Genomic DNA, 283,920 nt, shown 5'->3' on the forward strand with positions numbered 1-283,920 from the left:
GCAGTGCCCTCACCAGGTCCTGCGCCGCAAATGGAGGAGTTGAAGATTGGACTTGCACTAAGGAATAACAAAGAAGTCTGTTTTCACACACAGTTGTGTGTCCAAAAGGTGAAATTAATCATTTGAGTTTGCATTCTCAATGTTTGTGGTTCGAACCGGTCTTGTATTTGAAAAGGATGAAAATAGCGCAAAGGCAAAAATGTCTCATTGTTGGGGGGAAACCTTCAAACCTTTTCTGCAGTGAGTTGGTCAGAACCTCGTATGCTGATAGTTATAAATGGGAGCCTTTCAAGTACCACTTCAGTTGAGGTGTGCAAATAAAGAGGCGGTTTATTTATGATGCCCTATTCTGAGGGCACATGACTGACAGGGGCCTAGAAATTCACATTTTCAATTGCAGCACTAAAGTCAAGATGAGTTTTTTTTCTCTCTCTCTCTCTCTCTGAGAGCCTCTGCAGAGATACACACAGTAGCTGGTGTAAATTTCAATCTGTCAGTCTGTTTGACTCCTAAACTTAAGATCCTCCTCTTGGTGACATTGTGACTTTTTTTTGAGTGCTATTTCTGCGTCTCATGGCGTTTGTGGAAATTTTTTCAACAGCCCTGGACCTAAACCTGTATTCAGCAGCATTGTGAACATGTAGTGATTGATGTGCTTTTTTCTTTCTTTTTTGCCAGTTCTGTGTCTGGCCAGGCCCCCGGTACAATTGTGGAAGGTTTCCCACCACTCCAGAACTGAAAAAGTGGCATCAACAGCAACTTGAAAAATGTGCAATTTTGCAACAAATGACAAAATACCCCAAAATTGAACCTGGGAAAAATGCTTTTTTTTTTTTTTTTTACTGTTTGTGTGTCTATCTGGTTTGTCTAGTGTGCTTGTGAAAGGTTTTTCCGGCACTCCTGGATTTAAATTGCTATGTAGGCCCCAGGTGTGTGGTTGGTTTCCTGGGCCTCAAGAAGTTTATTTTTTATCAACTTTTGAAGAAAAAAACGGAAAAAGTGACATTTTATTTCATTTCTGTGTCCACCAGGGGTGTCTTAAAATCTTCTTCACCTACTTAAGAAAAATGTTCAACCTGTGTACCCAAAGTAATCTCATTTCCATTTCTGGCATCTTCCAACAAAAAAAAAGGACCTATAATATACAACACTTTGGAAAAACTGTTATAAATAACTAATGCAGACCCTGGATTGAACACAACTGAGGATAGTGACCACTCAAAAACGTAGAGCCTTATATGGGCATATGTCTCCTCGTGATGATGTCATGTAGTGTCATAGCTCTTCAATCAATGAAAAGACAGGCAGAGGGTGTGTCCTCTTGGGTTAGGAAGACACACTCAGGGCAGATGTAACTTGCCAGTCACGTGAAGTTACTCAAGATATGCAGTAAGGTGTTTCAAGTAGATAAACAGCCCAGGGGGGTAATTTGCATACCAGCAGAATTCGAGGAGGACTGACATCAGACTGGAAGGCTGGCTAAGTTGAAACATGAGGCATTAGCAGCTGGTTTGAAGTATTTGCATTAGAAACAGCTGCAAGAGCGAGCAACAAGGCAGCAGCACAAAAGAATAGAGGAATTTTTCATCAGTAGGAAGCACGTTAGTGGTCTGACAGAAAATTTCCTGTGTCTTCACTATGGGGAAGTCAGGTAAGTACCAAGCCTGGCCAAACTGCACAAGATGTAAATCAAATTACAGTACTTGTTTCTTTTTTTTGAATGGAGCTGCTTTTATTGTATTCATGCTGGCTGTGAGGCAGCGCTGACATTTGTGTGGCTGTGCATTACTGTATGAATGTGCCCATTGTGTTGGAGGAGTGGAGAAAAGAGCAGTGAGTGATGGCACCGCACTTGGGCGACAATCACTGGTAATCTCTGTCTGGCCTCTAAACGACCACACTCAAGTTCCACTATGGATTGTGCAATAACATTTATTGAACGCGGTGTTCAATAGTCGTGTTTCCTTTTTGCCAGGCTGATGTCTGACATTCCCCGCTGCCTCTCCTTGATATGTCTCTCAGCCTCAAAGCAATTTGCAGAGGAGGTGCTGCAGTGCCATAACGAGTACAGGAAGAAGCACCAGGCTCCAGCACTCAAACTGAGCAGCAATCTGAGCAAAGAGGCTGCCCGGTGGGTACACGCACAAACATGTACTCGTGCTCACACAGAACGGAAAACTGTCAAATTCGTTTGGACCACATCGTCAAGCGCAATACAAGTTTGTGTCGCAACTTCAAAAACAAAAGCAGATAGTTTGTTCATGTGTGTTTATTTATGTGCCAAAACAATCACATCTTGCATTAAGAGTCATTTAATGTCCTCAGGCGCGTGGTATTTTGAAAGCGACACTTGGAAGAACATAAATAAACTTTAATTATAGGACACCAATATGGAAGATTGTCATGCACAACACAACATTAAGTCAATGTTGCAGAATAACACGGATGAAGAACAGGATGTAATGAATATCAAACAAATCAATACATGCGAAAAGATGAAGGCTCAGATATTGACAGTAAAATGCTACTACTTTCAACATATAAAATTAATGTTTGTTTGTTTTTTCATTTATATGGACCTGAACTCAATACATATGCTTTTGTCACTCTTTTGTGATACATTTAAAAACGTACACAAAACATTATATACGTCTTCTATAGCCTGATATACAGTGTTACTAGATTTTGTTTAAACAACAACAACAACCAAACATTTATATTACCAACTCATGAGTGAAAAGTCAATTTGCAACTAAAATGCCCTTTAAATGCTAACTTGATTAGAAGAAGCTAACCAATGGGTAGCAAGTGGCTACTGGCTAACAAGCTATCACATTCTCATTGATGTGTTTTTTGTTCACAACAAAAACAAATATTTAGCTTTAATACAGCAGTTTTGTCTTTGTGAAAGGTCAATTTACAGCTTTAATGCACTTTAGATGCTAACTCAATTAGCAGAAGCTAACTAGTGGGTAGTAAGTAAGTAGCTAAGGTGGCGAGCTAACAAGGGCTATCAAATTCTCATCTGGTGTGCGTGTTTTATTTATTTATTTTGCTTAGGCCTACATCAAAGCCAATTGTTTAGATTTAGTATACAGCAGATTTCAGTTTTGTTTTTTAATGATGTTACATTATTGTATGTTGTAGATAAGGGGACAAAATCAAAATTGGAGTACTAAGATATTAGCATGCTAAGAAACTTATCTGCTATGTTATCCCTTTTACTCCCTTATTAAGTGTCATATTATCCATGTTAGTTTGCTTGTGTTGAGATTTATTTTTAAATTCATGATTCAAGGTGTATTAATGAATGTCATTGTCTCCTTAAAGTTATGCTGAGAGTTTGGCTAGCACGCGCATCCTAAAACACAGCGAGGAGTCCAGTAGGGGGAGCTGTGGAGAGAACCTGGCATGGGCGTCCTATGACCAAACAGGTACATCAATGATGAGCTATCACAATAATCATGGGACAAAACGTTCTCTGATCGAGAAGCATCCATCTAATATTTACTGTCAGTGGTTGGTTGGTCGCAACTATTTAGCATGAAGTAAAGTGCAAAGGCACATTCTTCTCTTGAGAAGCGTGGATCCTTTTTATTCTCTTCCATTTTAGAGCTCAGAAGGCATGATTCAGTGCTGAAAAATGCGTCGCTGTGAGTCATAAAGCATCTCGAATGGAGCCGCACGGGGTGACCAAAAGTGCAGCATTGTAAATAAAAATGTAGCCCGTAGGGATTTGTGCTGATCAAAAAAGATTCTGTGACAATGCTGTCATCGTGATTATGGTGTGTGACAGAAGAGTGATTTGATGGCACCTAAATTGAGGTTACTCTGCGTGCAGGAAAGGATGTGGCCGACCGCTGGTACGATGAAGTGAAACAGTACAACTTCAGCTCTCCTGGATTCTCCTCTGGCACTGGTGAGAATGGTCATTTCATGGTTAGTAGGTTCATCGGTTAAAGTAGCACTAAGGAACTTTTCAACCATAATAAAAATATTTTTATTACTATTCTGATGAAACATGGACTTAAGGGGTCTGTATCATTTTTACTGGCATTAAGCAACTTTGAGGAGGATGGTAAGAACAATGGCACACAAAAAACTACAAATGTGCTGACTGTTTTATGGCATACGTCACTTCCCCCTTTTCCCATTTGTTACAAAGACGGAAGTCAATTTGGATGTCGACGCACAATTACTGCTTTCCTGGCAGAAGCTGCAAAATAACTGAAAAGTTGTTTCTGAGGGGAAAAAAAACTTGAATAAAAGGACAGTCAAAGATCAACATTGGCCTTTTCACTCACTGGAGCGGGCTAAACAACACAATGCGCTTGTCTTCATGGGAAATGTGGTCTTCCTTCAGGCATAACATTAGCACTTTTGTCTATATGGCGCCGCCATAATCAACTTAAACTGAAAGTTCCTTAGTGTTGCTTTAATGAGACTTATTTGTTGGTTGTTAGCGGGATTTCCCAACCTTAATTGAGCCATTGCAGACATTTTGACTAAATCAACTCCAAATATAAATGTGATGTTTATGCTCAACTGAATAATATTATTTGTTGGATAAATTAGATGTACTGACATTAAAATGTGCATTTTTCATATTCCTCCCCAGTCTTATCTGACTCGATTATTTGTGACCTTTCCATTTGGCCTATAAATCCCTCGTCCATTAGCCGCGGCATGCATGATGTTGTTGTTGTGATGCTGATGTCACACCGCAATCAGAATGCGAGCGTCTGACTCAGACACCCGCCATGGGGTAACTGATGGCAAATCACATCCCTAGTCTTCGTGTCACTTGCAGTCTTTCGAGACATCCCTTTGCAGGAGGCGACTGCAATTGATTGCACACTCCTTGCAGCGCCACATGCTGCTTCATGTTCAACTAATGAGGGGAAAAAATTTACAGAGAGACCAATGTTAGCATTCTTGTGTATGGAAATATTTAGAAGAGCTTCCATTTGTTTTAGAGTTTAACTAAACTTTTTTATGCGATCCTTCGACAGCAGCTTTGATACCAAACTTGCTGTTCAGAAAACCATCTTGAACCATTTGGAAAAAAATCTTATTGAGTGTTAATTCTGATGTTCATTTATTGTACTTAAAATCATGTCTTCATTTTGATAAGTTAAATTCAAGTAAAATATGTTTAAACAGGGATAAAGCAGAATCTTAGGCTCTGAGTTAATCTCCCCTACATTTAAATGCACAGTCAGCTATAATAAAAATAAATTTAAAAAAAGAGAGAGAAAAAGAGGAAGTTTGGTCCATTCACTTCTGGTGGGGTGAATGTCAACATATTGTATGAAAACGATCTTGTGACAGTCAGTCATTTCCTTCAAAGGAAGCCTAAAATGATATGCAGGCATATTGATGTGATAATTTATCATTCTGAACTCAAATGTAAAAAATATCAAGCAGATTCAACTGCGGTGATTAAAAATAAATAAATAACGACCCATTTATGTACTGTATTTTTGTCCAGTTCCATGGCTCTTGCGCTACGTGATGACATCACAAGAAAGTAAAACACACTTTTGAAGAGTTACTCATTTATTCCGACGCTCATTGAGTTGTTTCCAGAAAATTCTAGTTGAATGCCAAATATGGAGTGTCACTTTTAGGCAGCAATCATAGCTCAATTGCGCCATCTGCTGGCCGCTGCCCAGTAGTAAAAGCGGCCAGGCTTGCCTTTGCTTCAAGATGTACAGTAGTGACTCCATAGCTGATAATCTTGTTGGTGGACATTACCGAAAAAAATTTATGTTGGATAAATTGAAGACTCTAAATTGTCCATAGGTGTGACTCTGATTGTGATATTGTTACATTTTGAAGCTAGGTAATTTTTTAGATTAGGCTGTGAAGTGAATTTTTAATAAGCACAGGATGATCAAAATTGCCGTCGGCGATCATCAGGGTGTCCAAAATCCTGCCTGGGGCCCATTCGTGGCTCTTTTTTTTTTTTTTTAAATTAGCTCACAGAATATTTGAAAAATAAACTTTATACGCCATCTGCATAATAACGCTAACAAAAAGGAAAAAATAATTGAGTTGTACAGGTTATAGGTCATTTTTTTTGCTGATTTAAGGTGGCATTTAAATGTTAAATTGCATAGCTTAACTTGAATGCCATTTGATTGATTTTTAGCATGTTTACTTGAAGAAGAAAAGGTGATGAATATAAAAAATTCTGTTCCACCCATAGGCCATTTCACAGCAATGGTGTGGAAGAACAGCACGAGGCTGGGTGTCGGTAAGGCCATCGCATCAGATAGTTCGTCCTTCGTGGTGGCTCGATACTCTCCAGCTGGGAATATCACCAACCAAGGACACTTTGAGAACAACGTCCTCCCTGCTAAAACTCCAGGCTCCCCCTCCTAAAAATGCCGGTGACTTGACATAAAGCCAGGGGAGCGCCACTTATTGCCTTGTGGAGAATTGTTCTGCAATCCTGCATTGGACTTAAGGAACCACTTTCTCTTTGGAAAGGGGCTTATAAACGGTACAGTGTTTAAAGAGAAAGACGTACTACTGTTTACTAACACACGGGGACTCGAGTTGGTCTGTATTTGTATGGAAATGGTTACAAGCAACGTACAGTATGTTTAAGTTTACATTTTTGCTTTCAATATGAAGTAATTAATTCAATATGTTTTCTACTTAAATGTTTTTGCACTTAACTGAGAATGTGTGTGTTTCGCTTGTATGTTTTAAATAATTAAAGTAAAAATAAAGTCATTTATTGTAATCTGAATTCAACTTAGCCAGAAACACTTTTGGCTTTGCCCCCATGTTGTTGATTTTGTGCTGTATACATTTAACTACAACACTTTAAAATATGTCAACCTCATCTCATTAACGTCATAGCTACTTTTTTTTTTCTTTTTTAAACAAGTGACCTGATACATTTAATGAATTTTACATTGTGATATGTACTGACTGTATGTTTCTAATATACAGTAGTTCCAGGATAAACAAGGCAGACACAAAAGTAACCTAAATAAACTTTATTGTATTAGTTAGAGAAATATTTTTGCAGTTTGTTTTCTCTTCAAATACAAATTGTTGTGAGTTGTGTTGTCTAAATAATTTGGTATTTGGTCAAAAATCAAAAATAAGCAGATGAGAACAATTACTATACATAAGCCATTGATATTGCAGTGGTATTCATTTGGATTATCAAATGTAGGGGTGCTCAAAATCTATTTATAATGCACTTCACTATTATTGTCTCCAATTTATTAGAAGTAGAAAAAGTGAAATCTACTTCAGTGGGATGCAACAAATTTCCCATAATGCATTGTAAAAGTGTTTGTATTGTTCCCTCCCATCTGCTTGGCGTTAATGTTGACACAAATCAGTGAATCACTCCACCATGTAGACTTTATTTCTTTGTCAAACACCAGCTAATGCGCTTTTTTAAGTATGTTGGCCTTTAAAGGACAAATGTTACGTATTAGTGAATTGTCAGTTGAGTTTTTCGTAAAGTTGAATAAGCTTACCAGTAATAAAGAAAGTTTAATTTGCACTTTTGCCCAATGTATTTTATTGTTACAGGTTGTTGTATTAAAGTTCTTATGCATAATGTGCTGATTTTGGGGGCTAGGCAAAAAAAGGTATTGAGGCATTTATTAAGGTAGGTGTAATGACAACCAAAAGGTGTTTTATGTTCACTGGCCCACAAACTAAAATCATTGCAGTCCCTCTAGCAAAGCTTGCATCCTAACAGACTTTATTCATTCAGCAGGTATTGGAGATGCAACATACAGTAGCAGCGATACAGAGTGGTGTTTAGGCTTTAGGTGGAGGAGGGGGAGGACAAGGAGGAGAAGGAGGTCAAGCTTCAAACCAGCTACACCATTCACATGGTCAGCTCCTGGAAAGAAGAGGAAGGACAGAAACATGTAACATGCTAAACTGGAATTAACCTCCATGTTTTTTTTTAAACTTATCCTGCATTACTTGCTTAAAAAAGAAAATATATATTCATCCAAAAACCTTATATGGTCAACATACATGAGGTTCTTACAAGTGGATCTTACAAGTCATTCGCCACGATAAAAATGCAAGGAGAAGAGTTTGTTAGGGCAATGTAGTTAGCAGACATGCTAATAGTCAACTGAGCTTCTTCTAGTTCTTCTTTTTTGTACTTGCTATCAATGTGGATGCCCTGTGTCACAATGCTGCCTCCCACAGGTCAGTCTTGGTACTACACAATTGACATCTCACATCTAAGCTGTGCCAAATTGCTACAGTGTACTGCTCAGGGTGTTGATCTTATACTGCCATCTAGTGGTGAGAAGCTTAGGACTGAAGCGTTTGTGAGGAAATTTCAACTTGTCATTGACCTTTATTGTTTCCCCGCTACATAACCTCCCGCTCTTTCTATGACTCATTAATTTATTTGCCAGCTGCCGTGCTCACCATGATAGCGTTCACTATGTCATTCTTGTTGTGTTTCAGCGCACGCACGGCCTTGGCTCGAGACACGTTGGCCTGAGCCATCACCAGCTCGATGTCCCTTTGCTCCAGACCGCCGTCGTCCACCTGAAAAGACAGATTTGGAAAGTAACGGGTTCAAGGTGTGTTAAACTGTGTCCCTTATCAGTGAGTCTACCTCCTCTTCCTCCTCTTCACTCTCCTCCTTGATGCTCAGGCTGGGTGGGACAGGGGGCGCCAAGGGAGTGGAGGTCACAGGCACCTTGAATTTCTCTGCAGCAGCTTTGTGAGCCTGTTGAGAAAGATCCTCAATCTGGGAGGGAGAGGGAGGAGAGGAATCAGAAATGATGCAATCATTGGAAACAAGCATCAGAGATTTAAAACAAATAACAGACTTACCTTTGCCTCCCCAAATACGATATAAATGTCCGACGCGGGGCTTTTAAAAACATCTGGTCGACTAATGACAAACAGGATACTCTTGGACTTTCTTATGGTTATTCTGGTCACGCCGTGGACCGGCTTTAGACCTAGTTTAGACATGGCCTGCACACAGAACAGCGGAAGAAATTTCATGATATACTGGCATCAAAATGATTAAAGTTAGCATTGCAAGTCTCACCTTGCGGGCCTTCTTCTCACTGCGGCTCTGTTTCGGTCGGTTTGGGCCTTCGTCTGCGGAGGAGAAGGACTGCAGGGGAGGCCGAACGTTATTGGAGACTATTTTAAGAAACATGGCACCAAAAACAGCAACCTCTTCTGTATGATAGCTTAAAACTACTCAAGCTAATTAATTAGCTCCAAAGTAAGTGGGGCATGTAATAGTAATAAAAAAAACAGTAGTAAATGAATACCTATTTGCATAGAGGCAAAAATGGAACCAAGACTCACTTGTGGTTGAGAAGGTCTCACTGGCTCCTCCTCCAGCTCAAGAACCGATCCGTCACTCTCAGACTCATTACAGGAGGCCACTAGAGAACCTAGGCAAGAACACACACAAAACACATGAATAGTAAATTAGGTGTCTTTTGATTTGTGTTATTGTAGTAGTCCTAAGTGGAAACTCAGAAGTTAGGTGAAATTATAGGGGTAATTTATTCAAATTCTAAAATATTAGAGCTAGGAATACATTTTCTAAACATCGACCAAAGGGTGCTAACCCATCACAAAAAGAATCTAGATTGATGTATCAAAACTGTCTGATTTAACCCTGGAGAACCCAAGAACCCTTTTCTTCTTTGGAAAAGTATGAATTATACATTAAATGACTGCTATAAATTCACTGAACACCAAAATATATGTTTTTTCAATTTTAACCCTTTATTCCCTAATTTAGGATTAGGGCGAAATTTGACCCTTTTGGGATTTAGGGGTATCATTTCGAAAAATCTGAATAACAAAAACTGTCAGTAAACTATTTAGAATTTAAGAAAATAATTAATCAAATACACAGCTAGATTGAACAATATAGTTTTTTTGGGCCAATGAAAACAAGAACACAGGGACAAAATCACCGCTGGAAAAAAAAAAGGTCTTTGTTATTTGAGTAGCAGAATTCATAGGGGCCAAATTTGACCCCGTGGGTTCTCCAGGGTTTTAAAGATAATCTTGGCAGAGGTACCGTTATAAGGACCATAGAGTGTGTCATTGGCAGCAATAAAGAAAACGTAATGTCGTACCTTAGGCTCTTAAGAGACTTTTGTAATGTATAGTATGAGTAACACTAGAAATAGAATGAGAAAAATTATGGCACAATGAAATGAAATGGGGATCTAAGTACTCACAACTGTTTTTGAAGTCTTCAGAAGTTGCGTGGTTGCGCTTGACTGAATAGCCTGACGACTCTTTGTCGGTAAGCTGACGACAAGAGAAAGGGTGGCTTTCCTTTTGATCGGATGCAGCTGTTCTCTCCATGGATCCACTTCGGTTTCCCGCTGCTTCTTTGAGAACAGACCCTTGAACACATCTAGGGAGTCCACAATCCTCCTCACTGTCCGTTCCTCTCTCGACTAGAGTGGAATCTTACGGGGGAAAAGACAAAATGATCAACACTTCATCGTATTTTGCGATGGGTATATCGGTTGTTATTTGCAAACCGTGTCATTCTTACCTTTGGCCGTGTTCTTTGTGCAGCCTTGTTTGGTGGAATGGGGTGAAGGAATAGAAGATGACTCTTGGGTTGGCTTGGACACCCCAAAAGATGGTGATGGTAAAGCAACACTTGAGTCGGATGTATAGGTTGCGGCTAAGGAAGGGAGTTGTGGGACTGGAAGTGCAGGTTGGGATTCTTGCACGGGTGTGGGGAGGTCACTTTGGGGTGAGGAAAGGGTCACGGGAGAGGCAGACGAAGGAAATGGAGTGGATGGTGATGGTGAGTTCTGATCATCGTCCACGTTGTTGTCATTAATATCAAGCCGGATTCTTCTCTCGCTATTTGACAGTGGTCTGTTATCAAGCACTTCCTGTCTATTGTCAAGTATTTCTGCTCTATTGTCAAGCCCGTCTTGTTCCTGGTGTGATTCTTGTTTTGTTTCCACTTTAGCGTTGAGGTTCACTCGAGTAGGCCTGTCCGTGTTGCGACTCAAGTTATTTTGGCACTTTTCAACTTGAATCCGTGATCCAGACTTGCCTTTCTTCTGCTGACACTCGACTGATGACGTTTTATTGTTTGATTTTTTGCCTTTATTCGGTATCGAAAGACCGCCAACTGCAATTGAGCTTCCATCTTTGGAAGTCGGTTTGGGAGGTTTCTTTTCATCAGGACTGGAGTCCAAATTTGTGGTCACCTTAAAGGCCCTGTGTTTCCGTCTTCGCCCTTTCTTAGTAGCGCCAGCGTTCTCTGTGTCATGTGCCAAACCTTGCGGGGAAGGCTGTGGGGAAGATGGAGTTACCTTATTCTGTTTATCATTCTTTGAGCATCTCTTTTTTAATTTCTTACTATTTTCTTCCTCACCTGTTCCTGAGTTCAAACGTACACACTGCTGTCCCTTAAAGGCATCTTTAGTCTTTGGTTCATCAGCAAGCCTGTCAGTCGAAGGACTGGCATCACTTTTTTTCCGGCCTCCGGTTTCAGGCTCCGCCAGCATCTCATCTGATTCTGATTGCAAACCATTATTTGCATCTCGAATCGGTACGGATGCATTCGATTTACATCTAGGATTAAAGGAACCAAAGGATCCATCCAGTAAAGTAAGTGCTATGTTATTATCTGGGGTGATTGTCTGATCGCCTAGACCACTTCCTGGTTTGCTTTTGAGATGTTGGCTTAATGCAGATTTGCCCATGCTGGTGTTTTTTAATTGCAAAGTACAGTGACCCTCTTTTGAGGATGGCGTCTGTGTCATGTGTGTTGTTTGGGTTACAGAAGCGCTTTCTGGTTCTTTTTCATCATTGGGCGTTGCGGCAGAAAGACTTAATGGCATCTCTTCAAGTGGAATATTAGAAACGGATTCTCTGACTTTAACACTCTCGAACTTGGGTTTCACTTCCTCAGACAGAGCATTCAGTCCGTCACGCATTGCTATTTCCAGTGAATCAAAGGCAGAGTCATTATTATTGTTGGAATCCATCCATGTGACTTGTATTTGTGTGTCTGTGTTATCTCCATCATTGTTATGATTTAAATTGCTGACATCATCATTAAGGAATCTTCTTTCTCCCCCTCCTGCCTCTGAGATCTCCTCAATTGACTTCCAACAAACCAAGTTGGACACAGAAGTCCCCTCTCCTCTCTGTTCGTTTTCTTTTGTCTGGTGCCTCTTTCCATCCATTCTGTTGTTATCTTTCATCTGCAGAACATAACCAAAAGCATTGTCATATTTTTGTTGTGCTTCACTACTCATGTTCGGAATCACAGTAGTCTCTGTCCTTTGGCCTCGTGTGTCACACATGAGTACGCTCTCTGCCTCTAACTCATACTTCTTCCCCAGTGACAAGGAAAGAGACTCTCCTGCTCCCCATACTCCATATTCAGATACTGATCCTGAATGTAATTCAGTCTTGCCATCACACCAAATCCTGGGTTCAGGATCAATTTCCCTTCTTGTATCTGTTTCTGAGTTTTCCCTTTTGGGTGAGATGGCTAGAGGAGAGTGAGGGGATCCTGACGCTCCAAGTACCCTCTCGTCAGTACTCAAGTTCTCCTGACCGGAGTCGCCAGGACAATGTTCAGGAGTCATGGTCAGATTGTCTGCAAGGCCTAAAATAACCTCTGGAGAGGTAGAGATTGGGATATTACTGGGGTTGGGACTGGGGTCTTTAGGATAGGAGAGAGGAATGACACCTTTGTTCAAGTCATTAGTAGCAGTGGTCATACCCAAACTCAAAGAACCTAAATCGGTAGCTCTACAGTCCACACTTCTAACCTCTACTCTGCTGTTTTCATTCTTCTTGTTCCAGTCTTCTCTCTCAGGTTTATCAGATCTGTTGGAGGACCACTGTGATGGTAAAATTCTACTTGCTCCTGCAGCCAAGTGGCTTCCCGACTGATAACGACTATGTTTAATCAGCAGTTTGTAAGAATCCCTTTCTGGAGTGGGATCTTCTTCTACGCCGTGATTGGGCTGCTTCAAACTAACATCATTCATGTCATCCTCATCTCCTGATTCCTTTAGAAGAACTGGACTACCAGGGTCTGTAGTCTCTAGTCTCCCCAAAGAAAGAGGAGGGGAGGATTGGGCAGGGTTGTTGTGAGCAACATCACAAGGGCTGTGTTTAGATTCCTCTAGAGAACTAAGATCTCCTATCATCTCAGTCTTATTGCCATTGGCTTTGCAAGAAAACTCGCTTTGATGGGAAGCTGTACATTGTTTTGCCGAGATCTCTTCGTCTAATAGACTGGAACATTCTAACGCTTCCACGGGTTTGCGATCCATTTCATTGGACTCGGCCGACATGTCTGCAGAAAGACAAGTCGTTTCAGGGTGATCCACTATCATATATGGACTTTGCTGTGTGTGGAAAGATTCCGTTTGACCAATTGAAGTGGCAGGTCCCTGTTCCGATTCCGATTGCATTTCTGTAGAATCAAGTGTTGGCTCTAATGACTGTGCATGCCTCTCAGTGCTGTAGAGGCGTTCATCTTCCTCTCCGTTATACGAAACCGAATCTAATGAGTCATCTGTATCATCTTGGAAACAGAAGAGGTCATCCAGTCCGTCATTTATAGATGTCTCCGAGAGCGTATGAAGGAAGGAGGCTGAGCTGTCCTCGTCGATAGCACCCTCCACTACTTCTTTGATGTACTCCCCCTCTTCATCATCTTGCTCCTCTTCATCTTCTTCCTCCTCAACCACTTTGACCTCCACGTTGGCTTCCTCAACTGCCTCGCCGCTGTTGTCAGTGTCGTCATCGTAATCCTCATCTTCATCGCCATCTTCCACAATTTTATTACCATTGACATCATCATTTGCAAAGTCATCGTCATCTTCTTCATCGCCATCTTCAACATCTGCTTCCTCCTCTCCGGCTGCGTACGCATCGACATCCTTGCCTTCATTCCTGTCCATCACTATTTCATTGTCATCTTCTGTGGGAAAGAGAGTGATTTCAAAGGAATCGGCTTTGAAAATAAGGCTAGTGTGTGGAGGAAATGGAATGAGAGAGACAGGGATCATCCTTTCTTCTTCTGGTATATCCTCAGAACAAGCTGCCTGATGGAACATAAAAGAACCGGGGCCAAGGCTACCAAAGGGTCCAGGACAGAAAGAATCAAGGTGAACGGACGGTGAGTCAGGACTTGGGTTAGATGAGGTCAAATCAGGAGTGACAGTTGTGGACGTTTTCTCCGGCTGATCCGCTTTGTGTTCGTAATCTACCGCAGATGGACATGGGTCCAGTTGCAGGTTAAGAACCGAATGCATAGGTCTTAATTGCTCCTCCATCCCTGCACTAGCCTCCTCTAGTGGACAAAGGGAGCCCTCAGACACACCACCATCCTCCTGGGAGTCACTGGTGTGGCTGCTACTGCTCCTTGGTGGAGGTGTACGCGCAGTCACCCAACTAGGACGACAACTTTCTCGAGGAATCTTGGTCTCATCTTCATCATTTTGAGCCTCTTCTTCTTCAACTATCGTAGTTGTCATCCCAAGTCGGGGATTAATGATATCCTCAGAAGAGTGTGGATAACCCCCTACCCTCTCCCCCTCACGCTCTGGACTTGTTCGCACCTTGTCCTCACCAACTTCATCTCCAATCTCAGACAAGGAGCCAACAAAGCAAGCACGAGCCTCCTGTGTGTCTTCGGCGAGCATCAGGTTGGGAGAAGTGGAGGGAGAGGTGGATGATGCATAGGAGGAGGTCCAGCTGCCTCCCTCAGCTGTCCTATAAGAACCAGAGGGGGAGGTCACAGGGGAGCAGAGGTCGTCACTGTCTGAGGGTAAGCCTGGTGAGGGGGAGAAAGCGGGAGAGCCTGGATATGAATGATGTTTAAGATGTGAGGAGCGTGACGCCATCTTGATTGGAGTGGAAGGGGCAGTGTAATACAGGTCCGGGTCGAGGGATGAGGGCACACCCACTCGGAGTGGGTCTACAGAGTAAGTTGGCTCAGAAAAGGACAGAGTCACTGGACAGGCCTGCTCATGGACAGACTGGGAAGGCACTTCAACGTTAGCAAGGCTTTGACTCTCTTCATTTGCCATCAAATTGTCATCATTTGCGACAGGTTCCAGAGACGAGGAGGTTGAAGAGGAAGGTAATGGAAGACTGTTCACAGGGGAAATGTGTATGGTTGAGGGTGGAGCATGCTCTGTTTGTTTGTCTTCTTTGTCCGGGTTTTTCATTTTGCACTCTTCATTGCTCGCTTCCGTTTGGGTCTTGCTTGCTTTTGTCTGAGCTTCATCAAATAGCTGAATAGCTGATGATGGGCTCGCCTGACCACAGCGTCCATGCGAGCGCATCCCTTTTAAGATCTCTGACGGTTTAAGGAGTGTCTCCTGGCCCATCACCACCCTTGCGTCCATGGTCTGTAGATCTGGATAATCACTCTCCACCTCGGAACCAGTCAGGACCTGATGGCAAAAAAACACATTTTAATAGCCTGCATCTACAGAAAGGATAACAAAGATACAAGCCTAACACAGACTTTGATTCTCTCCATTTTAACAGGGACAAGCCGGCCACAAGGTCCATGACCGCCTAACTTTCCGGACAATCTCGGTAGGTTATTGTGCCGATGGTCAGATCCTTCAGGTTGAGGTCTTGGAGGCCCGGTAGAGTTAGATGTTGCGTGAAATAGTCTGGGTCCAAATGGGGACGTGTGTGACGGTAGTAGCTTCTGAGGAGTGCTGGGAGACGGGCTCGAACCACTGTCAGAGGGGGAAGAGCCACTCTCACTCGGTGTAGACGCTGTGGACGGATGTCGACTGCTTTTGCCTGGAAGACAAATTCATTTTACACAGTCAAAGGCTATCAACACATCTCTCCACTCCAAGAAAAATATTTGTAGAAAGATTAGATTTTTTTTAACTGATGAGTCAATTGTTAAACTCTTGGCAGAGATAGAGATTCGCCACTCGGACTCGTGAGAGACTAATGACATGTTTTTTTTAGACTTGCAACTCGACAAGTTCACTAAATACTCAAGACTTGACTCGGACTTCTTTTGGGACTTATTTGGGAATAATATTACGAGTCTCTATGGTGTGGCTTGCTTTCATTTTCTGTCCTTACTCCAAATGTCTATGTCTGTGTGGGCGTGTAAGTTGTCCCTCTCTCTCTCCCCCTACCTTTCAGTACGCCCAGGCAACGTCCAATGTTTCGGCTTTAATTATAACGAAAAATATTTCTTATTTAATTAATCATTTCAATTTAACCTAGGTTTTAACTTAAATATGACTTCAGAAAAAATGGGATCCATTTTTTTTTGGGATCCTAAAGACTTGGACTTGACTTGGAGTTGTGGTCAGGGACTTGAGACTTGACTTGGACTCTCAAGACTTGGACTTGACTTGGACTTGTGGGTCAGAGACTTGAGACTTGACTTGGACTTGACCTTAGAGACTTGTGTCCATCCCCGACTCTTGGTAAATGAAACATGGATCTGGACAACAAAATTGTATTGCAGGGTTCACCAATTCCGGTCCTCGAGGTCCGGACTCCTGCAGGTTTTACATGTTACCGCCCACTAGCACACCTGATTCACCTAATCAGCTCATCAACATGCCTGATAACGATCCTGATCTTTAGTATCAGGTGTGTTAGTAGGCGGAAACATCTAAAACCTGCAGGACTCCGGAGCTCGAGGAACGGAATTGGTGAACCCTGTTGTATTGTATTGTTTATTGATTGATTGAACAGAGTAATACATTCGACTACATGAATTCCGCTTTACATCCATCTCTGTAACACAGAGAGAACAGAGGCTTCATTTTAACTAGGCCGTTGCCACCCTGACCTCAATCCGCATGCTGATTGGCCATTTTGACACACAAGTGGCACAGCTCTGTGCCAGCCACCGGCACACACACACACACACACACACACATACACACGTCACCCTGCCAGTTATCATTGTCGCCCTGCTTCCTGAGCACTGCTCATGGCTGTGTCGGGTGCAAGCATCAGCACTTAGCATCTCTGCTTGATCTCCACCCCAACAATAAGCTCCGAAGTGTGTTTGTGGCTAGCTGAGTCATGCCTTGGAGAGTTGGCACAAATGAGAGCGATACCCTGCTAGGCATGATCACAACTCAGTCAACACAGTGCAGGCTAACTACAAATAAATGCTAACCATGCCAGTGTTGCTGAAATGTTAGCTATCATATCTGAGCAGCAGTTTCTTAAATAGATGTGTGCTGCTCCTTTGGGGGGGGGGGGGGGGCATTGAAACAGTAAGTGGAGCAGAATCAGTCAGGCTGCAGCGCCTCCTCGACAGGCCTGAGGGGAGTCAGCTCAGCTCGAGCTTCGACGACGAAGGAAAAAGAAAAAAACGATCACTGACTTTCACTCCTTAACGGTCTGATGCTTTGTTTGCTAGGTACGCATGCACAATTAAGCACTTGTAATACACAATTCCATTGAGCTTAAAACTGTGTTTGTTTTTTCATGGTAGAGGTCGAATTCCTTCGATGATATCTAAGAGACCTGGACTAGCATTGTTTTCTCATCTCAGGAAAATGATCTCGTCTGACTATGTCAACCTCTCATTTAATTAAACAGGTAGGCTATATACCTCAGTCATAAAAATAATCAATAGTTTAGTCACGTATTGGAGACTTACAATTTTGTAATAATGAACAGAAATTAATCTATGATTGCATACATTTTCTGGCATGTTTTATTTCTCTTAATAGCGTCACTTCACCATATACGTTCTTGTAGGTCTTAAAATGGTTAGTTGACTTTATTACTCTTAAGTGGCGAAGGCATGGAGTTGGGAGTGTTTGCGAACGTAGCGAACGATGGTTTTTCGTCAGTGTTTGTGACATACTAGTGAGATGCTTCCTTTACATTTTGAAGGCTACTAATCAAATGTTTTCAGCATCTTGTTTTCCAATTAGTCAATTTACAGAGAACATTTGGCTCGTTAAAGTTAAACCGGTCATTTTGTGACAGCTGTACTGTGCTAAAATAAATAAATAAATAAAATACTGATGAATTGACTGCGACTCGACTTTCATCACATTTTGTCGACAAAATGTCTTTAGTCGTTCAATCCCGACCTTTTAGGGCATTACAGAAAGAGCGCAACAGTTTTGATCGAATAGCTGAGGATAGGTTCCACAGGGAAAATGTGAATAGATGGAATTTGTGCGAATGTACACCATTTTGTATTTATTTGCCTGTTTACTGTATCGGTTCTACTATTTACTATTGTGATAGATCAAAATGACTGAAGTTATAAATGTCGTTAAAACAACAAACCATAGCCAAAGACTTTGGCGCAGTACTGCATTAAAGCAACACCAAGGAACTTTCAGTTTTCGTTGATTATGGCGCCACCATATGGACAAAAGCGGTAGTGTTTTGCCTGGATGAAGACCACATTTCAGATAAGGACCAGCCCATAGCATCGTCTTTGAGCTCACGCCAGCGAGTGAAACCCGGGCCAATATTGATCCTTGACTGTCCTTTCATTCTGGCATCCTCCCTTTTTATTTTTATTTTGTCTCCCCAGACAAAACGTTTTGGTGGTTTTGCAGCTTCTGCCATGAGTGCCAGTAAACGCAAAACAGATCCCCTCAGGCAGCGCCATTCAACTAGCTGAAAATATTTTGGGAAGGTTGAAAAGTTCCTAAGAATTGTCTTTATATTAAATGGGCATGACAGCAAGGCTAAATAAAGCACAACCCTCTCAGCATTCACATTGTATTCTTGAGTTGTTATTTTTGTCATTATTATAATACACCGAACATCAATTGCACATCATTTTATAGCATTGCCATGCCAACCACAGCATCACAAAGTTTTAACATCCTGTTGTCGTGGTGTGCCTGTATGTGTGATTTCTGCCATGCTGCTGTGTCATGATCCAGCTAATTAAGGCAGACAGGAAAGGAAGGGTGGAGCCACATTAGTACCCTCATCTGATAGTTGACAAAATTGCATAGTGCATGAGGGATGGATGAGGGTGCGCATGTAGACATGGAGGCACTGGAGCAGAGGATGAGGCAGTGGGCCGAGGGCAGGGTTAGGGCGGGGATGGGTGCAGAAGAGGCAGAGAAGCAAGAAATAGATGACAGTGCCATTTTTGCAAGTCACGGGGATAAGAGTGGGGAGTTTCGAACAGTAACTGAAAGATTACTGACTAAGAGCTGCAGAAGGAGCTTTTACTAACATAGTCAACATCCTGTTCTTATATGCTATCATAGTCTTAGCAATGTCCCCTTTTCTGTCCCATACGCCCCCAGAGGTCCTACCTGGTCCTGGTCCAGGGAGCCCGGTGTCGTCCTCTCCCTGCCCCGGATGCTCGTTCACGGGGACGGATCTGTGAGCGCTTTCCCCCGGCATGCTCCTCTCGTGGCTGCCTCTCGTTGCCTCTGACGCAACAATAAAAGCCAGAACAGACAAGGTGAACAAGGGGGAGGGGAAGGGGGGGTGGAGGAAGGATGGGGGGAGGGAGCGGAGTGCTTAGGGACCCAGCACTCTCATCTGCCCAAGAGCACGTGTTTGTGGATAAGTGAGGAGGTTTTGTTTCCTTCTGTTTTGCGGCAAAACGACGCCGCTTTAGCGTGCGCTTAAGATGAGCAACTCAAACTCTCCCCATGTGTTATGCGCGCGTTTGGAGGCATGTCGAATCCGCAGTCTCATGCCCAAGTCTTCCTCTCCTCCCTCCCTTTGCTCTCCCAGACAAGATGTGACTGGATCTTGGGAGGTGATGTCAGCAGATTTCATGTATGCCTCTCAGTGCTGCCCCCCGACGGTGAAGGAAGATACTGCAAAAACAAGGCAAGCGCTCAGTGGAATTCTAAATTCTAAGGAAAGAGAAACTCCTAATGCTAACCTGAATGTATCTACTTGCACTCCTTCTTCATCACTAATGAGCCCTCTAAGGCCAGTGTGAGCATCTGTTTATCTCCCCCCCCACCTTACAGTATCTGCCTCCTCCTTTTTATACTTTGGCAGATAACAAGTGCAGAATGCATAGGCGCTAATGGAACGAGAAAAGACAGAGGAGGCTGCATGAGCCGCATGAGGGCAGTTTCTATGGCAACCCAAAACTTCCCACGACACCGTTAGTGTTACGGAGCAGAGCAGAAGTCATGCCGACCATACAAATGTGTCTAATAGCCTCACATAAACAATACGCAGCTCGCAGTGCAATGATTTTAAGTGAGACCTTGTTGTTGCCAATTAGTGAGACAGGAATATACAGGAAAAAATATTTTATTTATAAGTTATTTTATTTTTTCCTAATGGATTGAATGTCATACACTTTACAGATTCATTTTACCTTACCTTTTGTTTTGTTTTTGTTTGCACAATAAATGTGACTGGGACTGTCAATATAGAGCAGAATAGGGATAGAGTGAGTATCGCTCTGGCTGATTACCTGTGCCAATATTTGGTATTTTGATCAAAATCGGCATTGGCCTTTTTACGAATCCGAAGACTAATAAAGATGGTATCTCACTGCAAAAAATATTACATGACTGTTAAAAAATTTCCTGGCTAAATTAAAAACTAAGCAAGTAAATAGTTCCCTAAAGTGTTCCAAAATTTCCACATAAATTCTTAATTTTTATTTTTAAAAATATAAGTGTAGGGTACAGAGCGCACTTTAGGACCTCCGTAGTAGAGAGTACCCGGTGTCAGCATAATTTTTTATAAAGTATAAATTTAAATAGATCCATAAATGAGAAGTTCTTATGTCTCACTGAGCAACAAATGCTTGCGAATGTAGCGAATTTAGGGTTTTCAACAAGATTTGTAAAATGTTCACAGGCAGTTTTTGACATTTTGAACATAAAATGTTTCACTGTCTGCGAAGATCTTTTGAGACCTTTTATGAACTCTGACAAAAACCCCAAATGAGCTACATATGGATCTATTTAAATTTCCACATTATAAAAAAAAATATGCTGACACTAGGAACTCCCTACACTTTTATAAATATATATATATATATATTACATTTAAGAAATTATATTGAAATTTAAATGTAAAACTTTATTTACAGTAGAAAACAGTTTTTAATTTAGCTTAACACATGCTGAAGACCTTGGAAGTCCCTGCAATTTTTGCTGTAATTTAAAATTTATTAAAATTAAAATAAAGCAAATATAAGTAAAAATAAACTCATTTACATACAGTTAAATAATTTTATTTGACCTATTTTACAAATGATCTGGCTCATCTGCTCGTTGTAGAAAATCAAATGTGACCCTTGAGCACAAATGTTTGTCCACTTCTGCTCTAGTGATACCAATGATTAGTAATCAAGAAGGAAGGACGATAACCGATATTTCAAGCCAATATTCAAAAGAAAATATTAGCATCAAAATTTAAAAATAAAAATACTTTTTCTTTTAATTTTGAACTATTTTGACAGGTTTTGTTTAATTGAACAATTTTCAGCAATACAAAGTTGAACTTTTGTCTATAATTAATTTGGCAACTTCATTATTTTTCATGTACAATGAATACCTTAAAAACACATTGTGCCACTTAATGTCAACTGAAAATGAAATCACGTGCTCAGGTGGCAACCAACAACGGTGCAAGCATCACATGACCAAACCTAGAAAACAGGTGAGCTGTGATTGGCTGTTACCTGAAAAATGTTATTTTCCAGTGGACAGCAAGTAGCAAAATGTGTTTTTAAAGGTATTAATTGTACATGAATACTCAAGTTGTCAAATTAATTATGAACAAAACATGACCTTTTTACTGCTGAAAAAGGCTAAATAAGTAAAGTATCCCTTTAAGACAAAAATAAATAAATAATCTGTAATCGAGTAAGCCCTTCTAGGCAGCAATACTGCGGTAGTTTGACACATCGGCAAATCATCATCTGCATCAGAAAGAAATGTCTTTGTTCACAAATATTTGTCTGTGTTAAATGTTAAAGGTGCATTGTGCAGTTTAAAAAGGTAATAGTAAAGCTTTTACTACATCATGCATGCGCCACCAATGCCCAGATGAGCACAAAGAGCCCTGACTGTTTTACTCTGAGTGCACTTATCAGCTTTTATCTTCCCTTTATAGTAGATTGTGCCTCACACTCTACAGTTTCTTTGGGGAGGGGAGGGGCGGAGTTTTTCTTACCTCAATTGAAGTCAACGGTGGCCGTCGCTTTAAGATCCTGCACGAACTCGCACGCGCACCATGAACGAGCCTGACACAGTTGCTACAGTTACGCTTTTGGGCCAGAGGTGGCAGTCGTGAGTAAAAAAAGTGACAAACTGCACCAAGATCCTTTAAATTTTAAATATCAAAAATGCTCGAAGGATCGGTGAGTACTCAAACTGCCTCGGTTTGAAAGTCAAATGATGCAATGTCCACATTTATGCTGGCAAAGCACACGACGATATAAACAATTTACATTAAAACACATTTTATTCTGTTACAATGATCACACATCCATGAAATTATCACCATCAATTCAATGCTTTCATCTTAGCCAAATGTTGTGGGGGGGGGTTCTCACAGATGCTGCAACTTGAAGCTGACCGTATCAAGAGCAAGTGAAGCCCTCGCTGCTGGGTCTGACTCCAGAACACTTGCTCACCATCGCCATGGAAACAGGGAAAGCCCCACATGTTGCCACGGGAACAACAGTCAATATATATATATGATATATGGTTCTTCTTTTTTCGGTGCAAGCGCACTCCACTGCAATGCTGCATTGTTCAATGTATGAACATGCATGAGAGTGCGCGTGTTTACTGTATTTTGGGAAAATCTTCTGATTTAGCTGAGTTTGCAACTGTGATCAAGACGAACCCGTTCACTTGGCCATGTCCTCGGCCACAGCCTTCCCCATCTTGCCCTTTAAATAGGCCAACTGCTGATGCTCCGTCTTCAGCTCCAACCACTCGTAATAAGGAACCTGAAACAGCAACGCATATTTAAGCATTTTGTGATTTACGTACTTCTTTTGGGGGAAAATGTCATGGATACTAACAAAAGTCATTCTACAGTATATATATATAAAAAATTTAAAAAAAAGGCCAGTCGCTTTGACCCCAAAAGCCCTTTTCACACTGCATTCACGCAGTGTGAAAGAGTCGCGCGGCAATGCAAAATTACCAGTTGCTAGTGTGACCATATTTGGAAGTGCTGACATAGTAGCATAGCAGGAAGTAAAAAAAAAAACCTCAATGCTGATGCGCTACAGTACACGTGCTCAATGATCTCAATAAGTTAGAATATTGTAGAAAAGTTGATTTAATTCACTACCAGTAGTTCAATTTAAAAAGTAATCATAACTAGAGCTGCGAGCACTTATAAAGGGGCCCTCGCCACCCCAAAGGACAATAACCCTCTAAGATATAAATGTTTTTACCAGGCCTTATGCGTGTGCAAAATTCCATGAGTATTTGCCTGGATTTAAACAAACAGCACATCGCCACGGCAACAGTGTGGGACGAAATAGAAAGCTTTCAATAACTTTTCGTCTTAAACGTCTAAATTAAAAACCCAAAGTTTGAAGACGTCTGTTAAAATATGACCTCTTTAAAAAGCGCCAAAAATGGCGCAAAATTTTAAAATAAAAAACAAAATGGCGGACTTCCTGGTCGGTTTAGGGTATGAAGACTTTTTGTAGGTCTTGGGCAGTTACATATTCCGCCCACTATTTGTAGATTTAGGTGAAACTTTCAAACATGGGTGCTTGTGAAAAACATAAAAGATATGAATTTATTGAGATGCATTGTTTATATATGGAGCAACCATGAGCATCATCATAAACGCTTTTACCTCCACTACGATGAAGCCAGAAAGTTGCAAGTGTCTCTTCATCATGGTGAGCCATCCCAGAAGGTCTTTCGTATTGGAGACAAAGTTAAAGAATTCCCAAGATACAAAAGCGAGCCTAAAACACAACACAGAGAGCACGACGACTTTAGGAAGTAATTTTTTAAAAGTTTTTTTTAATAGGTTTTAGGTGAACTAATGAATACACACACACTCGCACGCATCCCAAAAAAAAACACACCCCAAAAAAAAAAAAAGAGCAATGATGATGACATGTCAAATCGGTAAAATTACCGAATGAACAATACTGAGCTCTCCAGAAAATAAATAAATAAATAAAAGACTACAAAACGAAAATGGAAGCTGTTTTATTGTATTTTTACAAACTCACCGTCGTGCCCCTTCAGGTAACGCCTGCTTGCCGCCTCTATCGGGAAGATGAGGAGCTCTCAGCTGGGATAAGTCTATGGGCTTGTTGTCACGATCGACTACTATTTCCCCCTCTGAGGAGCAAAAAGACATTACAGTGCATTTGTCAAACTCGAAACATTCTCGTTGGCGTCCGGCCCCCTTACCAATCGTCCATCCATAAACAGTTCGGACCCCCGTGCGAAGCATTTCATTCCTCTTATCCACCAAAGTGTCCAAAGCCTCTCTCAGGCTGCTCTGCAGTGCCGATAGTGGGGCGGTACCGGCCGGGACGGGCAGAACGTTCACACGGGGTGCGGATGATTCGGGATTCTCCAAGTGAAGTGTGGCAGCAAGATGGAGGAGCTTCAATCTGTAGTACTCCACTCGAACTGGACTAGCATCTTTAGGGGGGGGCGGAACACAAATGGAAATGTATTTAATTGCACAATTATTTTTGAATTAGGTACGCCCAGAATTCTCGCCACTCCGCCCATCCAGGGCGGCGGCCATCTTGGCCAATTGATTAGGTACGCCTAGGATTCTCGCCACCCCTGCTCGCCCAGGGCGGCGGCCATCTTGGCCAATTAATTAGGTATGCCAAGGACTCTCTCCCCCTCGCCCACCCGTGTCGGCGGCCATCTTGGCCATTTGACTACTACTAAAATTACTACAACTACAAGTACTACTTTTACTACTACAAGTACTACTACTACTACTACTACTACTACAAGTACTTGCTACTACTAAAAGTCCTACTACAACACTACTACTATTGCTACAAGTACGACATGCGTCTTTCCACCTTGCAAGAGTCAGCAGTCCCATTCAAAATTCCCGCGGGAATTTTTCTAGTTTTTGATATTGCTCACTTTGAAGATGCGCTTCTCACCTGAAAGCTTGTCAGCATGTTCCTGCTGGAGGAGCGGTTTGAGGTAGTGAGGCCTGGCCTGCTGTAGCACGCACAGGGACCACGCAACATCTGTCCGAAGGAAAGGCTCCAGGTCCGAGAGGCAGTTCTCCAGCACCGGATGAACCTGAACATAACACGTACAAAAAGCATTCAAAAATTGTTATATGTGACCTCACTCGTCCAAACATGACATTCTGGTTAATATTGCGTTAGTGGAATAAGAGTTAAGCAGTGGAATCCAGCCATTTTTATCCAGCTCAGGGGGCGGACATTTTGCCACATGCTGTCGAGTGAAAATGACATCAATGTTGCTCAGGGCTCAGGCAACGACCAATCACAGCTCACCTGTTTTCTGGTTGTTACCTAAGACCCGAGCAACTGTGATGTCATTTTCACTCGAGAGCAAGTGGCTCATATTTGTGGAAATGTGAGTTATGAAGCAAAATCCAGCCGTTCTTGTCCATCTCAGGGGGCGGCCATTTTGCCACTTGTTATCTTGTGAAAATGACATCACAGTTGCTCAGGTAACAACCAATCACAGCTCAGCTTTAGAAAGCAGGTGAGCTGTGATTGGTCGTTGCCTGAGCACTGAGCAACATTGATGTAATTTTCACTCGACAGCAAGTGGCAAAATGGCCGCCCCCTGAGATGGACAAAAACGGCTGGATTTTGCTTCATAACTCGCATTTCCACAAATGTGATATTAATCAGAATCTCATGTTTAGACTAGTGAGGTCACATATAACATATCATGGTCAAGAAATGTTTAAGGTTGACTTCCCCTTTAACACAAATGTGTATCAGGGACATGCAATCAGGGTAGGTGAGTGAGGCAGTGCCGCCCCCTGCTGGTCATTATATGTTGGCTCACATGCATCCAAGTTACTGCTACACTTTATAACCCCTGTAGGGTGATAGCAAATAGTTGCTATAACATCACAAGTACCTTTGCATAGAACTCGCCTCCTTTGCTAGGCTGAAAGTTCAGTCTGGCAAACGTCAAGAGCATGTTAGACAGCTGCCGACTGCTGTACTTCTCACCGTGCTCCAAATAGTGCTGGTAAAAACAACAACAATGACTTCTTTAATAGGCCCCTTTTCAAGACTGCGAGGTGTTAAAGGCGAAGAACTGACCTCCGCAAAGGCCTCAAAGAGCGGGATGTGAAGCCATTTTAGGTAACCGATAGACTTTGCAAAGCGCGTGACGTCGGCGGGGGTCAGTCCCGAGACTCTCGGCATCAACTCGGACGCCATTCGCTGAAGCACTTCGACTTGGTGGAAACTCAGCTTGCCTGGAGAAGCACAATTATGTATTAGCTAGCGAGGGAACCGCCATTCCTTACAAATGGCAAAAGCCATACACATACTCCCGATAATGCATAGTATACTTCTATAATGTAAAAAAAAATTCACAAGAACAGTATCAATCATTATACCAGTACAAATCATTTGTGAAATGAATAACTCTTTGACAGTGTCAGTCAAAACTGCACATTGTTTGGTAGCTTTTGACAGAGCTAATATTATCCTAATGTGACCTGATGGTGTCAGACCAAACGCCAGGAGTGTTATGATTACCATATGCAAAGGTTATGTCGAATATGAGCGGAGTGGTGAATTCTACCGACGGTCTCTGGAGGAGATAGTGGGACAGAGCCCTGAGGAGGGGCACGGGCCTGCGGCCCAGCGCAGCTGAAGCCACCAACACTTTGCGAATTTCTTGAGCTGAAAAAAATTCAGCAAGCGCCAAAGCCTGTAAGAGAGAAATAGAAAGAAGTGTTAGCAGAGGGGGGTGATTTGTGTACATTTATAGGTGCCAACATGTACTAGTTAGCCCCAAGGACAGCATGGATAGCTCACGGGTCTGTTCTAAAAAAAAAAAAAAGTTCATCAGTGATGGGACTAAGAAGAATTACAACAAAAGAAGAATGTTACATTTAGGGATGTTCGATAACAGTTTTTTTCAGACCAATACCATTAATAGTACTTCATTCTTGAGTAATCACTGATACTATGAGTACATTTGACACTAGTGTTGTTCCGATACTGATACCGATATCTGGAGAGGCCCCAATACTGCATTAAAACAATGGAATCGGCATTGGCAAGTACTAACAAGTAACATGCCGATACCATTATCTAATATAGGACTTTGGAGGCAGCATCTTGTGTCTTGCTCATGCATGACATTCACTTATGTGTGATGTGTTCACTACATGTCGAGCCAAGATATCCTATTGGCCCCTGAATGCTCTGAACTAATGGCAGGGCAGCTTTTTCATGTTGAACTCTCATGAATTGGATTGGATGATTGGATGAATTGTATCAATCCCGGCTAACCTGTTTTCTGGGTTTGGTCATGTGACACTGGCAAACTGAGCCATGATTGGTTGTTACCTGAGCCTGGAGCACACGTGATGGTATTTTCAGTTGACAGCAAGTGGAAAAATCAAATGTGGTTTTAAAGGTATTAATTGTACATGAAAAATGATGAAGTTATCTTCTTACTGCTGAAAATGGCTAAACGAGTCAAGTATCCCTTTCAAAACATTAGTTTGGAACTTTAATTTGTTGTTTACACTGCAAGAAAATACTGCATATGTAATGTCAATGTTTGTGTGTCCAAACCTTGTCCTCTAGTCTGTCCAATAGGACAGGCGACATGTATTGTCCTTTGGAAATGAGCCCACTGACAGTTATGGCATCAGAGATTTCAGTCCAGCGCAGTTCCAGCTGTTTGAGCGCCGCCATCACGATGGCCACATCCTGCTGTGCCTTCCTGCTAGCCCCCCTCTCTACCAGCAAGGCCAGTTGCTTGCCGCTTAACCGGCGGATTCGCCACAGGACCTCAATTTGGATAGAACTCAACATGGGCTCTGTGGCGGGGATGCCATTCTCCCAGAGAGTCCGTAATACGTACACAAGACTGCCGTTCCACACTGTTGATATCTGGAAGATACATAAGTGAATCATCATCATCATAGTTTCGACATCTGTGAATTTCGCTTCCTCACCTGCTGGGTTATAGTATCCATCATGTCCTGCAGCCTTGAGTCTTTGACACACTGTTGGTAAAACTCGCCTTGCGTCTGCCGCATCTTCCTTGTCCATGCCAACAGAGTACAAGCTGCTTGATTACCATTTCCTCCATGTTGCTCCCAGGCTTGCAGGATGTCCTCGGGCACTGCAGCCTTTTCCACCATCTCATCTAGCTGGGTGCGCTTTGGCATCTTAAAAAACATGTTTTTTGCCAGCACCCGCCCATCACTTATTGACCTCTCTGAAGTCCATGGCCAGCACTGAGTTCTCCGCAGATGAGCCAGGCCAGCGGCTGATGGAGGCAGGCAGGCAGTCGGGGTTTGAGAGGAGGCCCTGCATAGCAGACGGACATATCTGCCCAAGAAACGAGTGGCCATGGGGTTCCAGAGGTGAGGCCGCAGCAAGACAAGAAAATGTTGTCACTTGTCAGTAGCCCAGCGCACCATTCCACATGTGTCCTAAGATAACAATGAATGGGGTGAGTTTAAGTAATTAAACAGCAATTTAATAGGGCACATATGCACTGTGAAACAGACTTTCTGTGTTATGTTAACTCTAATTAGGTAGACATTTCAGGTATCTGTACTTTGCTTAAGTATTATACTTTTATTCCCTTGAAACGTTCACATATAAAAACAGGTATCAATACGTTCTAATTTTGTCAAAAATAGACTCATTTTTTCCAAACTCTACAAATGATGACAAGATGTTTAAAAAAGAAAGAAAGACGTAAATACAGACAGTCAAGTGAACCACAGTTGAGATTTTGATTGACTGAAAATAATTTGTCGCTAATGTGTCAACTTGTGGCATCTGAAAAAGAAAATACATAGGATATTTTTTTTCGGTTATCACCAATTAGCTTTATATATTTATAATTTTTTGCATAAGTATAACAGTAACCGTTTTATTTGTCTATTTTTATTCACTACAATTAAATACTTGTGAGTACTTTTGCCACCTCAGTATGCCTCCCACACAGGTCATGATTCCTCGTTTTGCCACGAGCAATAGCATGGTTGAAAACGCTGGTTGTGTAAAAACGCAAACACTCATTATTTATAGTCAATGACTGGTTGCATAATAGCTGTGCAGAAAGCGTTCCCTGTCCACATTCTGACAAGCAGCCATGAGAGACAGACAGGACGTGCAAAGAAAGCAGCGGCAGTCTTAGCTGTCAAGAAATGTGAAATGCTGACCTTGTCGAGAGGAACGACGTCTCTATTAGCAGTTTTTTCGCCTCTCACCGGTCTCTTTGCAAACGGCAGTAGCCCGGCATGAGTCACGGCACGATTGGTTGTCATAAACAACGTGCAACACAGAGACAAATAAATAATAGTGTATCCTTATTAGAAGTGGTGCTTCACATGGAAATTCAGTATGCGGTTCCCGGTCGCCAGTCGCAGGAAAATGACGTCAGAAACTTACATGACATTCAGAGGCGCTGGTTTCGGTTATTTTTTTCTCCTCCAATTTTTTTATATTAGCTTATTCGTTTTTAAATATTTCCCATTGAGTTTTTAATCAAACAATAAATAAATAAGTGAAAACAAATAAATAAATATAAAAACTAAGCCTACTGGTTGTTCGTGTATTCTTCTTTTGCTGCAAATTGCTAGTTGGGAAAACAAGCGGCAAATAGTACCGCCACCTAAAGGACTGGAGTGCCCGTTTCTTCCATACACGTTCTTACACAACATAAATAGAAGAGAATAAACTATCTATGAGGAATGTATAGGCACACAGAGACACAGTATAGGCTACATTTGTTTATGTACATTTGCTTTTTTGAATTAATCATGAATAAGTTTATGAATTGGCACAAAAACCAATAATGCACAAATAAAGCAAACCAACAAGAATTGCAAAAATCAGTCATTTATTCACCCGTATTTCAATCAACCAATGTATTGGAAATCTTTCAAAAGAGGACTTCTAAAGTAACTTTAGAAAAATATTTGGAAGGGGGAAAAAATAATTCCAAAAAGCAATGACGAACCTTGCACTTCATACACATCTTGAATATTTGAGCTTCAAGGCGTTCATATTTCAAGACATTTTCAGCTAGTTTCAACTTTATCGTTCAAAATGAATAATAAACTAAACTCTCCTACTCAGCCCCTCTATTCTCCACTCTGTGTCCTACTCTACTTTCCAGATAGCTATTTTGCCATCACGCCGCGCAGATCCGCTCAGGACGTAGCGATCTTCAGCGGAGCAGAGCGTCTGGATGCTGTCCGAATGGGCCTGCAGCTCCTTCGCCACCGTCAGAGTCTCCGGGTGCACCACCATCAGCTGTCCTCTCAGCTGACCGCCACAATGACCTCCCACACCGCTCTCTCCGCAGCAGCCCACCCAGATCTGATGTGGATGACAAATAACACAATAATAGTATAATAATAGATAATAATAATAATAGATAATAGTTCTCATTTTTGCAATTAATCATACCAAACACAGCTTACCTGATCCTTGACCCGGATCATGCAGGTAACCCCTGAGCAGCCTGTCAGGGGGATCTTCTTGAAAGCAGATTTATGGTCGTCAGCGTGCCACACATAGAGCTCACCTGAGTCCGCCAAACCTGTCCAAAGCTCACCTCGCTGGAACACACACACACACACTGAAAAGATTCATGGGCGAACTGGCACCAAATACACGCCGAACTGGTCTAGTCCATTGTTCTGGTTGATTTGTAGATGTACGACAAAGATGGGGATGACTTACCTCTGGGATGACAATAAAACTGCTGAATCTACTTGCTGGGCCTCGTAGGTGCTCAGGCAGTGGCAGCCTTCTTTGGGGCATCCCGCTATTTTTTAGCTCCACAATGCTGTCACCGCAGCCTGTGAAACAAGAGAACACAATTTTTTAGGAAGGTTGGTCTAATGTGCATAAAGGGATTATGAAGTGTGCACTTACAGCACCACAGTGTATCACCATGGATCTGTATGGAGGAGAGACGCTTGCAGTTGATGTGAAACTGTCGCTTCACCTTCAGGCTGGATGAATCCCACTGCAGGATTGTACCATCGCAGCTGCATGAGTAAATCTCAGAACTGCGGAGAAAGCGTATTAACATGATGAATAAACAAACTTTGATAGTGGAAGTCAACCTTAAACATTTCTTGACATTAATATGTTATATGTGACCTCACTAGTCTAAACATGACATTCTGATTAATATTACATTTGTGGAATATGAGAGCAAAATCCGTTTTTATCCATTTCAGGGGGCGGCCATTTTGCCAATTGCTGTTGAATGAAGATGACATCACAGTTGCTCAGGGCTCAGGTAACGACCAATCACAGCTCACCTGTTTTCTGAAGCTGAGCTGTGATTGGTTGTTACCTGAGCAACATTGATGTCATCTTCAGGTGACAGCAAGTGGCAAAATGGCCGCCCCCTGAGATGGACACAAACTTCTGGCTTTTGCTGTTGAACTCCTTTTCCACTAACACAATATTAACCAGAATACCATATTATAATTAGGCTAGTTGGGCTGCATATAACATATTATTGTAAAAAAAAAAAAAATGTAGGTGTTGACTTCCCCTTTAAGTACAGGAAGTGTCTGGACTCTGGACGTGTCTACCTGCTTCGTTGATCTCTTGTGTCCAGCGTGAGTCCAGTCACCTCGTGTCTGTGCTCCGTCAGCTGTTTGTTGCAGGACAGGTTGTGAGTGTCGATGATGTAGATGACTGAGTCCTGGGAGCCGATCCACACCTGGTCGTGGACCAATCCCAGCATGCAGTTCTGTTGGGGACAGCTCGAGCTTCAGTTCGGTACATCAAAAAGTCTCAGTTGGGACATTGCTAGATAAGATTTTGATTGCAACCTCTGGTGGTAACAGCACATTTCAAAAACAAACAAACTATGCACTCACCAGTTGTGACTCGCCAAGATGGATGGAGTCCTGCAGCATGGACCAGCTGGCAGCATCGAATACCACCACTCGGCCCCCGCTGAGGGCCACCCACAGTTTGGGATTCATCTCATTTTTTGAGTCATCGCATGTCAACAGACCTGTACCAGACAAGATGTCCTTTCACTGAATAAAAGTCTAGACACTAGGGCTGAGGGCAAGATAACTCATTCACTGCCATTGACAGCTATAGTCGTCAAAAATTCATTTTAACTATTTATATTAGTTTAACATTTTTTTCCCATTTTTGTCAACAAGAGGATGAAAACCTAGATTTTTTCTGTACATTTAGAACAGATATAAAATGTGTGATTAATCGCGAGTTAACTAGTGAAGTCATGCCATTAATTACAGTTACAAATTTTAATCGCCTGATGCCCCTAAATTTTAATAATCTTTTCTTTAACAAAAAAAATATATATATATGTATATATATTATTTTTAATAATTTTTTATTTTTTTTTCTGAAGAAAAGATAAAAAAAAATTAGGGGCGTCAGACGATTACAATTTTTAATCGTAATTAATTGCATGACTTCACTAGTTAACTCACGATCACAAATTTTATATCTGTTCTATTACAAAAAAAAATCTAGGTTTTCATACTCTTGTTAAAAAAAGCGGAAAAAAAATGTTAAACAAATAGAATTAGTTAAAATGAATTTTTGACGTTTCACCCGAAAGTATACATCTTATGATTGAGGGGGGAAAAAACGGAAAATTAAAGTAAATCATTATCAGTAATTGCCACAGACATGAAACACGCACGGGATACGAAAATATCAACACATAAAGATTCATCACAACATAAACACTATACTGTTATTCTGTAGAAACAACTTTGATGGAGGACAGTAGAGAGTCATTTGGTGTCAAACCAATATATAAAATATACAACACAATAAGGGTTTTACAAAATAAGCTTGAGAAGAATAACATACAGCAAATGAATGTATACATACATGCAAAGCATCACAGGTTCTACAAAGACTTACCTGGAGTGTAGAGCAGCACATGGACAGTCTGTGGCTCTGCCAGGTCCAAAGACGGGTTAATTTTGTGTTTTAGCGTCTCGGAGGTAGTTTTGGGCACCATCATGGGCACTATTGAAAGAAAAATAGCAACAATGTAATGATGATAAGAACAAGAATATAGTTGAACTCATTCACTGCCATTGACGGCTATAGACGTCAAAAATTCATTTGAACTATTTCTATTCGTTTAACATTATTTCCCACTTTTGTTAACAAGAGTATGAAAACCTAGATTTTTTTTTGTATTAGAACAGATAAAAAAATTGTGATTAATCATGAGTTAACTAGTGAAGTCATGCAATTAATTACGATTAAAAATTGTAATCGCCTGACGCCCCTAATTTTTAATAATCTTTTCTTAAAAAAAAATAAAATAAAAAATATATATATATACAATTTTTTTTTTTATTAATTGCATGACTTCACTAGTTAACTCACAATTAAACACAAATTTTATATGTTCTAAATGTAAAAAAAATAAATACAAATCTAGGTTTTCATACTCTTGTTAACAAAAATGGGGAAAAAATATTTAATATAAACTGTTAAAATGAATTTTTGATGACTTTAGCTGTCAATGGAGGTGAATGAGTTAATGTTGTCTCAGATTTGGAAACAGTCAATACACCAAAAAATCTTGTCAATGTACATGTTTTATCTGTCAAGCCATCCAAAGCGTAGCATGTCTTACATGAGAGCTTTCTAGCAAAACCCTCATTCCTGAAATGCACTGTACAGCATTGCCAATCCTCTTTGCTCTACAGAAAAAGTGTCATCTGTCAATTAAAGAAGGGTTTTACCAAGTTTTGAATTGGGATCCTTACAGCATCACAAACTCATTCAAATACATCATCTATTGGCATGAAATTGAGAAAGGACATTCTGTGCATGAAGCAAGCACTAATTAAGAAGCCATTTTCCCCAAAATAGTCAGCGTGATTCATGATATAAAAAAAAAAAAAACCTGCTGACTAAACAGTCACGTAAACAAGAGTTTTATCATTACTGCCAAGCGAGTACCTTCATGTTTGACCTTGTCAAAATAGGCCAGCTTGGAGGCAGCGCAGATTGACCTTGGGGTCTGCAGACAGCCCACCACGGCATCCATCAGCAGCACGTTGGTCAGAGCCTGAGTCATGTACTGAGGGTCCTAAAAACCACATCAGCTGAATGGTCCCGTTGGCTCTCCAAGCTAAAGCACGGATTTGTTTTCCTTACCTTATGTTGGTCGGCCATCTTGCGCCCGGCCCACATCTCCTTGACCACAAGATTCCAGAGATCAGTTTCCGTCTTCAGGTTGGCCTCAAACGCCTCCAGCCTGCCGGAAGTCCGAATACGCAGCGAAGGAATGCGCACCAGGAGAAAAGGCGCCGAAGCCATCTTCACCTCCTGTGCACAAGACTTGCTAAGACAGATTCTGGTTTTGATGATTTGCTCGATTTTCCACCTAGAAAGCCACCTGTATATCTCGGAACATTGTGATTTCCAGGAAGTCCGGTTGACCCTCCGGGAGCAAGAAGAGACGCTTCTGGGTCATGGCGATTTTACCAACGCCATGAGAGGTCTTGACAGAAGATGACAGTTTGTAGACGCACTCGCTGTGGTCCAGATGCTCGATGACATCGGTGGGGAGGTTGACGTCTTGAGCCTCTGCTTCTGTTTCCTTCCAGAAGGTGTAGAAGCTTTTGAAGAGCTCGGGGTCCACTTGCTTGGACTCACCTTGACATACATTGCATGTACACATAAGACCTTCACATTTGCAACGAGACGGAGCGCTATGTGAGCGGTTAGCCTCATTCTGGACACAGATGGCCTAAACACTAGTAGCACTGACCTACATTTACAGCCTAAATTCTAATCTTTATTCCAAGAAATTGTATCATTTTATCTGCAACAGTATTGTAGCATTTAGCATGTAGCATTGCTATTAAATTCGTGTGGATACTAGATGTTTCTATTTTTAATTTTTTTATGTCCAACCAGATTTCAGCCAATCACATTTCAAATTCATCTTCTCAAAAGCCAGTGAGCTGGCCTTTGCTGATGTCGTTATGTTTCTGTCCCTTGATTGGTTAGTAAGAGCAAGCTACGTTCACCTAGCAAAACATGTCAAGCGAAATATGCACATACATTGATTGGCCATCAATATACGTATTATGCAAAATAGTGTACGCCTGTGACAATTGATCACTCTGATTGGCTGTTATTATTACTTTTGTTGTTGCGTTTCCATTCTTCTGTGATCTAGATTCCGATTGTATTTTGATTCTGGCAACGTATTTGCACTGTGGCTCCGCCCATGTCTTCAGTTTAGTTTTGAATGTTTATTCGCGTCTTGTTTGGTTGTGATTCCTTGGTTTATCAAACTCAGTATTTACACTCCATGACAGAACGGTTTCAGATGACACATAGTTGCGTTTTTGTGTAGTATTGATGCTTTTTATATGATCTTTTGCAGTATTAATTAGGTGCATAAAGCCATGTGTATTAGCAAGGACCAAGCATCAAATGCCTGCCTCACAATGAGCTGACCAAACATGCAAATCTAAAAACAAATAAAACCTCAAAGGAGCGGTTATTTATAAAAAAAATTTAAAAAAAAACACCTCAGAAACACTTGAAGCCACAAATGATCATGCAGCCTGGTAAAACTAAGCATTTGTTTAATCTGTTACATAAACTTAGTTCAGCCCTTGGAGGACTTTATAAAAGCTGTGAGGCAAAACGTTCCACACTCCTGATCTAAATCAATTTCACAGAAATTTAAATAGAATCACTTTATGTTTTCTCTTGCTATATTTAGGTCTACTTTCTGTTCTGGTTTATTAATTAGATATTATAAAATCATTATGATGTAATCACAATGTGTGACGAATGTGCTCTACTTTAGACTCTGGGGTTGCGAGTAACTAAACAAGCTATGCATACTGTACATTCCAGCGTATTATGGTGTCACCCTCTTACATAAAAATATTTGTTTTGCCTGCTGAAATTGACTACATTGTTAGATAAACAGACCATTCAGTTCTCTCTGAAATAAAATTAAATGCATGTATTATTATTATTACTATTATTGCATCAGTTTTTCGTATTTTCGGAGTAAATGACATAGGCCATTATTTTTAGGAGGTTAACGATGTGCCTGTAAGCAGCAAAATGTACACAGTCTACAAATAGTGCTGTACTTCATGCTAAAATGCAAATTAGAGCGGAGCAGGTTATAAAACAGTTGCTTGATTCCACCATGAAACTCATTTGTACCATAAGAGTTATAAATAACTTCAACAGAAAGACTTATGGAGTTCTTGGCCCTGCGTGCCTCCAAATGTGGCTGCTTGGAAAATGTGTGGCAAATGTAATGAATTAAGGTTAAGGCAGTTGCAGACACAAACAAGTATTTAAGTGAGCAAAACAATCCAAGTATTAATATTATAAATAGCCAACAGTTGCCCGAGTTGATACTATTTTATATAATGGTGTAAAAAATAAGTTGACCTAATAGATAAGATTGATGGAAGGAATTCCCCTCAGTAAACGTCTTCCTGTCTTACCGCCAGTGAGCGCGGCGAATAATCGATGTATGGTCGCCACGTCTTTAACAATCCCGGCCTCTTGGATGCAACGCACAAACTCCTCCAGATCCAGATGTTTCCGAGGGAGCTCAAACTTCTTGACGTCGTCATGGAGCTGCACCGACGGCTTCTCGTTTTCCGTCTTCACCTGGCGGTCAATTGAGAACGGTGATCCTCTGGATTGTTGACTTGAGAAAGGTGCGAGGACACTGACCTTGAGGATGAGTCTTTTGAGCTCAGGCCATCTGTTGGCTTGCTGCTGTTCTTCCTGTATGAGCGAGTCCACAAGCCATGTGACCACTCGTGTGGGGAAGATGGCGGTGTCCGTCTTGTGCAGCGTTTGGAAGTCGCACAGAGCGTTGAGGTGGCGCCAACACAGCAGATTGGTGAAACCGCGCAGGTAGTAGTATCTTAGGAACAAGAAACCACTTTTAGTTAATAGTTTGTTCAAATCCATCCACGTTGATACACAATTGAATAGAAGAGTTGTAACAAAAAAAGTAACGTTTTATAAACACACTTTAAAATCAATTATGTAGGTAACAGAAAGCCAGTGTAGGTATTTAAGAATAGGAGTGATAAGATCAGTTTTTCTAGCTGATGTTGCCACGGGGTAAATAAAAGTGGTCCAAGAATCCAACCTTGGGGGACTCCGCATGTTAAAGTGACCCGCACAGATGTATGATCACCAATGGAAACAACATCACAGATTTCTTAAAACATTTTCTTCAAACTAGGGGTGTCAAAATCAGTGTGTTAATTTTGAGTTAATTTAAAGTACCTTTAACGCACGCCACTAGTGTTTTTAATGTGCAATTAATGTTACTGTATTGGGGGAATTCCAGTCGCAAAACAGCAGACATATCCATGTCAAATTTTAGCAGTAAAAAAATTAATAATAATGCATATATTTGTGGAGACTGGGTTAAAGTTGTATTTTACAATTTGAAAAATGTACAGAATTTCACAAGTTACTTGATGTTAAAGATTAGATAGATCTTAATATGAAAAGAAAAATGCACTGAGCTGTCACCAACATCTTACAAATGTAATTATGCCATCTAGTGGCAGAAAAATTACCTCAATGCAAATCAATATCACACTCTTTTTTTTTTACAGTACAGTACATCTTTTTAATTTGAATTTTTATGGTTTATTATGAAATTACCGCATAAATGACTAAAAGATGCAGCTATATTTCTATTTAACTTTTTTTTTTTACTTTTATGTTAACAAGAGTATAAAAACGTATTGTACATTTAGAGCACATATAACATTTGTGATTAATTGTGAGTTCACTATTGAGATCATGCAATTAATTACAATTAAAAAATGTAATCACCTGGCACCCCTACTTAAAACATTCCAAATACTATTGAGCCCATTTTATGGGTTATGCAGTTTAACAAAATCTCTTTGAAGCTACCTAGAAATGACCAATGTACTCTAAAATGTTAGCTTTAAATCAAAGCAGCATACTTTTAGGCATCGGTTCGTGAGACGTGTGTGTGTAGGTGAGTGTAGTCAGTGCTAAATGTGCTTACCAACTTTCACTTTCCTACATGAAATAAGTGTTGAGGGATGGGAGGCCTTTTTTTCTTTTTTTTTTTTTACGGTAACAACTCTACAAGATGTGTTTGTGAAGTGGTGAGTCCAAAAAAAGGGCAGTTCATTAATTTTAATCAAATCCTACATTATGTTCTTGGACGAGGCAAGCGTGTAGGCTACTAGTGTAAAAATGTCGCTGAAATGTAAACATTTATTACCATGGCACAGATGAAATCCGAGACGTATTGTTTTAGTCGTTCTTTGGTTTGATAGAAAACATCCAACTTTGCTAACTCAAACGGAAATTGAAACAAATCCCGAGGACAAGTTGCTCTTGAAGGTATTTTTGGTCAGACATCCATCCATTCAAACATATCCTATTTTAAATGTCCGCTGTTACAGTCTACTTGCACCGGGGCCAAGCGGATAATTCCTGTACAGTAAAAAAAATACCTGGCTAGTAGAGCAGAGTTGTCATTTTGGATAGAGTCGATCTCCTTGCCAAGAAGCTCAATCAGCTGACTGTAATAACTTTGGACAGCATGGAAGGACAGACAGTTTGGGAATTCTGGGAGCTTGAATATCTTCACAGGCTTAGGAGGCATCCTCGGTGCTAGCATATTGTGGAAAAAAGGAAAATATTGGTCGGTCAGTTCAACCACATGGGGAGTTCTGCTCAAATGTTCCTCTCCAGTCTCACCAGGTTCGCACGTTAGCATTTTGGACAGTAGTGGACTTCTTTGAAAGCTCATGGTTTGGTCTTGATCACCCAGGTTGGGGAGGCTCATTCCTTGTCTCGTGATCGGCTTGTTCTCAGGCAGGGAGCTCTTTCTCCGGGCTTGAATCTCCTGCATGGTGGGCCTGCGCGGGCTTTCCACTGATGACTTCTTCCTGGTGGAAACACAATCATAAAACAGACATTTATTTTCGTTCTAGATCTAACAACCCACTTGAAGTTAATTAAACATTACATTTCGGTATCAGGGATTGATAGCATAGGATCAAGTAAGGTACTTAATAATTTATGCTATGATACAATAAAAGTGATGAAAATATATTTCGACACAGGTACAAATACGACACAAAGCTTACTTTTGCATCTCTGATCGAGTGCTGATTTCCATGCGAGCAAAGTTGTCCATCTTCCTGTTGAGTCGGTCCCTGAGGAAAGAATAAAAGATGTGTGTCTCCAAAACCTGCAACAAAGCCAGATCCACATGTCAGCACAAGGTGTCCAAATGTAGATTTTTCATCATACTCTAGCAAATCTGCCTTTTAAAAATAAAAAAAATATTATTATTATTATTATTAACAGCCCATTTATGTTAAGTGAAATTTACAGTATTTTTTTTACAGTATAAATAATTAATACCTATATATATATATATATATCAAAAAGGTTGCCTTTTTTAATTTTTTGTTAAATTATTTTTTTTTTTAAATGGACACTGTTAAAAATGCATTTTCAATTAAGTGGCAAAATCGGTTGTCATTTTTACATTTCGCAGTGTTGTCGATATCTGCTGAATGTAACTATTAATGTAACTTGTAATCTAACTTAGTTACTTTTAAAATCAAGTAATCATTTAAGCAAAGTAAAGTAAGTAAGTTACTTTTTCAAGGTAGCTATGTGCAACACTGAGGATAACTAACAAAAAGCATTTACATTCTTGTAGAAAAGTTGTTCTGTCGGTTCTCTGCTTTTCAGGAACTCTTCACTGTTAAACACTCGGTGTTCGTAGTTCAAGTGGCTGCTAACATGCCTGCACACACATGGAAATATAGAAATGGCTCTTTCTCATATTGGTTGTCAATCGATTGTGAAAGCTTAGCTAATGTATTCGAAGAGTATATTGGGAAGTGATTACCTGAATATGTTGACAATGAGTTCCGTGGTGATCCTCTGGATGTCACAGTTCAGATTGCGCTGCCACGCTCGTCTCTGGGCACGCTGATCCTCCATGTCAGTGCAACTTGCGCGTTTGCATTGGTCCAAGTCAAAATGGGTCCGCAAGGATTGACACCTAAAAAAAACATGCAAATTGTTTAAACTTGTAGGATTCCTCAGTATGTTGTTTACTTACCTCTGTGTGAAGCAGTGTGCTGCAAGCATCGGGATCTCCGGTAGGTCCAACGTCTCCGAACAAGAAGTGGACACACTTCCATTATCAATATTGATGAGGATCAGATCGTCTGTTTCCTGCATGGACGGAAACAAAACAATACTTGAACAAATAACATTTTGCAATCAGTTTTATGGACCTCAAGTGCTCACCGCAGCAACTTCCTCGAAATGGCGGAGGTGGCAGCCCATGAGGAAGGCGGTCGGTGCCATGAGGAAGTCCAGCATGCCTCTGGCCAGGACGGGAACGTAAGGATGCTGCCATGATAGAGGCTGCAAAAACAAGATAAGTCGTAACAGGATAAATGTGTTTATTGGTGGGAGTTCATGGTATGTGTAACTTCATCAAGGCCAAAGGAATCGAAGGCAAATACAGTACATACAAATACAAAATAGTACACCGCACTCCACAATATGAAACAAGATTAGGATGTCTGCCTTCTGCCAGGGGCGGAGCTACGTTGTGGTCAGGGGTGGCCATAGCCATCACTGGTCACTCTCTGGCCACCCCATATTAAGGAGGAAAAATTTGACACCTGTGACTTTCCTGTCAGTTTCATATGGATGCAATATTCTTCGATCACTTAATATACTCTGCTACATTCATATTAATTGTATATGAATTAATTGAATATGATTTATAACAGTGTTGGAGTAACACTGGTTAAGTGTGAAAAAAGTAACACTTTGAAAAGTGTCAGATTTACACTCATTGGTGTGGACACATATAAACACTTTTCTAGTGTTAGATTTAACACTCTAAGTGTTAATCTAACACTGGTAATTTTTTTTCTTTGTACAATTGACTTCTTGTTAATTTATTATCCCATGATAATTAATTTTGTTAGTTAAAATCAAAACTAATGCATTGAGTTAAAATTTGCAGAAAATTGTTAATTAAAAATGGATGTATTCTGTAGTAAATTAAAATGGTACATTTTTTTTTAAATGATCAAATATTTTTTTGTATTTTTCGTAAACAGTTTAAAGTTTACAGTGACATATACAATGACAAAAGAAGAATAATTAACACAAAACAGACATTACAACAATTCAAACATATAAGCATGGGTCAACATAAAAATGGGTAAAATTAAATTAAAAGAAAAACAAATCTTGATGAACAGTCCTATGTAATTTTATGTTAATCAAATTTTGTTAGTTAAACATATGTACTTACCAAACACAAATTAGGTTATTCTAACATTTTTTTTTTAACTATGCAAATTTTGTGTTTTATGGTGCTATTGTTTATAGCTGTATTTAGTAAATAAATGTAGGCCAATCTGTAAAATATATTAATACAATCAAAATGTGTAAAAAAACATGAGTTATATCATTAAAGTTAAATTCCTGCTGTTGTACTTATCATAGTTTGGATTCAATGTTACCCATCTCTAAGACATGATAACATAAAATCAATCCCCCCAAAATATTATAAAAAATATGTAGCATAGTGCATTAACTTTTTTGTCACTTTTTTGTATTCATAAAGCACCGTTAAGATGCCTCCATGCAACAATGTCATTCATAAAAACGGACTGAATTACATCCCACCATTAACGAGCGTACCTGCAGAAAAAGCAGCAAGCTCTCTGCCACCAGCGTCAGTCGGGCCCAGTCGGCGGAAAAGAGCACCACCCTTTGCTCCTGGAGGAGGCAAGATAACACCTGCACAGAGAAGACAAGGTGACATTTCCAGCCAGGACAGCAACAAGGAGGTCTTCATGTGTGCACTACCTGCAGGAGAGAATGCGGGCGGAAGCAGATGAAAGGCAGATGAAGGTCGAAATCTACAGCTGGGGAATCTTTATCTTCTCTGGATGGCAATTCGATGGTCAGGGGGTGCAAGGTAAACATCTGGGGTGGGGTGGGGTGGGGGTTGGGGGGTGCATGTGGTACATCACAGTCAAGAAATAAGAGTTGTTTTTAAAATTATGGCTGTCATGGGTACCAAATGGAGTTGTCCAGGAGGAGGGATGGGCACCAGTGCCAATTTGGCCGCAAATTCCTTCACCTTCTCCTCAACGGTGGAAAAATGACAAGCCCGAAGGTCTATCAGGAGACTGACAGAGAAACAGGAAGAAAGAAATACATTACATGCAGCACTTCTCAAAACTGTACATTCATCCTGCTTCATTGTCACTCACCACGACAGACAGTCTTTCAGTGCGGTGAAGTACGGATGCTTGGATATAACACACAAACTGTAGGCACAGAACAGTTTAGCAGCTCCGTTCTGATCTGAGGACGTCCACTCCTATAACACACGGCAAACCTACGGAATGCAACTTGACTTCATCTCAGGTCACATTTGCGTCTGTTTGGTGCTACCAACCTGGATGGGGCGAGAACACTGCATGACTACTCCATGGGACTTGTTGCCAAAGACGTCAGTGAAAACCAGGAAGTGGAACTGTTCCTCTGACTTTACATTGGTCACTTGGAGCCCGCCTGGGGAAACAAAGGCATGCACGGTATTTCATGTTATCACATTAGTTCGGCAGATGAGATCGGAAATGTGACTATGACATGATGCACACAATAATAGCTTTTGAAAATGTTTTATTTTTAGCTGTTAGTTTGAGTGAAAGTTGAGCTGTTATTACAGTTCATAGCAAAGCTTTTTGTTACATTTTCATAATTATTTTAATTGAAAAAACATTCAAACAGATGAAATTTTTTAAATTGATTTTCAAATGAAAAAAATAAAATAAAATAAATATTACAATTAAATAATTAATAAAATAAATAATAAATTAAATATAAATAAAAACAAAACAAAATTTTTTTTTAATAAAATACATTTCAATTAAATAAGAGTGCATAATAAGCCGTTTACTTACATTTGCATTTTTTTTAATTATAATAATATACAGTTTTAAAATATATGACAGTAGCCTACATAATATGCCTCAATTTAAAAAAACTAAACTAAAGTAACTGGTGCCTTTTGTGAGAGAATAACATTCATAACTGACATACAGTAGGCTATGTCATTCCACATGGCTGTCTGGTATCATGCGACAGTCTAAAGCCCTTTTCACACTGCACTTAGCAGGTCACAGCGCGCCAACGTCAAAACCCATTCATTGTGTATGTGGTGAGGGGCAGGCATCATGGAATGGAGAGTTACAGAGTTGCTGCAGGAGTTTTTTTTTTAGTTTTTTTTAAGTGCATTTCAATATATTCTGTGTTTTGTCATGTGTATGATGCAATACCAGGGAAGCAGAGTTGAGGCAAAACCGTGAGGTCGATGTCTTTGGAAACGGTGACGTCATTACTGCCTTTTCTCCCGTTTGCTGCTTCTTCACCTGCACAGTTGTGACGGGCTATAGCAATAGCACACACGTATGAGTACAAACGTATTCAAACTTTGCAATGTTAATCTAACACCTTGGACGGGTGTTGCGGCGGATGAAGAAGATCGCTTCCTCTTCTTCTTCAGCAAGGAACGATGTTTCCTTCCATGCGGCCTGCTGACAAAGGGAGGTGCCAGGACGTGCAGGACCTCCGGCTCCAAAAAGACGTGCTCCACACTTCCGTGGCAGTTCACAGCCTTCAAGGAAAGTTGTCATATGCTTTTTCATCAGTCCGTCCGTCCAACTATTTAGTTTAAGTTTTAGTACCTGGCAGACCGCCTGTAGTTTCTCACTGGAAGCTCCCACCACCACACAGACCTCCAGAAGAGGAGAAGGAAGATGGTCCGACATTGCTGACACGGGTTCAGATGTTGAACAAAGTCCTCACATCTGCTGCAGCACAAGCATTGAGCTATAAGAGTGACAGTGTGGGGGGTAGCGGCAAGGGGGATGACAAGCAAATTAGACACGATAAGTTATTGTTTGAACTAGTGATGAAGGACATTCAAAGTAATTACTGTTGTTTGAATTAGATAAGCATTCTGATGTTTTTTTCACTTTCAGAAAATTTACCATTTATTACGGATTACAGACTTTTTCATTTTATGTTTTAAATTCTTTGTAGAAATGTGCCTTCAGTATGTAAAAATTGTGCTCTAATATAGCTTGAAATGCTTCAGAAAGTCCCAAGTTGCATTTCATGGGAGCCAACTAAAGTGGATGTTCACAGAACGCCCCCGCTGGAGAAGGCGTATCATTGTAAGAAATTGACAATTAAGTGTGATGAATGTAAATACTGATGCTGCGTAGATAACATTTATAGCAGCGGTTACTTGATTTTCTTACACCAAGTACAACCTAAAAAAAGAAATAACCCAATTGGAGTAAACGTACAGTACTGAGTTTAAAAAGAAAAAAAGGTGAAGCCACCATAACATCAGTGATTCTTTAACATACCACTAGAGAGAGCTTTCATACAGTTTGTGGTATTTGTACCATACTTTGAGAACCACAGAATTCTGCAGTATACAATACTTCAGCATGATCCAAAGCATACCACATCAAGCTGCTAATGAAATGGTTGTAATGACGCGGCTTCTGACAATTGTTGAAATTGTTTTTAATTTTATTTTGTATTTATATTTTATATTTTATTTATATGCGTTTATTATTATTAACATTTTATTTTATTTGTGTTATTTTTGTTTTATTTATTTTATTATTATTTAAATGTTTTTTTAATTGTTTATTTGACAATAATTTAAACCCCTGAAAATGGAGGTAAACCGCTCATTGCTGAAAGTTTTCATTTCTATTTGATTTCAAATCAATTGTGGTGTTGTAGAAGACAAAATCATGACCAAATACTACAATGTAATGTGTACTTTTAATTTATGCCCACATCAGCATATGAGAATGCATGTCTTTGCAATGCAATTAAAGAGGCAGGGTGTACAAATGTATTCATTCGCCATAACATCCCTAAGACATGACCACATTATAAAACACAGATTAAACGTCACAGTTCTTATCTCTATATTATCTTCTCTTATGAGACAGTATAATAGAAGTGCATGACCACAGCTGCACTTGTGTAATGTTCTCTTTGTTGAACACGTTTCGATTCATAATCCTTTTTATGAGCTTGGCATGGAGTGGTACATATTTGTTTTTATTTGTACATATAGATTTTGTGTCTTCCCTAAACATCATTGCAACATCAGGGACTCTCTTTGCTGAGCAAAGGCACATATTTTACTTACCACCAAACAAAATTAGCACTAAAGGTATATATATAAATTATAAAATATATACATAGATGTTTTGGTTTTTTGCTTTGTGACTCCCATGAAGACCATAAAACCGCATAACTGGTAGAAGAAATAAAAAGGAAACATGATTTATAGTTCAATGGACACTTTCCAAACTGTGAATTTGCACTGAGGCGCATCATGGCAATTAAAGCAGCATGTGGTCATTTGCAGTAAACATATTAAAAAGTACCATTTTGTTCTCCATATTATTAAAAATAATCATGCTTTTACCACCACAACTACTACAAATGCATGTGCAAATAGAATAATAGAACATTACTGTCTGCCACTGTAGTCATTGCAATAAACACACAACAGATAACTAAACAGTCCACCAGCACATATTAAAGTATGTATATTGTTGGCGTCGGGCCGAAATCTTGGACCTCCAAAATCGTCACTTTTCAGGAGACTCCAAAAGCGTGCAACCATAAACATGACTTCATCAAAGAGAGCAAGCTATTTTCAACACTTTAGATTGGTCAGTACATTTTTCGAATTACTGACCAATCTAAAGTGTTGAAGAGACTGACCCAAAGTATAGATACAAATATTTAAATTGTGACTTATGATATTTCGGCCCAATGCCAGCAATATTTAAACACACTCAACTTTTTAGTCACTGCTGCACTCTCTAAATGGATCATTTAAAAAGTGCAAATAAAAATGTGGAAAAAATTGTGTAAAACTGCAATGCATCATATTGAGAGCTGCTTTCAATATTTTAGAAAATAAATAATGTACACCTTAATTGGCAAAAAAATATTAGAAACAAACACTAATGATGTAAAACACAAAGGTTAAGCCATTTTAAATAAAGATTTTTAAAAACACATTTTCAGTATATACATAATCCAATGATGTTGAATAAATTAATCAACATTTAATTAATATATAAGAAATTAATAATTAAATAACGTGTACAACCATTGGGGACAGTTTGGAGACAACTTGCTAATCAAATACCGTAGCGTTTTATTAAAATAATAATAATAATAATGTTATATAGTGTTTTTCAAATAGACTAGAGATGTATATAGTACTACAACAATATTTAGACAGGTAATCTACAAATAAAATGCTATCTAATAAGCCATTTTTTACAAATGTAAAAAGTACTATGTGCGTTTGTGTGTGTGCATCACTCACCTCTTTCCTCTTCAGTGAAGCCCCTCATCAAGCTGGCGCGCGCCAAGAAAAGAAAAAGCGCTTCTTCCCTTTTGTCTTTGTGCAAAAACATGCGCACTGAGAGCAGTAGCTGGTTCACGTCTTCACGTAACGTGTCATCATAGAAGTTAAAACAAACTTCATTTTAACCGAAAAAGTTGGCATGCTTTCGAAGAGACATCAAAAGTGATTTATGAGATGGCAATTCTCAATTTTCCAAAATGCTCTTAAAACACAACTACCGTCGATTAAGAATCACTGGATTAAACCATGTAACAAACTCCATGCTGTTCCATAATTAAGCAGCAGGGGGCGGGCGTTAATAAGACTGTCGTCAGAGCACAAACTTTCCGGGTGGAAATGTCTTAAATGTCGTTCTACATGTACGGATTTTTCGTTTTCATTTATTTATTTTACTTACTGTATTTGTTTAATTTAAACATTGCTTACAAACATGTATTAACACTGATGAAATTGTGATAACTGACACTCACCTGTTTCCAATTACAACATTAAATATCAATTAAATATAGATTGTAAAGTATTTGCAAATGATTATATATTGTTTTTATTTACATTTTACACAGCCTCCCAACTTCATTGGAATGGAGGGTTGGCTAATCTAATTTAGTAATTTAGTTTAATTCAAAATGCAGCCGCTCTATTCTTACTGGCACAAATAGATCGTTACACATCACACCTGTTCTCAATTCACTGCACTGGTAACCCATAAAAAAACAATGATTGATTTTAAAATCCTCCTACTGGTTTATAAAGATTTATATTATCTGGAATTACAGTACATAAGGGTCTGTGAGCTTTGTGATTTGCTTTATTGCATTGTCCTATAACCACTGTAAAGTACTCTTCTTTTAACAAGAGTTTTTATCTTGACATCTGGATCACTTGTAAACCCCTAAAGTCAAGACAACAAAGGGCTCAAAATGTGTGCATGTTTTGTCAACAAATGACAGAAAACTGTGGATGGATTTATCCTTCTTTTCTTTAAAGTATTTGTTTGGAAAACAGTTTAAATCTTTTATATAAAAATCTGTACAGCAGCAAAAAACAGAAAACCATCCCAAACATTGGTGATTAACTTTCAGAACTAGGAGCACATCATAAAAGGTCTTAACATGTACGGAAAATCCAAACTATTTTCACACACAGACACACATTGTGTCAGGCTTCAATGTGCCACTCGTACCGGTAAGATAACAAACCAAAGTCCTTTGGTGGCTAACAGCAGGGAACCTGCTTTTCTTCTTCAATATTAATCAGCATTATGTCCTGAGTTGTACGAGGCTTACTGAGTGAATTGTTGCACAACCCAAATTATGACTTGAAAACGAACCGCTTTGCCCACTTCTGCACTAAAAGGCACTTTCATGAACTTATCAGACTGCATAGTAGAATTACAACTCCCGAGTAACCCTGCATATTTTGCGGTATTAAAGTTTCTTTTTTTTCTCAGGCTGGACGATTAGCCTAGTTACTACTTAAAGGGCGTTATTAAACTAATCCTGAAATAAAATTATCAGCCACAATGGGAGGTTAAAAAAAAAAAAAAAAAAAAAAAGGCACCGTATAAAAAAATCACTCAGCCCAAGTTGACTCCCAAGGGGCTACTCAAGGATGTGGCCAATGAAATTAATGTAGTTGAAAATGTATTTGCGGCTGAAAACTTAGCACGACTGGCATAATGTATCATTTCACAAAGTAAATTCAATGCCACTGGGGTCACAGCATATGTGCTTCTCATCACTAAATAAAAATAGGGGCAACGTGATCACAGTGAATCAAACACATCAATCAGCCTGCGGCAACGTAAACTAACCTGATGCTAAATGAAACCTCGACGTTAGCTATTTCTTGAACCTGACTGGTCTGGAACACAAATTTACATCTCTCCTTTAGCTGATAGATACTGCAGAAGAAAATCATTGTGATCCTCTATGAAGCAGTTGGGAGGCGATACGTAAAAACTGCAGCATCACCAGTGGAGGATTGAGATACAAAGTGCTACGTGTGCTTCTCATTGATGAGAGGTTTGCTAAAAACGCTTCTTGTCAAACAGCCTCGTTCAGTCCGTCTAGCCCACGTTAGCCTGTTTAGGCTGAGGTAGCAATGGGACGTGCAGTGAGACATACCTGTGCAAATCAAATAAATCTCTATCTTGTTTCTTCTTCTTCCTGCGACGACACTTGTGTATAGTTCACGCTCAGGCGACTGGCTGCTTCTCAGTATTCTGAAGGTCTTCTCTGTCTGCCAGCTACTGCAGAGCTAATCTCTCACCGCCATCTCCTCCATTGTGGCCCAGGTCAACTGGCAAACAGGCCAACTCCTGGTCCCTGGAATCCTTGTCCGGGCTTTCCGGCTCCTCGTCCGGGTAAATGACGAGGAAAGAGGCGGCAAGGAAGCCGAGGAAGGAGCCGCCGGAGGCCACCATCGGAACGACTCGCACGGTACCGACGGCCTTGATGACCGCTCCCAGCGCCGATGCCACCAGAATCTGGCTTATGTAGACCTGGAAATATACACAAATGATATGGACTTGAGCATCCTTGCGTCCATTTTGTAGCACTTTTCCTTATTGGGGTTGCGGGTGGGCTGCAGCCGATCCGAGCTAGTTTTGGGTAAGAGTTGGAATCAGGGGCGTGGTGGCCATTGGGAGTTTCAGCAGTCTCCCAGGCCAGAATTGTTGCACATCAGGTCTTTTTTACTCATTCATTTGCTGACTGATATAGTTGCTGACTTCTCTTAAAGGCGAAGTCAACATTAAACATTTCTTGACCATGATATGTTATATGTGACCTCACTAGTCTAAACATGACATTCTGATTAATATTACATTTGTGGAATATGAGTTATGAAGCAAACTCCAGCCATTTTTATCCATCTCAGGGGGCGGCCATTTTGCCACTTGCTGCCAACTGAAGATGACAACAATGTTGCTCAGGGTTCAGGCAACGATCAATCACAGTCAATTTACCTGTATTCTGAAGCTGAGCTGTGATTGGTTGTTACCTGAGACCTGAGCAAATGTGATGTCATTTTCACTCAATGAGAGCAAGCGGCAAAATGGCCGCCTTCTGATATTATTAAAAATGGCTGGATTTTGCTGCTGAACTCATATTCCACTAACACAATATTAACCAGAATACCACATTTATAGTGGGGCTGCATAGAACATATTATTGTCAAAAAACTGTTTTGAATTGACTTTCCCTTTAAATTAATAAACCCCTGTTGAGGCGATGATTAATATGGAGTAATAAATACAAAAAACAAACAAAGAAAAAGCAAAGATGAAATTTTAAATGGACTTACTTGACATGACAAGATAGCGCAGTCAATGCCAAAACCTCTTTTAGTGTTGGCTGGACTGTGGTGGATGAACTGAGGAAAGCAAAGAGAGAAGAGAATGTCACTTGCAGACAAATTCCGTTTTTGGGATTATTGGTGCCTAAAGATGCGAGTTTTAGTCAGTCCTGGACTACACTTGTAACTCAAAATACTTGTATCTCAAATCATCTCTTCTTATATCTTTCAAAATGCCACTTGTTACGATGGGTGTTGAGTCACCTGCCACCATACAGTGCTCATATCCTAAGTTTGAGCTCGCAAGTCAAAGCAATAAACAAATAAAATCGGCCAATCAATGACTTGTATCTGGAAAAACATTGTGTTCACTCGTACCTCAAGGCAACTTTGTATATAATTTATAAACTCTCTTCTTGGATTGCATCAGTACCTCTTTAATTTCATGATACTGTCCTAGTAAGGCATACGGGCAGTAGGACATGCTCATGGAGATGATGCCCATGCTGCTGATCATTACCATGGCAATGTACACGTTTGGAAAGATGGCCATCACCGCGGTTCCTAAGGTTAAAAAGACACAACAGTGGACGGATACGTGATATACGTACGTAGGTGATTCCAGCATATAGCTGCTCTTCATTCATTCATATATTCTCACCTATTGCAAAACCCAGAGTCCCCACAATGTATATGACCTTGATGCTCAGGTCAAAATTATCCAGGTATTTCTGAAGGATGGCTGGTGGAGAGAATCGCATCAGTTAATTGTCTTGAAATGCTCATTTGGACCTGTGCTTGTGTTCCTACCTGAGCAGACAGCCGCAGTTGCCGCATTGACCACAAGCCCCCAACACCCCATCTGAACTCCACTGTTATAATTCTGGAACTCTGTGGAATTGGCCGGTGCCTGTGAAAACAATAGTGATATTACGACATATAAATACAACAATAGCTATTGATTATTGAAATGTCATGAAGAAAAACAGACAGCTCAGTAAGTTAAGTTAATGGGCAACCAAAAACTGACATGAAACTTTTTGGGAGGTAAATACTGAAAAAAACACTTTAATATAACAAAAACATTACAATGCTTCACCGAAAGTGTGAGTCAAAGCTGAACAATGTGACCTGTATTAAATGTGAAAATAGAAGTGAGTTTATGTTTTTTATTGCCAACTACAGCAACGGCCACCAACCTTCTCTGCACCACAAACCGGTTTCATGTAAAGACATATTTTGACAGGTCAGCATAGGGACAAATTAAAACAAATGATTAAATATACAACTCAAAAATAAAATTTCTTTCAGACCGAAATGCCATTTTTGGTTTTAATAAAGGCTTTAGGATTTTTATAAAAGTCTTGTATTAGACCTAATTACATTGTGCACGTGTTTCTAAATTTTAAGTGGAAGTCAAACATTTCTTGACAATAATATGTTATATGTGACCTCACTAGTCTAAAAATGACCTTCTGATTAATATTACATTTGTGGAATATGAGTTATTATGCAAAATCCAGCCGTTTTTATCCACCTCAGGGGGCGGCCATTTTGCCACTTGCTGTCGACTGAAGATGACAACAATGTTGCGCAGGGTTCAGGCAACGATCAATCACAGTTTACCTGTATTCTGAAGCCGAGCTGTGATTGGTTGTTACCTGAGACCTGAGCAAATGTGATGTCATTTTCACTCAATGAGAGCAAGCGGCAAAATGGCCGCCTTCTGATATTATTAAAAATGGCTGGATTTTGCTGCGGAACTCATATTCCACTAACACAATATTAACCAGAATACCGTATTTAGACTAGTGGGGCTGCGTAGAACATATTGTCAACATTTTTTTTTTGACTTCACCTTTAAAGCAACTGGCACACTGCAACAGAAGATAAAGGAGTAGCGAGTGTTTGTGTGTACCTTAGGATCACCAAGGAAGATGGCTTGTCCCATGAAATCTGTGTAGAAGACAGCTTGCGCTATATAGGAGAACCATGTGACCAGATGACATATACAGAGCCTCCACAGCTGCTTTGGCATCTGCAGTGAAGAACAAGAAATGTCACAAAAACACAGCGAATGACGGCGTTTGTGAGTTGTAATGAAAGAGAAATATTGCAAGCCCTCTTCACCTTCAGCATTGACAACCAGAGCAGTCGCACGGTTGTGCCCCTGCTGGGCCCGCCGCCGCTGCTGGAACCTTGTGAAGTCAGACTGCTTTCAGACAGCTGAAACGCCCGCCTGTCTGCATGCAGCTGCAGGTCACTCAGATCGTTCAGACTGCGGGAAGTGGTGATTGGCTGCGGACTCGAGGTGGCTGTCCGTCGCAGTCGGTGACGCTGGGATCTCACTCGTCCATAATAAGAGAATGTGAAAGATGGCTGAAAAAACAAGGAGAACTAATTTGAACCCCCAGGTTTATTTTTTATTTTTTAGTATTGACAATTCTTCATGAATTTACATTTACAAATGTGTTTTACTTGTCGGTAGAAGGTATGTTTGTGTGGCCGTGGAGAAGCTGTGGCGTTGAAGAGCCGAGCGCCAGCTTTGTTGGAGGTGTGGTTTTTGGTTGCGTCGTCGTGCTCGGTGGGGGACAAGCCAGCATTGACACCATTAGCCAGCTTGGTCTGCTTCACAGGAGAGAAACAAAAGCACTCGTCTTACAGCTCTCTGGGAACATAATGCCATTATAGGAGAGCTATAATTTTTACCTTTGGTTTCATATGTGAGCCGTCAGAGGCCGGACTAACTTCAGAAGAACCATTTATCTGGCCGTTAAGTTCAGATAAGGCAAAATCTTCAGATTGAACAACTACCACTCCATCTGTAAATTTGGCGGGTCCACTCGGACTCAAAGACTCCATACTTGGGTTTGAAGGCTTGAAAGCATCTTCTAGACCTTCCTGGATTTCAGGTAAAGCCTGATGGACCTCTGGCAAGAAAACTTGGCCTTGCAGGTCAAGATCAGGATCCAGCTTGATTTTCGTGTCTGGCATGGCTAAGACTGAATCGCTTTTACTCCGCATTCGCTCCATAACCAGAAAGTCCAGTTCCTTCACCTCAGGTTCCGATTTGTCGCTCTCTCGGCAAGGCGGGTCCTCCTCTGCAATGGCTTCAAGAAGCGGTGGTGTGTGACTAATCAGTCGGTAAGATGATTGACTGGTTGAATCCCTTCTTCCTGCGACGCGAAGCTGCTGGGATGCCACAAACTGCTTCTCGGGGATACTGAACATGTGCAGTGTGACGGAGACGATGAAGATGATGGCTGCAAAAAGGAAGAGCACTTGCTGCTGCGACTTAAACGCTTGGCCCAGAGCTGTGCCAGTCCAGTCGAGACCGCCTAGCATGTAGCCCAAAGCGCCACCGAGACCTGCAGAAAACAAACACACACAAACAAAATAGCCTCATTGTTTGGATGCCAAATCATGCTTATTTTTGTGCATTTTCCACTAAACATTACATTGCCATGATAAGGCTTTCTATTAATTTACTTTTTAAGTAATTTAATTTTTAAGCATATTAGAAGCTTAATGGTCCATCCATCGCATCGTACAATTTACTGTATGCTTATCCACAGCAAATTTCCTGCGCCGACTTCAGGCTGTCAAAGTGTCATAATTTTCCACTTGAAGCCTCCGAAAAACCTGAAGTTGGAGCTTTATCACTCTTGGAAACATCTGCGGAACTGAACTTTTGTTGGTGTGTTCCAGTGCAGCCCTTGCGATACTCTTTCCCTGGCTTTGCACGATGCCTGCTTTAGAATTTAAAGTGCTTTTATCAGTGGTAGTACTACCAAGCCTTCCTCTGAACTGCAGTCAGGGAAAGATAACTTGCAAACTGCAAAACCTAAAAAAACAGCCGTGGCTGGCTGACTGGTAACTTATTATTACTGAAGTCAGGTAACACTGACATGACACCCTTTGGCTCCCAGCACCTTTGCAATAAACTCCAGCAGCACTGTAAGATATCTTGGTCACACTCTATCCTTTGATTACCACATAAAACAAATGTAGTGGGGGTTTTTTTAAGCAAAATATTCTTCATTTTCTGCTGCTTGCAGATGCCGAAAACTTGCGACCCAGGCTGGATAGTTGCATTTCTCTGCAAACAGATTGCTCGAGCAAGTCTGTAAGGACCCTCAAGCTGTTCCAAAATGCCACTACACAAGTTCTAACAAGAACCAGGAGACAGCTGACAACTGACCAAGAGATCATATTTCTCCTATGCTATTTGCTGCACTGGCTTCCTGTACAATTTAGAATTGTATTTAAAATCCTCCTCCTGCGCCCTTACATACAAAGCATAACGATGCCATTATTATTTATCAAGTAGAAGGCTACACTCTCGGGAGCTTGCATTTATTTGTGGTTCTACAAAATTTTAAAAAATAAAAATGATAGTCAGGGATGACTCCGACATGTCCAGGCTCATTTTTTAGATATCATATCCAAGACTGCCAGGGGATCTCACTTGATGCACTGAGCTTCATTTCCTGTTCTCTTCTCTCTACCCTTCTTACAAATGATCTCAACTCACTTTTAATATCACACTTAATCACAGCTATTGCCATGGCTTTCCTATGACTTCTCTTTAATATATTTTTTTCTCCTCTGTAGTTGTTGTTTGCCGTTTCTGGAGATGCAATTGGTGGCGGCAAAATTGCACATTTACACAAAAGTTCCGTTATCTTTACAGTTCACACCAGTTTCTCCTTAAGAAAGTCCTGTACCCAAAGTAATGACATTTCTGATGCATGCCTGTCAATATCATAAAATATATGTCATAATATTTTCCAAGTAGAAGGCCAGTCCGACCTGGATGCATGTTAAATATTTCACTGTACAAAGACTCCTCCAATCCTATAGCAGCATCGCAAGCTGAATTTGTATAAATCGCAAGATGTTGCTATCTATCACTAACCTGCACTAATGCTTTAATTAAGTCATAATTACAATAAATATCTGTATTCAATGCATGCTGTTCATAATGTTGATGATACCATACATAAACCAAGGACTTCCTGTAATTTTTTCCCTACCAGTCCGTGAGTCATTATGGGTCTCAGAACCACTTATGGGTCTGCACCCACCAATTGAGAATTCACAGAAACCCTGAAATTGTCACCTGCGGAAAAGGCGTGTATATTTAGGGCCATATCTTGCTCCTCTGTGTCCGCAACATCAAGAAGGTAAGCTCTGATGGGTCCATCGCACGCATCCGCACTAAAGTCCAGCACCACCACGCCCACAACTGTGAGGATGATGCCCATTGGCTGGCTACTGGGGCGATCACCAATGGAAAGGCCTGAAACATATTTGCATAAAATATCATTCAGTGGAGTCATCCGCAAGGGCCGTGCAATTTTCTGTCGATAAACTTTGACCTCACCAATTAGCGATCCGTTTAAGAACAAGGCCATCCCGAGCAGTACGCCAATACACAAGGCCAGTATGAACGGCCTCCTCCGACCCCATCGGAGCGTGCAGCGGTCGCTGGCCGAGCCCATCACAGGTGTGAGGATGAGGCCAAAGACAGGACTGAGGAGCCAAGTTAGACTGTAATATTGCTCCGGCAAGCCTAGGAAAAACACACACGCATACAGTATACACACACACATAATAGAGTCAATTCATTCAATAAATTGCTATTCAAGGAGAGGTCACGGGACACTCAACAGTTGACTTTGACAAAAGAACCTTATAACTTTAGTCTCCATCACAGGGCAGAAACAGTTGAGAGATGTGATCGTTTGTAAATTGATTCATTTCGATGAATTGCTTCTTTATAAAGGCAGCTTAGTGCTGATGTTTGGAACAAATGCTTTTAAACGACAGCATTTATATTTTTGTAAAGCACTGACTTACATTTGAACTTATTAGAAGTAGGTAAACAAGTTTGTGATTTGCAGGTTTTTAGGGGTTTCTTTCTCTATATTTCCTACAAATTTGTTTCTAAATAGCAAAGCACATATCAGTGTGTGCATGATGGTAGCTTGCGCTAACCGATGACTATTAGGTGACCTGTTACAACAGCCCAGACATACCAACCAGAGCCACAATGAGACTTGACCACGTTTAAGCACACACATTTTGTTACATTAAAGTACACACAATGACATTCATGTTAGGCTGCCTTCAAAACAACGGCTGAGATTTTTCCATCCCTTGTAGAGAGGCAGAGCTTTGTTTTCGTCTCCATTGGATTCCGAGCCAGTCAGATGTCTGGTTCTCACGGGAAGAACATATTATACCCACGCCGCCTTCCTCTGCTGAGTTCTTCAATCCCGTACTAAGTCAACACAATTGCAGCTAAAGTTGCTAAGCATGGGGAGGGCTCAAGAAAAGACACTCCTGCAGTTTGTACACATTCAGCCACTTGTGAAAATTATGATATAATTTTTTATTCAGTTATTCAATGAATGCATACATGTTTATCACTAACAGGATGAGGGCTTTCCCAAGAAGTTGCTTTGGATGAGTACACCAAGTCTAAAATTGCAAGGATTTAGACTTCAGATGGGTAAGCGGATATGTGACAAAATGTGTTTTACTTTGATAAGAGTTCAACCAAGAGATTGGCTTCGTAATAGCCTTTACTTTTTCTTGCTAAAAAAAAACAACCCCTTGCATTATTCTATCAATCCAACATTGAGATGTTATGTTGAGTGGTAGCGAATATTTGAAAACTAATAAAACAAGTGAGGCATTGTGGACACTTCTTGGCATCAACCAGTACAAATTCACCCACAATCAAGCCAAAACAGCTGCTGTTGACATCATATCAGATCATTTTTAACCACAAAAAAAATCACAAAAATAATTTCTCTAACTAAATAATAATAAAACTAGGTGAACTGGTTGCTGATTAATCATGTTCGTAAGGCTATTCAACAAAATGGAGGAGAGTACTTTATTTACAACCAACAGAGGGGCTGGTGATTCACTCTTAACTATTTTGCTGTCAAAAGCAGTCATTTTGACATCGACTGTGGTAAGATATAATTTTTTTTTTTTTAAAAAAAAGCTTGAAAATAACTATTAATTTACCCCAAGCGTTAATTTTCTCCATTGTTGTTCAAGGAAATTCAAAAAATCAAGGATCCATATGTTTGTTTACAAATGCATTGTTACCACTGGGAAATTGCCTGGGAAGTCAAACAGGCTTGAAGTCAAACTACACAACGGTAGAATAAGCCCAAGAAAAAGGCAACAAAACGAATACTAACTGCAACTGCATTTTCGACACATGGGAAAAACAGCAGTGCAAAGCTGGATGCTTAGAAAATGGAAATGCCTCCATAACACACTGAATAGGGTTTTAAACCTAATCTTTCTCTCAATATTGCAAACGCGGAGAAAGACGGTGGAGCTGCAATGCGCTGTGTTGGACATTCTTGACATACCAGGAAAACGTGCCTTTGTTGCGTTTGCCATTGACATTGCTGATAGCTATTGCTGGGCATGCAGGTTACATGACACTATGGCGCAACACATCCGCTATGCCAGTCCAGTTTCCAAACCGCTCTGCTGTTATTACTGTTGCAGGGAATTCAAAGTGTTGAGCTGGGGGGCATCGCTAAAAGCAGCTACTGCAATAAATTCATTATGCAATAAAAGCCTTGCTGAATTGACAGTGAGGCCTTGCCAATTTATGACTTTTACTTAGTTACCTGGTATGCAGTGCAAACAGAACATCACATGCTTTGAATCAAAAGTAAATACAGTAGCTCCAGTTACTAGACTAGATAAATCCCATTATGATGATATCTAATATAAAACCTCTTTCTACACATTTTGCCTTTATAAATGATGGTACTGTCGACCTCGCACCTGCGTATTCACATATGCGTGAATTATTTTTTTCATATTTTTTCTCCAGAATATTTCCCCCCATTTTTCTCCCGTTTTTCATAGAAAACATAAAGTGAATATTTTTCAGCATCTTTTGAAGAATTTCTTAGGTTTATTTATTTTCCCCCTCCAATGCATTTCTATGGTTGCCAATTATAAACAGATTTTCGCTATTTGCGGACTGGTGTGGTCCTCCTATCCCGCACGAATAGAAGGGATTGACCTCAGAGGACTAAGTCAGGTAACCAAAATATTAGGAACAGCTCATTATGACACAGTACACTAAACCATTATTATTGACGAGGTCAATTATTATGTCAATTGTTGCCTTTGTGCAGTCATATTGAATATTGTGCAAGTGCTCATACTTTCTGATTGCTAATACTGTGCTAAAGTGTACCATTTCCAGTGATTCCACGAGCGCCCTATTAAAGGGGAAGTCAAGTAAAAAAAAATATTTACAATAATGTTTTATGCTTAATCTAATGTCGGAGGAAGCCTTCTATGTTGTAGCCATACTCGCGAACAAAAGCACATGATGTGGCGCAATGCAACATTTCATGTTTGGGCTGGAGCTAGAATTAGCAACTGTGATGTCATTTTCAGTCAACAGGAAGTGGCAAAATGGCCGCCACCAGAGATGGGATAAAAACAGGTGGATTATTATTTTTTTTGCTTAGATTTCACTGTGTTTAGACTAGTGGGGGCGCATTGAAAATTGACAATTTTTCACTTGACTTCCCTTTTAAGGGTTAAATAATAATGCCAAACCTCACCCTTGTATCAAAGTAACAATCAACCTGCTAGAGAGTTAATATGTGATTCCAAAAACTTCAAAGAAATCCTTAAATAAGCTAATTGCCACAGGCAACAAAGATTGGCAACTACAGTACTTTAAATGACGTTTTATCTCTGTTGAATGTCTTCTTACCTATCTGGAGCAACACTGGTGTGACCAGGGCAGTTTCCATAGCATAGCAGAATTCCCGTCCAAACATCACTGCCCCGTGCATGACCCAGCGGTGCAGGGGGATCTGCGAGCGTCTGCCTTCACCCGACGCTTCCTCTGCATCCTCTGTTTCACTTTCACTGTCGTCTTCGGTTGGCCTCCTCTTCTGGTCAAGGTCCGAGGCTGTCAGTTCTCCCATTGGTGCTTTGCTATGTGTTTCTTTGTCCAGTTAAATTGTAGTTTTGGCTCTATAAGCGATACAATAAATGACCATGAGTTAATTTTCACTGTTCATAAGCAAGGGAGAGCTGCCCTCAAATCCGTTACCTGCAAATGGGTGATGATAAAAATCCTATCCTGTCCATCCTGTTTTCTGAAGGTATGAGTGAAAAGGATCCCGTAGCTCAGCAGGGAAGCAGTATGATAAAAAACAGGAAAGGCTGTGTGAGGTAGAGGTTTGGAATTACTCTAACTACAACTACGGTGGCAGCATGGGGTAGTGCAAGCTTTTGGATTGCGCAAGATTTGAGTCTCCGTGTCAGCAAAGCGCGTCCGTCAGCAACAAAGGCTGCTTGGAGCCAAAACGTGTTCAACAAAGACAGCAACCTGCAGAGAAACAGGGCAAAAACAGTTATGCACAAACCAGTTGTATTGAATTATCTTCCACATGTGGAACTTTGCATTTTTCTGCAACCACACTGACACATGAGCCATTACTGGTAACATTGAAAATCCCACTTATCTGGATAAACAATCATCCTTTGAGCAAATATGATGGAGTGAAAGAATGGTGTATTGGTAGCGACCCTAGCTGATCTGTAGTCTACACATTACAGTATCTCATATTTTATATCTAAACTAGAAATGATACGCTCACGTGTGACCACTCAATGGCGCTGTTATTAAGCCTAAGAAAGAACTGAATTCATGAAGCTATGACATAATAATGTAGCTATCCCAAGAAAACCACGCAAGTATGCCTTTTAGGAGATTTCAACATTGGGATGATGAGTAGTTTGATGATGTGAAGATCTTCTGATGAAGCCATAACATTTGTCATCATTAGCGTCAAAATTTCAGAAGGGAGTGAAAAATTATAGCTCAACATAACACATTTTTTATGAAATATTTGAAATGAAATACAATTTTAAAAATAGCTTGAAATGGCCTTGAAACTAAAGCTAAATGAATGTGACTTTCGGCTTATCCCGCCACAGCGAGTCGCTCGCATGATTTGTTTGGCCCAGTTTTGTGGCTCAGTAATGGAGCACTTGCTTGCAGCAAACTGAACCTGTGCCATCTGCATGAAAGGCAGCAACATTTGCCAATACATTACCATTGAATAACTGAAGCAAAAGATTAACATGTAATTGTCTCAAAAAAGAGCAAAGTGACCGCTGTCATTAATACTTGTCTCAATTTGTGCTGTGTACATTCGGTTCCTCTAATATCATTTTGAGCTGCAGGAACAGAGATAGTACTACCTCTAGCATTATTACCTTTTCTGCTACAGTTCTATCTACCTAGTTTTTTGAACAACTTTTGATGCAAATGTTCCCAGAAATATTGCTAGCAGGAGAAAAGATCGCAGCAATATGATTAAGACATGTCTTCTATGATGACATCATCTTGAAACTTCAAGGCTTGGCTCTGTCATCCTCCATCAGCACGTCAGCTTTTTGACTGTTACATCAAACATTAATGTATAAAAGCCAAAATATGCGCAGACAGCATCTTCTATTCTCCGCTGAGCAGCGAGGAAATGAAATTCTCCTACCTTGGAATGAATGGTATTGGTGGAAATTGTTGAGCCAGTCGAGACATGCGTCTGGTAGGTTGCTCGTAACTATGTCTTTACCTGTTGATGTTACGACATTCTCCACTTACTCTTGCGTGTGCATTTATTGCTAACAGGAGGTTGGCATGTAGAGCAAAAAAAAAAGCATTTAAGTCATGTATGTGTCAAGTCCAGCCGCGCCGGGTAGTATTTGACTTGTTAGCGTTAAACTTGAGGCGCTAACCTGCCGTTAATGGTGACTTGAGTAATTCCACGTTCGTAAGGAAATGGTAAAGATGCAGAAACATACCTGAGGATGTTATTCCATATACACGCCACTTGTTCGTCGCGAACCGACTTCGATACCGCGGACAGCGAAGCTCTCAGTTTGGGCTAGCGGGCTTGGCTAACCTTTGGCAGCTAAATGAGTACGCTTAACGCTTCACTCCCAACTACAGTACACCCCCCTCAACCTCATCGGTTTCCACAGTAACAAAGAGAGGCGTGGCCACTGGCCAGGGTAGCGAGCTGTTGCGTCATCATACGTTTCATTTCCGGAAGGTGACGACATAATGAAACGCATCACCAATCAAATGTACATAAATGATGACTACTTGAAAAATGAAAGTTGATTTAGTTAAAAGACAACAATTTGATAATGTGATATAATGGTAAAATCATGTTGTTGTAAAAAAACAACATTTTAATGCTTTTGTGTCCATGTAACTCTTTAACCAAAATGCTTCAAGGCTAAATTTAATTAATTTCCACATCTTTAAACAAAATACACCCATATTTAGAAGCACTAGAACAAAATTACTCATTCTAAAGTGATAAACCATAATTATGTATTGTTTAAATTAATTAGCAATATTGTATGCATATTTGTTCTGTATTGAATTATTATTGCCATTATTTTTTTTAGTTCCCAATATCTTACCAACAAATAGTAAATCTTAGCTAAGATATCAAATTATTAACTTGCACTCTCACGTAGCATTTTTTTCTTTTGCTTATTTGAGCTGAGTTAAATATTTACTTTATCTATTTCTGACCACTCAGAAGCCCAGAGAGTCAGATTTGAGTATAAGGTGAATGTTCATCAAATTCATCATCCTTGTTCAAAATGCTAAAACGTCACTGAAATCGAAAATCTCCGCATTAAACTACTTTATAATGCTAGATGGACTCTTGTGGCGTTTGTAACAGGTAGTTTATTAGAAGTGTTAACCCACTGCACAATACATGAAAGCTTTTCAGAAATTTTCTCCCAACAGTGCTGCCCTCTGCTGTACAAATGGGGTAATCGTTCCTTGACGTTGTCTTAACTCCTTTGAGGTAACCAAGCCATAAAAACATACAGGGACAGGTGTGGCCTGATTTAGTTAAAAACAACAACAATCTTTTCACCCCTTCCGTTAAAATCCTTTGTTAATAACAACATTTGATTTGTTTCCATTCAAGTCTTCCTTGTGCAATCTAAAATGTCAGCCCAGACCAGAAGTGAGTCTTCATCATCCCCGTAATGAATTGAATTTGTTGTATCAATGCTGTTCAATGATGTCCAACACGCTGGCCATCCTACAGTTGATGCTGAAAATTCCTCAAGTGATTTACAATTTGTGAATCCTCGGAGTGCCTTTCTGCGGTGATGGGGGAATTGTGCTCATCATGATCACATTATTAGGGACGGCCGTGGCGGCCTCCCCTCCTGAGGCCTTGGAACTGTGCTGCATGCTGATGATGTCACCGCTGCTTTGCTCTGCCTCTGCACGCCGGAAAATATTCCTCATAGTTGCCTGCCCAGGAAGGTGACAGTCTGTTATGACTGAATGACTCAATAAAGAGTGCTACATTTTTTTAACCTGTCCTGTTCAGCTTTATGGTGATGCAAAACAATGGATCAGAATGCCTTTTTACACCCTCCTGTGATTATTTGTATTTTGAGAATTATTGGGAATGCAGTTAGACAGCAAAAGTTTTGGCACAGAATAAAGGGGACGGTCTCCTGCCAATTTACCAATAGATAATTATTGTATTGTATTTTATTTCATATGGTATATTTATCTTGGTCTTGTTTTTTTTTTTTTTTTTTTTTTTTTAAATCTTACAAAAATCCTGGCATTTGAAAAGGGGTGTGGAGACTTTTACATATATCCACTGTAGTTTTTTATTTTTAGTTTTTTTTTTTCTCTCAACTTTAAAATTCCACTGTATTGTAGAACCAAGAAGTTGTCATCCTACCTGGAAGTTGTTAGTCACAAAGCAGTAGACCACAGGATCCATGCAGCTATTCAGACTGCTGAGTGTGACGGTCAAATGGTAGACGATAGCGTGGTGAGGCATATCAGGGTGGAAATATGCCACCACCTACGTGGCGAATACACAGTGCAATATCACTGCTTGACAATTTCAGTTGATTAGAGGGTGCCAGCTCCTCTCACCCACCTGTCGTACGTGGAATGGTGTGAAGCAGACAGTAAAGATGATCAGCACTGTGGTCAGCAGCTGGACAGCCCTCCTCCGTCTCTTCCTGCATGGATAAACAAGGACACGATTTATTCTTGCATTTGTTTCTCTCACTTTGCTATGTTGTTGTAACTCCTTTATCAAATGTCTTTATATAACATGGTGATGTACAAATTATCGATAAATATATGGTTTTGTCTTGAAGTCATGTAAGGAAGCACTAAGCAGCATTAACCACATGGGGCACAATTTTTACGTATTTTTTTACATGCGTAATGTTGACAGCAAGTGTCTTCTTATAAAGTCACATCACCACCTACTGGCCTGGCATGTATATTACAACATTGTTTTTAAAAATCTGTAAGAATTTTTATTTATTTATGCAAATGTAAACAAAATATGCCAACACTTTATAGTAACAGAAACCAATGTTTAAAAAAATAACCATTAATTTATAATCACATCTGCTGGTTGTACCTGCTCTGCTGCATCAGGCTGTGATCGGCGAGCGCCCATACGATCCGCAGGGTAAACACAACGATGATGATGAGCGGTAGAAAGAACTCGGTGAGGGTGAGGAAGAGGAGCTTGGAGAGACAGCACTCGGTATGTTGGAAGGCCGTGGACAGGAAGGAGTAGGTGACCACGATGGCAAACAGCCAGACAGACACACACACACATTTGGCCACGCCGGTGTTGCGCCACCGACGGGATGCTTCGACCTGTAGGGACATGAAAATAACAGTTTTTATTGCACAAACAACTTTCTAGCACCAAACGTATTATAGGAGATAATTGAATTTTTGAGGCCTCTAAACAGTGATTCTCAATTTATACCAACTATATTAGACAAATATAAAATACAGTAACAATAACTGAACTGTACTTAAAAAGTGGGGAAAAAAATCTACACATGTTAAGTTAAAATAAATATTGTACAGGATTTTTAAAAACTGTGCATGAAATATTGTGTTTTGGGTTGTTTACAAAAGAGAACCTTTGATCATTATGACCAGTTGTATCAAATATGATACAAATTGAAAGTTATTTGGAAATACATTTTTGAAAACAAAACATTTGCTTTAGAATCTTCGTTTTCTGTCCAATATTTAATGGTTCAGGCTTTACAGGGTTAAGAGGATGCTTCCCCAACTACTGCTTAATTTACCTGCACTATGGCGAGGTAGCGGTCCACACATATGCAGGTGAGGAAGAGGATACTGCAATACATGTTGACAAAGTAGCTGAAGATATGTAAGTAGGAGCAGGTGAGGCAAGCTCCCCCACTGTAATAAAGCAGGATGCGTGTCGGCAGAGAGAGATTAACCAGCAGGTCAGTCACGGCCAGATTGATGGTGTAGATCACTGAGGTGCTCTTTTGCTTGGTGAGGAAACAGAACACATAAAGAGCCAACGTGTTGAGCACCATGCCCACCTGAAATCGGAGGCGGGCTCGTCAACAGGAGTGAGAAAATATGCTAAGCATTCCATTTAAAATCAGGATCTACATACCAGGAAAATAAGGGAGTTTATGATCATGAGCGCAATCCAAAGTCCATAGAAGTCATTGTAAAGTCCCTCATCCAAATGAGCTAATTTTTGCAGATATGCTTCCATGTCACTTGTGTTGCTGACACTGGACACATCAGCCTGGCTGGCAAGGGAAGTGTTGGTTATAGTCCAGGATGCTGTGCTGTTTGCGCCCACGGTGATCATGACGGACACGGGTGATGATGATTAAGGTTTCTGTTTTCTGATGTTGGTGAGCACCTGAATATAGATGATGACAAGAGCATAGTTATCAGTACATGGTTAGAATACATGCAAACAATGCTTCTAACATTAATTCTGCACGTTTACTTAGGGTACTTAGCATTTGAAAAGACAAAAACTTTATATATATAAAAATAAAACTAATACTAAAACTAATAAAAACACAACTAAAATGAAGCATTAAAAACAAATAAAGCTAATAAAGCATTTCCAAAAAGGAGAAACTGATTGATTTTAAAAAACAAAAGTGAAAATGAAAACAAAAACTCTAATGAAAAATCCCAAACTACTTGGGACCAGTCCAGGGTGTATGCTGCCTTTTACCCGAGGTCAGATGGGATAAGTTCCCACAACACTGAACAGGATAAGCGATATAGAAAATGAATGAATGGATGGATATCTCTGTATTATTGTATTCCACTTGCTGGAGCAGTAATACAATAATTGCGCTTTCATCGACTCGGATATCAGGATTAACGAAACAATCAAGATGTCCAATGGGATATGTTGAATGTAGTCATCTGGGATTCATTTCTTGTCTTGTTCAGAACTACATCATAGGGACAGCCACTTCCCCATTTTTTATCCCCACATTTACAGTAAACAAGATTAGCACTAGCCAGCACGGTGGCTGAGATTCACATTCAACCCCGTGTCTGTGCGGGTTTGCTTCTATAATTGATGGCAGACAGTCCAGTCCTAAAGTCAGCTGGGATTGGCTCTGACTAACACGCAACCCGATTGAGGACAAGCACTATCGAAAATGCACAAACTCAGTCCTCTACTGTCTACTTCAGTGTGGCTGTTGCTGTTGGCATGGCTACAATAACAAAATAAATTTAAGCCCATCTTCAGTTTATTTGTGCTATCTATTTATAATGTTATTTATTGCCACAGTGCAAAGGAAATATAAATACAGATTATTCATTTGTCGTTGATCTCACATGAGCTCATGGGGATGGGGATGGATATTTTCAGACAATGGATTTGTGTGAAAAGTCCTTATTTTATATAAAATAATAATAATTATTATTATTAATATTATTATTATATTTATATTTATTATTATTATATGCCAGCAATTTAATGTCATCTAGGTTCTACAATATTCTACAATAACCTTCTATTTCAAAAGCTATGGAAAATAAAAAATAAAAGGAAAGATCTACGTAGTTACTCTGTTTCATGAAACTAAGAATTAGTCAACACAAACGCATCCTGTGTGTTTTGCACTCCGAGTCCAAGCATATCATTCACGCAAGCTAATGTGCCAGCTGATGGATTTTATTCCGACTTGATGATAATCACATGCCGCACTGTGTGAGTGAAATGTGAATAATGTGACTTGTCTTTGAGACAACAGAAAAGAAAAGGAAAAAAATGTCGCAATGACATTTTTACTGGGCTGTAATTCTTCATTGTAAAAACCAACAAGAGAAACAATGTTCGGAGAGAAATAACAATGATAAGCAATATATCATAGTGACCTTTAGCTATTGCACAGCACAAAAAAAGTCGTGGGCTACAAGGCACGGTTTCGCAGCCATCCAAAGCATGCATTTCAGCTCTAATATTTGTTAAGGTCTACAATGTTTTCCATAGGAGGAAAAAGTTGCTTGGTTGGGAAATGGGTCTTTAATGACTAATTTGGTTACTTTTCAGTGTCAGTGGACATCTAAAGGTTTTACTTTTTTTTTTAAATTCTATGTTTTTTGTGTGTTGTTTTTATGATGCTACATGCACACAAAAAAAAGTTTTCCCCCAGCAGATGATAATGTAAACACATTGTATGGGCTACAAGTACTATACACACACCATTAATTAATACCAGCAATTTTATATGCAATTGCATCACTCTGCACAACTTCATACATGTGAATGTTAAAATGTTATGTAAAACCTTGATTAAAACTTAAATTTTATGATGGCCGCAGTTTGGGACCGAGGCAAATAAATTCATTTTACATTATATAACGGAAATTGGTTTAAAAATATGAACATCTTGGAAGTATTACAGAACAAATTAAGAATTTGGAGGTTTCACTGATAATTGGAGTTATGATTTCCTGCGATAAATCATGACAATATAAACATTGCCAGTTTAACCATTAGACACACAGTCTGAGTATATATTTACAATTTTTTAGGAAATATGCTTGTGTAGCCTCCTAATGGATTCGACATTTATTTAGTGCATATTTTAAACCAATACATCAATGCATACTGTCAGCATGCCGCTGTATACAATACATCAAATATAGCGGTGATGCAATGGCTGCAAAGAGACACGGAGAAGAGTCCGGAGGGCTCAGAGGCACAACACAAATAAATTCTAGCAGCGTGGGAGTCTCTATACACTTGTGCATGTGTGTGCGCGCCTGAGAGGACTATAGCAAGGGAGTGATGGAATAAAGATCTCACGCTGTCCAGCATCATCTTATTGCATCTGAGAGATCCCCTGAAGGCAATCGACACATTTTGTTGCTGCAGTAACTTTGATTTAAGTGTCATAACTGTACTGGTTGCAGGAAAAGTCCACTTGTTGAGAAACAAAATGGGCGGATGGGAATAAAACCCATTTGCCTCAACAGTATACATTTATGTAAAAGTTCAAATAACAAATAAATTTTTACCTCAAAGTGGGGATTGTACTGTAATAGTAAAGGCAGTAAACACTTGCAACAGTGGTAGTTAATGCTCAGAGGTCATGACATGCAAGCATATTTTCCTTGTACTTGTGGGAACCCAGATTAGGTGTAAACGCTATTACAGAATGCGAGATTTGCCTTAAAAGAGAAAATACAATTTAAACTTACCTTGAGAGAAAACACAATTAGCCCAGCAGGAGACTGACAGAGTCCCTCAGGTGGCTTCAAATCCTTGATGCGGTAATGTTTTCCAAGCAGGGTTTTGCATTCATTGTCTCTGCTCACCTTGCCCTACACAAGTTCAGACAAAATGTCATCATCATCATCACCATCTTGTGTCCCTGTAGCTTCTTTCTTGCTGCTGCTCCACGCATTGTTTCCAAATTGAATTCATCAAAGCCCTATATTGTATTTGTGTGTCTTTGAGTGTCTTTTTTCTGTCTTTCTCCACCTATTAACATCCCTCCTAACTTCCCATCTCCACTCTCTCTCTCTCTCTCTCACTCACTCTAAATATCCCCTCTGTTTGGTCCTCAGACAGGAAGTCTGAGTATCTGTTTACATTTTGATCAGACACGCATGCCCATGCGAATTGTACGCTAGTATGACAACTCACACAAATGGGAAAATGATGGACTAATGGTTAGAACGTCAGCCAGTTATGAGGTTGGGGGTTCGAACCTGGGCTACAGTCTCCCTGTGTGGGGTTTACATGCTGGATTGGGTTTTCTTCAGGCACTTCAGCTTCTCCCACCATTCCAAAAACAATGATTGTTTGTCTACGTGCCCTGCGATTGGCTGGTGACCATTCCAGGGCGTGCACTGCTTCTCACCCAAAGTCAGCTGAGCAAGGTGTGACCTGCAACCAAAGTGAGGATAATAGAAAATAGATGGTTGGATCAATATCTAGCAGACAACAATATTATTTATTATTATTATTATTATTATTATTATTATTATTATAGCAAAATTCTAGGTATTTTTAAAGTTGTCAACTTTCCATATGTATTAATGGCAATAATAAGAACGATCACCATTCACACCATTTTGATTTCCTAAAAAAAGAGGACACTTGGCATTGGTATTCAAGAATCTCTAGCCCGGCCTAGAGATTCTTGAATACTACTCAAAGTTTACTCAAAGATGCTATTTATATTGACAAATTAATGAATAACCTTTTTTTTTTTTTTAATGGCTAGTGGGGATCAAACCAGTACCACAACTACATCTCTAGTTTGTAAGCACGGAGTCCTACCAGTGAGCTAAAATTCTTGGCTGCCGACAGCTCAGGTTATTTAAAGACTCAGGAAGCATGGTACGTGAAAAGCTGACCTAGTTTTTTTTCTTTGAAAAAAAAAAAACTAAAACTAAACATTTTTAATATACAATAATAACACACTCACACAAAACCCGCCTTTTTTTCCCCTACACGCCTTGCGGTCGATTTAGGTGCCCTCTGTGGCCTACCAGTCACTGTAACGACACGGTGCACTCCACCTCCTATTTGTCCCAAAATGAAGCCAGGCAATTTCATTTATAAATCCCCCAGACAGGTTTTAAAAAAGTGGATATGTACGTGTAAAAGAGGACGTTTGGTCACCATGCTAGTCATGCATATCGTCGCTGTCCTTTGAAAAACACTTTCTGTATGTCCATTTATTTTTTTTTAATTTTTGGGATGTCTGCATTCAGTTTCACCCCCTAAATGTAAAAATGTAAAAAAATAAAAATAAAAGACAATAAAAGGATAAAAGGACAGCGACGATTTATTTGTCTTAAAATGGCTAAAATGCATTGATTTACATGTATGCAGTGTCTAAAGTATTCTTATACTTTACCCCCAGCCCTCTGCTGCATCCCATCTGACAGACTGAGACAGGTTTGTGTCTTCTGGTTTCCTGTCGAGAGGATCATCATCACTCACAGCTTGGCAACGTTCCTCGGAAACATCCGGAATAACGGATGTCTGGACAAGGGCCATGGATCAACCTGTTACTGAAAAACGACACAAAGAAAAGACAGAGACAGAAAAGAAGTGAAGGGTGAAATGTCCCAAAAAGTTGGCCATAGGCTAGTGAATGCATTCATTAGGTGAAAGTATTAACACAGACATGACAGGTGGATCAGAGTATGACGTGTTTGTGGGGGAGTGTGAGGGTCAACAATGACGTTCCAACGTGTGAGTCAAGCAAGGAGAAGTGAAAGACTATTCATGTCAGGAATAAGCAAATGATGGACGACAGACGGCAAAGTTTCGCCACCTTTTACGTCGCTCCCTCTGTTCTCATGATGCATGTCGTGATACATTTGTCAGGGATGAGAGGCCGATATATGGCGGTGTCTGTCCTTCACTTGACTCCTTTTGCAGCATGATGAATTTTTTTCGCCCCTGTTTGATGGAATGTTCCAAAGTTTGGGAAAGGATTGCATGCACCCAAAACGGCCTGTAGCCCTCTATATAATTTTTGTAGTGCATAATAGGCTACAACATTCAGTATATAATTATCCCCCCCCCCCCCCTCCAAAAAAACAAATTACACACGCACAGAGAAAAAAACATCTAGAGACACAGTGTGACTACTTAAGACCTTCTATTTAATTCAATGTCACCATGAAGAAAAGCAGACTCACAGACTTGTCCTCATGTCATGATGATGAGAACGCGTACAAACTTGGTTAACGTAAAATGAGTTTGTATGGATTTCAAAACAGATTAATGAATATTTGAAAATGTGAACGTACCCAAGTTAAATTAAGTTTCATTGGCAGTTCTTAGGGCGGATGTAAGAGACTGCCTAAAATGAGTCATTAAAATGACAAATACATTTCCAATGTGAGCAGTTTTGGCTCGACTTCAACCACTGTTTTGAATTTTTTTTGTAGAAGACGCTTGTATTTGTCTCCAACTTAAGTTCAGCAGGGAGAGAATTTGATAGTTTAGTTCCCTGTTAGCATAAGCTAGACTGTCCAAAAGTTGTTCGAAACTTTGGGAGCTCACAGTCTCCGCTTAAAATCTTGAAACAAATGTTTATTTAAATAAAATAAATTACCGAAGACAGTTGAGAAAGTAAAATTCACATTTATTTCCTTAACAGCACAGCAACATGATTTTTTGTATAACATTCAAATAAAACAAAAAAATATAAACCGCACCACAATAAAATCTCACCGGCATACCTTTTTCTTCACAGTAAGATTTTGACAAAGCCCTATGACAAATACACTATGATAATGTTACCGAAGGCACTTCAAAAATAGTCAGCGTTAACATTTAACATCACTTTTTTCCCACAAATGCATTAGAAGAAAGAAGAACACTGGAGTTGAACATTTTCACCATTTCACCAATTTTCTTCAGAGGTTTACAACTCTGTTCTTACAAAAAAGTATGGACAGAAGTGTAGTAAGTAACGGAATTAAAAAAAAACTGTTGAAGTAGCAAAATACAGTGTTTTAGTGCAACATATTCATATTTTGAAGTGTGCAGCAATGAAAAAGGTTTGATGTTCCATGTACCATTTTCTACAAAATTAAAGTGAGAACAAATTGCACATGCACACTGGCAAAACAAACAAACAAAAAAAGACTATTTGGATCCAAAACATAAGAGGCTGTGTCAGAGAAATTGAACATAAATGAGCAGAAATTCCGCAACCTAAATATTTATGAACCGCGACATTTGAAACACTTGAAAATGTCACAATTGCATAAAATGAGTTGGCCACCAAAATTAAAAATTAAGGTAACCACGACAAAATATCTAGACTTGAGTGCCTGTCTGTAAACTCAGATCAGTCGGTCTCTTGTCGGTAATGCAAGACGTAGTAGTCATGGACGTACATCAGGACGGCGAACGGTTGACCAATTATGAGAGAAATCCACACTGCGGCATTGCCATAGTTACCACGCAGGTTATGGCCAACAAACCAGGCTAATGGAAGCTAATGAAGAATAAAGACAACAACATTGATGTTTATTAGGAGTGGGAGGGAAAAGATTGTATTGTAATCGCATTAGAGATCCAACATGTTGCTATGCTCATAAGGTGGGCAGGGATTTTTGGTTATTAAACTTTAGTTTAAGTAGATATAAAAACAGCTCACAGTAAGGCAGTAGACGCATGTGATTATTATTATTTTTTTTTAGCTATTTGTAACTATAGCCTTACAAAAGGAAGATCTCGCAATTCAACTAAAAATATGAATGGCACAATAACGGTTCCAAAATGAGCTTACCTGAGCCATCATGCCCATAAAGGCCCACAGTCGGAACATCCTCAGAGGGACACTCACTAGATACTAACGCACAAATCAGGGGGGAAAAAACAACAGATGGCATTGAACACTTGAAACTTTATATGCGCTTCTAAATATTTGGTTAGTTCATGTGCTCAGCTGTACCTCGTGAAAGAACGCCGACAAGAAGAAGACTGCTGACTGGCTGACGATCTTACTAAAACCTCTCCTCAGCAACGGCTTGTAAAAGTGCCTGCAAGAAGAACACAACGTGACGTGGCTTACTTGATTTTTCTGCATGTGTTGCTCCACTGTGTGTGTCCAAATAGCCATTGCTTTAAGGGTTATAACACCACAACCGAGATGCTATTTGTTGGCCCGTCTATGGCATTTTGCATTGTTTGTTAGCATTGTCTGTTAGCATTGCCATTAAAGTATCTTCATCGACTGAAAGAAAAATATCCATTAATAGCAGTAAAAGAAGACTTTGCTTTGAATAACGATGCAGCATTTTCCCTTTGTGATATGTTTGTTTTTATTGCTTCATGTGTTGTACTTGTTGTGACTAGCACTTTCTTTCGAGTCATTTTCCAAACATCATAATGTCATGTACAGTCTGCTTGCATCAAACCAAATGCTCCCCTGAGTTTACGTCGACAAATTTCACTGCTCCGTCGCCAAGCTTAAAGTGTGTGAATAACTCACCGGAGACACCACTTGTGAACGGGGATGTTCCAGTTCTGCCAGAAATATGTCACCGATTCTGAGTTCCTGAAAGATGAGTCAGGAAAAAGGATACTGAGGCTTTACAGAGCCTAAATAATGGATCAGTGGGTATGACACGTTCATTAATACTGATGGAAAACGCTTTCTATCAGACACTTTTAATACCGTCTCATACCCCCTGGGCTTTGCAAAATGATCAACTGTCACTCACCACATTCACAGCCATGAGTTACAGTAACCAAGTCCAATAAAAACTTTGTGAAAATTGAAAGAGAAAACAACAGCAAAACTCACGGAAAAAAAATATTTACCACCAGTCTTTGTAGAACTGTCGGTCTCCGAAGCGCAGAAGCTCTGCTGTGAAGTTTAAAGATGAGTGGAAGAACCAGTAGAAAAATATCAACCAAAGCAAGTGGTTGGGCACCTATAGGGAGACGGGGATTCATATAAACAGCATGAAATAATGTAAAAATTAATAGCTGGCCATCTGTTATCAGCAAAGCCCATGTTTATATATAAATTTACTCACAGCCAATCTTAAGAGTCTCTCAGTCATCCGAGAGAGATCCATGTCCTTCAAGACAAGAGAGGAAAGCGGAGAAATGGCTATGAATTCAAAACAGTTCTAAACATGCCTGCCATGCTCGATGCTCACCTCCAGCGGCTTCATGGAGCTTTGAATGATGGGAATCATCCACTACAAGAGAGTGAAAAACAGCATTAAGATATTCTCAGGTATCCACCAAAATTTTATCTCCAAGAGGCACTTAAATTATTTCAGTACAAGTGTACCTGTTGCGTTAGCCCCACTAACATCTGGATGAGGAATAGCTGGGGGAAAAACATACACAGTTGAAACGTCAATATATTCGTACTCTGAGATGTTCGACAACAACAGTCTGAAGACTATTCCCAAATACATACTACATACTTTGCATGGCCTGTTATTTTCCCTCAAATAAGCAATTCAAGCCTGAATGTGGATGTGAGGCTAATTTGACTTTCAACAAGTTGAGTAATAGACAAAATATATCTTACCATCTCAAAAAGTCTCCTTAGGAGAAAACTCATGCGGATCTTGGGAGAGCGAGGAAAGTTGAGCTCGTAGCATAAAGTCGGCGCAAAGGCAAAGTAGCACAGGTCTGCAGATACACAATGAGAAGCCAAACGGGACATTCTGAATAATATCTCACAGGACAATGGAGCAATCAACAATAGAAAAAAATAACAATGATCACACCAACAAAATTAAGTACCTCTGATTGTAAGGTTGCCAGGGTAACACACTTTCTGGTCATCTCCATTAGGGTACTTTGATGATGGACCTATGGACCAAAAAATAAATAAATAAATACATGAAAGTCTACCACTAATTCAATTGAGAATGAGCAAGGCTGCAGTAACATATGCTTGCCTATAGATGTCACTGTAAGAACACAACCAAAGGATAGAGCTACATTTCTGTGTGTGTGTGTATGTAACTTACAAGACAGTGACCTTGCCAGTTTTTTGGCCTTAATGGTGCTCAGCTCCCGACACCACCTGTTGACATCCTTGTAGGAGTAGAGCTTCAGGAAGAGAATGGTGTAAGTACCGAGTGCAAACGCACCTCCAACTGAAAGAGAGGAAGACAGAACGGTAGCGCGAGAGGATGGAGCAGTAGTTTTGCCTGCAGAGGGTCACACTCGCACACTTTATCACTAATACAATTGCACACACGGTAGGAACACAAATGAAGAGTATTGTGCCAGCAGGGTAAAGTGCAGGTCAGAACACCTGGCGTCAAATCACAGCCGATTCTATTCATTTGCCATCTGTCTCTCTGGCTAATGTAGCCTCCAGAGTAGACAGCTACTGGTGATCATAGTGACACACACACAATGACGAAAACTTTCCATCCAAGTCATAATACTGACATTAAACACACAAACATGTTTGCTTTTTAAAAACATTCATGTAAAAACAAAAGAATGCCAACAATTTGTTTATATATTGTTGCTCTCTAATGAATAGCCTCTATATCTAAAAGTTCTGATTTTTTTTCTCTAAACCTTGACAAAAACCGGGAAGTACTAATTTCTGACCAATCACCAATTATTGTAAAGAAAATTTTGAGAGTCATATATATTCTATTTTCATGATCAGACTTTGCACGTGTCCCTGAAATTGCTGTCCACCCTGTCATTGTGGGATTACTGTCCCTTTGAGAAACCCTCTGATGCTTTCAGTGACATTACCATGAGCATTTTGTCTTCCGTCAACACAGGCTGAAACAGTAGCTAGTAAAATAATACAATTTTACACTTTGTAATTTTCAACAGACTATGCGTTTACTCTGATGTTGTCAACTTTGTCATAGCAAAACATGAATTCATATAAAAACGATCAAAATTCTGAAATATAATTGTTAAGTACACTGTCAGCGTGCTAACGGCATCATGTGGTTAAGTGATGGTCTACCATGCGCTCATAAAATGTTTCATTAGCCAAAAATGTCCAGTCTGTCAGCAAGCTCACATATTTTGCTGTTTGCATACATACTGTCTACTTGCAGCTTATCTATAGAAAAGTGTGGTAGCTTGACCAAAATATATTTAGAAGATCCTAACTTCTTAAGGCAATGACTATGAAGTTCAGTGGAAAATCTGAATTTTGGGGGTGAATCAGTGAACCAAGTTAAACGTTTTCTTATATTTACAATGATATCACTTTCTCCAAATCCTTTCGTACCCAAGAAAATGGAGGTAATCTACATAAAATGGCTGCACTCCCTAAATAGAACATCAAACTGTAATTCGTCATTTCTAAGTTAAAAGGAACTTATTAAATGTTGCAGTGGATGTATTTACCATTTTAAAGACTGAGGTTTTGTTCATTCTCATTTTTATATTGTGGAGGCAGGTGTGTGTTCACACACACTTGGTGGTCTTATACACATACACACACACGTGCCCTCTTATACTGCCCTTCCGGTGTGAACAGCAGAGCTAGGAGGAGAACAGACAGATGGGCTGACTCCTTTACTCATTCACCTCCCAGTAAGAGGAGAGGACAGGACCAGAGGGGAGGGGGGAAGAGAGGGGACAAAAAGCAGAAGCGACACTTTCTGCCTTTTATGATGTTTGGATATTAAACTAACCTCAATGCCAAGTCAACATCTCAGCGTAATGCATGCAATGGAACAACCAAATTACCATGCATTTGCAAGAAAGCCATTATCAGCCTCATAATATGTCTCATAAAATTATACACGGCTGCACTAGACCGATGACTAAAGGACACAAGCAATGCCAAGGATCTGTATTCGCCATACTGTATTATGTTAATGGTGTGAAACTTTTAGTGATTAGGTGACAACAGTGACCTTGATGGGGATTTTATTTACATCTGCCTGTTGATTATGCCCAAGAAAAAGCAAAGCACACACACTAGTATGCTGCAGGAAATTATCCCATTGTAATTATGTCCAGATTTCACAATGAGTGCTGTATATGTAACAGTTATACTATTTTATATGTAAAACGTGTGTTTTGGTTGAATAAAGGTTGGGAAACACTTGTTTAGATGCTCAGTCAGCTGTTTCACAAGATTTCTGTCTCGAACATGAGGTTCAATGTTACAAAATATATGGTCTATTTAAAATCTAAACTACAAGTTTTTCCTACAAAGAGATTCTGCGATGTTTGCTTTGTTCAGTGTGCGAGAAGAGCTTAGAAAAGTACAAAATTTGTAATATGGATTTGAATGATACCTTATGTGACACCAGTACTTGAACTTTTCGAAGGATACTGAGAACACTCATGTCTTTAGGGAGGTCATTTTGCTTGTTTGGCAAATTGTACTAACTTTCGTTAAAAAAATATACATTTTCCTGTTTTGAGACGGCACTAGGGGAAGTCAACCACAAAAAAATTATTGACCATTATTATGTTCTATGCAGCCCCACTAGTCTAAATATGATATTCTGGTTAATATTGGAATATAATATAAGCAACAACATCCAGACGTTTTTATCCATCTTTGGGGCGGCCATTTTGTCACTTGCTGTCAACTGAAAATTACATCAATGTTACTCAGGTCTCAGGTAACAATCAATCACAGCTCGGCTTAAAAAAATAGGTGAGCTGTGATTGATCGTTGCCCGAGCCCTGTGCAACTGTGATGTCATCTTCAGTCGACAGCAAGTGGCAAAATGGCTGCCTCCAGAAATGGATAAAAACGGCTGGATTTTGCTTCATAACTCTTATTCCACAAATGTAATATTAATCAGAATGTCGTGTTTAGACTAGTGAGGTCACATATAACATAATATTGTCAAGAAATGTTTAAGGTTGACTTTCACTTTAAACTGTGGTCGTAACCATAAAACCTGACCATGTATACCCAATGTTAATGTATGATGAAACCTACTGTGTGTGCATTTATTCTATAGTTTCCATCAGACAGAAGACTGTGAACCCTTGATGACCCTTGTCCTGAAAAACATACACTCTTTGGCACCACTACCCTCCGCCTATACTCCCCTTCTCTTCCCTCGCCAGCTGGATACAATCCAGTCACGACCAACTGGTCCATTACCACTAACCGGCTGCAATTATGACAGGCTTATAGGAGACATCTTTTACTGCACAATCAAATGGGTCGACTGCTTCTTTGAAGGACAAAGATAGGAATGCCCTCTTAATCTTTACTGCAATGACATTATTTTCAATTTTGCACATAGCTACAGTATGTTGCAGGCGCTCAGTGTGGACAGATGACAATACAGTACTCAGGGATGTGATTTGACCAAAGTGAAATTATCTGAAAATTTAGCCGGGGGTCTGGGGGCCGCTGGCACCCAGCTAGGCTAGCTAGCGAAGCCCCCCGGAGCTCATGGGTTTTCCGTGTTTTTAAGTACTTTCAATGCACTCACATGACAAAGAAATAGACAAAACAACAGCATAAATTTTCAATGTATATTGAACTATCCCATATAAAATGGCAGTTTTAGTCAACTCAAAATCAGTCACATTCAAAAACATTGGACTGCCTTTGCTTTTAAAAACTATCACTGAGAATATCATCATATCTAACTAATGTGATTACTAAGTTAACACATAAATAATGTTGAAGAGTTCAAATTTCATGAACAAATAATTGTATCATGACCAAATGAAAAGTAACTCATATTAGAGCATACCACAAATGTCTTTGTTATAGCAGAAGATGTTATCTGTCGGAGTCATGTGCATACACAATGAACTACTTAAAAAAAATAAAAAAAAATAAATAAAATCGGATTTTTTTTGGGGGGGGGGGGATAAAAAAAGCGGAATTCCGCGAATTAGCGGAAAAATCACATCCCTGAGTACTCCAGTCAGCTAGCCTGCCACACTGCTATCTAGTTAGTAGCTAATTGAGAGCCATGAGAAATTGTATTTTAACAACAGTTATAAAACAAAAACACACCCATTTTACCTGGGGTCGTGGAGGGCATCAAGAGTACCACTGCAGCAGGGAATGTTAGCATGACAGTCAAATTAACACTATGGACAAGAAACCCCACTTGCTCATTGAATGAACCCTAGGCAGGAGGAGAAAGAAAGACACACAGGGTCAGTGGGATTGGTTGTAATAAATAAACCATGCATCTCAAACATATTGTGCTTTCACTGACATTACAGGTAGCTATATATCATAGTATTGAAGGATAACACAACTCCATGACAATTTTATGAAGGTAAAGTTTTAGAAGGCTTTTGTTTCCTAACGGACAGGAGCATGACAGAATATCCTAAACGCAGATGTTAAACACATTTTTTGTTTTCTTGGCAACTGGGAGGGTTAGTCAGTATAGAACAGGGGTGCTCAAATTCAGTCCTCGAGAGCCCCTATCCAGCCTGTTTTCCATGTTTCCCTCCTGCAGCACAGCTGAATCTAATGATCAGCTAATCAGCAAGCTTTGCAGAAGCCTGATAACGACCCTGATCATAAATCAGGTGTGTTAGTGGAGAGAAACATGGAAAACAGGCTGGATAGGGGCTCTCCAGGACCGAACTTGAGCACCCCTGGTATAGAGGGATGGTTGTAGAAAAAAAAAGAAAAGAAAGAAAACTGGTCAATTGAAGAATGCAGGGTTTTTTCCACTTACCTTTGACAACTGCCTCTCTGTATAAAGAGCCACCATGATAAATGCACTGGACACTGTTCAAAACAAAGATTAAAAAAACAACAATGACATTACTTATAAAATGCTATTGTCCATAGCAGCATGTATAGCATAGCATGATGCAAGTTTTACTATTAAAAAAAATGCATGACTACAAAATGTGACCAAAGGAACAATTTTTTTTTTTTTTTTTACCTTTACAACAAAGACAATTAGAATTTTTACAAGCAAATGTTCCTCCCTTAAAACAGGCAGACTAACGCTCTTGGCTTTGGTCTCACAAAGACATACATGATGACACTCAATTTAACAGCAATCCTGCCAAAAGAAATGAGCTACAACTAGCAGACCATACAGGTTACCATGCATGCATACACAAGTATTACAAGTAATTAATTTTCCGTTTTGCTTCACTGCAGAAAGTTTATTAAAAGTCGACATTTATAATAATGGCTGCTTTTATCACTGGTGTGTAAAATGTGATACATCAGAGATCAGGTATGGATTCCATCAGCTTTAGCAACGAAATGATGCGGTAAAATCCTAAAATACAGAAATGACTTAAATCTAATCTATTGCTTTATAATAGAGGATTATTAGCATGACTTGCATTTAAAAGTACATAGAGAAGATTGATAGTATATTTTTTCTATGACAAACAGCTGCACTTGGGGAATGCGAGTGATGAGTACTAGAAAATAAAGTTGAGTCAGGATGATCAGGTGGTATAAAAGCGGCATATGTTGCTTCTTTTCTTTGCAGCACAATAACTATGCAGTATATCAGTATATAGGCCAAGTGGGCATCCCTTAGGAGACAAAGTGAGCTGCACCACTGCAGACTTTCACCTTGTGCATTACAAAAAAATATATGTGCCTGTGCGTCTTAAACAAAAGGCAAGTTAAGTCAATTTCTCATATGGTGTCAACTGAAGAGTTACTTTTTACATCTAATCTAACAATGTAGTCCTTAATAACAGAAAGCTACATTTCCCTATGTGTAATTGTCCATGCTAATAAATATATCTTACTGCATAGTGAGGACATCATTACGTTTAACTATAAGTATCATTGTCAATGATTTTTGTCTTCAGGGTAAACCTGAGCTGTACGTGTATAGTACCTACCAATTACCAGGCACACCGCTGGCCAACTGTAGGGGTCCTTCACAAATAAGGAAATCACTTGAATAGGGTCCACAAGAACCCCATATCTGTTAAATCAGAATTGGGGGGAGATTAAGAAAACATTTAATTTAGATTAAACCACTCAAAACACTTAGCATTGCAGTTTCACTTCAAAAAAATGAAAACACAGTTAAATCAATATTTTTTGAAATGATGTTCAATGCAACACCAAGACACTTTTTAAATAGCAATAATTTCATTTATTATAGCAGGCAAGTACAATTTCAGTGAGTAAAAATTGACATCAGGAGGTGTTACACTGAGTTTACACAGACTAAACATACAGAAATCTCCACTTCTAAGTACAGAAAAGCTTTTCTTGTTTGTTTAAAATGGCTTAGATTTAGTAGAATCCTGCAACATATAGTGGCCAAAGATAAAAATCCTTGTTGGCAATTGTGGCGTTTAGCGCTGTAAATCCTTGTTGTGGCGTAAGGAAGCCACATGATAAACTAGCGATACATCACACATTTGTTGCCATGACCACTGCTTTTTATTCTGCTTCCATTTCTTCTTCTACTTTCTGTTGCCGGTTGTCAAATACTTTTGGTGCATTACCACCACCTTGTGGCTAGCGGCAAGTATTTGCCAACATCCATCAGAAAGTCAACATGATTAGGAAATGGCAATTTTTTTTAATGCTAGTCTGAACTCTAATTTTAATATATAAGAGTCTCACCTAAGTATAGATCGCAGGACCAGCCAAAACAATGGGGGAAAAAAAGTGACTTTTAGTCTGAAAAATACGCTACTTGCATTATCACACATTTAACGGCAGCAGTCAATTTTCAGTCTGATGGCGTTCCAGTAGCTTGTAACGTATTGACCTTTCCACCATTAATACTTAATGCATCACTGTGCATAAGGTTCTTTGGCCCAGTAAAATAAATGTTATGGAATGAAAAGGTTATATAACAGAAGTATAAAACACAGGTGGGGTTTCAAAGCCAAACATGCTTACCTTAACAGGTTTTCTAGGAAGAGTCGGGCATTACTAAGTACCTGTAACAAAAAACAATAGTTACAGGTTACAGTGACATGACTATCTTTTGCAAAATGGCACTTTTTCTTGCCCTAAATCACTTTTTCATTAATGGGATAAATTCTGTATTTTCTTCAACATTCTTTCTCGCTTCAACTTTTTCTTCCACTTCATCTTTTTTTCTCTTGTCATTCCTTTTTTAATCTCTCTGGCTCACTCCCTCTATACGTGAATGGATGGTGATATCTCATTACCCCACACAAAGGCTCCATGCCTGGGGATGGGACAGAAGTTCAGTAGGAATGAAGGGAAAACCTCTTGTGATGAACACAACGATCTGTGTTCAAAGGCTGGATTAGCAGCAGGCAGGCTTTGCTACAGCCTCATCCCTGCTCCTATTCTCTCACATTCAGTCCCTTATTCGAGCAGAGAAGACAAAATTCTGTTAAAATGTGTTAACATACTCGCTTTGTATTCAATCATTGTGCCGTATCTGGAAATAATCTGGGTTGCGAGTACATAAAGTGCATTTTATCTTGACTGAGGTAGATCTGAGAACACTGTGGAGCGTACTCACGGCACATTAAGGGGACTATCGATTGAAAACAAAACACCTTGCCAAGATGTATATTTATAGTGTTCAAGCTGGCAAAATACCAATTCTGACAATGAATAAGACAAAGTGAGTGTTCTTAAAGGCAAGTGTTGATAAAACTCTACACATTTATTTTCTTTTTTTATTACTCATGATATAATACTCTTAGGCTAAAATATACTGTAAACTCATTAACCATAACATGTTTTTAAAGTTAGTCCTTGGTGGAGATGCATCTCCAGCTGAAAATTTGCAGACGTGCTGAGGGGTCTTACAATAACGTGTGCATCTTTTAATATTGAATAATAATGTGTCTTGTCATCAGATATTCAAAATGGATATGTGATGGGCACCGTGGACCTTGTGTGGGCTTTTTCCGGGCACTCCGGCTTCCCCCCTATTTCCAACAACATGAATGTTAGGTTACTTCATCTATCCATCCCTTTTATATATGCTCACCCGCATTAGGATCATGGGTGAGCTGGATCTTATCCCTAGTGACTTTGTGCAGGAGGCGGGCAACACGCTGGACTAGGCACTAACCAATTGCAGGGCACATATTCGACAAACAACCATACCATTCGCAAAACGTGTAAATTAGGCTAAGTGAAGGCACTAAATTGTCCATGGGTGTAAATTTAAGTGTGAAGGGTTGGTGCTCTGCGATCTGCTGGCAACCGGTCCAGCGTGTGCACCTTCTCTCACCCAAGCCCACCAGCAACTCAAAAGAGGACAATCAAAAATAGATTTACAGATGTATCCATACTGTACATGCTGACAAGTGTTCTCTTACCAGCATGACCACACACCAGTTTAGAATCCCTCTGTAGTTACTGTAACCACTGGATGAAGTCAGCAGGGACTCCTGTGGCTTGTGACAGCTTGATTAGGTAAGAGAATAAAAACAACAGTTGGATGAATAAGTTGTCAATTGCGTAGGTATGTTTGCATTGGAACGATTTCCACATGGCTCACTTTGACTCCTCAAACTGGGAAGCGACACTTAGTGGATATTTTGCCGTGAACGGCAACTGTCCAGTATCCACAATGAGATTTGAACCAGTGACCTCACATTTCGGAAGTGACCACCATTGTGCCACGAGTCCGTATGTTTTGCCTGGAGGAGAATTTGCACTTGTAGTTCTCGGGCGACTCACGGCAAAGTGCGAGAGGCGAGATGCCGGTCACGGCAAAATATCAACCTCGTAAAGTTTACAGTTTACTTAAGCCAGTGGTGTCCAAACTCGGTCCTCGGGGGCCGGTAGTCCCGCAGGTTTTGGATATTTCTCTCCTCCAACACAGCTGAAGCTCATCAGCAAGCTCTACTAAGCCTGATAACAATCCTGTTGATTGAAACAGGTGCGTTGGAGCAGGGAAACCTCCAAAACCTGCGGGACTACCGGCCCCCGAGGACCGAGTTTGGACACCACTGACTTAAGCCCTTGAATGCCACACGTGCAAACAAAATTGATTGCACTTAATGACTATGCATTGTACACCTGATAATTTTAACCCACGTAGGCTATTAGTTACAGTGTGGCATTTAGATTTCATACACGTACTTTACTTCTTTATTAAGCACATCTAAGTTAACCTATTCAAACAATAGTCAAGGGTAGTTACTAGTAAATATGAACTTGATAGCCACCACTCTAGTTAGCATGTACATTAGCCTCCAGACTACACCGTTTGACGTTATGCCGATGAACAACGTAACACTTCGGTAAACTATGCTTTTTCTTCCATGTATAACTCACCTTAATCTGTCATTAATGTCATTGTTACGTTTTTTCTTGTCACACTTGGCCGTGGGCCGGGCTGTCTCCAACAAACGCTCAACTTTGCACATCTCGCTGTCGCTTTTTCTATCAGCGGCCACTGAGAGTTGACTCGCCGACAAACACTTCACATTCATGGGCTGCACGCTCGCTCCTCTCCCCGCCGCAAATTTAGCCCTTCTCCTGCTACTGGAGGCCCCGGCAGTGTCCATATCTTCCATGGTGGCCGGCAAAAACCAAACAAAAAAAGTTAAGTCTAAAGTTCACTTCGCTTGTTCGCTTGAAGGATTAGCATACTTGATGCTGTATTGAGCCACATGGGCGTGAGACCGAATAAAAACGGGAAGTAGTAGTAGCTTGTGACACAAATCCGCCCATGTCAGATTTCCGCACTATCCCATAACAGGTAGGAGTGTCGTGATGTCATTGGAAGCGTGACGTAAGAAGAAGGCAGCCCTGAAATCTGACACTGCAACCCACTGACTGTTACTGAGTGAGTATCAACGCTAGACAGACAGATTTTCCTTTTCCCATTTAAAAGTATAAATATTAAAATAATGACGTTCTAATCTAATCTAAATTTACCCACAAATGTGTTTAATGAAATCTGAGGCTGTTAGATTGAACACATGCATACAAAGTGGATAAACGGTTTGTTGTACGTGCTGCCAATCAAATGGAATAGGAGCATGGTTTTAGTATTTTGCCTGTCACTTTATGTCACTCTCATAGATAGATAAACAAATAATTAATTAATTAATTAAGAAATAAATTCAAATTCAACAATTTCTTGCCGCATCCCTGATGATCGTTCACGGCTCACTAGTGTGCCACAGTTCCGTTGGGAATTACTGCATTATTGTAGCAGTTTTCTATTGTTTATTGAGCTTTAAGGTACTACAATATTTGGGAAAACTTAATGGCAACACCCAGAAAAAAAATCTCAATAATATAACCATGTCCTAGAAATTTTATATATATATATACACACACACATATATGTATATATCCAACCTCACCTCAATATCGTGCTAATTTTCGCATTGTGAGGTTCATATTGTGACATTTATTGTATCGTGATGTTTGGCTCTCGTTGCATCCTACCAGCTAGTGGAACAACAATCATTTGTTGTGCTAGCCTAGGCAAGATGTTTCTGGCATTTTGATTTGCATACAGATTTTGTACAATGCACCACGAATGCTAAGACATGCCGTGCAGGCGTACACAATGGCTTAAAGGGAAACATATCTTTAAAAACAGATGAAATGTAAATACCATGGCCTTGTCAATGACAAATGATTGACAAAGTATTTCAATTCCCCTGGTAACCTTTTTAGAAAAGATTAATAATTGCTCCTTGTGGAAAGACTTAAAGTATTAGATTCTCAGATCAAACGTGGACTTTAACAGAACACAGCACTTTAAGAACTTTCACATTGCTCTAGTAGTTAGCACAGTAGAGAGGTTCGGTATCCGATTCTTGGCTCGAGTCCTAGTCTTGGACGGTTTCACGTTCCAAAACCACCCAAGTTATGTCAATTGAAAACTTGAAATTACTCACATGGTGTAAATGTGAGGTCGTTTGTCTATATAGTATGTGCCCTGCGATTGGCTGGCTACCAGTCCAGGGTGTACCCTCTTGCCCATTGTCAGCTGGGATAGTCTCCACATCTGCGACCCTAATAACAACAAGCTGTATAGAATTTGGACAATCAAAAATCTAGCCATGGAGCTTGATTTAACTACCAAGATGATGGATAGATGGATGGATGAAAGTTTTCACATATCCTTCAACTTTATGATCATTCCAACTGAAAAGTTTGATCTCCGTTATCCTTCTTATCATGATGAAACTACTTGAAAGAGTTCCTTCAATGAGATTGGCCCTTCTGTCGTTTCTTCTTCAGTGCGCCTTTACATATCAAGGTGGCAAGTGATCACTGGCATTGATTCAGCTTTATCAGTCCTCTCTTGTCGAAACCGGTGTCTTAAAGAGTAATGAGGTTTGGTGCCTGGGATAAGAGAGCCAGGATCATAGATCAATTGCAACTTTTTAAGTTATTGTACATGCAACTCTTCAACTCTAAAGTGTAATCTCGAACACAGACCATTTCAACACCCTGGTCGACCTCTGATTTGTTCATATTTTGACACCAACAATTAAATGGAAATCGGTTTCAGAGTAAAATGATTACCATCATAAAGCCTTTTAGTTAATTAATTATTAATAGGCAATGTTTTAAGTTGTGTTACCGCTTTCTGAAAATAGCCAAAGAAAATGCAAAATACACTTTTGGAGTTAATCCTTTTGGTCCACAATGCATCTGAGCTGAAGTCTCACTAGATTTGCTGAAGTCTCAAGTGGTAGGCTGACGTCTCGGTCTAAAGATCGTTTGACTTTCAAGTCTATGTGTGACTTTGAGACCAAGAGTATTGTTATCGGTGGCACAGTTTTGTGATGACATTGTACTATGACGATAGAAAAAGTCTGAAAGTTGGGTTTGTAGTTGTACTTTTGCCCAATAAGTCCTCTTTAGACTAGAAACCACTCTGTTGCGTGCAAGTCTGCTAATGCGCCACAGATCCAGTTATTTTTGATAACAGCTAGCCATATAAAATTGAGAGAATAAGAGGTTTTAGCAATCCATTATTTATGCCTTACCCTAGGGCCTCAAAAGATGTTTTTTTTTTCTCTCCAGAAAGCTGTGCCTCTGAGCAAAACACAATCTAGCTCTCTGCCTTTAGAAAATATAATTCTTATTGTATACTTTCACCTTTCATCTCTTCGTTGATCTATACTCATGTCATCCCAAACAGATTAGAACACGTCTGGTTATATCTTACATCTTTCTTGGAAACCTTTTCTCCTCACATTTTGGGACTATTGGAAGGATTTTGTTCACCCTCAGCTAAAGCAGAAATATGGGGCAGTGAGGCCTAACCTTGCGACTCCAAAGGACTTGTTTGTCTGCTTTAGTTTAAAGCGGTTTGCATTGCAGTCAATTCTGCAACTTTCAGGGGTTAACATATTGGCATTTAGCTACCTAAGCATCCCAACATTCACTCAAGGTTTGTTGAAAGAGGAGGGGAGAGCAAGCGTGATTGAAAAAATAGATATGAAGCAATAGATGTAGAGACAGGAGATAAATATAGAGAAAAGCAAGATGAAGGTGGGGGAGCCGATACTAAAGACAGAGCGATATCACACTTTCTACCTACTGTATATCTCCATCTCTGTGCCTCCAGCTGGGGCGGCAGAAGGAGCGGGAGATAGTGTTTGCCCTTGCAGGCTGTAATGAAGCAGTGGAAGGATAGATGAGTCACTTGAACACGGGCACAGGAGAAATCCACACTCCAACATCATTCAGGTCAGCTGAGTGATGTTGCATGAACTTGTGTTTGTGTGTGGGTGTGAATCTGAGTGAGAGCGTGTGTGTGTGTTTGAGTCGGTGATGGCTGGAGGTTTGGTGTTAGTGTGAGGGACAACTGAGACAGATGCTGATTATATAGGAGACTTGATGGAGTAATAAAGATGCTGCAAGATAAGCAGTCTGTAATAAAGGATGAAGTGATCCATGCTGTTACATGCAGAGATATTTTTGTCATGAAAAGCAATCGAGGCATAGTGAATGACGTTACTCGGCTGCAGCCATCTGAGGCCCTGTTGTTGACTAAGTGAACTTGAGTTACAAGTACATATCCATTTTGGTGGTGGTTCCAAGTTAAAACGCTAATGCGCATTAACAGAGAAAAGTTTAGTGCAGCACTGTTTTTAACCCTGGAGAACCCAAGAACCCTTTTCTTCTTTGGAAAATTATGAATTATACATCAAATGACTGCTATAAGTTCACTGAACACCAAAATATATGTTTTTTTTTTCAATTTTAACTAGCTCAGAGTTGCTAATTTATCAAAAATATATATATAAAACATACTCCTAGGCATTCTGCAACATGATATGAAATAGATTAACAAAAAAAAACACAATTTTACCATCTGATGGTTTGCTGAGAAGATGGTTTTGTTTGGAGTGATTTCCGGCTCAACAAAACAGCGTGTTGCCAGCCATCTTGTCACCACCACTCTGGCTCATGTAAGTACAATATTCATCCACTAGATGGCCCCATGCAGGGGTCAGAAGTGGCACTCTGGACTTTTGAAGTTAAATTTGTAAAAAAAAGAAAGAAAAAAAAGAAGGTCTTTGTTATTTGAGTAGCAGAATTTATAGGGGCCAAATTTGACCCCGTGGGTTCTCCAGGGTTTTAAACTAGCAAATAATTAGAGGTGGCAAATCCAGGTCGAGAAAGTAAAAACCCTGCCACAGTTTGACTTTAGTCACAGGGGCTTTTACACAACCTGCAGGTTAACAAGCTCCCCGGCATCACTAATCTAGACCACCGGTATATCGCATCCTGAGATGAGTCCTCAGAAAATAGGCAGCTCTAACCACAGTTACAACAACTTAAGAGCAGGATGGGGATGAGGTTGTACAAAGAAATCAACACATCAGTCCACGAACATGGAAGCAAATTGAATCCAAGAAGAAACGAATCAAAAGGAATGTCAGACACACAATAGCAAAAGTGTCACAGAAATGCTATGAAGTGAACAAAGTTGTTGTGACATTCTGGCCTAATTCATCATTGTCCTACCGACTGAAGCTTCAAGTTGGAGACATTTTTTCCTCGACACTTGGTCTCCCTGAAAGAACCATTATTATACACAGGCTGAACAAAGACGACCATCATCAATCATCGACCATGACGAACAAGCAGCAATGACGCTCTCTAAATCTGGACCTAAGACCAGCCTGCATGGATGGAAAGCTTGAACCTGATGTCAAGGATTTCCTTAAGAACTGGTTGATGGACTTTCCCACTGTTGATTCGCATGCTGTTCTACAAAGACAAGACGTTCCTTCATCCAGGCACGACTATACTACACTGGGAATATCAACAGGCAGCTGCAATTGCTGGAGTGAGAGCAGTTGCGATACGATATTTCACAGATGTGGTCTATGAAGAGAATTCTGAAGGATTCTGCAAATAATGAGAATTTGGTTTGGCCAACGGACTTGTAAGCTGTGCCGCTGTGTCCAAAAACCAATGCTAGCAGCCTGTATCACAAAACAAAATGCAGGTTCATACCTTAAGCCTCTTCAACTTGAGATCAAAGAAAGGGTACTGCTGCAGTTGGGATAAATAAGAGAGCGACCTCAGTTGCGAGGTATTTTTACACCTTCAGTATGGCCATTTTGAAGGTGTGATCAAAAGACCATCCAGAATTCAAGGAGGTCATAGTGTGGTGCCAAATGCATTCTTTGAGCTTGCAAGGAAATATGGGCCACTAACGACACAAAGATACCTTGTTTTAGGACACGCACAAATGGAGTGGATGAGAATGAAACCAGTTATACTAGGTGATTATCATCACCTCTTTGACAATTATGTTGAGAGGGTGATGAAACCCGCGACCCTAGTGAGGAAAAAGCGGCCAAGAAAATGGATGGATGGATGGAGGGTGATGAAACCTGCATAGACACATTTAACAAGAGTAAGTAGTTTGTTGTTTATTTGAATATGAGGACATTCAACCTAGGATTTAATTTGTTTTCATTTACCGGTAATTTGTTAAAATTTTCATCCCTTGTGAGAACATATTTTTTTGGTATACATTATGTTGACCAGCATATTGCTTGGAGATTTTTTTTCTCGGCCTGTGTGAGGCGGTGCATCACGGGGAGACAGATAGAGACGTCATCATGCTGTTAGTGGGCTTGGGGCCACATCAGCATTTCTGCAGTTCAGCCAAGGACTCCCGCACACTCTGTCTATCCATCTTTCACCCAGGGAAAGGCGTAGATACACTTTTTATGAACAGCGGGGTGCCTAGGCCCTCAGAGATGCAGGACGTGGGCAAACAGTGAGAAATTGCTTTTCATTGTTTTTGGACAGATTTAACAAATTTACAGTATTATGTTTAAAAAAAGTACATACATACAAACGGTAGGCCGCTAAAGCTCCCCCTAAAATAGGCCTTACACCACTGTAGATAAAATTACAGTAAGGACTTTAAAGTTAATTTCAGTCCTGTAATGCAAAAGATTACTTAAATAATTCAGAATTTCTAAAGTAGGCTATCTGAACTTTATATGTATTTCCGGCAAGTTTCACTTCTACGCTACTTTGTTGCCTTAATGAAATGTATTCTTTTACTTCAATACATTTCAGTTAACGGTCTTCGCTACTCGTTACCTCAAAATAAAGAAGAAGGCATTGTTTGTTGACATAATGCCTGAACCTTGGAGCACCAAGTAGAAGAATAATGTGTCACACATTTCCCATTGGCAACAGATCTGGACTGCTGGCAGGCCAGTCTAGTCTCGTCACACTGTTGTAACAAGTGGAGAATATGGCTATGCATTTTTTTTCCCTTGAGAAATAAGCAGGGACATCCATGAAAAAAACTTTGCTTGGAGGGCAGAATATGATTCTCTAAAAATTAACACTAACACAGCTACATACCATCACAGATGTGACTTTTGAACTTTGATGAAAATCTTGATGATCCTTTTCCTCTTTGTCCCACAGGACATATGATGTCCATGATTTACAAAAGCAATTTGAAATGTGGTCTCGTCAGACCACAGCACCTTTTTCCACTTTGCGCAAGTCCACTGAGATTAGCTTTGGCACAGAAAAGCTGGTGGTGTTTCAGTAATATAATTTCCTATAATGTGAGGCTTATAATAGGAGTATAATGAAATATGACAACAGTAAGAAGAGTGAGTGGGAAAAGTTTCAATGTCAGGAGAAGTAGGGTGAGGTTAAAAATGGCCATGCAAAGTCAAGGCAAGCATTTTACCATCACATATTGATACTTTTTTGTGTGTGCTCATTTTAAAAGTTAATTCATATGACAGGTCTACCATGTACGGGGGCCTATTTGAGAAAAAGGTCATCATAGTGCCTGGAAACCTACGCCAACGTGAACCTCTTACTGTCATGCACGGTGCATTTTGACGATAAATGTCCGTGTCACATTGGCTGCGACCACATGCTACATGTTGACAATGTTGTCAGCCTGAGTATGAATCAAAACTGTCACATGACATTCCCTCTCTAAACTCCTACCTCATTACCTTGCCTGACTCCGTGTGGTGAGAAAAATGTTTAAATTGAACCCAAAGATAATCATCTCATGTTGAAAGGCTCCCGGTAATGTTGTGATGTCCACTGGAGACATCCAATAATTCAAGTAGCAAGTGGAATTGAAGGCCACCTAAAATAGTTTGACTTGCTTGAGAATATTAAAGGGCACAAGTGGGAGGTACAGCGAGAGAGGGAGAGGCGAGATAGACAAGATTGCATGTGTTTCCATGCCTTTAGTGTGCGTGTGAAGCCAAAAGTGGGCCCGGGGAAATGTCGTTCACCACTCGCTGGCTGAATTTGGGGATGTAGGAGGGAAATGACTTTGCACTGTACTCCATGGAAAAAGCTTTCATCCGTGTTGCATTTGTCACCCCGTCTTTAACCCAATGTCAAAATGGCCATCGTCCTAGTGTTTGTCTGCCTTAAGGACTCGAGAATTCAACTGCCCGTCATGTATGATATGCGAGGGTGCCACACAACTCGTGACACAGTCTATCTGGGTTCAGGGTTTAAATCTCTGTTTTCTCCGGCTACTCAAGCTTCTTCCCAAAACATACTTTGTAGGTTAAGTTTTAAAATTGTCAATTGGTGTGTAAGTGTGAATGGTCATTTGGTATCTGTTCCCTGTGATTGGTTAGCGACCAGTCCAGGGTGTACCCTGCCTCTTGTTGAACGTCAGCTGGTATAAGTCTCAAGTTACCCTTGAAGGTAATTTGTGTTATGACAGTGTGTTTTGGATTGGGTCAGTGTGTTATGATGTTGATATCAGTTGCCATATGTAGTGACTATGTTCCTTAAATTGTCAGTTGACATGCTGTTGTTATGGTCTGGTTGTAACTTTTATTTTTCCTAGTCACTCTTACTTAATCATAGGCCTTGTAGCCTTATAATAATGTTTGATGAAGATTTATAAGCCACTCTTTGTTGTCTAGTCTTATACAGTTACTATGTCCCTTATGATCAAGTGGTCAGTTGCCATGCAGTTGCTACGGTCCGGTATTAGTCACTCTTATTTTGCCTGCTCAGCCTCAGAAAACAGGTGAGCTGTGATTGGTTGTTGCCTGAGCCCTGAGCAACTGTGATGTCATCTTCAGTCGACAGCCCTGAGACTAGTGGGGCTGCATAGAACATATTATTGTCCCCCCAAAATTTTGGGGTTGACTTCCACTTTAACACAGAGCTAGTTATTTCTCTCTATCAATGTTGCTCAAGGCTCTGTTTACGACCAATCACAGCTCACCTGGTTTCTGAAGCTCAGCTGTGATTGGTTGTCACCTGTTTTCTGAAGCTGAGCTGTGATTGGTTGCTACTTGAGCAACATTGATGCCATCTTCAGTCGACAGCAACGGCAAACGGCTGGATTTTGCTACTTAACTCATATTCCACAAATGTAATATGAATTAGGATGTCATGTTTAGATTAGTGAGGTCACATTTAACATTATTGTCAAAATATGTTGAGTTTTTTTTTAAACCATTTTATGTATATAAAATAAATAAATAATGTGCTCTAAACCTTCTCGGACTTTAATTTTGTTTTAATGAAGCTTGATATGCAATAAACACCCACAATACAATCAGCCGATAGTTCCCACTGAAACATTTTGTAATTATTATTATTATTATTTTTATACCTGGTGGGCATTAATTTTCATAAAATTGAGGAATTTTCCTTCCTTGTGAAAAGGAGAATTTCAAGTACAATTTGACTTGACCTTTGCAATAGCCCAGCGAACGTCGCTTGTTTTTTAATCTCAAACACAGTGGTCAGCTCAAACCATGACTACAAATGGGAGTTTTTGTTTTCATTTCAATGGGTGCTCAAGGAGAAACTGTTAAACAAAAAGATGAGGGTAAGATTGAGGTTTGAAGAGTAACAGGAAAAAGAGGTGTTCTGTCCTTTAAGCCACAAGGTTATGCAGCATTTTATCAAATCTCCTCTGACATTATCTTCCCTCCCGCCTTGTGAAAGCTAAACCCGCTGCAAAAACTGCCATACTGCAGTCTTCAAACGTTTGCACATCCCAAGCATTTTGTAGCCCAAATGTCTTTGTATGCACATCTAGAATCAATTCCGTTTTGATGGAGGAAAATGTACAAGTTCAGTCTGGCGGGCTCCTGTTGTTTACACTGTGCTCCAGTTTTTAACAGCTTCATAATCAAAAGCTTTTTCCCCACTCGGCTTTGTGTTGAACTCGCCGTCGTAATGGAGGAATAAATTGAAGTCGCTGGAATTTCAGCATACTATTATTTTTTATATGCTGCTCGTTATTTCACACAGAGACACATGTTGGCAGACACATTTGAAAATAATGTGTGTGTTGTCGTTACAGGACTTCAAAGCATTTTGCTTCCATAATTCTGATGTAATTCACCCCAATCCAGTCAAACTCAGCGCTTTTGTAATTACACTCTAACTGCAGACCCCAATTAATTAAAGCAGATCTTTGTTGTTGCCTGCTCTCTTGCCAGCTGCTACAAAATCTTTTCATTATTGACACAGTCCAGGAAGTGAAGATATCGCTGATCATCTGTGTGACAAAATGGTGAAATTAATTGATGGTGAAGTCAAACCTCAAAATTTGAGCGTCCCTGCAGTTTGGAAATTGACCAAATTTTCATGCGAAATACACCTGGGAAGACGTTGATTTCTGCAAATAATAAAAAAATAACGCTCCAATTGTTTACAATCCATAATCGTTTACCATTCAATATTTATGTTTGATGCCGTTGTACAATGAGATGAGATGGATAACAATCTGACTGCTATACATTATTTTGGACTAGTTTCTATTTGATCATGTCTGCAACAACAACAGTAGCTCAATTCATATCATTCTTGCTAGCTCTAAAAATATCAATCAATATAACTGCCTCAAATATTTTAAGGGAAAAAAAGAACAACGAATAAACAAATTGCATTTGGATAAGACTTCACCTTCACTGAGTTTTTTTATGGAGTAGACTTGTATATAAGTGAAATTTATTACTCAACAACTAATTTAATCATCACATTAATTGGTTATTATTTATAACAGTCAATGAATTGTTTGGATTTTTATTTAGTTTAATGTTGTTCAAATGCGCAGCTTTTCAACTGTTAATATTACGGATGCAACAAACAATTATTTTAATCATTGAATAATCAAATGATTACTTTGTCAATTATGATGAATCTGATCATTTAAAAAAAAAAAAATCCATGGCTTTATTTAAAAAAAAAAAATTCCATGGCTTTATTTTTTAAAAAAAAGGAAATTTTTCAACAGTGGAGACATTTCACAAACATAAACCAGTTTAGAGATAGACCGATATGTTTTTTTTTTCAGCTCATAACTTAGTTTAATTTTTTAAAGCATATGTTTATTGAACAACTTTCAATATTTGAAAAATATTGCCTTTTTCTTTGTAATCCTAGTCAATAGACAACTTTGTTTTGAAATTCTAGAAAAAATAAAAAAGTTAAATATGATTGTTGATGTTGTGACCCTGATGTTTTCTAGAGTAAATTAAGTTTTCTAAACTTTCAAAATATTTGAATGTTAATTTAAAAAAATATATATTTTAGCAAATAGCAAATACAGTATCTCATAAAGTTAATTGAAATAAAAATTCCCAGATAGTTAATACAGTTTTAAATTGATCTATTATCATCCGTATATGATTCTTCAAAAAGGCAGATGCCAACATTCGTCAAAATGCTCGATGTTGAAAATGATGATCGGCCGATAATCGGTATAGCCCTAATTCAGTTACTGGTTTGGTTTGATTGATGATGAAAATTATTAAATCATTAAAATACTCATTAGTTGCAGCACCTAGAATTATAAAAAAATAATAATAATTTTTAATCGTCCTGCCTGTAATAAGATATTCAACAAGTTCACGTTAACTGAGCATTCAACTGAAATTGTGACTAAAATGCCAGTGCATGATAATCTGCGTTATATTATATATTCATTTTCTGCACTTTCAACAATATATGAACCATTTACATATTTATCCATGCCAGCATGGACAGAGCTATTCGGTTAAAGCATGTGTTGATGCTACTGTGTTTGTGGTAATGAAGGCTGAAAATGGTGTTTATTTGGAGCTGCTTAATTAGCAGCAACAGTAATGAAGCCACATGGGACACAGTGTTGGTATCTGAACAGCCAGGACGGGATGATTATTTAGACTGGATTTGTCCAAGAAGCTGTTCTTTTTACTTTGTACACAACGCACACAGGGGCGCACACACAAGCTTTCGTTTGTTGATGTGCTGCCAAGAAAAGGTACGTGCACAGACACCTCGCCCCATGTGTGAGCGTTATGCACGTGTTTGTTTCTGCTTCGGTATTCAAATATATACGTGCGTGCGTGTGCATGTGTGTGTGTTTTGCAGCTTAAAGCAAAGCTTCCGGAGATTATTTGCTGTTTGTTTTTATGAGGGGCTACTTGATCATAGAGGTTTTGTTGCTAACGGCCTCAAATCTGCAGGAATTTAATTTCTTGATTATTTTTCATCCACTTTAAATTGCCAATTAAACCAGCACCAAAGGGATTTGCGTATGCAGCGTTACAGTCAAATCAGACTAAGTAAAGTAAACACGGGTGCGGAATAATGTTGATCCAGAGTGACACACACCAGTCATTTGAATTTAGAAAGTCACATGAAGTAAACAGGTCAGCTCATTTTTACCCACCATGTTTGTGACTCTTATCAGCTGATTGGGATGTTGAGCTAATCCCATGCAGACCTCAACGGTGGCACAACTCCAGCTGGGATAGAAACACAAGTTCAGAACATTTAGAGTGGGTGCCTATGTACAGAGTATTTAGTGGTAAGTTAAACAAATAATACAAATTAGGGGTCACAGGCGATATATATATTTTTAATTAATTAATTTAAAAAAAAAATTATCACATGCCTTCAATAGTTAACTCACAATAATCACAAATTTTATATACATCCTAAATGTGCAATAAAATGTACAATATATATATATATTTTTTTTTAAAACATAGAAGTGGGAAAAAAGTGTTAAACTAATAAAAATATGGTTGCATATTTTAATCATTGATACAGTAAATTTATAATAATTCATAAGCTTCGGCTTTATCCCGTCAGCCCTTTTTCTTTTCGGGTATAATTGCATGTGAAAAGCGAATGTTGTAAATTGGCTCTATGATGTCCGAAAGGAAAAATGAACAAATAAAAACAAAAAGCAAAAAAAAAATATTGAGTAATTAGAAAGATGTACTGTAAATAATGAGTGTGATATTGATTTGTGTTGAGGTTATATTTCTGCCACTAGATGGCATTATTTATTGCATTTGTAAGATGTTGGTGACAGCTCAGTACATTTTTCTTTTCATATTAAGAGCTACTGTGAAATTCTGCACATTTTTAAAATAGTAAAATACAACTTAACCCCAGTCTCAACAAATATATGCATTATTATTACATTTATTACTGCTAAATTTTGACGTAGACGTGTCTACTGCGTTATGACAAATTCCCCCAGTACATGCTTTCCAAGTAAGGGAAATCATTAATCGGCCGTTAAAAAAAATTGTGGCGTTAAAGGAACTTTAAATTAACTCAAAAATGAACACACTAATTGTGATACCTCTAATATAAATGCACTAGCTCACTATTTGGAAAATGATGTGCATTTTGCTGTCACGCTCTCTTGTTTTTTTCCCTCCTTGTATTTGATGCTATCCCAAAATGTCAATTTCAACATTTTACAAGCTGACAACCAGGATGCTGAAACTGCAATAAGACTGACAACACACGTTCTCATTTGCTTTCCACTCCCTGGCCTCTGTCTATTTCACACACACACATACACACTTTCTTCTTCTTACCCCCTCCTTTCCCCAAGGTTACCAAACTAGCTTATGGAGCAAAATGATGTATCTATCTACTGCTGATATCTGTTGTAGTGTGTACGTACGTACCAAATTTCAAGGTTGGATTTGATGTCATGCTGTGAGCAGGTTCATGTGATCACCTGAGGGTGGAGGTATTGAGCTCTGCACAGTTTTTTTTCCCCCTCACTTTGTTGCTCCAACCTGAGGAAACAAAACAACTGTAGCTGTCAGATTGACATTTATTGCAATGCATGAGATCCAACTTTGGGCAGGCGGTGAAAGATATATGAGGTAAACGGTAGCATTTAAAAAGTACTGTTTTAGAAATGTTGTTTTTAGAACAAACACTTTGATCAGTACTCCTATGCATATTCTTGTATGTGTCAACATCTATGCAGTATTCCCAAGAATTTAAGTAACATTGCTGCAATTCTCACAACTGTAAACAAAATAATTTAATGAGTCCAAATGTGTGCTCAGTTTAATAGGTTATTTCATGGGCCATGGCTTACGCACCCAATTTTTGTAGAATACTGTCCAGTTAAGTAGCTTTGACAAAATCCTCCAAACAAATGAACAAAATATGATTTTTTTTCTTTCTTTTTTTTTAAGAGAGGAAACAACAAAACAATTGGGTGGAGGAGGCAAGATGAGTGATATAAAAAGCGATGATGGCGAAAATAAAGCTATAGTGAAGCAACAAATCAATACTTCACTGCTGGGTGTCTCTCTTTGCTTCCTCACAGCTCGAGACACGCATACACAGACGCACATATTTTAAAGAGCGTGTCAACAGTTGTTAAGAGATTGGGATTACTGACTGTCGGAATGTTAAGCAGCCTGACAATATTTCGCTGTTAATGCTTTCTAAAAACGGTGTAAACGGCGGTAGGAAAATCCAGAAAAGAGAGTTCCATGAGGGCGCTAGTTAGGTGCCACCTGGACTATTTTTGATGGAACATCCCGGACCAGGATTTTCGCGGGTCATTAAAAACATTAAAAGTCATTAAATGAATTTTGCTAAAAATCAGGCCTCAAATGGCATTAAGAAGCATTAAATACTTTGTCGAGAGGCAGTAAGAAATTAAACACAATTGTTCTTTATGCTTTATTTTACATACAACGTTGTGCAATGGAGTTACTATAACACAGTTTAGCAGAATAAATGTGATAAAAAAATATATTAAAAAAAAGTGTTTTTGTGGGGACTGGTGACGAGTTGTAATTTACAATAAACAAAATGGCCCAGAGTCCACGAGTTCCTCCATGTTCAAAGTGCCAATTGCTCTGAATTTGAAAACAAAACCTTACATTTCCTGTCACCAACGTCCAACATGAAACACTAATGCCACCCAGTGGCAAAAAAAAAAAGACCTCAAAACTAATCTATGACTCAATGTTTCACATTCCGTCTAACTTTTAACTGTGGTTTTATGAATTCCTATAGAATTACTGTATCAATGAACTAGAAGATAAAATCACGTTTGTATTTGGCAGCCATAATTGCTCCACTTTTACCTTAATTAACAAGAGTATAAAAAACTTGAAAAAATATTTTATTGTACATTTACAATAAATATTACGTGTGATTAATGTACGATTTTTTAAAAACTTAACTATGGAAGCCATTAATTACCGTACAATTAAAAATTATAATCAACTAACAGCTCTAATATCTAAATTATATGTATATACTGTATGTATGTATGTACAGTATGTATATGTGTGCGCCACTGCGCGTGTGTGTGTACAGTGTACTTACAATGCAACATGGGCATTTAATTAATTTTATGTAAAAAGCATTCAATTCGATTTGAAGATACTGGCAGACACCCTGCATAAAGTTGAACATACAAATGTTGCACTGGATAGTGTTCCGCTCCAGTCCTGTAGGTGGCTGTTATGAGAATACTGAAGGTTAGTTGAGCAGCTTCAGAATGTTTTTTTTTTTAGTCTTCTTATCCGCCATATAAGTACCAAGTAGCCAAGACACATCATGCATCACTTTGCCATGTACACGATATTTACATAACCAACAGTCATATTTCTTTGTAATCCAAAGCCTTTTTGCAAGTCTCACTAGTAGAGTTGATCCTTTAGTTGCCCACTGAATTGAAGTCTCACAAGATATGTGGAGGTCTTAATCTTTTGTGCAACTTTAGAAAAGTATTTTCGCAAAACTGTGGATCAAGTACCAGATTGTACAACCTCAGGGGCATTCAACTTTCGAGGTTCTGCTGTATGTAACATACTGTATCTCTTGTGAAGCAGTGTGTGGGGAAAATAGATTTCTATCACTTTAATTCCTATAACTTGACTCTCATCGTAGCGCTTTCATTGATTTAAAAGGGGGCGAAAAAAAAGTACATCTTTTTCACTCTTTGTATCATTGATATCAGTAGTACAGCCTGGGGCAAATACACTTCTTGATGCATATTATTCTTTCGATATATAAAGCTCTACTACAGCATGTATTGGCAATGCTGCGAGCGGCATTCAATAGCTCCGCGATAGAATTTCCAGCAAATTGGGAAAATTGATCTGTCAGGTAAGGAACAGGATTTTTCATGATCAATATTAGTCACGAGCACAACAATTCTCACTGCTTCCACAGAATGAAAGTACATTTATTCTTGAGAGGCATATGTATCTCACAGACTTCCTTAGAAAGTTACTAACACGCACTGTATCGTGAAGAACATGCTAGGAGGACAAACCTGTAGGACAGACCACCCGGTGCACATCTACAGAGTGTGCGATGACAGTCTAAACCAATTAAGTCAGTCAGTGCTGTCAGCTCACTGCATCACTCTACTGTAGCTCGGGTTGCATTATTGATCTTAAGCCAGTTTAAAGTTGTCAGAGAACACCGCTTCCTCTCCTTTTTTTTTGCGTGCGTCACAGGCTGCATCACCTTCGTTCTCATTTGTGTTTCAGAGGTGACTTGAAAGCGAAATACCAAGCCCTCCTATCGGAGTTGATGAGCTGGAAAGATGAAGGTTGAAAGCGCACACGGGGCCTTTGCAAGGCTAGTGTGAGAAAAAGTGCCCACCTACAGCGCCAAGTGCTTCGACATTTGTGTCACAGGTAATATATTTCACACTAGTCTGACACTTGGTCTGGTATTGTTCCTCTAAGTATCTGTTATCCTCTCGCATAAATGTGCAACATTTTATGTTTAATGTTAACAAAAGTATGCTGCACATAGCAACATCGCAAAGGCATACCTACTTAACTCATTCACTCCCAGGCAATTTCAATGAAACAACCCCTTTTGCTTAGTTATTGTACTGAATATTGTGTTCTATTGCTATAAAAACATAGAACCTACCAAAAGATTAGAGTCTCTTCTTCCGTCAGGAAAAAAGTACATTTGTATCTGTTTCCGTTTTGCAGCAATTAGCATTAGAATATGGCTAAGTCTCATCGTTATTCAAAAATCTGATTAAAACAGTGGGGAAAGAGCTTTTTGCAACATGGCCCTGCTTGATCTCCTATACTCTGCTGCCACCTGATGGCCGTTTTTTGTAATAACTACCATTGCTTGAAACAACCTATTCAGGTCAGCGGCTGCTTCAAAGCCTTCTGTATGCTCTACTATAAAAAAAAACAACAACAACAAAAACAAAAGAGGAATTAGCCTGGGTAGTACTTTATAATAACAGTAAATGAAAACCTGGCAAATATGGCAAGAAACAGCAATTGACAATAAGCCGGACAGTCTAATTTTGCGCCTGGGTTGCGTTTTCTTTCTTTTGGCATTTTTATGGGTGGGCGCAGTTAAAAATGGAAGTTTGCGCTATTGAGGGACAGAACATAGTCCACTTGATTTCTGTCCAATCGAAAAGGCTTCATTCACTGCCATTAAATTCGGCGCAGCAAAGGTGCACGGTCTATATGGGGGAAGTATAACCAGACTGGTAAGTGTTATGACTTGAGACCGGCATCTAAACCACCTGAGCTGTATTGGACCACATTTTCCTCTGGATTTTAGTGGCCACTTCCCGATCACTTGTGTCACAAATGCGAAGTATGAAAACTCAAACCTCATTATATTACTAAAAGTTTTTTTTTGTTTTTTTAAAAGAACATTATGTATGATGGATGGCTTTTATTATGGCTCATCCTTGAAAGATATCCATTCTTCTATACAGTAACAGCTACTCCAGAGCCTAATGTACCTTTTTTTTTTTTTTTTTACTCCGTTGTTGATAAACATGTGCCATTTAGGAAATTAATTAAGGGTAAAGAACAAAACACGGTTCTCATCTGAAATTGGTGCAATGTTGTATAATGCCTTAACTCTCAATATTGGGTTGTTTCAAATATTTTACTATGGACGCTATACATTCTGAATATACATGTACCTGTTAAATTGTTGCTTATCATTGTTTTGTTTTATGGTTACACGGTACCTTGCATCATTATTGATTTAATGATTTGTTTGTAATCAGGGTGTCAATAGAAAATACAGGTTGCCCTCCACTAAACATCCCTGAATAAATAAAAGTTAAAATGAAGAAAATAATTAAAGCGAAAAAGAATATGCGCCACCTGAAGTTATTTGCTTCGCTGTAATTCCATGCCTTCTTTCAATACAAGCCTCAAGCAGAGGGAATTTACATAAACCTGTAACAGCGGCGCTTTATCATTTAATTGCTCCCCAGTGTAAGAGACACCTTAACATGCAAATAATACAGAAATTCTGAATTAAAATCCGAATACAGAGACTTGAATGGGGCATTTGTGAGTGGTTGACAACTGCGGCCCTCTTTGCTTAAAGACTTTTCAATTTCCTTCAGGCTGATAGCAAAAGTGACATTCTGGCTTTTAAGTGGGACTCTACAAATGTCATGTGTGTTGATGAGTCTGCTGTGAGCGTCGGATCGCAGCCTTTAAGAAAAATACGTTTGTATAGTTAACTAACGGTACAATTGTGTAGAATTATATACCATTAGTAATTTTATTTCATAGGTAAGGGCATAAAAATCACATGATTCACTCTGAAAACAGTTGGGTCAAAAATAACCCAATTATGGGTCAAATATGGACCGTTCCTCTACTTGGGTCGATTTGACCCAACTTTGAGTCAAAAAATGGGTCTTTTAGCGTAAAACAACTCATAAATATTGGTCAGATCCTTTATTTGGGTCAAAAAATTGGGTCATTTGGTATAAAACAACCCAGAAAAATGGGTCAAATTGACCCATAAAGTGAATCGGTCTATTTTTTATCCATAATTGAGTTACATTTGACCCAACTGTTTTTAGAGTGTTGATTGCCAAGTAGGTCTGTTTATGTTGTATGAAATTTATCATCTCTCACCAATTTGCCAAACCATCGAAATATTTTTCTTCTTTCGTCAGTCAGTGGTGGATGCGATTTTGACTTGCAAAAGGCGCTACTTTCAAAACTTTGACTTATGTTTGTACATACACTCTAAAAACAGTTGGGTCAAAAGTAACTCAATTATGGATCAAAAATGGACCGATCCACTTCATGGGTCAATTTGACCCAACCTTTTGGGTTGTTTTATACAAAATGACCCAATTTTTCTGACCCAAGTAAAGAATCTGACCAATATTTATGAGTTGTTTTACACTGAAAGACCCATTTCTTGGCTCAAAGTTGGGTCAAATTGACCCAAATAGAGGATCAGTCCATTTTTGACTCATAGTTGGGTTATTGTTGACCCAACTGTTTTCAGAGTGTACATTCATCTATGCAGATGTGTTGGTTAGTTGGTTAGTTTTAGTTCAGATCAGCTTATCCGCTATGTCTGTTGAGTGCAAAAGACGGTTGCGCGTGAATAAGCTCTCACTTCTTACTTTCAATTATGTTCTTGTGAGACAGTGTAATGTGAATGGTGTCATGTCAGGATCTGCTCTTCTGAAAAGCCTCTTAATGAACGTAATATTAGGCCAAGATTAAATTCAGGGTTGACAAAGCACATTAATTAACAAGAAGTGGGTTGTTCTGTGTAAGTGGGAGCAGCCTCTCCTTTGAGTGCCTGCATACAACAGGAAGGCTTAGCACTGTCGTTTACCTGCATACTAAGACATGCTGAGTAAGTCCTTCTGTGAACACTGATTGGTCCCCGTGGACACATGGACTCACTGATTGGTCCTCGGTACACACAGGACAGCAGGAAGACAGTCCTCATAAAGAGAGATGGATGTTTAATATCTTGCAGCTCCCTGGATGTGTGTTTGGTCCTGTGTCTCTGATGTGTTGTTGTTTGTCTCACCGTTGAAGCTTGATTTTTTTTTCACTCTCTCTCTCTCTATTGCTTTTTCTGTAAAACTTCCTTGACTCTTTTTCTGTCCTTTTCTCTCACCTTCTTTCTTTCCTCCAATGGTAGCTTTCATAAAATGCTCTTCTGTGTGAAATGAGACGGAGGAGATTGGCTTGGAGTATTAACGCTAGAGAGGGAGAGAGATTCAGTAAGGAGGTTGTAAAAATGAGTCCTCCGCGGGGAAATGCCCACAGCTGTATTAAGATCTGTCTCCTTGTCTTTTAAATGGCTCCCATTCTCCAACTAATTGTTTTGAAGCCAGCCTTGTAAATCCCTGGCGAGATTTGGCGCTACTCACAGAATTAGCCCGGAGTTACAGAAATATCTCCCTTTTATCAATCTTTGAGAGGGAAATATATATTTTCACCCTCCCCCTTGTCCTCTCTCAATCTGTAAAAGTCTTTCTGTACATCGTCTATTATACAGTATGCCTCATAAAAGCGTTTATGTTTAATTCATTTCACGAGCAACGTGGCGATGTTGACAAACTGAATGCAGTTCAAATAACAGTGTGTCAACCAGACCTCAGCGAAACTGGGTGGGACTGCTAGTATTTTTCTTGTTGCAGTAGTTTTTAGCCAAACATATTGTACAGCATCGTATATAAATTAAAAATTTTTAATTTTTTTTGTACGTTTCTAAAACGTCCGGTCACAACAGCCCGCCCCATCCTCCAAACCCTTTAGGAGGCAAGAGCCAAGTGTATGCCCGTCCTTGCGCTCTTGAGACGTGATGTGTATTTAAATATATTTGTGGGTATTGGGGACTAGTGGTAATTTCAATGAGTGCACAAGTTGCTTCGTATTGTAATTAAACTACTTTTAAATTGAAAAGAAAAACATATTGTTGATGTCACAAACACCGAACATGAAACGCTGATCTCATCTAGTGACAGAAAAATGACCCCGACACAAATCTATGACTATGTTTTACGCTCCTTACGCAGGAAACCTAAAACAGTAAAGACAAAAAAAAAAATAACACAATATATACAGTACAGTTTTAACTTTACATACTCAAGAGGATGCAAATGCACAATATGCAGAAGACAGATAGACAGGTAGAGTGATATGGAGCTTAAGTCTCTCTTTTGGTCCCGTTTATTTAGCCCGTTTTTCTATGATTACCGTACTTAGATTGTTTGCATTTAGTTTCGTTAATGAATCATTGATCTTTTTTGTTTGTTTCAAAGATTGCTGTTGTTATCCGCTTATCAGTTTCCCCAGTTGAACACACCTGTGGTAAAACTGCTTTACAATTACATTTTTACTAATAATGCCAGTGTTTGACTATTGTTTTCTGGAGTTCATGTTAGAACTCAAGGGCACTGCGGTAATGAGATAAACTTTCTAATGAAAACTTTTAAAGCGCTAAACAACCTTGGGCACCAATGTTGTATGGAGCAGTCAAGACAAGGTGAAGGGACTGTACATCAGAAGGTGGAGATAGTACCAAGGAAACAAGAGAATTAAAGTATTAAATTGTTGCTTTGTGAGCATGACTCAATGTCAGCCCTGAATCAACAACCTTGTGAAGTTGGTATATTTATCCACCCAATGTGACTCTGAGCCAAGGGGACTTTGGAGGAAAGTGCGGCCTTCCCTTTGTATGCAAGTCAAATGAAGCCAAGTTAGTTTGACTGATATGGATATTACTGGGCTGGATATTACCACCGAAGCAGGTTTTTCCATATTCATGCTGATTATTTTTGGTCTTTTCACACAAAGCGGGATTAAATGCTGCCTGCTGAACAGTCAGAAACCAATCAGTGGCTTTGATGTGAAGCCTTGGCAGACGAAGGGTGGGAGAAGTGAAAGGGGAGGGAAGAGAACGGCTGTTTGGGGGAGAAGTAGAGTTGAGAGAGGGGGGGAAAAAAAGGCTGTAAACAGATGAAGGAAGCGAGAGAGAAAAGCGAGCACACTTGAGAAGGACCCGGAGTGAGGCGATGAGTTGAAAGAGCGTCCGTTCTGGTCAAGATGAGATGGTTGATTGCGTATGGATGCCATCCAGGAAGTATCCGGAGTGGATTGGAAGAGCGTGGAGTCCTTTGAGAGCTTCTCTTTTAATCATGGCTGCCGGGGCTTTGGGAACTCGCCTCACCAAGGAGAGGACACTCTTAATTAGACAGCATGTTACTGCACATCCCCGTTAGAGCAACACGCTGCACGCCAATGATTACACTTTGCTTTTGTCTCACACCAACAAACATGCACACATTTCTAAAGTTATGCTGGCTTTTAGTGACCTTTTTTCCACATACATAAAATCGAGCAGTGTACAATAGTCCCATTTTAAAGAATCCTGAAAAAAAGGTGACTTTCAAGTCTTTAAAACCTGAAATTGGTAGTAAGAGTGTCGTTATTTTAGAACAATATGACTCAAGTGAATTAAAAAGTACTCCCCAAAGAATTACTTAAGTACTTGGTGGGGGAAAAAAGTAATGAGTAGTTTATTTTTGTTAATCAAAGCATGAATTTCAGCGTAACATTCCATGGAGTGGATTTATTTTTCTATAATTAATTTCGTGTAATCATTTATTTTATATTTCAACTGGAAAAGGAACAATATTTTTAACAAGACTTTACACTGATTAGATCGGCTGGATCGGGATTGGCCGATAATTTGCAATTTTTTTAAATTAATTAATTTATTTATTTTGTAAAAACAGTGCTCAGCTGTAATGTCTTAATTTGCCCAATCAATGACATAATTGATTGGCTCCGAAATAAGACATTATTATGTTATAATAAATGTTTATCAGTGTTTTTGAAATACTTTTTTGAAGTTAGTTTGCCCCCCCCCCCCCCCCATGCATTTTAATTGCATTTAATCCCCTGCAAATGGAGGCCATCGACTGTAAAGTAAATAAAAAGTTGTTTACTCCATCTTCTGATCGAATTGATGATCGGTTATCGTTTTATATTTCTATCTGTTTCCGTTTTGCAGCAATTAGCATTAGAATATAGATAAGTTTCATCATTATTCACAAATCGATTTAGAACTGAGCTTTTTTTCCAACATGGCCCTGGTTGATCTATTTTGCTCTGCTGCCACCTGCTGGCCGTTTGTGTAATAACTACCATTTCTTCACCCGTTATCTGTAGTTGAGAGGCTGCATCAAAGCCTATGCTCTAGCATAAAAAAAGAAAGATGTAAAAATGTATAAATGTGTCTTTGAGACATTTAAAATAGAACATATTTATACGTTTTTGGGAACACATGAGTTAAGTGGAACGTAAAGCCCTCCAATAAGTACTTTTTTAAAATTTAACATTTTTTTTTGTGGATAAATGTTGCATCGTGTTTTCAATGTAGTATGTCCACCATGTTTGTATTGTGTTTGAGTCGTACTTTTCTGGCGTTGGCTAGGCATGTCCAGTTCTGAATCTTATATAGTGGTTAATACATAATACATGACGTGCACTCGACTTTTTCAAACTGCTCCAAACATGTGACAAGGCTAAATATGCTAAACGTCATAGCCACAGTTTAGGGTCGGACTCTGAGGGGAAAGTCTTGAGCCAGAGCTTGCCCTCTAAGCCAAGAGCAGCCCCAGAGCCAGGCAGGCACTGACAATGTGACTGATGCTGGCTGGCAGCTGGCTACACACTCCTACTGTTAGAGAGGTGGAAAGATAGAGAGAGACAGCGGGGAGAGATGAATGATTCAGGTCATGTGTCAGAACAGGATTGATTTGGATCCCGACCAAAAACACTGATGGCTTATGGAGACAGAGAGATGGATGGCGTGACAAAGAAAGAATGACTAATAGATTTTGGATACCTCAAGTTGCCAGTTGGCTCCTGTTGAATGGAGGAGGTCATTGGGAATTAGCTGGATGGTATACTCTAGCCGGATTGCTTCTGCTTGTGAGATTGGGATCTGTTGCTATTTCAGCACTTACGTCTATATGGCTTCATGTTGTCGCAATAAAGAGCTCACATCTTGTGCACAATGGAACGTGGCACAAAGCAGATATTCAGAGTCATGGAGCTTTTTAAGTCCATGCTAGCTGCCTCATCCCTTTATACTGCAGAGTATCTCATCAATTCTCCGAGCATTGTCTTGCTCCGCATTGTCCTCTAAAGCGGCCAGATGCCCACAGCCACCAAACACCAGAGCAGACACAATAGACCAACACCGAGAGAAACGGAGTCTTGGCACAAGGAAGCTGCATGTACCCACAATTAACAAGCGCACAAACTCACCTATAGCGCACGCGTGCTCATGCACACTCGCTGGGGCTCCGAGGCAAAAAGCTGGCGCGACAAAAGCAGAGGGCCAGGCTCCTCCTATACAAGCCCGGTGGGGTTTTGGATGGACGCACACATATACACATTGCACCACAGGATAATTCCAGAGACCACATCCTGAAGACTAAGACGAGAGATGCAGGGGATCACATCAAATGAAGAAAATGATGTTGATGTGGAGTAGAAAGAAGGGAACAATGATACAAGCTCAACTGTTTGTTTGATGGGAAAGGACACTCCATATACACCAGCCGTCTGTTGAACAGGTTTAAAGGGATGCTTGACTCGTTGGGCCATTTTCAACAGTAAAAAGTTCATATTTTGTCCAGAATTAATTTGATAACGTCATTATTTTTCATGTACAATTAATACCTTTAAAAACTAATTTGTCCACTTGTTGTCGACTGATGATGACATCACCTGTGCTGAGGATAATGACCAATTATGGCTCAGTTTTCTGGGTTTGGTCAGCTAACTGAACCATGATTGGTATTTACCTACTTCCTCAGCACAGGTGATGTCATAATTGTCATCTTCAGTCGACAGCAAGTGGAAAAAAAAATTGTTTTTAAAGGTATTAATTGTACATGAAAAATGAATTTTTTAAATTAATTCTGGCCAAAATTTTTACTGTTTACTGCTGAAAATGGCTCAATGAGTTAAGTATTCCTTTAACATACTCTTGTGTCCCAAGCTCTTAGGCTGCAAGTTTGAAAACCCTGAAGTAAACTATAGAAAAGCACATGACCCCAAATATGGTCATTGAAGTGACAGGAAGTCTTTGGTCATCTATTTGAATGCAAATGTCTGTTGTGGCTCTTCTCATAGATTAACCAAATTTGGGGGAATAGGAAGGTACAACGGATAGCTCGAATAAAACTTGACTAGCAGGTATTGTGATAAACTGACATTTGTCACCAAAGCCAGACTACATACACACACACACACACATACACACAAACAGGCCCCATTCTGGCCCAAACTAGGTGTTGAGATGTGCAATTGTGTATTATGCCTGACATGTATAGTGTTGTATGGTGAAAATACAAGATAAATCACTTAGTGTTTCATTGTTCACTGTCTGTACTCAACACATGATCAAACTGAGGATCTTTGACTGAATAATTAAAGGCAAGCATGTAGGAAGTGTAATTGCAGCCCAATTCGTGACGTGCTTGGTTGTGTGACAGACGGACTGTGTGTGTACTCAGGTGTGTTCTCATCAAGATGCATGTTAGTTCTAAAGTACAAACTCACTTAAAGATGGGGTCTTGGAGAGGAACCATACACAGCATTTTTCAAGACTAGAAAACTGCCCTTACCAAGTTTCCACCAATCAAAAACAGCACAGTAATAGGCAGCTTTCTTTCTTATTTCCTATTTCCAACAATAAAAAAGATGCTGAGTCATGTAATGCAAATCTAAGTCAAATCTCTTGAATAGTAAATCGAAGTCAAGTATTTTCCAAGTTTTTGGCATGCAAGTTGCAAGTCCTAAAAAGGGCAACTTGAGTCTGACTCAAGCCTATAGTCATATGGGTCCAGTCCCCCATCTGTCAATAAAAACGGCTAAGAATTATTTATTTATTATTTATTTAGTCTACTATGACCATTCTAAATGTTTATACTTAAAAGACACAAAACTGGCATCTGCTAGCTTAGCCACTAGGATAAGCAACATCACTTAAATAAAAGTCAGACTGTAGTTCCTTTAGAATAGCTCCTTAGGCCCTTTTGTTTTTAAATGCCATAATTGCAATCTGATATTTCCCAGGAAGAAATTCTTGATCAAACCAGTCTGACAGTAACTTTGACAAGATCCATTCTAACATTTTTTGCTTTTAATAACTAGAACTGTTGTAGCCCTACCTTGAAAGTTCAAAGGAGGAAAGAAAGCACCTCTTAATCATCTGCAACGCTGTTTAGGCCAATCAAATCTGAATGAGGAGGTTAAGGACGTTATATGACATAATTATCAGTCTAATACTGTAGGTTGGTATTGGGTATATGGCTCAGAATGTCACATTGTCAAACATTTCCATACATAAAGAGATTCGCCCTCAGGGGGAGTCACTAGCAATTGATGCTACAAGTGATATTTATGGTATTAAAGTGAGGTAGTGACATTTCAGCCAGACAGCCATGAGACCACCCGTCTGGTGTCTGGCTTTGTGAATATTTGCCGCCGCTGCATCAGCTAATAAAGAACAACACTTCGCTATCTGCTTGATGTCTGCAAGGAGACACTTTCTCTAAATAAGGCAATTGGCAGGGCAATATACTGCAAGCTGTGACATGTCTTCTATAAAGATAATATCAGAGGGGAAGAGTGTGTGAGTGTGACATTGGTTCCTGTTGTGGCCTTCTAAATACATTTACACAATCAAATCTCTGGGTAATAAATAATCTTATTTAACGGGGAATGCTAGGCTCTGTTTTATGGTCATCTTATAAGAATTCAATAGGAAATCCTACAAAAGGTTAAGCACCATATTATGTTCTATATGGCCTCGCCCTAAAAAACTTGACATGCATGTAAAACATACTGAGCCGAAAATGCCGTAATTTCTGTTCTCGAGAAGAAAAGGCCATTATTCGTCGCGCAATGGGGGAAATTTGGGTTTTACGGCAGCAAAGTGGACACAAAAATCATATCAGTGCATCCCAAAATAGATAAGTGTGTATTTACAACAGGCAATAAAAGTGAGCAGAGTAATTGCAGCAGTGTGTCTTGTAATGTTACATATACAGAAATTAGGGTGAATAGCACTATTTTATGTAGCATAAAAACAAATATGGTATACATGTATCAATATGAGCTGTTTAGAATAAATACTGTGACAGCGTAGTAGCCAAGCAGCATGAATTTTATTCCCCTCCGTTGCCTTTCCATTATTACATGAGACTCTTTGTTGACCAATCAACGATTAGCAACACGTTTAGAACCGGCATACAAAAGCTATTCATATCAAAGCAACCACTACCGAGTGTGCTGAAAAGTGGTTTGGATCTAAAACGGTATTTTGTAACCCTTTACAAGAGAGACCAGTTGCTGGTGATGCTAGTCTGCCCGTGAGCAAGGCACGTTCTCGCTCTTATGTGTGTGATCAGTTTCACTGTGTGCTATACAACGCAAAATATGCAGCAAAGTGGAAGTTGAATTTCCCCTTGAGGCCTTATAATAATGCTGTGGCCAAAAGGTCAAGAGGATGTAGAATGATCTTCCTCTCTCTATATTTATCATCTATATGCTTACCTGTCCCTTCTCCCTATTGCCACCTTTTTCCCGTGGCTGTTAGCGACAGCTCCTGCGCTGGATACTTTGGGCAGGAAACTCAGCATCTTGACTAGCTGTCTTCTCGGCTGACAGCAGAGTAGCTGAGAGCTGAAGAATCAGGAAGCAGCTTTTATCTTGTCTGTCTCCTGCCTTTTGCTCCCAACTCTGCATCTGAGAGCGAGGCAGAAACTGTGGGGTGTGGGCTTGTTGGGTGATGATTAGAAGGGAGGGGGTGATAAAAGCAGGACAGAGCAGGGAAATAATATTACACAGAGAGAAATGAGAGGAAGCGAGACAGAAAGCTGATGGCGGCGTCTCTCTAAGAAAATGCTTTGTTTCCCCTCCTTCTGGCTTTTTTGATGTATTCAGACAAATCCACAGCGCTCCGATGGTGAAACGGGCACAGCAACAACAGATGAAGAGTGTCAGCTGGTGGTTAGGAGGCTTGCGCACGCTGCTTATCTGCCGCTTTCTCCCCAAATGCCTTCCAACTTGCTCCTTCACTTCCTCTTTTGTCTTGCTCTCCTTGCCTCCCTCCTGGCTGAGCTGTCGGAATGAACTTGAGATGAATGATCCGCCAAACATCGGATCCCTAACAGAAAATTGCCAGGCAGGATGTACAGCCTGAGAAGTTGAACCACTGCCACACAGATACTTGCATGAAACCGTGTACGGTTCCTGTCTAAAGCAAGTGGCCTGTTCAACTAACTACTCTAAATAGCCCATTTGATTCGTGATGGGAATTCAAATTGTCTTATTGTCTTTGAGGTGTATTGCAGCATAATTCATATTCAATTCATGAAAATGCACCAGCCACAACATTATGTATGCACTTGTAGTATGATGAGGTCCAGTACAAGAGTTGTCATAAACTATGCTTGTACATAGATAAATAATATTACATTTTGCATAATGTTTATTATTGTGGTTTGCAGTGTTAGAGAGCTACACTGCATTTTGTTGAGTGTTCCTAATATTTTGTCCCTCTCATGTAGCTATATAGTATAATAGTTTTTTTAAATAGTTTTTCCTTTTGTGTGTGTGGACCCTATCCTCAGACTTTTGCTTAAAAACTCGCCTATTTTTCGTTCCCTGTATATTTTTGTGGGGTCTTTTTTTCACATACTAAGATGCCACAAGATGGCACCAAAGCACTGCGTCGTAGGAAATTACTAATTGGTGTCAAGGAAGTCTGCTGACGTGATACATCGAGACCAGGGGTCACCAACCTTTTTAAAACGTCTTGGGTACTGATTAATGCGAAGTGCTAACTGTTTGCTACGTACATACATACTCTCAGCTATTTTCACTGAAGCAACCCCCTTCGCTCCCGGTGGTTTTTACTGGATTTTGACTGATTTTGCAAGGCCCACAGAATATTGTGTTCTATTGCTATAAAAACACGGAACCTACCAAAATAAAGATTAGAGTCACTTCTTTCATCAGGGAAAAAAGTATATTTCTAATTGTTTTCTTTTTGCAGCAATTATCATTAGAATATAGTTAAGTTTCATCATTATTCACAAATCTGTTTAGAATTGTGGGAAAATCAGCTTGTTTACAACATGGCCCTGGTTGATACTGTGCTTCCACCTGCTGACCGTTTTTGTAATTACTACCATTGCTTCACCCGTTCTGTGTAGTTGAGAGGCTGCATCAAAGTCTTCTGTATGCTCTCGCATACCCCCCTCTCCCCAAAAAAAACAAAACACGTATAAATATGTCTTTGGGACACTTAAAACATTTAAAATAGAACATATGTATAATTTTTTTATATTTATTTATAATATTAGGAATTCACCTGATTAATAACAATTTACTTTTTACACAACGTAGCACCGTACTTCATAGTGGGGTTTGCAATTTATGTGAACATTCATGTTTAATGATTTCTCACAATAAGAAGCACTTTTTCCCCTATAAATCTCTTCCAGTGTTTACATTTCCAAATGATCACATTTAATTCACATTATCCCTTCACTGGTGAGATATTTTTAGAACAGGCCTGCGGGCTAGTGTGGTCCTCGGGGGTTTCCTGGCGCCCGTGGGCACCCTGTTGGTAACCCCTAATCTAAACTGTACTAAGATGTTAGCATTTTAGGGAGGAGCTGAATTTAGCCTGGGTTTTGAGGGAAAGAAGTTACAAGAGCCTTTGTGGCATGTGTATGTTTTTACTCATTTTAGCGGCTATGAAAATGCATTGAATGTTGAAAATGCGAAATGACAAAAGCACAAATATTCGCCTTGTAAATTACTAGAGCATTGATTGTTTCCTTTAGAAATATTTATAACAATTCTTGTTAACTGGAAAAATAAACAAACTCTGAATATCGACCAATGGTCTAACCTCCTCATAAATCACATTTTAATGGAAAAAATATCTGTCTCAAAAAAAAAACAAATATCAAAATTTATAGAAACATGTTCTACGTATATAGAATTTTTTAACCTAATTCTGGTTACTTAATTCTGCCTGTTAGCGAGAGCCACCACATCGTGATAACTTACATTGATGTTTCTGCATTTGGCAATTTATTATTATATTATATTATTAGTATGGGATTTTTTTTAATAGGCTTTAGGTGAACTAATGAATACACACACACACACACGCACACACACACACACACACACATACACATACTCACCCACATACAAAAAAAAAAAAATATATATATATATATATATATATATATATATATATGTGTGTGTGTATATGTATATATATATATGTATATATATATTAAAAATAAATAAATAAATAAAATAAAAACATTTTTTTTTTTTTTTAATTTATTTGTTGTTGTTTTTTTAAAAAAAAAAAAGGAGAGCAATGATGATGTCAAATCGAATGAACAATACTGAGCTCTCCTGAAGAAAAAAATAAAATAAAATAAATATTATCAGATATTACTGTACATTGTTCTCCCAAAGTAAAATTTTTGGGCCACTGTATCCAGTAGGGAAGTTTTAAAGCACATATCTTTTATGTGTACAGTTACAACAGCTGAAGGACACTTGGTCCCAAATGCCTCTGTCTTTTAAAAAAAATATATAATTTGTAAGTATACTAATACTTTTTTTTTTTTTTTTTTAAACCAACATGTTGCATTTAGTAGATAATCAGTGCTGTATTAAAAGTCCCAGACACTGACGTTTACGTATGTTGTTTAGGAAGCACAGTGACTTCTTAATGCCTGACTGAGATTTAGCACCACTAATCTACAGTCAGCACTTCTGTCTGAAGCTTAATGGTTTTACTGTGCTGTGGTGTGGCTGCAGTATTGTATTTGACATTCTCACACACACACACACACACACACGCATATGCATGGACACCCAAATGCATAGACTGACCTTGACTAAGGAGCTCTCCAAGCTGTAATAGACTTATGGAGCATTTACACTGCCTTTGCCCACTCTCCAGGCATAATTTAGTGTGCTATTGCTGGCTGTTGTATATGTTCACCCTTTACTGTCTAAACAGTGAACCTGTTCTATAGGAGTAGTGACTAGAAAACAAAAAGCACATCTGTGCACTATTTATGCATCAAAGTGTGTATTCATGGCATCAAGAATAAAGTATCTTGATAGGTCAACATAAAGTGTAACAATGAATAATCATTAAAAAAAATATATACTTTTTTTTCTTGTGTAATGTCAATATTAATCAAAAGTAGATTTATTCTCTTTTTTTTGGAAGCACAGATGGTAATCTTTTTAATTTGTCAGACTTCAGCACTCCTAATATTAATGTTACACTATCATCTGATTTCAGCTGTACGGGAAGGATTTTGATTTATTTCATTACCTCTTGAAAAGGCAATTCATCAATTAGGCCACATGTGATCATGCGGCTCCATTCACCATGTCATTGAGGTTTGACTAATATAGGGTGATAATAAGTCTTGGCAGTGATTTAATGAGAGTGTGAATGTCAGCGTCTCGATACAGTCGGTGTCTTCCTTGAAGTGTCCTTCCTTCCTTCCTTGTATCGCTGTGATTGCCCATGTGCGTTTGTGACATTGGTTTTGTTTTTATATTGTTCATTCATGTGTGTGTGTGTGGTGTGCAGCGGGGGCACTGCTAATTTGATGTGTCAATGCTTGGTTTCCCCCCAGCATGATGATTCCCTCTGTCAGCAAACCACGAGCTGGAAAATAGACCTCCATTATTATGAGATTAACTCCAGTGGTCAAGGATTCGAAGATCTCCTCAGCAAAGTCAATGACGATTAAAACGGGTTTCTTGGTGAAACTGAGGCTAAATCTGGGTCGTGGTGGAATTCATGGGAATTTTTTTTTTTCTCCTTTTAAATTTTTCATGAATTCATTCCTGTGATTTGAATTGCTTGACTTTTTTGATAGTGGACATTGTGTATGGGTTTGAAAGGGCAAGTGTAAAAACAAAGGTTGCAGGGTTTGGCTTTCTTGGGGGAAAAACATCATGGGCTGGGTTTAAAAAATCGGATAATTGATATCGAGTCGATTTTCCTTTTCAAGCCCAATATCGATTCATAAAACAATAAATCAATCATTTTATGTATCTTTTTCATATAAATTCTCAAGAAAATAGAATTATAAGGCCATTTTTTTGTATCTTAATGTTTTCTTGAAATGTACTGTTCACATGAATTTAAAAGTGTTTTCTTACTTTTTTGAAAGACCTGACACGAATCGAATTGGAAAAAATCGAAATCAAATCGATTGAGGACATTAGAATCGATACCCAGCCCTACTATGAACCTCCCCAGTAAGACCATCTTAAGACAAGACATAGCCAGCGGAATGAAGAGAATGGACAATTACAACTACTGAGAGATTCAGTTTCTGAATGTATCTCTTTATCGTACTCTGATGCCTGTTATCAAAAACCTCTTGAAACTAGGGAATAGGTGTCCTGGAAAAGTTAGTTGACACATTTATTCCACCCCAACTAAACACGAATCAAATGGTGGTCATAGATCTGAACCTGCTTCTACCAGGATGAAAGGGGCCAAGCTATTTCTTAAAAAAGAGATATCCCTGCTCTGTCCTTCCATTTCCTATACTGCTTATCAGGTTCAGGGTCACCGGGTCTGGAGCCTTTCCCAGCTGTCCTCAGGTGCGAGGCAAGGTGCATCCCGGACTGATCTCCTGTCAGTCACATACGGAGACAGACTCATCACCCTCAATTTAGACTCAATTCCAAACCTGGAATAGTCGGAGCTATCCCTGAGTAAACCCACCCAAGGGAGAAAACAGGACGAGCATAAAATCACCTCCATTTTGCAGCCCACTTGCAGGTCTGATACAACAAAAAAAAAAACTTTTTTTTTTCTCCGCGACCAAATTATCCAATCAACGCAAACTCACATTATTGCAATACAGTTTATACCTTCCACATTTCCTGTTATCTGAAGGAACAGTTATATTTTTTCCCCTTGCCGCTAGAGTGGGTAGAGAAGATTAAAGAAATCTTGTCTTGACAAGTTAGAAAAAAGGGAGAACAAACTTGAAAAGACTTAACAAAACCCATCGCTGAAAAAGAGAACTTCAAACAGAATCCGAACGTGCAGACGGTGAAGGAAAGATGCAAATGTACCACCTCGGGCTGGATGTCTGCCTCCATAGCTGACTGTCAATCTGCCTTTACATCTACCGTGAGTTTCTTTTCCCTGTAAAAAGTGGCATTTATCCTGCATCATCATCATCATCATCATCATCTTGCTGCAACCATTGCAATCTTTGATTACCCTTGTGTTGTTGTCATGTCATGAAACGCCTCTCTTCATTCACACACACTCCACATTCCCGTATCCGCTGACTTCCCATTGCCCGGCAACAATAGTGCGGGAAATATCTTAAAATAGCACTTTTAAGATGGGATCAGATGTAACCACAATGAGGTTTGATCAGCGCTGACGTGTTTGTGTATCTGACGCTTTACTGGCGGACAAGCTGTCACAGTCGCCTGCTCTGCAAGTCCCCATGGACTGATTATTATAGAGCTGTTATCTCTTTCTTGTACTAACACACACACACACACACACACACACGCACACACGCACACACACACACACACACACACACACACACACACACACACACACACACACACACACACACACACACACACACACTAATGTCTGCTGTACCACACATCACACTCGAATCTCCGTCATCACAACCACTTTAATTAGAACAGAGCAGAAGTTTGGGTGCATGCGCTTGTCTGTGTGAGCGTCTACTGTTCATGCTGTGATTTCCCAACCAGTGTTGTTGAGGAGGGAGGGGGGGGGGGGATCCCCAAAAAGGGCCCATTATATGCATGAAAATTATGTAATCCTAATTCCTCACCGCACATTTTGAAAGGGAACTCTTGTCTGAGGTAATATGCAAGGCGCACATATCACAGCTCTTTTCTTGCCCCCTTTTTTAGACGCCACGCCCCCCCCCACCCCCCGCCTTGTTCTCTCTTCTGTCTGACATCAGAAGCCAGAGCACAGGCTCGCATGTTGCGCTATGTGTGGGTAATTCCCACTGACAACGGTGTTAATGGATGACAATAGCAGAGAGGAGAGCGCCATATGTCTGAGCCTGGGGCGGCACGGAGAGTGGCAGAGCGCACAAAGGCGAACAAAGACAAGAGGGGGGAATGAATGAGAGAGAGGGAGAAAATACAGCGAAAGAAAGGAAGATAGAAGGCGGAAATATGAGGTGGGGGACGGGGGGAGTAGGAGACAGGTGAAGCACCGGAGAACAGAGATAAACAACGTGATAGAGGACTGATAATGACAGAAGCAAAATGAAGTGAAAGAACACAAAGAAAAGGATTAAAACTGAAGATCACTTGTTTCCGCATTCTATTTTCCCTCTTCATCTGCATCCAAATATTATGAACGAGCACTTAGGGATCAGACCTGCTTCCTGATTTGAATCTTGCATTGTTATTAGTATTATGAAGGCAAACTAGCATTCAGTTTTATTGTCTCACCCCCCCGCACCTAAACTTTCTCAGTAGCTAAATGTATTGTTAGTTTAGACTGGGTTAACCTACTGGAATTGTTCACTATGAACAACATGTGAGATGAGTTGAGTTCGCTTGCATGTCAAACCAAAAAATTGCTCCAGAGATTGTCCGTTTGGGTCAAGTCAAGGGCGCAACTTTATTGGGTATTGGAAATCGTATTAATATTTTTCTGTCATACAGTCTTAAAAACAATGCAATCACGGTAATATTATGTTTGACATGAATGATGAGTTAGGCTTAGAGCTTTGACTCCATTTCCTTTAAGAAAATTAACAGTTGTCATTTTTTAAATATTGTTTTAAAGGGATTGGAGGACCTCTCTGAATTTTCTGAAATGCTGTCCTATTTTGTAAAATAACTAGTGCTGTTAAAGTTAAAGTGTTAACTAATTAATTAATCACAAAAATGTATCTCATTAATCAAGTAATAACGCAGATTAATCGCACTATTAATTTTGGCCACAGATTATCCTTTATCTTGATAGCAGATGCATGGTTACGTCAAAGGTAGCACAGGTTGTGTTTGAGCAATAAACATGTATTACATGTATTAAAGTAAAGCTTTTAATAAATGTTTGTTTATGTCATTTTTTTCCATTAGAAAATTAATTAATTAATTAATCTGTTAGAAAAAGGTGAGCGTGTGCAGTGGATTTATTTTTTGGAAGATGTCCTCATAACATTAATTGTAACATTAATTGTCGAAAAAATTAACACATAAAAGGTGCTCTTTAAATTTGGCGGCCTAATTTTTTTTTTTTTATAAAATGCCTTTTTTATTAAGCGGTTAATCGTGATTAATCAAAATTCTAAAATGTGATTAATCTGATTAAAAATTGTTATTGGCAGCTTTTAAAATAACGCTAAGAAGTTGCACTATCTTAAGGAGCTCAACTTCCCTTAGCTAGCGATGTCGTGTTTTGCTAGCTGTGATGAACGCCTCTGCTGGTTGGAGCAAAAATAATGTGCTCCAAATAATTAAGGTTAACCACTGTCCATTTGTGTCAAATGTATGAACACGCTACCTGCTAACTAAGTATCAGTAGCAGCAAGAAAATTGCCGAAAAGATAGCGGCTAAAATTAGCCTTTGTCATCGATATTTTTACTTGCAGTCTTCACAACACTTGTCTTTTACTTTTCAGCTTTATGTTTTGTCCTTGTGCTTCCACTTTCTCTTTCTGACATACACACACATTCACACGCACACGCACACACACACGCGCACACAAGTCTTATATCCTCATATATAAATTCAAATTCTGAAGTTAATGGTCCCATTGATATAAAGAGATAAGACGCAACATGTCAAATATGGGACAGGAACACATGAGAAAGGTAGAGGGACAGGATGGGAAGGGAGAATAAGTTACGAAGGAAGGGGAGGGGCCATCTTATTGAAATGGAAATAGAACGAGCCAATTAAAAAAAATTCTCGAGGAGCTTGTTTGTATCTCCAGCTCTCATAGCTGATATATACAGCACATTATGACAAAATGAATATGTATAAACTGAACTTCTGAATTAGCACTCATATTCTGAGTCTGAGAATGTCCTTTTGCTCCTCAGTCACAACAAAAATCTGTACAAATGTGTTTCCCACTCCTAATGTTCAAAGTCACCTCATATGATGATCAACAATTGTTATATTCAGTGTGTCAACTGGAAGACGCAGTTTCACCCTAACCATTATTAAAGCCAAAGCACATACTGTTCAATTTTACTTGTTGTAGCTTTTATTTTGAAGTTAACCCTCACGGTGCGTTGCATAGTAACTTATGAATGACCATTGTGGTCGCTGGCTTGACTGGGGTGACTCCCCGCTAATGGCTACATTCGCCGTAAGGCGGTGGCCAAACTAGCTGTGACAGTCAGTCAAAATATGTCCTCACGCAAAAGCGGGCAATTGTGCAAAAAAAGTGGCCATTGGACTGCTGCACTAGAGAACTGTGCTAAGCCAGCTGACTACAGGGTCCCATACTGCAAGTCAGAGGTAGGCTATTCATTTTGAGAACGGGCCATGCCGGGATCAATTGTGTTAAATGTGAATTTAATGTCTTTCTATAAAACAGTCAATTGTATTGTGTCTTGATAAGCTAACACTGTGTAGCCATGGTACAGATCTTTCCGAAAGTATTAGCATAGCACCCCTTGCACTTTTTGACCTTTTGCCACATTTTAGGCATCAATCCTAAAGATAGAAAAACAATTTTTTATTTAATTAAAAAATAATAATAATTTGCTGAAGAAAAAACACCATTTGGGGTCAGAATCGTGAAGTGCAACCAAATTTATAGGATATTTTAAAGGTTTTTATTTATTTATTATTTTTTAAACAAATAACTGAAAAGTACAAGTAACAATCTCTTGTGCTTATTTCAGAACCACAAAAAAAAGAAATGGTACCCTTAAATTTGGAATAATAAATGCATGTTGATTGTTTTTAGCTTTTTTTGCGGGGTGAATTGTACAATTGCTATTTTTAATTAGTTTCTTTGTGCATTCAATTAAAAATTTTCGACAAATCTCAAAGACTCAAAATGTTGATCGCACAATATATTTGTTTTAACTTTTGCAAAATAACATTTTTGTTTTTAATTTTTGATTTAATGAAAAACTAAAAGCATGCTGCCAAATTTCATTTTTCTTTATGTCATTCAATAAACAAATGAAAAAAACAAAATGCAAAGAATCAAAAAAATCAAATGCAGTTTTCTTTTTAAAGACAGAAAATTGTCATACAATTGGATGTTAATGATAATTTTGCAATGAAACTGCTTGAAATGAAATGTTTGTGGGGGGAGGGCTGTGTCATTGCAGTTGAAACAGAAGGAGTGCAGGTTGCAGACAACACAAGCAGGCAAAGTGATTATACAGTATGTCTGTCTTCACTTCCAGGCCAGTTTGTGTTGCACTAGCTTCTCTTCCTCCTCCTATTTTTACATCAAAAGTGTCTCGCTGTGAAGCTGAATTATGTTCGCATTCATCCCCGGAGGATTTAAACTTTTCAAAGTCTACCTGTAAGTGTTCTCAGACTACATTGGTCCAGCCCTAAAGTCGGTGAAGCCTTCAGCCACTAGTTGGATGAGAAAACCCCCTGTTGCCCAAATCACCTCAGCCTTTCGCACTGAAGGACAATGAATCTCCCAGGACCTCATTTGCTGTCATGCGATGCTCTACTGCACCTTCACTCCAAGCGGGCGAAACTGTAGCAGATATAACGAAGCTTCTCGTCCAACACCATCTTAGTTTCTCCCTGCTCACTCTGCTGTGTTTTCTCTTTCTGTCTCCTTTGAAAGCGCGAGGGTCGTGACTCCCAACGTGAGCCTGAAGCTTCCAGAAGGGGGAATCTCATGAAGATCTCCACCCTCCAGATTCTGCCTTTGATTTTGTCATCTTCCCTGTGCCCTTTGGACTTGGGTGAGTGGATGACACGTTGCAGAGAGAGGGCAGTTCAAACGGCTTTGCTGTGTTCGTACATATACCCTGGAGCAGATAGAGTGCAATAGCATCTCCTTCGAGTGACACATCATATCACATGAACAAAGATGACTGCTTGGGGTACCTAAGTATTTGTGTGGTTGTTTATCATGATACGGCTGTAAAATAAATAAATAAATAACAAAATTATAATAATCATAATAATAATTTGATTTTGATATTTATAGACCTTTTGTTTTTTTTTCTTTTATAATATTATCTACTGACAACATAACTCCCACATTCCAGTCACAAATACAGTGGTCCCTTTAGATACATTTTAATTTGTTCCATCAAATCATCTTTTCCCAGTCATTAATCCTTTCCCACCTCCCAAAACAAAGAACAACAATTTTTGTAAGGAAGTGTCTCTCTTAAATATATTGCAATTATACAATATATAAATTTTTCATACAAGTCATCTCGTTTCATATACATATATTATTTGATATAAAATACTGAAAATATGAAATATTGATCAATAGGAGTGTAATGGTATGCACAGTTTGGTTCACGTTGGATATTCTCACCTTCCATTCATTCTCCGAACCGCTAATCCGCACGCCCTTAACTCATTTGCTCCCAAAAGTGTGTAAATATGTTCTATTTTAAATATTACCATGCTCCCAAAGACATATTTATGTTTTGTTTTTGTTTTTTTGTTTTTATGCTAAAGCATACAAAAGGCTTTGGTACAGCCTCTGAAATGAAGAGAATGCTTGAAGCACTGGTAGTTATTACAAAAACAGCCAGCAGGTGGCAGCAGAGTATAAGAGATCAAGGGCCATGTTGTAAAAATCTCTTTCCCCCCACTGTTCTAAACTGATTTGTGAATATTGATGAAACTTAGCTATATTCTAATGCTAATTGCTGCAAAACGGAAACAGATCGTAATATACTTTGTTTCCTGATGAAAGAAGATACTCAACAATGGTAATTGATAATGTGCCCGCAATGATAAAAAAAGCAGCAAGCATACACGATCACAATAATATGGAACATGAATGTAGATGCTATATTTATATTAATCGATATTTATTTGAATATAATCAAATTGCGCTCTAATTGATTCAGAAAATTATTATCGATACCAAACCCTAAACTGGGAGGACAATAAACAGCTTGAAACCCCCTTTAAAAAAAAGAAAAAAAAAGAATGATTCACTATCTGCTGAATTGCTGCTTGTGAAATGGAAAAAGAAAAGTCTTACATTTGGAAATAGTGATTGTACACTGTGATGTTGTAGACACAAAAAATACAAGACAAAACAAAAACATGTTTTGACGTTTAGCATTAAAACCCTGGAAATGGAAACTAGGATGTCATCACTCCAGCTTTGCAGAATATCTGTTTTCTCGACTTAGAGTTCTGATGCAAAGACAAGAAAGTGAGGCTGTTTTTGTACATTTCATCCTTCCATTGTACATGCATCATACTGTCAATGTCAATTTTTAACACGGGTATTTTTATTTATTTTTTTGTATTTAGCATAATATGGACATTGAATATCTTTTGTTATCCACATGACATTCACATTCAACTAACTGAAGGAACCATTAGGATTGGATGTGTTTGTTCCCTGAGGTTCTTGCTTGAAATGAACTGTAATCATCGCGCTGCTCGGGTCACTTCCTGCCTTAAGTGCGACTTTGCCTCGAGGTCAACAAGCGCGACCCTCATTATAAGCTTGCACTCGGCTACACTAACACTGCAATAAGCTGCAACTAATTGTTAATTGTGGCGCGTGAGTCATTTAGTAGAAATTCAACGGGTCATTATTTATATACAAACTCATTGACCACTTCATTAAAATGCACTGGCGGAATCTAATTGCATTAGCTACAAGAGCTGTAACAAAAAGTCCGCATGCAGATTGTTTTGATGCAACTCTTGTGATTGATATTAGCTCATTATCGAAAAATGACATCTCATTTTAATTCATACAGTATGTAGACGTGGTCCAGGTTGTCCCCGTAGCCAGTGGATGCAAACTGTACGTTAAATGTAAAGTTCATGAAGAACAACCAGGAAGGTGATTTTTTTTTTTTCTTAGGGGTTCCAACGTGAGTCAGTCTTCAGAAAATAATGCAGCCACGAGACCTCTGCTCTCTGTCACAATCTCTGACAGCCTCTCAGATGAATGCTCGCTGCTCTCTGCAGCTGACTTTGTTGTTTTCCCAGGCAGCCATGTGCAACTAGGCTAATGAGTACATTTAGCGGGAAAATGCTGAGGTAACACTTTCATCATACTGTGTGTGTGCGCCATCGGTTTATTAAGGTCACTGTGAGCCACTGAAAGTTTGAGCTGAAAAAACTCATTAGAGACTCATCCTGCCTCTTTCATCACACCTTTCTGCTCCCTCCCTGTCGAAATGGCCCCACCCTTCTTCCTTGTTTTTTTTTCATCCATCCATTCCACTGTTGCTTTCTTGCTCATTTCTTTCCCATCCAACAGGAATGGGTGGAATTGCCTTTATTTTGACGTGTCATTTTGATGTCTAGGAAGTTAATAAAACAAACTGGACTGGTTGTTATAGTTATTGGTTCAGATAAAGACAAACCACCATCACTGAATGGTAACAGAACCCATGTTACCTGAAGTGTAGTCCAGACAAGTAAACCACTGTCCTTTTGTGGCCCCCAAACTGTTCGGGCCCTTTCCAAGATCAGCGCCCATTCATTGTGAATGTGAGACCTACCTGCAAGGAGCTGAGAAGGACCATCCGTACTGACGCGGATCGACGGACGTAAACCTGCACAGTAGATTCTGTTGAGTAAATTTGACTCTATTTAGAGTGCGACCAAATGGACTTAGTGTAATATTTACACTTGCAAGAGAGTAAAATAAAGAATTGAAAAAAACATTTTTATAAATAAAAGTCACTCAAGGGTTGAGGAATGAACTCACTACCTTCAGCTTGGGAGACAGCCGATCTACTCCCTGAGCCACGCAGCTCAAACAATGTTTTTGGTCTTCTCTTGGAGATAAGCTAACAGTAGGAGGGTTATGGCTCAGGTGGTAGTGTCTCCCAAGCTGAAGGTTGTGAGTTCGTTCTTTAACCTTTGAGTGACTTTTATTATATTTTTCCCCAATTAACTTTACTTTCTTCCAATTCTAAATATTATTGTAAAACTGAGTCTATTTGGTCCCACTCTATATAGAGTCAAATTTCCTCTAAATAGAAACAAATTTACTCTACATAATTTACTGTGTGCTTCAGTCTGTGCTCAGTCCGTTAATTTTTCCAGGCATCATAAATGATTTGCCAAAAGATGGGCTTCCGGCAATGATTGGCTGATGTAATGAAGGTTTTGCCCAGTTCTGGGAAATGCTACGTTTATGGTAGCCTACTGACAAGTGCATTCATATTATAATTTTAAAATGAGAACAATAAACTCATTGTTGTTCTTCCGCCCCACTCATGACCAGGAAAGATTGTTGCCATGATAATATAATTGTCTAACTAATTATGCATTCCACTGATTTGATAACTATTTGTATGTCTGTTTGAAAAGATGACTGCACATACATAACACAATCAACCAACGTGTTTCTATTCTTGCTGTTATTTAAACTATAATTTTCAGTCTTCTTTTGTTTGTTTTTTTACATATTGACTTTTAAGCCACCTGGCCTTTAACATGGCAAATTATCATATGACAAAATAAATGTGTATACATTTTACAACATTATTATTGACGCTCAGGCAATGTTAAGGCAACACAAGCCTTGCAATGTCACACACACATAGTCCGAAATGTTAATAAAATACTTGACTTCGGTCCGACGACTCACAGAAATAAGAGGCAGCAAGCAGATTTATCTTTGGGGAACAGAAACATTAAGGCAATGACTTTGCGTTGAACAAACTCTAGGATGAATTAGTCCTTGGAAGATATGTTTGCAGATGTCTTACTGGGAGTGCTCTCTATCAATGTATAACATTTGGCCAATTATAAGCCTATTAATAGTGAAAAGAAAACAATTCAGCACAAATACAGTACAATGTTTTTCATTAGACACGCAGAGGACAAAAGTGTGTCGCTGTTCTTCAGCTGTAGTGATAAAGACAAACATTTTTGAAACGGCTTGTTTCTGCACTTTTTCCTGATGAGACTAATTATTTTGATTGCTAATTCAACATTAGCAAGGACTGCTCATCAGTTGTATTTGTCCTGATGAGTTACATCAAATGTAGTAATGTCGAATTTTACCCAATTTTCATTTAAAGAAAAAAAAAGCAAATACTGAATGACCTTGTGACAACTTTGTGAGTTTAGGTATGAGACAAAACTCTTTCTTTATTAATTCCAGTACTATTACACTAATTGGTGCCATTATTAGTAAATCTATGGGGGGAAAAGGGGGGCATTTCTCCATCACACTTATCTATCAGTGGCTCCTACCCCCAACATGATTTATTAAGAAAGCAAAGCAATTACAAGGAAGTTTGTGCTCAGCAAACCATGAAAATACTGCATCCCATCACCACGCAATGACAAATTTGCTGTTACCTGGAATGAACCGCCTCTTTGGGGAGCACCATTTTGGTGTCACTTGCCGTTATTGTCCACCATTCTCAACCAAGCAGTTGAGTAGTACTTTACGTTGTGATGCATTGTAGTTCAAAAGTCCCTAAAGCCGAACAAGTTGTAGTTCAACCAAAATGTTCAGTGCAAATAAACGATTTTCTTTATCATCCTTTTTTTGACTAGATTATATGTTGCTCGCTGTAACACCAGCGCTCACTTTGTTACCGTGTCTGAATTTGCTTTCCGCAACCTAAATCCTCGTCAAGTCTGCCGCTATAAAACAACACAGATGGCCACCATAGGGCTGATTCAGGTTTTCATCAGCAGCTTATAAAATCACAATCATTCTTCTATTAAAGTCGTTGCAGTCATTAAGTCTCTTGATGTGGTCATAGATCATCATAATAAACGTGCCGCTGTACAATATTTGAATATTTCAGCTTCCTGGTTAACTTTATTAAGACCACAAAGTTCATTACACCCACTGTGAAAAGTTATTTGGGCTAAAATGCCGATCAAGCACAATTTGTCCAATTTTCATCTCAAATATAACATCATGGTTATAGTCGGCAGGGTTCACAAAGTGGGCTTCCAAAAAAAACAACAAAAAAAGGGAAATCATTCCACCATTGTGATTTTTGGTAGAACTGACGCTAAAGCATAGCTTTTTTTTTTTATTGATTACCATACTGAATCATTCCAATATTTGGAGTCAAGTACCCCTCTGCAGCCCCAAATGTATAATAAATGTATTTAAACTCCAGCAAATGTTGTTACTGTACTTCCATCTGTGGGTTTTCAAACCTCATGTGAGATGGAAGACAGAAATACATACTTCATAAAAATGTTAGCGCTGCTTTCAACTCGAGCTGCAGATTGCTTCAGAGGCTGCACAACCCCCCCGCACACACACACACACACACACGCATGCACCCCTCCCCGATATACCCACACAAGTGTTGTTTTAATCAGCTTTGTTTCCAGATGGAAGAAGGGGAAAAAAGGATGTTGGGGATTAACAATAACGATGGAATAATTCTGCAACTGATTTGTGTGTGTCTTGCAAAGAGCGTACCTACTGTGTACATTTAACTTTGAGTTGTTTGTGCTTGTCTTCTTTGCACCTTCTGTAATAATGGCGGAAAGGGCAATGTCATGCATGTATACAAGCGTCCTCCTCATACGCATACACACAGATGTAATGTTACACATGAAGGGTGTCAGTAATGGGATTCTTCTCAGGCCCATGTGACCGTGCTGCACTGGGTTAAGGTCATTGTTAGCATGTCTGGGGAGAGAGGCAGAATTTGGATGTCGGGACATCCGGGGATAAACACAAATAGTGCTGCTATCTTTTTTTTGTGTTGTTGGTTTCAATTCATATGAAACGTTTTGTGAATAGTGCACAATGAACTAGCTAAGAATATAACAAGTAACAAGAAGCCACTTAGAATTGTATTTGGTTCATATTTAAAGCAGGGATGGGCAGCTCCAGTCTTCTTTTTTCCCTCCTCCAACACACCTGATTCAAATTATCATCTTATCAGCGTGTTCTGCAGAAGCCTGATAACGATCCTTATCATTTCAATCAGGCGTGTTCGAGGAGGGAACATCTAAAACAGTAGTGTCCAACTCCAGTTCTTTAAGGCCGCTATTTTGCATGTTTTACATTTTCCCCTCCTTCAACACACCTGATTCAAATGATCAACTCATCAACATGTTCTGCAGAAGCCTGATAAAGATCTTTATCATTTCAATCAGGCGTGTTAGAGGAGGGAACATCTAAAACAGGGGTGTCCAACTCCAGTCCTCGAGGGCCACAATCCTGCATTTTTAGATGTTTCCCTCCTTCAACACACCTGATTCAAATGAAAATTGAATTGTTAAATGAGCCGATTATTCAGTTATGATTGCACCAGCTTGTAGTTATTTCGGTTACCCCCCAATGTTAGAGGTCATACTTTGAAAAAAACTTCTCTGTCTCACACAGACAGTTCTAACCACCGTCATGCACACGAGTGGAATGCCATTGCTCTGTTGCATGTGACTTCAGTTTAACAAGAATCAAAGAAATTCTGTGTGTTTTGCTTTAATTTTGCAATAACACAATTGTTACGTTAAGTGGGGGCGGCGTGGCTCAGTGGTAGAGTGATCGTCTCCCAACCCAGAGGAGGTCTTATTCTGTCCACTTTTAAGATTGTTATGAATAGTTCTCCCAAAACTTCCTGCCCTGTTAATTACAATTTTATGACAGTGATAGTTTGACCTTGGATTACTTCTATTTTCATTATTTCCTATGGGAAAAAATGTTCCTGCCTTTGAGCAAATCTTCAGTCAACCCGCATCCCCTTACAGATTGTGCTCAAGGTTTCTTTGTAACTGATCCAATTATTAATTGGTACTCACAGGGGTCATCCATTTTGTTTTTCCATCACATTTAGTTCCTTTTACCCTTCAAAGAACTCGACTCATGTTACAAATTACGAGCGTACTTCTCTCCTCTTGTTTTTCTTCCTGCTTTTGCTTTTCTCCAATGGGATGATGTCAACTCTTCATGATTTTCTTTCTATTAGATGCAATGAGGAACATGTATGAATATGTTGTTTTCTATTTGTCATCATACGCATACACATAATGTATATGGTTCTTATTTCCATGGACACAAATAGTTTAGACTCCCAGTGGGGTAACAAATTAAAACCTCATCTCTTTCATTTTTAAAAAGGTTTACCGAGTGTTTGTTAAAAGTCAGGCTTACCTCTCCTGCTGTCCTTTCCCTCCTCTCCACCCCTAATGTAAAGGAGCAAAGGGTCTGTAAATGTGTACTTAGAGACTCTATGACTTCCTTTCAACAAAAATAGATCCGATAAAGTGTTTGTTAAAGGTCAAAAAGACCCTCTTTATTTTCTCTCTCTCCAATTTCCCCTCCGTTTCCTCCCCTCTCACCCGCTTAGAAAAGGACTGTTTTCTGCCTGTCCAGCAGTTTACTGAGAAGCATCGTTTTACACCCTGGAGAGACTCTTTTCTCAGTATGTGTTCGTCTTGTACAAGTGGCCGCATGATTCATGTTCACGCTCGTGTTTGTGTGTATGAGTGTGTGACAGAGTATTTATTAACGGCCATTTGCTTCCTTTGCCCGTGTGTGTTTGTGTGCGCGTGCGAGTGTGTGTTCCCCTGTTGTGACAGTGCTGAAATCCAAGCTGACATCCCCCCCCCTCTCCACGCAACAGCATATGCCCCTCAGCAAGACCACTGGGAGACTACAGAGCCAGCGAGAACAAGGGCGGGGAGGGATGGAGGGCAAGAATAGAGAGTTTGAGGAGGGGGGGGGGGAATAATGGGTAATTGGTTGAAATAAGAAGAGGAGAATGAGAGGGAGCGGAGAGAAGCCAGCAGAGAAAGCGCGAGAGAGAAAGCACCCCCGCCGCGTTGCTGTTCAGTCCCGCTAGCGTTGGCATGTGTTAAATGTAAAGCTGCTGGCTGACTCACCACGCTCCCAGATCGTATTCTGCACTCGACTGCTCTTGTCTGACAGGGAGGCAGCGGCAGTCCCATGCGCTGATGGAAGCCCTTTCTAATGATCATCTTCCTTTCTTTCTCCTGCTCCCTACATACTTTGTCACCACGGGGTCACGGTGCTGAAGCAGTATCATGCTGAAGTGAACTTTACATAAAAAGCTCACAAGACACGGACAATCCGGAATTGCGCTCAGTTAAGCGCAGAGCTTCACCAAGATGATCCAACTTTGGCTCATAATGTGGCTCATTTGGGCAAATACTGATGAGACGATGGATGGCCTCCTGTATGGAACTTCTCCATCCATATACTCTATTGGAAATTAAATGTGTGCCTTGTTTTTGATGAACACTTGGGCTGTGGGTCCAATGTCACTGTTTTAAGTGTACAAAGAAGTTAAACTAATATAAATATGGCTGCAACTTAATTCATAAAATTGAGTTAAAATTAACAAGATGTACTGCAAAAACGAATGAGATATTGATTTGTGTTGAGGTCATTTTTCTGCCACTAGATGGCATAATTGCATTTGTAGGACATTGGTGACAGCTCAGTGCATTTTTCTTTTCATATTAAGATCTATCTAATCTTTAACAAGAAGTAATTTGTTAAATTCTGCACATTTTTAAATTCTAAACTACAACTTGACCCCAGTTTTCACAAATATATACATTATTATTAAAGTTATTCATGCTCAATTTTGACGTGGGCGGGTCTGCTGTGTTGCGACTGGATTTCTCCCAGTACAGGTTTTTCAAGTAAGGGGCAGTCATTAATTACATGTTAAAAACATTAGGAACTTTAAATGATCTGAAAATGAACACACTCATTTTGACACCCCTACTTTTTAGTTTAAAATAGCTCACTTTAATCAGAATCCCGTTACACATTGAGGTGTGTTGGAGTAGCTAACACTGTTATGATTCTGCTTTCTCGATATAAACAACTATTCAAACCGGTTCATCCTGCATATACTGCACGATCATCAGCTTGCTCCCCAGCTCCTCCTGTCAGTCCTGATGGAATGCACAGTGGGGGGAAAACAGCAACCTTGGGTTAATTTAGTTGGCTAGTGAAAGCCCCATTGTGATGATGCAACGTATGCTAATTTGTACTATAAAACATAAATGCACGGAATTAATGACGAGATATTGCTGTCGCAGATGGAGACAGAGGTAGTTTCCTTTTCTTGTGAGCTGACCAAAGCATTCTGGACCAGAAAAGCCAATTAGAATAAAGATTGAACCATAGGCAGATAACCAGTCTAGACAGCTAAAAGCACTGCAAGGCCGCAGAATTAATAGCAACGGGATTGCTTGTTTGAATATGGTGATGCAATCTTGCTATTCAAAAGAAGTATATGGAAAAAAAAGAGGAAGGGAGAACTTTTAAGCTCAGATGAGTCAAGTCTGACAAGAAAAATGTCTTCTTATATTCTTGTTATTCAAAAAAATGACAGTTTTTCTAACACGTGGAGCTTGGATGGATTAAGCAGTTTAAAGTGATACGCCGACCATACAATTAATTTCGTATATGGCTGGTTTTACTGTTAGATGTCATCTTATCCAATTTGGAAATTTGTGTACAGCAACAAGTATGAGAAAATTTGACCGAACTCAAACGGGACTTTTTCCTACTTTCATGAACATCACTGCACTAAAAGTTGTGCTTCAACACAAACATGTCCACAATGCTTAAACACTTGTAAATATATTATTTATATATATTTCAAATCCAAACTTAAATTTTTTTGTGTCTGTCTTAAATTCTCCTGTTTAATTTGGTAGGTTCTGCTGTTTTGGTTAACAACAGCGTTTGCAACAGAGTTGGGTTCAAAGACTATGAACAATGTAGTTAGATTACATTCCGTTTTTTTCAGCATGGGAAACTGATGATTGTGTTTAAGTGGGGTGTTTATTAGTCATAAGTTGATTAGGAACCGGGTGACTAAATGGGAAAGTCATCTTTTAGAGGAATGGCCATTATTTGAGGAAAGGAGACATTTCTACTCTTGACAGAATAAGCTGCGGGGCTCACTTCTCTTGGACATGTTTTGTGGATCAAAACAAACATACTGTATTTTAGAAGAAGAGAATAAAACGCTAGTGATCAACGATGGGGGTTGGGTTTGTTGTCACAGAGGTTTAAATTTAAGGGGAAAAAAAGGTTTGTTTTTTTTCTCTCTCAATTCCCAATGTCGGCTTATACATGAAAAACATGAGGTCCAATGCTTTCCTGCTGTTTTGAGTCTCGCTTTGAACAAGCGGTTTACCATGTACAAGATGTATGTCAGGTGAAGTGCGGTTTGTTGGTTAAGCATTCAGTAAGCATTCATTGTATCATTGTGGGATTTGTTTTTTCATATGCAATTAGAGCTCTTCTGTTTTTCCGTGTGTGGGTTAATCATGGATTTGTTTGCTCTATTGTTTTTCATGGAATAATTAGATATCTTCAGCATTAACATGAACGCTTCTACATGAATATCCCTGGTTTAAACAACAAAGGTGATGGAATTAAAGAGCAAAGGAGAGAGATAGAGGGGACTGCTTTTTTCTGTGTATATTACTGTAATGTCCTGTGCAAGAGTGCATGAAGGTGATCCAGTAACATTATAATATACTGCAGCCTTGGATGGGATGCACTTAAAGTGCAAATCACATTTTAATTAGACTAAAAAGGAATGTTTTCAAGTCGCTCGATAGCGTAAAAAGTATGCAATGTTCACAAAAACACAGACAACAAGTTGGAGAAGACAAATGTAATTAATTGCGCATTGCAAAACATTAAACATTGTTTTTAGGTCGCCGCTTCGACCTTCGGCTTTCTGCTCCCTTCTCTTCCCGCATTCTCGTCTCCTCCGGCTGCCTCCTTTTATTTGTTTCAGCACTTTTCAAGAGCTTTTCACAGCGGGACCTGCTGATCACAGACCTACTGTGTAAAATGATTTCACTTGCATCAGTAAAATGTCATGCACGTTGTGTAGTGAGAATGAAAGAATTCAATGCAGTCGTCACGCGGCATGATTGATGACAAATGCGAATAATAGTTGTGTGATACATTAATTATTATGCACGTACGCAACCATTCATTATCCAAACTGCTTATTCCGCATAGGAGGCCTGCAGGTGGACGGTTTGCAGTCAGTTGTTTCTGACAAAGTAAGATAAGCAATTTGCAATTACAGGCGTAGGAAATGGAAACAAATATGGGGCAATGGGGTGGGGAAACTACGACCCGTGTTCCATATACAACCTGCGAGAGAAGTCAGGGTAAATTGATGTAGCTCGACTGTCACGAGGTGTAGTTGTATGAATGATACATTTGTCATGTTTCGGTTCTGTTTTTGTTTTTGTTGTTTGGGTCCACCAAACATCACTCAACCACTCACGTTCCATCATGACAGCATTAAACGACTTTATCAATTATTTTGGATTATGTATTTGAGATATAATCATTTAACACCTGTTTCAAAGATAAGATCCCTTCATCCTCTCGATATTTAAAAATAATAGTAAAGGCTGACAACAAATTGTTGTCATCCATATTTTTTGTTTTCATTTGCCCTTGCAAACTCCAAATGGGATGGTGGGACCTCCCCGCAGTCTCGAATGCAGCATCAGACGTCCTACTTTCAATAGTGCGCTATGCGTCTATGCTGCATCGCTATTCTATAAAAACAACATAATGCACCCGTGTCCTGTAATTACCGCTGTGACAGCAGACAGCCTAGCTTATATTTTGTTGCATTAACGTCTATCAGTGCTTCTTACACAGCCATGCAGTACAATCTAAGTGAATTAATTCAATCCTGTCTCCCAAAACGATATGCTGTTGTCAGCTTTTTGTCACATTGTTCAGGACAAAATAATAATGTGACTTTGTGAATACACTTACGGAAGCTAAAGTTTATTGCTGGCGCAAAAGATGGACGGCAAACATTCTGTCATTCCAATAAGTATTCTCCTTGTGGAATCAGGGCTTACTTTGCATAAGCCTATTGGTCTAATGAATGATTATTCAGGCTAGAATAGCTATTGGATAGACGGGTTGCTGTTGAACACACATAGAGACATAAAAAGCCTTGAGCATGATCCACGTGTTGCAGGCACCAGTAAACGGCACAGATTGTTCCTTTCCCTCTCGCTTGGTTTGACAAAGCCACTGGTGATCTTCAAACCCCCTTCAACAAAGCTCTTCTCATGAGGCCTGATCCTTCCCCCCCCCCCCGAACCCATCTCCCTCGCTCTCTCTCTCTGTGTCATGTCTGTCTCTCGCCCACCTTTTCAGCCAACCATCTCCGTCTTCCCTCTCCGTTTCCTTTTTGCCGCCCTCCTGCTGGCTCCCTCTGCTTCCCTCCCCTCTCGCTTTGTTCTAGGGATCAAACAAGTAGCTCGCTTTCACATCACCTGGGAGAAAACACACGTACACACACCGGACTTGACTTCAGTGTGTTGCAATGTTCATGTTTCTGATCAGGATTCTCGAGTTGCCCTGGTCAATGTAGGAGCTAACCTTTCAACTCACCTATTGCTTTTGGATCTGAGGAAACGGGAGGCGGAGAGGAAGGAAACCAGAGAAGAACAAAGTCGAATGATGTCAGATAGGATGAAATGAAAATAGAAGCGGATTAAATCAACTCCAACACACACAAAAAGTTGTACCTTCTATGTGAAGTCATTAATTATGTATAGGAGTTTAAAGGAGCACACTTTGGGCCTCGTCTCCCTCCTTCCTTATGTCTCCCTTTTTTACATCTAAGAAACTCAGGGCGCTAATTAGTGAACCGCCAGGCTTCCCATTCTGCCTCCCTTTATTTTTCGTATTTCTTGAACGGGTTGTGACTATGAGGACAAATTGTGTGTATTTTACATACTTGGCCAACATATCTGATTCTGATTTTGATTTATTTTTTTTTTAAACAGCATATGGCAATCAATCAATCAACATGCTTTTTAATTACACAAGGATTTTTGCTATTTGTAGGCTGCCCGGGTCCCTATCACCTGCAAATAGCATGGGCACATTGTGTAGAATATATATTGTGGTGATATTTATTTATTATTTTGTCTTCATGAGCATACTCAGTATTGGAGTAATCCAAAAGTAATAAAGTGCCATTACTTTAATATTATGGTACTTGGATTACGTTACTAACTACAAGGTAATTTGTAACTGTAACGGAATACATTTTAAAAGTAACCCTCCCGACCCTGATTATCAATGTTATTATTATTATGTTTCTGCTCTATTGACATTAGGTCCATGGTGGTAATGTCTTCTGAAACATAACTCGCCTCCCTTGATGCTAAAAAAAAAAAGTCTCAAGCTGAACCTGAAGCTATCCCTGTAACCCATAAATCCAGTTTATCTGCACCCCAGGAACCCGAATAATCACGTCAACAAGATTTCCATCATCTCTCCAGGCCGTTCCCGCTCAGTTCAGCTCTGTCCTGCGCCCATTGTAGCATACTTTAATCTGGCGCTGACCGGCTGGGAACGAAACAGGTGGTACGTGACAGCAGGTATGAGCCGACTTCAAAGCAGCCGGAGTGAGATTGGGAGAGAGGGAAAAAAATGGCGGCAACAGATCTGTAAACAAACAGACCCAAAAAAAAAAAAGGAATTAGGAGGAGAGTGAAGGGAAAAGTTTGTGACTGTAGAAGAGATGGTACTAGACCAACAGCTTGAATATCAATTTATCTGCAGGGGAAAAAAACGACAGTACAGCAATAAACTAAAAAAAATGATTCATCGCACCATATGTGTGCATTGGAGTGTATCTGTTACACTTATTATTAATCTCCTAAAGCAGTGAATATTCAATCTTATACGAACCTGCAACAATATGCATTACCTTTATTGGCTTGTCTCTGAGGATCATGTAAGGTGAATGTGGACATTGTTAAACGAGCCCTGGGACTGGGAAGGAGAGGACGACGAGGAGGGAGGGTGAGGGAGGGAGGGAGGGAGGGAAAAAGAAGAAGTGAGGTAGAGGACAAGCTGGGAAAGAAGGTCTGATTTGCGAAGGAGCCAGAGAAGGCAAAAAGTAGAGAGTAGCATGGAGGGCAAGCGGTCATATGGAGGGAGGGCGGGTGCGATGATGAGAGGAAGTGTGTTTAGAGGAGAAGCAGGGTAATGTATGTGATATGTAGCCTGAGGAGGAGGAAAAAAAGGGGGATGGAATAAAGACAGGAGGAGAAACTAAGCAGAAAACAGAGTGTAAACGACATCTAGCCGGGAGAAACCTTCGTCCAAGGTGGGACCGACATGAGCGCAGGGTGAAGGTCAGAGCGCGATCCTCCTCTTCCTCCTCCTCCTCCTCTTCCTCCTCTGTCACTGTGTAACACTAGACAATACAGCAAGGCAAGAGAAAAGCTCCAAGTCAGCTCTTCTCTTTGCGCTTCTTCTCTCGTCCAAGGTCGTCACAGCAGCCCTCACGGGGGAGGCAGTGCAATGTGCAAGGCATGCTGGGAGGTCAGGACATGTTGCACCGGGCTTTTGACAAGCTAATGTAAATGCGTCCGTGGCAATATGAGAGCAGCAGTGAGAATCCAATTGTTTTTGTTGTCTGAACCTTTGCAGACCTTGGCTCCAGCGCGGATGTTTTATTTTAGCAGCCTTGTCAGTGCTGCTCATAGTCAATTGCTTTGTACTGCTGAAAAATGGGAAGTCTTCATCCATTTCAAACATTCAAGTAGGCTACATACCCGGAACGTAGGACTTTTGTCTGATAAGTTTCAACTGTTATAAAATTTGAGCTTTCTGATGGGCAAGCTTTTTTCAGTTAACGGAAACTAACGCAATAACTAAAACAAAAATGGGGGGGGGGGGCTAAAATAAAATGAATTACAAATGAAAAAACTTTTTTTATTTTTTTTTTTAAAGAAGAGCAATGATGATGTCAAATCGAATGAACAATACTGAGCTCTCCTGAAAAAAAAACCTCCAAAAAACAACAAAAAAAAAACCTAATGAAAAAATAAACAAACTACATTTTACATTTACAAAACTAAAGAAACAAGCAATTTTTACTTTAAATTAATATAATTAGGGGTGTCAGGTGATTACAATTTTTAATCGTAATTAATCGCATGACTTCAATAGTTAACTCACGATTAATCACAAATTTTATATCTGTTCTAAATGTGCAATAAAATGTACAATAAAATATTTATTTATATATGTAAGAGTATGATAGTGACTACTTGGATGGAACGCGATACCATCCTACCTTTTTTTTTTTTTTTACTCTAACTTTAATAACAGTATTAATAACTGCACTTATTTTATTTCAAATCTGTGGACTATTAAACAGTAACTGTATTTAACTTTGGGATGGTTGTTTTTAATATTTTTGTTGAGTTGTTAGTACTATACTTATAGTGATGTTTTTTTTTTTGTTACACAGGCAATACACAAAATAAGAAAAACTAAAACCAAAACTTGTTTTCCATGGATCCAGTTCACCCCGTTCAACATGACGACATGGCCTATAGAAAATAGATATATTATGTATATTGTGTGTCTATTCTGTATTAAATATACATTACAACTTGGAATAAAAGAAAGCGTTCCACCTCAGTGCTACGTGTGTGCAAATGCAGCACTAACAATATATATATATTTTTAAATCTGCCATTATTCATTTCAGCACACTGGTCTCTTCTCTACATAGACTATTGTTGTATGAATGAAATGTATTTAATTCCCTCCTTCCAAACAAAAGTCCAGTGTGTGTCATATTGCTAAAGATTGGATTAAGTCGACCACCTACTGCTGCACAAGCGTACTTGAAAAGGCTCGAGAGAAAGCATCAGTGTGGGCCCGCAATGAAAAGGCATTGAGTTTTCTTCCTCCTCGCTCATTCAAATTATAGTGCTGTTTTCTCCATGCTCACAAACTGGAACATGTTGCAGATCCTATTGATCTTAATTAACCGCTTTTCTGCCCCCAGAGTTCCTGATTCCATTCAAATGATCTGCTTTCAAATTAAAGTCATGATCAAAGCTACATTTGTTATTTTTCCCACCCTTTTTTAATGAACTGACATCCATTTATATGTGAGATAAATGCTTTTTCTACGACAATCGATCCAATTATGCGCTGAATTGCAGTTGCAGTATTTTAATGGCTTTTGAGAAACTAAAACTATGTTTAGGTTTAGGTTAGTCCTTTTATGTAAACACGTTAGTCCTGCTAAAATCATACCACATCAAATGTGTTATAATCTAGCTAGCACAGCTAAATTATGAAGTTAAAAGTTGAGCTATTACAGCATATAAATAGGACGTATGCTTTCACTGTGGTTTAGATTTACAGCAGGTGTTTTTTAATGGATTTTTTTTGGTGTTGTTTGTGCACGGGTGTACTGTATATCGATACTCTCAAGCAGATAACCGATATGTAATGGATTTTTGTCCTCATTTAGAAGAGGCTGCATTTCGATGCAAACATATCGGATTCCATGTGTTTTGTCATATTCACGATGCAATACCACAGCTAAATTGTACCACCTGTGAGCCAAAAATGGTGTCACTTGAACAATACAGTAAGATGATACTCTTCTTCTATTTGATGGTGATGCACATTTAAGGCTGCATCTGATTGGCCAAAGATAAAAACATACCTTTCCGCATGAAAGTATTAATACGCCATTATCATGATGCCGACTTTTTTTCTTCGATTGTATTTAGTAGGCTTAACATGCTCAGGATTTTTTGGCCTAACTGATAGTCGATCCCCAATTTGAGCAATTTATCTATGTAAAACAACTTTTTGATTTACAGTCGACCGTCACCATTTGCCACCAAAAAAACGCTGATAAACTTTAAATATAACATGTAATGTCTTATTTCGTTTAGCGGATCACCAATTTTGCATAAAATGCTAAATATCGTTTGATCCAGATCTAGCCAATCAGAATGTTGTTAAATCGAGTATTTACCAAATGCGGGCGGTTTGGTTTCTGATTTGTTCATATTAACAAAAAAGAAATCATGATAGAGAGAAATAACTAGCTCTGTGTTAAAGTGGAAGTCAACCCCATATTTTTTTCACAGTTGCTCAGGGCTCAGGCTACGACCAATCAAGCTCAGCCTCAGAAAACAGGTGAGCTGTGATTGGTCGTAGCCTGAGCCCTGAGCAACTGTGATGTCATCTTCAGTCGACAGTAAGTGGCAAAATGGCCGCCCCCTGAGATGGATAAAAACGGATGGATTTTGCTGCATAACTCCTATTCCACAAATGTAATATTAATCAGAATGTCATGTTTAGACTAGTGAGGTCACATAACATATTATTGTCAAGAAATGTTTAAAGGGATACTTGTCTCATTGAGCCATTTTCAGCAGTAAAAAGTTTATATTTTGTCCAGAAAACTTCATTATTTTTATTTACAATTAATACCTTTTAAAAACAAATTTTTACAGTTGCTGTCGACAGAAGATGACATCACCTGTGCTGAGAAAGTAAGTAATGACCAATCATGGCTCAGTTTGCTGACCAACCCAAACAACAGGTGAGCCATGATTGGTCGTTACCTACTTCCTCAGCACATGTGATGTCATCTTCAGGCGACAGCAAGTGTAAAAATTAGTTTTTAAAGGTATTAATTGTACATGAAAAAAGAAGTTATTAAATTAATTCTGGACAAAATATTAACTTTTTACTGCTGAAAATTGCTCAATGACTCAAGTATCCCTTAAAAGGTTGATTTCCACTTAAAAAAAAGTTAAGTGTATTGTGAGGACCTCACAATTGCCGTCTGATATTTCATTTTAAGTAGTCTTAACTGTCAGACAAGTGTAAAAAGACCACACACAAAAAAAGACCAAGCATTCACTTTATTAACTCCACCAGTTTGGAAATCGACCAGCCATTCAGGAAAATCTCAAAATTCCCGATGGCCATCTCGCCTCTGGTCAAGTATTTCATATTTAGCCTACTGATAAGAAGCTAGCATGAGGCACAGAGCAATTGGCGGCAGTGGAGATCGACATCCTTCTGCCAATATTCCCATCACATGCACGTATATTGGGAAAACACAAGGCATCCAAATTCATGTCTCGCCAAAGCTGGTGCATGAGAATGTAGTGAGCGCTGCTTTCATGATGAATCCACAGCTTAAGCCGCCACAGCCAAAGAGACGCGCGGGTAACCACTGCACCCCCGTTACCTCCCTTTGTTCCTTTGTTTTTACGACGCTCTCTCGCCAGCTCAGTCGTTGAATGCAACATTGGACACAGGCCGCCGTCGCGTGTGTGGTATCTAAAGTGGACTCTTTTTCCATCCTCTAGCATCAAGCGCGCCGCCTCTGAAAGTAAACTGTCACTCAGCCTGCTAAACACTCTACCTGCATCCCGAATACGCAGACCGGCGGTTCATATAGTATTTCTACGTGTTTGTTTTGTGTGTGCGAAGCTGTCAATTTGTCATGCCTAGCTCCATCCGAAGAGACAGACAGCCCATTGAGGCGTTTGCTGCAGAGACAAAACAACACAAAAACAAGCGCAACTGACAAACACGCTTTAGTCGGCGGCGCGCCAACCCACACACACACGCGCGTAGACACACACAAAGCGCACACACCCATGACAGAGAGACGATGTGTTGCATTTAAATTTGAAAGCACTCGTTATACGTTGTAGACTTTGTTCAAGTGTCACCGCGAGTGCGTTAATTGTTTATGCACACTTTTGATTAACGATGCAATGAGAATGACACGCGCTCCCTGATGAAGTGTCGGAAAATGAACTACACTCGTGCTAGAAGGAGATCATTCTCACGGCTCTTTCATTAGACCCAAAATGACATTATTGACTCATTTCATTATGTTAGCGGTCTAGTCTGGATGCGTTTTTTTTTTTTTTTAGTATTCCAAGTGAGTTTGCTGCTTTACGCAGGTTTTTCCCAGGGAGAGCAGGTATGAATATTAAACTCATCAGAGGATGGCAGCGTTTGTTGATTGTAAACACATCTGTCACTACTGTTTAATTGGTAAACAAGTCTGAACGCTTTCTGTTTGTCCGTAAACAACTATGTCCCCGGATGATATGAAAGGGCATCAGGAAAGGTCGGCCCATCCTGGATGAACCGTTTGCTCGTCTCGGTGGTGTCTCAAAAATTGCATTTACGTTTAAATGCGTACATCTGTTTATAATTGCAATTAAATATGTGTATCCTAATCAAATGTAAATCTCGACACGACTGCGCAGATTTATGACACATGCCATGTTGGATTTGCGCTGCTCATTAAATTATAATCCATACATTTGAGTGTAATTTAATGAGTGAATTTCAAACTTCACATTTAAACTAAACTCTGAGAACAGCATTCACCGTTTTTCTCTAGTACAGGTAGTCCTCAATTTACGAACACAATGGGTTCCGAGAGGTTGTTTGTAAATCGAATTAGTTTGTAATTCGAATCACACGTCCAAACTTTTCCTTACAAAATCATCCAAATATTTGTTTCAATTTTATTTTTCTTAAAATAAAAGAAATCTTGTAATTCTTGTAAAAAAATAAAAATAAAAACAATTTTAAATAACAGCAACAAAAAAATCTTGTAATTCTTGTAAAAATAATAAAATAAAAAATTACGATTTTTTTTTTTTTAATCATATGAGTCCATACTGATACGTTTACAAGTTTTGTTCGGGTTTTCCCTCAGAAAACTTGTTAAGCCTGGTGGTTAAGGTCGGACTGGATTCAAAATTCGTCCTGGGAAAATATTTGTCAACGGTGGGGGTGGTGTTGTGGGGCGGTGTGCAGATGACCAACGACATGCACCGAATCATGTTGGTCAAGGGGGGCGGCGGGCAACATGCGGCGATTACCAATTATTATTCATCGACGGCTGGGGCGGAGTTAGCCTGGCGGTGGGGCAAGAAAAGCCTAGTGGGCCACCAGGCCTATAAAGCGTTAGGGGAAACCCTGTTCTTTATCTTTACTTTGTTCTTGTAGTATCATGTTTTTTTCCCCTTATAAATATGGCCCAAATATGCCTTCGTTTTTATAGACCAAGCAACATTTCATTTTTCATTTCTGTAACATTCTCGCTATAAATGCGTATAGTCAACGTGATGTGTGGTCCCGGTCCTCTATAAGAAAATAGTTCTTTTGTCACATCACAACCCAAACAAACAGTGCAAGTCTAGTTTCCTACCCCAGGGCCCAAGCCAATTTAAAACATATTAGTGCTGTTGTCGTGTGGGGACCCGACGTGAGAAAAGTGTCCACATCAAATATCCTGCAACAAGCAGGATTAGGAAGCATCCATCAAATGGCAAAAAAGCTTTTCTCTCGCCTTGCAGTTGTGCACAGCCGAGTGTTACGACCCATACTGTAGATACGCTCGCTCTCTCTCATGTTATTGAAATACGGCGTCACTTCTAATCCAGCTCAGTGGATGCAAAGAAGTGCTTTAGCATTGTTTGTATTTGTGTGTCAATGCACGGCAAAGAATCCATAATGAATAACAGTACCGAAGCGACACGACAAGCGTGTGTCAACACTGAACTGTTTGCGAGTTTGACACTGTGTGCACATGCAAAACGACAGCATATTTTAGTCGCAGTGTATTGTTTCTCGATACGTACGTGCGTGCGTGTGTTTGTGTGTCAGTGTGGCAATGATCCACTGACCTGACAGCTCTTCCCCAGGGAGTGCACACATCTCTGTCATTCCATCTCCTGGACTGCTCTTAACAGTTTTCAGGAGATGAGAGGCTAAACACTGGCTCGGTGCAATCACTTGCTGACGCGTAAGTGCTTTTTATTAATGTTTAATCATCAGTTTGTAGCACCATTATGCTCCATGGCTTTGATGAACTTTTAGCCAAATGCTAATTAGCACAATAAGATGGCACAACTATGAACTAGCATCATTTAGCCAAACCATAGTATCATTAAAGCCTTCTTTGTTTTAATTTTCCAAAATAAAGGCCTTTGTTTTCCTAAAAAAAAGAATACTTTCATGAGGCATATTGTGCATTTATTTCACAATTTAAAAATAGGGATGCCGATATCTGAATCAGTGCTGATACTGATATGTCTGTACCCGTACTTTGATTCATAAAAACAATCTGATACTACGACACCTGAGATATTTTCAATATATATTAAAAAAAAAAGGCAATGTGTGCTTGCTTCAAGCTATTTACTCTCCCAGTTAACAGTCATTATGTTATTCACGATGAAGAGGAATAAAAGAATTTTGTCCTCTTTGCGTGTTCCAAAAATGAAGATAGATTTAATGTAAGAAAAATACACCTTTGCAAAAATGATTTTTAATCAATCAGAGATCTCTGGACAGATAAACGCCTCTATCATCACTTAAACATCGTGGGATTCAGAGCGTCAAATGTGGCTCTTCCGCGTGCACAACGGTTTCTTATAGTTAAAAAGACCTCCTCTCTTTCATTTGTAGACAAAACATACTCTCTGGTACTTTTCCGTGAGCGATGGCGAAAACAGAGTCAGATGTGGGTGTTCAAAACAGATTCTGTTCTCAAGGACCAAATGTGCTTTCGCACAAAGCGCTGAGAAGGAACTTTTTTAGGCTAAATAGTATGTCCCAGTTTAGGTCAGATTATGCCGAAATCAACACCATCTGCTCTGCACAGGACACAAAACATTTCGACAAGGTTAATATAAAGAATTAAAATGTTAATAATGTGTAACAATGGTTAATAAAATAAAATGAAGTATTAAAAATGTTACAATATCTATCAACGAACAGGTTGAAAACAAGCTCTTCTGCCGATGGCATCAGAGACGTAATTCATCACCACTTAGAGTCTGGCATTAGCCAAATGCTACTTGAGGCGAGCCGCAATCACCGCTAGTCTTAATATGCTTCACATCAGTGGCGAGGAACAAAGGCAGCGGGACAAAATGGAAGTTTCATTGCCAGATTATTATGTCCATTAATACGCAGACAACTGTATGCTAACGACAACTTTATTTATCATACAATAAATGCTGTGACACTGCAGTGTGTCATTACTGTCATAATAGTAATACTTGTCGGAATCCAAACGGCCACGGCTTGATGAAGTGTAGCTAATGGTGAGTGATATTTTTAATCGTGTTTTTATTTTGGTTATTAAATATGTCTTGACTTAAAAATGGCAAATGGCACAAAAAAAATTGGGTGCTGCTGCCTTTATTTGAACAAATATGAGTATATGTGTGTGCGCAACGTGCCTTGCTGGAATGTCACTGCTAAGTAAATAACAATTTTGTGTGCATTTTTCTTCATTAAAACATTATGCAGATGACAAACAGTTAGTTTAATATGCAATGTGAAAAATTCTAGCCTAAAGTCTCATTATATTACTTTTGTCTTTTTTTTTCTTCTATAATTTTAATAGTGTAACTGTTGAAACTGGAATATTGCTAGGAAATTATTTTGGGATTTATTTATATCTTTTGTATTTGCTGCCTAAAATGTTAGCCGTATTCTTTCTATAAATTGGATACAAATTAGAGAGAATGCAGCTTTGTACTGTAGTGATGGTTTCCTACCTTTGAGTAGGATCCAAGGTCAGGCTTTATTTTACAATACTTTATATGTAAATTCCTGTTTAAGAATGTAATTGAGAAACTCGGTGAACGATTTATCACCTGTTTCCTGGTCATTAACTTTCCTTGTGAAAATGTAATCCTTAAACCAAACAGTTGCAATAACAATAAATTCAATAAAATTGGTCTATTATGTACATTTCATTCATTTTACATGCCAACGGCATTAAATGAGTAATGGCTATTTACGATCACATTTTCAGCACCCTTTCAACATGATAATAAAGTATACTTGAAAATGGTTTTTCAATCAACAATTTATGGTGCATGTGAATAAAACCGGAGAGTCCCGCGCTACCACGTACACACTTGTGTGTGTTGAAGTGCGGCCTTGTAAAGGATTGTTCTGCTCAGCACCTTCACATCTGATTAATTGACTTGTCAGCACTGTATTTTTATCCTGCTCCCCTGTGTATGAATGTATGCGAGAACCCGCATGTGTGTGTATGTGTGATTGTAATTGTGTGTGTGCAGTCCTTCTCAGTGTCCTTTCACTACTGGTGTAAGTCCCTAGGCACTATGGCAACACAATCCATGTGCGTGTATGTGTGTGTGTGTGCACTGTGGGCAAACCTACAGTGCTTCTGCTGTCATAGACTGACTGGCCAACGCCTGTAGCCACTTCCTGGTCTCCTTCCTGTGTCCTAAAGGTGTGCATGTGTGTTTTCCGAACAATTGTTGCAAATAGGACAGAGCCAATTCTACATACAAAATGAACTGCTCAAAACAAAATAATGTGTTTGCTACCAATGGCAAATGTTGGTTTTGTTTGTTTGTTATTTCTTTCTTTGTTTATGGGGGGGATTCCATTCGTATTATGTACATTAGTAGGAAATAGTCCATTTTCATGAACTGAATTCTGTGGCAATATGTTCAGTGTAGAGAGTCATTTGGTAGGTGGTTTTGGTCGGGACAGCTGTGTGAAAGTCATCTTTGTGAACCACTTCAGTAAAATGTAAAAAAAAAAGAAGTAATAAAATAATAATAATCAACCTCAATTTTACTCATTCACCCCCAGCCATTTTCACTGAAGCAACCCCGTTTGCTCCTGGCTGTTTTACTGGATTTTGCAGCAATTAGCATTAGAATATAGCTAAGTTTCATCATTATTCATAAATCTGCTGAAAACACTGTGGGAAAAGGCTTGTTGCAACATGGCCCTGGTGATCTCTTATACTCTGCTACCACCTGCTGGCCGTTTTTTTAGTAATAACTACCATTGCTTTAAGCGACCTCTTCAGGTCAGAGGCTGCATCAAAGCCATCTGTATGCTCTAGCATTTAAAAAAACAAGCAAACATATAAATACGTTTTTGGGACATTGACAATATTTAAAATAGAACATTTTTATAGTTTTTAAAAATGATTAAATTTACATGCATGTTTGTTTGTTTTCGAATGTGGGAATAAGTCCAAATAATTAGGGGGGGAAACAGTTTCCACTATGAAACGGCAGTGTTTAGCCGCATTAGCTTCCTAGCCACATATTGTAAATACTGCACCTGGTGTAGTGCTAGCTAGCATTGCGCCGAACATTCCCGTGGCAGTGCGGGGACGCACCAAACGGTGCTGGCAGGTCTGTGTTCATTTGTGCTGGAGCTATTTTTCACTGAGGCAGTTACGATGACATCATCAATAAGCGTGAGAGTGAGAGTCCAAATCTATTTGAGCTCAAATACCGTTTATACTTTTTCGGTTTCCCCCTCATTGTGTATTATTGCAAAATATGCACACTTGAACATGATGCTTTTCATATATTCAATGCGCACCTGCACACCTCTTACACCCCTGATTATAAAAAAATAATAATAATAATTGTAACTGTTGAACAAAAAAAAACAAATGGTACTCATTTAAAGTGAGATTTTTATATGGGTCTAAGTTTGACTTTTACAAAAGTTACTTGTGCAATTATATTTAGGGTTCTGTGGTAACTAAAAGGATGCTTAAACAGTGCCTGTACAGAACTGAACTGAGTGTCTTTATACCTGTGTTGGCCGCTTGCCTTTGAAAAATGTGACCTTTAACAGGGTTATACATTGCGATAGCGTCTTTGCAAGGCAATTAGTAGTGTATAAGTTCAAGTTGTATGCATAAGGACATGAATTAAAGTGTCTTCAGCACAGTGGAGAGCGAGAACAAGGAGATGCGTCATTTGTGTAGTTGAGAGTGCAAACACAGTAGGCTACGTGCGGCACCAACGGAGATCTCCGCCATTAAACTATTAAAAACAATAAACATCTGCTTTCCGTCTACCACACATTGCCACAATGTGTCACAGCATTTGCTAATTAAAAACTTCAGAGAAGCGTTTGCCGCTCGCACACACACATTTAAGAGTTTGAGGACATTAACAGAAACATATAAAGAAGTTGAAAAGTGCCGTCTTCTAACCTCCCACTGGGGCAATTTCAGCTCTTTTCTTACCTCCAGAGCCAATCAGGAAAAAGCTAATTGAGCCTCAGTCATCAGAGGATCGACTTGATTGGTTTGGGCTTTTGTGGATGTGATAGGCCCTCTCAGGAAACACATTGCTCTCCAAATGCAAAGCAGGACTTCTTTTTTTTTTTTTTTACAGAACTGAATGACTTTATTTACACAGGCACATTATTTAATACCAAGTGATTGAATGGCAGCTGGAGTAACATAAGCTGGTGATGCAGATTGTCACCACTGTTTCTAATATTCAACCGTCATTAGTTGCATTAGTTGCAAACATCATTCGTACCGGTAATTAAAATTCCAGACTTGCAAGTAACATGGACTCCAGTTGGAATTGTGTTCATGTCTGTGTATCTGTGCCCTTGTACCATTAGCCATGCTCAGTGCATCTCCTGCTTTGAGGTGTTAGCAGGCAGAGTTAAGAGCGGGGACTCTCGTCATATCAGCGCCGCGAAGGCGTCACCGGGCCAAGTTGGAATGGATGTTTTCCCTCCCTGGGTGCTCCTGGGAGGATAAACAGGCCATCCATAATTAAGAGCCACTCCGCCTGCATTGCGATCCGCTTCGCTTTAAAAAGAACAGCCGTCACCACCGGTTAGGGAGGCGGAGAGCGGCAGACACGGGGCGAGTTGGGGTGGGGTGGTGAGAGAGATCACGCTCAGGCTTGTTGGATGAGACAGACACCTACACACTCCCATAGTGTACTAACGCACATAGACAAAGCACAAGCACATGCGCACGTCAACTCTTATGAAGGAGAAGATGTCACCTGAATGGAACGCACTTCTCAGATACAGTACATGCTTGGCACGTTCTGTCTCTGTAATGTGTCATTAGGAAGAAGATGCAAATGAGTCATACAGAAACAGAAATAGATTTGATAATGTTCAATTGTCTGTTGTGAACTGTCTAATGGTCGCCAAAACAACAGTTGGATCAAAAATAATCTGGGTTCAAAGCGTCTCCACAATCTGTAACATTCAATTTTACTTGGTCAATTTGCAACGCTTCTCAATTATTTTTTGTTACGCCGCCCCAAGGGAAAAAGAAAAAGGGACTAGACAAGACTAAATAGCATTTCATTTATCAATAAAATTGTTGTAGCTACACTTCTGCAGAGAAGCGTATGCTTCTTGCGCACTCTGACAATCACACTGCCCTCTACTGTAGTGGATGTGCATTTACACTTTAAAAAGTGTTTCCTTGGGTCATGTGCGCAAAAAAAGTGCACTGTATTGGATCATATTGAGAGATGTTATTAACTAATTTGCTCCCAAAAATTTATAAATACATTCTATTTTAAATGTTTTAAGTGTCCCAAAGACGTATTTATATGTTTTTAAAATGTTTTTTTTTTTTTTTTTGTCCTAGAGCATACAGAAGGCTTTGATGCAGCCTCTGAACTGCAGAGAACGGATAAAGCAATGGTAGTAATTACAAAAACGGCCAGCAGGTGGCACCAGAGTATAAGAGCTCAACCATGTTGCAAACAAGCTTATTTCCTCGCAGTTCCAAACAGATTTGTGAATAATGATTAAACTTAACTATATTCTAATGTTAATTGCTAAAAAAAAAAATAAAAAAAAAATTGCAAAATCAGTCAAAATCCATTAAAACAGCCGGGAGCGAAGGGGGTTGCTTCAGTGAAAATGGCTGGGAGGGAATGAGTTAATATTTTGACAATGATTGATTTTTTAGCTATTAGAGAGAAGCAAGTATGACACCAGATCTTTGACTTAGCAAATAATAGATGAACCTGCTTTGTTCTCTGCCAAATTCTCAGTCTTACACACACATCACATATCTTCCCTTAGTAAGGCTTTTCCTGATATGTTTGCATTTTATAGCACAAGTCATGGTCTGCAGAGCTTCCGCAGGATCAAAGGGATCTTATTGTTGTTGTTTCAAGGTATTAGTCAGAATAAGGATACAAAATAATTTCTAATTTAAGGCATTATGTTTACCATGGAACACAGTCAAGAAAGTCATTATCAAGTGGAGAAAATATAGCACGAGGGTGACATTGCCAAAAACTGGACGTCCCTCCAAAATTGATGAAAAGGAGGGAAGGAGAATGATCAGGGAGGTTGCCAAGAGGCCGACAGCAACACTGAAGGTGCTGCAGGATTTTCTGGCATGACAACAATCTCCAATCTTCTTCATAAATCTGGTTTATGGGATTGGGTGGCAAAACGGATTATTTTACATATGAAAACATCCAAGCCAGGCTAAATTTGCCAAAATACACGCGAAATCTCCCAAACTTGTGTGAAAATGTCTAACCTTTCACATTTCTGTAGAAGAAGAAAAAATCAGGTCAGGAAAAAGTGACTAGAACATCTGAGCTCTTTTTTTTGGGGGGGGGGGGGTCGTAGCTCAGTGTGCTGGCTTCCATTTAACGTGAGTTTCCAAATACAGCCACTTGTTGTAAAGGTTATAGGTTACATTCAACTTTTTTTTTTATCCACTTTGTTGTTATTGAAGTTTGCAGTGGTATAGAACTGCACTGCATTGTTTCTAATATTTTGTGTTATTACAATCTGTATTATAGCTGGAGGCTGACACTACTGAGGAAAGTCAAGACAGACCGTAGCGTCTCTGTTATTTTATTTGGAGGATATTGCAACTATGTTGGAGACAAATGTGTTAAGTGTAAGACAGAAATGAAAGTGAGGAGAACTTGGCGGAACACACGGCGAGTCGGGTTCATCTGTTATTTATTGTGTAGAAATCACCACTTTAACACATACGATAAAAAACACGAATTTGAAGTTTTGAACTTGAAGCTTGCCGAAATATAACTTGCCTCACGGTGTATGAATGTGACACATTTGATTTCATCTGCCCTGTTTTATGCTATGTCTGATTTTGAGTTGATTGAATATAGATGTGTGTTGTTATAAGAGATGGCACGCATCGGAATCCAGGACAGTTGTCATGGGGACCGGTCTGATGGTGAAACAACAACACTTGGTTGTGCTGAGTGTGTCTGGCAAGAAAAAGTAGTCCTGTTCCTTTGTGTCTTCGCTTTCCCTTCTTCTTCTGTTCATCCCCCCTCCATTCCTCTTTTCTTTCTTTTCACCCCATCTTTCTCTCTATAACCGCCCCCCCCTCCTCCCACCACCACCACCACCACACACACACTCACTCCTTCCCTACGATGCAATGAAATCGTCCCACCTCAGCAGTCTAATTTAAATGTGGGTGTGACAGAGTGAAACCGGATCATGGTCCTCATCCTCTGTTAATTATCTAGCTGACACTCACTTATTGGCAGAAACACAGGGGGAGTCAACTTTTTTTCTCTTTCTTTTCAATCTTTCAGTCTTTTAAATCCACTATGAATTTACTTTTGTTCAACAACTATGCCGATCTACGGGTCACTTGTTGATGAGGACTGATGACGTCTTCATAATTCATATGAACTGACAAGCTGATTAACTCATTCACTCCCAGCCATTTTCACTGAAGCAACCCCCTTCGCTCCCTGCTGTTTTACTGGATTTTGACTGACTTTGCAAGGCCCACAGAATATTGTGTTATATTGCTATATAAACATCGAACCTACCAAAAGAAAGATTAGAGTCTTTTCTTTTATCAGGAAAAAAAAGTATATTTATACCTGTTTCCGTTTTGCAGCAATTAGCATTAGAATATAGATAAGTTTCATCATTATTCACAAACCTGTTGAAAACACTGGGGGAAAGAGCTTGTTGCAGCATAGCCCTGGTTAATCTCTTATACTCTGCTGCCACCTGCTGGCCGTTTTTTTTGTAATTACTACTATTGGTTTAAGTGACCTCTTCAGGTCAAAGGCTGCATCAAAGCCTTCTGTATGCTCTAGTACAAAAAAACAACAACACAAAAAACGTATAAATATGCTTTTGGGACCATGGGCAATATTTAAAATAAAACGTTTTTGGGAGCAAATGATTTAAACATGGCGAGTCAGAAGTCCCTCGCTGAGGTGTTTCTCTGTGTTAATTGTGCCTAAATCGCACAGACTAGGATGTGTTCAAATTCCCGGAAAAAGTAGATCACCTCTTTGTCACATTGCATTATCGAAATGAAATTAATGAATTAATTTTCTGAATTTTGTATGGGGCAATGCTGCTTTTAATGAAAGTGAAGTAAATTATAGTTTTTTACTTTTAATGTATCTTCTACCATTTCTGTTTACTCAAAAGTTTACTCAAAGATGTCATAACATAACTATTTTAATGTATGCCATCTCTGTATGGTTACATCAAACACAAAAAAATGATTACTTGACAAATGAAAAAATAACTGTAAACCTTTTGTTTTTATTGGTTTCTATGTGTATCCGTTGAAATGTCTTTACCACAAACTTTCTGTTGCATAAATGACGTCATCTATTAATTGACGTTGACTCAACTTTCATCTCATTGTAGTCAAGATTATAATTAAAAAATATATTTAGTCCTTCTGCCCCTCCACTAAGTAGACAACATAACTGCTCCAAAAAGAAAAGAAAAAGGATTGGCGTCAACCAGCAGCATGGCGTGCCTTTTTCCAGTTAACTCCTGGAGCAAATCTTGACATTAAAACAGCACCGTAACATTTAGGGTGAGGCTGACGTGCCCATCTTCACTCAAAAACAGCTGAGAATCATTTAGCATACTTTCTGCATCATGAAAAAAATGATGTAAAATGTTAGGATTAGAATGAAAGGACTCAGGACAGAGGTTCCTGCAAAGTGTTCACTGAAGACAAAGCGGAAGTATATCAGACCATTTGTGTTGTTAGTCGCAAGCCACTGCTGTTGTTGTTGTTGTTTTTTTAGGTCATTCATGTGTGGATGTTCCAGATTGCAGCTTTTACAATATTAACACATCAATGTTTAATAGTCTGCAATGCAGAGATAAGGCTTCTGATAGTCATACTAAGATGCGAGTGCGGACTTTCTGCAGGTCAATGACTAAGTTGAAACAACAAGATGGGAAAATTCCAGGGGAAACCATTGGAGATAAATACATAAAAATGTGATCCATTATCAATCCAATTCCATTGATGTTGTTTTACTTTTACAAATATCCTCCTAGTCAAGTTGCTATTTTTGTTCATCCCTGAGCTGATTGCCAATCCTGTTTCATAACAATACGATGCATCTTGCCAACAGGGACACTGATAAGACAACTGATGTGTGCTGCCAAGTCCTCATAGAGCACACAGAACCCAACATGAAACAATCAGCACAAGTTGGCCACCGTATTACCCCCCCCCCCCCACACACACACACACTTTTTTTTTTTTACTTAAATAAATCAATTAGACGCACAGTGCCAGGAATAAGGAAATCTTCCAAGGCTGTGGGTCCATTTTCTGGTTCAAGGCAGTTGATGCTGTTACAAAACACAGCTCATTTGGATACAAAACCCAAACAAGGACGCCGAATTTCCATAAAAATGAATAATGTGCATAATCGCCAGTGTTTTCAGTTCAGTCAGGTTAGGAGCAAATTGGATGTTATTTGCTGTAAGTTCTGCAATCAATATTTTGACAGTGCCCTATTTGGCTTGAAGAGATAAACAATCGGCTTAGAATAGGAGTTGTATCAATTAAGATGAAACGGTTTCCTACACTGCAGCATGATAGGATAAACTGTATCTGGGAAAGATGAGTGTTGATGAAAGCACAAAAGAAAGTAAAAGTTGCTTCATCTTGGAAATTAATCATGTATGATAAATTAAAAAGTTATATGAAAGTTGCTTGAAACCAACTGTTGCTTTAAGATATGTTAGCGTGTGTACAGTGTTGCCATCTACTGGCCTGGAGTGGAATTCAACAAGTGTGGCTAACTTTTTCGTTTCTCCTTGGCAGAGTTCTTTACGCCATTATGAAGTTTGAATTGTTGATAAAGCAAACGTATTGGACATAGGAGGGTTGATATTTAGCAGGTGTACCTAACGAAGTGTCCAATCAGGTTCTTCAACATCAAATCAAATGTGTTATTGGAGCCGATGCGGTCTAGCCAAAGATCAGCACGAGCCAGCCAACCCCTTTTTGCGTCCTCCTCCTCTGCCCTCGACATTCTTCGCCACTCCTCTCATCTCGTGGCCTCTTTTCTCGATCGTAGCGCGTTTTCCTCCTTCGCTGTGTCTGCCTCCTTTCTTTCTTCTCACTTACAGCTCTGCTTCTTTCCTCCTCTTTCTCCTGCTTGTCTTCTAATCCCTCCTCTCCACCCTAATTTAAACTCTTTGAAGCCTTCAATAAGGCTCCATAATAAGCTTCTCCCTCTCCAGGCAAGACAAGGGAGCAGCCTCCCAGTTGCATTCCGAATGTGTGTTTGCGCGCGCCTACGTGAGTCTGCGTGTGTGTTTATTAGCATCCCTGCTTGTCAGCTTTCATGGCTGCGTTTTGGATATAGCACGTGCACGCGAACACAAATGCTGAACAGAAAGCCGATAGGGGAGCAGAGGAGCTTATTGTGGAACTCATCAGAATTGGAGTCCACCGCAAATTAAACTGCTTAAGTAGGTTATAGATGCAAAGTGCTCGGCAACAGTTTGAGTGCATGCACTTATTATTGATTAGATTAGAGGGTACTGAATTGAAAATTAGCGGTTCAAATGATGTAATGTGTTGACGATTTGGCAAGACAGAAAGACTGATGAGGTCTATCCAAACAGAAATAAGGATCAACTCTTACCTCAATTCATGCATTCATATTGGCAGTGTTTCTTAACCTGGGTTCGATCAAACCCAGGGGTTTGGTGAGTCAGTATCAGGGGTTCAGCGGAGTTCAAGATACACACCCGAGTCAAATCATTCAAGATGACACGGCCCGATCGGCCATTGTTGGCCGCAGGTGGTGGCGCTACATTTCTTGGCCTATCTGTGCTGCGGGGAATTTGGTGCGCTCAGCAATCAACTTGTGGCTTTTGGGATGGCACGTCGCCTCTGGGGCTCATTACTACCTCAACTCAGAAACATAAACTCTTTTACGCAACTCAAAACACACCTGTTTAAAACTGCATACCCAACTTAAATGTTATTCTGCTGTTCTACCTCACCCCATTTTTTTTTTTTTTTTAGTCCTCTCTTAACTTACTGTATGGTGTCCTTGAATCCAAGAAAGGTGCCTCTAAATATAATGCATTATTATTATTATTATTATTATTATTATTATTATTATTATTGTCGTGTGATTTCTTTCTGTCGAGCAATCAAAGAAAGTGGTCAGATTAATACAGTAGGTGCAATATGAATTCAAATGGAATGTATGGTGTTCCACAGGGTTCAATTCTGGGGGCTCTGCTGTTTTCATTGTATATGCTGCAACTGGGTTCCATCTTAACCCCTGGGCGTTATTTGACCATTTTTTGGCTTTTTGTTGGTTCTGACCAAGCCATTTCAAAATAAAATAACGCCCAGGGGTTAAGTAGACAACGGTGGTACTTTCAAAGTGCTAGTAGTGCTAGCTAACAAAATGAAAGGAACACTTCCGTAAGCTGCATGGAGATGATGAATGCAAGAATGTAATGCTATCTGAATTCAAGGTGGAGTGTCAAATTCGATTACACTCCCTGTTCATTTTGTTCACCTGTACACCCTAAAAACTATGTCTTGAATTTGAAATAAAAAAATCACATTTTATTTTTTTAATAAAGAAAGGTTCAGTAAATGTGCATAGGAAACTGGTGGGGTTCAGTATCCCGAGCAAGGTTAAGAACCACTGCGCTATTGGTCACATATGGACATGAAAGAATAGTCACTTGCTAACCAAAACAGTAGCACCTACTGTGCAGTGATGCGTCGACAGGTGCACCCAAATTGAAAAATGACTTTCCCTTGTAACAGTGTCAAATGCATGTTGTTGTTCTGTGGGCAACTTTTCAGAAAAGACAACAGGCTTCTTCCTATTTGGTTGCTTAGCAACCAGCTCCAAATTTGCGCGAAAGCCTGTTGCACTGGATAAACACCTTAAACCTGCTATACCAAACTCAAACAAATAATATACACGTAATAATTATGCAAAATGTCTTTCCAGAGAGATGATTGATATCCAACTTGTGATATGTTTTGCAATTTGAAGGCAACAGGCTACAGTTTGTTATCCGTTACCTCTCAAACAAATCCACCTCAATGAAAAAAAATCTATCCTTTATTCATCTTTCAGCAGAATAAACTGAAAATGGAGCATCAGTGAGCCTGAGGATATGAAAAAAAAAAAAAAAACTTACTGTGACACAGTTTGTCGTCTGATAACAGTGATAGCTCAGACTCCATTTTAAGGGGAAAAAAAAAATTGGCAAAAGAGGCGCCACATCTGTGCGCTGACATTTTGAGATCTCAAGATGGAGAGCTTGTTTACTGTCACTCTTTCATGGCGTGAGTTTGTCATGTCTGCACAGTGCACGTTGTCATTCTTTGGGAGCTATTAAAGATTAGCGGCTGTAACACACACACACACACGCACACACACAGTAAAGATATGCATCACTGACCACATAACACAGCTCCTTGGGTTTATTTTCATGATGATTGTAATCAGCCGAAGAAGCCCACTGGCTACAACAGCAGGCTTCTTGCTAGTCATTACCGCTTGCTTAACTGTTTACACCCGTTAATCAAATTAGCAAGACACACACACAAAAACGGGCAAAAATATCAACACACTTGAGCATAAAACCCAAACTAATACACACACACACACACTTTGTAAACATAGAGACAGGCTCTTACTTCTATCTTGTGAATCATCTGTGTCACTAAGCAGCGACACAGGTGGCGGGAGAAGAGCACGAGGAGATCCAATGTCTCTCCAGGTAGACATATTTAAACTAGATAAACACGGCAACATGACAAGGATGGAAGAAAAGGAACCAGACGAGGGACGTGAGGTGTGTGGCAGACAGCCAGGCGGTGAGGAATATACATGGCAGGAGTTTGAACTTCTTCAAATATGCATCAGGAAGGTAGTAACAGTATCAAATATAAAAGAGATGAGCAGTGACAACCAGAACAGGAAGCCCAGAGGCTATAAGGGGAGCTTCCGGCATCGAGATGTGCGTGCATGTGTTGTCTTGAGGCCATTTATTTGATGCAATGGAGACAACAAGTTTTCTTTCCAGTTAAAGTTACACTAAATCGATAGATTACACTACACGGGAGTGTAGGGATCTATATGGATTGAAATGTTGGTATTTCACTGGAAAGAAGGTTGAAAAGTTATCGGTCGTGTGAATCATTTTTTTCTCAACAAGCTAACAATGGGCTAACAAGCTAACTCTCATCCTTTAATTCATTACATTTTCTTACTTCTTTAATTACGGAAGGCATGGATTTAAGAACTCGCTGGTAATAGCCTGCCCCCTACTGGCCTGGAGTGTCAGTTATTCACCGTCCATCCATTTTCTTTGCCACTTATCCTCAGAGCTGGAACCTACCTAGAGACAAAGTACATCCTGGACTGGTAGCCAGCTAATCACTGCACTCGTAGAGACAAACAAGTATTCATACCCAAGTGGAGGTAATCGAGTAATTGATGACCAAATTATCAACAACTATTTTAAATTTATCCAAATTCTCTGATTTCAGCCTCTAAGCAGTAATCAATCTCCCTAACCCTTTCTGTAGTCCTTCAAGTAAACAAAGTACATGTGTTTTACTTTTGAAAACAATGACCAAATGACCAGAAACTGAATTTGTAAAAAAAAAAAAAAAAAAAGTAGGTGAGCACAACATCAATTCCTCTTGTGTGATATTGCTTAATTTTTGTTTTGTTGTTTTTTAATCACTAAACAACACCAAATAAACAACAATAATTGATTAATATACACTAAGTGGGGAGGAAATTGTTCTGTAATCCACTTTAATCCATCCACCCATTTTCTTAATCGCTTATTTTTCGCTAGGGTCGGGGGGTTGCTGGAGCCTATCCCAGCTAGCTTCGGGCAGTAGGCGGGGTAAACCCTGAACTGGTTGACAGCCAATCAGAAGCACACACAGACGAATAACCATACGCACTCACAATCACACTTAGGGACAATTTAGAGTATTCAATTAACCTGCCATGCATGTCTTTGGAACGTGGGAAGAAACCGGAGTACCCAGAGAAAACCCACGCAGGCACGGGGAGAACTTGCAAACTCCACCCAGGAAGGCCGAAGCCCGGATCTCATGTCCTCTACACTGGGGGGTGGATGTGCTAAATCGTCAGCCACAGTGTTGCCGAATCCACTTTAATGTCAAATAAAATTGTATTCAATTAATTGATGGAATAATCGATTAAAAAAATATTGAATAGTTACAGTTTTAAACCCTATGTTTCACAATTTTACGTTGAAAAAAATAAAATAATTTGTAACACCATAAATGTAAAAAAAAAAGTAAAATAAAATCTTCAACTTTTGTTTGTGTATATATATATATATATATATATATATATATATATATATATATATATATATATATATATATATATATATATGTGTGTATATGTGTATATATATGTATGTGTGTATATATATATATATATATATATATATGTGTGTGTATATGTGTATATATATGTATGTGTGTATATATATATATATATATATATATATATGTGTGTATATGTGTATATATATATATGTGTGTATATAAAAAATATATAAAAATAAAATTATATATATATATATATATATATATATATATATATATATATATATATAATTTTATTTTTTATTAAGGGTGTCAGGCGATTACAATTTTTAATCGCCTGACTTCAATAGTTAACTCACGATTAATCGCAAATTTTATGGCTGTTCTAAATGTGCAGTAAAATGTACAATAAAATGTTTTTTTCTAGGTTTTCATAATCTTGTTAACATAAAAGTGGGAAAAAATGTTAAACTAAAAATGGCTGCATCTTTTAGTCGTTGATACAGTAATTTCATGATAATTAATAAAATTGAGTTTTAAAAAAATGTACTGCACTGTAAAAAATGAGTGTGATATTGATTTGTGTTGAGGTCATTTTTTTAATTATTTTTTTTATTGTCAACTTTAAATGCAGTGGGTAGGTAGTGAGAATAGAGAGGTGTATTAAGGAACTAAATAGTTTTGTTGCATTGACAATATTGGTCTGAATTTGAGTTTTAAACATGATGATCTATTGGAAATAATTAAATTTGAATGTTTTTAATTAACTTTTACTTGAAAAAAACAAAACAAAAGACAACCATCCACTCTACTAAATGAGAGAGTAAATCATTCATTTTAGACTTGGTGAAATCATTATACAAGGGTACTTTGAACAAGCTGTTGAAATTGTCAACAAATGTGTTTGTCATCACAAGGCAATAATTGAAGGGGTACAGCATTCTGTACATTTACTCTCTCAATATCTCTCTTTCATGAAAGGGAATCAACTGTGTTGGTTCCAGTCATCGAAATGATTGCCAGTCAGTGAAGTTATGACCTGTGAAGAGCGAGGGGCCCGGTGGGCTCCATAGAACAACTCCTAATGTGCCCGTTCCCCCGGCAAAAAGAGAACGAAGACGCACGCGCAAATTGGCAATTTTCAATGCAATGCTATTGTGTGTCTGTTTACCTTTTGCTGGAGTTTGTGTTCAGCAATAGACGCATTCTACTTTCCAGAGAATCTGCACGTCAGCACAATATGAGGAGGAATAAAAGCATCCGTCACAGCTTGTCAGCATCTTATCAGGAGCTTTGTACATCTCGCAAAGGGGAAACAATCAGTTTGGCGAGCGACTCAATCCAATAACAAAAACAGAATTTAAGCGTTCTATATTTTCTTCGGCGGTGCACAAGTGAGGGAGGGAAAATGGATTTTAATTGTTTTGCAAAAAAAAAAAAAGGAGAGAGGACGGGAAAATAATTAGGCGCATCTTCAGTGTCATGCTGTCCAAGATGGTGACGCATCAGTTTCCTGCCAATATTGGAAGTTGTTCAATAGAGGAACTCTGGCTGACTTCCACACGTTTACACTTTACATTGTAGATATCGACTGCACTAGGTGGCATTTGGTGTGTGTGTGTTTGCCGTTCTATATAACGTGGCAACTAAAGCTGCTAAAACTCAAGATTAGCAGGCAGCTTTTTTCTCTGTGACTAAGAACTTCACCATTATATTAGGAACGCACACAAACTCACGCCCAGACATTCATTTGTGATCCAATCTGTTTATCCATTACCCCGCGCATTGATCGGCAATCACGCTGCCAGACTGCAAAATCGATTCCCTAAAATAATAGTACAGTAATCTATTATAAGCACTGAGTTGAAAGTACACGAGGAGACAGAAACCGAATATAGTGCCGTCTCTTTGCATTCCGTGCAGTGTAGCAATGTGCTTGATATTGATGTGCATTATGTTTATGATGCCGAACGTCACCATCATCAAACCTTTATCAACCGTACAGGCAATGATTTAAGTAACAACAGCCTCTTTTTTTTTTACATCAGGGTTTGTGAAATGTTGCAAAAGGTTCCAAAGACGTACTTGTCAGAAAGATTTTTTTCAACATGTTCAGACAATTTTTCAGTGTTTGCGAATATCTTTTGAAATGTTTTAGAAACTCTGACAAAAAAAACAAATTTGCTATGTTCGCAAGCATTCGTCTTTTGGGCAGATACCAATTTGAGATATCAATTTAACACTGGTTTCATTTCATGGATCTTTTTATGCATGTATTTATTTGAAATTTCACTTAACTTTCTTTTCTTTGGTCCTTCCTCGGGTCTCCTGACGGCCTCACGACTCTGGCTGGAAGTGTTCGGTTTAGGTGAACGGTATTAGATTTTTTAATAGGTTTTAAGTGAACTAATGAATACACGCACACATGCACGCACATACACATGCTCACCCACATACAAAATAAAAAATAATTTAAAGAAAAATAAAATAAAATAAAAAATTACAGAATGAACAATACTGAGCTCTCCATAAAAAAAATACAAAATAAAAATTAAAAAAAATAATAAGTAAATGAAATTTCACTTAACTTGCTGCTGACACTGGAAATTCCCTGCACTTTTTGCTTTTGTTAAAATTAAAATTTAAAAAAAATGCACATTTAAAGGAGAAGTCAACCTTAAACATTTCTTGTCAAAAATATGTTATATGTGACCTCACTAGTCTAAACATGACATTCTGATTAATATTCCATTTGTGGACTATGCAGCAAAATCCAGCCGTTTTTATCCATCTCTGGTGGCGGCCATTTTGCCACTTGCTGTCGACTGAAGATGACATCACAGTTGCTCAGGGCTCAGGTAGCAACCAGTCACAGCTCACCTGTTTTCTGAAGCTGAGCTGTGATTGGTTGCTACCTGAGCAACTGGGATGTCATTGTCACTCGACAGCAAGTAGAAAAATGGCCAATTAAAAACCTGCTGGATTTTGCTGCTTTACTCATATTCCACTAACGCTATATTCTTTAACAGAATACTATATTTCGACTAGTGGGGCTGTATAGGACATATTACTGTCAATCATTTTTATGTGTTCCACTTTAAATTTTCAGTTATGTTAAAATTTTGGAAAACTTTATTAGAAAAGTATTCACTCTTTTTGTTTGAATTTTTAAAACAAAGCAATCTGTTTTCTGTATGTTTAAATTTAAAGTAAAACCTTAAATGTTGAAATTTTGAAAAGTTGTTTTAACAATCATGCTATATTAAAAAAAAAATGTTTTAGCATTTTAAAAATGTATGCTTCATTAAAAAAAAAAAAAAAAAGTATTTTACTGCAAAAGAATACCGGCTCCAAATGTGGGTTATCGGCCTCATTGCCTACTAATAATCGGTATCGGCTGTAAAAGCAAAACAAAAACATATCAGTCTATCACTACTTTTGGCACCCATCCACTAATGCTCAGAAAATTGTTTGGCATAACCAGGATTATTATAGTTTTGGAATTTTCATTTTTGTGACTTTTGGTTTCGTTTTGAGTTTAGTTTTTTTAAATTGAGTTGGTTTTAATTAGTTTTCAGGGTGTTTCTGTTCGTTTTTATCAGTTTGTTATTTAATAAATGGTTAGTTTTTGTTTAGTTTTCGTTAGTTTTAGTATTAGTTTTAGTTTTAAATAAAATGTGTATTACGTGTGCGCAATATTTAAAAAACACCATGGTCAAAAAAAATCTACTTAAAATCACATTTAAAATCCTCCCCAAAGGTTCACGCATTAAATGTATTACCAAAGACTAAAACAAAGGACATTTTCACTATAATTATAGTTAGTTTTGTGAGCGTAAAATGTAGTTTCAGTTTTTAAAAAATATTTTTGTTTTTATTTTATTTTGTTAACGTTGTTTAAAAAACAATTTTAAAAAATCGTCCCAACTAACTGTTGAAAACATTTCAAAACGTAATAATGGGGCTTTATTGTCATCTTAAAATTACTACATGTAACATTTTTTTGTTTTTATGGAGCACACAATCTGTTATCAGGTTCTGAGTGTGGACTTGAAACATCAAAAGGAGGTTTTATTTTCAAAGAGTCGCATCTCCAAGCGGTTACAGATGGTCACCGGCATTGTTGAAACGGCGGGCGGCGGTAGGTGGCGGTCACACAGACAGAAACGTTTTGCTAATTGCGTTCCGCCCCTGCTGCGGCTGGAAATGAGATCCCGAAATAATGACTTCCTGGTTCTATTTTCAGCTGAGGTCAGCTGCGGAGGAGTACGCCACACTGGAAAGGTGTGACGTAGCTCGCCGGGTTTGACCCTCCACCTGCTGCGTGCGCCGCGCTCGAGCGTTGGGGTGCGTGTCCAAGTACTGATGACTGTTAGAAGGCAGCCATTAGGTGTGTGCGCGTTTGTGTACGTTGGTGACCTTGAGGAAGAGCACTGTTGAATTTTCTCCTCTGCAACATGTACTTAACTTGCTATTTTGGGTGCAAGCTATTTTTCTCTTTACCTACCATACAAGTGAGTCATTATAGTACTTAAAGCTCATCCTCTAATAACTTATGCTTTGTCCTGCTGTGTCTGTAGTGCCAGTGAAGCTGACACACATTTACGCCATGCGGTATTTGCATGCAGATGTGCACAAATGTTCTCACACTACTTTATTGTGTATGCAGATGACAAGAAAGCATGATGTTTTTGCATCATTTATCTGAGTGACGGCATATCTTCCGAAGGTGTGTGTGTGTGTGTGTAGGTATGTGTGTGTGTGTGTGTGTTGCTGTAAGGGGCCTGCATTCTCCCCTGCAGGCTGGTTCGAATCAATAGAGCTGGAAAGTGCTGAAATAGCAGCCACACAGACACGCACGCACGCACGCACACACAGAGGGGTGACTCACTGGAGCTGAAAACATGAACAAGTGCTGACTTCTGAAATTAGGCTAAAAGAAGGAAGGAGAATCACAATCGTCTTTTTTTGTTCACTAACAAATAAAGAATATATCTTTAGCTTATGAAGTCACTCTACTTTTTAGAAGTACATACATATATATATAGGATGTTCGATACCACTTTTTTACTAGTCAAAGATACCAAGTTCTCATACCAGTCGTACATTTGATGCATAAAAGTTCCCCTAAAAATCAATGACATATTAAAGAATGTCAAATATACCACAATAGAGCAATTTCCTTTAAAATTGCATGAAATTAATGACAATTGTGCATTCTTTTAATTTCTCATTTCTAGTTCCTGATCATAAAACGGCCATAATAAATATCAGCCGCAGTCTCACAAGTAGCGATACCTTCAAATAATTGGCCCGATATGATACCTGGTATCAGTTACTTGCCAGTCAGCTCAATCCAGGACAGTGGTTGGTCTCCAATAGAAATAATATGTTCCATGGTCAAATTTTATTTGATTTAACATGACATAGCATAACATACAAATGTAAAAATTTGTAAATCACTGTAAATATTAAGATGTGAGAAAATGAATGAATATAAGTAAATAATACAACTGTCAGTTATACTATATCACTGAAAAAAAGAGTCTGTTGAATTGACATGGGAAAATTGGTTCCACTCATTAAAATCATGTTTCCCAACATACACAAATAAGATTTAATTTTGTACACTTTTCATTTTGGTAAAACATAATTTTAATGCGTACAGCCACTGTCCATATAGGTCAGTATGAGACCCGGCACAAGCGCAACTAAGCCATCTCTGCCATCTAGTGGTGAATGGTGATATTACAACTTAAAACTACTGTACATTCTCAGTTCGTCACCCGCAAATTTACATTTCACAAATTTTTTTGTTTTTATATTTTGGGTTTTTCATTTTTATTCTGGGATCCCCCCCCCCCAACATTTAGCCTCAGTTTAAAAAAAGAAAACACCTATATTGAATGGATATCAGCGTTTTAAGAATGTAAAGAATTTTTGGGGTCCAAAAAAAAATCATATAAAATATGTATTTTTTTCCCATATATTTATTTAATTAGTCAAGGGGCCACTCTGAATGTGGTTGACCTGGGCCGCCAGTTGCCCATCCCTGGACTAAAACATTAGTAAAGCTCACATGACATGATTTAAAATCAAATGTAAAAACTTTAAATTCTTAACTTCAGCATTTTCTGAGCACTTTTACAGGTTGTTTTTACCTTCCTATAGGTTACATTGTATGGTTTAGGTAACAGGAAATGTATGCAATTTTTAATTGTATGGATTTGGGTCAAAGTATGTATTAGATTGTATGCCAGAAAATACTGCCTACTTTAATCAGGTGGCTATTTATATATTTTTTGTCTTTTGTATGCATATTTCTGTTGCAAAATATATTGCTAGTATTAAAAATATTCCTGGAAGAAATAAACACGCTAATAAGCCAGAATGACTTAAATATAAGAATATAGCATCTCTAATCAGCCAGCAGTTGAAAGAGGAATAAAATTATGTGTCCTCTTTGCGTGTTCCAAAATTTGAAGACAGATTTAATGTAAGAAAAAACACCTTTGCAAAAAGGATTTTTTAATCCAACAGAGATCTCTGGACATTTAACAGCCTCTAATTCATCACTTAAACAGGTGGGATTCAGAGCGTCGAATGTAGTTCTTCCGCGTGTAGAATCGCTTCTTATAGTTAAAAGACCTCCTCTCTTTTATTTGTAGACAAAACATACTCTCTGGGTACTTTTCCATGAGCGATGGCGAAAACAGAGTCAGGAGTGCGTGTTCGAAACAGATTCTGTTCTCAAGGACCAAATGTGTTTTCGCACAAAGCGCTGAGAAGGAACTTTTTTAGACTAAATAGTATGTCCCAGCTTAAGGTCAGATTATACCGAAATCAACACCATCTGCTCTGCACAGGACACAAAACATCTCGACAAGGTTAATATAAAGAATTAAAATGTTAATAATGTGCAACAATGGTTAATATATGAAATGAAGAATTAAAAATGTTATAATATCTATCACAGTTTAACACTCCAAAAGAGATTCAGTCAACAAAAATGCACAGAAAACTTCCCCTTAGAGCAGATCTTCTGTGTCATATTCACATTGAAATGATATCGCATCTCATTATTGTGTCTAATTAAGCCACTCCATGTTCTTTTATTGCCAATGTAATGATAATAGCATCACCATTACTGCAATTCAACAGGTCTGAACTGAACTCCAGCAACAAGAGTCCCAGTCAACAGTGTGTGTGCGTGCACGTGTGTGTGCACGTGTGTGTGCGCGCGCGTGTGTGTGTGTGTGTCAAAGCCCATTAAACATTCACCGGCTCACTCGGCTGCTGCTGCTGTTGCTGTTAGGCTTCCAATCTGGGTCAAGTCTCCTTCCTCTCCCCCCTGAGCTACCTCCATCCCTCCATCCTCCTCCTCTTTCCCTCGCTTACCCATTTCTGTCGTTCTCTTTCGGCTCAACTCCCCGAGTGTTTTCTCTCCCGCGCCCTCGCTCACTTTCTATGTCGTTTGCCTTTTAATCTCATTTCCTATTCTCCTCCCACATTCTCTCTTTTCTTCCCCTTCTGCCTCCCTGTCTGCCTCTCTCTCCTTCTCTCTCTCTCTCGGAGGGAGTATTTGCTTAGCTACACAGCTTGCAGGCAGACCCGTGCTCCCATCCATTCTCCAAGTCAAATAAAGAGGCCTATAAATTTTTGAGCGATGATGAATAATTACTGTTATTTTTAAGTGTGTGTGCGTGCGTGACCCCAATAGCCGGTAATCGTTCATTTTATGTTGTTTTCATCTCTCATCTAGCGAAGAATCAAAGTCCGTATAGCACGGTGCTATTGTAATATTGGCATAGTGGCTCAGGATTCGAGGTTCATCCATCACCTGCTTGGCCACCCACTGACTTGTGTCCATACAGGTGTGCAAGGCGCTCATGCAGTACGCGCTATTACTCATGATGACAACACGCCCTCATTGTTTTTGTTGGGGGTTTTTTTGTCACGCAATCTCCTGTGAGAAAATGTCTGATCAAACCAAGGCTGAACTTTTTGGTAGCGATGGACCAGTATGTTTTTTTTCCAGGGCTGATATTAAAAAAATATTAATAATTTCAAATATGCTGCACAAATCCAACTCTTAACTTTGTTGTAATTCCATTAAAGGTGAAATGTGCCGTTTAAAAAGGTCATATTTCAGGTTTTTCGACATCATGCATGCTCCACCAATGCCCAGATGAGTACGAAGAGCCCTGACTGTTTTACTCTGACTGCACCTATCAGCTTTTAACTTCCCTTTATAGTAGAGTGTGCGGACCCTGCACACTCCACAGTTCCTTTGGGGAGGGGTGGGGCGGAGTTTTTCTTTACCTCATTTACTAGTACTCGGCTCGCACGTGCACCATGAACGAGCCTGCGAGTAAAAAAGTGACAAACTGCACAAAGATCCTTTATGCATGTTTCTTAAAAAATAAATATATACATAAATAGATAAAATTTGCAACATGTTATAAGATTTACTTTGAATTTTTGACATAGAGATTAAACTGTTTTGTTTTAAATTCTTATAAATAATAAATTAAATTAAATTAAATTAAAGTAAATAGTTAGCTAAGGTTTTCTAAAGTAAATTTAAAAAAAAAATGGGTCCTTCTCACAACAATTCTGTTGTTCTTCTGGAATTCAAGTTTAGACAATAATTGAGACATTATAAAATATAGGATATTAATTGTGTCTTAGATTAGCTAGGTCATCAAAGTAGTTTAGCTTTTTCACGTCCTTTCTCAGAGACGCTGAGGCAAATTTGTTGTCACGTGTGTGACTCACAAACACACGGGAAGAATTGTTGTGAGAATGTCACACGTGACACGTGAGAATGGCCCTTATAACTGAATACAAATACTGTAAATAAACAATTCCCTGAAGTTAACCCCAGTTTGAAATTTATCTCTTTTCTGGCTTTTTTTTTTTTTTTTTTTTTTAAAGGCTTATGTTGTCAAAATGTCGAATAGCGGCACCGATAATCGACCGTCATTCTATCCTTATACTTTTTGGTCAGGATTCCAAAAGTTCTGCTTGGTTCTGCTCATCAGCAAAAGAACACCCTAACTGCAGTGAGACATTGATTTGGTTAATTGGAGGCAATTAAAATGCACTTTAATTGGTGGCAGGTGTGTGATGTCTCACGTAATGTAAATTTGAATGAAATTGGACATTTATTTATTTATTTATTTAATTTACCGGTGAAAAATATTTTTGATAAGATTTATCTTCCACTCATTTGTTTTATATCTCAAAAACCTAGCATTTGAACATGGGTGTGTAGACTTTTGATATCCACCGTATATTAAGCAAGAGACTGGATAGATTGAACATTGGTTGTATAGAGTGAACACCAAACAATCAATTATTTCAGAACATTTGGCAAAAATCTCTGTGAGCAACAACCTGTGGAATTCAATTACGTACAAATAAATAATCAATTGTATCCACTCTTAGATGTAACCCACAGATTTTCAATACGATTTAGGTCTTCACTCATTCCAAAATGTTCTTCTGGCCAAGATTTTCATTTGTTGATTTGGCTGTATTATATAGTCGTCTGCCCGCTACATCCAACATAGACATTTATTATGTGCAAAACACAGGTTACATTTTGTATACAGTATTTAAAGCATAGTGTACTTCGGCTCTCATCATGACCAACATTGTACATCCCTCTTTTTTCAAAAGGCATAACATTTTCCTAGACTACAACCTGAAATTCCTAGCTTTGTTTGTATTTATGACATGTCGTATGACTGCGTTGTAGCACTGATGAAAGGCAACTCCCACTGTGATTATTCCCTTGCTTATTAGAATGCATGAGAAAATCCAGCGACTGCCCATTGGGATGCATTCTGGTTCTCGAAGGCCATGCATTTCTAATTCCGTTCTAAGGTAAAAGCTTGAAAATCATTTTGATGGCACACTTGGTTATAATAAGGAGAATCACATTTGTTGCTGATGGCGCCTACTTCTATGATCTATAATGGTGTTGGACATGTACTGTACATCCATTGGCTTGTTTTTTTTTTAAACTTACAACCATGTCTATGCTGATTTGAAAAAGTTGAATAGAGGAAGCTGGACTTTTTGGTTGTTGAAGATGTTTCACGTTCAATCCTTAAGGCAGTTTGAAATGTTTGGCGCTTGGGTTTCCAATCTTAGGCAATGTTGAAGTACAATCATTCACTGAACATATTAACTCCGTGGATGCGAACATTAGTTTCATGCGGGAAGATGTCAAAGAGAATGCATTGCCTTTGGATCGTGTGGATTGTGTGGATTGTGCGGGCAGAGAAGGATGCAAGCCACAATATAGAGGGCTCAAGGAAACCTGACGCTACAAAGTAACTCAAAATATGCAGCAGCCAATACATTGAGATTCATTTTCTTTTACCTTTCATCTTCTGTTTTTTTATTTTTTGGGGGTCATTTTTCATACGATGTCTTTCATACATTTGAGACTTTTCTGTCTTTCTGTCAAAGTTCTGATATTTTGGGCAATTTTATGGACATCGTACTGTAATTTTTTTGCCTCTCCTTCCTTTTTTGAATATTTTATGCCTTTAAAAAAAAAAAAATCTACCTTTCCGGGGTTTTTTTATTTTTTTTGGGGGGGGGGGGGAATTTTTCATATGAAGTCTTTCATACATTTGAGACTTTTCTGTCTTTCTGTCAAAGTTCTGATATTTTGGGCAATCTTATGGAAAAAGTGTCATAATTTTTTTTGCCTCTCCTTCCTTTTTTGAATATTTTATGCCCTTTTTTTAAAAAAAAATCTACTTTTTTTTCCTATCAATTTTAAGCAATTTTGTAGACATTTTATGCTAATTTTGAGGATTTTGTCTTTTGTTTTTGGGGCGTTTTATGGTTACCTTTGAACATTTCCTTTCCATTTTTTTTTTCATATTTTTTTCTTTTTCTTTTCTTTTTGGACATTTTATAGTTACTTTGCAAATGTTTTCATTTCTGCCTTTTTAAAATCTATTTTCTGACTGTTTGGCAATTTTACCTTTTCTGGTAATTTTCGGGATTTCTTCTTTTGTTATTGGACAATTTATAGTTATTTTTTTAACGTTTTCTTTTATGTCTTTTTAAATTCAATTCTCTGACATTTTTGGCAATTTCATGGACATTATGGTAAATTTTTACTTTTCCCCTTAATTTTTTTGACATTTCATGATCAGATTTGGACATTTTTAGGCGACCTTTCATTTTTCTATTTCTATTTTACTTAAAAATTGGGATAGTTAATTATTCACTTTTTATCTAAATCGTGAATTTATTTGAAATATATGTTATCAAAATAAAGAACTAGCCACAGGAGAGGGACTAAAGAGCCACAGGTTGTGGTCCGGAGCCACAGGTTGCAGACCCCTGCACTAGGAGATGACACTGAAGTCAAACCATGATGCAGAAAGTCATGGCCCCTTTGCAAACGATTTATCAGAGAGAAAAAAATATTTTCTAGAGTCGTCAACCCCCAAAACTCTCTCACACCCCACACAAAGTGCCTTACACTTCACACCTTTAATTGTTTATGACTTAGACTACGTGCAATCAATTAAATTGATTGACATGGTGGTCGTAGCACTGCGGGTTTATTCAGAGTATTTTCGTCTTAAAACAAACTGTGGAATAAAAGAAGAACCAAATATGAATACTAGCAGGAAGCACACACGAGATCTCCCCGTGTGTCTTGTTAGCACCGCCGCAGAGGAACCGAGTTCAACGAGACCAGTTCTCCAATATATCAGGCCTGTTGCCACCCAAACCAGAAGTGACTGCTATTTTTAAAGTGCCACGTAGCTCTTTGTAGCTTTGACATCCTTTTCAACAAATCTCTCGCAGAAGAAGCAACGCTGTTGGGCTTTTGTTCAGCATCTATGCCCATCGCTCCTGAAAATATTCTCCTGTAAAACGCTCTTCCCAGGGAACGAGCCTGTTCGCTGACAAGCAGGGCTGGAATTAGCATGCGCATCTGCCAGCCAACTGTGGTGGCCATTAGGGGGAATGTAAAAGTGGCATGTGCTTGCTACAATCAACTTACAGAAATGCCGCTTCTGGAAAGATTCAAGAACCAGACTGACAGAACAGTCCACACCTCCGCCAGGGCTGTGAACAGCACTTGTTGATACTTCTGATGACAGCAGCCATCTCTACAAATAGCCTCCAATGTGGTGAAAATGTTCACAGCCTTGTCCTTTATACCTCATTGCTCCCAACATCCAGCACGGGAGTGAGAGCTGAAGATGTAGGAATCATGCTAATGCTAATGACTGTAGTACATTCTTTGACTGATTTACACATTTTTACCCAAAAGCCAAGTTTTTTCCCAAGCAGTATTCCTTTTTTAGGGTAAAGTTCAGATGAGCAAACTGTGTTTACAGATGTACATTTCCATTTGCCAGGCTATATCTTGATACACTGCCAATGATACAGTACAATAACAATAGGTATAAAACTACAGACGCTCCCCACCTTACGAACGAGTTACGTTCCGGACGATCGTTCGTAAGGTGAATTTGTTCGTAAGTTGCTTCAGTGCTATATTTTGTATTATAATTTATGTTTAAAGCCTATATAAGTATATTGAAGGTTTATATAAGTATGTTTAAGGCTTGTACAAGTAACCTGCATTGGTTTGTACTGAAAAAAACTTTTAATAAAATGGAGAGAATACGTACAGTACTGTACTACGTATGTTAGAGAGAGAGAGCGAGACACACACACACACAGTATGTACATGTACGTAATAAGATAAATAAAATGAAGTTTAACTTACTTTTGGAAGATGTACTCGATGCTTAAGGAGATGATGGAGGAGGAGGAAGAGGAGGATTTTATATCATGAGAGATTCTTCGTCGTCGCTGGAATCGGCTTCAAAAGTTATTTCCTGCTTCATGGGGACCGGCAATTCTTCCTCCTCCTCCTCGCCACGTTGCTCAGCCTCCAATGAGCTCTCACAGCGCCAATCGTCGGTATTAGCGGCGGAAAGAAGCACTACGCGCAATACAAAATCTAACTTGCAGCATTTCTTTCCGAACATTTTTCGACATACTGTACGCGCAGCAATGTTCGTATGTACCGTTGTTCGTAACTCGAATGTTCGTAAGTAGGGGAGCGTCTGTACTCAGGATGTGAAACCGTACATTATCTCCAATACAAAACACACAATGCTTATTCGCATTGGAGTCATCTTTAAATCAGATTGGGGCACAATGTTTTTGAGTGAGGTCTTTTACCAATTTTTTGGGGTACAGAATCCAAAACGGATCTGTTTTTCTCTACCACGTCAAGTTTTTGAGCTATAGGATCATCGCTTTATAAAAAAAAAATAATAATAATAATAAATGTGAGAAATATATATACAAGCTTCAAAAAGGTAAAAAAAAAAAAAAAAAAAGCACAAAAAAAATTTACTTACAACGGTATTCCCATGGTTACAAGGTTAACTCATTCAAACCCAAAAACGTATAAATATGTTTTGTAATACTTTGTCCTGAACTCCCAAAAATGTATTTATATGGCTTTTTTTTAATGCTAGAGCATATAGAAGGCTTTGATACAGGTTGCTTTAAGCAATGGTCGTTATTACAAAACGTGGCAGTAGAGTATAAGAGATCGAGCCACGTTGCAACAAGCTCTTTTTCCCAGTGTTTTCAACAGATTTATGAATAACGATGAAACTTAGCTACATTCTAATGTTAATTGCTGCAAAACGGAAATAGATGCAAATGTACTTTTTTCCCTGATGAAAGAAGGGACTCTAATCTTTCTTTTGGTAGGTTCCATGTTTTTATAGCAATAGAACAGAATATTCTGTGGATGTTGCAAAATCTGTCAAAATCCAGGAAAACAAAAAAAGTGACTGCAATTTTGGAATCGACATGCCAATTTTAGTTTTAATCAGCATAAAAATCCAACTCAACAGATTTTTTTTTTTTTATTCTTCCCCAGTGCGATTATCTGGATATGCAGAAAATCAGAACTAAACTTACGCTTGATGACTCCAGGGCAACCTCACAAAATCCAAAATGACAGATGTGTGATCTAAGTTTTAAACCATAACTCAATAACTTAAGTAAAAGTCCTTAAAGCTGAGTTTTTGTTCCGTCCAAAAATGAAAAGTGAGCTCGAGTGGATCCAAAAACGGGCGAAGGGGTGGGAAAAGGTCACGTAGCCATTAGATTGCTGTTCGCTCATCCTGCACTGATCACATACAAGTGGAGGTCATCACCATGACATCACATTATTACACATCTTTGCCCTTTCACGCCCGACGTGACCTCGATTTAATATCATTTTCACTTGAGTAGCCACTTTTTTGCCTGGCTGTCCTCTTATTCATTAGTGCTGCATAAGTATATGCGGACTTTTGAGCTTTTGAAAGATTCTAGAGGCGGTTTACTGCTGATGAGGCATGGAAACATATAAAGCGATGTAAATTCACCACAAAATAATTGTTTAATTAGACACCTGTAGATAGAGCTGTTTAACGATACAGGTGTCCTCACTATTGTTACTTAACCGTTACTTGTTGGATTTTATTTTACACCCTTGGCGCTCTCTCAATCCTTGCTAATCACAGACACGGGCACACACACACACACACACGCGCGCGCACGGAGAGTGTTAATTTGACTTGCCAGGAAGGAAATGGTGTGATTCGCTTGACTTGGTCCCTGGACAGGAATCTAAAGACAGTGGGGGAGAGTGCAGAGCAATCAAGCGATAAAGCTTATTATCTGAGGGGAGCTATATTCTAAGACTTATCATCTAGCAGGAGTTAAATGACTTGCAGGCCCGATTGGCCTGGTTCGACTTGGCAGCGAAGAGGTTGGAGGCAGAAGGGTGGTGGTGGTGATGATGATGATGATGATGGAGGGGGGAGGGAGCGATAGAGGGATGAAAAGAATCTCGTGCTTGGCGGTGGGGGGGTGCTGAAGGTGATTCATAGGTGTGCACCGGCACTGCTGTGAAACCAATTTTCTCGTTGAAGTCGTGAGATGTAGTCAACTTGATAAAACTGCAAAGTGCTGCTGCATTGTGTCTTTTTCAAGCAGCGCCGCTCTTCTAGATAGCGGAGATTTTTTTTAGCCTCAGATGCTACACATGTTGACAGCAGCAACAACAGAGTTTGTTTGGGGGTTTTTTTAAACAAAAAAATCGGATCATTATGTCAGAAAAAGACTATAAAAAGACCTTTCTTTCCTTTGTTTTCTTTGATCCTTCCTCGGGTCTCCTGACAACCTCACGACTCCAGCTGGATTCTGAAGTATTCAGATTCAGTTTAGGTGAACGGTGTGGGATTTTTAATAGGTTTTAGGTGAACTAATGAGTACACACTCACACGCACGCACACATGCACACATACACACGCACATACTCACCCACATACAAAATAAAAATTAAAAATTGAAAAAATTAAAAAGGGGAGAGTGTTGAGGAATGAAAATAAATTTCCTCTTTGCGTGTTCCAAAATTTGAAGACAGATTTAATGTAAGAAAAAACACCTTTGCAAAAATGTTTTTTTTAATCTAACAGAGATCTCTGGACACTCAAACAGCCTCTAATTCATCACTTAAACAGGTGGGATTCAGAGCGTCGAAATGTGTCTCTTCCGCGTGTACAATGGCTTCTTATAGTTAAAAGACCTCCTCTCTTTCATTTGTAGACAAAACATACTTTCTGGGTACTTTTCCATGAGCGATGGCGAAAACAGAGTCAGGAGTGCGTGTTCGAAACAGATTCTGTTCTCAAGGACCAAATGTGTTTTCGCACAAAGCGCTGAGAAGGAACTTTTTTAGACTAAATAGTATGTCCCAGTTTAAGGTCAGATTATACCGAAATCAACACCATCTGCTCTGCACAGGACACAAAACATTTCGACAAGGTTAATATAAAGAATTAAAATGTTAATAATGTGTAAGAATGGTTAATATATGAAATGAAGAATTAAAAATGTTATAATATCTATCAAGAGCAATGATGATGTCATGTCAAATAGGTAAAATTACCGAATGAACAATACTGAGCTCTTAGCTCTTAAGAAAAAGAAAAAAAAAGATTACAAAAAAAGGGAAAGGGGGGCCTGCAAGCACCCCCGTGGTCAAGCTTTGGTAAATAATAATAATAATAATGACGAAGCACGAAAATCAACAAAGCAGAAAGCAACAAGATGATTTAATTTCTGCGGTCGACATCAACACAAAGTATATCAAAACAAATCCTTTTTTGGTCACGTCCTTACATCAATTTAAAATACGTAAAAGTGAATCTATTAAGAATCAATACGCAGTAACAAGGCAAGGAAAGAAACGCCGATAACATAATGGGAAGGCGCTTTGCCAAGTGTTAAATAAGCTTTTCTCGATTAACACCAGACGTGAAGGTAACACCAGTATAAAATAGCTGCAACAGATGTGAGGTGCTGTCAGCTCCATGACGTGAAGCTGCAGTTGACTGTGCGCTCAATGTCGAGTCTTTTGTAGAAACTTTGGGGCAGGGGGGGGAATTCAAGTGAAATGAATGTGTGTGTGTACCATTTGCATTCAAGGCGAATAAGTGTTGAGCTTTTAATATAGATCAAATTGCCAAACAAATTACCAAAACAAAATGGGGGGGGGGGGGGGTGACTTTCTACATAACTACCCAACACACAAACAAAGAGACACATTCATACCTGGTTTAAAGGAACAATAGGATAACCAGATTTTCAAAATTGAAAACAGGACACAACAATTTAGCTGAAAATCAAATGTACAATCAATTATCATGACTGTATTATATTATTGCTCTGTCCTGGCAGCCATTTACCGCACACCGTTCCTGCGTTGTAACATTGGAAAGCATTAGGCTAGTTGTGCACAGTAAATTCTGTTTTGACTCTATTAAATAAATAGACTCAGTTTTAGAGTAGGCTAATATTTACACTTGGAAGAGAGTAAAATAAAGAATTGAAAAATAATAATAAAAGGCATTCAAGGGTTGAGGAGCAAACTCACGACCTTCAGCTCTGAAGACTGCTACACTACCACCTTTTTTTATTTTTTTTATTCTATATTTTACGCTCTTCCAAGTTTAATTATAACTCTAAAACTGAGTCTATTTGGTCCCACTCTAAATCTAAATAGAGTCAAATTAGCACTCTCCGAATTTACTGTGTGATTAGATATGAATGAGAATTAGAATGCAAGCGTGAATGTGAAAGTAATGGACTGTCCGATTAAACTGAGACGCCTGGTTACCCTAGCTAACAAGCGTGAGCTAGCCCAATGGCTAACAAAAGTTAAAAAAAAAAAAAAAATCACACTTTTCCTGTGTTTGTTTGTCGGGTGGTAATTTGAGCTCCCCAGTTGAGTTGTCCAATTGCCCTTGTGTGCATCAAGAGCGGCTTTCCATCATTTAAGTTAGCCTTTGTGATCTTGAAGCTGCTAGCAAGATTCAAATCTAGCTTCACTCCAGCCCTAATAGATAATCAATAAATGTCTTTGGTCTCTTGAGGTCTCCCTGAGTTGTTGAAATTTAGATGTCTCTGGGGTTGGTGAAGGACTCTGGTTGGTGGCCTGGTGGGTGGTGTCTGGTCGGTGCTGGATTTCACTTTACTTTCTTTTCTTTGGTCTTTTCTCGGGTTTCCTGACGGCCTCACGACGCTGGCGGAAAGTGTTCGGTTTAGGGAAATGGTATGGGATTATTTTTTTTATATATATATATATAGGTTTTAGGTGAACTAATGAATGCACGCATGTACACATATTCACCCACATACAAAAAAAAATAAAAATACAAAAAATATATATATACATATTAAAAAAAAATATATATATATATATATATATATATATATATATATAAAGGAGAGCAATGATGATGACATGTCAAATCGGTAAAATTACCGAATGATCAATACTGAGCTCTCCAGAAAAAAAAGAAAAAAAAAGATAATCAATAAATGTCCTGTTTCAATTAGAATTGGCATTGAAATTGGTATCGATCTTCTTTGCGATACTGTTCACATTTAGACCAAGATGAGCCCTAAAAACTGATCAATCCAGGAAAGTACTGACGATGAACCGTTGGACGTGCAATCAAAGGTTTAGAGAAGGTTGAATTAAGTTCACCTGTAAAAGTTATCCTGCGTTTTAGATTCATCCTTAAGTTTTACCCAACAGCTGAATATGCCTGTTTTTGGAGTATATACTATAGATGAAACAAATGAGATACAAATGAATCATGTGAAAAGGTCACAATGTGACAAAACAGCTTACGAACATATTCATTCATTCATTTTCACATTTTTCCCCCTTATTAGCAGATGAATGTGTGAAGGTCAAACGATCGTCTGAGCTAACCAAAAGGAAAATAGATTTGAAAGTGAAAGGGGACTCTGCGTCACTCCAGCTAACCGCCGCTAAATGTCCACATATTGATTTAGGAAACTGCAATGTTTGTTTAAGCAAAGGAAAGCAGCCCATTACCGCCGGGCAGCTTGCAGCCTTAAGAGCGCTAATGAGCCCACTGTGCCCTCTCACTATCTCTCGCTATCTGTTTAAACATACAATATTAGCTCGACTAATATTACTTTACAGAGATGTGTCCAGAAAGAGGGATAGAGCTTCTATGTCAACGGAAGTCGGCACTCAAACATGAATTCATTTAAATGTACTTGCGTGGTTTTACAGAAGAGGATTAGGGCCAGTGAAGAGAGAAAAAAAAAAGAAGGTTTGGCAGGATTCTCACTTTATTCTCAGAATTCTCACTTTAAAGTGAAAATTCTGACTTTATTCTCAGAAATCTGACTTTATTAGTACAACTATTGTTCTCACTTTAAAATTCTGAGAATAACGTCAGAATTCTGACTTTAAAGTGAGAATAATAGTAGCACTAATAAAGTCTGAATTTCGAGAATAAAGTCAGAATTCTCACTTTATTCTCAGAATTCTGGCTTTAAAGTGAGAATTCTGACTTTATTCTCAAAATTCTGACTTTATTAGTGCTACTATTATTCTCACTTTAAAATTCTGAGAATAACGTCAGAATCCTCACTTTAAAGTGAGAATAATACTTTAAAATTCTGAGAATAACGTCAGAATTCTGACTTTAAAGTGAGAATAATAGTAGCACTAATAAAGTCAGAATTTCGAGAATAGCGTCAGAATCCTCACTTTAAAGTGAGAATAATACTTTAAAATTCTGAGAATAACGTCAGAATTCTGACTTTAAAGTGAGAATAATAGTAGCACTAATAAAGTCAGAATTTCGAGAATAACGTCAGAATCCTCACTTTAAAGTGAGAATAATACTTTAAAATTCTGAGAATAACGTCAGAATTCTGACTTTAAAGTGAGAATAATAGTAGCACTAATAAAGTCAGAATTTCGAGAATAAAGTCAGAATCCTCACTTTATTCTCAGAATTCTGGCTTTAAAGTGAGAATTCTGACTTTATTCTCGAAATTCTGACTTTATTAGTGCTACTATTATTCTCACTTTAAAGTGAGAATTCTCACTTTATTCTCAGAATTTTGACACCATCAGAATTTTGACATTATTGGTGCTACTGTTATTCTCACTTTAAAGTGAGAATTTTGACTTCATTTTCAGAATTTTGACATTATTGGTGCTACTGTTATTCTCACTTTAAAGTCAGAATTCTGACTTTATTCTCAGAATTCTGACTTTAAAGTCAGAATTCTGATTTTATTCTCCGAATTCTGACTTTATTAGTGCTACTATTATTCTCACTTTCAAGTGAGAATTCTGAGAATAACGGTTCATAGTGAATGAAAAGCTATTTGAAAAAAATCTTATTTCCGAACTCCATAAAAAATAAATAAATAAAAAAGACAACAAAGGCAGCATCGTTGTTGGTTAAGATAGTTCTTTATTATGAAGTGCCACAAAATGCTTTGTGTTCATTGTGCTTACATTGTCTAAATACTGGCTCAAAAGACCCAGGAGATCCTCCCTCTGCACCAGAGAGCCCAGAATCTCCCGAGATAAAGTGTGAGAGATATCACTGTACAGCGGTTAAAAACGCTTCAGTCCTTTTACAAACCCTCGTCCAACAAGTGATTAGTTCGGCCAGCGTAGCGCACTTCAGCTCGGAAATACAAAAAGAAAGAAAGAAAGAAAAAACAGAAGAGAGGTCAAGCTAGTACAAGTTTTCAATTCTTCTCTACCTGAATTCTAGTTAGTTTCATTGTGCTACTTTCTTTCAAGGTGGACATGATTCGGATGGAAGTGCTTGGAGAGCAAAAGATCTGGAGCTCGCATGGAGACACACAACTGCAAACAGGACTGCCGTCCGGAGCAAACAGGTCAGCGGATTATTGCTCTTAAAGACCCTGTCGGAGATTTCTTTGTAAATATGTTATTAGCATAAACATGCTTGAAGATAATTGCTGGAAATGTGAAAAGATTTATTTTAGAATTATGGAGTGCTCAATTGTAAGGATTTAGCAGAAAAAAAAGACTTGTTTTTTTTTCTTCTTTTCTTTTTTGATACCTGGGTGATTTTTTTGAACACGCTTCTGTGTCCCATGTCAAATTTAGAAGACATTTATTTTCACTTTAAGTGGAATGATTCAATTTGTTTTGATTCAATACATTTGCATCTTTTAAATTATATTTAAAAAAAGATTCAAAAGGGTTTTTGTTTCACCCCTTGTAGATATTTAAAATAGAAAATCCTGTTGAACTTTTTCTGTGCTTTTATATAAGTTTTTTTTGTTTATTCTTGTAATGCTCATGACCGCCACCTACAGGGCTGGAGTAGGACAATATCTATAATGATTTTTCCAATCAAATGAGACACACTGAGGATTGTATTGCCTTGGTGGAGGTCTGCGTTATCCGGAGTTCCATTCTAATTATTCCATTGCATGTTCTTCACATAATTCTCCAACTTCTTATCTGCTATTAAGCTCTTTTACGGTATTGCATCGATTTCACAGTCAACAATTATTCACACCTTTATCTTCATCTCTGTTGATTTATTGCTTTTATTCTTTTTAGGTTTTACTTTGCTTTTTAGTTCTTTTTTAAATTCCTGGATAAAAATACTTCTGCTTTTGTGACTCATTTTTCAAAGAGCTCAAGATTAGATTGACGGCTGCAATTTATTATTTTTTTTAAACTGCCGCCTCACAACATTCTCGCAAGTGTTTGTCTTCAAATGAGAGCTGTTAGTTTAAATCTGAGATGAAGGCAAATGTAGGGCAAAAGTCCATGTTCAGTGCAAACTCTCCTTTTATTCTTATAACCCTACGATAATGCGTAGTGAAAAAGCAAATGGCTAATTGAATAATCTCCTTATTAAACTCGGGATCTTCATCTGGATGTGTGATTAAATAAAGGTTACGCACGCCCGAGGAACCGCAATTATCGCAAGTACTTTGTAAAAGAATCACTTGTTCATATTAAAGATATTATTTCCAATTGTTGGAAGCTTGACTGGGGTGCGGAGTTTAATCAGACGGCCCAGATGTTCTCCCCCGGGTCGCTGCCAGCGCGTTACGTAAACGGCAATCGTCATTACCGAGCGCCAATATTTTTTGCCGCAGTTGCGCGCGTCCTCCGAGTGTCTCCAGGGAAGCTCCAGGAATTCTACGGCGGATTTTTTTTTCGGGGTTTAGAGAAGCTGGGTTCAGCCGCACTGCTATCAACTGGCTCACCATGTATTGTTCAAGGGGGGCCTTATGTGACTTCATCCTGTTGGTAGGAATGAATCGGGGGAAAATGGCGGCGCTAATGTATACAGTGGGGGGGGGGGGGGGTGGTAAACGTGAAGGTGCCGGCCGGGCCGTCCAGCCGTAAGTGCACGCTTTTTCCCGCGGTCTGAGAATGTACACTTTATGTGCGGCTGAATAATGCATCGCGTTTAAAGTTGGTGGACGCACCTGCACGTCACCAAGTCCATACCTCGGTTCGAATTTTTCAAGATGGACGTTTATTTGTCATCCAATCCGGCAAGCAGCTGATCCCAGCTCCTTTTTCCCCCCCCAAAAAAAAAATCCTACATTAGTTCTACTCACAAAGAGGCAGGCAGTGCATAACGAGAGAGGAAAGACTTTTTTGTTTCTTTTTGTTCCGCTAACACTACATTGGCATGTTCCCTGATGTCTGCAATAGTTGTCTTTTTTTTTTCTGTTTATATCTATAGGTGAAGTCAAACATACCTGATTTTTAAAACTGCTATACAGTAGTAGGTAATACTTCATAAAATACCATGCATTAGTGTGATTATTGCTTTGAAAAAAGTCCTACGGAGGCTCCAAGAGAAAAATATTGCCCTCGTCTATTAAATTTTGGCAACAAAAAAAAAAAGCTTTATGTGATGTTGGCATAGATAAGATTTTTTTTTTTTTGCATGCAAATAACGGTTAGAAAAAAAAAAGTTGAACAACATAATTACAAAAAAAATAGCACTTAAAGAGGAAGTTAATTAAAAAAAAAAACGTCTTTACTAACATGATATATGCACACCCAATACTCTAAACTCAACATTCTGATTTTGATTTAATTTTGGTTGTTGGTTAATTTACTGGCCATATAAACATAGAAAATATAAAATAAAAGTTGAGGAAAGAATATAAAAGTTAAAAAAAGAAAATAATCCTCATTCACATGTTCAAAGAGAGTAGGAAGAAGTACAAGAACGTATCTAGTGTTTATGGAATGTAAGTTATCTCAGGGGGCGGCCATTTTGCTACTTGCCGTCAATTGAAAATGACATCACTGTTGTTCACGGGTGAACGACCAATCACGGCTTAGCTTGCCAATGTCACACGACCAAACTCAAGAAACAGGGGCACCATGATTGGGCAGTACTTGAGGCCTGAGCAACTGGGATGTCATTTTGTACTAGACAAAATGGCCGCCTCCTGAAATGGATGAAAACAGACGGATTTCGCTGCTTCATTCAGAATATTCCACAAACACAATATCAATCAGAATGCTTTGTTTAGACAAGTGGTACTGCATAGAACATATTCTTGTATGACTTGACTACACCTTTCAAAAGTGGCAAATGCTTTGGCCTTTTGCGGTAGAAAAAAAAGAATTCAATTTTTAAAAAAAATAAAGTGCAACATAAAAAAATACATGACAAATAAGTAAACAATAAATAGTTAAATAATTAAATAAATAAATAAATAGTCTTTGTTTCTACCTCGGTAGCGGAGAGAAAATGGTCACTTGGTGCAGAAGAACGTTAGCGTTACTATCGTTGTTATTACTCTATTATTACTATTATTTCTCCAAAAGCAAAAGAAAAAACTCTTTCTACGCGTCGTAGTGCAGAGAGGAAGCCAGCAGCCGTTAGCTCGCCGTCAGCGCCGTCATCCTAGCGAAAGTCTGAACCCGACGCCGGATAGAAGCCGCCTTTGTATTATTGTCGTCTCTATCCGGAACAGGAAGAAGAAGTCAACAGGAAGTGCATGCGTCAAACAGTTCAAATCCTTCATCTGGAGGAGAAAAAATTGTGCTATCGTCGTCACCGTTAATTGGCTGCAGGGGAAAGCGAGGTGCAGAACGTGAGCGAGGGAGGAGAAAGCCGGGTCCGAACACAAAATAGTTTGCGTCACTTTTTTTCCGTTTTTTTTTTTTGCAAATGGCCGGGAGGGTCATGCATCCAAGGGTCCGAGAGGAGAGAAGGGCCCTTTGAAGCAGGCCGACTCGTAGTGCTTGTTCAGGTAACTCTTGAGCGCGAAGGTCTTGTCGCAGCGTTTGCACTTGAAGTGCTTGAAGGCCGAGTGCGTCTGCATGTGCGCGCGCAGGTTGGAGCGGTCCGCGAAGGCTTTCCCGCAGTGGGCGCAGCCGAAGGGTTTCTCGCCCGTGTGCGAGCGCATGTGGCCCTGCAAGAGCCACGGCCGGCTGAAGGCTTTGCCGCACACGTCGCACTTGTGTTTGAGGTCGTGCGTCAGCAGGTGCATGGCCATGGCGGGCATGGACACGTACACCTTGCCGCAGGTGGGGCATTTTTTGGCCAGCTTGCTGTCCAGCGAGCGGTGCGTCTGTTTGTGCCGGCTCAGGTTGGACGAGGTGGCGTAGGTCTTGCCGCACTCGTTGCACGTGTGCCTCTGGATGCTGCGGGGGCTGCCCATGGCTTTCCTGCGGGAGCGGCCGTCCGTGATGTAAAAGGCGTCCACCGAGTAGCCGTCGCTGACCGCCGCGTCGCCGTTGATGTAGCCGTCGGTGAGCTCCGAGCCGGGGCTGTCGGGAGACTCCGAGTCCGGGGCGCCGTAGTCGCTGTGGATGCCGTCGTAGAGGGGGTCCGGCGAGGGTACCTTGATCCCGCCGTCGCTCTCGCCATCGTACACCGACGGGCTGATGTAGTCGCTGATGTAGCCGGCTGTCGGGCAAGAAGAAAACAATGGGGTTTAGGCTTTGAACTTGGTTTTGTCTCATGTCTGGCGTCTGGGTCCATTTGATGACGATTTGGACTTTTTGAAATGATGTAAACATTGCTTTACAGACAAGTGAAGACACAAACATCTCTCGATTGGCTGCTTTCTCAGGGCACTCTTTTCATCTGGTCTGTCGCGGTTATTGCTATGTTATTACTCCTTATTTAGCTTGCAAAAAGAATTCCATGCCTGAGGACAAAACAACCAATCAGAGACAATCCCTCTGAATCATGATAGAAATCATTTCATTGGATGAATTCATATTCTTATCGTCATGTCAAGTTCTGCTTCTGCAATGTGCGTTTCCACCTGATTGATTTCGATGGGAATGCGGGGAGCCGCTTCGATTGGCTGGGAGTTTGCTGCATTCCATTCTACTATCCTTCTGCGCTAGTCAAGCAAAATACCAAAAGGAAGAAAATTCCACCCATGCACGCAGCTAGACTGCGCTTTGTGTTGGACTTGTTCTGGACACAGAAATTTACTGCATGATGAATAGGATGCTTGTGTAGGGCAATAATGTAAAGGGTCAGCTACCAGCTACAAATGAATGATAATCAAAGTCATGGTTTCTGTCAGTGATTGGTTGTTTGTCCTCATGCTCGGTGGTTTCTTGTATATCAAATTAGAGGCACAAGATGGGGCCAGACAGCTGATTTTTTTTCACACATCATATATTTATCAATTACTTATATCAAGTCATAACTGTCATTGATTGAATAAAAGTGTTTGTCTAATTGGCCTAATTATTTTGTTATTTTACTAAAAATAATGATCTAGCTAATGACAACCAAAAAAATAGCCTTTTGGCTAATTATGGCATATTAGTATGTACTGTCCCTGCTACAAATAAATCAAATGAAACATCACAATACGATATTATCACGATATGTGGGGAGGTTTGTGCTATCAGAAAAGATCACAATATTGTAAAAAAAAAAAAATTAGCTCATGCTAGGACACGCCCCCCCCCCACACACACACACAATATTGTGCTTTTGTACATAACAGCAATGCATATAAACAACCTACAAAATACTACTTAACTCATTCACTACCATTGACGGCTATAGACGCCAAAAATTCATTTGAACTATTTGTATTAGTTTTACACTTAATAAGAGTATGAAAACCTTAAAAAAAAATGTACATTTAGAACAGATATCAAATTTGTGATTAATCGGGAGTTAATTATTAAAGTCATGTGATTAATTAGAATTTTTTGTATTAATCGCATGACATTACTAGTTAACTCACGATAAATCACAAATTAATTTTATATCTGTTCTAAATGTACAATAAAAAATTCTAGGTTTTCACACTTGTTAGCAAAAGTGGAAAAAACATGTTAAACTAATAGAAATAGTTCAAATGAATTTTTGACGTCTATAGCCGTCAATGGCAGCGAATGAGTTAATATTGAGGCACTTACTTGCTAATGCACGCACACATTGAGTTCCTCCACATATTGACTTTGTCCACAAGCATATTACATTCTTCTTCATCTGACCATTAGCGTGGATTTTAAACATAGAAGGGCCAAAACATGCCTTGTGAAAATTAAACAGCACTAAAGAAAAACTAACCACCAGAGGGTGCTAGAACTGCACAAATGGAAATCGACTTGACTTTTTTAACAGATGTGCTGTTTTTAATATTGTGACATGACGACGCCGATATTGCGGCAGTTTTAATATTGCGATATCACGATATTGCCGTTATCATTACATCCCTATCATATAGCAGGTTAGTCATTTCAAAACGTTGTACTCCGCAGTCTCCATTTTGCTGTTCCAATCCGTTTTCTTGCTGTTGACAGTCTCCTCATGAATAGAATTGAACTCCTTATCATGGCCATGCTGCATCCAATGGTGTTGTTTGCTAGCATGCCTCGTTCAGGCTAATGCATTTAATGCAGCCTAGTTTTCTAACATACTTTACTGAAGTGGAAAAGCGACCGGCGACCGGCGACCTCCCCAGCAGCAAAGTAGATGTTCTGTGTTCTATATGGATGTGATAGCTTAGCATACAGCCACCATCAGCAGTGACTAGCAACGCGTTCTGACTGCTTTTACAACTTTCCATCAAAAACTGAAAAGCCTCCAGGAAGTGAAGTATGAAAAGAAAACACGATTGTATCCTTAGATATAATTTAACGCCTGAATATACCTCCTCTGGGTTTTCAAAGTTCCCTCCCCTTGATGTCTTTTTAAAGCCACGAATCGTCATGTCAGGTTTTCAGGGCACTGGCCTCACTTTCTGCACATATAAAAGCCAATAAAACGTATATAGTAGCCAATTTTGTGACAATTGGCACAACTCAGTGATGAGATCCAACATAGGAGCTCTTTCAAATGTTCACTTTTGATTGACACTATCTTAGAGCTGGAAATTGAACAATCATTCTTATTATTATTGCATTCTAAGGAGGACAACAGTTTCTACTTTTGTTTATTTACCTAGTCATAATTGAGGTAATAAAAATATTAAACACAGTTCAACATAATGATGCCACTGTGGGATTGTTTGGTTGTTTTAGCAATGATATGAGAGCATATATAATGTAGTTAAATCTGTGCCTCTTTTTTTTTTTAGAATATATCAATGAATTATACTTAAAAACAATTTCCATTTCATTTGTTTCTATTATATATGCTGGCCAAGATCGTTAGTGAACTGTTGCTGAGCTTTGAGTAGGGTTGAACCGATTAATCAGCTGGCCGATTTAATAGGCCGATATTAGCTGTAAAAGTGGTCGATTTATTTTCCAGCTGTTTATTTTTGTAACGTTCAAAAGCGACATTCAAACATCACCCTGCCTACAAAAATCGATCGATTTTTCTCTGTGTTGTAAATATTAAAAAATAAAAAATAAATGTTTTTTTTTAAAGGATGAAGTAATGTCAAACAGTCACATATCCATATATTTAATAGTGTAGGCATTAAGGGACCAACACTTAAGTTATTTGAACCATTATGTATTCTTTAATTAATCGGCCAATTAATCGGTTATCGGAATTTTATTCTGCCAAGTATCGACTTGACATCGGCTTCAAAAAATCCATATCGGTTGAGCCCTACTTTTAAGTGAAAAAGTCTGCAAAAACAGTTGGGTCAAAAGTAACCCAACTATGGATCAAAAATGGACTGATCCACTTAATGGATCAATTTGACCCAACTTTTTGGGTTGTTTAATACAAAAGGACCCAATTTTTTGACCCAAGTAAAGAATCTCATCAATACTTATGAGGGGTTTTTTTTACACTAAAAGACCAATTTCTCGACTCAAAGTTGGGTTAAATTGATCCAGCTAGACGCAGAGGTGGGCAATCTCGGTCCTCGAGGGCCGGAGTCCTGCAGGTTTTGTAGGTTTCTCACTTCCAACACAAGCTGATTCCAATCAACAGGATCGTTATCAGGCTTATGCAGAGCTTGCTGATGAGCTGATCATATATCAGCTGTGTTGGAGAAGGGCAACACGCAAAACCTGCAGGACTCCGGCCCTCGATGCCCACCTCTGAGCTAGAGGATCGGTCCATTTTTGACCCATAATTGGGTTATGGTCGCCAATCAATCACAGGGTACAAATCATTTACATTCACTTCTTTGAACAATTTAGATTCTGCTGCAAGCAGGAAGCTTAGATCTTACATTCAAACCCACAACCTCTCCAGACAGCCATGCTAATCTCGTTCAGCCGTGAAGCCAATGATGTAAAATTTGGAACTAATTCAACGTCCCTACTGTGACTAAACAAATTAAATACCAAATGGTCCAACAACCAAGGTATGGTTTAAAACCGTTGCCTTGTGCTGTATAAAATACGTCTTCCTTAAGTATTTTTTTTATTTTATTTTAGCGTTTATGCTCAGCATGAAGTCGTCTTATTTTTGCGTCTATTAACGAGCTGAAGAGAAACCTCTGCATGACTCGTTTCTCTCTATCCAAGCGGTCCCATTACACACAAAGCAACACAAGCGGGATATCAATTCTTCCCAACTGTGCTTCATCCGAGCAGAAAGTTGCCGCTAACGCGCGCGGCGGCTCAGCCGGGCTCAATCCTGCACTGCGGTGAGCGTTCCGGCCACGTCAAGCTTTTTGAGGAGGGAGGGAGGTGGAAGAAGAAGAAGTAGAAAAAAAGGTAGCGGAAGGCTGCGGGTCGCGTGTGAAGCCACGCAGGGCTTGTTAGCCTCGACATGATGAATACGCCACTGACAGATTTGTGTCGTTTTTTTTTTTCTGTCTTCGCCGACGCGCAAACACAAGTGAGGGTCATTCGCGGGAAGCGCACGCTGATGCAACAACGTGTCAGTGGCGCCCGGGTGGAGGATGCATGGAGACTGTCTGTTCAAGGGTGCATTAAAGTTCACGGGGCACAACAATGAGTCACGCCGTTGCTGGAGGTTGTGCAGCAAAAAGGCGGAATAAAGAGTACAAGCGCAAATAACATGATGTGCGTTCATACGCAAACATCAATCGGAAATCGAACTCAATTGATCATTTTTTTAATGATAATCTTGCAGGTAGCTAAGGATGTTCAATACCACTTTTTTTTTCAGACCAATACCAGTACGAGTTCTCAACTCACCAATGCCGATACCAACTACTGATACCACTAGTGCTCTTGTTACATAAAAAAAAAAAAAGACCGATCATTTTAAAGACCTACGTACCCAATCTAAAAAAATATATAAACTAATGGCAACTTTCTTTTCTTCTAGTTTATCATTTTTAGTTTCTGTTCTTAAGACAGCCACAAGAGGGCGCCGATACTGGCACTGGCCGCCCTTGTGACTACTGATGCCTTGGAATAAGACCGGGTACCTGCTACGCTATTCATCTCATTTTTAGGGATATCTTACAGAAGTGCAATGCGTTCGTCATCAATTATGTACTTGACACATCGCAAGTCACACCGTCTGTTTCTGATTGGTTGTTTTTCCTCAGATGTGGTGGTATCTTGTGTATCCCAAAAAAATATACAGATCATATTCATAACGTAGTAATTCCGAGCCATAAGGAAAGTTTTAATAGATATGTTCAAAATATTGCCAATTTATAGAAACATACAGTATCAGGTTCAACCACTGGGGTCAATCTGAGATTTTATTGAATTTGGATTGGATTTGCTATTTTGAGAAAAATAATGCATGGGGGGGGGGGGGGAAGCTCATCATCAAACATTTATTAGCTGTATGAAGTAACATTTTAACCATATTAATAGCAATGCAGGTGGAAAAATAAGTTAAAATTTTTATAAAATTGTGTTTCCCAACCCTACATCCAAGCATTTACTTGTTACTTACAACAGAATAAATTATAAATTAAGCACACATATGTACTTGAAATAATATACAGTATACAATACAATACAATGGATGGATGGATATTTATTTATTTTTAATTTTATATTTATTGTAATTTTTTATTATATATATATATATATATATATATATATATATATATATATATATATATATATATATATATATATATATATATAATTATATTATATATAATAAAAGAATAATTAAAATAGAAAATGGATGGATGGATATTCATTTATTTTAAATATATATATATATATATATATATATATATATATATATATATATATAATAAAAAATATATATATAAAATTAAAAATAAAGAAATAAATATCCATCCATATATATATATATATATATATATATATAATAAAAAATCACAATAAATGTAAAATTTAAAAATATATATTTAAAATAAATGAATATCCATCCATCCATTTTCTATTTTCGGTGAGCTGGAGCTTATCCTGACTCTGGCTGAAAGGCAACTAGTCACCAGTAACCCTAACCTGAACCCGTTAGTCACTGAACCCACACTGCCTGCACCCAAGTCAGCCAATCAAATACTTGACTAATATATATATATATATATATATATATCTTTCCGATTTTAGTGTCATATTATCTGCATGTTTCTTGGTTGTTGTGTAACAGGTATTCTTGATGAGCAGGGGTTGTTTTATTTAAAGGCTATTTACATAATCAGCACACAAACAAAGTATCTAGCACGTAAAGGCTTCTGGAGGTTTCAATGTGATGATAATAATAATAGCAGTTGCTTTTAAATGACCGTGGCATAAAAGTGAGGCGTGCCATGAATAATCTCAAGTAAAAGAAGTTAACCGCTGTAAAAAGTGCAAACAACAAAACACTCTGAGCTCTTGTGTGACGTCATGCACAACGATGTTTCAAAACATCTTAAGCCGCACAATTTTCACAATTCAGAATTGTACAAGCTCACGGAAATTTCACTTTATAGTTTCTACCGTGACCTAACCACACACATAAATATCACTGCCAGAAGCCTGTTGAGTATCGTATTTGTTTTCAATGAATTGGACTTGAAATGAGCCATGGAGTCCAAAGTTGAAAGGTTTGTTGTCATAAATGACCCCTGGTTGTCTCCTTTAACCTTATTTAGCCTGAGAGGAAGTCGGCGGAGAAGCTGAAAATCAATGAAACATGGAGTTCATACGACCTTCTCGCAAACATCCACTTTCAAATAGCTCAGCAGAAAGAGTTGCATATGAAAAATATGAAGGTTTAATTCCCTAATTTGACAGCTGAGCCCTCCTGCTCGACTCTAATGGGTTCAACAGAAGTGAAGTTTTGTGCAAAAAACGTCTTCAACCAGTTGAGCTGCTTGTAAACGAGCAAATGCATCCTCAGCACATTCCAACCCAGGCTGTGGTTGTGGCGCACATTCGACATCCACACACCTGTTCAAGCCGAACCCGACCTACCTTTGTCATGTAGCCGCAGACTGAGCTCCGTCCTGGGCCGGTAGGCGCTCTCCAAATCATCCCCGGTGGAGAAATCATCCAGTTTCACCTTTTTCACCAGGAAAGACCTCGGCATGGTGGTGCAACACGCACGCACGCGCACACTCAGACACACGAGTCCGCACACACGCAAACACAGCAGACCGGCGTGGCCAGCGTGGCCAGCAGAGTTTGCGGAAGCAGATCTCGAATTGTGTGCGAATTCCAGCACTTTGGCTTCCTCCTGGGGCAGAGCGGGAGCAAGTTCAGCACCGGACAGCTCCCTCTCGCTCAGCACACAAGCGGAAGTCCACTCGCCGCCAGCCTCACGTGCGGCGAGGAAGAAATCGATGTTGGGAAGAAGAGGAGAGGAGAAAGAGGGAGGGGAGAGTGGAATCCAGTCTCCAGTCCCGGCCCCCCTGTGGAAATAGTCCTCAAGTCCGTCCGGCGACTCGTGGGCTCATGGCATCCCCCCCGCCCCCACCTGCAGCTCCTCGACCTTCTCTTTTTGATGCTTCCCTCTCTCTTCTCTCCTCTCCCGCTTTGTGCGGCGAGCTGCTGCGTGCTTGTGTCGTCTGACGATCAGCTGACGGCATTTATAGGCGATGGGGGGGTGTACATAAATAGAGGGGGGAGAGAGAGAGAGAGAGAGAGAGAGAGAGAGAGAGAGGGAGTCCAAGGAGTGCTTAATTTAATCCATCCCTCCTCTCCAGGGAGCGGTGACTGGCCCGGATGATTTATTGAAGCTGTTAACACCCACCGACACCCACCCCCCACCCTTCTTTTTGTCTTTTTCCGATCTTTCCTTCATCACTCTCTTTATTTTCTTTGGTTTGGAAGAACTTGGCATATTTGGAAGTGATGGGGAAAAAAATGCGACTTTAGTATCTTCACAATTGTATCGAGCGCTGAGATCTTGCTACAATCAAGATTCATGCACCTTTGTCAAGGTCAATTGCAAACACATTCAAGTTCATATCTGCAAGCTTTTACAGCAGCAACTGGAGCGATTCATTTTCCATAAGGCTTGTCCTGATTTGGGGTCGTGGGTGAGCAGACTATCGCAACTGACTTTGGTCAATCACCGGCAATGTTATTATAGTTGTTCAAGGGATACTTGACTCATTGAACCATTTTCAGCAGTAAAAAGTTCATATTTGGTCCAGAATGAATTTGATAACTTCATTATTTTTCATGTTCAATTAATCTCTTTAAAAAATCTTTTTTCCACTTGCTGTTGACTGAAGATGACATCACCTGTGCTGAGGAAGTAGGTAACGACCAATCATGGCTCAGTTTGCTAACCGAACCCAGAAAATTGGTGAGCCATGATTGGTCGTAATCTAATTCCTCAGCACAGGTGATGTCATCTTCAGTCAACGGCAAATGGAAAAAAAAATATGTTTAAAGGTATTAATTGCACATGAAAAATAATGAAGTTATCAAATTTATTCTGGACCAAATATGAACTTTGTACTGCTGAAAGTGGCTCAATAAGTCAAAAATAGCTGACATTGAAAAGCATTTTTGTTTTCATAAAATAAAATAAAAACAAAATACTGAAATTACATTTTGCGTTTATAAAACTAATTCTACCTTCGTTTTCATCTGTCAATTAATAACATGCATGAGCTTTCATTTTAATTGTACAGTGTTCCCTCTCTGTAACGCAGTCCACTTTTAACAGATTTTTTGGGGGGTGTAATTTTGAATGCATTTTTTAAACAGTTATGCACCAATTTTATCAAATTTATGAAGGTTTCAACATTGAGAACGTTTAAACGAAATAAATGTGAGAAAATGTAAATGCCTCGATGAGAAGAGTGTATAAACTGTGTGGTGAGGGATTTTAGAGCCTTAAAACATTTATAAAAAATGTAAAGCATAACGCTAACTACTTTGCGGATTTCATTTATTGCGGATAATGCGGAAAAAATAAATAAAAATAAAAGGCCGATATGACAAAATAAGGGTGACTATTACAGGACCATAGAAACTGACAACTACACCAAAACAAAGGACATAGCAGCCGCATAGCAACTACAAAATAAGAGTGACTATTACAGGACTATAGCAACTGCATAGCAACTGACAACTTCATCGTCACAAAGGACATACTGTAGCAACTACAAAATAATACTTCTGTATCGCTTTCCATCTGTACAGAAGAAGAAAGGTCAAACAGTTTAAGAATTCTAGTTTGCATTATGATGCAATACTTTTTTATCTTGCACTTCAAATCTTACAAATCAAAACCGAATTTTTAGGGGAAAAAATCAAAATTAACACACTTGCTGTAAAAAAAATAAATAAAACTTACTAAATTTAAAAAACAAAAATCAAAACAAAGTAAAAATGAACCATAATGAAAACTATTTTAACCTCTAACCAAAACTAATAAAATTCCGGTCATCAGGCCACCATTATTTGCAATTCACACATATGGACAATTTGAAATCTTCATTGACCATAACAATGTTTTTGGAATGTGGGAAAACATGCAAACGCCACAAAGTAAGGCCTGAAATGAGATTCGAACCCAGAACCTTTGAACTGTGGGACAGACATATTAACCACTATTTCACAGGAAGTAACTTTGTGTTCAATCACATTTGCACAAATGCTTACCAACAACCTTTGTAACAAAAGAGTGAGTCACATAAAGTTAGCCTCAAAGGTCGTTGACCAAAGGTGTGTTTTTGAAAACATTTTTTCCCCATAGTACATTGTTGCCCTATTGCAATATGTTCCAGTGTAACTGTCAGTCCTCATTATAAAAGAGTTAATAACCATAAAGGCAATGTACCGTTTTAATATTCTTAACTGCCATCTAAATGTAGAGCACTGACCTGAATATATGACTGGAAAGCCGACAGGCCAAGACTTTTGAAGTCGCGAGGCCGCCATATTGCTCCTCCCAAGAAACGTTTCATACGATCCTATACATTTACAGTTTCTAAATTGGAGAATATTTGAGACGGTACTTAGTTGAAAAAGCATCATTTATGATGTTTTACGTTTGTTAAACATGAACAAGAGGATTTCAAACATTTTAAAACTTGGCTTAAATACATGAATAAATTATATGCTTAATGATGTTTGCAGGAGAATTATTAAAGAATTATAACTGTAATTCAACAATAGATGCCTCTGCCAAATCTAATATTGGGGTCTAAGGAAGTAAGCAATAAAAGAAAAAGGGGGTATTCAAAGCAGCACATAACGTTCACTTGTTATTTATTTTTATTTATGTATTTATTTTTAATAAATAGTGACCACCCCGCCACAAAACCCCCACCCCGCCCCCGGCCATATACTAACTGGCAACGAGCTGTATATGTCTCTTCTGGATGTATATCGTATAGTTTATACAGTAGTGTGCTCGCAAGATGGGAGGAGCAAGATGGCCGCCCTGTGACTTTAACGACTTGCACGGGCGTGTATGGCCTATCGACTATCTAGTCATATATTCAGGTCAGTGATGTATTTGTCATATTTTGGTTCTGTGTGGTTGGGTTTTTATTTAGTTTTGGGTGTTCTTGTTTTTGTCTGTGGTTGGTGTTTGTCATGCGTGTTCCTAGTCTGATGTCTGATCACGTCCACTTGTGTGTTTCTTCCCTTCCCAGTGTGTGTGACCAATCAGTGCCCTCAGTCTATTGTGTTCCCCAGGTGTGTCTCATTAGTGTTGGTGTATGTAGTCTGTTGTGTTTATCCAGTCTGTGTGGGAGCATTGTTGATGTCTAAGTCATGTGTGGGAGTCTGTGTTTCTTGTCTCGTCTCATTGCGTCAAGTCATCTTCGTCTCGGTCTAGTTGTCCAAGTCTCGGTCTAGTTGTCCAAGTCTCGGTCTAGTTGTCCACGTCTTGGTCTAGTTGTCCACGTCTCGGTCTAGTTGTCCAAGTCTTGGTCTAGTCGTCCACGTCTCAGTCTTTTCGTCGCAGTCGAGTCGCCTTTGTCACAGTCTCGTCACCCTCGTCACAGTCAAGTCGTCGTCAGCCTCACAGTCGAGTCGTCGTCGTCCTCACAGTCAAGTCGTCCACGTCTCAGTCAAGTCGTCCACGTCTCGTTCAAGTCGCCTACGTTAGTCAAGTCGTCCTCGTCACAGTCAAGTCATCCTCGTCACAGTCAAGTCGTCCTCATCTCAGTCAAGCCGTCCACGTCTCGGTCAAGTCATCCACGTCAGTCAAGTCGTCCTCGTCACAGTCAAGTCATCCTCATCACAGTCAAGTCGTCCTTGTCACAGCCAAGTCGTCCATGCCCCAGCCAAGTCGTCCCCGCCTCAGCCCAGTCGTCCTCATCTCAGCCCAGTCGTCCACGCCTCAGCCCAGTCGTCCCCGCCTCAGCCCAGTCGTCCTCATCTCAGCCCAGTCAAGTCGTCCTCGTCTCAGCCCAGTCAAGTCGTCCTCGTCTCAGCCCAGTCAAGTCGTCCTCGTCACAGTCAAGACGCCCACGTAATGCCAAGCCAGCCTCAGTCAAGCAAGCCACACTACCGCCCTCCTCTTGTCCAGTCAAGTCCGACCAGTCCTCTCACGACCAGTCCAGTCACTGCCTGTCTAGTCAGGTTCCGTCCAGTCCTTGTCCCCTCACCTTACATCCTATGTTTTAATAAAGTTGCTCTCATTGCCCTTCATTCATGTCTCCCTGTCAACCATTCCTACAAACCTTGACAATATTAAAGGCAAGTCAAGTCCAAAAATTTATTTACACTAATGTATGTTGACGGTATTCTGATTAATGTTGCATTTGAGAAATATTTAATTAAATCGCAAAATCCACCTATTTTTATCCATCTCAGTGGCGGCCATTTTGCCACTTGCTGTCGACTGAAAATTACATCACAGTTGCTCAGGTAATCTCGGTTCTGTTTTCTAGGTGTGGTCATGTGACGGTCCTCCAAATCGGAAGTTTTGTGGGACTTGAGGCCTTTTTTTCTCTGATAATGTTGATTGCATTACCGATTTTACAGTCTGGAATTTCATATTCCACTGTATATGTTTTTTCTTTGTTTAGCAAGTGAGTGCTGTAGTCCATCGTGCCAGCAATCAGAATTCAAAAGTTCTTCTCAGCATCCTTTCCATTTTATCGGCTGCTCTTCCGTCCTTTGGTTGCTTACATCCACAGCGACACCAATTTCTCCAGAGCAATCATGCTGGAGCGCCTCGTAATTATCGTTATTGTGCATGAATGTGGCCCTCAAGGCAAATGGATGCGGACCAAATGGACTCTTGCTCAGCGGCATGCGTGAGAGCTGTGAGAACGACCCGGGGTCACTTTTGCATAAACCAAGACTGTCTCGCCTCTGCGTCCGCGTTATGTAACAACAGCGACGACAAGGAAGAAAGAGGAATCATTTACAAGAACAAAAAGAACGGCCCTATTTTCTTCATTTTTCATTTAATTTCAGAACTATCACTCATTTTCATCATAATCATATGTTGATGATGAGTATGTTTGAGGACATTGTCTTTTTATCTTCAAAATTTGATGGGGTTTTGTGTCTTGCAAAATCCCCCCCCAAAAAACATGCATACTATAAAAAAAAATAAGAAGCCTATTTTAGGTGATAGCAATCTAATAAAATGAATCTTGCTTTTAGCTCTAACGAGGCAGTCCTTATAATTGCAGGCCGGGAAAGTTGGTGGTCATCTGTTAAGGCGTGGATTAATTTCAGTGCACGTCTTTGATCTGCAGGGAAACCACTTAAAGATGAAGAATTTGCAGTAATGTGAAAGTTGGCAACTTGAGCTAAAAAGTTTCAGTTGTCACGTCCCTCACCTCGCTGAGTGTCACTATCAAATGTGACCTATTTTTGTCCACCTCATACTTTTGCTTTGGGCAGACATTTTTTAAGGCACACCCAAGTCTCTTTTTTTTGTTTTTGTTTAAATAAATCAGCTGTGATTCATCAGTAAGTCTATGAGCAAAAAAATAGGGGTCCAAGCAGTATGAGGGGAAATTATTATTTGGAAGTTGGAACCAACGGATCCAGGTTTTCAGGTCTTGGTGGCGAAATGGATCAGTGGTAGAGTGGTCGTCTCCCAACCCAGAGGTTGTGGGTTCGAACCCATGTCATTGTCATTGCCAAAAAGTGAAACACCACACAAGCACGGGGAGAACAAGCAAAGGCCACAAAAGAAGTCTAGAACCAAAATTCGAACCCGAACCTCATCTGTAAGGTAGACTCGCTTACCATTCAACCAGGTTGTGAAAACACAACTAAATCAAACTATTTCATGTTAATTGAACTGAACCACCGTTAGCGTATGCGAGTGTGAGCATGTGCCAGTTTGTGTGTTGCTACCAGTCCATCTGTTGGCCTTAATCAGAGAATAGAGCAGATGAGATTCATCACCTGGAGACTAGCTCGGGGAGGTCCAATTAGACACACACACACACATGCACACAACTCTAAATCACTTGTCAAAAATAGCAACATATTTCATCATTAACATATATATACATTAGGGTTGTCAAAATTAGTGCATTAATTTAAAGTTAAAGTATTTTTTTTTAAACCCACTATTAATGGCCACCTCTTACTTGGAAACCCTGAACTGGGGGAATACCAGTCGCAACGCAGCAGACACGTCCACGTCAAAATTTAGCAGTAATAATTATGATAATAATGTATATATTTGTGGAGACTGGGGTCAGGTTGTATTTTACAATTTGAAAAATGTGCAGAATTTCACAAGTTACTTCATGTTAAAGATTAGATAGGTCTTAATATGAAAAGAAAAATGCACAGAGCTGTCACCAACGTCTTACAAATGCAATTATGCCATCTAGTGGCAGAAAAAAATGACCTCAACACCAATCAATATCGCAATTTTTTTTCAGTACAGTACATCTTTTTAATTTTAACTAAATTTTAAGAATTATTATAAAATTACTGTATCGATGACTAAAAGATGCAGCCATATTTCTATTAGTTTATCATTTTTTCCACTTCTATGTTAACAAGAGTATGAAACTTTACAAACAAATATTTTATGGTACGTTTTATCGTACATTTAGAACAGATCTAAAATGTGCGGTTAATCGTAAGTTAACTATTGAAGTCATGCGATTATTTACAATTACAAATTTTTATCGCCTGACACAGGGCTGCCTAAGTAAAATGAATGTTGTTTCTTTCTAGATCTAATGAAGCAACTTAGTGGTGTTTTCACATGTGCAAATTTCAGTTTGAACACAAGAGAACAAGAGCAATCATTTGACATTTTCAACAAAGTTTTTTTTTTTTTTTTATCCTGAGAAAACTGAGGAAAAACCGCCGATAAATAGATAATGCTGAGTTATATTAATGATTAGAAATACGTGTCAGAGGAGGTTATCCATGATGGATCCCTGCACATGTGTGGCACGCCGTACAGCCGCTGTCCAGCTGCTCTGTGCATGTGTGAGCGTGTGTGTGCGTGTGTGTGTGTATGTTTGTAGGTGGCTAAGGGTTTGAATGTAGCGTATGGCGTATATGACAGCACAACAGCTGCTGCAGGCCAGCTTTGACACGACCTAACGATGCCCATTGTTTTGAGCAGCTTATGTCATATTGGCATGCAAACGCAAACGCAACACAAAGTAAATCACAGTTCAGAATTGTCATTAGAACGCTCATAGAATGAATAATTCAAGTTTTGTTTCCCCTCTGCCTTTGATCCCTTTTCTATTTGATCTGCTTCTGTGATATTGTTTTTCTGGATTTTGTCAATAAACAGCCAAATACATGATTGATTCTGCCTGCACCACATGGTCCCTTGTGCTTTTTTTGCTCTTTTGTGGCGGCGAGCCTCGCAGTCTTGTGCTAAAGCTGCATGGCTCTGCAGCAATGCTAAATATTGCTGAGCAGCTCTTCTCATCAGGCACAACAACAACACACAAAAGCAGATGCACACACACACACACATGCAGACACACAATACAAAAATGCTGGTCTAGGGGAGAAATGTGGCCTGTTTCTTTGCCGTTTTGATGACTCGTGCTGTACTGGTGAAGCAGAATGTAGCGTACGTTAGCACAGCAAAGTGATGATGATTTGATAAAAGACCTTGAGTTGGAATATTTGGGTGTGCAGCTGTGGGATCAAGGTGAGCCTTTCAATAGAAATGTGGCGCCCTAGCGCCCTCTATTGGCCAGCCGCCACTGATCAAATGCTCTCAAATCGATTCTCAAATCAAAATATTGATAGTTTTGGTACTTGAGTCATTTGAGGTCATATACATCATTTGCAGGAACACCGTGGAAAGAAACTTAACTCCATACACAAGTTGTAGATCAGCTTCCATGCCTGTTTTATTGCGCAATCAAATTTACGCCCCGTTCCTGCACGCGCAAACCTTTTAGTTAGTAAATCCGGCCCTATCGTATGTCTCTGAGTGGATTCATCCCGCCTGAGCGGCCTTCAAACAAATGAATATGTTCATTTTCCACATGGTGGAAGTTGTAATCGCTGTCACTGTCTGACCCTGTGGATACGCCGCATTATTCACCATGTGATGATGAATCATAAGATTTATTAGTCATTTAAGAGGGGATCCGCTCCGGTTAAGAGTGGATAATCTAAATGTATAATCTTTGTAATAAATCCTTTACAGAGGAATTCATTAGCTCCCTTTCAACCAAATGGACCCGATTGGTTGACTTTGGTCCTCACCTTACGACGTCCCTTTATTGGAATGTGTGTTGTAGTCTATCACTAGTCAAGTTTCCATCCAATTGTTTTGAATTTTTTGAACAAATTTTCTGAAAATGCGTTTCCGTCTGTTCTTCTTTTGGAATATTGAGAGGGGACTCCGCCGCTGTAGGTGGCGGTATACACCATAGAGACGTGATCCACCAGTCATTTAAAAGAAGAAGAAAGAAAAACAGGAAGCGACTGAGCGATGATGTCGTATGCGTTTTCTTTTGTAATTTTTGATCAACCGTAGCGTTTCTTTGCTGTTTTCCATCTAAAATTGGATTATTATTATTCGCTTCTTTAATTAATTCCAAAAAGATTTCAGTTTTGTTGCCCCGCCAAACATACCTTACTTTATCGTCCGCCATTGCTTTGTGACTATAAACGTACGTGTGACGTAATATCCGGTCAAAACGTGCAACGTGTATCCTTGTCAGCGTTTATTCACAAAACCTGTTTCCATAGCCAATTTTTTTTTTCGATATGCTTCAAAATCTACCCCCTCCAAGCGTAAAAACTTTTTTGCTAATTTTGAGCCCTTTTTCGAATTTTTTTATTTTTTTTTTTAATTTTTTTCTGGAGAGCTCAGTATTGTTCATTTGGTAATTTTACCGATTTGACATGTCATAATCATTGCTCTCTCTTTTTTCTTTTCTTTTTTTCTATATTTTTTTATTATTAATTTTTATTTTGTATGTGTATTCATTAGTTCACCTAAAACCTATAAAAAAAAAAATCCCATACTGTTCACCTTTTTCGAATTTGTAGCGTTTCCATTTAGTTTTATTTTCGCATTACTTGAAAATTCGAATGAAAATGAGAGGATACACAGTATGAACAAATTTGAGTCTTCAATGAACTCAGTTCAGTCTGACTGATCTGAACAGTTGCATAAACTTTTAGAACCTGTGTTTTGTCGCGATGACCACTTTAATAGCAATTAGCATTCCAGTAGTGTCTGGTATGTGATCCCTCCACAATGTTGTGTGAGTCCACAACCATTATTGTGATTAAAAGGTGACCATTTGCCATTCTAACTGCTCCACAGCAAGCTAAACTAAACTGTATCACTTAGTGGAAATAAATAGCCTGTAGACCAAAACCTCTAACTGTTCTGTATGTTGTAACTACTGCGAATATCCATTCCTTTATGCTTGTACACTTAAAGAAAAAGCCTGCCTGATTCAGCAAAGCCGCGAGGTGTCTTTGTGTATTTCCTTAAACTCCTGGTGACCCACGGTGAGAGGGCTATTCCTCTTCCTCTCGCCATCTTGGGGTAATTGTGTGAATCAGGGCAGATTGCATTTAGTCAGACAGCTGAGTGGTGAGCTGGCAGGGTAATAAATGGCCTGATAACCAGCGCCACGCCGATCCCTCTCAACGCTGGAATAAGAACCAAAAAAATCATTACCTGCCCCGGACAGGCCTATCCCGCCGTGTCACATGCGATAAAGAGGGACATTTTTCGGGGGGTGGGGCGCGGAGAATGGGCGCGCTTGCGACTGAGTGGGGGGAGAAAAATGAAGGAAGGGATAAAAGAGTGATGGAGTAAGTAAGAGACTTGTGGAAACATTCCAGGTGACATTTTTATTTGTCTTCTAGATTGATCCATTTATTGGCTCTTCCTGGAGGAGGGAGCAGAAATGAGGCAGATAGAGCCCAGTTGAACATTACAATGGAATTCTATCAGAGAAGTGAGGAGAGCGTACAACTGCACTGCATCACATGGAAACGCTTTCTATTATTCTGCTTACATTAGCTCGTCTCAGTCCTTGCATTGTATTCATATGAAGCAATAAGCTTAGCGTGCTGTACATACGGATGGGGACAGTCTTTGCATTATAAAATATGACTGTACTCTTTTCAGGCCTGACTGACATTTCCAATTATTGTATTGTGTCAATGACAATTTCAAACATTGAGTAATGTTTGTAATTGTCATGGTAGACACAATGTAAAAACGGCTGCCTGTGTGTTCAAGTTTATTATGCAAACTTTATAAGATGGAAACAAAGATGAAAAACGGAAAAAATTACATTTAAAACCACCTTGGATTTTATTGTTGCTATATATACTGTAATTACTACTCCTCTGATATACTTCCTTTAATAAAAAATTTAAAAAATACCGCTAATTAATGTACATTTTCATCTCAATTTTCAATGTTATCTAATAAAATCTTGATTTTTTTTCTTGTAATATTACAAACGTTTTATCTCATGAGAATTTAATATGTTTTTTAGATTATGCAAACATTTTTATATTATTTTTAGAATATTTTTTACATCTTCTGATATTATTTCTTAATGCGTTTATACAGTTTTTGTGTACTTTTACCTCAAAATTGCTTACTAATTTTAAATCATCATCGCTGTCCTGTGAAAAACGCTTATGTCAATTTTTGTCATTTTTTTACATGTTTATGTTGATGGGCTGAAACTGAATGTACACATCCCAAACATGTAAAAAAAATATATATTAAAAAAATAAATGGACCTAAGTGTTTTTCACAGGACAGCAACGTTATATATCATTTTTATCATAATATTTTTTTACTGTATGATATAACTTTATTCTTCCTTTTAGCCAATAATAGCATAGCTTCATTTTCACAATATTACATTTGCTTCATTTTATTTATTTATTTATTTTGGGAAAAGCGGTTCATGGATGGATGGACTATTATTTTATCTCTTCTTATCTTGTATTGTCTGGTAAAAAAAAAATATATATTTATATATATATATATATATATATATATATATATATTTTTTTTTTTTTTTCCCCTTGTATTATTTATTGACAATACAGTGAATGAACTGCAAGGATTTCAAATGGGTCAAAGGTGAGAAAAAATTGCACGGAACTCTTCCTCCTCTCCATCCTCTTCATCAGTTCTGAGTGTATCCATTATTATATGAGATTTCATTCTTTGATTTCCACCACGTGTATTGCTTTGTTTCATCTCACACACTGGCAATCTGTCTTACACACTCTTCTCCGTCTCTTTCTCACACACACACACACACACACACGAGCATACACACACTTGCATTAGTTTTCCCATCACTTGGGAGGACATTCCATTTATTTATATTCCTTTCCAAGAACTTAACTCTTCCCTACACCCCAAATCTTTAAGTCTTCATCATAAAAATGAAGAACTTGCCTTTAGAAGAGTTTTTGTGTCCAAAACTTGGACAAACTGCAACAATGCAAACAATCTCAACTGATTTATATCCTCGCAATATGAGTAAAAATGTACACACACAGCCTGGATGTATGCAACCCTGAGGCAGCCCTTTCGCACCATTCGCAATGTTCCGCCATAACTATTCCAATACACCACTATGGAAAGAGTCTCATGTTTTGTCAATGCTCCTAAATCAACTTTATTAACCCCCAGAGGACAAAGAGCTTCTAAACACACTTGTGTTATGAAGTAATGACATGAACCCCCAATGAACCCATTACTTGATCCTATATATTTTCTTATGTTCATCGAATGTGCTTTTAAAATAAAGCGGTAAGCTGTTTCAGTTTCAGTGTTTTTGTTGCCTCTGATGTACACAAGACTGAAGAGATAGAAGAGTTTGTGCACTCCAGCCCCTTGAGGCATCAGATTCCTCTTATGTTTTATTTATCTATAAAAGGAGAAAAAAAAACATGAGGTATAGTCATAGAAATTATCTACAGCAGTGCAGCTTTTACAAAAAAAAAAATTGTGGGGCTCCAATTGCTTATGTTTTGCAACTATTAAGCGGCATATCTCTGTCGTTCAGGTGGATTTTGAACTAGACTTGTATGAGAAATTTCAAGCTACTCCAAAGGAACCTCTTAAATTTTGAGACTGATCAAATGTGCCAATTTGGCAATTGTTTATAGTCTAAAGGTTTTTATAGAGGACATTGCGTCGGACTTTTGTAAGAAATTTCAAGTCGCTCTCATGTATGGAGTGATGGCTCCGTTGTTTCAAACTGGGTTGAACGTCAACAACCATTGAGCGGAACGTATGGAAGAAATTTCAAGACAATCCCACGTATTGTGCGATTCAGCATTAACGTCGTATCAACCCTGCAAACTCGAAGAAGCACATTTCTGAGGGACGAGTAGTTTTGTTATGTTTTTTAAATGGAGCAAATTGAGCTGAATCTGTGCAAGAATCCACAAGTTATGGGATGGAGGGCGGCACGGCTTCCAACTTTGGAACTTTTAGGGCTTCACAGCCTGGCAAACTTGAGAAATTTCAAGTAAATCACACTTATGGAGATGATGGCAGCAGTTTCTAAAACATTTTATGAACAAAGGATTTTTATATAGTTGACATTAACCAGGAAGTGCTTAAGAAATTTCATGTCAATCAGTTTTTTTCTTCTGAGGCTTGAGGCCACTATTTTTGTCATTTGAGTGCTTAAATGGCGCCACCGTGCAGGCCCTTAGTAAAGTTTTAGCTAAGAACATCGTTGACATTTTTTGACACTATCTTTGTCAAGTACCAAGAAGAGATTGGGTTTAACTCATGTGCTCCCAAAAACGTATTAATACGTTAATGTTTTAAGTGTCCCAAAGACGTATTTTATATTAAAAAAAAATAATGCTAGAGCATACAGAAGGCTTTGATGCATCCTCTCAACTGCAGAGAATGCATGAAGCAATAGTTATTACAAAAACGGCCAGCAGGTGGCAGCAGAGTATAAGAGACCAACCAGGGCCAGGTTGGAAAAAAATAAAATTTTACACAATTCTAAATAGATTTGTGAATAATAATGAAACTTAGCTATATTCTAATGCGAATTGAAGCAAAACGGAAACAGATAGGAATATCCTAAGAAGAGACTCTAATCTTTTGGTAGGTTCAATGTTTTTATAGCAATAGAACACAATATTCTGTGGACCTTTTAAAATCAGTCAAAATCCAGTAAATCTGCCGGGAGCAAAGGAGGTTGCTTCAGTAAAAATGGCTGGGAGTGAATGAATTAATCATGACTGCACCATTGACCAATTAAAAAGAAAAACTATGACTGACTATGCAAGCCACACATATTTAGCTGTTTGAATTGAGCAAAAGTTGACCTGGCCAGACAGCTAACAGCAACAGGAAGTCCGACAAGCACACATTAAGGAAATTCCTGCAATTCAATCACTGCCGTGTATTAAATATAAAATAGATGTCGGTAAAACTGTTCATCTGTGTCTGGGCGTTCATAGTTAATAAATGCGGTGGTGTTTTGAAGTTGAGTGTGGCTTTCTAATGGAGAGACACATGCAGCGAGCTTGTCTCCAGGCTTTCTGCTCGTGTTAGTTGTGCGAAAATGTTGCTGCCGTATGTTTCACTTGGCCGTGACCTTTTACAGATGTCGGGGATGCGGGAGTTGCGCGGGCACATAGGAATATCTCTGTTGCAAGTAAATCATCTTTCGGTTTAGGCCAACAAAAATGGCATGCTAACCTATGCAAAGGTCACTCCCTCTGTTTCCTCTTGAAGATACGAGTAAAATAGATTTTAGTACCACGGGATGTCATGCAAACAAGAATGACAAATGAAACCACAAATCACTAATTATTACGTTTTGATCCGGAAGACTACAGTAAGTAGTCTTTTAAGTCAGTATCAATCTTTTGATAGGTTGAACATCAGAATGCTGAATTCATTATTCTAACAGTGCATTGAAAGTCAGAAATAATATAAGGTGAACGGTATGGGATTTTTTTATAGGTTTTAGGTGAACTAATGACTACACACTCACACGCACGCACACGCGCATAAACATACTCACCCACATACAAAATAAAAAATTTAAAATATATATATTTTTTTTATTAAAAAAAGAGAGAGCAATGATGATGACATGTCAAATCGGTAAAATTACCAAATGAACTATACTGAGGTCTCCAGAAAAAAAAAAAGAAAGTCAGAAATATTTTGAATACATTACAATGAGTATAACACGAGATGAAGATTGTTGAGCAGATTTTAAAGGTGTCAACCCAAAAAGTTTTTTCAACAATAATATGTTCTATGCAGCCCTACTACTCTAAATATGTTATTCTGTTTAATATTTTATGAGTTAAGCAGCCAAATCCAGCCGTTTTTATCCACCTCAGGGGGCGGCCATTTTGCCACTTGCTGTCGACTGAAGATGACCTCAATGTTGCTCACGTCTCAGGTAACAACCAATCACAGCACAGCTTGAGAAAACAGGTGAGCTGTGATTGGTCGTTGCCTGAACCTGAGCAACATTGATGTCATCTTCAGTCGACAGCAAGTGGCAAAATGGCCGCCCCCTGAGATAGATAAAAAAAACGGATGGATTTTGCTTCACAACTCAACTAATCAGAATGTCATGTTTAAACTAGTGAGGTGACGTATAACATATTGTTGTCAATAAATGTTTAAGGTTGATTTCCACTTTTAAAAAAAATATTTTAATTTGACTTTGCAACCATATTTACCAGATAAGCCGACAGTCTCCTATTTCTTCTTGCACTACTACTCTTTCTTCGTCTTTGTATTTTCCAGCAGTAGCGGGCACTGTGTGGCACCATGCTGCGACCTTACAGTTTAGTCTTGGTACTACACAAACTTCTGGTTTTGACGGAGGAAATCGTTGTGTGTGTGATGTGTTTTATTGGTCATCTTGAGTACATCACAGATGCGATAAAAATGAAAACACGCATGATGATTTTTATCTCATTGTGTGTGGCATCTGTCATGTTTTAAAAATGGATAAGATGTTAAAAATTGCTATGCATACAGACAAAAAAAATGGCCCCAGTACTGTGCCATGCGGGACCCCAAAATTGTTTGTTACTGTGCGTTCTATGTCAACAGCTGGTTAAATGAAAAATATTGGAAGAGTTTTTACTGTTTGTGAACTTAAGGAATCTACCCTCTATCCCTGCATTAGAAAACCACCTACTGTATCAGGAATAGGAAACAAATGGAATACTGTATTTAAAAGCGGGGGGGAAACTGATGAATATCTTCCATGTGTTTGATGAATAGCAATGTCCTGAGGGCTCTGCAGTGAATTATTCATCTTAATGGAATCATTGTTTACCTTAACGAGAGCTGATTGCATCTACTCTCTTTTCAGTTTTCTTGTTTATCTTTGATTCAATGACTTTGATAAATTGATGAGAGGAACGGCAAAGAAGAATAAAATGCTTCCAAACAACGGGGATTATAATTGGAGTCATACTGCATTATTCTATAACTTGCTCACATAAAATCTTTTAATTACATTTTTATTGCTACCTAAACAAAAGAGCAGGTCTTCATCTCAGTGGTGCGAGAATGAGTTTATTTTTCTTCAAACGTTAACACAACAGTAGGTAAGACAAATTGTTGAAGTGAGCCATGCAGGAAAAAAAAACTCCTTTGTGTTGTTTGCATCCTGGAGAAATAATCCTTTTGAGTATTTGACATGCCAAATGAATTTGATTTAAGCCAACAATTACAATTAGTTGTACTTAGGCAAGGGTGGTGAAGTGAAAGCTAACATTATAAATTGTAATTTGGTTTGTATTAGCAGTAAATTGATTCAAACTACTCCTTAAAAAGTCATTTGTGAATCAACGAACATTTTGTTTACATTGACTCTCTTGTTTTATGCAAGTGTTCTATTTCGAAACGGTTATTAAATTATAACATTACCATATGATCATCCATATGGCTTGTTCTAATTGCTTCTCATCTGTCATTCCGCACTGCTAACAAGCTGTTTTTAGACTTTTCAAGTGTGTGTGGCGTCTCCACTCCACTCTGCCTGCTCAAACCCGAATTAAACAAACAAAATTAAACAAATAAAAATATCACCTGGACTTATTCCATCATCACACGCTCACTCTCCCCACCATCATGCTTGCCAACTTAATCACTGTGTCTCCTTTCAAGCGTGTTTATTGACTTAGTTTGCCCAAGATTCTGTAGTTAATCTGCCAAGACAACATTATTATCATATCAGATGGATGCCAGAAACCTGTAGAGATGAATTGTTGCATTCATGTGGAAACTAAGTAGCCTTAAAAGTGTGTGGCTGGACATAACAGCTTTAGACTAGCATAAAGCTAAGCTAACAGCTACCGGTACAATATATAAATAGTTTACATGTATTTACAACTTTTATTCAGGACAAGTCAGACATTTTAAATGAACTGCAATCACACCGTTGACGTCATCCACATTTAGATGCCGCTTAAATATAAAAGAAATGATAATAATGACCAGTTTAGCTAATTCATGTTAGCAAACAAAGTTAGTCTGTACTTGCAATTATTATTGTTTTGCAACAAACAACCGTAATCACTTTAATTCAGTTCAACTGAAATCTGTTTTAGTCTAAACCACGGATTTCCAACTCAAGGCCCGATCCAGCCCGGCACATCTTTTTATGTGGCCCACGAAAGCAAATTATATGCATAGACTTCATATTTCTTGCTAAATACCAAAATACCATAAAACCATACCAAATGACCAATCCCCCTTTTACAATAAAGGTAATATTTGAACAAAGAGTTTTTACTGACCTCTGATTTCAAAACCAGTTATTCAATTTGTTGTGTTTATGTATTGTGAGGCAATCATAAATGTATTTGGGGTTCACAATAACAACAGCCCTATAAAGAAAGTGACATAAGTTTGATACTCCTTGTCTAAACCTACCACCTTTTTACTACTTGCTAAGATATTTTTGTTTTTGTTGAAACTGAAAACTTGACATTTTGTTTTAGAAAATGTATCTGTTTTTTTTAAATTATTAAATAAATAAATAAATAAATAGAGCTTTGTTGTGGGCGGAAAAATAATACAAGTCAGGCATTTTTAGGTGAATAAATTCCCAATAGTTGTGAAGCAACAAATGGTGAAGCACATATATCAAGTATATTAATTAATATTTTCCTCCAGCATAGTAGGCTATATTTATTTACATAAGTGTGCAATTTAGTGTCAAGTTTTTCAAGTCTGTTTTTTTGTCTCAACCAAACTCAGAATGAGTGTTTGTTTGTTTGAATTTTGTTTTGGTAAAAAAAAAAAAAAAGGTTTTAAATGATTAGAAAAAAGATAAGATACAAATTATGGATTGGCCTGCAATTGACAAAGTCATCAGAACAGCAGCAGGATAAGCAGAACATTTATCCATATAAAATCATTATTATAAACTGCATTTATTTATCTTTTTGTTGTTTTTCACTGTCATACTGAGAGATGCTTCTTAATTGCAATGTTTGCTTGTTATTTAACATTCTTGGACAGACAAAATATAAACTGTCAGTTTTCATGCTATGCAGTGCAACATGACTGCAAACTTCAACTATAATAATACATAAATACTAGTCACATTTTTCCAGCTTGTATAGTTGTTGTATTGTAAATTGTGCTGTGTACCTAATTTTGTGTCTAGCCAGTGTAAGCCACAGTCAGTTTATAGGAATTACATTTGCTGATCGATATTTGTTACGACACACTCCCAAAAGCTTGGTGAGCTGTGCGATGAGCAATATAATATTACAAGCTGGTAATAAAAACTCCAGTCTTGTAATGTATTTACATAGGTGAAGCTTGAGGCCACAATAAACTGACATTCAATTCCCTGCCATGTGACTGTGTGCATACACTGCAAAAACTAAAATCTTAAGTAAGATATCATTTCTTAAATTTAACCTAAATTTGCTTATTTTGATTTGACAAGTTATTTTTTACTTAAAATGAAATTGTCAGGCAAGATCATCGTGCTTATTTTACGATACTTATTATTTAATTATCTTATTTGATCAAGCAGTCTTGGCATTGAGTGTTAACAGACAGTTTTACGTACTGTGAGGATTAAAACAAGCATTTCCCACATTTTAAGATGACAACTAACCAACATCAAAGGCCCTGAACTGGGGTTTCATAAATTGGATTGATTATTTTAAAATTTTGCATAATCTAGTAATAAGATAAATAGGGGGGGGGGGGGGGGGTGAAACCAAGAAGATGAAAACAGAAGAGTGCAATATGGTTCATTTCATTATATTTACTAAGCTCATTTTTCCTTCTTTCAGTACCAGCTCAGTGGTCTAGTGCCTACCCTCAGACTTCAAGGTTGTGGGTTCAATTCCTAGCTAGGTCATGACAAAGAAAATGGGACCTGTTACCTCCCTGCTTGACACTCAGGCTAAGTCATCCAAGCGTAAATTTAAAAAAAAATGAAATCCTATATTTTAAGAAAAAGAAAAATTTATTACAGCTTAAAAAAAGTCTACATTACTTGTTTTTTAGTCCGAAAATACTATTTTCAAGACTGCATCGGTTGATATGGGGCAAGTATTATTTTCTTATTTTTCCAAATCTTACAGGTAAATTTAAGTAAAATTTTCTTGGTCTGTTGGCAGGTCATTTTGCTCATTTGACGTAATAATTTTCTTATTTAATATATTTTAATATTTTTATTTACATTTTCTACAGTCCTTTTTGCAGTACTTCCAAACGTGCAAAAGGAACGTGCACTCTAACTTTGTCTCCCCCACCCCGTGTTGCCCTTCCCCACTCGGTGCACGGGTACCTCACTCGCTTCCCATCTGTCGCTCCCTTGAAGATGGATGGCCGTGTGTCCGTCACCAGTCGTATCACACAATGAGAACGCATCGTCTGCTGTCGCCCATAATAAATGCTTCTATCTGCGCGACTGTTCCCACTCATAATAGATGGCCCGTATCTCCACAGCTTCTGCTTATGAGATTATCGCAGCCCTCCATCGTCCCCTAACACCTCCCCCTCCCGACAGGAGATGGAGAAATTACTTTATCGCTGGGGGGCCTGCAAGTTATCATTTGTAAGGGAATTTGAGAAGTGGAAGCTTGGTGAATCGGCAGCCACGCCGCCACTTGTGTGGTTATGTGAGCGTGTGAGGAGAGGTTAAATTGTTGGCTGATTGCTCCGTTATGCTCTTTGAATGGCTGATGTGTTATTGAGAGAGGCCACCTGAAGGAAGGAGAACAAGATAAGCATCAAACACTTCTCCCTCGTCCTCATGCCGCATCTCCATTCATCAGCTTTTATCTTCTGATTTATGAGAGCGTGCACAAGTCATCACATGTGGACCTCTGTTTCACATTGTGTTTTTTTTTTTTTAGTCAAGATCGTTTTGAGGCTGGAGTAGGAGGAGAAAGCCAACGCAAGCACGGGAAGATCATACAAACGCCACACATGAAGGTGCTGACCTCAATATGACTGAATTGACTAGGAATAAGCTTCAAAGGGATTTTAAAATTATCATATCTCGAAATGATGACGGGGGAGCTAGGGAAGAGTCACTGTTCTTGACCACGGTAGGATAATTGGCCAAGTGTGAATTTGAATTGTGTGGATTTATCAATGCAAGTCAGTCTGAATCATGACATATACAATATTGCACCATAATTATTATAGGAAAACTAATGGGGGGGAAAAAATCAAGTTTTCAAAATAAAAAAGCTTTTTAAAAAAAAAAAAATTTCAAAAAGGTTTTAAAATACAAAAACTAACTGAAATTATATATTTTTTGCATTTATAAAACTAACTATAATTATAGCAAAAATGTCCTTAGTTTTATCATGTTTGTCAATTAACATCATATGTGAGCTTTCAGGGTTCGTTTAAAAAAAAAAATTCAGCATTACTGTTCGGCCGTACATGATACGGAAGGTACAGCAGTAATTTGGGAATAGCACTTGACTTTCATTTATTTAACAATACTTGGTGATTTTTTTTTTTTAAATCTTGCTTTAGGCAATTACTCATTATTTAAAAAAAAAAAAAAAAGAAGCTTAAACTAATACTAAAACAAATAAAAACTCAATTAAAATGAAGCATTAAAAAACTAAAACTAAAAATCTTGATCTAAAAACTGATCACAACTGACTGAATAAAAAATAAATAAAAAAAAGTCAAAACGAAATAAAAACTGCCAAACAATGAGCCCTTTTTGACAAGAGTAACGAGACGATGGACTTGAAAAATGTCACTAAAATAAATGTTCCTGCTAAATTCAATGCCACAAGCTGTAAAAGAGAAACATTTACAAAAAATGCCTGAGTTTCCCAAAGGTCAAGAGAAGACTAAGAAGACTAGGACACTTTGTATTGCAATGGAAAAATATGAAAAGTGAAGTTTTTTATTTGCAAACTAAAGACTAAGACCTGCTCTTATTGTTTGACCAATGAAGAACTTGTCATGTGATGAATGAAGGCCTGGCCCATGAGAGCGAATCACTCACAGCCACTGCTCACCTTTGGACATCCATGCCAGTCATTAGGGGGCGAGCGTGCCTCCATGACATTTATTACCGCTGGTCACCGAGGGAGTCTGTTGACATTTGACCTCAGGCGTGACCACCTGACCTCAGCCTGACCTGGCTGTCTGGCTCGGGCGGCTGAGCAGAGGGTCTCATTGGCTCGGACCGATGACTGATGGCACGTCTCAGCTCGCTTGGCTAAAAGCCTCGACCCGATCGTTCCAAACAGGATGAGGCGCCACGAGCGGCGCCGCATGAACGTGATGGTAAACAGACGTTTACAACGCATTTACAGGCTTTTGCAAGCTACCGCTAATTTATGAGTGTTAGCAGACACACACTGCTCAGTATAATACCAGAGAATGCTAAAACAGATGCAGGATCTGTTTGGGGGAGCAGAAGGCCAGCAGCTGACCAACCATGCGTTCACCATGGCACGGTTTTGCCACACAAAAAAATAAAACGATGACCAATATCTCATACTTGTCCAGGGTTCTGCCCAATGGCTCTAATTGGCCCACAACCTGAACACGGCTTAAATTGGCTGTTGGCCGCGGCTGCATGGGCAGAAGGGACACTTGGCTCCGGGCCATGCCGCCTGCTCTGCTGCACTTGTCTATTAATGTCAACCACTGTAGTGGTTTGCAGGAAATTCACACAGAGCGTCCAATGCTGGCGCATATTACTTGCAATATTAATGATGTCATGTCGTTTAGTTAAGTAATGATGCAATTATTGTGTGCTACCACAGTTAGATGAAATACATTTGGAAATCTAAAAATATCACATTACATACAAAGACTGGACAAAGTGCAATTTCTGTAGAAATGCTAAGATTTGAATGCATGTGCTTAAATCATTTCAGCGAAATTATAATCCATTTCCTGATATGACAGTTGGCATCGATCCTACTATGATGTGGTCCAAACAGGGTTTGAACCCAGATACTCTGTGGTGGAAGGCAACTGCTCTAACCACTGAGCTAATTTGATTTTTTCAGAGAGTTGGCTAATGCCGTATTTATTGCGTATTATTTAAAATTTGGCATCTGAAACTGAAAGATAACATGCATTTAATCATTTCAGTGAAATTATAATCCATTTCCTGAAAGATTCTGGTTGGTAACCCGGTGGGTAGTAGGTGATGTCTGGTCAGTGCTGGATTTCACTTTTCTTTCTTTTCTTTGATCCTTCCTCGGGTCTCCTGACAACCTCTAGCTGGATTCTGAAGTATTCGGTTTAGGTGAACCGTATGGGATTTTTTAATAGGTTTTAGGTGAATTCATGAGCACACACTCACACGCACACATATGCACAAACAACCGCACATATACATACTCATGCACATACAAAAAAAGGAAAAAGAGAATGATGATGACATGTCGAATCGGTAAGATTACTGAATGAACAATGCTGAGCTCTGAGAAAAGAAAAAAAGAAAGAAAGAACAAAATTTCCTGATATGATAGTCAGTTGGTATACATGTATATCACTTAGCAAAATGGCCATGGATATATTTGCAATGTACAGTCGGAGGTGAGATTCAAATCCGTGACTTCCTGGTTACTGGACGACGCACTTTACCAACTGCTCTACTGAGCAATATCAGACAGCCTGTAATGACCATAAGTTGTATGCATGGAAGTGGGCGTGGAAAGTGGCAAAGTTCAATGTCAGTGCCATTGAAAATGAATGGGGAAAAAAAGAAAAATTAAAAAAAATATTTTTAAAAAATTAAAAAAAAAAATTTAAAAGAAAATGAATGGGGAAAAGTTGATATTTAACAGTAAATTGTGTGAATACTGTCAGTAATGTAGAATCACACCATATATACCAGGAGAGGTGTGAATTTCTGAAGCAAGTTGAAATTTGAACGGTGTAAATCGGAAGTATTATCTGGGAGTTATTGCATGGCAAAAAAGTGAGCGGAATAATAAGTGCCTGAAATAATAAAGGTTAGAAACATATGTGTTCAGCATTCCTACAATAATACACACGTTTAGCATATGAAGAAGTGTGTAGTCAGAAACAAGAGAAACAAACACAACAAAGCTAATCCAACCATAGCGCTGGTATAAATACAAAGTATGACGTTTTGCTTCTGCCAACCAGTCATACATCTTACATCATTTCACTACATACCACGCCAGTTAGTCTTTGTTTGTCCTTGACCTGTCTGTTGGTACCCTCTTTTCCACTTGCTGGAGTGGAGTGAAGCTGCCAGCTCGCCTCATAAATCCTACAAGGTGTCACCATGTTCTTTTTCTGTCTCAAAGTCTTTGATAGCCTCGGGCCAGACAGGCTAAGCTAACATGGTGGGCAGTGACGCTCTTCTATTTGACGGCCCACACCTCTCGAAAAAGCACAGAATTTGTTGGGTGTTCATTAATACAATTATATGGAAAGTCTAAACTTGTTTCATTCATTTTTAGAGGGGGTGTAATATTTCGAGAGAAAAAAACACAGATTTCCGAGAAATTGTAAAGTGGCAAATTTGCAAGAGAAAAAACTATAACATTTGCAGATTTACAAGAAAAAAACTCATAAACTGGCATGAAAAGGCAGGATGGAGATGGATTTCTAAACATTACTCATTACACACAGCAAGCTACAGTGATAACACTTCCTCACCCGCTATTAGATGACTAACACTAACCAATTAGAAGCTAGCAGACTTTAGGTAAATGCAAGTGAATGACTGAACAGCAGCTTTAACACATCGATTCAGTGACTCGTACCCAACACTTCAAAGTGTGAATGCTTAATATGATATGGTTAATCTCTGCTAAAGCAATTACTATCTCCTTATTTGAAAACCTGACCGAAAAGTATTAGCACAAACATCCGAGTATGCTACTTCCTCCCATGTTTTTTAGTTTTTGGGGGGGGGAATTGCAAATTTGCCACTTTGTAATGTCGCAAATTTACAAGTTTTTTCTTGTAAATTTGAGAGTTTTTTCTTGGAATATTACACCCCCCCCCCCCCCTCTCTCTCTCTCTCTAAAAAAAACATGTGTACAGTTGAGCATTTTTATTTTGTTTTTATTGCATTGCATTGTATAAAAATGTCATGTACTGTGAGGAAAAGTGGTTCAGATAATGGATGGATGATGTAATTTAATGTGTCTTTTTAAATTTAATTTATTTACTGTATAGACAGTATATAATATATGAGGTATATAATTTAATGTGTTTATTTTTTTTATTTTCAATATTTTTATTATTTTATTAATTTGATCAAATAAAATTTTGAAAGAATTAAATTTAATGTGATTCGAGAGTATATTGATATATATTATAGAATAAGGCAAAATTAATGCAAACATTTAAAATAGAGGTACACTCACATTTGTATGGCAAATAAACAAATAAATAAATGCTTTAAAAACTTTGAAAACAAATACACACATTTATAATGATTCATACTAAAGTCAGATGAACTGCATTTTGTAGTTCATCTGACTTAGACGTCTTAACTTGAAAATACATAAATTGATAAAATATGAAATCAATGAACAACCATTTGTGTCAATGTTCGTTTCATTATACAGTAAAGTATTTAAATGAATGGATTCTTACAGACTCCGACGGTCTTCCATGTGATTTGCTTGGTTTACATGTTGAAAAGGTGCATGCGGCCGGCACACAAACTCAGAAAACAAATATACCAGAAAAGTATATATATAAACTCACATAAAAAGTAAGGTTTGAAATCATCCACACCTCCAGTACATCAATGCTTCAGCGAGAAAGAAGTGAGATATGTGCAGATGTCTCGTCTGAAGATTCATATTGTTATCTTGACTGGGCACGTGTCAAGCAAGCCCTTCAATTTATTTTCACCGTGTACAATAAAAAAAATTATTTCCATTCCAGTGTGCTCAACTGGTGGCAGCTTGGGTTTTGTGAAAACAGCACAGCTGCAGCTCTTTTCTCTCTTAAGACGCTCGCGAATCCGCGTAATGAAACGTCTGCGTCAAGCGTTCCAGGGAAGCCCTGCCTTCTCCATCCTCGCGTTTCCCCCCCGTGAATGACGCTCTTTCAGGCAGAAATCACTCTTCCAAGTGGCCGTGCATTCTGAAGTGTTCCCCTGATCAAGGTCATTGTGCGGAGGCCGCCTCCCCTCCACCAGCCGAGCGCTCTCCCGCCAGGAAGACGGCAGTAAATTGACGACATGTTGGCGTCGCTTTCCAAGCAAAGCAAACTTTTAGTGTCTGTTAACCGCTCATATTGAGTGTTATGCTTTTAATGCACTGCCAGGCTGCCACTAGCGTCTCATTCCATCCAGAGGTAATGCTGCCGGGGGACCATCCACTGCCAGATGCATTTAAGAAAAACAACTTGTATGATGTCCCTTGATCCGTGGGACTTGAATGACTTTATTTCAGCCATTTTTTCAAAGTGAACCATAATCACTGGCCAAAGGCTTTCTTTCTGTTTTGTACACATTTTCCATTTCATTGGGCAAACTCCGATGAGATACAATACAAGGATAGTATTCATTTTTGATTGACACTGTCAGACGTACAGATACAAAAAGTGTTTGTAAAGATACACTTTGACACATTTCTTCAAATTAGAGCCCCCACCTGCCCAAATTATACCCCACCCCCCGAAAAAAAAATCTTTCTTCTAATAATAATAATGTTTTTGGGGAGGGGGATTTTTTTTTTTTTAAATATTCATTTTCGAAAAAACAAATTGGAAGCCTAAAAAACGTTTTCCACAGAAAATGAGGGTGAAATGGGAAAAAAATCCTTGGGGAAAAAAAAGGAAAAATACCCAAATTATTTTTTTAAATGCTGAAAAAAAAATCGGTGAATATGCAAAAAAAACCTTTCTTCTAATAATATTTTTTTTTGGGGGGGGGGACATTTCTTTTTTATATTAATTTTAAAAAAACAAAAACAAATTGGAAGCCTAAAAAAAGTTTTCCACAGAAAATGAGGGTGAAATGGAAAAAAAATCCTTGTGGAAAAAAAAGGAAAAATGCCCAAATTATTTTTTTAAATGTTGAAGAAAAAATCTGTGACTATGCAAATCGGCATATGCAGGGATTAACTGTAGCTTTAAATTGTAATATCACTATTCACCAGTAGATGGCAGACATAGTCTTATACTCCACTATAATGCAACGCGAGTTGGCCTAATCTTTTGTCCATATTTAAAATGACATTTTTTTTCATACATCTAGTTATGCCCTGGTATATATGTAATCTGCGATTGGCTGGCAACTGGTCCAAAGTGTACCCGACCTCTTGCTAAATCATTTTTTTCCTCATAGAATTTCTCCCAAACAATTGCAGGAGACCCGATGGGATATATTGTGGTCAGCTACCTCCATGCAATTCTCCTGTAAGTATCTTCAAGTTTTCACATTATTATAGAATAAAACGAAATGGTTGATTTGTCAGCTGTGTATCACACACACACAAAAAAAGCTTCTTTATTTATATGTATATTTACGTATGCTGGTTTCAGGAATTGATAGATTACCTTCCTCCTCGCATGTGCACACAAACGCACCTCCAAGCATGTAACCGAGACAGGAACACAGGTGTGAGATGTAGGCTGTGATTATGTTTGTAATGAACACATAAACCATGTGTGTGTGTGCGTGTGCATGTGTGTATGTGTTTGTTGACACACGCGGGGGAGGTAGTTGTCTGTGTGTTTTGAGAGAACCCCCTTTGCGTCTCAACATGCTCCCTCACTCTCTTTCCTACATACCCCAGATGGTGTCGGTGACTCACTGAACACACACACACACGCACACACACACGCACACACACGAGCGGACAGGCATATAGTAAGCAGCACGCTGCAGTGATGTAAATGCTTGCAGATTGGTGACAGCATTTGATTAATTACGCCTGATGACGGGGGCAGTTTTGCAACAAAATGCACGATGGCTTGAATGGGAGTTATTTTTGGGCCTGGTCTAATCAAGTCAACATTGACTCACCAGTAAGGGGAGACATCAACATTATTAGTACTGGATGGAATTCATGCTGGTGGGCCCTGTTAGTGCACAATGATGAATTAAATTAGTGGAGGGACTGTTAGTAAAAGTGAACGCAATGTGTTTATCCGACAACACTGTGGCGGGCAGTAGTTACGGTACCTAGCAAGTGTGCACTCTGACAAGAACGAAGCAATGGTAGGCAATGAATGGCAATGAAGATATTTGTCCTGCTAACAGCCAATTAACTCCACAACTGATTTTTTGACATATTATTTGGTTTTATCATATTTGATGAAACTAAATAAAATTTAGATACAGTAAAACTATTAACTCTACAGAAATAACGCAACTTACAAGTGACCAAATTTACAGATTTTTTTAACATATGTTTTTGTTTTTAATTTGCAAGCAAAAATTATTGTTATGGACCCTAGATAGTGGCCGCGAACTTCGCCAGGAGCAGTTAGTGAATTTTAAACATCAAACAGAGATTTACACATTGTGCATTCAACTGCACATAACTGACAAAAGCCAGCTAGCTTAGTGCTAACACATAATGCAAAACACCATAAGTGGGCTAATGAACTGAGCATCCATCTAGTTACTGTATAATATGGCCATTGGGGGGGTCTTTTTTTTTTAGTTGAAGACCTTTTCTGGACCGGCATGCGCAAGCCCTCCATTGGATTCAAGCCACACGCAGATTCAAGTTTCAGGTCAGTTTCGACGCCCCGTCGATGCAGGTGCATCAACCAAAATGAGCGTAATGGCATACCAACATAATTTGAATTTTAACAGAGGGATCAATAAATGTCCAAAAAATGAAATCCATAGTATAACCCTATAAGCAACAGACAGATAATAAAACAATAGCCACATGCATATATTCTTTATCCTCTGCGAAAACCACTAATATTACTGCAGCTTATTGAGTCACTTAGAGTTGAAACTGTTCTTTGTATATGCTGGTGTGTCTGTTCTGCCCCCTAGTGGCCAAGGCACACACACCAGAAGGAGCACAATGTCATTGGGCATTGAAGCATGAAACCGTGTGGCACAAACTTTTAATTCTAGAAAGCCATTTCATTTTGTTATTACTGGATGTGTGTGAATAAGACCAAAAGTCAACATTATATTGTTTACACTGACTATCGTTTACAAAATTAGACTCTCTATATTTTCATGCTGGTCAAGCTTTGGTCGACATGTCATTTATATTATTATCTGTCATTTGTTGGGTTTTAAAATTTTGTGCATGTTGATTATATGGTTATCATCATGTTTGCTCTTAACCAACGGTCCCACATCCGCGGTGAGATCACAAAAACACAAGCAGGCAAAACACACTTGAAGATTTGTAAATCTCACAAGATCACATGATGTTGTCTGAACTCTAACTTCTAGCTTACGTTTAAGGCACATTTCTTTCTGGAACATCTTGATTTGACCCCTTATGGGACGTTCCACTTGGGAGATTCCGCTGTAATTGACTGTCGGACCCGTAGCGTTCAACCTATCGGCCCCCGCTGACTTTTTTTTTTTTTTTTTAAGATAGTGCTTTTAACAAGCCATCATATATTTTGTTGTTTATTTGCCGAGCGCAGACAGTGTGAACGCAGGAGCGTGTAACTGAAAACACCCAATCTAAAGGTATGCTTTTAACAAGGCAGAGGCAACGGCCTATAACACTTCCTGTTCAACAGAGCAAGCATGAGAGATTCCTAGGGTATTACAGCAAGCAGGAACTCTGATGGTGGGACTCTAAAAAGTTCCTTCCTCCAACTCCCTCCAATATATTTCTCTGAAAATCCAACAATTGTGCTCAAAGAAAGAATTACTCTATTTGTTGGGCCGAGTGAGTAAATGGTTCCCTAAAGGCCGAGCGATGCGACTGCGGAGACAATGGAGTATTTTACAACTCCCTCCAGCCGTTCGCTGGGCTATTTCTAAAGCAGTGGCAGCCACTTTAGCCCACCGGCTCCCACATGGCTCCGTGGGCGGATATGGACGGACAAGGCAATTACGGCGTAATTCCTTTCCCTCCTTTTCTTTACACACACATGCATTCTAATAGCTCGGATCTTGTAGCGCAAACACATATGCTGCCCTTTGTCTCGGCTTAATCTGTCGTGTCATTAAGCACACGTAATTAACACATTATTACTAAACAGAGTATTTACCGTCAGCCCACCTTCTTAGCACTTAACGCCTCCAGTGGACTTTAACATAAAACCTGATCTGATTGTCACATGGGGAAAAAGCTTAGATTTAAAAATGGTGACATTGTGGCTGTCAGGGGCTTTCTGGGTATGCATCTGTGGGTGGTTTAGATCATCCCCGGACCCCCGCTGTTACAGACTGCAGCCTGATAATGATTGTGTTGAATAGCTGCATGATTATACCTCTTTCTGGGATATGCGGGCCCCTCGCCTCCCCTCTGCTTTTTGTCTCTGTAGAGCTCTTTCTTTCATTTGTTCTATTTTTTATGTTTCTTCTCTCAGTTGGACCCCCAATCATCGGCATCTTCAGACTTTAACTGCAATTTAAGGCTGTCTACCGCAAGTGCCCCATTTCTGATATCATTAGGTTTACATGTACTGAACACCTAAAACAACCACTGCTTTCTTGCTTGCTTCAAATAATACATGGTCATTCATATGAATAAACAAAGGCATTAATAAATAAAAGCAGATGAACTCATTTGCTCCCAAAAACGTATAAAAACTTTCTATTTTAAATATTGCCATGGTCCCAAAAACGTATTTATATGTTTTTTATGTGTGTGTTTTTTTTTCTAAGCTAGCGCTTACAGAAGGCTTTGATGCGGCCTCTGACCTGAAGAGATCGCTTAAAGCAATGGTAGGTATTACAAAAAACGGCCAGCAGGTGGCAGCAGAGTATAAGAAATCAACCAGGGCCATGTTGCAACAAGATCTTTTCCCCAGTGTTTTCAACAAGTTTGTAAATAATGATGAAACTTAACTAATGCTAATTGCTGCCAAAGTGAAACAGATACAAATTTGTACGTTCCATGTTTTTAGAGCAATGCAACAAAATATTATGTGGGCCTTGCAAAACCAGTCAAAATCCAGTTAAGCAGCCTTTTCAGATGGTGCTAAGACTTTGTGATCACTTTTCCATATTTGATATTTTAAATTTCTGAGGTACAAGGAGTGGATTTTATGTTCCAAATTTTGAAACCCAAAATTGTTTATTATTACCTAAACAATGTGTTGTTATCATTCTATTTGTGACTCCGTGGTTTTAACTGGTTTCAACCGGTAAGTGTGCAAGGGTGCAGATAGCTAGGAAGCTGTAGAGCTAGGAGAAAGGTCATGTTGACACAACGATCAAGCTCAATCGGATTAGTTAACTCAAACTCATGGCTTTTATGCAGTTGCATAAATATGATCAGAGTGACAGATTTATTTTCTGTAGCTCATTAAATGCTTGATTTCCCCTTACACTTCCAATTCCATCACTTCAAACGTACATAGTCATTTTAATTTTGTTTCACTTTAATTTACTTGTAATATAAAGATAACATTGTTATAATAATAATAAATGAATAACACATTCAAATAAAGGCCATCCTCCACCGGCTGATTCTTTATTTCTCACATTTTGACCTTGTTATAACCTATAAGACAATGATAGATCCTGTTTGGTGAGCTCTGCTTTAACAAATGCAGGCTACTCGTTGTGGCAAAGCCCTCACCTGATAGAACCTTCATTGTCCTTTGTCTAATGTCTGCTGTAACCTTCTATTGTGGTTCTATGATCTAATGCTTGGCGCCTCACACACACACACACACAGGCGGGCAGTGATCACAGGTTTTACCCCCATGTATACCTCTGCTGCATTGTGCTCACAGTCCTGCATAATGCATGCTACGGTATTGAAATAAGGCAATGCTAATCTTACAGCATCGCATTATTAGCAGTTAATGTATTCGGGGACACTATGAGCTGCTAACACTAATGCCCGGCCACTATTAATGCTTAATGCTAATGCAGTAACAGTGAGAATCCTGAGCCAGCCCGCCCATCCAGGATTACGTGAAGCTTTCTAATCCCTTGTTAGCAAGCGGCGGAGGCATACATCACACCTCCAAGATAATCTGGGTGACAGCTACACACCTCAACCTGTCCTCATCTACTCCTCTAATCTACTCCTTCGGGATGGGGAGACGCTCCGTCAGCTACTTTGCTCATGATATGTACACACCAAGTTTCATTTAAGCGAATGCACTAGCAAAGCTTGCTGTTTTGGCCATAAGGCTATAGCTATTGCAGCGGCAACGCATAGTTGATGTTTGGGTGGAGATTACTGTAAAGTCTCTGAACTGTTTTAGTGTGGTCAAGACAAATGGGCTCTTTCATGACTGGTTTATTGAACACGGCTCATATATGTACATTATGTTCTTATGTAGTTTCTCAGGCAATGTCTGTACAGGTACATAACACTTAATGTAACCCCAGTCTAATGAGAGTCCAACATAAGCCTTAAGAGCAGAGTGGGAAGTGTTAATAATTATGGGGGGAAATGTTTTGCATCATCATTGTGTTGGTTTACCTGTTCATTTGTTAGCAGTCTGTTTAAAAAAGCCGAACCATTTTGAATTGTTAGCTAGCTTGTTATGGTGCTGTCGCGGAGCGGCGTGGTGTCTGTTGTTAGATATTATTAACATTTTAATACTTTATTTCATATATTAACCATTGTTATACATTGTTAACATTTTAATTCTTTATATTAACCATGTTGAAATGTTTTATAGATGTGAGGTAGTGTTGAACTCAGTATAATTTGATCTTAAACTAAGCTGGAACATATTGTTTAGTCTAAAAAAAATTCCTTCTCAGTGTTCTCTGTGCAAAAACACATTTGGTCCTTGAGAACAGAATCTGCTTCAAACACACACCCCTGACTCTGTTTGCGCCATCGCTCACGGAAAAGTACCCAGAGAGTATGTTTTGTCTACAAATGAAAGAGAGGCGGTCTGTTTAACTATAAGAAGCCATTTGCCACGCGGAAGACACACATTCGGCACTCTGAAATTCCACCTGTTACGTGATGTTTGGAGTCACGATGTCCAGAGATCTCTGTTTTTTTTTAAATAAATCATCTTGCAAAGGTGTTTTTTCTTACAAGAAATCTGTCTTCATATTTTTTGGAACACGCAAAGAGGACAAATAAATTTATTCCTCTTCACTGTCGGCATGTGAAGTGGAGGACCCAAAATGCAGGGAGGCAGGAGAACCACAGCAAGAGTGCGGGCAAGACTGGCGTGCTTTATTTTACAGAAAACACTAACCGGGGTACTGGTTAGTGCTAACTAAATAACAAACTGAAAGGATACAAAATCAAAATGACAGACAGAACTCCGGGGGTGACCGTGACAAGCGGCAATGATCCCACGCCGACTGATCACCACCCGGGAACTAAATACACCCACACTAATTAGGTAACTAGTCACACCTGGGGCTTGGGTGTTTTATGATACTGCCTTTCAAGATAGTATAAGAATGCTGTGAGTCCGCTGTAACTATACACTTGCGAGAGGACTGCAGCCATTTGTCTGTAAACTTGCTTGTGTCCGGAATATTCTGTAAAATAAATCCTTCGAAGGACCTGTTCACCAATCTCCAGTCTATATTCAGAAAATCAACATTCTCTCTACCCAAACAACAACGAACACGCGGAAGACAAAGATAGTTTTCTAACATTAGCGAGCAAGACACTTTCTGGTTTACAACAGATGACATGAGCGCATAGCTTCCTGTTGTTTTAATTAGTGTGCAGTATTAAGAATGTTCAGTGACTCAAACATCAAAATGATGTTGCTAAAACAACATGCCATCCTTTTTTATTTAGAGGACTTTTCATTGCTCATCTATTTGTTTACTAGCTGGCCACTTCCTGGTTCACGGAGAATTAGGTTAAATGAAAATGCAATTTTTTTTTATTCAAGGGCAGTTTCATCATGACCTTAATCAAGAGAAAATAAATTTAACAAAAACAATGTAATCGTTTGGCACCTTATTTGTGTTTGTTTGTTTTCCCATTTGCTATTTGGTTGGCTACTTCTTAGTGGTGCAACGGATCATCATTGATCCGTGGTCGGTTCGGATCACGCCCGATCCGCGGATTGGTGGGTGGGGGAAGAAAAAAAGAAGTACGCAATCAGTCGATACCATTCTGACATCTCAAAAAACAAACAAAAAAAAAAACGTTCTGACATGTCAAGGAAGCTGAAACATACCCAACGTAACACGCTAAACCTAACTTCAAAATAAAGTTGACCAAATACAGTAATACATTGACGGCAAAGCAAATAGCCTTAGTACACCTTTACTTTGAATTTCGTCCACGTCGTGACCTTTTAGACGTTACCTTATCGTAGTTTACATTGTAGTTGCGACCAACATCAACACAACGTTATCCCAAACTCATAGAAACTAAGAAACCGCTAATTAATTACGCCGCCATTGTACAATACGGAAGAAGTCTCCGACGTAAGTGGCTAGCGGCTACCTGTTAGCATGAACAACGAGTGTGCATCATGTGTCCTCTTCAAGTGTGAGTTGCTTGCTGTTATTGTCTTTTTCTCTCTCCTCCAAACTGGCATTTATTTAAGCCCGCACAAGTTTTATAATAACACTGAGGCTGAAGGCTTGAAAAGGGTTTGAAAATGTTGTCTGTGGGGAGAAACAGAGCAAAGCAAGCGGCTGCCGGCTGGTAAGTAAGTTTGACAGATGGCATGGTTTACTTTAATTCTTTTTCAATATTCTGGACCAAGGCTACTTTGTAATTCCCTTTCCAGGTTGAAAGGAAGGGAATGTGCCTTAAATTCCACGTTGAGGTCTTTTCTTTATTTAAAAAAATAATAATAATAGATAAATAGAACTTTGTCTTATTTATTTTATAAAACACTTTTGCCCATTAAAAAAGAAAAACATTCAACTCAAAATGTCAAATTTAGCTGTTTAGATTATAGGAAGACAACTTTAAGCTATTCATCAACAAACGTGAATACTTGAAACATGAACCAATTGTAAAAAGTCGTGGTAATACGTTGGTCAGTTTAGTTTGTAGGCTACTTCCTGGTTATTGAAGGATGGATTATGGTATCCTTTTTGATTGAAAAAAAAACAGGATTGCAACTGTTTTACCACAGTTTCATTGTGACTCAAATGACAAAAAGAGATTTAGTGCTTTAAACTTCAAGATTTGTGGATTTATGTTAGTGTGTTTGTCCATTTGTTAGTGAGCAGGTTACTTCCTGGTTCTTGGAAACTGACGTAAAATGACTTGACCTCAAAACTGTAGCGCACGAATTGGCAATGGCAAACAAAGACAACAGATTCAAAATTCAACTATTTAATTCTGTAGATTGTTATTCAGTAATATTATAGTCATTCAGTAATATTATATTATTAAACGAAATATTTGACTATTTAAGCACGTGCTGATTCTAAAGGATTTTATTTTTTCACATGCCATCAAAACTTGCCTGTTTACATGATTTTACGGCAGACTTTTCTGTTTCATGTGTGTAAAAGAATTTAAGATTAATACTTTTCTGTTCTATCATCCTGCATAACCCAGCTGTATGTAAATTCATAAAGATTCACAAGCAGGCTAAATGTATAGACTATGTATGTGGCTGGACACAAACGTGCCGGTTTCTTAGCCACGATAACAAATCAGTGCATGGAAAGCTGAGGAGGGTGATAGGAGGGGAGGGGAGGGGAGGAGAGGTGAAAGAGGGGTGATGTAGGGATGAGAGGAGGTAAAAAGGAGGGAGAGGGGAGATAATGTACTGTAGGCTGATTAATGTCAAAGGCACTGAGCGCTGAATACTTATGAAGCAGTTGTCAATGGAGCTTTACCCCGCAAGGTTACACCAGGGGGGGCTTGTGAGGGAAGGTGGGTCACAAACAGAAGAAGGGGGTGTGGAAATAAATGACCATATGATGCACGTCCTTGGTGTTCCTACTGGACACACGTCACAGACCAAAAAAAAATTCAACATTTGAGAATTTTCCATCCATTGTCTCTTCATCAAGTAGTTTTTAGTCTTGGGTGTTTTAATGTGTCAGCAGACTTAATGCAAACAGTACATAATTTATGTCAAGCAATTCTAAGAGCTGGCTTGGGCCAAGAAGGTTTGGTTTGCACATCAGCAGTTGAGAGGTTCTGGGTTTGAATCTTGGATTCATTTTTATAATAAAAAAAAAATTGATGAGAACAAGTGGTATTGAAAATTCATGGATGGATGTGCATTACCACCACCTACAGGACTGGAGTGGAACAGTAGCAGCTGCAGATTAGTGTTTAAACAAAACCTTTATTGACATGCAGAACAACATTACAAACCAATTACAACTTCCTCTTTCTCTAAGAATGACAATGGCAGCTAAATTAAAAGTACGCAAAAACAATTTAAAATAGTAATTGTAATGAGCATGCCAGGCCAGAAGTTGGCAGTGTTTGAAAGAAAAATGCCTGTGTCCGTCCATTTGCGATCCAGCAGGCTACTTCCTGGTTCAGTGCGGATGATGTAAAATGGCAGGATGCAACGCTTTTTTGTTTTGTTTTTTACCCTGGCGTCAGACCAAGTGTTTCATCATTATTGAAGCCACAGAAAAAAAAAAATGTATCCGACAAAAGTGAAAAAACTCTAAATGTAACTCTTTTTAAAAATTTGTTGTTTTTTTATGTCATCAAGTTATACTTTACATGTTTTTTTCTACATTTGTGTAAGATGAAGATTTAACATGAGCGATGCTTGTCAAAGTATCCGATTTTAACACATTTTGAACATTTTGAAGTCAAATTAATAAATGCCGTTATAGCATAAAGTTCCATAAAATAGCAAACCCCGCTAGCTTGCGCTTTTTGTATGTATGTTACGTCTCCACTGTAAGGCATGTGTCTTTTTTCGGAGCCCGAGCAGGACAACATAGCCTTGGGCGGTACAACACTGTATGCGGCTTTGCGCTGCTTCTGAAGCCTCTTACTTTACACAGAGTAAGTGAGCAGGAATAGCAAACTGTGCCAGCGAGACGTTTTGGATGTTTGACTGAACCCTGCATCACCTGAGATCAAACGGTACCCATGTGTCAGCACTTTTCAAAAACTCTGTTGCTCCATCCAAATAAAGATGTGTGTGTGTGTGTGTGTGCGTTCCCGTGTGTGCCCTTAAAAAAAACATGAAACCTGTGGACTGAGTCAGTGCGCGAATGAAAAACAAGCGAGTGAACAGCTCACAAGGTGAACGTTCATCATAAGTAAGTGCATTCAACACCGTAAGGGCATCTGCCGTTTTCGGTGTCAAATCAGGACAAAAAAAAAAAACCTGGCTGAAGACTTGGAAGCAATAAAAGAGCTTAGTACGCTGTTTATTATTGATGACAGAGTCACGACTTTTCACATCGTGACCCCTAGGAGTAGTTTTGACCTCTCATCTAATGACCGCAATGTTTCGATTCAAGGTCAAGAGCGGATGTTGCACACCGAAGAACAGGATCTGCTCATTAGTTTTTTTCACCTTCTGTTACAGATTTTCTTTCATGCGGGTTTGACCATAATGGATGATTTCATTATGATGATGATGTCATCTGTACTCAGGCCACATAAACACAGCGTTTGTTCTTCTCAAATAGAATCAACCCATTCCAGGAATTAACCCTTTGCGATCAAAACAACTTTTAAATACAGCAAGGCCATGTTTTGGGTACTGTATTATTTTAGCATAGTTAATTGTTTAGGGGGGAAATAAATTTGATCATTTAAAAAAATAAAATAAAATTACTTTGTTCATTATTATTAGTTTTTTAAAATTATTATTAAATTAAATTATGATTATTCTTTTTTTTATTTCATTTTTTAGCACTCAACAATTTTAATTAGTTTAAATAATTATCATCATTACTATTTTCACTTATCATTGTTACAAGTACTCAAGCATAAATATTTATATTCATACAAATGAAACATGAACAAAAGGGTTGTTTGGTGCATTCCCAAATTTTACTTTGGTCAGCCAATCAGAGAATGACAAAATGCTGATGTCATCAAGTACCAGCTCATTGGCCTTGTGAGGACAAATTTGAATTGTGATTGGTCAAAGCAACAGTTCCATTGCTGTTTATATACTGTAGTTTAAGTTACATTGGCCAGCACGACTGATTCTGAAGGTCTTGGGACGAACTTATTGGCCAAAATAAATCTACTTACATATATTGGAAGCAGTGCAGACAAATGAAACACTACGAGGTGAAGAAAATATACGCTTGAGAATTAATTCATACAATTACATGGAACAAATAATTTAGGTTGTAAATGTAGGTCAGTCCATGATAGTGCTTAGGCCAGCAGAGAAGGCCTCTCGGGCCTTGGTCACCATTTTACTATTTACATATTGTGCCTTTTCCAAACATTTCTTTCCTTGGGCTTCTAATTGGCTTAAATGGCTTTACAGTTCAGGGTTACAGTTACCTCCAGTAATTTGGCATGCTTTTTAGATTGTCAACCCCATAAACAAAAAAAATATTTGGAATTTAATCAGAAGATTAAAGCCTGATGCACCCACTGAAATCAGCAATCCGGGCTAAGGCCTTCCTGAGTTTTCATGTTCTACCCTTAGTAAATTTACACAGGTTCGGGCTTCCATTCCTTACACATTTTACGTTTTTGGAGTAACTGTACCTGCAAACTCAATAGCCTGCTGAGCTAGACATGAATCGATTACTTTGACGGTTGTTTTAAAAAGTCAAAGTTTCAATTACCGCTAATACTGGCTGTCACCCATAATGAGCTCTTCTTTTCTTTTTTGAGGGGATGCCTACAATATGATTGTCTGCTTGCAGAGTTGAGTAAATGAGCCGCCTCTTTGAAGTTAATTGCCTCCAATTAACTATTTTACCTTCTTCACTGAGGTGAAGGAGAGAGGGAGCAAGAGCAAGATGCTTTGGGCTCTGATTAATGTGCATTGGAGGGGGGGGGATATAGTGTCAGCGGGTACTTGTTAGCCCCAAGAACAACATGCGTAGCCCATGGGTCTGTTCTAAAAATAGCTCGCCAGTAATGGGACGCTGTGATTTACTAAGAATTGAAACAGAAGAAGAATGTTAACATTTATTTATTTGTTTTTTTATTTATTCATTTAAATTTAGCATGATACATATTTCTTCTGTACTAAATATATTTTTTATTTTTTTATAATACCAATTGTGGAAAAAATGCTGTTTTTATTTACCCAAATATTTTTTTAGAAGATCAATTTAGAGCTGTAATTTTAATATCGCAATATTTTTGCTAATGGTTGTCATAGCCCTAGAATCCAGCATGATACATATTTCTTCTGTACTAAATTTATTTTTTATTTTTTTTATAATACCAATTGTGGAAAAAATGCTGTTTTTATTTACCCAAATATTTTTTTAGAAGATCAATTTAGAGCTGTGATTTTAATATCGCAATATTTTTGCTAATGGTTGTCATAGCCCTAGAATCCAATATTGGCCCGCTCCTTGTTTCGCTCCTAAGAGTATTACATCAGCGCGCACAAACTTGTGAAGAACAATCACTGTAGTCCAGTGCAAAGTTTGCTGCTACAGGTGTGTCTTTGGCGGCTTCCCAATGTTGCGATGACATTGTGCGATAAAGTGTGGCTCCGTTGACATTACTAGTCATCTCACATCTTCTCTTTTGGTATCTCTCCTCTACTGTCCTCCTCCTCACCACTCCTCTAATCTCTGCCTCTATTAGTAGTCTATTTACAGCCTATTCAGTCTGGAGCCTGCCAACACTTACTGCTCTCTAGAGCTTTATCAAGCCATTGATAAACTACAACACACACACATTTGCATACAGGCACGCTCATGTGAAGTCATCACGTGAGCATGTGCGGGATGTTTGAAGGCATGAGGCTTTAGGATGTGAGCGCAGTCGTGTTTAGAAGTTGCTTAGTGTATATGGCCTATGCTGGGATAGGTTGTGGGTATGTACTGTATGTAAACGTGTGTGTGTGTGTGTTTTGACGATTGCATTTGTGCGTGTGTCAGTGCACACGGGCATATGTTATCAGCGGTGTCCCAGTGTGCTCGCCGAGGGCCAGTCTATTTAGTGTTCATAACAAAGCCTTTTACTCAGGCTCCAATCAGGATTAAACCCTTATCAGCGCTCGCAGACCACGGGACACAGCCAGCCAGCGCCCGTGTGCGCGCGCGCGCGTGTGGCTGGGAGACGTGCTTGCGGGTGTACGGGATTATTTTTGCATGTTTGGCTTGCATCGCTTATATATTTTTTTATCCATTTGTTTATCATTTTTGTTTCTTCATTTGAATGTTTGCTGCAAATGTGCACACATACAGTTGATGAGAGCATGTGGTGAACATCCTGTTGCAACAGTGTGTGTGTGCGCGCGCGCGTGCGTGTGCGTGCGTGTGTGTGTGTGTGTGTGAAATTGTGAAGCGGTGTTAAATGAAGATCCAAAGCTGTAAACCCCCCTGTGGGTTAGATAATTATCATCACTGTATGTGAGATTGTTTGTTGGAGTGCACTATGAATCATATCTTTGCCTCATTGAACCTTTTGCACTGTGGGGTGAAGAGGTGCAAAGATGGAAGGAGGAAAGGAAAAATGCAGGGAAGGAAAACATCGAGAAAGTGAGGGGTAACATCAGGAAGGAAACAAAATCGAAAGAGTGGATAAAATAAGATGGAATAACAAGGCAATAAAAACTGAAAGGCGGAACAAAAGAAAGTCAGGAAAATGAATAAACAAGGAGGGAAAGAATGAAAGAATTGTCAGAAGTGGGAAATCAAGAAAGTAAGCAGTAATGGAATTAGGATAAGGGAATGAAAGAAAATAGAAAGTAAAAGGTAAAAAGTGACAAAAGCTGCGATTAGCTGGCTTCGGGTTCTTGGCTTACATTGCCTTATGCCAAGTCAGCTCACCAACAACACTAATGTGGACAAGCGGGAAGGAAGGAAGGGAGGGGAGGAAGGACAGAGAAAAATGAGGGGAGGACAGAAAGTAGGAAGAAAGAAAGGGAGAAACTAAAAGGAAGAGAGGAAGGAGGAAAGAACCGGAATGAAAGAAGGGGGAGAGAAAAAGAAAGAAGGCAGGGATAAATGAAAGAAGAAAGAAAGACAGGAAGGAAGAAGGGAAAGAAAGAATAGGAGAGAGAGGGAAAATGAGAGGGAGAGGGAGGAAGGATGGACGGACAGAGAAAAATGAGGGAGGGAGGACAGAAAATATGAAGAAAGAAAGGATAAATGAAAGAAAAAAAGGGAGAAAGTAAAAGAAAGGAAGAAAGGAGGAAGAAGGAAAGGAATGAAAGAAAGGGGAGAGAAAAAAGAAAGAAGGGAGGGATAAATGAATAAAGGAAGAAAGACAGGAAGGGAGGAGGGAAAGAAAGAATAGATGGGGAAGGGAGGGAGGAAGGACAGAGGAAGGAGAGAGAGAGAAAATGAGAGTGAGAGGAAGGACGGACGAACAGAGAAAAATGAGGGAGGGATGACAGAAAGTAGGAAGAAAGAAAGGGACAAAGTAAAAGGAAGAAAGGAAGGAGGAAAGGAACAAAAGAAGGGGAGAGAAAAATAAAGAAAGGAGGGATAAATGAATGAAGGAAGAAAGACAGGAAGGAAGGAGGGAAAGAAAGAATAGAAGAGAGAGGGAAAATGAGAGTGAGAGGAAGGAAGGACGGACAGAGAAAAATGAGGGAGGGAGGACAGAAAATATGAAGAAAGAAAGGATAAATGAAAGAAAAAAGGGAGAAAGTAAAAGAAAGGAAGAAAGGAGGAAGAAGGAAAGGAAAGGAATGAAAGAAAGGGGAGAGAAAAAAGAAAGAAGGGAGGGATAAATGAATAAAGGAAGAAAGACAAGAAGGAAGGAGGGAAAGAAAGAATAGATGGGGAAGGGAGGGAGGAATGACAGAGGAAGGAGAGAGAAAATGAGAGTGAGAGGAAGAAAGAAAGAAAGAAAGAATTTCAAACATTCAAAAAAACATACTGTAGGTTTTTTAGTAGTTATTGTCATTGTAGTGTAGTACATAAATATAAACGATAAAGTTTATTATGTCATAAAGTTGATTTGGCCTCAGTACACACCACAAAGCATGCAAACAATCATCTTTGTTCTTCTTTTTCTCCAAACTGGAAGATCCCATTGGCTGCCGAGGCCTCTTTAAACGATAGCATATACAGTAGACCTTTGTTGTTATGATAACGGCGTGTCTAATTATGCAGATGAGCCTCATTTATATTAATGAGCCACGCCGCCGCCAGGGAGGAGTGACCACAACAGACACAACAATGAGCTGGCAAAATGAAGACCACGCTGAATCCATGAATACAAAGCGGGGGGCCGCGTCCATCTGTCTACTGTAACGCATGTCACGCAAAATCATACACACTCATCTTCATCAGCGCAAATCATGACGCTTTCCTTGCAAGGAATATTCAATCTCTTCATCAAAGTTATGCAAAACTATAACTGAAGAGATCAAATGCAAAAGCAGACATCTGCCTTTTTGGGTGAATTTAGTCAAATGAGTTTTCTGTCAGCTGGGATAGGCTTTTTTCCATACATTAATCCAGGGTACCCAAATATGCATCTGAAAGAGACACAAAGATTTTTTTTTTAAGAGTCAAAAGTTCAACGTAACGAGGTCGGTCAGGCCACATGCGATAATACTGGATAGTCAACACAAAATGACAAAAATATCAACTCCAAATAAAATGTCATTACCATTTGGACATGCCCACCAAACGCCCTTTTGACTCATGATAATACCTCACAAAGGCTGAGTGGTGTCAGTGGACACATCCACAAGTAGGGAAATGCATTTTTTATTTTTTTTTTCTAATAGCTGCTTAACTACTTTAATGTGTCTAGCTGCCGAGAAATGTGAGAAGGATTTGCTGAAATTTAGCTGTCATTTCCTTTTGTTTGCCTTCAAACATTGTTTGAATCTCTTTTTGTGCTCACCCATAATCCATGGTGCACTGTATTGTGCTAAGTGCAGTGTGAAAAGTGTACATAGGAAAAAAAAAGACAATCCACTTATGGCTTTTTTTAAACACGCTCACACACACAATTGAAGTGAATAGATCAATGATGAGCTAAATCTATCAACGTCTCCCCTTAGCAGACAAACAATCAAGACAGAAGCCTCCCCATGAGAAAGGATGATGAAAATTTCACATGACACGTTGTGTCTGCTCGCGCTACCTGACGAACAGTAAAGACACATCAAAAGTGAGCGGCCCATCACCACACATTTGGATGGAGGCAAGAAATTAGGCTGAAGTGAAGCCATGAATAAATATGGGAGTCCTCCGAGGATCATTAACACCTGTCTGCCTGCTCGCAACCACTACGCTATGCTAATGCATCTAACAGTGTAGCCTGCTGCTAGCTTTTATATATATTGAAAGAGGAATAAAATTATTTTGTCCTCTTTGCGTGTTCCAAAAATGAAGATAGATTTAACGTAAGGAAAATACACCTTTGCAAAAATGATTTAATAAAAAATCTGAGAATCTCTGGACAAATAACAGCCTCTAATTCATCACTTAAACAGGTGGGATTCAGAGCGTCAAATGTACTCTTCTGCGTGTACAATAGCTTCTTATAGTTAAAAGACCTCCTCTCTTTCATTTGTAGGCAAAACATACTCTCTGGTACTTTTCCGTGAGCGATGGCGAAAACAGAGTCAGGTGTGGGTGTTCAAAACAGATTCTGTTCTCAAGGACCAAATGTGTTTTCGCACAAAACGCTGAGAAGGAACTTTTTTAGACTAAATAGTATGTCCCAGTTTAAGGTCAGATTATACCGAAATCAACACCACTTGCTCTGCACAGGACACAAAACATTTCGACAAGGTTAATACTGAAGAATTAAAATGTTAATAATGTGTAACAATGGTTAATATATGAAATGAAGTATTAAAAATGTTACAATATCTATCAATATTCATCGTGACGAGTTATATGTGTGTCAAGAGGAACTTCTGAAACAAATGTCTTTTAAAAAATCGCTGCCAGATAAACTGTACTAAAAAAATATTTTAAAAAAAAATGTAATTTGTGTTTTGTAAATGACAACATTTGGAGACACTGTACTTTCTTTACATTGGATAGCAAGTTAGCAACAAGTGCTGTTTTTAACTAATTAATCGCGATTAATTATGTTTTTCTACTACTGTATTCCACAAAGCTATCATCAAATAGGAAGTATATTTAGAATCAAAAACTTTAATTTCTTTGATCCTTGAATAGAATTCGTCTCCTGTAAAATGCAACATGTTGAACAAAACGGAATAGCTTTATAGGCATCTTTTTTTCTCATAGAAACACCTCTCAAAACTTCTCGCGTGCAGCTTTAGTTGTGTCCACAAGCAGCACATTCCAGCATGGTGCAGTTTATAGGCCGCAACAGGAAGTAAATAAAACTGAGGTAATTTTGTTAAACACTTTTAACTCATTCACTGCCATTGACGGCTATAGACGTCAAAAATTCATTTTAACTATTTATTAGTTTCACTTTTTTCCCCCACTTTTGTTAACAGTATGAAAACCTAGAAAACATTTTTACTGTACATTTAGAACAGATATAAAATTTGTGATTAATCGTGAGTTAACTAGTGAAGTCATGTGATTAATAACAATTTTAAGCCCCTAATAAAAAAAAGAAGAAAAGATTAGTAAAAATTTGGGGTGTCAGACGATTAAAAATTTTAATTGTAATTAATCACATGACTTAACTAGTTAACTCACGATTAATTACAAATTTTATATCTGTTCTAAATGTACAATAAAAAAAATTCTAGGTTTTCATACTCTTGTTAACAAAAGTGGGAGAAAAAAAGTGAAACTAATAGAAATAGTTAAAATAAATTTTTGAAGTCTATAGCCGTCAATGGCAGTGAATGAGTTAATTAATTTCCAGAGTTAACGTTTTAGACCCCACCCCCCAAAAAAAAGTTCATTGTTGCTCGCTCTTATTTTAATGGTGAGAGCAAATAAATCTGCACATCACTTTGACTTAAAAATAAATGATTGTTGCTCATTGTCCTCATACTACATATTTCACATACTGTTACCGAGTAACTTTTCCCACTATGCCGAGCCGACAGTATACCGAAATCTGTTATAGATCTGACTCTAGCAGAGCGGAAGTTGAACTTTTCCTCGGAGAAGAAGCTATTATCAGCTGTGAACGTGTGTGTTTGTGTGCCTGTTTGTTCTAATGAGCATCTGTCAGTACAGACCTGATAACCATGGTAACACCCCGGGGTTATTTTCAGCCCGTTGTCAGGGCAGCTGTAGGGCTGTTAAGCAAGGTCAACATCTGGACTTAAGAAGAACAACTCTCACACCCGGCAACACTTTTATCTCAGTGGTCATTAAATTGTGGAACACCCGTCCAGCAGCACAATTTGCTGGTTTCTGATAATAAAAAAAAAGGCCAGTCAGTCGGGCTCTTTGGGAAATGTAAACAGTTGTTTAGTTGGAGACCTCTACTCTTTAGTTGGGCTGCAACTGTTGAGACTGTAGCTCAGTGATATGTTAACATTAGCTTTTGAAAATGTGATAGTGGCATAACCTTCAAGACTCTGCTAGAAAGCAAAAAAAAAAAAAGGGCAGGAAAAGCCTGCTAGAACATCTGACATCTGGACTTTATTTGGGGTTGATCAGAGGTACTTTAAAGGGTGACAGATGTGTATTGACTCCCATTTAACATGAGTTGGAATGGGATTGGTTGATTCTGAAGATAGCCCACATCCCTAGTTATAGAAGGGTGTGCACACTTGTGCAACTGCTTCCCCCCTACAGCTTATATACAGTAGGTCACATCGATGATGGGAAAAGGTTTGAAATTATTTATCTTGCTTTCAGAATTTTTTATATCACATAAGCCTGGCCTTTGAACAAGGGTGTGTAGACTTTTTATACCCACTTATATCTGTTTAACAATCTCATATGGAAATGAATGGTAGCACCCTAAATGTAATAATTTCCTGAAAATGTAATAAAATTTGCACTTAACTCGATCAAAAATGTAATAAAAACCCAATAATGTAATTTTAAAAAATCCTGACTGATATTGTAATAACAATCTTATTATATTATTGGGGATTTATTACATTACATTTTCAGGTGGATATTTTTTTTCCTCAAAACTAATCATGTAAAACTTGACAGATAATGCATACATGTTCATTTTCAGTCCAAAGTTCTACATTTTGTGGTTTGAGAATCTAAGACTATTGGTATTGTGTTTTTAACACTGATTTAAATGGAGGTCAGTGTCGGCGTTATTTGACAGAGTTGATTTATTTAGTGTTTAAACCAACTCTACAGAGAGTTACTCACAGTAAGTTACGCCCACTTGATTAGAAATGCTCTGCCGCAAAGACTTCTGGGGTAAGGTATAGTAATTATGTTATAACAATGTAATAAAGTATTACTTTGTCTGTAAATAAAAAATAAAAAATACAATATCAGTCAGTATTTTTGTTACATGATTGGATTTTATTACATTTTTAACCGAGTTAAGTGCAAGTTATTATATTTTTAAGCATCTTCCGGAAATTATTGCATTATGGGTGCTACAGCTGTCTTTTTGGAAAATATAACGGGCATAAGATACATTACTTCAGTAAAATTGACGCTCATATTTTGATAGCAAAATATATTTGACATATTGTGGTGGACAACAAACGTGTAAAAACTGACTCACTTTCAGGACATGGAGCAGATCCTTACAATGTACCTTTTTATTTATTTCGTTTTATTTTTAAGTGAAGATGTCCTCTAAAGTGATGAACACTTGCGTGTATCTGAAGTGAGAAGAATGCGTAATCGTTTTTTATGGCTGTTCATGGGTGTAAATGTGCTAGTTTACGGTTATAGTGGCACATTAGAGTGAACAACACAGAACATCTGTCAGTTGGAAACATCACAGGGGACGTTGTGTGTGTGCGTGCGTGCGTGCGTACGTGTGTGCGTGCGTGCGCGCTGTGTGTGTCACCCCCCAAAGGTACGTCATTTGGAGTGTGCGTCGAGAGACAAGGGAAGGTCACCGCACGTGCACGGCTCAGCGTAACAGCGCCTGGCGAGCGTGCGCGAGCGGCCGAGCACCAGCAGTCTCCCAAGGACAACAAACTGCTTATCCGTCAGGAGAAAAAAAAAAAAAGAAAGAAAAAAAGTGGCTTTTCAGTTCTGTGAACACACACCTCAGTGACACAGTGGCTGTAAAGAGTAAAACAAATATTTTAGGTTTAATGCACACGACTGAATTACACGGCTTTGTCGGTCCTTTCTCATTGTTATTATTGTCAGCATTTACGGACATTTTCTTTCTTTGATATATTAAATATATATACTTGGAATTATTCAGATTTGCGTAGCTATATTTTCATAATTGTTTAGTTTTTTTTTATGTGGTAGCAGATTGGTTCAAGTGCTGTTTTTTGTATTCAAGTGGCGCAACTATATGAAGCCAAGCACAAAATAAAAACCTTAAACTAAATTAAAACTGAAAATGCTGAGTATCTAGTGACACACTATTGGAACAGAACGGAAAACCGTAGGTAGCTACAGTGCCTGGTGACAAAATCAAACACACAAACTGCTTATTATGCCGCGACTGGCAACTTTGCGATGCTAATTGTTAAGCTAAGCGTTCGCTCATAACATGTCTAAGAATAAAATATAAATAAATAAAATGCACCGTACTCACCAGAGATGTTTATCTATTTCTCCTTAGCTAGCAATATATTTTTTTTGTCATCGTAATAAGGAAAAAAAAAAAGTATCCCCACATATTGTATTTATTCACTAATTTACATATTTATTAATTATTACCAAAGCCCTGTCTACACCAAAGTATTTATAGGAAGTGCCTTGTTAGCTTCCTCAATCCCGCTAGCTTGACAGCGTTGTATAAATCTGCCTTGTTTAGTGTAAAATGGCTTCTTCCATGCTATGTATACTTGCCAATAGAGATCCTGACGTCACGTGACTTTTTCTGAACACGCCCCCCTGTGCAGGAAATTATTAGCGCATGGGCTACAATCCGGATTTATTTCCACTTTATGTGTCAAAATGCCATCAAAGTTGGCAGTTTCATGCAAGCCTTGGCAGTGTTATTTATGTACGTTAGCAACTTAGCATTTACATCGTAAATGTTGTTAAATTCAACAGTGTAATATCTACTAAACCGTAGCAGCACAAATGACACAACAACTGTCAATCATTGTTAAAGTGTGGCATTTGCCATTTACTCAAAGTGGCAAACGCGTTTTCTATGCTGCCAAAATGGTTGCGCTAACAGCCATTTTGGGACGAAGGACGTCAACGTCAGGATCTCTATTGGTCCCTTTTTTGGTCCGTTTGCCCAGATTAACTCATTCACTGCCATTGACGGCTATAGACGTCAACAATTCATTTGAACTATTTCCAATAGTTTAAGATTTTAAGAAAACCTATAAAAAATGTATTGTACATTTACAACAGATATAAAAATGTGTGATTAATCGTGAGTTAACTATTGAAGTCATGCAGTTAGTTACCATCAAAAATTTAAATCGCCTGACACGATTAAAAAGAAAAAAGAAAAGATTATTAAAAATTAGGGACGTCAGGTGAATACATTTTTTTATCGTAATTAATCACATGACTTCACTAGTTAACTCACTATTAATCACAAATTTTATATCTGTTCTAAATGTACAATAAAAAGAATTCTAGGTTTTCACGCTCTTGTTGACAAAAGTGGGAAAAAAATGTTAAACTAATAGAAATAGTTCAAATGATTTTACGTCTATAGCCGCCAATGGCAGTGAATGAGTTAACTATTCATATTCTCATGTTCAAATACCATCACCACAAAACCCCTCAACCTTCACCGTATGTGTTGTTTTTGATGTTTCACAGCGGTGAACTTCCATTTATTACATGACAAATAAGAATTAGCTCCTATGGGGAAAAGGTTTGGAACATTATATAATTATCCGACGGAATGTGTGCCAACTAAATGGGCCTTCTCTGTAAAAGTGGAACTCCGTGTACATAATGGTATGAACAATACATACACATCTTCGGTTGCACTCCACCTTTGGTCAGGGATGCATTAAACACCTCCATCTGTTACTTGATTTCATTAAGTATCGCGTAGCAAGGTTGTAATTCAGCGCAGAGGCTTGTTTAGTACAGTAAGTGGAGCTCTCCATCGCCTCCAAGCCTCCTCGTTCTCTCCTCCGCCATCGGTGCTTCAGCTGTTGTTTCTCATTAGAAAAACGCTGTGTTTCTTATTATCCCAAGACGCTCCAAGCCACTTGCGTGTGTGTGTGTGTGTGTGTGCGTGCACGCACGCGTGTGTGTGTACAGTAGCTGCCAAACGCACCCTTTGTCTTTGCTGTTTGTCTCTTCTGTCCCCTCATTATAAAAGAAACCTTACCTTGCTCTTTCCTCCCCATTCCCCATCGCTCCCTTTCCGCCTCTGCCTGGCTGTCACTCATTATCCAACAGCTTGAAGCAAGCAGTCAGCCATACGAGAATGGAACCTGACGCCTCGCGCAGCCGTTAGCTTGTATTACCGTGTATCGGCTCGGCTCCTCGCGCCTTCAACTTTGCCCTAAACCTTTGGCTAGTTTGCTTCTTTTCAACAGTCGAGCTAATTAACCCAGTCGCTCGCAGCCAGCAACCTGCCATATGTGAAGAGGATTGTATCCTCTCTTCGTTTTTTGGACGCTTTTTACTGTTTGCCGTAAATTGTTCTCTGTAAGACTAATTAACAAAGGAGTTCATCATCGGCGCCGCGTGAGGTGTGTGCGGTTGCTTTGTTCGCCGTTCAAGATGATGACAAAAGGCTCTCTTGTGCGCGTCTTATCTGTACAGCCACGCATAGGTTTGTTTATCGTGTATACTTGCATGTCGTCTCAAAACAATAGTCAAAGATCACAATGACAGTGCCCCGTTGTAACCCATCTTGTCGTAATGTCTCTAAACAATGCGACGTAACGCAAGGGATTGTTTCCACGTCACCAACATTTTTGAAGTTGAGAGCTACTTTCTTGCCTATTGATTAGTGCGAAGTGCTACCAATTTGATACATTATTGTTATTATTAGTAGTAGTATCAAATGCCTTAAAAATATCCTATTTAATTTGCCTTATTACTGGTCAACTGCTCCAAATTCATAAATGCGCAATCACTACCCTGGCCCATAATGTAAGTGTACAATTTGAAAAAATTAAACTTGATTAAAAAAAAAGTTTTAAAGAAGGAAACCAACTGGTTTTTCATTAAGTGAAAATGTCTTGTTTTTTGTTGTGTACTTTAAATTAACCCAAGCAAAAATATATTTTATCCGAGTACTTGAGTACTCGATAGAATTTTCAGTCAAGTATTCGAATACTAAAATACTCAATAATTGCAGTCCTACTGTATTCCTTAAAAGAAGGTTGTTCAACCACATATTTTGATTGGGATTTTTTTTTTCCTGACCACTGGATTATTTGTTTAGTTGTATTCATCTATTTTTTTTAATTCATTTTATTGTATGCTTTATGCAAAATGACTTTTATGAGCAAATTGAAAAAAATATACTTACTATTAATTTTAAGCAATGTTAAGTAAATTTGCTATACTTGGGATACATGGGTCTTTTTTTTCCAATCTGTCATTGTTTTTGGGGAAATTTTATGTGTATTTATTAGGCTTTTTACTTTTTCTTTTTCTTTTGCTGCTTTGTTTTTTATATATATATTTTTTTGTTTCTGTTTTTTGTTTTGTTTTATAATTTTTTTAAAACAGTTTTTCTGAATATTTTTTCCTGTTTTTATTTTTAAGTAAAATGTATTCTTTTTTTCTGAGTAGTTTTTTTTTTTACTGTTTTTTCTGGAATATTTTTCTGTTTTTAAAAAAAAAATTCTGTTTAAAAAAAAGTTTAATGAAAACAATTCACCCCCCCCAAAAAAATCTAATTCTAAATCAATTTGATCGGCCCAAAAACTGAAAAAATTATTCCATGAAACAGAAAAAATAAATATTGAGGAAAAACAACCCCCCAAAAAAATTACTCCGAAAAACAGGACTCTCTTGAATCGCAATGTACTGTTGAGCTATTTTTGGAACAAGCCCGCGGGGTACTCATGAGGTCCATGAGAGCTCCCTGCTGCCCACGGGCACCATGTTGGTGCTCCCTGTGCTAGATTTATCTTTCTGGGTTTTTTCGGGAAACGATGCATATGATTGACACGACTCGTCTGGAATGAGTGGAGCAAACTGCAACCACTCAACAAATCATTTTCCAAAAGAAAAAAACGAATCGCTCAATTATCCATTTACACAAAGAACTACCACATATACTATAAATTGATATTTATCAAGGCCGCCATTGTTTTGTCATTGGTTTGGACCTGTCAACCATGTCTCGGGGTCCCCTTCATTTTCGGGGCCATCTGCAATTGCCCGGGTCGCTCACGCTGTTGTGTAAGGTCCAAACACTCTTTAATTCACTTTGTCCTCTGACAGAATCACTCAAGCAAAACTACGATTCAATTTACTGCCGCGCGCGGGTTAACGAGATGATACGTTTTATTAAACAAGCGAGTCAGCATTCCTCTTAAACGTCCTTCCTACAACCATGACAAGGCAATAATTCACCTTCTCCGTCCCAGAGGTCCCAGTTCAGAAAGCGTGCCAATTAGACGCCTCGACTGGCACTTAATTGCCACTCGGAAGAGGCTGATGGGCCATTAATTAGCAGGACATTAACGAGACTGATTATTCATTAACAGCAGAGCATATTAGAACAGATAAGAGGCGATTGTAATGGACTCGATTGGTGGAGAGAACAGTGGCTGTCTTCAGTAGTATTATGTGACCTGCTATGGCATTCAAGACCAGGATAATAGTGTTCAAAACACTTCATTTTAGTGTTAGACTGTGCTCCTCATTGCCCGGTTTAAATTACATCGCCTCAGATGATGATCATTTGATTGTAGTAAAAGCTGCTTATCAAAAGTAAATATAGAAGCAAAATGCCAGAGATGAGACTATGTACAGCGTTTCGACCTCTTGGTCATCACATCTGAATCTGAAGGGACGTTCTAAAAACTCAAAACTCAAAAGTGGTGCACCACAGGGAACCTGTTTCATCCCCTTGCAATTGCTGGTCCAGGTTGCATTAACCATGTTTGTCCACTAGGGAGTAGACTATTGCAATGAGCTTTGTTTCTGATTGTTTCGAAATTTGATCTATGTTAACCTGCGATCGTCAGTTCTCCTAGCACCTCCGACTCCTCATTTCACGCTTCATTTACTACCACTCTGCCCCCCAAAACACCAACTGCGTGTATGTGTGTGCATTTGAGGTCATTGTTTCCCCCCCACTCAGTATTACCAAACCAAATCAGAAACACTTGCTTATATAAGCTAAATGAGAGCCCATCTTGTATGTGAAAAGGTTTTGCAAGGACAATGATACCGTTGTCCTTACGCTGACACGGACAAACTTGTTTTACTTGCAAAGCCAATGCAATTACCTCTCTAATGCAGAGAGCATTATACATCGTATTAGGATGTCTAGTTGTAGTTATTGGAGATACAGTAGCTCATAAAGCCTCCTCAGTATCAATATAAACATTCTCCCCGGTCACACAATGGATTTTACTGCAAGGCCTTTTCATTTTCGCTGCACAAACCAACTTATTTTTACAATATATTGATAGAAACACCAGTTGAGATAAAATGCTATGGATGAAAACAGCTAGAGAGAAAAGAACAATAAATTCATCACTTACCTGAGTTTGCTCTCCTAATCTGAAACTGGAATTGACATTTATAGCTACATCAGATACCAAACTGGCTGGCCAGGTTGGTGGGAAAATATCAGGTGGGATACACACCTGACAGCACATAAATCCACTCGTGACACATAATAGCTTTTAAGCACAGAGACATTGAGGTGCATCGGCAGCAGCTATCGTCACACACATACGCACGCACACACAAGGATAGCAGGTAAGTATGAATAGATGGTGTGTCTGGGAATGGCGAGATTGGTTCCATCTGTCGTGGAGAAGATTGTTGGGTCAAATCCCTTGCAGATAGTTAGATAGATGGATAGATAGATAGATAGATAGATAGATAGATAGATAGATAGATAGATAGATAGATAGATAGATAGATAGATAGATAGATAGATAGATAGATAGATAGATAGATGGATAGATGGATGGATGGATGGATGGATGGATGGATGGATGGATGATGGATGGATGGATGGATGGATAGATAGATAGATAGATAGATAGATAGATAGATAGATAGATAGATAGATAGATAGATAGATAGATAGATAGATAGATAGATAGATAGATAGATAGATAGATAGACTGCTATTTAATAGTGATTTATTTATTTATTTTTTAGCTTTACTACGCGACCATCTTGGTAAGCCCGAGATTCTCGTCAGGAAATACCCAGACCTGAACAGGTAGTGACCTAATGTCAACAGGAAGTGACCCGGAAGTGGTCTAAAATCAACAGGAAGTGACCTGATTTCGACAGGAAGTGACCTGAAAATTGCTCAATCACAACAGGAAGTGACCTGATTTCAACAGGATGTGACCCGATTTCAACAGGGTTGGAAAAGCCATAAATGATTGTGACAAGTGTTTGATATTAGTACGCCGTATGTTTGTTTTTTCCTTTCTTTTTTGGCGGAAGAAAGCCTGAGACCTTTTATTTGGATGCTTGGGAACTGTGAATACAATTACATGATGTCTACTTTGATAATATAGCTTAAATGAATACCCGTCCAACTGTGTCAATAAAATTCACACTATCTATTGTATTCTGAAATACTGTATTGCATATGTTTTTTTAGTTTTTAACTATATTTAAATTAATCATTTAATCACCCTCTTAAAATAACTGCCTAAGTCTTTTTTTGTGCAAAAGCTATTTTTTGTCATAAATCATCTCTCCTCATGTTGCAAATGGCAAAATCTGAAGAAAAAAACTTAGGCGCGATTATATTAAGAAGGCTTAGATTTTTTATTTTTATTTATTTATTTTTTTGCTATAGGCCAGGTGTGTCCAGGATCAAACTGCCGCCCTCATAATATTTTTAGGCAATGTTTTAAGTAACATTTTCTTAACGGTCATAGAAGTGTACTAAAGTAGTCAAAGCAGTGTTAATATGAATGCAGGAAAACAAAGGTAGGGGCAAGAGGGACAGACAGGAAGGGACAGACTGACAGAAGTGTTATCAATCAAAGCCTGAAGCAGAGTGTTAATCCCCAAGCCAGCAGCAATGGCAGGCAGAAGGGCGAAAAGTCTTTCACAGGAGAGAGAGAGAAAGAGAGAGAGAAAGAGAGAGAGAGAGAGAGAGAGAGAGAGAGAAAATGAAGAGAAGGACAGAGAGAGGAGACACCAAATGTGGTCGTGCAGTTGAAGGACAATCGTTGTCCATCAACATGAAGAATTACTTTTCTGGCCTGTCCGTATGCCCACATGTGAACACACACACACACGCACACACAGTCAACCTGTGTGAGAGGACACTTATTGGATCTTCAATGGGATTAGCAGGGTTTTATCCCTTCAAGTGTAATGATATGTGAATGAGTTGATTATAGCGATCTGATGACACTTTGCTGGTTGACCTCCAAAGTCTAACAATAACAACTGGTCACCTGGCACTCATTTTATAAAGAAGATGCGCTCACCGGCATCGGGATCAGGACCAGTATCATTCGGTGACAGCTCAAGAGTTTAGCACTTATGCTAATATCGGTCTGGAAAAAAAGTGGTATTGAACATCCCTAATATTTGATGTTAGACTACGGATTGTTCCAATGTATTTACATGTTCTGTAGCTGCAATAGGAGCAGAACTCCACCTTAAACTGAAGACTACCTCTCCAGGGAAATGATTCAAGTTCATTCCAGGTCGGACTTTCTTTTGACAGGTGTTCATAAGAAATTAGCTGTTACTGTTACTTTAGTTATATCTTTGGGTAATGGCCCAAAAGATCAGTGGTAAGATTTACTGCTATGTGAAATTTTTGGCTTATTTTCCCTAATTTAGATATTTGATTTCACTTAAATCATTGTTTTATCATCCTGAGTTTAAAAGGGTGCTGTAAAGGCACTTAACACAAAATCATGTGTAGGCCTACTTCTGTTTTTGAAATATAATACACATTTTTACAAAGGCTGTTTTTCAACACCACTTTTTCTTTATTCTCATTTCTATAAAAGTGGGTCGCAACTTGGCGGCAAAATGAAAATGCAGGTCCCAGGGTGGCAACAGTTCAGAACCATTGATCTAAAGGATTAACACCACGAGTGTTTGAATTTTTATATATACAGTATATATATATATATATATATATATATATATATATATATATATATATATATATATATACTTATATATATGGTAATGCTGTCATATTCCCCATTAATTACCTGTCAGGTGGCTTTGTACATTTTTCAGTCTTTCCCTAAAGGGCGTGGCAAGAATTCAGGAAAGTGAGTGACTATCTCATGACTTGAAAGAAATATTTTGTATTTTCTGATTTTAATCAATTAATGAATCAATTGATTAATATTAATATTAGAAATTGAGTGGAAGTCATAAATAGATGTACAGAGAAGACCACAAATCGTAGCAAAAAAACAGCACATATTTGCTATTACTCCGAGCAACCGAAAGGTCTATTCATTAGCCAATCCCTGAGTGATCATGTCAAGTATGTCTGGATTTCCACTTGTCTTTTTTTAATCAACTCATCTGTTGAAATGTGCCTTGAGTTACAAGTGACCTGACTTTGAATGTTTCAAGATGCAAGCCATCATTTGGCCAATGTTTTGCTTTGACTCACAAGGAAAAATGTGCAATACCAGCGCTAAATAGCAACAACTCACTTTGCAGTTAATGACATTAAAAAAAAAATCTGATAGTGGAAAAAAAGCACAATGTTTTGTGTTCGTAACAGCAGAAATAGGCTTGGCCATGTCATGTCATGTTACATGTCATTGTCATGTCACTATTCACCGACACGGTGGCCAAAACATTCTTAATTAAAATTAAACTGCACTAATAAGATAACCACCAGAGGGTGCTATAGCAATACAACCATTGTTGTTTAACATCATATTTGGTTGGGCAGGCACTCACAGACTCACAAATTTCTGTATTCAAACACTTTAAGTCAATTTCCCATAAACATTCATGCGGAATCTCAGCAAGGCCAAGCGAAGATACCTGAATTGCAGCTATAATTAGGAATAATATGCCCAGCTACACGTGAAAGTAGTCAGCTGCGTGCCGTACAAAGCTAGAGAAAAGCCCTCTTCCACTGTGTCAGCATTAGACAGCACAGACAGCATCTTCTCCCTCATTAGGCACCATAACGGTGACAAGAAAAGAGGGAAGACCGAAGACCAAATGAGCAGCGGAATGGCGCTCATTTGTATCATGTGCCTCCCAAGACACCTGTTATGTACAATATAGTCCTGAAGAAAAGCGTGATGAGACACTATTAGCTTATTAATGATGCTACTCTTACTACATTCTACAATATACTACAAAATACTGTATTGTATGACCAATTTAGTCATGTCACAATTGTTGTTTTGTTTTGTTTTGTTATATGAGCTGGCGTCACTACTGATTGATATTACGCCATAAATCTAAGTTATACAGCCATTATGGTTATGAGCAGTTGATTAAACCAGCATCCGTGCCTACGGACAAGTAGAATAAACGGATCTCTACTGCACCCTGGTGGTGACCACGTGTAATTGCAAGGCTGAATGTTGCTCTAAGTACAGTATTGGTCCTCGTTTTACGATCTTTCTAGACATACGACGTTTTGTGGTTACACGAAGGTGGCTGAAGTACACAGGCTGTGTACTAAATTACTGTTTCAACTCCCTTAATTTAAAAAAAAAGCACTCAAAATAAGGCGAAATTTGTACCGTCAATTATGCACTCGAAATAATTCGGTAAAAAAAAAAAGGCACAGAGCCACTACATGGGTCAATTAGACCCAACTTTCTGTGTTGTTTTGCACATAACATCCAAAAAAGGGTCGTTTCGTACAAAACAAGCCCAAACATTGAGTCATTTTCTACAAAACAACCCAGAATGTTGGGTCAAATTGACCAAAATAGTGGGTCAGTCTCTTTTTGACCAAAAATTGGTTGTTTTTACCCAAATAATACCGGTTTTGATAACTTAAAAGAAAATTAAAAAATAAAATAAAATCTCTGCGCTCAATAATTTCCCTCTTTTATTAGCTTTTGTAGTGCTCGTACTGAGAAGAAAAAGTTCAGGTTTGAGTTCTTTAAAATAAGTAAGCAATTCGATCAATTAATGCCACAACTGTGATCTTTACATCTCATTCACATCATGTCATCTGTAGAGGTTAAAAAAAAAATGCAACACGCCTTTTTTGACACAGGAGTTGAAATTAGAGAAACGTTTTTAAGTCATCAGGGAAAATAAAAAGGTAAACTACGGGAAACTCTACTTAAATAAATTATTGAATTTGCTTTACTTAGGGGTGTTATAATAACTTAGATGTGTGACACTGACAACTACTTTTGACCTTCAACCCCTCTCATGTAGGTTAATAAACAAAGCAGTCAATTATGACGCAGTGCAGTTGTACAGCATTACAAACTTCACAATTATAATTCATCTGCTGTAATTTGTTGTTCACAAACCCCCTAGCACAGCAACCCTAAATTGTGTACGCACGCACACACTGACGCACAATTGGGTGGCATGCTGTGTTGGCACAACCTGTCCTGCCCCTCATTAATCACCGCGTTGAGGTTTTGATGCCACAGCAGGAATGAAAGTGCTGCTCTAACGTGAACAGATGTACTAGAGTGCCACCATCAGCTTCGCCTTCGGGCCCACAGCAGCGAGACAGTGACCACTGCTGCTGACGACGACATCTAATACTTCACATTTATTAACAACGGGGTCAATAGGAGGCTCAAATGCTGTGAGATAAGCAAGCAGAGGCCTTCATTTGCACATATTCATGAATGTGAGCTACATTTAGCAGAAACAGCCATGACACATGTACAGATGGAAGGTGTTTATTTGGAGTTAGATTTTTATAGTAAACATTTTTAGCCTCTTGAACTGATCCACTAGGGGGCGCATTGTATTGTAACTATTAACCACAACGATTATAAGAGCTGTCCCATCTAATCTTGGTGCATGAACTGAGGAAGCCTGCTCAAAAAGAGACAAAACGTCCTCTAAGACAACCAGAACAGTCCAGTTGTGATTGAGTCAATGCACTGAGAATGACATGACCTGGATGAGTGAGGATATTCACAGGAAAATGAATAAAAAAACTTCCTTTCCTCTGTCCTTTTCAGAGCTATTCACATTTTTCTGGTCGGGAGTTTCCCAGCCGTCTTGACTGCTTGCAAAACCATCCCATTATGATGTCGCTGTCAGGGTACGATGCAGGTTGCCTTCCGCAGCGCCAGGTAGCCTGTGACGACATCCGTGGGGAGGAGGCGGATGTAGGAGAACTCCTCTGTGGATGTGAAGCGAAGTTTGGTCTGCGGGTCTGTGTAATTTGCCTGAGGAAAAGTACAAATAATAAGTCATAGTTTGAAGGCTTAGCCCCAGTGAAGGTGACAGTTCTTCAATACGACATGAAATTTACTCACAGCTAGTCCGGAGATGTCAGAGTATTTTTTGGATGGTTTCAGAGAGGGAGGGGCATCAATGTTGTAGTCTGTAAATACAAAAGGTCAAGAATTAGATGACTAAATTACATAATCTATTGTAAGAAAATATAGGCAGTGTGAGCTTACTATTAATACCACTGTCACTGTGTGTCAAATTAATTAATTACATCAAGAGTCAACAAGTGTATCAGTCAAATAAGATAGAAATTCATTTACAGTTTGCGTCGTCAAACTTCCAGGGTAGAGTCCGTTCCAAAACCATAATTTGTTTGAGATTCTTCCACGTTCGATTCTTTTTGCCTGCTGCTGCTCCGCCGATCCCCGAATGCTGCCAAGATGGAGAGAAAACATTTTAAACTGAAGCCACAAAATCTGATACCGCGTGTTGTGTTCAACAACGCAATGGCACTCGCTCACCATAAATGAGGCATCTTTGAACGGCGGTGGCTTGGCGGTGCATTCTGTGCTGGTGCTGATGCTTGTTAACGGAGTGCTCTCTACCAATCCAGCCGCCTTCGTGTCAGGGACAACTTCTACCACTGACATCTGATTGGAACAGAGTGTTTGGAATGTCAACAAAAATGGCGACTATGATGTAAGGAGAGTGTAAGGGAAAGTTAGGGGTTGGGCATTTAATCATCATTAATTCATTCTAATTTAAGTGTCAGAACAATTTTAGTATAACATTTTTTTGGCCGCTTTTGCTATTCAAAGTGTGTCCCAGTTGACTCGTTGCAAAGTTAGTGATTTGGTCTCTATTTATGCTCTTTATTTTCTGGCCAGTCTAGTGCAAGGTTATAATAGTTGTTCAATAAAGTTAGTTTTAATTTTGGTGACTTAAATTCAATCAGTCTTAGTTTTTAGAGCATGTTTGTTAGTTTTTACTTTTAAAAAATATCGAAAGTGCTTATTTTTATTTATTTATTTACAATAATCTAAGGGAAACCTACAATACCAATGGACATACCACCCAGGCAGCGATATCTGAAGCCTGAAGTTACATAACTGTTGGTAGTGGTACAGATGAGATCAACAAATATGGCGACAGCAGTACAGTGACTGTACTGTCATTTGTTTATTTCAGAAAATTAAAAAACAAATACTGTGACAGAACAGAACGTTTGAATGCACCCTAAACGTGGAAGCTCGTTTGTTTCAACCTGGTTCTGTGTGAGTTGTGTCATCATTAGCGGAGCTTTCTTCTTCTTGGTGCCCCCGCCGGTCGGCTGAGCGGCAGACACCGCTGGACTACCGGGACGCTTCTTCCCTCGCAGAGCGGCAGGGCCGACGGCCAATGTCTGGTTCTTGATCGTAATAGGGAGCTGTGATGCCATGTGTTGCGATACAGTCGATTTAAATGCGGCGTTTTAACCCGAGGATTAGCATTAGCATTAGCGGCTTAACAGCAGGCGTCACCCGGATGTTGATTTACTTAACTTCCGGGGAAGCGCACGTGACACTCGTTTTTGTTTTTTTTTGTTTTTTTCTTAATTAATGAAATGTAGTATTATTATATTTAGGTTTATAGTAGTAATACTTAAATCATAACAAATAATGTATATTTTTAATACCATGTCATTTTTAAACATAGTTCTGAGGCTGACAAACAAATATTTACTATTTTGACATAAGCAATGATCCCCTGTAAAAACTGAACAAAACTACAAAGAGCATAATTTCTAAGAAGAAGACACATGAAATAGTCTCACACTCAAAATCTACATCAGGTAAACCAACTTGCACAATATTATTAAATCTAATTTGACAAGTTCCTTACTGTGGTACTGAAGGCAAGGGTTTAAAATGTCTGCCAGACAGTGCTGGGGTACCGTTCAGGATTTGGAAATCAGCTCAGTTTGTATCTTCTCCCTGTGCTTGAATTGGTTTTCTCATATTGCGCCTGATTCCTCCTACATCCCCCAAAAAACATGCATGTTAGGTTTATTTAGTACACTAACGTCCATATGCAAAAATTGATGAACGGAAAGTGTATCTTTTTACAATTTACACCATATTTTAATTATTTCACTGTTTTAGAAGGAAAGAGGGCAGCACAGTATGTTTAGCACATCTGCCTCACAGTCGAGAGGTTCTGGGTTCAAATCTCAGCTCATAAGTGTCCCGAGGCGTGAATCGTTTCTTTTCTATTGGCCTGCCATCTCTCAATCAAAGCCACTGTCCAGTGTGTATGCTGAAAATGGAAAGATTGCCCCAAAGAGCAGAACCTCAAACAGTAAGCAGTTATCAGCCAACAGTTTACATTTCTTTACATGTACAACAGTATTCACATATGTTTTAAAAACAATTTGGATGGTTCTAAAAAAAAAAGTTTTATTTTAAAATACTATACAGCTTTAACCAAAGATGCAGCCAATTTCCCAATGACATTTTCAGCACGCAGCTTTTTGATGGTACTTTTGTAATCTTTTATTTATTTATTCATTCATTCATTTATTAATTTATGTATATCTAAATAATGTTAACAACTGGGGTCTTTTGGTGAACTTTTTGATTAGGCCTCTTTGTTATTTGCAACTCATTTATCTCACATTTACCCTTATTTGCACATGTAAGCAGACCAAGCGGGTGTGGCACAGCAAGCTGGTGACACTTTCTATGACCTGTAAAACATTAAACAAGACAAGTCAATCTCGCTTAAATCAAACTTTGAAGATAAACTTAAACAAGCCATACCTGTCAGGAAAGCTTTGAAGGATTTGATTGCCTCCAGTAATGTGCTGAATGGTTCGAGTAGGATGCTACGCCTTAGAGCAATACGTGGGCCCTCTCTTGTCAATCTGACAGCGTTTCGCACAAACACCTCAGATGGGAAAGCGCCTTTAGCGTATCTTTCGGTCTGCACGAGGCAAAGGACCTGTCAGGATTCAGACTCCGCACTACAATGAAGCACCGCATCCACATTCAACACAGCATCCCTTAAGCAACTGCACAGACCCTTAATTAACTGAGGGCTACTAGTGTACTTAGCGTGTGTGTACGTGTGAATACAGACGAACAATCCGGAGCAACTTCCACTTTTAAAAAAATTGCATGCAAAATGCCAATTCAAAGGCACTTTTTCTAAGATGTCTTATTCATTTTTTAGCATGCCGCAGCCGTCTATTGAAAAATAAATGATATATAGTTGGGTATAGTTGAAAAACAAATGCTAATGTAATATGGATGCTATTTAACGTTGACATGATACTGTAAGAGCATCCTTATGAAAATACCACCTACCCAAGATAATCCCAGTTGGCAAAGAGCATCAGGATAGGATCAGTTAAAACAATAGCTTCCATTTTACTGCATCTCTACCATACCGGTCGTAACCCACTGGATGTCAAACTGGGCTTTCCTGTCAGACCACTGAAGCATTGTCTTGTCCCTACAAAAGAAAAAGCTTAGAACCAGCGTGACAACATTTAACTGGATTTCGTCACGCACACTGTACCTGCTGTTACATATGCCATTTAAAAGCATATTACATAAAAGGTTTGTAGCTTTTTCATGCTCCAGTGACTCAGCAGGCAAACATGTACACTGGGGCCCCAAAGCTACTTATTGATCTGCGCGTTGACTGGTGCTGGATGTGTGTCAATGTTTATAATGGGAATGGATAGCTCACACGCGTGTCTGCGCATGTAAGCAGATAGCCTTCTATGAAATGTCAAGGGACTGTTTGCAATCTCTACCGCCCACAACTATATCGGAGGCCCTGTTGTAACATGTAATTGATGTTCCACGATCTTTTGTATGAACTGTACTGTGAAGTAGTCATAGCTAAAAGCTTGTGTCTCTTTTAACCTCATGATCCACAAGTGAAATAATGTTACATGCGGTATATCTGGTTGTGACACGTTTCTTTTATATATATTAGGGGTGTGCCAAAAAATAGATTCTCATAAGAATCGCGATTCTCCTTTAGTACGATTCAGAATCGATTTTAAATGTCCCAAAAACGATTTTCTTTAAATTATTTTAGACTGTCTTCCCTTTGTTTATGTGTGCCTTTATTGGGAGCGCTGTTCATGTTGTACCCGATTTGGCCACTTAGGGGCAGTGTGGTTCCACGCGGTCTGATACACTGTTAAGTTGTAGCCACATTAGAGAGTAGAAGGAAAAAGTCACAATCAAGTTATTCCAATAAAAGTTGTTTTTTTGGAACCGTTCTTTTGAGTGAAAAAAGTGCCGCAAGTATCGCACTAATTAGCATTAGCGAGTCAGACTGGAGTAGATCATTACGATTTCTTGAACATCTATAAATTGAAGCAAAAATCATTGTCAATCAAATCATTGTCAATCAAAAATCTTTTTCAATCGAAAATCGATTCTGAATCGAATCGCACACCCAAAAATCAGAATCGAATTGTGAGACATTCAAAGATTCCCACCCCTAATATATATATATATATATATACATATATATCATTATTTTTATTTTTTTTTGGGAGGGGTAGCCCACCCAAGTATTAATATGGTGTTGGAAATACTGTCTGAGTTATCATTACTTTGAATATTAGTGGGTCTCGAACTTTTCCATGTATTTAATTTATCCCCCTACTTATAACTTTAATACAAACTTTACAAATACAAACAAAATTGGAACAAAACATTAAATCTACTGTATACTCGATTTGAAAAACATCAAATTAGTACTTTCAGTAATTTTGGGTCCTGAAGCGAGACAATTTTGGGAAACTTGGGTAAAGGTGGAAGTCATACAGCACTTGGGTCTTCTAATATTGTCAAGTGTCTTTTTTTTCTTTTCAGATTGTATTCTACAATTTACACTGATAATTGGATACATCACAGTTCAGTATTGCAACCATTATAACTAGTGATGGCCTTACTGTCTGTATACGTAGAAGGATCAAATCAATCATGAAAGCTTTCTTTCTCTCCCTGTCTTTGTCGCAAAATAAACAGAACAGTAGTTTCTTCTTTTTTTTCCATTATTCTTGCCACATTTAATGTATCCCTCTGAATAGGATTGAAAACTTGGTCTCCACTGAAGAAAACAAGCCCATTGGTGCAGGCAAGTATCTATTAGAAACAATCTAAGTGCTGCTCTTGCACAGGTAATAAAGTGGTGTGACAAAAAGGCTGCGCCTGGAGTCAAGACGTTTGACACTCCCCAGGCGGAAAAACTGGTCGCCGTAAACAATACATCTTCTTGGTGATGGTGAAAGAGAGCCAATTTTCCTCTCACATCTCTTATACGATGTTTTTCTCCTCGATAACACCATTTTGTAAGCTCTAATAGCTGCCTGGTAGCACAAGCTCGGGCTGCTTTTGTAAGGTTAGCAACTTGTTAAGACTCTAGCTATGACTGTCATTCATTCATTTCTGATAAAGCTGCAGTTTTCAAAGGGTGAGGTGTGTCCACACAAAACAAAATGTTTAATGAGCCTAAAACATAGTAACTCGTGCATGTTTTCAAGAGTCGTGACAAATAGTCACAAAAGACCAAGTAACAACCAAGTAAGCGTGTCTGAAAGTGCATGGCAAATTATTTTTTACTCATGCACTACTGTCAGTTTAAAAAATACAATTTATTTATTTCATGCTTAAATGGATTCTGTTCTTACGATAGGCGTGGAGACCATTTTGAGCAGAAAACATCACAAAAAAAAACCCAATTGTTTGTTTGCAAGGGCAGTTACTGTCAGATGATAAAGCACTAAGACAGTTCATTGCGTTCTAAAATCTAAATTTTTACAGGTATTTCTGTTTTTTAATTATTATTATTTTTTAATTGTTGATCAATTGATAGATTTTGATTTGCCGTTACATTACAACAATTATTAGTAACCCACAATTTAGGTGTGATTTTGGGGGGAAAAAATTGCAATATACTGTCCATGTCATTAGTTCACCTTTATGACATCACACCAGGAGCTTCCAGATACAACATTTTAGGAATGTGATTTCATTAGATCAATTTGGGTTCATCAGGTATTTTAAAAAGAGAATTGAAGGCATCATGAAAAGAAATCAAATACAGCGATTGTGTCACTTCTTCATTTGTGCGTGCAAGACAGTATTGCGCAAATAGTGTGGAGGAAAGACATGCTGAGCAACATTCACGTGGGTGTCTTTGTTTCACACATTGTTTAACCTGGGAGGTTTTTGTTGTTTTTTTCCAAAGAGAAGGGAGGGGTTGCATTAACCAACCAAGTAATGTATTCAAACATGAGTATACACTCTGCCACATGGTGTTGTACTGATCAGTAAAGGCCATTCACGGTTGCAAGTCATATCTTTAAAGAATGTTAAGGCTGTGTGTTCTCTATGTTTCTCTGTCTTAGGAATGTTCAAACAAAATTCCTACTCTGTGCCCCAGAAGTTTGTACACATACTGCACTTTGTACTTTGGTTCAGTCGGAATACTCTGCAAATAGACAATACTATTCATGTCCGGCTCTAAAAATTACATCAGGTTTTTTTCTTTTCTTTTTTTCTTGCTTGCTTTATTTCTTCCTCTTTTTTTTTTTTTTTTTACATTTGTAATCACAAGCAAGAAACTTGATTAATACTGTCTTTATCTTTTATCTAAATATTCAAGATGCATCACGTTTATACTGTCACACATTTAAATAGCCACACATCAATATGTAAACAAGATTTTGTTATTATAATATTCAAAATCCCACATGCTGGCACTGCTGTGTATATTTTGTAGCACAGCCAACATTGAACCACATCACATGCGCACATGCAGAGATGCAAGGGGTGATGTCAGAGTGAAAGGGACACACAAACTGTGCTGCTCCACTTGAGCTGGATGGGTGAGGGGAGTGCCTTGCTCAGGGGCATGTGAACAGTAATCAGGAAAAGCCTTCGAGAATAGACAAACTTTATTTGGAGTTAATCAGAGGCACTTTAAATTGTGGCAGGTGTGTGCTAACTGACCCCATTAAACATGGGCCTCATTGTGATTGGTTAATTTGAACACAACCACATCCCCGTAAAGGTTTGCACACTTGTGCAATCACTTGATTTCAGGTGTTTATTTTTACTTCCACTCTCAGAAAGATTTCATTTTTGTACAGGTTTTAGGTTGCACTAATGGTGGGAAAGTTTCTGTCACTTATTTAAAATAACTAAAAATAGATTGATTTATGTGCCTTTATGATCGTTTCATTTATTTTCTTCTAATGCGACCCTAGTAGGGATGGATAGAAGTACGGATGTCTTCTTTTGTTAAATCATGGACCCAATTGTGAGCAAAATGTTGTTATTTCTTCCGGGTTGAGACAGCGAAGGGAGGGATGAGCAATGATGCTGGTGTCTGCGTTGGTTCCGCACATCAGCAGCAGCAGCAGCCAAATCTTTTCCTTCCTTCCCTCCCTCCCTCACAAGGACCCGGCCAGCCAGAGGCAGCACGTCCGCCCCCCAGGCCGCCGCGAGGGACGGAGCTAAGTCAGCCGCGGACTCCTCTCTCTGCGACCGAGCGACGCTCCGTATCCGCCTGTCTCCCCTCATGGATGTCCCACCTCATTACGGCTCTAGACGACGGACGGCGCCCGTGTAGATGTGCGTGGCGGCCCACGCCTTACGTTAAGCTTCTTCTTCTTTTTTTTTCCTTTTTTTTTCATGCGGTAACCGGTTGGTGTTCGACCGCAGGAGAGGAGGAGGAGCGCGCCCCCCGTCGTTAGCCGGAGAAGCTAACAGGGCTAGCTAACTTTAGCAGCGACACTTGGTACCCGAGTCGGGGGAGTTTTGTGGTTCACAAGCTAACCTGGGGCGGACTCGGGCTGCTCCGTCACTCTTTGAAATCAAGGTAAGCGAGCTGTTTTCTTTTTACATAAACGACCTTGGCGCTGTTCTTGCCACATTAACCACGCGCCGGCGAACGTGATATGTTAGTAGCCGAGGACAGGCGCTTATGGCAGCGGGCTTCTTGTTGACAGAAGCAGCCGAGTTAACGGAGGGAGGATGCGACCACCCTTAAAACGCAAATTGTCACTTTCCCTGGCTGTTACTCAGCCTTCAATTACCCTGACAGACTACCAGTCACGTTTGCTTAAACAAATGATGCCTGCTCTGTTCTGAAGTACTTTCTACAAAACATTGCTTGCAGATAATAGCAAAAACAGATGCAGTCTGGTCATGGGACATTTTATTTTGCTCTATCTAAGACTGCTTTTGTAATGTACCTTGAGAGTCTTATCATTGCATCACAGCCCGTATTGATCAGTATTTTGTGTGCCATAAATCGGTCCGTATCACTGTCTGTACTGGGGTTGGATGATTCAACGCAGTTTACTACCCTCTTACTCAACTTAATTACATTCCATGTAACAGCCACTTGGTGATCTTTACACTGCTTTGCATAAAGTGTGAGTTGTAAAGAGAGAGTTCATTAACAGTGCTGTCATCTTTGGTGGTAGGAAAATGGATTCCTCATCACTGCAAATAATAATTGCAACCTGTCCTGTTCCTTATCTCACACTACACCACCAAACATAAATGTAAGAAAAAGTGCATGTGCTTTCTGCCATCTAATAGAAGAAAATGTATTTGTTCCGTCTGTCACTATAAGATGCTGGCATAGCTAGATGAACAAATATAGATTATTTGTCGGAAATCAATAATTTTCTCACCAATTAAGTGAAATTTGATCGCTTCCTGAGGTGCACCATAAGAGGTCTCACAGCACACTCATTGGGAATCACAATGATTTCCAACCACTGTTATAGTTAACACTCTTCCACTAAAGGTGAAACATACAGCATCTCACATAAATGAGGACAATCATTTACATTTTGCTAAATTAAGTAATCGTAATACATCATAAAAACTAAAAATAACTCCACACATAAATTAATATGCAATCCGCTGGCAACAAAAGTGAGTACACCCCTATGTGAAAATGTGCAAATCACAGGCCATTTTCTCTCCACAGTGTAATGTGACTTATTGTCGTTGCAAGGTCTCAGTTGGGAATGAGGAGCATGTGTTGGTGTTATCGCTCTCACACTAAGCTGGAGGAGTGCAAGGTCTTTAACATCCACCAGCTCCGTGATGTTGTCATGGAGGAGTGGAAGAGTGATCCACTTCCAAAAGTGTGAAACTCTGGTGACCTCCAATACTTCCAGTACTGGAAGATCATTTTGACCACAAAGAATAGTGACACTTTTTCCTCGAAGGGGTGTACTCACTTTTGTTGCCATTGTTTCAGACATTAGTGACTGTGCGTTAAGTTATTTTGAAGAGAAGGCAAATTCACAGTTATACAAACTGTACACTCACTACTACTACTTCACATTGTAGAAGTGTTATTTCTTCAGTGTTAAAAAAAATGCTGCGTCATTCTAGGGAAGTATCTTTTTTGTTAGGGATAGATATTAGCGCTGATATTGGGCATTTTGACGAATATCGGTATCGGCCTTTTTTCAAAATCTGACGGCCGCTAAAACCATTTTAATCTCGGGGAGCAATTTATTTACATTTTCAGTTAACTTTATAAGAGATGGTGCAGACCCTGGGAACTTACTGAACTTTTTGTTTATGTTTGACATTTAAAACAAAGAAATGTGAAAGTTAAAGATTTCAGGATTTTTTTTTTTTTTAATTTTGGAACAAACAGAGCTATCGTATTTACTTTTTTAAGTTTCCATTTAACTTTTTAAGACAAACTGAATACTGATAACCTTGGGAGCTCCATGAACATTTTTTAAAATTTAAAATTAAGTACTGTTATATTGTCTAAGATATATATATATATATATATATATATATATATATATATATATATATATATATATATATATATATATATATATATATATATAAAACTTCTACATTTTGAAAAATTTGTTCAATAAGGATTAATGCTTTAAGACATTACAACTAAGCCAAAATTGGCATTTGTATTTTAAAAATTTTTGACGCCAATATCCCCCACTTTTTACTGAAAATTAATAATGGCTTAAAATATCGGTATTGACCTCCTTGACTACTAATAATTAGGGATGCTCCGATCCGATACGTGGATCGGGTATCGGCCCAGATATTGGGGAAAAAAATGGATCTGGTATCTGTCAAAATGGTCCCGATCCACAGAGTCTCCAATGATGAGGTGAAACGGGGAATGGTGAAGTAAATAATATTTTCCATTTGCTACGTCGGCGCAGCCAATGTCTGTCAAAATTGGGAACATCGGAAGCCATTTGGCAGGAAGGCGGGCCCCGCGTCGCCAGCTCGTGAAAGAAGCCGCCTCCTTGCCACCGGCTCGCTGCCTTCGCCACCGGCTCGCTGCCTCGCCGCCGTCAGGGGACCTCCGCGAGAGAGAGCGCGGGCTGGTTGGTCTCACTGCTGGCCAAGCGGGGACCTCCGCTCTTTCTCTCGCGAAGGTTCACCGCCGGCAGATCGGGGCCTGCCTCGCTGCTTCCGCCAGTGGCGAGCCTGCAGGCTCCGTGGAAGGACGGCCGTGTGTGAAGCAAGACAAAGACCAATGTAATTAATTATGCATTTTGTACATAAAGGTGGCATTTGGTGATCATCTATTTTCTTAAACTGAAGAGCAAAAAAAGCATGTAGCCTATCAATATTTCTTTACGTGCAGACATGAAAGGCTGTGTAGACAGAAGCAAGTGACGCGGGAGCCTTGGCCACATCAAACTCATTTTGTAAACAGAAGCGCTTGAAATCAGGCGAGCCTTGGCCACATTTTGCACAGTTGAAACATTAACACTGCTTGAATGTAAAAAAAATAAAAATGTACCGGCACTTAAGTAATGATGACATTCATTCAATATACATTCAATACTTGTATTGAAAATATTGAATGGAAATCATACTCCAATAAATGTTCAAAAAATATTTCAAAGATAGTAAAGAACATCTAAAAGCATTTGAGTTTTTTTTTTTTTTTTGGGGGGGGGGATATATTGAATATAATTAGTGGGGCTAGTGCAAAGACAATTTAGTATGGATCGGATCGGTATCGACAGATACTGAACCCAAGGTATCGGTATTGAATTGGTTGTGAAAAAAGTGGATGAGAGCATCCCTACTAATAATTGGCATCGTTACAAAACCCATATCGTCTATCTCTATTTCTTGTGACCTGTAGCATTGGCCCTATGGTGCCTCAATTAAATGTTTTGACAGTTCTGAATTTGGTTATTTAAATCTGGCCTTGGATGTTTTCCCTGTGCTTGTGAGGGTTTTCTCTGGCTACTATTGTTTGCACCCACATTCCCAAAACATCCATGTTAAGGTTAAGAGTGAATACTCAAGTTGTTCTTTTGTCTATATGCCGCAACTTTTTTTCATTCGATATGATGGTTGTCACACTAGAAACTTGTGTGAAGGCATGACTATACAGCATAAGGAGGAAATGATTCATGTTCCTCATTTCAAGGCCGTTGGACTCGATGATGCGTTTCCTGTGTTGTGTGCGTGTCGACAGTGTGTTCTGGCCTCGGCACATTTGCTTGCTGTATGCACTTTTTTAGTTTCCTAAATCAGTCATTTCCAACCGTGGTGCCTTGAGAGATCATCGGGGTGCCCGGGGGGTTTATCCAATGTCTCTTAACTTGCTGATTACAAATCTTTATTCAATTATTTATGCTGATGATGTATAATGACAGACAAAACAATTCCATTTTCTTTCATGAGTTGGCAGAAGGTACAATAAACCTATCCACCTGTTGCCATTCATGTAACAGAGTAAGTCAATGCTGGGATTTCTTACATCACGCTTGTTAATATTATTTTCTTCTTTAAAAACACGCAAAACAAAGTTACGAAGGATGAATGGCATTTAGATTAATTTTGCTGAGGTGAATCGATTTGATACACCGGTACAAGTAAAGTGAGTTATGAGCTTGGTCACGGAATGAATTTAACTTATGAGTCAGGGAAACACTTGCTGACTCCAGGGAGGAGATTACTTGGTGTGTTTTTTGAGGTGATGTTCTGCTCTTCTTTTATTACTGTTGATGGTTCCATTGTCCCTCCATGGGGCATTTAAGTTTTAAAGCTCCCGTATTATGTTGAAATGACAGTTTATGTTAGTGGCCTATGGTGGATAATATGTTATTAGCCTGACCGATACACAATTTAAAGATGACAAAAAAACACAATCAAGAGAGAAGAATGTCTTAATCTGTCAATCGGTGGAGCAAAAAAGTAAGCAATAGCAACGTGTTAACCTGAGGCAACTTCTGTTTGTCATCTATGGCAATTTTGGTGAGTGTATTGTTGCTCCAAGCTTGTCAGGAACAATAGCTCCATTCTGGCACATGTCTCCGGAGGGAGGCAGCAGCATTCCCGGCACACCGTGTGCCAGCGAGGCTTGCTTTAGGATTGGGTTTCCACAGCCACCTGGAGCTAACAGCACAGGAATGCCATTGTTCCGAACTTTGGGACTATAGCAGGATCAGAGCTACTTGTTCGCACACAAACACACACACATATTCAAGAACACACACTTTGTTGCTACTGTTTGTAAGCTTCAGCCTTGAATCTTGAGTGTAAGTAACAAGTGGCTGAAAATCAAACTAAACTGTATCGTATGCAGTATATTTGATTCCTTTCATTTATCACAAAATGAAAGTAAAAAACAGTCCAATACTTTTGGGAATTTCATCAGATTGTCAGTAAGATAAGCAGATTTGTTATTTTCTTCTACTCAGTGGACTTCAATTGGACTTATTTGTAGACATTTTGGTGAGCAAGCCACCTATTAATCGGTCTTGGAAAGCACCAGCAGATCATTTAGTGATGAACATATAATTCTTGCCAATTTTTTAGCGGGCCACTTCAATCAATTCATGTTGACTGACATGCAGTGTTTATGTCCTTGTCTGTCACATCATTAATCTGTGTGTGTGGTCGCTGTTGATAGGTGGGAGTAGGGCTGAGCGATTTATCTTTTTTTTTGTTATTGCTTTTTTTTTTTTTATAATACTTTTTTCAATTGTTTTTTGTGTGTGTAACTGTCACCTATTTCATACATAAACACATCTTCCCTCTCTCCCGCCGAGCTCATAAATCAAACGCGACGTGCTACTCAAGCGACAAGTCGCACAAACCAATCAGCTTTGAGCTGCTCCTCGCGAACTGTGGGGAATGCTCAGCACTGCTAACATGCTCAGCACTGAGGCATGCTTATGGGCACAATCTACTCGCTGCGCTTGCTTGCTGGCGTGGCTAAATATGTTCCTCCTGCGGTGTAGATCCTCTCTTCTATGTAACTAATCCTCTCTTCCGTGGTGACAAATAAGATACTTACGCATCATTTTCATGTTATAATGGCAAACAAGGAATTATTATTAGCCATGCAACACAGAGCAAGAGAGAACAGAAGAAACCGATGCTAATTGCTAGGGGTGTTGAAAAAATCGATTTGACAATATATCGCGATATTATAGCGCGCAATTCTCGAATCGATTCGATATGAGGCCGAATCGATTTTTAAACATCAATTTTTTATGGGAATATTCAACAAAACGTCTTACTTAGGGTTAGGATTCGCACATTAAGCATGGAAGAATGTTATATTAATGTAACATTAAGCCTTAATATTTTATTTCAATGCTTTTCAGACATGAAACAGACTGCAACCTGTTTGTTAAATGCAGTGGCTCAGTTATAAGCCTGAATTTTCAGATAAATAATACATTTTCATACAAATCTTACCGTGTACATGTACAAGTTTACTGATTAGTATTTTCTAAATTTGAGTAAAAAAAAAAAATCGCAATAATCATTTTATAGATTCGTATCGGGTCTGTAGGACAGAGTTTAGATCCATTGGTGTACCTTTGAACTTTGTACTGAGGAATATGTGCGGGGCCTTGCCTTTTCAGAATCTTCAGTAGAGTCGGAGGACATCTGTAGGTTGCACAACGAGAAACTGTAAATTCTCTGTTTGGAATGTCAGTGGCTTGTGTGCCCATATTTGCAGTGATGCACAAATCCACACAAGGCACTCGATCCGTCAAGTCTGTCAAGATTGAAAGATTATAATGAGATAAGAAACAACTGCAATGACGAGTCTGTGTACATCAAAGTCCAGAGAGTCCAGGTTGAAAGCAAGATTAAGAAAGATTTTTAAGAGCTTCGGTACTTCCTGCAGGTTGAGCATGAAGCCAGTCTGTCTGCTGTGAGGGAAGAAGAGTGAGATGGGGAAAATTGAGGCCCTGAGCATAGACATGGCCGCTCGCTCAGATGTGATTGGAACCACAGAGGAGTAGCTGACCTTTGACCACATTTCCTTCATGAAGAACTTCCAGACGGCAATGACCAGAATCCAAGAGCTACCCGATTTGACGAAGCTGCTCCCATGGAGAACTCTGCTGGATGAAGCCAAACATTAAAGCAACACTAAGGAACTTTCAGTTTATATCTCTTTGACTGCCAGCCGTTTTCAGAAAAGGGATGCCGTGGGTGCCAGCCGATTTAAGCATTTTGAGTGATCTTTCAAGGTCCACAGAAAATTATGTGTTTGGACTGTGGAAACACACATACTACCAAATGAAAGATTGGACTCTTATCTTTCATCAGAAAAAAAAGTTTGTTTCTACCTTATTCCGTTTTTCAGTAATCAACAATAGAAAATGGTTAGTTTCACCTCTGTTTTGAAACAAACGTCTTTTAACGTCTTTGGCACTCCTCCCTAGGATTTTACTAAACGTTATTTAACGTTTTTGGCAGTCAAAGAGATATTGATTATGGTGACGCCATATGGACAAAAGCGGTATTATTATGTCTGAAGACCACATTTCCAATGAGGACAAGCGCATTGTTGTTGTTTTTTTTGCTCAATGTTGATCCTTGACTGTCCTTTCATCCAAGGTAGCTTTTGACGTATGCCCTAAAGCAGTCAGAACATTTGTAGTTTTTTTTGTGTGGCAGTGTTCCTACCATCCTCCTCAAATTTGCTTAGTGCCAGGCCAGGTACCATTCAACTAGTTTTTCATTTCCATTAGAAGAGTTATGAAAATATTTTATGAAGGTTGTAAAGTTTTAAGTTCACCATGTGGGAATTATTATTATAATTATTCTGGACCCAAACACAACCGCTCCAGAACTCACTCTGTCTGAAGATCCGACCAGTGTGAGTTCTGAAAAAAGATAGCATAGTGTCCCAAAAATACAGAAAGGTTTTCCTCTAACGTTGTGCAAGATTCTGCTTTGGGAACGAGCATCTGGGATATGAAGGTGGGAGACAACACTAACTGGTGTGTGGGGGATCTGCTTCTCCCAAAAAGCATGCGCAAATGAAGCATTGCATTTCGAGATGTTAAATGGAAATGCCTTCCAAAATATTTGGATCCTGAACCCAGCAATGAAATGGCGCAGGATCCAAGTTCGCATGGATGCTAATGAAGATAGGCGGTTGGTGATCACTGCTTAAGATGATACAGGAAATATGAATTCATTATGGAATTATTATCTTCTCATCTTGTCATGCCCTCCACTGGCAGCTATGTCTTAGCGTTGCACTTTGGCACCTAGCAAATCCTACTTCTGCAATTATAAATCCATACAGCTTTGTTCTGATCAAATCTAAGTGTCATTGATTGATTGGTAATTAGTCATTCTTTTTTTTTTTCTCACTTCAGGTGCCATTCTTGAGTTAATATCACATGGTAAGTCTTCATTTTACGACGTGCGTGAATCACATTTCAGCTTGTCAAATAAAAGGTTTGGTTTGAACTAGTGCAAATATAATCAATTGAAGTCTGACTTAAAAAAAAAATAGGTTAATTTTGTGTGCAAAGGTGTCAGAAACTTCAAAATAATGGTATTTTTTGCTTGTATCTCTTAAAAGTTTTAGTGTAATCAAATGCAGACAATGGATTATGGATTTTTTTTTCAGTTTTCAATTAGTCTGGTGTATATAAGGTTAAAAAAAACATTAAATGTCATAGACCAAAGAAAACAAATACCACCACCATGGGAGGAGGGGTCGCTCGACACTACTCAAGTCATGGGGAGGTGAGGTAGACGGAATTGGAATCTCTTTCATGAGAATGCTTCTCCACTTGCATAATAGTGTGTTGACAATGTTACAGTGCAGAAGGAGGGAGAAATGTTTGAGACCTTGTCACAACCTTGCTTGACAATTAACGAGCAAAACATTAATCACTTTTATTTGTTTGTTTAGATGATTGGAAAGTGTGTGCCCAGAGCAAGCTGAAGCAGATGAAGTGATTACATTGTCAGTGTAATAATTGTTGGCGCAGGAGTTCCCCATTTGTCACTTTGTGATCGAAAAGGGGAAGTTTGACCTTTGCAACTTTTATCAAAAAAAATCTCTAGCAAAATGGGAATTTTGTGAGACAAATGAACAAAATGGGGTGCTGCACATGATGCCTTCTACTATGAAACTGCTGCAATACCTTGACATAAAAAAACAATGAAAGAATAGCACATATTTTTATTACCAATACTTTTGTGCAGATCAGCAGATGGGGAAAATTTCTCCCCAAAAATGGTTGAGTGTGTTTGCTTCAAGCTGTTTATTACTCACTCGCTCCTATAAAATATGGAAGTACTTGTATGTGTAAAGATTGAAAGCGCTGCAGTAAACTCTTGTGTAATTTATTCAGCCTTCAGGGTCCCCACACAACAGTTGTACGGCAAACATGGAGGGAAATCAGCTGAAGCAGCGCAGTTATGGAAGACCAACGTCTAATCCATGATAGGCTGCCTGCAAGTTGATGTTTACTGTATGAATCTGTCGCCTAAAACCAAACACATTATATAAAGTGTATATTTTACCCTTCATTAGACAGACTCCACTGTTTTATTTTAAGTTTTTGCTGTGGAATGGTTTCAATATTGACGTATTGTTTCGAAGTCAGAATTTTTGTATTTCCAATCGTTAGTCTTTGTGGTGCGGTTAGAGCTTTCACTTACAGATTCTTACTACCCGGTTGGGTGTGTTTCTTATTAAAAAATCCACTCTCAAAGCTGTCCAACTCTTTGCTTTCCATCTTTTTCCCTCTTCCCCAGATTATTCTTTGTATTTTCATGTTGTGGTAACCTTGGAAAAGATGTAAATAAAGTTACACCGTGACCTATTATTTTTTTCCAAAAAGGAAAACCAAGATGGTCATGCATTTATTTTTTGGGGATAACAAAGCGAGTAATTAATTGCGACACAGCATCTAAACTTGTCCCTGATGTTGGAACAATGACAAAGGGGAAAAGTACAACTGAAGTGACTCTGGGATAGGGTTCATTGTTTGGGTTACCGAGGTAAGGAGGTTCAGTCAAAAAAAAAAAATTGAACTGCCATGTGTTTTGTTATGAAATGTGAGAACTGCATTTGATGCTCTTGTAATTGTGAACTATAAAGAAGCAACCTCTTATTAAGATTATTAATTGGTGTTGTATCAGCGTTGCATGACATATATACTTTATCGTGCCAATAAGTATGTTCTTTTGGTTTGGAAAAAAGTCATCAGTGGTCTGTGGTCTTGTCGTGACACTGGATGTTACAGGCTATTTAGCTAGATCAGATAGCAGGACCATAAGGGCTGATCGCTAGATAAAGAGAAATGAAAACAGAAGGATGAGAAGGGGCGAGAGATAACTATCAACAACATTTAGTGTTTTTTCCTCCTCCAGTTCGGCCAGCGTGTGTTGTCGTGCGTTGTCGTGCGCGTGTAAGTTTGTAGCAGTGTGTGTACAGTATGCTTGTTTGCTTTTGTGTGTGTGTGTGTCCTCTGGTTTTTCTCTGAGTCACGTCAGGGATAGAGTTGCGTAGAAGTGGGTCAGCCAGTGCCACCAGGGAGCATTTCCAAGTCCTACCTTGGCTTGAGCCCACTAAAGGCCAATGTCAACATTTACATCCTAGATACTATTTGTGTAAACAGGCTGCTCACCGCTTTGTACGTGTGCTGTGTTGAATAGTTTCTTAGTTTTTTCCCCTCATTCAGTTACTGTATGTGCTTGTACTTCAAGAACCTCACAGGAGGTGCTACAGGAAGCGACATTGTAAAACCATTGACAAGCAAGGCAAGGCTCGCTGAATGATAAGGAAATAGCTTTCTGTTAAATATTATGCTCATGCTGTTATTTTTATTTTTTTGGTTCATTGGGTTGCAGCCTCATTTGATCAACTCTTGTTTTGTCTCATTTAGCTTGCCTTCATGTTACTTTGTAAGCTTGGGGTGACTGAATATGAAAAGGCAATCAGTAGACAGGAATACAAGAGTAGAATGAGTGCCATAGACCAGTGGTTGACAACCTCTTTTGCGCCGTGGACTGGTTCAAAGTAGGGATATTCTGATCACACTTTTTTGGACTTGAGTCCGAGTCTCTTTCGATTCCAAGTCCCTATCCGATACCTCAGCATTTTATTAAGGAGATTTTTTTTTTTAAACAAAAAACAAAACTATCCCAACACCTTTTATATGGTGAGTGGACAGTGGTTAAACAAAGTAAACCATTTAAACTAGGGTGACCAAACGTCCTTTTTTGGGAGGACAGACCGTTTTCTTACGTCCTCTTACGTCCGGTTGGCATTGCGTGACTAATAGGAGGTGAAGTACACTGTGTAACTGCGACTGGTATCACAATTTCAAGGCCGGGGCAAGTGTCCTCTTTTTTGGGGAAATGGTAATATGATCACTCTATTTAAACCTTTTTCTGCACATCTGTGAGCTACTCAAAGGGCTATTATTAACCAGTATATACATTTTTCACAAGAGCTTTATTTTTGAGAACCTACTGTAGCCGTTATAAAGCATGCTACTAAACACAACTTCATGGGCTAACCTAATGTTGTTTTACTTTAGGAAGAACAAATGCAGTATATATGTGTGTGAAACAAGCCGACTTCACATCAAACAAAAGGCTGCATTTGAAGAGCAAGCAAGCAAAATGTATTTCATCTTACCATATCATGACTTTGGGTTTGGACTCGCACCAGTCTCGGCTTCCGGCCCAGGCGGGATTTGGCAACACCGCTAGGACGTCCAACCCTCCAGATTCACGCTAGGCTAGGCTAGGCGCCGGGCTCCCTTCAACAGCGTCCAGAGTCGCCGGCGCAGGCACCGCAGCTGGATTCGCGGGGAGGAAACGGAAGCGCACCCGCAACTTTATCCGCCGGGATGGCACGAAGCACTTCCAAGTCGCCAGTGCCTAATGGCGGCGGGGCTGCTTGGCTGCCCGTCAATGAAGTGCAGCGGAGAAGCAACGCATCTACTGTATATTCTTTCTGCCACATGAAATGCTCACATTGCACACAGTCGCACCGTCTCTGCTTTCCACATTGAAGATGATAATAACTTATCATCTACTTCCAAATACCTCGGCGCCATTTCCTTGTTCAGCTCTGTCGCTCGATAGCATGAATCGTGTCACTGTAGTAAAGTGACGGCATGCCGCACGCACTGTGTGGAAAAATGAAGTGGTCACTCTGTGCCACCGCCCAGCTCTAGAGTTAATAAAAAATAACCTCATATATTTATCCGAGTCCTGATCGGGAAGCAACGTTCGATTCCGATCAAATCAGCAACCACGTTCGGGCCCGATTTCTGATTATGTGATCTGATCGGGACATCCCTAGTTCAAAGACTGTGATGTCCCGTCTAACCCAGCCGTCCTCCCACGGAACGGGTTGGTAAATGGTTGGGGGGCCCCAGCCTGAGACCACCATTGATTGCAGGGTTTGCTGCGTTCTGCATCTTGATGCTACTACTCAAACTTTTTGGACTCCCCGGGTCTACTGTCTTCAGCTTGCACAGGTGGATGGCTCAAATTGGACCACTGTTTTTTTTCTACGCAGTCACTTCCTGGTCAATGTTGACTGTTTTGGCCTATTCATGTGAGCAGCTTTTGCTCAAGTTGTCATCAGATGAATGACAATTTTTTATTTTTTTGTCCTTATGACTTCATACAGAGGAATACGCATTACAGAGCATGACGCTGCAGGCAGCACATGGAACATTTGAAGAGTGGGAACTAAGGCGAACATCAGCTGCCTCGCAAGGTCACACCCAGTAACCTTTTCCAGTCACATCCAGTTTCCTGCTTTGTGACAGTGTAGCGTTCAAGCGCATCTGCATGTTGCTCACAGCATCTGTTTCATTCCTTAGATCGGAGCCGACAGGAAAATGGCATAGTTACCATAGCGACAGTCTCGCTCTTTCCCATCCCCCCTTTTTAACCCACCGTTGTATGTAGAATCTACCCACTTTCTGCCGATTCTGGGAAAAACTGCTGTGTGACAGACTTTCACACAGATGTCTCCGTTTACCATGAATGCTCGTGTGTCCGTTTTAATAGCACACATTGACACTGAGGTCATGATTTATTTTCACGCTTCTTAGACACACCCATTTCCAAACACTTTTGGTCTAATCTGTGCACATGCACTGAAGGAATTCCGGTTTGAGTAAATGCTGTTGAAACGATATTCAGCTGTTAAGGCAAAGGAACAACCATTTTTTTTTTATGTGCAGAAGCAAGTGAGTGAAGTTTAATGATACTGTACTGCTTTGCAACATTTTGTAAACATGGCATATTTTTGAGGTTTGATCAACTAGACGTTCTCCACTTGATACAACTACACACTAAGAAAATTCCACGCACCATGCATTTCTTCTCAGTCTTTTTTATTCTCTTAATTCAATATATATGTCTCAAGTTTTAGTTATAATTTAATATTTAAAATTATCTAAATATACATATATAAATATCCACTTACTCATTTTTTGTCAAATTATGTTGTTTTCCCATTCATCTTTGCCATTGCTGTGTGGTCTTTACCAAAATTGATGGTGACACATTTTATTTAAGCCAGTGCGGTCTCCCTTGCCTCTGATTTGCTTTTATTGATGCAGTGCCCCTTTAAAAAACAAGCGTCTTATAACCAAAGCTCTCACATAAATCTCAGAATTTATTGCAGCTTGCCTCTGAATAATGATTAATGGCCTCACCTAGTTACACACTGTAAATAACCAAACTTGTCTGCAATGCACAAGTGTCAAATAAAGAGCATTGTTTTTAATGTGTGTGTATGTACAATGCATGCACTTCATGCCAAAAGTAAAAGCAATGTCACACCCTTAAATAATATGACAAAGTTTTTAAAAGCAATCTTATTTCAGATTATGTTGTATAAAGATAGAAGGTGCTTTAGGGTCTTTAAGGGTCTTTAAGGGTATAAGGCAAGGAAGCAAAAGGCCTGAATGTCAAAACAGTGGGCCTCATTCACAAACAGTGCACATATGCAAATTTGTGCTTAATTAATCATGCGTACAAAGTGCAAATCTGTGATAACTGATTCATCAATATATTCTTTTCAGGATTTGTTCAGAATAAATTTAGAACATCCTCAAACCATGCACATTCACAAATAACGATCAGCTTTCGAAACACTGTTCAAAAACTAAGTTAATTTCTAAAAAACAACAATTATAACAGAATTTAGAATTTGAATTGACTTGAATTGAACACTTAGTTAACGTACAACAGAAAATATGGGCATATAAAGTGAAGTAAAATACTCGTCTTCACTTGTTCATGACAAGATGCTAACAATTCCAAATGGGAACAAATAAATTAGCTGTACGTGACAGATGAATGTCAGCCATTTCACCCCCCGTTCCATTCCCATACTGTATGCCAGATATGGCTGAGTTTCCTGTTACAGCAGCCAGCATTTCTTGTCCTCTGTCGGTCTCCTTTTTTTTCTGGCCAGTTATCCTTTTTGTTTTCATCCACCTTAATATCAAAGAAGAAGAAATCTGCAATTAAAGTACAGTACCCATCTAAAAACGTCTTGCCTGTTGTTTGAGCTGAAGGTCATCTGCAGTCAGTGTATGTTGGAGTCAACGTGACTTGTGAAGACACGGCCTAGGTCAAAGGCAGTGACAGGAGTGCCGCTCGGGGCTGTATTGAAACTCACTTGTCACTAGCAGCAGGAGTTCTTCTTGCAGTGTGGCGACTGACGACACTTAACAAACACCGAGGCACTCTGCTGCTTACCCTGCACAGAAGCTAAATCTCAAAAAAGCCCTGCGAGGATTTATTGAGATTTGGCTCTCAACTCTCACTTTCAACCTGAAAAAGAATCCTGTTCATAGCTGGGTGATGGCTTTTAAACAGTCGGTTCACTTTCACCTTTGTGCCGATTTATCCTAGCTGGCAGCACTAAATGCAAGGTTTTCACAGAGTTTTGACAGTTGATATTAATGGCCTGAAAAACAAAAAGGGCGCATTCATAGATTCAAGGCATTCAAAAGACAGGTAATCTGAGCTCAGCTCATTATTAGAATTTTTTTTTTGTTTGTGAACAATTTCCTGGTGCATTTACATTGATAAATCATTGGAGAATGCCTGCTGGAATACATTGTGGTCACCTTCAAAGCCACCAACCTTGCTGCTTTATCAGCATTTTTAACAATTTCACAAGGGAAAAAAAACTGCATAATAAATGTGCTTTTATAACACTACAATATTCAACCTCATACTGCTAAAACCCTTTTTAATTAGCTGTGCAAAGAGCAACCGTGTTCCCTTTGTTTACCTCTCCCGGGCTGATTCTAATTATGCTTCGTGAACCCAAACAAATACTTTCCATTGTATAACTACTCTCCTCCAAGGTGCACTTGTGAGGCTATTTAGATCCTCATGTGTCTTTTTGTATCTTTAATCGCTTCCATTTACCCTTACTTTAAAAAGTATATGTCAGCAGGATTCTCACATAGAGGAACGCAGTAAGGGGAGAGGATGAGGGCAGAGGAAAACCCCCCCGCTGTGGCAGCTGTGTGCTTTAAGCCAGACTATCCTTGTCGAAAATGTAACTTTCCCCGTTGAGCCCACATGGGCTTGTATTTGTCTCTGTCTCTTATCTGCAAGCAGGCAGCTTCCCTGAGTGGGAGACTATGGACTATTGAGAGGAGCAGTTGTACAGTAGTTCAGTCAGACTGATAGCTGTATCCACTGTTACTCCAAGCTGATGTCTCACTGAACAGCAGCAACATTGTTGTGTATGTGTGTCATCAATCTCTGCAAAGTTTCAAATGCGGTCTGTGCTTTGTTATACAAACCACCACAGTGTTTCTTCTAGATACTGAACCCTTCAAGTTTCATACTTGGATTCACCGAACCTTTCAAGATTGGGGGGTGTACATATTGTATCAGTGCACAGAATGAACCAGCCACCACTTTGGCACAAAACCACTGTGTTCATTTAAAAAAAAAAAAAAAAAAAAAACTAACTCAATGATGACAAGGTTAAAGAATCATTGAACAAAAATGTTTTGTTATTGTTATATAATTCATTGATTGTTCCATACCTGACCTACTGCATTGAAGTGTGGGGGTGCACAGCCACAACCTACACTGAACCCATTTTTTCTTTAACAGAAACACGCCTATTGTTGTAATTTTCGGTTGTGGATACAGAGACCACACTAATCCAATATTCATACATCTTAAAACTTTAAAATGTAATGAATTGATGGAGTTTAGCCGCCTTAAAATAATGTATAAAGCCCATCATGAATTCTTACCAATTAATATGCAAATCAAATAAAAAAAAAAGGGAAAGTGAGTACAAATTAATAGGAACAAAGTCATTATATCGAATTATTTTGTTTAATTGTTTCTCTGAAAGCGTCTTGACTGTCATTTATTTTGTGTTAACCTTTTTTTTTGTGATTGTGTGTGTGTTGATTAGGGACAAATATATGTTTTTTGTTGTTGTTATGTTCCCTTTCATTTCTTTTTCTTTTAAAGAATGAAACTTTTTTTTTTTAAATTGAATTGAAATGTATATCAACTGCAAATCAATGTAACTTTTACTGTTGCCTTACAAAGATACGTTCAGGAATGCTCGGCTTCACCTGGGCAAGTGCCACTCTTCTGTCACTTTTGTATTTTGTCACACAAGGGGCCAGGTTAAGAACCACTGCAAAACTTTTCATGTGCAATAAGCCTGATTTCACGAGGAAGTCCTAACATAAAATGCTGCATGGTACAAACGTTTTTACACTGTGTAGAAAGTCATGCCTCTGCTTCATACTGGAGCTCACCTGCTGTCATTGAATCAGTAGGAGTTTGGTTATTGCTCATTTAAATCCATATTAGCTTATCAGTAGTGTGTGTTGGGGTGATATCGACCTCATGACGGAACTGCTTAAATGGAATATTGGAGATGTGCTGCTGTGAAAGGGAAGTTGCACGTGTATATTTATATCTTTGGCCCGTGATTGATTGTGTATTTTGCAGCTGCTAATGTCCTATTGAGTGTCAATTTTTTTTGTTTTTTGTTTCAAGTACAGTCTGGCCACTTAAACTGGCCCATTAGTGTAATCCAGCATCAATGCAGAGAGTTTTGGTTACGTAACCGTGCTGCCTACCATTGACAGTTACTGTAATATTTGTGCTTAAGATGTGATTAGATGAAAAATATTCTCCCCTGAAAGAACAAATTTGGCTTTTGTAGGGCTTTTGAACTTATTACACAACCCTGTAGTGACTCAGCACACTCAACCACTTGTTTTTATCCCGTAAGATCTCCGGAGCTCTTCTGCTCACATATCAGATTGTCCTCACTCAGGATGTAGTGGTATGTTAAGAGTGCAGGTGCTATGCCTGACTGCTGTTACAATGGAAACTTTCCCACAATACATTTGAGCTTCGGAACATAAATATTTTTTATAAATTTTTTAAGATTGTTCATAAACCTGTCTCAACTCATTACATTTTTGTCATATAATCATTCATCTGGATTAAAATACAAATAATTTTTTTTAACCTGTGAATTATTCTGCGCAAATAAAGTGCTTACCTTACCAACCAATAACAGCCACAGCCAGCGGACAATTTTTTTCACCTGCCAGGAGCATTTCTGCATGCTGATGTGAGTTTCAGCAGAGTTTGGAATCGTCGATCACAAACAACTAGTCATTGAAATGGTGCCATGAGTTGTAAATGTTGTGTTCAGTCATGAGCATTCTGATGAAATAGCTTTTAATATGTTTTATTAAATACATAATACAAGAACACATTCCTTCAAAGTAGCCTGTCACTGGCGATGATTAGTATGAGTTCAGTTCTAGATCAATTACACATTTAATTTCGCATTTAAAGTGTGCCATATTTTCCAAATGAATCTTTATGGAATTATCACCTCATGAAAACTTCACGATCCGGAAATTAGGGTCAATCCGAGACTTCTTTGAGTCACACTTTTCCAGGTTACGTATGGTGGGTGTGTGAGAAGTCTGGACGGGAGAATTGCCATGCAGGCCAGGTGCATAAAAAAAAACAACCTAAATGTAAATGAAGATCCCTGGAATAGATTTTGTTTAACCTTCTACTGTATTTGCAAAGATTTTGAGAATCTTTTAACTTTATTTTCCCTCCTGGTTTTGAAAAGTGCTTACAAACTCAATTCCCAAAAAGTTGGGACACTATACAAATTTTGAATAAAAATTGAACACAATTATGTGGAAGTGCCAAATTTCAATATTTTGTTCAGAATGGAACATTAATAACAGGTCAAAAGTTTAAACTGAGAAAATGTATAATTTTAAGGGGAAACTATGGTGATTGTAAATTTCATGGTGCCAACAATCCTAAAAAAAAGTTTGGACAGGTAGCAATAAGAGGCTGGAAAAATAAATTGCACTTATTAAAAAAAAAAAACTGCCGGAAGACTAGTTACCACTAATAAGGTCCATTGGCAACTCGATTGAAGTATAAAAAGAGCTTCTTGGAGTGGCAGTATCTCTCAGAAGCAAAGATGGGTAGAGAATCACCAATTCCTCCAATGTTGCGCAGAAAGATAGTGGAAAAATATCAGAAAGGTGTTTACCAGCAAACAATTGCAAAAAGGTTGAAGTAATCATCATCTACAGTGCATAACATCATCCAAAGATTCAGAGAATCTGGAACAATCTCTATAAGGGTCAAGGCTGAAAAATCATACTGGATTCCCATGATCTTCGGGCCGTTGACCGGCACTGCACCGCAAACAGGAATGCTTACTTAAGGGAAATCACAGAAAGGGCCAGTTTCGTCTCAGGAAATATTTCCAGCCTGGCTGTTATCTTTTGTTGCTTCACGGGCTTTGATGCGGATTACAAAAACTGAAACCAAAATCTGCTATTTCTCTCACAAGCTGACTTCACACAAGCACGGCTTGCTATGCACATTTTAACGGGATGTCAAACAAGTTCATCATCAAGTTACTGGAGGGATTCACTGTGATGGGTGACGTAATATGCTCATGGCAACATTTGTCATTTTAAGCAGTGAGCATAATGTCTGTGATGCACCCACAAACTGAAATCAACACTAAGAATTGCAATGCTAGGAACTCAATATTTCGTTGCACATCATTTTCATGAAGCGTGTTGAAGATCTTTTATTTTTACTATGCATGTTTAAGGTTTTTATTATGGACAAGATGGAAAAGGAACCGTTGAAGTTCTTTAATGTCACTGCAGCTTATGCAGCTAAAAATATCTCCCATTGCACTGAATTGCATGAAATGTTGCTTTGAATCACAAAGAAGTCTGTCCTGGATTGGAAATGTTGCCGGGAGCGTTGAGCTCACAGCTTGGGGCATGGGAAACTCTTGATCCTATTAACACAACAGGAACAGCAGAGGAGATATGGTAGCATGAATAAATTACGAGTGAACAGTAACATCAGCACTGACTGGGTACTTGTCCATCAATATTAAAGACCGCTAATCTCAGCGATTTTGAGTTTCTGTGGCAATAGTTGCGATTATATTCTTACAATATGTTGTTGAGAAACACTTGCTAGTGCCCCGTCCAAAAATATAAAAGGGAATACTCTATAACTGAGGTTTCCAACATGATTCTAAAAATAGCTTACCCTAAATAGAACATTGTGAGGTCATTTGAGCAAATTTATTTCAGAATTTTGTATCAAACTGAGAGCCAAGAAGTAGCTCTCACTTTCAAAAAGGGTGGTGAACCCTGCTCTATATTAATTAATAATATGTACCTACTACCTACCTATCCCTAGATATAATCAATAAATGTTGTGCATTTGTGCCAGAACATTGAGGCGTACAAAAACAAATACCGTACTTCCTCCTTTGACAGGCGCCAAAGATTGACACGGGAAGATTGGTGTTACGCCAAATGTGCTCAGCACAAGAAGTCAGAGCAGTAGTCTAGTGGCCTGCTGCTCTTTGTCCTGTATGTTCAACCCTGCGTAAACAGGAAGCAGTTATCTTTCTCTCGGTAATTCGTTCCCTACGCCTGCCATTTTCGGTCTCCTGTGTTTACGGTTTGTTTCTCTTCCTACCCTCACCTCCCTCTGCGAGTACATACATATGTCCAGAAAGTGACAGCTCCCCTGCTTCCCAACCCCGACACATGGCCCTTTCAAAGAAGCATAACAGAAAAAGTGAGACAAAGCGGCATGTCAAAGAAGGGTGGACGTCTCCTTTTTTACCTATTTTCTGCTGGCTCTATTCCTAGAATTCCTGTTTTTATCTGCCTGGGCTTCCCCTAGAACATTGTCAGAACTGTCAACTTCCAGTTACACTTGCCTGTGATATGGTTGTTGTCATTGTTTTTTTGTTTTTTTACCTTTCCGCTGCTCTGTTTTTGAATATAGCCGGTGCAAAAGAGTTCATACGCTGCTGCCGGCCTAGCATGGTCTTCCTTTCCCACGCCAGCGAGGCGACAACTTGAATGCGGAGGCCTGGAAAGAGACAGAGGCGGAGGGCCACATGGCACCTTGTTGTTGTGAATACCAAAGATGACACGTTAGGTTTCCCTCTGCTACAGCATATGTTACACACAGAGTCACATAGCGCATAGAGAAACCCGGACACAAACCAAGCATATGCAAGTAGCCCCTTGTTTATTGCGGATGTTACTTTACAGAACCTCCCTGCAATGATGTAGGAAGTTGGAACCATATATTATATTTTATTTGAATTATGTATATTTTAAAGCTTTATACATGGCTGGTTACTCGCATCACTGATACGAGTTACTGTCCCGGTTTGGCTATTAGCTCAACTCTTAAACTGCCCTATAAACCAGGGATCACCAACCTTTTCTTTTTTAACTGAGAATTACTTATTGGGTAGTACTGTTTAATATAAATGAACACTCTAAAAACAGATGGGACAAAAATAAACTAATTTGGGTAAAAAATGGACCGATCCAGTACTGGGGTCAAATTAACCTATTTTGCACATATCCCCCAAAATGGAGACATTTCGTATAAAATAACATCCCAAAATTTGGTCATTTTGTGTAAAACGCCCCCAAAAATTGGGTCAAATTGACCCAAGTACTGGATCGGTCCATTTTTGGCCCAATATTTGTTTATTTCTTAACTGTTTTTAGAGTGAATGATATAAATTTATGTGAATACACTGATTATGCAACATGTTAACGATTTCTCACAATAATTAGGAAACCAACTCTTCGTCTTGATAACTCACTGTTAAGTGTTTACATTTTCAAATGATCACTTATACAACATTCCTAGCAAATCACGATGGCCCCCGAGCTACTCATGTGGTCCTTGGGGGCTACCTGCCTCAGACGGCTCAATTCAAATTGTCTCGATGCGCCATGCTAAAGTATTATATTTAAGCAAGCCACATGTAGCTTACAGGTATTTGGTATACTTGGATAACATCATCCGTGAAATGATTATTAAATTATCTTTTCTTTTCTTTTTTGGCATGTCTTTTAGGACAGAATTACTTACATTTTTACGATTTGTTAACCTGCCTCAGTCATTGGCCTTTTGGATGAAGAAATGACATAGACTTTGAATGAATAGAAGAAAGCCTGTGTGGGAGAAAAGTTTGTTGTTCAGTTGGTGCAATGAGCTTGAATTGTAGGATGAGGCCACACAAGCACCCTCAGCCTTGGTTTTCACACAGTCATCATGGTAGCAAGTAGAAATGAGTTAGTGATGGTGGGTGACAAAGTCAGTTCTCGTGCTGCCAATTGCATCAAATTGTGTGTCAGTGCACTGGTATGGCATCAAATGCACATCTACTAACATTCTGCACACAATCTGAATTTTTCAGTGACATTTATTTCAGGTTAGTTTGGATAAACATCACAGAAATCCATTTTCCCTCTCAATCCCAGATGCATTGGCTTCCTTGGCAGCCAACTTAAGCCAGATGGGCTGCTTAGGTTTCATTACACTGGAGGAAACCCTCCGCTCTGCCAATGTTTTTGCAGTATTGTCTTATCGTGTTTACAGAGTTTGTGCTTAACCTCACAGTGTCGCTCACTTTTAGTAGTTATTCTCCTGCTCAACACACACTGTTGCAGTGTAGGACTGACATAAAGCTGACCGTTTGATCTGTAGACTGATAGAGCTGCCTTGCGATTTTTTTTCTGCAGCCTGTGTGTGTGTGTGATGGGTATTTATAGAGGTGCTTGCTTGTCGTGCTTCCAATTTGCGCATGGTTTACGATCATTCATCGCAAGCTTTGTGGAGCTGTGGAAGAGAAAATGAGAATAGTAATGGAACAAAGGGTGGAAAAAAAAGATGTGCTATTCGTGACTCAGTTGAGAGAGGGGACAGGACAGGCACACGCGCACCTTTGGTGGCATTCTGAACCACACCTGCACTGCAGCACGGCCCACTAATACAGCCAGTGTGTGGGCTGGCAGGAAGAGATTTATGATATCATGCTTCTTGCAATACAACACATACAGGCTGGCAATATATAGCCCCAGTAGGCCAGAATGATGACTTGGCTTTAAAGTAGGCCAACAACTAGATTGAACACACACACACACACACACACATGCATACATGCCTTTGCCCACACTCAGTCACATTCCCTTTCATCTGCATTCTCTGTGGATTTTTCAAAAATAGACGATTAATCCAGTGAAATAAGCACCACTGAGTTGTCAATCTCTCTGTTCCACCATCTCTGCATCGCCTTTCATCATGCGTCAAGCCGCTCAGAATCTGTGGTTGTGTTTGACCTTAGGGTCTGCCGACAAGGACAAAGGCTGATTGATTTCAACGTACAAATGAACATAAGTTGTAAATGATTGACAGTTGTAGACTTTCCAAGGGCCGCGTTTCATTTCACTGAATAATGATGCATTTCCACTGATAAGGGAAATGTCCGTTGCGACACTGACAGTCTTCGAGATAAGTGTTCTCGGTGTTCTGTAAGCACAACCAGGAAATCTGTTTGAGGTCGTAGAGGAGAGCGTTTCCACTCTGTTCTTCCCGTGTATGCTTTGCATCCCTTGAGGTGAAAATGAAACACCTTGGTCTTTTTCCAGGCTTTGCATGGTGCAGTGCGTTTTTCACTGTTGTGATGATGCTGACCCTGTGACCGGGAAAACACATTTTAGGCTGGTTCTCATGAATTTTAGTTGCTGTAACCACCTGTGAGTCTTTTGAGCTATACCCAAATATGCTTTGATTTTAAAGGTTGAATACAAACGTAGTACGCTGTCGACTGTCGACTTGATTTGGAGGGCTTTAAAAAAAAATTAAAAAGTACTTTGTCTGATATTTATGGCTCACCAAATGACTGAGCCTCAACATTTAAAACTGACCTGAACACTCAGCATTCACAGCCTTTTTTTCTCTTAAGTGCCCCAAACCTATTACACAGGTTCAGTTCCTTGTGTTGAGAATTGCAGAATTGGCTGTCGCTGACGCGATGACGCCAAAAGTGACGCGTCGACGTGCAGTTATTGTGGCGACTTATTTTTTGCATCAACGTATTTTTTGCGTCAACGTTATGCTGTTTGTTTCATCTGGTCTGTTTTTTTCTGTTCTCTTTCAGGAGCATGTTGGAGTGACGAGAAAAGGAGGAAGTGGGATCTCTGACGCTCTGCCTACTTTGCTGGTGGGGCCCCTTTGCATCTGACCAGAGACAGGTACGAGTTAAAGGGAGAGTTTACAGTTTAAAACTGCTAGCTTGCGAGATTTCAATGTAACCTTACTTCACTAATCCCTCCGCTCTTCAAGTCTCTGACCAAAGAGGCGCCCCTCGCCATTGTGCACCAGCGCAATTGTCAAACATGGTCATTTATAATGGCATGCAATTATGAAAGTGCATAGTTGTGATGTTTAGTCACAGCGAATACATATCCAGCTTTAATAAGATGGCAGCAGTGCTTATTGGTTGTTCTTCCTTGTTCCTCCATCTTAAAAATCAAATTTAAGGTTAAAGGATGAGGGCAGAGATTGCAAGTTTATTTTTTCACAGATCTTTTTTTTTTCATGTACTTCTGTCAAGTCGTACTGACATTAACAAATACAGTGGTACCTTGGCTCACGAACTTAATTGGTTCCCACAGAGAGTATGTGAGCCGAAAAGTTTGTCTTCCAAACAAGTATTTCCCATAGGAAACCATTGAAATGAGAATAATCCGTTCCCAGGTCCCCATAAAACACAATTTTCTACTAAAAAAGCCTTAAAACTACACAAAATACCTTATTTTATGTATAATAAATGTGCTATTGTATTGTAATTAAAGAAATACACTGTACTGTATAATAAAGTGTTTTTATTTGCAAAACTTGCAACTTGCCTTTGTGATGGTATAGTAGTTGGAAGGCTTGATGGAATGGAGGAGGAGGGAGGGAGGGAGTTACTGTTTGGAAGGAGAGTCCTCCGGTGTGGCTTCTCTTCTTTGCTTCTTAGGAGACTCTTTTATCCTTGTTGCTGACTAAAAACCTCTTAATTGACACCTGTTGCTTTCTGAGTTGTAAGGTCTTACGAAACTGAGGCATCACATTATCATTCATCATGTTGATGATTCTCATAGCCACAGTCTTTTCTGAATGGTACTGTTCGATAAAAGCCTGCACATCACTCCACCTAGTTAACATGGTCTTGATGCTCTCACTTGATGCTGCAGCCATCTCCTCCTCCTCGTCCTCACATGACAACTCCTGAATGGCTTCCTTCTGCTTGTCCTCTTGAAGGCGAATCAAATCCTCTGTGTTGAGGACCTCATTATGAACTTCCAGGTTGCCTCTTGATGATATCCGAGTGAAGTTGCCGTGCTTTCTCGGCGATAATACCCGGGACGCTAAGTCACACAAACGCACACCTCGTTCGTGTTTTTCGATGATCTCCTTCTTCTGCTCGACCGTAATTTTCTTTAATGTCTTCTTTGGCTTAACACTAGCCTGTGGTGGGTTTTTTTTCGGTCCCATGATAGCAAAAGTACACTCCAAAATGGTCCAAAATGTCTACCAAACACAAACCACGTCCGCACTCAAAGAAAGGGGGTGACGAACTGGGACGCCGTGAGCGTGCGTCAGCTTCTCGTGATTTCTCGTGTCGCGTGATTTGGTTCGGCTGCCGAAAACTAGTTCGTCAGCTGAGACTATATGCTCGCCAATTTAATGTTCGTGAGGCGAAAAGTTCGTGAGCTGAAGCGTTCGTGAGTCGAGGTACCACTGTATGACAAAACATGTTGTTTTTGTATGCTAACACAGATTTAGCATGAACTGATCAGCTGTTGTCTATTTGTAACATTATTCATTCTAACTCCTGGAAATGTTTGACCATTTGGACAGAACGGCACTTCCAGTTTTTCCACATCTAGAGAGTGTAAAGAAGTCAATAAGGGAGCATTTTCACATTTTGGTGATAGAAACTGAGTGTACTTAAGTGGTCAGTGGGCTGGCCAAACCTGGCTTTGATAACCAAGCCATTTAAATCCTGCCGGCAGTGCCTGGGAGCGAGCGTGGGAGTAGCCGGCGGAGAACAGCTGACACACTGACACAAACCTGCTGCTTCAAACATCTTAGTCTGCTCGTGTTGTGACTCGATACGGATTTATGTGTTTGAGTGGCTTTACACCACCTAACGCATGCTGTGTCTCTTTGTGTTATTTGCTGATTCTTTTTGTCTTCAAATAATGATGGTACGGTAGAGGAGCAATTACAGTACAGCGGTGTCATGCATTCCAGGAAGGATGGTGCGGTGCGGGGGGTGGTGTTAGCCCTGTGACAGTAATATGTATTGACTTTGGCTGAGAACGTAGGAATGATTGGAGTATTTAATTCCACTTTGTGCCCATGCCAAGCTTTAAATTGGTAATCAATTTAAGCAGTTTTTCGCTTTTGTGGGCACTTTCCCTCTTTGTTTCCTTTTCCCTTTTTCTCTCTGACTCTCATTATCTTTGGTGAGGGTAAATTTGAATGATAGTCACTTTTTAGTATGCATTCTCTTATCAGCGTTTTGTTATTGTGGGTTTATAAATTTATGGGCGTTAATAGTGTATTTCCACCATCTTTCTCTTTTCTTCTTTTTTTTTTTTTTTTAAAGTGATCCACCGATATATATTTTTTTTCATGGCTGATACAGATAATTAGTAATTAAGGAGGCCGATAATCGATATTTGGAGCCAATATTAATTTGCAGTAAACGGGAAACTTACACATAACCTGACATAACCTTAGAGTTGTGTGGCTTAGTGGTGTGCTCAGAGTGGTCGTTTCCCAACCCGGAGGTTGTGGGTTCAATCCCATGCCGATGTGACCAAGTCGAAGTATCTTTAAGCAAGATACTGAACCCCCAGTTGCTCCTGATGCTGCGTCATCAGTATGTAAATGAGTAGTCGAATGTAAAGCGCTTTGAGGCCCTTGCAAGGTCGAAAAGCGGCGTATAAATGAAGTACCATAGCCACAACAACAGAATCACTTGCCTTATATAACACTACATGGGGAAGAAGTCACATTCATTATTAAGTGAACTTAATGGATGAGCAGTGATGATATACATGAACATAAATATTCTGTTCCTTGGCTTCCTTTCCTTCCTTATTGGCCTGCAGTGTGTTTTGCTGTCCAAGGTCACAGCCTGGTTATGAAGTGACCCCAGCTCCTTCTCCCTGAGCGTCTGCGTTATCAAGCTACTCCACATCAGTGGTTGAATACGAAGCTCAGGGCCATTTTGTTCTGTTTCACTTCCTTAATATCAGCCGGCGCCTTGTTCTGCTCCAGTTGAGGCATTACCACAGTTCAATCAGCTCTGCCATCAGCGTTGTCTTGGAAACTGTTGATGTAGCCCGCATGACCTGGGGACAGCGCGTCGACATGGTTTGCTCCTTTTTAGTCATTTTCGGCACATCGACACTCTACAAACATGTCAGTCGTTTATAACATCACAGTCCAACACATACGCCCCATTCATTAAAGCTCACATACAAACAGCATCTTCTTCGCTTTCTTGATTTCATTTACTTAAACTATGACTATTACATCCAGTGAAGGGCGCTTCTTCCCTCGCAGTCATATAATTATGAGGAGACTAACACTCTAGATCCTCTGCTTGTGCAACATCTGAAGCAGGGTTAAGTCAGTAGAGAAGAGGAGTGGATTGGAAGAGACAGCGGAGGGTGCAAAGGGGAAATTGTATACTACAAGACAAGTAACGATGGCAACCGCTCTTGAAACGTCTGAGGCGGCCGAGAGATAAATGCAGATGACCAGGATGGGGATATAAAAGACGGCGAGAGTGAGGGTGATATGTAAATGGAGAAGGAAGATAGAGTGCAGACTTGTGGGTCTGTTTAATATCACCGAAAGGCTGCCTTTTTAAAAGGAGGCATCAAAGAGCCGAGGGAGAGACCAACATAAACTAAACTGACACACCATTACAAATGCAACACCTCCACATACACGCTCACACAGTCCCATTCTTACCAAGCTGTACAGTTTGGCTGTGTGTTTCAAAATTGCTCAACGTCAAAAGGTGAAAATGGTACAGAAACAACAAATATGTGCTGTGTTTCTTTATCACCACTCCAAAGGATGCCTCAACTGAAGTGGCATGATACATACAAGGTAGCATTAGTGCTACCTGTAGGTGGTTGCTGGGACAGTGTGATGCAAATTGTCCCTGCATTTGAGTTTCGTTAGTCTAAATTTTAGCCAACGAACGACCAGGGATGCGTGAAACTGGGTACCATTCAGTACGCTGTGCACAACATAATACAGACTTAATATGGATGGACAATACGGGCTTGTTTTCTGCTGACTATTGAATAACCTTTCCCAGCCAGGTAATATCCAATCTTGTTGTGCATTCACCCACTCACAGTTGTAACAGTATCCGGCTTCAAAGTGCAGGTCAACGGACGGCGAATAAAATATCCACTAGCATGAGCAGAGGACTTGAGAGACAAAAATGTGGTTCACCGTTGAATAGAACAAATGTAGGCTAGTGTGGGTCAAATTTTTATGCATGTCTGGGAGTTGTCTGTTGCTCATTCGTATCTCTATCACATGTAAATGCACATAGCGGGGTTCATGATCAATCATATTTTTTTAATATCTGCGCAATTGATAATGCCAAAGAGGGAGTTTTGGCAGCTGTGGCTCAGTTGCTAGAGCGAGTTGTCCACTGATTGAACGGTCGGTGGATATAATCTGGCTCTTCTGTCAAAGTGTCCTTGGGCAAGACTTGTAAGGCGAAATTGGCTCCAAGTCAGAATTGTAATTTTTAAAAAAAAAAATATATATATACTGTATCAATTGCCTTACCTACTACAAAAGATACATTAAATTTGTCTCCTAACAAAAGAGAATTAAGAGAGGGGAATACATTGCCAAAAGGTTTGTGATCCTAACCAAGAACTGTTTTAGTTGTACTGTCTGTAAGTTTGTCATTGTAAAACACGATTAAACGGCACATTCCCTGGAATATGAACTTATTTGACAGGTCTGGTAGGTTTCCTCAAGATTAACGACTTATTGCTTGACTTACCCCAAATCATTTAGATGACACTCTAGCTTTTAAAAGCAATTATGCCACAAATGTCATTGCCGTGGCAACCCTAAGTGGCTCTACTTGGTGGTTTGAAATATCGATAGACCAGCCAGGACACCTCATGTTGTGTTAGTGCTAGCTTTGGGCCATTGTTATTGTTAAAAGTTCTGGTATATATTTGACTTGGCTTCTTCGTACCTGACCAAAATAACTCTGTAAATAAATGCTAATGATTTCTTACGACAGTCACACAGTAGCCTCACCCCAGACTATTTGTTAGTCTTAATAATCTAACAGTGTTTTCAAAGCATGCTCTAACCCAGAGGTGGGCAATCTCGGCCCTCGAGGGCCGGAGTCCCGCAGGTTTAGGAGGTTTCTCACTTTCAAAACAAGCTGATTCCAATCAACGGGATCGTTATCGGGCTTATGCAGAGCTCGCTGATGAGCTGAGTATATATCAGCTGTGTTGGAGAAGGGCAACATGCAAAACCTGCAGGACTTCGGCCCTCGATGCCGACCTATCACGGCCCAACCTGCGTCACGGGATACACATGCGTTTAGAGACGCAACACAATACATCGGGTGTGCCAAACTCCACAAGGTCTTGTAAACCTGCAAGCCTGAGAATTGATATGACCATAAAAATAATCTTTTATAGCTTGTTTAATTGACAGAAATGCATCTTGATCATATCAGATTAGTGAATCCACAATGTAAATGCTTTTGCTGAAGTTTTAATCTAAAATTGAAATCAAGACAAACTTTGTGTGCCGTTTTTAACCTTGTGGAACTGCTGCACTGACAATACGGCCAGTCTTTGGCCGTGGCGGGAGAACAAGCAGATCTTCACTCTATCATTCTGCTTTGCATGGCACTTTGTGGCACCGCAATCCTATCAGGTGGAATTTAGAAACGCTGCTCTGCAGTTCTACATCCTCCCCGAGCTAAACTAAGCGGAGCTGCGGCCAAGTTAGCTACACACAAACACCTTTTTGTCTCCCAGCGACGAGAGAGAAATCGCCGTGGCCAAATGAATTTTCTTCCTTCTGCTCGTGCGGCTGTAACCTGAGGGATGAGTTAGAGTGGAAGAGATGGTGCTGCAGGAGAGGCGGAAAGGAGAGCAGAGGAATTTTAATGTGGCTCTGTCTGTCTGTCGCTGCCTGCCAAAGAAAAGCAATTACTGTCGCAGCTTCTCTCACGCCGCCTTGAGAGTGCGTATGTTGTGTTATTTGTGCGTAAATGTGTGTGTACGCACGTGATGGTGCTTTAGTGCATGCAGGGATTTTCCGTGTTGCACGTACAAAAGGCAAATTGGCTTATACACAGCAGGTTATTTAGGAAAATCTGATGGAGATCTCTCTTCCCCCCCTCCATGTGTCAAAAGCACTGCTTTGTTACTATAAAACATTCATTCCATTACACAAGTGGTTGCGTGCAAAGAACACGGGCAGCCGCTCGGCTCAGTTATCACTTGAGGTTTAAGCATCTTCACTTTTAAATTGGTGAGAAAATGGGTCAAATGTAGATTCATTTTGGATGATGCTCTGTGATCGATGTGCTTTGCTGCTTTACTTTAGTCTCTTTTCAACACTTACTTTGACATCATGTGCACAGCCTCAATAAATGAACTGTATAAATGAAACGTAAACACCAAAGTAGTAGATATACTACCCCTGAAAATCAACATTTAAAAAAAGTTAAAGTTAAAGAGTGTGCTTTTATTATCATTTTGTATATGATTTGCGCAATGTTGACTTCTGCTTTTAAGTACACACTTATCACAGTTAGTAACACATCCAGTGCCTTTGGAAGCAATTAGGGAGGGAGTCTGTTGTATTGCTCGAGGGCTCCCCATCCTTGAATGACTGTGCAAATTGGACAAATCAAGCCAGGGTGATTAAGTAATAATTTCCTGTAAAATTGCACTTGATTCAGTAAAATTTTTAATAAATCCCAAGAATTTAATACTTTCACCAATAATGTAATAAAAAATCCTGACTGATATTGTAATAACATTTCTACTGAAAATGTAATGCCAAATGATACTTTTGGGGGGGTGAAATCAACTCTAAAAAACTTGACACCAAAATGTTACCACTCCAATTTATGCTATGAATGTCTATTACAGTCTTACATTCTCAAAATACAAAATGTAGCTGAAAGTGAACATATAACATGATTGCATTTTTGAGCAAGTGTACATTTTTATTTACATTTTCAGTTGTTGCAGGACATTATTACATGATAGGGTGCCACTGGGCTGCACATACTGCAAAAATACACTTCAGAAAATGAAAAGACTAGGCATTTAACTCTTTCACTGCCAGACGTTTTCAGAAACGGGTTGTTCCCAGTGCCAGACGATTTAAGCATTTTGACTGATCTTTCAAGGTCCACAGAAAATGTTGTGTTTGGACTATGGAAACACACATACTACCAAATGAAAGATTGGACTCTCATCTTTCATCAGAAAAAAAAAGTTTCTACCTTATTCCGTTCTTCAGTAATCAACAATAGAAAATGGTTACTTTCACCGAAATGCTCTGTTTTGAAACAAAAAACGGAGAAAAAGAGCTTTTTGTGAAACGATGTTATTTCATGCACTCTAGTGAATTCTACACTTCTTTTTGTCCATGAATGATGCCACAAACACCTAAATAGTGCTTTACTTCTGTAAAACGCTTTCACCAACAATGAAAAAGTGTTTTTTGATTGCAAAATACGTTTATTTCCATTCAACAGTATAACAATTTGACAAAACAATTTCGCAAACTATTTACAAATGTGTGCAACTGTGGTACTACTTACAATTATGTGGATGTTTCAAATACAGTTTTTCTTTTTGTAACGCTCTCCTGCGTGCAAGGAGACGCCGCTGGACTCGCACAACAGTTTACTTTCACTTTGTCCGTTTTGCGTGCAAACGTTACACTTTCTTGACCGCCTTTTTTTCCGGGGAATAAATAGCAAGTAGCAGACTGTACCCAATCCTCCAATGAATATGCATTGGACTCGGGGCACTCTCCGTCGTCCGATCGAACGTCCGCCTGTGCGTGCTCGGTTGTGCTGCGCGTTTATGACGCCGTCATAGCCGCCGCGTCAGCGGTTCCAATTTCGCCGTCAAGCTCGGATTCACCATCATCATCATCGATGATGATCATTGTCGTCATCAATGTGCTCTTTTAGCATTGTTCAATGCCTTTCGTCTTGTAAGTGTAGAGCTGCTTTGCAAACGGGCACCACTTCCTCCTCAGCCATCTAGCTCCCCCCCCACGTCTCCTACTGCCGCGTCAATGCTTTCCATCCACGGAGTCATCACCCTCATCATCATCATCGATGATGATCATCGTTGTCATCAATGTGCTCTTTTAGCGTTGGTCGATGCTTTTGGTCTT

The 283,920-nt window shown here is 39.1% G+C and overlaps 10 protein-coding genes and 1 long non-coding RNA gene across 21 annotated transcripts in view; 3 read left to right on the forward strand and 8 right to left on the reverse strand.

Moving 5' to 3' along the window:
- Positions 1-1,309: 1,309 nt before the first annotated feature.
- Positions 1,310-6,740, forward strand: glipr2l (GLI pathogenesis-related 2, like). 5 transcript variants are annotated; one of them, XM_077575753.1, is made up of 5 exons: positions 1,310-1,651; positions 1,976-2,131; positions 3,331-3,434; positions 3,842-3,939; positions 6,212-6,740. In XM_077575753.1, the coding sequence occupies exons 2-5, from the start codon at positions 1,980-1,982 to the stop codon at positions 6,407-6,409; spliced, it is 552 nt and encodes a 183-aa protein (XP_077431879.1). In that variant the 5' UTR covers positions 1,310-1,651; positions 1,976-1,979; the 3' UTR covers positions 6,410-6,740. The 5 variants fall into 5 exon arrangements, with proteins under 5 accessions (XP_077431879.1, XP_077431881.1, XP_077431882.1 ...); XM_077575755.1 differs by having other exon boundaries at positions 2,023-2,131; XM_077575756.1 differs by having other exon boundaries at positions 2,023-2,131; positions 3,842-3,919.
- Positions 6,741-7,721: 981 nt separating this feature from the next.
- On the reverse strand, positions 7,722-19,817 carry nacad (NAC alpha domain containing). The gene is made up of 10 exons (XM_077575751.1): positions 19,302-19,817; positions 15,527-15,816; positions 10,556-15,452; positions 10,230-10,466; positions 9,337-9,425; positions 9,068-9,136; positions 8,845-8,991; positions 8,624-8,758; positions 8,431-8,553; positions 7,722-7,882 (listed from the first exon to the last, which is right to left on the reverse strand). The coding sequence occupies exons 1-10, from the start codon at positions 19,390-19,392 to the stop codon at positions 7,868-7,870; spliced, it is 6,093 nt and encodes a 2,030-aa protein (XP_077431877.1). The 5' UTR covers positions 19,393-19,817; the 3' UTR covers positions 7,722-7,867.
- A 2,642-nt stretch (positions 19,818-22,459) lies between these two features.
- Positions 22,460-29,564, reverse strand: tbrg4 (transforming growth factor beta regulator 4). Its single transcript, XM_077577006.1, has 11 exons — positions 29,359-29,564; positions 28,135-28,617; positions 27,749-28,069; positions 26,699-26,873; positions 26,255-26,412; positions 26,067-26,177; positions 25,100-25,244; positions 24,375-24,611; positions 24,191-24,302; positions 23,803-23,917; positions 22,460-22,933 (listed from the first exon to the last, which is right to left on the reverse strand). The coding sequence occupies exons 2-11, from the start codon at positions 28,534-28,536 to the stop codon at positions 22,832-22,834; spliced, it is 1,878 nt and encodes a 625-aa protein (XP_077433132.1). The 5' UTR covers positions 28,537-28,617; positions 29,359-29,564; the 3' UTR covers positions 22,460-22,831.
- Positions 29,565-30,021: 457 nt separating this feature from the next.
- LOC144058427 (DENN domain-containing protein 3-like) lies at positions 30,022-45,992 on the reverse strand. Its single transcript, XM_077576880.1, has 27 exons — positions 43,990-45,992; positions 43,757-43,919; positions 43,582-43,692; positions 42,699-42,814; positions 42,511-42,620; positions 42,315-42,426; positions 42,101-42,220; positions 41,933-42,031; positions 40,514-40,633; positions 40,323-40,438; positions 40,107-40,262; positions 39,905-40,001; positions 39,331-39,434; positions 38,939-39,129; positions 38,692-38,851; positions 36,905-37,100; positions 36,670-36,838; positions 34,578-34,837; positions 34,337-34,507; positions 34,139-34,268; positions 33,080-33,187; positions 32,047-32,186; positions 31,756-31,916; positions 31,082-31,218; positions 30,887-31,005; positions 30,625-30,762; positions 30,022-30,520 (listed from the first exon to the last, which is right to left on the reverse strand). The coding sequence occupies exons 1-27, from the start codon at positions 44,071-44,073 to the stop codon at positions 30,302-30,304; spliced, it is 3,807 nt and encodes a 1,268-aa protein (XP_077433006.1). The 5' UTR covers positions 44,074-45,992; the 3' UTR covers positions 30,022-30,301.
- A 1,696-nt stretch (positions 45,993-47,688) lies between these two features.
- LOC144058135 (solute carrier family 45 member 4-like) lies at positions 47,689-61,094 on the reverse strand. Of its 7 annotated transcripts, XM_077576404.1 has the most exons (15): positions 60,909-61,094; positions 60,599-60,679; positions 59,149-59,427; positions 58,804-59,069; positions 55,411-55,599; positions 55,147-55,326; positions 52,734-53,392; positions 52,503-52,652; positions 52,155-52,421; positions 51,943-52,062; positions 50,835-50,934; positions 50,686-50,766; positions 50,458-50,588; positions 50,034-50,102; positions 47,689-49,230 (listed from the first exon to the last, which is right to left on the reverse strand). In XM_077576404.1, the coding sequence occupies exons 4-15, from the start codon at positions 59,018-59,020 to the stop codon at positions 48,976-48,978; spliced, it is 2,418 nt and encodes an 805-aa protein (XP_077432530.1). In that variant the 5' UTR covers positions 59,021-59,069; positions 59,149-59,427; positions 60,599-60,679; positions 60,909-61,094; the 3' UTR covers positions 47,689-48,975. The 7 variants fall into 7 exon arrangements, with proteins under 7 accessions (XP_077432530.1, XP_077432529.1, XP_077432527.1 ...); XM_077576403.1 differs by lacking the exon at positions 60,599-60,679; XM_077576401.1 differs by having other exon boundaries at positions 59,149-60,728.
- Positions 61,095-61,824: 730 nt separating this feature from the next.
- Positions 61,825-68,322, reverse strand: gpr20 (G protein-coupled receptor 20). The gene is made up of 8 exons (XM_077576409.1): positions 68,170-68,322; positions 67,657-67,779; positions 64,580-64,837; positions 64,236-64,502; positions 63,545-63,789; positions 63,047-63,131; positions 62,843-62,968; positions 61,825-62,397 (listed from the first exon to the last, which is right to left on the reverse strand). The coding sequence occupies exons 3-8, from the start codon at positions 64,781-64,783 to the stop codon at positions 62,212-62,214; spliced, it is 1,113 nt and encodes a 370-aa protein (XP_077432535.1). The 5' UTR covers positions 64,784-64,837; positions 67,657-67,779; positions 68,170-68,322; the 3' UTR covers positions 61,825-62,211.
- Positions 68,323-70,547: 2,225 nt separating this feature from the next.
- LOC144058416 (diacylglycerol O-acyltransferase 1-like) lies at positions 70,548-83,552 on the reverse strand. The gene is made up of 17 exons (XM_077576861.1): positions 83,121-83,552; positions 82,157-82,244; positions 80,748-80,788; positions 79,727-79,812; positions 78,583-78,635; positions 77,910-78,015; positions 73,936-74,064; positions 73,706-73,774; positions 73,488-73,591; positions 73,242-73,280; positions 73,105-73,146; positions 72,979-73,023; positions 72,761-72,873; positions 72,429-72,494; positions 71,889-71,976; positions 71,724-71,786; positions 70,548-71,429 (listed from the first exon to the last, which is right to left on the reverse strand). Exons 1-17 carry the CDS (start codon positions 83,360-83,362, stop codon positions 71,280-71,282), a joined length of 1,524 nt encoding a protein of 507 aa, XP_077432987.1. The 5' UTR covers positions 83,363-83,552; the 3' UTR covers positions 70,548-71,279.
- LOC144058417 (uncharacterized) lies at positions 83,520-120,467 on the forward strand. Its single transcript, XR_013295434.1, has 3 exons — positions 83,520-83,634; positions 99,092-99,241; positions 120,286-120,467. It is a non-coding gene; the product is annotated as an uncharacterized LOC144058417 (long non-coding RNA).
- Positions 120,468-175,795: 55,328 nt separating this feature from the next.
- Positions 175,796-187,701, reverse strand: LOC144058300 (transcriptional repressor scratch 1-like). The gene is made up of 2 exons (XM_077576689.1): positions 187,131-187,701; positions 175,796-180,285 (listed from the first exon to the last, which is right to left on the reverse strand). Exons 1-2 carry the CDS (start codon positions 187,243-187,245, stop codon positions 179,558-179,560), a joined length of 843 nt encoding a protein of 280 aa, XP_077432815.1. The 5' UTR covers positions 187,246-187,701; the 3' UTR covers positions 175,796-179,557.
- A 56,480-nt stretch (positions 187,702-244,181) lies between these two features.
- On the reverse strand, positions 244,182-246,227 carry ino80c (INO80 complex subunit C). Its single transcript, XM_077575956.1, has 5 exons — positions 245,967-246,227; positions 245,224-245,352; positions 245,023-245,134; positions 244,786-244,853; positions 244,182-244,695 (listed from the first exon to the last, which is right to left on the reverse strand). The coding sequence occupies exons 1-5, from the start codon at positions 246,138-246,140 to the stop codon at positions 244,564-244,566; spliced, it is 615 nt and encodes a 204-aa protein (XP_077432082.1). The 5' UTR covers positions 246,141-246,227; the 3' UTR covers positions 244,182-244,563.
- A 5,835-nt stretch (positions 246,228-252,062) lies between these two features.
- galnt1 (UDP-N-acetyl-alpha-D-galactosamine:polypeptide N-acetylgalactosaminyltransferase 1) overlaps positions 252,063-283,920 on the forward strand; it is a 50,065-nt gene continuing 18,207 nt past the window's right edge. Inside the window, exons 1-2 of the mRNA XM_077576859.1 lie at positions 252,063-252,592; positions 275,579-275,672. The gene's annotated coding sequence lies outside the window, so the exon portion shown is untranslated. The remainder of the gene's footprint in view (positions 252,593-275,578; positions 275,673-283,920) is intronic.

Source organism: Vanacampus margaritifer, chromosome 9 (genome assembly GCF_051991255.1).
Source record: "Vanacampus margaritifer isolate UIUO_Vmar chromosome 9, RoL_Vmar_1.0, whole genome shotgun sequence".
Classification (NCBI taxonomy): domain Eukaryota; kingdom Metazoa; phylum Chordata; class Actinopteri; order Syngnathiformes; family Syngnathidae; genus Vanacampus; species Vanacampus margaritifer.

Excerpts from the sequence above, each read along its gene's own strand:
- LOC144058300 (XM_077576689.1), bottom strand. The coding sequence starts at position 187,245 with ATGCCGAGGTCTTTCCTGGTGAAAAAGGTGAAACTGGATGATTTCTCC. Across the intron at positions 180,286-187,130 it reads TCTGCGGCTACATGACAAAG|CCGGCTACATCAGCGACTAC; the intron begins GTAGGTCGGGTT and ends CTTGCCCGACAG.
- gpr20 (XM_077576409.1), bottom strand. The coding sequence starts at position 64,783 with ATGATCACCGTGGGCGCAAACAGCACAGCATCCTGGACTATAACCAAC. Across the intron at positions 64,503-64,579 it reads TAAACTCCCTTATTTTCCTG|GTGGGCATGGTGCTCAACAC; the intron begins GTATGTAGATCC and ends CTCCGATTTCAG. Across the intron at positions 62,969-63,046 it reads CACCATTCCACGTACGACAG|GTGGTGGCATATTTCCACCC; the intron begins GTGGGTGAGAGG and ends TTCGCCACGTAG.
- LOC144058416 (XM_077576861.1), bottom strand. The coding sequence starts at position 83,362 with ATGGAAGATATGGACACTGCCGGGGCCTCCAGTAGCAGGAGAAGGGCT. Across the intron at positions 79,813-80,747 it reads TTCCTAGAAAACCTGTTAAG|ATATGGGGTTCTTGTGGACC; the intron begins GTAAGCATGTTT and ends CTGATTTAACAG. Across the intron at positions 73,024-73,104 it reads GCTCCATGAAGCCGCTGGAG|GACATGGATCTCTCTCGGAT; the intron begins GTGAGCATCGAG and ends CTTGTCTTGAAG.
- tbrg4 (XM_077577006.1), bottom strand. The coding sequence starts at position 28,536 with ATGGCCACTCGTTTCTTGGGCAGATATGTCCGTCTGCTATGCAGGGCC. Across the intron at positions 26,413-26,698 it reads CGACATAACCTTTGCATATG|GCAAGCTGAGTTTCCACCAA; the intron begins GTAATCATAACA and ends GTGCTTCTCCAG. Across the intron at positions 22,934-23,802 it reads CTGGCTTCATCGTAGTGGAG|GTTCCTTATTACGAGTGGTT; the intron begins GTAAAAGCGTTT and ends TTGCTGTTTCAG.
- LOC144058135 (XM_077576403.1), bottom strand. The coding sequence starts at position 59,020 with ATGGGAGAACTGACAGCCTCGGACCTTGACCAGAAGAGGAGGCCAACC. Across the intron at positions 53,393-55,146 it reads TATACACGCCTTTTCCGCAG|GTCTCGGTGGCGCTTTGGGC; the intron begins GTGACAATTTCA and ends TGTTTTCTGCAG. Across the intron at positions 50,767-50,834 it reads AACTGCGGCTGTCTGCTCAG|CCATCCTTCAGAAATACCTG; the intron begins GTAGGAACACAA and ends TCTCTCCACCAG.
- ino80c (XM_077575956.1), bottom strand. The coding sequence starts at position 246,140 with ATGGCATCACAGCTCCCTATTACGATCAAGAACCAGACATTGGCCGTC. Across the intron at positions 245,135-245,223 it reads TCAAAGATGCCTCATTTATG|CATTCGGGGATCGGCGGAGC; the intron begins GTGAGCGAGTGC and ends CCATCTTGGCAG. Across the intron at positions 244,696-244,785 it reads CTGACATCTCCGGACTAGCT|GCAAATTACACAGACCCGCA; the intron begins GTGAGTAAATTT and ends ACTTTTCCTCAG.
- LOC144058427 (XM_077576880.1), bottom strand. The coding sequence starts at position 44,073 with ATGTCGGACCATCTTCCTTCTCCTCTTCTGGAGGTCTGTGTGGTGGTG. Across the intron at positions 40,634-41,932 it reads GCTTGCTGCTTTTTCTGCAG|CCTCTATCATGGCAGCATCC; the intron begins GTACGCTCGTTA and ends TTGTTTTTGCAG. Across the intron at positions 31,006-31,081 it reads TGGTGATACACTGTGGTGCT|GCTGCGGTGACAGCATTGTG; the intron begins GTAAGTGCACAC and ends CTTGTTTCACAG.
- glipr2l (XM_077575752.1), top strand. The coding sequence starts at position 1,841 with ATGGCACCGCACTTGGGCGACAATCACTG. Across the intron at positions 1,870-1,975 it reads CACTTGGGCGACAATCACTG|GCTGATGTCTGACATTCCCC; the intron begins GTAATCTCTGTC and ends CCTTTTTGCCAG. Across the intron at positions 3,435-3,841 it reads GGCGTCCTATGACCAAACAG|GAAAGGATGTGGCCGACCGC; the intron begins GTACATCAATGA and ends CTCTGCGTGCAG.
- nacad (XM_077575751.1), bottom strand. The coding sequence starts at position 19,392 with ATGCCGGGGGAAAGCGCTCACAGATCCGTCCCCGTGAACGAGCATCCG. Across the intron at positions 10,467-10,555 it reads CACAAAGAACACGGCCAAAG|ATTCCACTCTAGTCGAGAGA; the intron begins GTAAGAATGACA and ends TTCCCCCGTAAG. Across the intron at positions 8,759-8,844 it reads TCGTATTTGGGGAGGCAAAG|ATTGAGGATCTTTCTCAACA; the intron begins GTAAGTCTGTTA and ends TCTCCCTCCCAG.